At 37.5% G+C, this 288358-nt stretch overlaps 1 protein-coding gene and 1 pseudogene across 2 annotated transcripts; one reads left to right on the top strand and one right to left on the bottom strand.

Annotated features, from left to right (window-relative positions):
* Positions 1-34120: 34120 nt before the first annotated feature.
* LOC141489223 (solute carrier family 49 member 4-like) lies at positions 34121-44537 on the bottom strand (annotated as a pseudogene).
* A 31118-nt stretch (positions 44538-75655) lies between these two features.
* Positions 75656-274151, top strand: CLIC5 (chloride intracellular channel 5). 2 transcript variants are annotated; one of them, XM_074237084.1, is made up of 6 exons: positions 75656-76358; positions 198235-198344; positions 206930-207055; positions 213754-213860; positions 255402-255586; positions 268550-274151. In XM_074237084.1, exons 1-6 carry the CDS (start codon positions 75720-75722, stop codon positions 268715-268717), a joined length of 1335 nt encoding a protein of 444 aa, XP_074093185.1. In that variant the 5' UTR covers positions 75656-75719; the 3' UTR covers positions 268718-274151. The 2 variants fall into 2 exon arrangements, with proteins under 2 accessions (XP_074093185.1, XP_074093186.1); XM_074237085.1 differs by lacking the exon at positions 75656-76358 and adding an exon at positions 148109-148486 and having other exon boundaries at positions 268550-272829.
* The last annotated feature ends 14207 nt before the right edge of the window (positions 274152-288358 follow it).

Raw genomic sequence — 288358 nt, 5'->3', positions numbered from 1 at the left:
GGCAATTTGAATCTCCATTTCCTTTCCACTCATTCTCTGAGTCTGACTTCTGACCCTGTTTCACTGCTCCTTCTCTCCTTTTTTGAATTTTTGGCTAGGACTTGTCCACTAACCATTGCTATCCCTCAGGGCTCTGTCCTGCCTCTTTTATCTTCTCCCTTTCACATATTGATTTCAATCCCAAATATTCAATTACCATTTCAATGATGATAATTCTCAGATCTACTTATACAGCTTCAACCTCTAGACTTGTATCACCAATTGCCAAAGGAACATTTCAAAAATAGATCTTAAATTAAACCTATCTGAAATTGAATTTATTTTCTTTCCACAAAAACCCTCCTCTTTTAATAACTTCCTTTATTATTCACTCACATGTACTCTAAATTCTTGTGACACTGGCCCCTGGCTGTTCCTTGTACAAGACATTTTGTCTTCTGATTACCTATCTCCTTATTTCTTAATATAAGTTTTTTATGCATAGTTATACGTGAATTGTCTTCCCTCTTCTTGCCCCCATTAAACTGTGAGAGCAGAGATTGCCTTTTATTGACTGGCTATGGACATGTAGGTATTTCATCTTTGAGGAATGAAGGGAAATTCAGCTCCCTTTAGGCAATGGAATGATTCCCTGACATACTAATCTTTCTCCCGGTTTTCTTCCTCCTTCACTCATGTTGGTTTGATAAGAGACAGTGTGTGGTTTGTAACCCCCTTAAATAAATTTCAGGGATTTCTCAAGGTATGAAGAGAAAGTCTTCATTCAATTCCTGAGAAGTGGACCTCTACTCAACCATATAGTTGGGAGAGTAAGGTAATGAGACATGAACAACAGGGACAATATATATGGTTCCTAATGCAACCCCCCCCCAACTGACCCATCCTAATTAGTTAAGAATGTGGTCTACACAATCTAAGCATACAGGATAATTTAAAGAAAAGCATATAATTCAAACAGAGATATGTATCTCTTCCAGCCCTGAGAAATATATGGACATCTGGACTCAGTGATAAGGATCCAGATCAGTTTGCTCTTTACATTCTAGTCATGATAAGATTCACTAACATCCCAGAAGTTGCTTGTCAGGGGAGGAGAGTCAGAAGAGACATAACCCATAGCTCAGTTTATTCTAATCTATAATATTCTCCTGAAGAAATATCAGACTTTATCCCATTCAATACCTCCTCTTTATTTTGATAAGATTTCTTCAAATTTCTGTAATATCACCATCCTCATGATTTATATTGTTAAGAGGAATCCATCCCTGTCCCTTTAAGATCAGCATTTTTGTCTGATTAGAAGTGATTGTCACCATTTTATTAAGACTGTCCTGAGCTACCAGGATTATCAATTGGATTAAACAAGGCAGACAAATTGGCAGTAGGATAATTCCACTGAGTACAATTAAAGTAAATAAAAGATATACTTCCACCAACTTCTACCAATGTTTTAACTCCCATTAAACCAGGACCACCAGGAATTAGCAAAGGGAGAATTCCAAGTTTGCACTGGATTATGGGCTAACTTTCTAATATCTCTGGCTATTAGATCCAATTCCCCTAAAACTTCTTTTTTCTGGTTTGCTTAGTAACTAACTATAAAGATCCCAGACATTAAAGGGAAATTCCTTTACAGATATTAGTATTGAATGTCAGGGTCCAAGCAGAGGTCATGTGTAAGTCAAATGTCTTAGGCCAGATCTATTCTTCCAGGTGAGGCATTATTCAAATGTCATTTTGGGGAAATCAAGTCAAAGGGGTCCAACCTCAGCCAGACTGAGAAGCTGCCCCTTCAGCTGCATATCCTTGTCATCTGACATCTTTAGCCCATTGGTTTCCTTGGCTCCAAAAACATGACATTTACCCAGTAGCACTTCCTTTTGTTGACCATCCTAATATCCAACATAAGAGAGAAAACTGATCAAAAGTTCCATGATCTAAAATAGTTATTTTACCTAATTAGAACTTCCAGTGAATACAATTCACTAAATTCCAATTACAATCTTAATGATGTCCCAATTAATGAAATTCCTACTTAAAGCTCTGAGTATTCTTCCTGGGTCTTTGTTAAAACCAGGTACTCTAACTATGACTGGCCTTACATGCCTCATCTACTACCTCTTACTTGAGACATCCCTTTGTCTGAAATCATATCTACTCTATCTCTAAATAAAGATGGTGTATATTCCCCTTGGCTAGAGAGAAACCTCCTTCTAATCTGTTGTATTTAATAACAAATACACCTCCTTTGCCCAGGAGATTGCCTAAGATAAATATTGTCAGAGAAAAATCTCAAATTATCTCTCTTGTGTATATCTTTCCTCATATTACATGGGTACTTTTACTTCAAAGCAAACAATCACTGCTTTGGAATATATATATATTCCAAATATTCCTATACATATATATTTTAAATATTCCTATACATATATATATATTCAAAATATTCCTAATTAACATATATATAGCTAGAAACTCTTATACATAAACTTGTTCAGCTACTAGGCATCCTCAACATACAAATTGTTACTTTTGTTTTGGCAAAGCAGTTGGGATTAAGTGACCTGCCCAAGGTCACATGGCTAGGTAATTATTAAGTGTCTAAGGTTGGGTCTGAACTCAGGTCCTCCTCACTCCAGGACTGGGACTCTAGCTACTGTACCACCTATCTGCCCCTTAAGATACAAATTACTTTTCAGAATTCATTCAATTCATTAGAATATCTTAAGCATCTCTAAATTTAACAAAACAGTAATAAGTGTAACACATTAAGAACTATATATCACAAAATAATCTTTCCATTTTTACATATATACCTGGACCTATCGACCTAAAGCAAGGCCCAATACATCATTTAAAAATTTCAGGGAACCCAGAGAGTCATGACTTTTGATAATTTCCCTCATTAAAGCAACCAATCATTAATTCTAGGTTTGACATCATTACAGTGAAATAGTTTATATTCCCAAAAGTAGATCACATGTTTGATAGCACTCTTCAACATCTTATCCATTGATAAGTCATCTAATTAGGGTTACATAATTTTTAATTTCCTTAATCATTTTCCAAATCCCCTCACATTTATTCAACATTATTGGAAAGGGTATCTTTGCAGTTAAAATATACCTCTCAATCTCTTATACACTCTCCTTCTGGATCTACATTTAACATGAGGGAAGAAATGTGCAATTATACTTCTTTAAAATTTAAACATTAAATTCTTAACCAACATGAAACAAGGTTTTCATATGGACATCGCATTTTCTTAAAGCAACATAAAACAATAGGTTCTCTTAAAGTTAACCTTATAATTAAGTAACTTTTACACACAAACCTCTTATGAATTTTTGCTTTATAAGCTTATTTATCTCTTCTTCCAAATACACTTCTATTTTCAAAACAAAGAAAATAAGATTCTCTATGAATTTTAGTTTTACACAATAATTTAAAAAGTCCAATGTATAATTACCCATGCCAGTGTTACATTTACATATATAATTTCTTCTTCTTAAATAACAGATAATAAATAAGCTACATCAATCTTACATATAGATATTCCCTTTTATAAACATGAGGTGAAAAACAAAGCCTTTAACAAATTCTCTGGGCCCAAAAGACCTTGAGAGAGATATAACCTGTTGGCAAGGTATTCTCCAGTTTTTCTCATAACATATCTTTACAAATGTGATAAGTTAAACCTCAATTCATTCATTGTTCATTTTTGTAACATAATTTTAAATTCTCAAAAAAATTGTTTGAATCTGTTCTTTTACAAAGTTTACTAATTATTCATTACATATTTCAATTTCATGTATATTCCCTTTACTCCCTAGAATTTTGCAACATAGAAAAATTCTTAAGATCAGTTGATGTAAGTAAAGAACCTCTTCTTATAACTACAAGATTTTTTAAAATACTTTTCTTAAATTCCAAAACTCATATTCAAATTTGCCTTAAATCATTTCCTTTTCAAAGCCTAAAAAGTTTGCAAATTCTTCTTATCTTTATCAGTGCAATTCTAACTTCTCAATACTCTAACTTATAAGAGCTTTCCATCCTCACTGACCATCATTTCTTAATTTTAGAACATTTTATGTTCTGGGAATTGGAGATTCCCCACAATTTGAAATATCAAAGTAATATATACTAATTCTTTACCTTTACTTTTCACTCCAGATTTGAATTGGTATAAAATATTACCTTCACCTTTTTTAGTAATTCTAAAGCTTGATTAAGAACACATAACTTACAAGGTTGTCCTGACAATAGTTTGCAGACTCCCATGACTCTGGAGGGACCATAAAACATCAGAATCAAAAACTCAAACTTTTTTTTTACAATCCCCTTAATTTAGTTTGCATGTATCTTTAGATTAGCATATTATAGAATCAATAATAACATAATAAAATTAACATTTACCTAACAATTGCTTTCATATCAAACTTTTCACTTTATGGGGTTTATTATTTCTCCAATCAATTCACTGCTAAATGTTGCAAAAAGTGGCAGTTTAATACAATTTTTAAAAATCACCCCAATTTCATATAAACACATATCTCCCTATAGACTTATAGTTCTATACTTTCTTCTTTTCTTATAATGATTTATAAACCACAAGTTTCCAAAGTTCCCCAAATCCATCTTTTATATACAAAGTCAAACCTGCTGAAACCTTCAGTCTACATGCTTTAACCAATTTTCATACTTAACAAATGGTTCAAAAACCCCAATTGTTTCTACATCTGGATTTCCTTTACAATTCTTTCCAAATCTCTGATCCAAACTATACAACTCACATTTCCCCTCAAAATACTATTCTACCATTCCTTTTCATTAGCTCTTCTTGATTTTAATTCATACTATTCTGAACTAAAGTCATATAGCTTATACAGCTACATAAACCACAGATATGATTCCACTTTTTACAATACATTTTTCATTCCAAGGTTTTAATATTTAACACTTCTTGATTATAGCTGCTAAACTCTAGAGAAGGCAAACAGTCTTTCAAAAAGCCCCTAGCCTAATTAGAATATTCCCTGCACCCCCCCCTTTAAATAGAGTAAACTGAATAACTTTCATAGGAGAACAATCCTAAATCCTTTGGCGAGGGGGGGGTGTTGATCTGTTCTTAAATCCTTACATGTCCCATAATTTATTTTCTGTAATAACTAACATTTCCAGAATCTATATTGATAAAACTCCTGAAGTTCTAATGATACCATATTATTCTTGGAAAAGATTAACTATTTAGTTTCCCCTATACTAGCATATCTTGGTAACTACATTATATACTTTAGGATTAATCTGACTCTCTTGTCATTCTGAAATTTATTTTCTCAAGAGACAAGGGGGGGGGGATCAGATTACCCATTGTAACACAGGCAGAAAAGCAGTCTCAAGGGGAAAGCCAGTGAGCGCATTAGATGCAAGCTGCCTAAAAGTCCAGCCTGGATTCTCCTCCAGGTGACTAAAATAACAAAGAACAGCAATTTAAATGAGGCAACCCAAGGAAGTCTTTAGGGGAACTCCCCTAAACTCCCCTTTCCCTCCATTTAACAAATCAATAGAGGAACCAAACACACAAGTAAATAGACAATCTAAACACATAAAGACAGACAAGACACAAACACGGATTTCACAAATGCAACAGGATTTTCCAAACTGACAATTTCAACCTATATCAACAAACACAGGCCAATGGCAAATTCCTGACTTCTCAGGAATGCCTTGAGGGGAGATTTCAACATCTTGTTCAACAATCTCTCCTTCCCAAAGGCAAACCAAATGTGTTCCTTGCTATTGCAAGGGGCACCCAAAAGAGGGGACCCAGACATCGTGTTTGATATGGAATTTCCCTTCAATCAAATGTCTAGACCCAGAACCAGAACAAACTTACCTCTGGAGGAAGCATTCTTCCCTCTTTTCCTCCTTCCTTTCCTTAGCCATGTTCTCCTGATTCAAAATGGGAAGCCATGAACTGGCATATACTATTTCCTCTGGGTTAGCTGACTCCTTTCTATTAGCAAATAGGTTCAATTTTTAACATACCCAATCTTCAACAGTGCCATAAAGAGGTCAAACAGTTCCTTCTCCTATATCTTTATTTCCCCATACAAGACAGCAATACATAATCATTTTCTTACTTTTCCCTTTATATTTTGGTAACTTATTCCAGTCACTTAATCTTCTCCCTAAGGGACTTCCCACTGGGGAAGGCTTGGACGGTGCCCTTCCCATTTTAAATATTGACAGGAACCTCTCAGGATCATGTACCTTTAGATCCAAGTTTCTTACACCCAATATGGTGGGGTCATCCCCAACCTTCAGTCACCCAAATGGTCCTGACCCTCCAGGAATCTAGTTCCTTCAGATTCCAAGGTCTAGGCTTACCTCTTTTGGGCACCCATGCACAGAAGTTGTGACTGCTTGTCCTCACTGACCAGTCATTTGCCACGGGTTTACTTTTCTCTTCTTAACCAAGTCTCTCCCTTTTGGATCACGTTGCACAGAGGAGAAACCAAGACTCTCAGACAATGACAAACTGCCAAATTCAGGCAAGGTGCTTTTTTGCCAAGTTCTGAGAGGCCCCAATAGACATGTAATCCCAGCCATGATCCCCCAACGGTGTGGTTTGTAATCCCCTTAAATAAATTTTGGAGATTTCTCAAGGTATGAAGAGGAAAGTCTATTCAGTTCTCAAGAAGCAGACCTCTACTCAACCATATAGATGGAGAGTAAGGTAATGAGACATGAACAACAGGAATAATATATATGGTTCTTAATGCAATTCCCCCCCCCCAACTGACCTATCCTCATTAGTTAAGAAAGTGGTCTTCATAACCTAAGCATGTAAGCTAATTTAAAGAAAAGCATATAATCTAAACAGAGACATGTATCTCCTCCAGTCCTGAGGAATGTGTAGACATCTGGACTAAGTGATAAGGAGCCAGATCAGTTTGCTCTTTACATTCCAGTCATGATAAGATTCACCAAAATCCCAGAGGTTGCTTGTCAGGGAAAGAGGGACAGAAGAGAAATAATCCATAGCTCAGCTTATTCTAATCTATAATGTTCTCCTGAAGAAATATCAGACTATGGGTTATTTTTCTTCTGTCCCTCCTCCCCTGACAAGCAACTTCTGGGATGTTGGTGATCTTAGCCACTATTCTCCTGAAGAAATATCAGACTTTATCCCATTTGACAGTTTTCTTTTGGAACAACATATCCCATTTATGCACAAAACAGGCAAAATAATGAACCTACTGCCAAGCCATAAATTTGCATCCAAATAGTGGATCTTAGATCCTGGTTCCTGGTCCTTGAAAGTTTTGCAATTTCTCCTTGACTGACCACCATAGGATGGCATTCATCTGGGACTTATGATGAAATATAACAAGTGCAGAAAGGTCTCTCTTACCATCACCTTGGCTTTTGACTGAGTATTAATTGAATGTTAGTCATACCCAATCATACACTTTTTCAAAGTTCATTCATTATCCTTGGCAAAGAGATTATCAAATCAAATGAGATAATAACTGTAATAATAATAATAATAATAATAATAATAATAATAATTGCTTAGCAAATAATGTGGCTCATAATAAGTGTTAGATAAATATTAACATTTGTTGGCAAAGAAAAAATAAATTGATCAGCTGGTATCATGAATTCATTATTATTGTTCTACCTCTCAGAACATGAATTTTATCCTTTCTTTGATTCTCTCCTTTTGTCCAAATCACTTTTTTTTAAAAAGCCAACATTTTCTCTTTTTTTGTGTGCAGACATGAAGTCATAGGTTTTATTGTTGGCTTGTGAATTTCTGGAAGTCATTTCTACTATTCTTCTATTTGCTATGATATCTAGCTTAGTAGCCAGAAGAAGACTGGTTCCATGATGATACAATGTCTAGAGTACTAGATTCAGAGTTAGAAAGAATTAAGTTCACAATCCCAATTAAAATCCTTTTACAGGAAATTTTTCCTAATCCCTCTTAATTCTACAGCTTTTCCTCTTCTAATTATTTTCTTTGTATCCTTATATATTTGTTTGCATATTATCTCCATTAGATTGCAGATTCCTTGAAGGCAGGGAATGTCTTTTACTTCTTTTTGTATCACCAGTGTCTGATATATAGAAGACATTTAATAAATGCTTATTGAATTGAATTGAATCTGTTCTGATCATTGCTAGTTATATAACCATGGACAAAATACTGACCCAATCTGTGCCCCAGTTTCCTCATTTGGAAAATAATACTTGTGGTATCTAATTCATGGGAGTATTGTAAATCTCCAGAAAGATAATACAAGTCCTTTGCGAACCTTAAAGTATGATACAAATGTCAGTTATTTCCTTCCTTCCCTTTCTTTCCAGTTTAAAGTTAGGTATTTTCAAGACTCTACACAGATTTCTTATGAGCTTTTGTTAGGCATAATCCATCCCTGTCCAAATTCCAACATTCTTCATTTTATGTTGGAATTTACAAATTCAAATTTCATTTTTCATGTGTTACCTTTTTAACAAGCTATTCACTTCCTATTTTAGAAGTTCAGTCCATGGAAGCCTAAAACTTCTACCCATTAGGAAGATGATTCTCCAGTTTATCTATAGCTGCATAATCTTGGACTTCTTTTGCCATCTCAGAGACATTGTATAGCCTTCCCAGTCCTGAGTTTACCCCATCTTCTTTTCTTCTAGGGAGTCATTCAACTCTATGGTCAGAGTAGTTAAAGGTTACCAAATAGTCATATATAGAAAGTCCTGATAACTAGTTCTTTAAACTCACAGTCAATGTATTGAGGAATGTTTTTATCAGCACTGTCTTCTCCCAGTCCATAATGGCTTTTGGTTGGCAGAATTAATTTGTAAAGCAGCTATGAAGAGATATCATGGTGCAGTGATAAGACAATCAAATTTTAAATCAGAGGAGTTGTATTCAAAAACCCAGCTTTGCCAATGCATGTATGACCTAGGGCAAATTATTTAAAATATCTCTATGTCTCAGTTTCCTAATGGATTTAGAATATCTAAGATTCCTTTTGGTTTACAACCTTTAACCTCATGATCAAAATCCATCTTTCCAATTAGAGTTCCATCAAGCAGTGACTGTATCCCCTTTGTATGGGGCATGCCTGCCTTAAATTACTTAGAGGTGCCCTCCAAGGGGCTTCCCTTCTCTATAAATGGAACTGATCTATCTAGAATTCTATTTTCTAATGCCTCATAGGCAGTGATGAAAGATGTAAGGTCAGATTGTCTCTTCTAGAATAATCTATTTGAGGTTTCTATAAAAATACAAATAAATACCTGGAATGTCACTTAGCAACCAAGAGTACATCTGTATTCAGGGCATCAGATTTAGAACTAGAAGAAATCTTCAAGACTTGATATTTCACAGTCTTTATTTTATATTTGAGAAAATTGAGGCTCAGAGAATTTAAATGATTTGTCATACTCAGGTAGTAACAAATAAAGATGAGAATCAAACCCAGGTTTTCCTATTCCAATTTCAGTATTCTATCTACTACACCACCTTGCTGACACCTAATGGTGAATATCTGTTCTAATGGTAAACCAATAGCAGGTATGGACTATAACATCACCACCAGTGTATGGCCTTATTCAAACCACCATGGGCAGGGGTGTAGGATATTCTTTTTATTCTACAAGTTTGTTCAGTGACCACCTGTAACATCCAACCTATAAATAACCAACATCAGACCCTCTAGGATTACTTACTTAAGGCTAATATTACTTATAAGTGTTCTGTGACTTCTGATTGATGGCATCTCAAAATCTTTGACATAGATTAGAGAAGTGTTCAGATACATTTTCAAAGATGCAAAAGTCTCTTATCTCATGACAGTCGCCCCTATTCAGACCTTGCTGACATAAAGCACAAGAAATTTAGAGCAGAGTCCAATAAAAACATGCTTCAGAGAAGAACAGGAATAAAGACACTTTGAAAAAGTCACCCAGGTAACTAGACTAACTGGAATTACCACAGAAGTTCTCAATTGATTTTTTACCATCCTCCTATTGACATAGTCAACTTTATAGTCACAACATAAAGGTGAGTTTAGGAAGAACCAGTCTAGAACATTTTACTTATTATTTCCTTAATTTCCCACCTGGCAAATGAGTCAGACTGGGAAAGGAAGTAACTTACCCCAAATCATTAATGGTGAGATAATACCTAAAAAAGTTATTTGATTGTCTCACTGAATGGGTGTAGACTGCTTTGCAAGAAACAAAACAAAACAAACATGCCAAGACAGCACTGGAGTGATGTCATTTGAATACTGTGCTATCTGAGGTTGCAATGTGCCAGGAAGGCAGTTGATTTTCCTGGTTTGGTGGGGGACACTTTCCTTTCTCTTGGGTGTAAGATCCTTAGAAGCCCTATATGCTTGGATGGTGGGGACATCAGAGAAATCTGCCAGAGTCCAGTCACAGAAGAAGGGAGAGTGTGCTAAGCAGAGATGGGGGTAAAGTGGGAAAAGATGCACAGTGGAACCCGGGAGATCCTGAATTCCCTGATAAACTACTGACTGAAATATCAAGTTCTCTAAGAGGATGTTGATAAGACAATTTCTTGGTTTTTCTCCTTTGATTTTGAAAATAGAATACAAGAATGTGTTCTCCTGAAAGATCGTTTCACATTTATAACTGAAGAGATAAAAAGGAAGTGGAAATTTTTTATGGACTGACAGAACAGCCAAGAATTTTAGGTGGTGTCTCTGAGATTCTGGTTTTATTCTATAAAAGTTCTCTAACTAGCTAAAGGCACAGTATTTACTGTGTCTGGAGTCAAGAAAACTTGAATTCAAATCTGACTTCAGACCATTCCCAGCTGTGTGACCCTGAACTTCTGTTTGCTTTCAATTTCAACCACTACAAAATGGAGATAATAACAGCACCTTCCTCCCAAGGAATAACCTTCCTTGAATTAAATAATTTTAATATTTTAAATATCAAATTTAATATTTAATTAATACAATAATTTGTAAAGTGCTTTGAAAACCCTAAAACACTATATAAATGTGACTATTGTTATCATTAGAACTTGAATTGACCCAATTTAGAATTATGCTCAAAAACCCAATTAAAATGTTCATAATCTTTGACCCACAAATTCCACTGTTAGATAAATAGCCTCGAGAAGATAAAAGAGATAGAATTGCCACACAGACAAAAATATTTATAGCATCTCTTGTTGTAGTAGAAAAGAATTGGAACTAAAGTAAATGTCCATTGTCCATTATTGGGGGATTGTGTTATATGAATGTAGCAAAATGAAAAAAAAATTGAATGTAATAGAGTATCACAGATTCATATAACAATGAATATGAGAGAGCCTAAGAAGGCTTATGAATTGAAGCAGGACTGAAATTAGCAAATCCAGGAAAGCAATTCAGGGAATCAAGGGCAAGGAATAATCACATATTAAGCACCTACTTTGTGCTAAGCCCTTTCCAAATATTTGTAAATTTGTAAAAATTTACAAATATTATCATTTTTGATCCCCAATGCAATCCTAAGAGTTAGTGTTTTTGTGATTCTCATTTTACAGTTGAGGTCATTGAAGCAAACAGGAGTTAAATGACTTGCCCAGAATCACATAGCTAGTAAGTAGAGTTTGAACTCAGTGCTCTAACTGCACAATGCATACAATGAAAATGTTAAGATATGAAAAGAAAACAAAATATTATATAATTATAACAATTAAGCCTGACCATAAAGAAAATACATGACAAAGTATATATGCCTCCTTATACTTTCTTTGCAAAAGATGGGGGGGGTTATGAGTATATATAGATATAGATAGATAGATAGATAGATAGATAGATATAGATTAGCTATAGATAGAGATAGAGATAGAGAGATAGAGAGAGAGAGATAGAGAAATAGAGATAGAGATAGAGATAGAGAGATAGAGATAGAGATAGATACAGTTTTAGACTTATTGTAAATGTTGGTTTTGTGAACTGATTATTTTTCTCTCTTTAAATTTTTTGTTATAAGGGGTGATTTTCTGGTGAGAAGAATTGAAAATTTTAATTTAATTAATTTGAAAATTAAGATGTTATAAAAGATGATATACAAAGAGTGCTATTTTTAAAAATTGAACCTATCCATATAAACTTGTATTATTCATACATATATTTAGTATTTGTTAACTTTAACAAAGTTGTAGCAAATAGTTGTTTGTAACAAAACTGCTGAACTTTTTTTCCATATTTTAATCTGCATTTTCATACCCTTATTGTCATTTATTTACATAGCTATAGTTGGTGCTTTTATGGTTCTTTGAGTTCTGAACATTTAAGTGAGACTCACAAAGTAACCAATGTAACAGGTAATCCAAGGTAAAGTAGCCAATCTCTGTTGATCTCCAAACTGCAGTGTATGGGTAAGAATGGGAAGATAAGGGAGCAGCAAGGTGGTACAGTGGATATAGCACTGGCCTTAGAGTCAGGAGGACCTGAGTTCAATCCAGTCTCAGACACTTAATAATTGCCTAGCTGTGTGAGTTTATCCCATTGCCTTAAATAAATAAATTTTAAAAAAAGAATGGTTAGATAAAGATCTGGTGATTTGTGGAGCATCTCAGCTGAGGTAGTCCTTTGCATTTCCCTCCACTATCCTCCATACCACTTCTAGATGACCTTAGTTGTTCATCTTCTGAGAGAGGCAGGAGCTTCTATGGTATGTTTAGGTTCTCTGGACATGGAACCATGACTAGAACACATCATCCTTTGGTTATTACCACCATGTGTTACAACCACCCCAGAGATCAGTTGGTGCATCCTGGAAGAGAAGCACCATCTCTTTTTCTCTAACCCCTATGGAGATACAGCTTATACTTTCTAAGGAAAGAGGTGCCTTATCTTGAAGAGTGACTGTGCCTGAGGTTGGATTTTCTTTGTATTTCATTCACAACAGCTTTTTCTACTAGGTAATATAATTCCTAGATATGGTTTTGCCTGTATATCTGTGTGTGTGTGTGTGTGTGTGTGTGTGTGTGTGTGTGTGTGTGTACTGGGGGTACAATGAGGCACTATGCCATGTGAGTCAAAATACAGAGGATATCAGAGAAGAGATATAGTGAGGACCTGTGTGCTAGAGTAATATATTTTATCCTCACTGACTGAGGTTAATTCTCCTATCTCTACAAAAACCTAGCTGTGGACATTGGGGATATGAGCAAGGTCCTGTAAGAAGCAGAAATAGATTGGATCAAGGGCTTTGGAGGACTTAGCCATCTTGGAAGTAATGAGGATTACCTCTTACTCTAAGATGGTAGCCAGGTGGAGTAGTAGTTAGAGCACAGAACTGGATATCAGAAAAATCTAAGTTTAAATCTGGCCTCAGGGACATCCTAACTAGGTGATACTAGACAAGTCACTCAATCACAACTTGCCTCAGTTTCTCATCTTGTAAAATGGAGGTAGTACTTACCTCTTAGGATTGTTATGAAGATTAAATGATATAAAATCATAAAGCACTTAGTTTATTGGCTCACATATAGTAAGTGTTATATAAATGTTATCTATTATTGTTATGATTAGGTAGGAAAGAGAAAATGAGGGAAAAGAAACTTTGAGGTTAGCAGAGGGAAATTGAGGAAGTTCATTAGATGACTTTTTCTCAATGGAGCTGTCTGCTCAGAGCAAAGAAGGTAGAGATGAGATGGAAAGATTGAGAAAAATAGGCAATGTGATGTGAGGAATCTATAGAATTGATAAAAAAATGAAAGAATTTCTGGATGACATTAACAGTTTGAGATTTAAATTATGTTCTTTTGATGCGTCAAGAACTATGATCTTATTGGAATCGAGACTTTCCAGTGAGGGAATCCCTTTCTACTAATGCAGATCAGCAACTACTCTGCAACTAGTTTTAATAAGACACATTAAGAGGCTGAGCAACTCAACTTACCCAGAGTCATTTAGTCAGTAAATCTAAGGAATGGATCCTAGTAGTAGCTCAAGCAGTTTATCCTTGGTTCTCCAAAAAGACCATGAAATCAGGGAGGCGATGCCATGACATGCACATGAATTGGATTTGACTGAAGGGGTGCTGTGCCTTACTTTCTCCTCCAGAGCCATCAGGGTCCAGTGGCCAAATATAATTCAGAATGACTGGAGATGGCCCTAGATGCCATCTGGTTAAGTGATTTGCTCAAGGTCATACAGCTAATAAGGTCACATTTGAACTCAGATCTTACAGACTCCAGGGCTAGTACTCTATCCTATACCATCTAGCTTCCCCACCCTACTTGCTAGTGGGGCATAAATGCAATACTTTAGAATGTGACCCCGACCAAAAGTTAGAAGACTAGTGTGCCAAGTCTGATTCTACCACTCATTCAGTCTAGGACCTCTCCTTCATCTCTCAGTTTTCTCATAAGTAAAATAGGTCTTATAATATCATCTCTGCCTACCTCAAAGGGCTCAAATAATGCATGTGAAAGTGTTTTGGAAAATGTATGTATTTAAGATGTCATACATGCCCAACATTTATAAACTGGCTAACATTCTCATCCAGTAAATAAAGTTTATAAAATGTTACAACTATGTGTTATGGGTGAGCCTTATTATGTGAGGGTAAAACTTGGTGAATTCACAGGGCATAACTATGAATGACTATTTGAATTAGAACTGGTGCCCCGACCCGCGGGACAGAAAAGTGGGGTGTCGAGGAGGACCCAGCCTGAAAAGGAATGGGTGAGAATAAGGAGAGTGAGACCCAAGGATGGTGGATAAGGTCTGAGTTTATTTGAAAAAGGTACATGCTTATATTTTGTAGAGAAGGAACAAGGGGATTAGCTTAGGGGTGGAGTTGGTATGCCTTGGTCTGAGAGAAGGGATAGTCTGTGGTCAGTTTGTTCTTGATAACGGAGGGTGACTTTCCTTTATCTTGGCCCTTGGTACACCTGGAATTTTGTTTGCTAGTTTTATCTTATCTGACATGGGGCTTCTTGGCTCCTGGTATGTCTGGGATTTGTTTGCTCTTTTTATGGGGGCTTCTTGGCCCCTGGCATGTCTGGAATTTGTTTGCTCTTTTTATGGGGGCTTCTTGGCCCCTGGCATGTCCCCCATTTTTGTATTAAATTTATGGGCAGGATCCCTGTCTTAGGCTATGCAACTTGTTTTTCATGCTTGATATCCGTGACCAGGAGGGGACCTTAGCGAGGTCCTTGTTATCTCCTGTAGGATCTGATGTTCTCAAGTCATGGAGTCGCACTAAATCCCGTCATTGGGTATCACTGCAGCCCTTAGGGGGTGCCTTTCCTTGAGCAGATGCACGCATACCAAGGTGGGCGAGGTGTAAGAGCAGCGAACCTCAAGGGTTCTATTTGGAGGTCCTCACAGGACCCTTGGCTTTTCAGTTGGTGGTATAAGACCGAAACTGGTTTTCCAAGGGCTGAGTCAATTTGGGATTTGATAAAGTTAGTCAGTCTCCTGAAGGCCCATGGTCCAAAAGAAATTAGAATTAGGAAGCCAATTAACGGACCTAGAAGGCTTGGGAGTAGAGTAGAGAGCCAGGGGGATGTGGAAAACCAATTTTTATACCATGCCTCACCTTTCTCTCTCTCCCTTTTTCTTTTTTCCAGGCTATCCTTAACCCTTTGCAGACTGTCTTCTACCAGGCCAAGTTTAACCTTAAAAAAACAGCATTCTTCCTTTAGTGCCGCGCAGAGTCCCCCCCTGTTGTAAAAATAACAAATCAAGACCACGTCTATTTTGTAATGCTACTTCAGCTAAAGAGGCAACAGAATCTTTTAGGTGTTCTAACCCTGCTTGAAGTTCTGAGAGATCCTTATCAATAGCGGCGCTAAGCTGGGTGTACTGTGCATTGGAGGAGACTAAGGAGGCAATACCTGTACCAGAGCCAACAAGCCCAAGTCCAATCAGGACCGCGAGTGTGACTGCTGTCAGGGGTTCTCTTTTGTCTCTGATAAGGGTACCCCTTCCATGTTCCCAAAATTGGAGGAATTCCTCCGGGTAGTGGACAGTTAGGTGAGGAAAAAGGGAGACAAGGACACAATAGTCCTTTTTATCAAGGAATTGTTTGGTGTCCACAAAGGTGGTTAGTCCTGATGAGCAGGCAAGATAAGTATTAAGAGGGGCTACAGCATATCTATAGGAAGTATTAATAAGGGTACTTTGGTTACATACTGTGTCTAGCTGAAGAGGGGGGAGCATTTGTGGGTCAAGGAGACAATTTCCCTGACCGGAGATTTTTGCAAGAGTGAGGCCTTGGGATTCCCCAGTGCCCCATCTGAGATCATCTGTTCTGTTGGAGTGTGTGATGTTCCCGAATTGAGCAATACCTTCATAGAAGGGTGGGGAAGAGGAATAGCAGATCCAGCATTCTTCCAATGAAGAATTCTGTATCTGGGTCAAAGCTTGCACAGAGGCATTAATGAGAGTAAGTATGATATGGGCAGTAGAGGGATCGCTAGCAGGGAGGGTGGGTCTATAAGGGACGGTGTTGAGGGAGACAGGGGTGCTGGGAGTAGGTTGGTCCAAGGGTGTGGTATTATAGATGTTAGCATTAGGCCCAATGGCCACCGGTTGGGGGGTATGGGGATGGTTTGAGTGAGCTTTATGGTAAATATTAGACCCTCATCATATCCTTCCTTGTACAATCTGAGTCCCCAGGTGTATCCTTTCCCCCATCCAGACGCCCTTTTACCTTCTGTCGTGAACTGGATTTTTAGGGGGTTACACCATTGATTCTTTTTGCAAGAGGGGAGGGACAGGGGGTCACATCTATATGAGTTACAAATGTGGGTAGTATAGTTGGTAGTTACGGAAATGAAATCTGATTTTGAGTTCGTGATCCAGTACCCAGTTCCTGTCATCTCACAATCCCATTCTTTACAATAGAAGTCCCCCGTTCTACCGCATTGTGGGGCTGATGAGCGATGGTATCCCAGGCAAACATAAAAGGAAAGGGTCCCAAGCCTCTCCTTTCTATCTTGAGAGCCACAGCCTGTCATGCGATCATCGGACCCCCATACTGCGTCCCATCCACTGTTCCATTCGGATAATTGACAAAGATCTGGGTACAGGGGAAGCCAGGGTGTCGTGGAGTCAACTTTTGAGGTACTCCAGATGCAGAATCCTTGAGTGTCTTCGACTGACCAGGTGTAATTAAGCAGTTGGTATGAGCAGGACAGCGGAAGGAGCAGGCACAGGAGGAGTGCCTTCATGCTGGATCTTTTATCTACAAAAGAGCACAGAGGGAGATTCCTCAGGGGGTTCCCTGGGTGGATTATGTAATTTTACTAGACGCTCAGGTAGCCATCTAGCATTTTGAGCTGATGAATCATAAATACAGGCATGTCCTTTACCCCAGATAAGGACAGGGTCAGGTCCTTGCCATTTGTTGGAGATGGGATCTCTCCACATAGCCTGTGCATAGTTGTGTTTAGTAGTGGGGTGCCAAAGGCGATCTGCTGCAGATTTGGCATTAGCATCAAGGGAGAGGAAATTGAGGACAAAGAGGGCATAGTTAAGAATGGTTTTAGCATTATTAATCTTGGGGTAGAGTGTCTCTGACCCTTTCTGTAATTCAGTAATCATGTTTTTGAGCGTTTGGTGGGCTCTTTCTACAAAGCCCTGTCCTTGAGGGTTATAAGGAATTCCTGTAATATGTTTGATACCTAAACTCTGACAGAAGTTACGGAAGGAGACGCTTGCATATCCGGGGCCATTGTCTGTTTTAATGATCTTAGGGTTGGGGAGTGTAGCCAAGGCGGCCAGAACATGGTTAATAACATGGCGGGTAGCTTCACTGCTCTGGGGGGTGGCAAAAATAAATCCACTGAAGGTGTCGATAGAAACATGGATGTACTTAAGCTTTCCAAAAGGTGCATAGTGGGTGACATCCATCTGCCAGACTTCACCAGGACCAACCCCCGGGGATTGACGCCGAGGTGTGGCTCTGGGAGCAGGACAAGACACCCTGGGCACTGTTTGACAATTTGTCTTGCTTGTTCCCTGGTTATGCCAAATTTAAGCCTGAGTGTCTGTGAGTTTAGGTGGTGCAGCTTGTGGGCCCGCGTGGCAGCCTCTAGGGGACACAGCAACACAGGCTCATAAGCTACCCCACAGAAACCTGTTCCTTTTCCTAAAAATGGGTCTTGAGTTGCCCGGTCCACTTGTGCGTTCCCTTCTGTCAGGGGGCCTGGGAGGTCAGAATGGGCACGAATATGATCAATGAAAAAGGGTTGACTTCTGGAAAGTATGAGCAACTGTAACTTGGCAAAGAGAGGGGAGGCATTGGTAGATGGTCGTATATAAGGGACAGTTTCTAAAAGGGGTACCGAGTGGGCAACGTAGGCACTATCTGTGTACAGATTTAAAGGATGAGGGACTGCCTCAAAAGCCCAGATGATCGCAGCAAGCTCTACAAGTTGTGCTGAGGTGTATGGGAAGGTGAGGGAGGTGATCTTCCCATTTACGCTCACTGCAGCTTTCCCAGATGCTGAGCCATCTGTGAAGATGAGATGGGCCTCCTTGAGGGGTGTCCTTTTAGTTATTTTGGGGAAGACTACAGGTGTTATTTGCAGGAACTGAATAAGTTTGTCAGGGGGGTAGTGATTGTCTATGACTCCCGGGAATGAGATACAGCTCACAGCCCAGTCATCATCGTTCAATAGGAGCCAATTTATTTGTGATGCTGTGTATGGGCAAATGATGCGATCAGGTTCTTTGCCAAAGAGTCTTACTGCAGCTTCTCTTCCTCCTTTAAGGAGGTCAGCGGTGAGGTGTGGGTATGATGGGAGAATTTTGGTGGGGGTGGCTGGCATGTGTATCCAGAAAAGTGGATGATTTTGCCAAAGCAGGCCAGTGGGAGAGAGATTTGTGGGAAAGAGCAAAAGCCAGAGAGGCTTTTCAGGGCTATAATATCCTATGTGTTGGTTTTTTATGGCTTGCTCGACTAGCATCAGGGCTGAGCGGGCTTCTGGTGTCAAGGAGCGTGGGGAGGTGGGCTCTGGGTCTCCCTTTAAGATGTCAAATAATGGCTTTAATTCCCCTGTTGTTAGTTTTAAATAGGGTCGGAGCCAATTGATGTCTCCTAGTAATTTCTGAAAATCATTGAGGGAATTCAAATGATCAATACGAATATGGGCTTTCTGGGTCAAGATTTTGTTAGTAAAAAGTTCAAATCCAAGAAATAACTGGGGGGGTCGGGTCTGAACTTTTTCCGGGGAGATCCGGAGTCCTCTTTTTTCTAGTGCCTCTATAAGTTTCTGAGAGATAGTTACCAATTCTTTTTCCGTAGGTCCCGCAAGGAGGATATCATCCATATAATGGATGATATAGAGTGAGGGATATTGTATCCTAAAGGGGTCAATAGTCTGGGCTACGTACTTTTGGCAGAGTGTAGGGCTATTGGTCATGCCCTGGGGTAAGACTTTCCATTGAAAGCGTGGGAATGGGCCACGGCAATTGGTGATGGGCAGGCTAAAGGCAAAGTGTTTACAGTCAGCGGGATGGAGAGGGATTGAGAAAAAACAATCTTTGAGGTCAATAACTACCTTGGTAAAACCTTCAGGGATGGCTACAGGCGAGGGAAGACCAGGTTGCATTGCCCCCATGGGGATCATAGTTTTATTAACCGCTCTGAGGTCATGTAAAAGTCTCCATTTACCTGAGCGTTTTCGGATGACAAAAATGGGGGTGTTCCAGGGGGACACAGAAGGTTCGATGTGTCCTGCATCTAATTGTTCCTGCACTAATCTAAAGGCTGCATCCAATTTACCCTTAGGAAGGGGCCACTGGTCAATCCAGATGGGATGGTCATCTTTCCATGATATTTTTTCCGCCTGTAGTGCAGGGGGACCAGTGGCCCTTATAAAAAATGGTTTTCAAACCCTAATCCTGAGCGCCCTGTTTTTCCTGTAATTTGCAAAGGGAGCGGTTGACCTTGCTTTTCTTTTCCAAGGCCTTGTCCAGGGAGAAATCCTTGAGCAAGCATCTGGCTGGTTACTGTAAAATTAGGGCTGAGCATAATGACTCCCATTTGGGAGAGAATGTCTCTTCCCCAGAGGTTAACAGGGAGGCCAGGGACTACATAGGGTCGAACAGTACCTACATTTCCTTCCTCATCTTTCCAGGGGAGCCATTGAGAACTTTGTAGGGCATTTTGAGATTGTCCTATTCCTTGTAGGTGGGTCATAGAGGGCTGAAGAGGCCAGGAGGGCGGCCAACTTTCTTTGGAGAGGACTGTGGAGTCCGCCCCAGAATCTAGTATGCTGGAAAAGATCCGGCCCTGAATGGTTAATTTAAGTGTAGGGCGTTCCTGTGAAATGGTTTGAGCCCAAAACCATCTGAAGACCCTGGGTTGGAAGCTCCCCTCCTTTGTGTAACTGTTGAATATTGGGTTTGCAGGGGGAGCGGGAGTGCTTGGGCAAGGCGTTGTCCTTTCTGAATAGTGATGGAGTTATTAAGAGCGGATGCCATTATTCTAATTTCTCCTGTATAATCATTGTCTACAAGAGAGGGGTGGACAATAAGGTCACCCAAGGTGGAGGAGGCACGGCCAATTATAAGAAAAAGGAATCCCTGGGGGAGGGGGCATAGACGCCAGTGGGGATCATACTGGGACCATCCTCAGGGTTTAATATTGTACAGGAGGAGGAACACAAGTCCACCCCTGCGCTCCCTGTGGTGGCTCTGCGTAATGGTAGGTGGGCAAGCTGTTCCCTGAGGCTTGCGGGTTGGGGGTTGTTTGAGGGGCCCGGGGCTGGCCCCTCTTGCCGTTTCCCGGAAACGGGACAATGGGTTGGCCTTCAGCGTTGGTGGTGGATCGACAGGTGTTGGCCCAGTGCTTTCCTTTCCTACATCTGGGGCAGAGGGTCTGTGGTTGATTAGGTCTTTGGAAAAAACCTCCTGTGTTGGTGTTGGTAATTGGGCATCGGCGGGCAAAGTGGCCTTCCTGGCCACACCTAAAACAGGTCTTAGATTGGTCAGAGTGCTGAAGGGTTGCCCCAACAGCTAAGTGAACTGCCTGCGTAAGGGGGTCTATGTCTCTACAGAGCCTTATCATTTCATCTAAGGTTTTGTTTCTCCATTTTCCCCGTAAAATGGAGCGGCAAGTGGCATTGGCATTCTCATAGGCTAAGCGTCTAACAAGCTGGTCATCAGCCGCTTCCTGCCCTAGGGTCCTCTCTGTAGCTTCCAGGAGCCTGCTTACATATTCTGAGAATTCCTCCTGGTTTCCTTGGACGATTTTATTGAGGGGTGCAAAAGGGGAGCCAGTGTTGGGAAGGGCCCGCCAGGCAGAAATGGCAGCACTAGGTGCCTGAGCAAGCAATCCAATCGGGAGACGGGACTGCCAGGTTTCACTAGCGTACTTGCCCTGCCCTGTGAGTTTTTCATAAGCTCCCTTAGAAGTTTTATAGGTAGTTGAAGCAATGGTTTGACAACGATCAAAAAAATCAGCCTTCCAGGTGAGGAACTGTCCTCGTGTAAGTACTGCCTGGACAACCCTGAGCCACTCGGAGGGGAGAAGATGTCCCCCACGGGGGATGGCTTCTAGTGCGGAGAGAGTAAAGGGGGCATTAGGCCCATAGGTCTTAACAGCTGTATGTAAGTCTTTCAAGTTTTTGAAGTGGATTTTTCTATAATTTAGTGATTTTTGTTCCCCTAGACGATCTGCCACTTCCCTTTCATCTTCCCTGTTCCTATTCTCCTCTTCCTCTTCTCCTTTGCTATGGGAAGACTCGGGGGGCTCAGCCTCTCCTGCATCAGGGTCACTATCATCTTGGCGGGATCTTGTCATGACAGGGAATGCCATCTGTTTTTTATAATTCATGGCAGCTCCTGCCTTAGAGTGTCTCTGTTTTGTTTTGCTTTCACTTCTGGTTTTTGAATTAAACTGGTTTTTTAAGAGGGGGATTTTAAGGGACCTTTGTAATGAATCCTGTAGGGCAGACAACTCACCGGAGAGCTGCGCATATTGTGTTTGGAGATTTAAAACCTCACAGAGTTCTTTTACTTGCGTGGATAGTTGCTCCCGTGCCTTATTGAGTGTGGTCATATTAGGTCCCAGGGGCAGTTAGGTATGGAGGGGGAGCGGAGGCTAGGGGCCAGTCTGGGTTATTATATCTAGCAGCTTCTTCCTCAAGTTCTGCCTCATTGCCTGGGTCTAGAGGCTCTGAGTCTGGGTCCATCTCTGGACTGGACCGGAGATTCTTATTTCTTGTAAACACTGGGCAGGTTATGGGCTCCTCTGCTGGTGTTATCTCAGAAGGGAGAGGAGGATAGAGGGATTTGCTTGGGGGGATTTCAATAGCTGCTGAGGGAGATCTAGCTGGAGTTTTAGGGGGTTTCGCTTCCTCTTCTTTCAAAGACTTTATAGAGGCTGTACGTGAAAGAGGGCGAAGGCAGGACTCTGCAACTGAAAGAAGCTGTTGTTTTGTGGGGTCCCCAGTGGCGCTTTCCACTATGTCTCTTATAAGACCCCAGTAAGAAAGGGCTGAAACAGGGACGGCATCGGGTCCTTCTATTTTCAATTTCTGATTAAGATCTCTTCCTACTTTCTGCCATTTGCCTGGGTGGATCTCAGGTCCTGTTACCAGAAACCACGGGCATACTTCATCTATAAAAAGGAAGAATCTAACAAGATCCTTTTTCTTTACTTTAACTCCCCTGTCTTTAAGTGCCAGTTTAAGGTCCCGTATAAAGACCTGTTATTTAGACAGCTTGGAACCCATGAGAAAAGAATGAGGCAGACATCACTTACCTGTTCGTGGGGCTCTCCGGAGCGATCAGAGGGGGTAGCGATCAGAGGGGGTCGCGATCAGAGGGGGTCGCGACGATTCTTCTTTACGGGGTCTGCCTGGCAAGAGTCCGTGCCTCGAGCCACACGATGGGCACCACGTGCCCCGACCCGCGGGACAGAAAAGTGGGGTGTCGAGGAGGACCCAGCCTGAAAAAGAATGGGTGAGAATAAGGAGAGTGAGACCCAAGGATGGTGGATAAGGTCTGAGTTTATTTGAGAAAAGGTACATGCTTATATTTTGTAGAGAAGGAACAAGGGGATTAGCTTAGGGGTGGAGTTGGTATGCCTTGGCCTGAGAGAAGGGATAGTCTGTGGTCAGTTTGTTCTTGATAACGGAGGGTGACTTTCCTTTATCTTGGCCCTTGGTACACCTGGAATTTTGTTTGCTAGTTTTATCTTATCTGACATGGGGCTCCTTGGCTCCTGGTATGTCTGGGATTTGTTTGCTCTTTTTATGGGGGCTTCTTGGCCCCTGGCATGTCTGGAATTTGTTTGCTCTTTTTATGGGGTCTTCTTGGCCCCTGGCAAACTGGGTTAATGAATATCAGTATCAGCATGCTATAAAAACCTAATACTGTCTGGTACAGGAGATCCAATGACATGACTAGAATAGGTCAAGTAAATAAGAAATTGAATGACATTTTACCAGAAAAAGGGACTCCAAAGATAAGATAGCCCAGCATGAGTAAAAATCTTTCTTTTCTGGGAGATCTGCTTCTTTTAAATAAAAACAGAATAGAAGCTCATTTTGGTCTTGCTGGACCAAGAAATATCTTTTTCTGGGAAATCTATATGTATACATGTGTAGCTTTGTCTGACTGTGTATCTTCTCCCTATAACTATCTGTAGAGTAATTGCAATTAAGACCTAATTATCAGAGAGGGTAGACCTGGACAACTTGAATAATTTGTTATTGAAATATTAATTTTTTCTATAATATAAAGAGCTAAACCTAAAACTATAAAAATCTTAAAAATATAGGTTAAAATAAAATGACAGAAAATATAGGTTAGACATTTTTAACTTTTATTCTCTAAGATCTTACCTGTACACTTTAGGGTGGAAACCATTATGAAAATGACCACACTGAACTGGAAAATAATTGGACTTTTATGGAAAAAAGAGAATAGGGAAAATCTTTAGCCTCTTCTGTGGCTAGACAATGAAGGCTGCACAGTATTAAGCTGTCCTTCTGTATCTCCAGAATTTGTCAATTATCAGGCTTTTCCAAGTACATTCAGTTTACTTATCTTCCTTCCTGGTAATGAAGTACAATATCAATGTTTGTGAAATTCCTATATAGAAAGGGGTCCTTGACATTCTTCTGGGCCCTGAGAAATTCCTTAGAAATATAAATTTGGCTAGATGCCTTTGGGTCTGAAAATAATCTGACAGGACCCAAATGCTTGACTCTGGGGGTCATGGATATAATATAAAATTGTCTAAAAATTTACAAAGCACCCTTGTTAGCTTAATTATCTTGCTGTATTTGTTAAATTCCAGGACTGCCTCCTCCTTCCTCAGATGCAGCTGGAACCATAAGGTAGTAAATTCCACTCCCTCAAACCTGTGGGAAGCCTGTGAATTCCTGACTCCCTCCATCTCAGAAAATATATTCAAACATTGCACAAAGACCTTGACCCTTTCCCACTCCTATCTATATGGAGCCCTATGTTTACATATGCTTATGACAAGACAATATATCTAACTGCTGTCTTTGCTTCTGTATCCTGCTTGCTCTCAGTACCCCCCCCCCCAAAAAAAAACACTATAAAAACCCTAACCTTTGAACACTCAGGTACTGTCTGATTTGGGTACTCTTCATCTCCAGACAGTCCCCGAGAAATAAAGATCTCCAAACTTATCAAATTCTGGTCTCCGTCTTGCTCTTTGGGTTCAACAGTAAGAAATATCAGACAAGATTTTGAACAGTTCACACTCATATTTTAGGAATTTGATTTGTCAATTGTCACACATAGACCTTACTTAAAAATAGAAAATTTTGAGAATTAAAATAGTTTTGTTTTTGATATTATCTTTTTTCATTTCAATATTATCTTATTCATTTTCCCCATTTGGAAAATGGTATTCTATTCAACAAAATAAACTTCCATAAAAATGAGGATTATACTGCAAAAGCAAAAGCTTGTAACATATATTTTTGATAATCATTTTAGAACAGAGAATATCCAATAAGTGATTTATAAATAAAAGTTTTATCCTTTTTGCCAATATTTTAAAGAAATGAATCAAAAATCCTTAACTGAAAATGTATTTTCTTTTTAAAATATTTTAGAATAGATACAACATATGACTGACAACAGATTTCAAAACTATATACTAACCTCATTGACATTAGAATGACATAAATTATTATATTTAATTTTAATATTAATCATCTTACATGTTTATAGAAATTTATCATAAAGATCAAGGATGTAGGAAAAAAATTCATTTATTTAGATGTCAGTTTCCAGACAGAGGTCATGTGACAACTAGATGTCTTAAACCAGACTTTAAATATACCAGATAAGACATTTCTAAATGTCATATTTGGGAAATAAAGTCAAAAGTGTCCAACCTCAGATTGTGCTGAACAGCCACTCTTAACCTTGTCCCTGTCATCTGCAGTGGTATCAATAGAACATTGGTCCAACAGCATTTCTTTTGCTGATCATATCTGAAGTTAGACAGAATAATGTTAATTTAACAGTCCCATAAGATTTAAATAGCAAATTCCAAATAATCAGAACTTTGGTGAGTTCAACTCACAAGGATCAAATATTAATTTTAATCTCACATTGGCACAAAAAAAGAGTATCACAAATTATTTTATCTATGTTCAAAAAAATATGAGCAACAAACCATTACTTCCAGAATCCTTTTAAAACAATTAGAACAACTTTAAATGACTTTTAAATAATTGACATATAATTCTACAGGTGTTTAAATTTTAGTTGTAACAAATAGCATTAAATACTTTAGATTCCAAATAAGTTTCCATATTGAAAAACTTATTTTCTTAGAACAAAACAAAATGACTTTAAACTTCTTAATGGATTTTTACATTTTGTTTCATAAATTTATGTACTTCTACAATAAACCTCAAAAAGAAAATTAAATTCTTCAGGAATATAATCTTATTCATAAAACAATTTCAAAATACCAATACTTATGCCATGGAATGGCAAAAAAATTTTAGATCAAAACAGCAAGAACTTTTCTTCTTGCAATGATAACAGTAACTTTAAATGCTTTTATCTAATGACAAAGTGTAAATTTCCACTTTTATTCCCTTAAAAAAACAGAAACTTTTCTGTAAGGGGATAATAGACAGAGTATGTGGCCATGAGGAGTTCATCCTGAGAGTCATTGAGACCTGGGACAACAGGAATGTCCATACCAAAGTGCTCTGAACTCAGGAAGGAGCTCTGGCCCTTCTCTCTCTTTGTTCTCCTGCCTTTCATCCTTATCTTGTTGAATATTCTCAGGAAGGACCTTTTGTCCTTATCCCTCTGCCTTTCATCCTCATATTGTTCAACTGTCCCAGGAAGGAGTTCTAGTCCTTATCTCTCTACCTTTCATCTTTATCTTGTTGAAGATTCCACATTTTTCCAGGATACAGACCTTTTGTGGCATACCCATTATACTTCCACAGGCCTGGAGATGAGGGATGCTGATACAAGGGGACTAGGCTTATATATACCCTTATTTCAACTACGTGAGTCAGAGATGTAGCATATACCTGCAATAAACTCCTTGCTTATCTCTCACTGGCTGACTTTCATTATTGAACACGCGGGACATGTCCAGCAGAGCTCCCCGAAGAGTTGTGTGAATTAAACTGAGACCCGGCTGCCCAGAGTGGACCGCAACACTTTTCTAATGGCAGTTATAGGCAATTTCGTCATATTATTGCATTAAATTAGCTTACAGATTTGAAAATTTGTAAGTTTCACTTTTCTTGAGCCAAAAGATATTTTACAAAAGGAAATGGTCTGTTTGCTTAAGAAAGAGAAGACACTCAGTGACAAAATTCACCAATACATGACTCAGTAAATTCCTTTTTGTTTTAACTTTATCACTAGAAATAATCCCATATTAAATTCTTCAAATTAACTTAGAGTTACAATAAGCAATAATAAGAGATTTAATTTATTTAAATTTTCTTAATTCATTCATTGCTTGTTATTAACAGTATAATTTTAAACTCCCAGATATTTAATTTATAAGAGAATCTGTCCTTACTAATAATTCTAGCTGTTAAAATTATTGACAAATATTTCCTTGGGATGCTCAAAATATCATGATTATATTTATGCATTTTAAAAACTTAAAAACTTCTTAAACTAATATAATACATTTTTAGTAATGCATAAGATCAACCTATATATGGATATCTAATAAAAAGACATTGTATAAACAATAATACATTTCTTATTTTACATAGTCCTATTCCTTTTCTTTCAGGACTAAGTTTTTTTTTTTTTCTGAAATCAAACCAGCTTGCTTTCCTGCTAAAGCAAGGTGTGTCTGACTTCAAAAAGCTTCCTACAGATATTTATCTCAAATCCTTAGTTTAAACCCAATTTACTAGTTTGATTTTTAAAGGGAAAGCTTTTCTTTCAGTTTCTAACTGAAGCCAGATTACTTATACTATTGAAAATACTCTAACAAGGATTTAGGCCCTGAAATCTTAAAAAAAAAAAAAAAAAAAAAAAACAAATTAAGATCAGAGTGGGATTTTCAACTTCCATCCTTTATTCTGAAACCAAACACTTGATTATTTCTTGAGAGTTCACCAAACCAGCACTGTGCTCACTCACTTTCATGATACTAGGATTCAATCTACTTCAAACATGAGCACACCCTAAACCATTTTAAATCTGGGTTCCATACTTCCAGAAAGATTTCAATTTATCTTCTGAGCTCCAGTTCCAATACATACACATACACACTCACACATATCATTTAAAAGACATTCCTACCTCCTTCACATGCTTAAGACTTTCTTTTCTGTTCAGAAAACTCAACCTATCCTAACTTCCATTTTCCTTTTAACCTTTTCTATTCTCTTCCCAATTCTTTCAAAATTCATTTTATATGTTTCCTTTTTATTATTTTATTATACTGTCTGTTTATCCTTATTTCAGATTATTCTTTGTAAAAATTCCTTTTTGTGTTTTTAGCATTATGATTATTAACAGTTTTTTACTCTTAGTCAAACAGTAATTAAATATTTAAACTTACCTACCACACTAAATTTTTTCTTTGTTTATAACTTACTTATTCCTTTAAAAAGAAAAAATGAACCAAATTCTCTTGAATATGTTATTTTAGGTTGTTCATTTTTTTTTTTTTTTGCAAGGCAATGGGATCAAGTGGCTTGCCCAAGGCCACACAGCTAGCTAATTATTCTGTGTCTCAGGCTGAACTCAGGTACTCCTGACTCCAGGGCCGGTGCTCTATCCACTTCACCACCTAGCTGCCCCTCAGTTGTTTTATTTTGAAATTAAATATTCTCTGGATTTTAACTTTGGTTTTAGAGATTATCTCCTTTTGGTGATAATTGCTTGTTTTTCCTGCAGGGTGGGTATTGAAGGATTGACTGAAGTGTTGCACTTTTGTTTTGGAAAGTGGCCTGGAGGTATAATTAATTCTTTGTCACCTTGTAGAGTGACTGATATTAAGGGATTCTTGTCCAGAATCCTGTTGTTTGTGTTATATTTTTGGAATCCTCTAGTGTGAAAGCAAAGTAGGTTTTCCCTGGAGTCTCTGGCATCTCTAGTATAAGAATTTGTTTTGAGGTGCTCTGCTTTTGTACGTGTTTGTTTAAACTGATGTTCTTTGTGGTACTGGCAGAATCAAAGTCTCCCATCTCTACCTGGAAGGCTTACTGTCCTGTCTATGTCCTGATTGGCCAATCTTCTCCCCTCCCTTCTGGACCAGCATCTCCTGCCTTCCTCTCCCCTTCTCTCTGTTTTACAGCACAGAAATGGGAGAAATTGGATCTTTTTCCTTTTCTAAAAACTCACAATTCAGCACTACAGGATAGCTTTTCCTGAAAATCATGTTGTTTTTGAAGGACAGGATTGTTTTTCTCTTCCTAACTTTTTTTCCTTTAAGTTCTGGTCTGACAGTCTTACGACTGGCACTTGGAAATTTCATCCCTCTCTTTTCTCATTCTTGATTGATTTTTGACTGTCTTTAATATTTCTGCAGTTCTGATTGACTGGTAGGGGTCTGACTCATTCACTCTTTCTCTCCCCCACTTACCCTAAATTAGGGATATCAAAATAAAAAAAAAAAAACCTACTCATTTTCTCATCCATGGAATGGTCAGTGATGATGAGAAAGATGCATATATAGGCAGATGCATATGTGTATGTGGAGTAAAGCCTAGTATAATGTTTAGAAAGCTAGCTTCAGGCACAAAGATGATGTGGGCTCATCTGCCTCTGATTGTGACCCTCATTTGCCCTCTCACCTCCCCCAGATTCCTATAACACACAAGAAAGAAGTAAGATTTCTTATTTAAATGGGGAGAAAATGTGATCATTTTAAATGACATTGAAAAAAATCATCTTTTGTTCCAGTTCATCTAACACATCTAAAAAGATATAGTTATAATTCATGGTAATAGCTAACTCACTCCTAGGGAATTAAGTTATTCTTCTTAATTGACTTCCTTTTGTTTTCTCCTTTACAAGCTCTGGAGTCAGAACTCAGAAATCATCCTAGCCCCATTAATTTACAGATGTGGAAACAGAGACATCCAAAAAGAATGATCACATTTCTAGAAAGTGGCAGAGCTAGGATTTGTAGCAAGGTCTATTGACTCTGAGACTAGAGCTCTTTTTCATTACATTATGTGACCTGGGCTGTAGACCTTTAAATCTGCGCTATATTTGCCTGAAAAGTGATTTTTCTTTTCTTTTTTGGAAACTGTGATTTAGTTTCACTCTGATGCAAGATTCTTTGTTCTAAGGAGTCCCTTCTTTTTTTTTTTAGTTTTTTTTTGTAAGGCAAATAGGGTTAAGTGGCTTGCTCAAGGCTGCACAGCTAGGTAATTATTAAGCATCTGGGGTGGGATTTGAACTCAGGTACTCCTGACTCCAGGGCCGGTGCTCTATCCACTATAGCACCTAGCTGTCCCCTAAGGAGTCCCTTCTACTGAAAGACTTCTTGCTTTTTCTCCTCCCCCTAACCATCCTGTATTTATCTCTTTTTTGTTTAATTTATATATATTAATTTGTTGTCCCAGTCCTGTCTGACTCTTCATAATTGGGGGTTTTCCTAGTTAAAATACTGATTTGTTATTTTCTTTTCCAGTTCATTTTACAGATGAAGTAACAGGGTTAAGTAAGTTGCTCAGGGTCACATAACTAGTGTTTGAGGTCAGAATTGAACTCAGGAAGATGAATCTTCCTGACTCTAGGCCTTGCACTCTACCCAACTCACCACTTAGCCACTCCAGATATACTTTTATATTCCTGGACAAGAAGTTTTTTAAAATGACAACAATAGCAAAACCTTGAGAATAATTATTATCTTATTCTTTGTATTTGTGTTCCCAGGACTTATTGCAGGACATAGGCTTGCTTTTTGTAAAATTAATTTGATTGACATTTTTTACATTGTCTAAATTTCCTCCTTTGTTCTCCTCCCCTTCCAGAGAGTCATTTCATAGAAAGACAGTTTGACTTTGATGGATGCAGCTCTTCTCAGCAATTCAGAGAACTAGGACAACCCTGGGAAACCTGTTATGGACAATGCTATTCACAACCAGATGAAGAAAACAAAACAAACTATAGAATCTGAATTAATACTATATTCACATTTTAAAAATTTCTCTTATGGTTTTTCTTCTTATCCCATGACTTTCTTTTTCCTTAGTCATAATTCCTTATGACTAATATGTAAACATGATAACACAAATATACAATGTTCACTAGACTGCTGCTGAAGGGAGGTGGGTGGGATGGGAGGGTGGAAGAAAATTATGTAACATAAATATGCATGTGGATGAAAAGTGAAAAATTTTCATAACAAGTAATTGGAAAAATAAAAAATTTCAATAGAAAGGGAAAAAGGAAAAAATTAAAGAAAGTTTGAAAAATTCTTTTAAAAAGAGAAAAGAGAGGGGAAATCAGCACAACAATGGAAAAAATATGAAAATAGATGCATTGTTCCACACCCATGAACTGCCCCCCACCCCAATCCTCAACCTATGGGAATGATTGGAGTCAGGTATGTTCTCATATCTCTTTTTGGGAATAAGACTTATTCTCTGTAATTTGGTAACATTCATTTTTGATTATTTTGTGCTTGCTATTCTTTCTATTTACAATGTTGTAGTCTTTGTTTCTACTGTTTTCTTGGTTCTGCTAACTTTACTTTGTATTTGTTCAAGGAGGCAGTTAGGTAGCACAATGGAGCACTGGCCTTGGAGTCAGGAGAGCAGGAGTTCAAATCCAGCCTCAGACACTTGACTTTTACTAGTTGTATGACTTTGGGCAAGTCACTTAACCTGATTGTCTGACATCCAGGGCCATCTCCAGTCATCCTGATTCATATCTGATCACTGAACCCAGATGGTTCTAGAGGAGAAAGTGAGGCTGGTGACAGCACAGCACCCCCCCTCACTCAAATCCAATTCATGTCCTTATCATGGCATCACATCCCTGATGTGGTCTTCTTCTTCAAAAAAAGGACAAATATATGCATATATATGTATATATGTATGTATGTATATTCAAGAAAGTCTTTCTAGGCTTCTCTGTATGCATCATATTTAATACTTTTTTACAACACAGTAATGTTACATAATATTCATTTATTACAATTCATTTAACCTTTTCCATCTGCTTTGTCCCCTCACCCCCTTTTTGGCTACCACTAAAATAAATATTTTGGCTGTATATGGGAACTTTCTCTTTATCAATGATAATATGACTAGTAATGATGTGTAGACATTTTTGTTACTTAATCTGCCTAGGCATAAACACTAGTGGGTAACTGAAAATATGTGAGTGGTTGTCCATTTATTGGTTTAGTTCTGGTGACAGCAATACCTAACAAAAAAAAAAACAATGTCCCTGCCAACTTTAATAGGTTATATGGAAGATTCACAAACTGAAACATAAAATAATGTTAACTGGACACATGAACCCTTACATTCTTTCTCTAGTCTAAGTACAAAAATAAATCAAATGAGAACTCCCTTTAGAACCAAAGGATCAGTGATGAAAAGTGGGCAACACTACCCTCTCATGGATGCAAGAAGTAAGAGCACTCAGAGGAAAGCTAAAGGAAGTTTTCAGGGGCCCATCTTGTCCTAAGTTAAGAAGAAATAGTGTTATTAGAAAAAAATTAGATTGCAAGTTACCCTTTACTTACTTAATTAAATTAAAAACTAAATGTAATTTATACACTTGTTGGTCATTTTATATTAAAATTAAAGAAGTTTGGAAGAAACTTAGATTCGACCAACACTTCACACCTTTTACCAAGATAAGATCCAAATAGTTACAGGATTTAGACATAAAAAAACAATACTATAAGCAAATTAGAAGATCAAGGACTAGTTTACCAGTCAGATCTATGGAAAGGGGAGCAGTTTATGACTAAGGAAGAGATGGAGAACATCATCAAAAGCAAACTAGATGATTTCAATTACATTAAATTAAAAAGCTTTTGCACAGAGAAAACCACTGTAACCAAGATCAAAAGAAATGTAGTAAATCGGGAAACAATCTTTACAACTAATGATTCTGACAAAGGACTCATTTCTGAAATATACAGAGAACTGAGTCATATTTTAAAAAAAAGTCATTCCCCAATTGATAAATGGTCAAAAGATATGCAAAGGCAATTTACAGTTGAGATCAAAGCAATCCATAGCCATATGAAAAATTGCTATAAATCATTAATTATTAGCAAAATGTAAATCAAAGCTTCTCTGAGGTACCACCTCACACCTCTCAGACTGGCCAATATGACCAGAAAAGGTAACAATCATTGTTGGAAAGGTTGTGGGAAATCTGGGACACTATTACACTGTTGGTGGAGCTGTGAATTCATCCAACCTTTCTGGAGAGAAATTTGGAACTATGCCCAAAGGGCAACAAAAATGAGCACACCCTTTGACCTAGCAATACCACTACTGGGTCTATACCCTGAAGAGATGATGAAAAAGGATAAAAACATCACTTGTACAAAAATATTCATAGCAGCCCTGTTTGTGGTGGCAAAGAATTGGAAATCAAGTAAATGTCCTTCAATTGGGGAATGGCTCAGCAAACTGTGGTTATATGTATGTCATGGAACACTATTGTTCTATTAGAAACCAGGAGGGATATAAAGTCAGGGAAGCTTAGAGGGATTTGCATGAACTGATGCTGAGTGAGATGAGTAGAACCAGAAAAACACTGTATCCCTTAACAGCAACATGGGAGTGATGTTCAGCCTTGATGGACTCGCTCATTCCATCAGTGCCACAACCAGGGACAATTTTGGGCTGTCTGCAATGGAGAATACCATCTTATCCAGATAAAGAGCTGTGGAGTTTGAACAAAATTCAAGGATTATTCCCTTTAATTTAGAAAAAAACAGATATCTTATTGTCTGATCTTGTCATCTCTTATACTTTTTGTTTCTTCCTTAAGGATGTGATTTCTCTCTCATCACACTCAATTTGGATCAATGTACAACATGGAAACAAAATAAAGACTGACAGATTGCTTTCTGTGGGGGGGTGGGAGGGGGAAGTAAGATTGGGAGAAAAATTGTAAAACCCAATAAAATCTTTAATAAAAAAAATCAAAAAAGAGGACATCTGAAAAGCAAATTAAAGAAGTTAACTGACTTTTTCCCCTATTTTTGATTAGTGACTCAGGGAAGGAATCTTTTGATAGTGGAGAAAACTGAACTATTTTACCCTTCAGTGTCTTCTCATAACTACATTTAATTACTTAGTAGTTTATTGGTAAATAAAATAGACATTAACTGTTTGAGGTAGTGTTTTTTTTTTCCTGGAGAGCAGACCTCCATCCCAAGAATCAACCTCTGTGTACCTATCAGGTAAATTTTATAATCATCTGTTATCAAGTCTTGCATTATTGCTATCTAGTAGAAGTGAAGACACATAAAAATAAAAATCTATACCCTAATACTTTATTAAATATTTATTGTTAAAATATGAAAGTTTAATCTCTTCTCCTTCCCCTCCATTTGGTTGTGAAATTCCATGCAAACATATTGTATGCCTTTGTGGAGGCCAGTCTCTGTAAATCCCTTCCAGTTTGTGCTAATCAAACTGAATGACAATATCAAGGTAGAGTCTATCATAGAATTCTCTGAAGCACAAAATGAGGAACAGTCTGGGCAAACATAACCCAGTTGATCCAAGACATATGATATAATGTGAGAAAAAATAAAAGCACTCCCCTGAACATATTACTATAAAAAGATAACAACTCCACAAGTAATTCCTTCTGGAATTGGAGAGACAATTTCCACAAAAAGTTCAAAGAAGATGGGAACACTGCAATTCCAGAGTACTCTTAGGGGAATAAAGGATGCATATAATGTCACTATTTAAAGGCAAATGAATAATGCTGTTCAAGTAGGTCAGGGTGAACCAAGTGGATGAGATGGTAGCTATAGAAACAACCAGAAGGATGAGCTTCAGTGTGCTTCTGATAAAATCTGCTAACCTTACAATAGCTATACCAACAATGCAGCCTCCAACTCAAAATAAAATCCAAAATTCCAAACCAACCAGCAAATATAACTAAAAATATGGCATAAGCTAAAGCTATCACAAACCTAAAATTGCTGAAGAGTCCACAGAAATTGTCTATTGTTTAGCTTCTGCTAGCTTGTAGCTAGAAGGAAATAGAGATTGTATCAGGAAGTAGACAACAGCTACAAAAAAAAGTCAGAATTTCAAATTCTGGGTATAATGCCATTTCTATATGACATCTCTACACAGTCCTTAATATGGATGCTGTTACTTCTAAGGCAAGTAGATGTGATGTTTCATTAGGAACTGAACAACTAGAAGTCCAATCAGAAATGCATAAGCTCCACCAAGGTAAACTGAGCATGAAGTCCAACATTGTCTCAAAGGCTCATTCACCTGCAGAAAAGCATGTAATAGAAGGAATGGAGCAATATTCATTAGAACCTGCTAATCCATTGAGTAACTCTCTTGCAAGGATTACATTTCTTTTAATCTCTAAATTTCATGCTATAGATCTCTCTTGCAAGGATTAATCTTTTAATCTCTAAATTTCATGGTACAGATATGTATTTTAGACATGTTCCAAAAACCACACCAAAAAAAGGATGTCAGCAGCACAGTTACTCAGAAATCCCTCTCGTCCTGCATTCAAAGTAGGGTAGGGCACCAGAACTTGAGCAGACCAATGGAATCCCAGCTGAAGAAGCCAAATACCTGGTACACTGAGTTCTGAATGGAGCCAAAGTGGCTTGATACCAAGCCCTGTAGAAGGATAACTACAAAGGTATTGGGGGGGGAGTTGGTCACAATAACCTAATCTTTACATTGTGGTGATTAAAAAAGTCCAAGAAACATAGTTTCCAGGTAATTTAATCATTTTATTAATAAGACCAGCATATTAGTAATAAAAGAATTATCGGGCAGCTAGGTGGCTCAGTGGATAGAGCACGGGCCCTGGAGTCAGGAGTACCTGAGTTCAAATCCGGTCTCAGACACTTAACTAATCACCTAGCTGTGTGGCCTTGGGCAAGCCCTTAACCCCGTTTGCCTTGCAAAAAAAAAAAAACCCTAAAAAAAAGAATTATCATCTGAATGTCTCTCTTACACCAAAAACAACCAATTATGGTGTTCCTAAGTGGGCAGCTGGTGTCACCCATCATTAAGTCACTGTTGGACAGACAAAATATACTATATGACTCCCAACCATGGGCTATCTAGACAAAAGGATGTCTTCATCAAAGTTTGAGTAGAACACAATGTACTTCCTCACTTTGGATTAAATTCCTTGGAAGGTTGGGTAGGGTCTGACCAAGATCAAGGAGTGTTAATGCAATTTCAGTACTCAGTGTCAATAAAGTCATTGAAATCAGGACTATGAAATAAGGGGAGAACCTCTGAATCTTTCCAAGATATTGTTTATTAACAATCATTTCAACATTAAAAAAAGATGTTTGACTTCAATGTAAAATAAGCCTAATTCTACTTCCTTAGCAAATAAGTCTTTGATTACAGTTCTACTTTTCCAAAACAAGATGAAATTTTTCTTTGTGTTCTTCACAGTATTAAAAACAAACCTTGTACTTTAAATATACATGAAAATTTCTTCTAGTAGAGGAAGCAAAGGAGCTAGCATCTCAGGTCATCCCTATGGGGGAATAGAAATTATTAGGAATTATTAGATTTCAGTATTTCAGTATTGATTCTGATTTCTATCAGAAGAAGTTCACTATGTAACCTAGACTATTCTTTTAACTTGTGCCTGAGTTCTTATATCTTTAAAAGGGGAATGTAATAATACCTGTCTTACCCAATTTTATGCATTATAATAATTAGAGGAATGTCATTGTTCAGAAATTTTCAGTTGTGTCAGATTCTTCATAACCTCATTTGATGTTTTATTGGCAAAGATAATGAAGTGGTTCACCATTTCTTTGTCCAGCATATTTTGCAGATGAGGGAACTAAGTCAAACAGAGTTAAGTAACTTTCCAGGGTCATACAGTTAGTATCTAAGGTTAAATTTGAACTCAGATTTTTCTGACTCCAGGTCAAGAACTTCCTTGCCTGTACTACCTACTTTTCCTATATACAAATTCATGAAATTTCTTTCCTTATCATCATCATCACATTGAAGGAAGAAAAGTATCAGTGCAGGATCAAAAGTATCAGAGCAGGATCAATGATCATACTGAATCATAGTCAGGAGAGCAGAGAGCATCTATAATTTTATTACTTTATACATAGAATGTAGGCTGTGTTCAAGGTGTGAGGGTTGTTACCAAGCTCTTTTCAGGGCTGCTTTCCACCTTTGATTTACTCCAAGAAGCTGTAACAGTCACAGCAGCCACACCCTGGTAAACCATTTCAGCAGAATGGTTAAACCAGGTTGAGGGCAACTGAGGGGGTCTCAAAACCATTGGTGAATAGTTGGGGGGGTCTACCCCAAACATATGAAGTCTTCCACTGGTGTTGTTCCAATGGCCATTGAAGGCAGCTGAAGCAGTTGCTGTGGAGTGCTTCAAACTTGTTTTGACATTAAAGATGCCAAGATCAACTATGCATCTAAAGTCATCTGGATCATGTGACTTTGGAAGAGAGAATGAAGTGGATGACTTCATGCAGCTCTACTTCACTTAAATTCAATTTGCTCATATAAAAAAAGACATCGCTCAAAACCATTCCTCAAAATCCTGTGGTGACAAGCAAGTGACGAAACAGCATGTACAAATACACTGGGAACTGTAATCACAACACTGCACGCAGGCATCCTAGGCCATGGGATCATTTCCCCACTCAAAGCAGCAGTGAGATTCAGCAACCCTCTGGGTGACTGAGCAGCCCTTTAAAGGATCACACTACTTACCTCCTGATGTGAGGAAGAGGCTAGAAAAGGTGTCCTTAAAAATTGCCTGCTTACCCAACTCTGGTCTTATTACCGTAGCAGGTAGGGATCCCACAGTGTGGTCGAGACACAGAGAATTCTCTACAAAAACTTCTTCAAAGAAGATTTCACTTACCAGCAGTGAACACTCATAGACAACACAAGATCCAGTAACCTGAAAGATGAATAGCTCTTGTTCCAAGAGAACTCAGCAGGTATCATATTCAAATAGCAGCCCTGAGTGAGACAAGGTTGCAAATGAAGGCCAGCTTACTTAAATCAGAGCTGGCTACATATTTTTCTGGAGTGGCCACAGTGAAAGGAAATGCTATGAAGCTGGGGTAGGTTTTGCAATCAAAACTAATCTAGTCAACATTCTTGAATGCCTACCAAAAGGAGTGAACCACAGGCTCATGACAATAAGATTGCCACTTCCAGGAAAACTCCATGCCACTATCATTAGTGCCTATGCTCCTACTATGATGAACCTTGATGAAGTCAAAGAAAAAATTTTTGAAGACCTAGGGACCCTGATCATCATTGTACCAAATAAGATAATAACTCTGGGTGACTTCAATACTAGAGTAGGCTCATATTACCAGAAAACACAGATGAAGCTAAAGAAACATTTTATGAAGACCTGGAGACCTTTATTATCAATGTACCAAAAGAGGATAAGTTTATAATTCTGGGTCACTTTAATGCTAGAGTAGGCTCAGACTACCAGACATGGCAGGGAGTCCTTGGGAGGAATGGAGCAATAACAATGGTCACCTATTATTGAAGATGTGCCCATCTCATGACCTTTTCATCATAAACAGTCTTCCATTTACCTAAATGCAATAAAACTTCCCGAATGCACCCCTCATAGCAAACAATGGCATCTAATAGACTATGTGATTACAAGAAGAGAAAAACAGGATGTGAGAGTGGCAAAGTCATTGTATGGTATGGAGTGCTAGACTGATCACAGATTCATCCTCTCTAAGCTAAATATTCACATTCAACCAAAGCAGCAGCCCCAAGGCAAAATGAATACTAGAAGAATTAATGTCAAAAGATTAGAATGCCTTTTTGAATGGGAAGAGTTTGTTGCTAACTTGGAGGGAAAACTGAGCCAACACACAGCTGGCAACAGTAGAGCACAAAAAGAGCAGGCAACTTTCAGAGATCTGGTATACAACACTGCATTTGCTCATCTGACACTCAAAAACACCAAAACTGGTTTGATGAAAATGATGGGAAAATACGGAAGCTGCTAAATGAAAAAACGAGAACTCCATAGGATTTACCAGCAGTATAGTTTATTCGTGTCTTTTTTTAAAAAACTTATTTAAGGCAATGGGGTTAAATGACTTGCCTGAAGTCATGCTAAGCAATTATTAAAGGTTTCTGAGGTCAAATTTGAACTCAGGACCTCCTGATTCCAGGGCCAGTGCTCTATCCACTTCATCACCTAGCTGCCCCAATTCATTTCAAAGAAGGTAGTATTTAATTCCATCAAAAGTAAAGTACAAGGGCAGCTAGGTGGCATTGGAGTCAGAAAGACCCGAGTTCAAATATGACCTCAGACACTTAATAATTACCTAGGTGTGTGACCTTGGGCAAGTCACTTAATCCCATTGCCTTGGAAAAAACCCAACAAAAAAGTAAAGCACATGTGAAGTTTAGAGAGATGCAGGACTTGACTTAGTAAGAAAGCAGATGAAGTTCAATTTTTATGCTGACAGTAAGGAACCAAAATACTATTATGATGCCCTGGAGGCTATTTATGGCCAAAGACCTATGGTGCATTTCAACTAGATTAATGATAGGGACATGAGACTAGAGAGATGGACTGAACACTTCCATAGTGTTCTTGATAGGCCATCACCAATCAAAGAAGACATTGATCATTTACCTCAAGTTGAAGTCAGTTAGTCCCTAGCTGAAGTTCCAACTGAAGAAGAAGTTTAGAATGCCATTAGCCTCCTTTCGAGTGGCAAAGCACCTGGTACTGATTCTATTCTAGCAGAGATCTACAAGGTGGGGGTTCATTGCTTATTCAATAACGAACTGAATTTTCCAGATTATATGGCATGAAGAGGTTAATCCCCAAGAATTCAAGGATGCCTCCACTGTCCATCTTTATAAAGGTAAAAGGAATAGATTGTCCCGTGACAATCACAGGGATATTTCTCTTTTAGTCATTACTGCTAAGATTTTTACCAGAGTCCTTCTCATAGACTGATCCTTCACCTAGTAGATGGTCACCTCCCTGAGAGATATCGTGGTTTTAGAAAGGGTCAAGGAAAAGTCAATATGGTATTTTGCTGTCCAACGACTGTAGGAAAACTGCCAGGAACAGAACATACAACACTTGTAGATCTTACCAAGGCCTCTGGTACCATCAGTCATGAGGGTTTATGGAAAATTAGGCCCAAATTTGGTTTCCTGGAGAAGTTCATTGGTATTGTACATCAATTTCATGACAGCATGCTTGCCCAGGTTCTAGATAGTGGACGATGCTCCTGAGATTTCCCAGTCACCAATGGAGTGAAACAAGAATGTATCATTGCTCCCATACTTTTTTTAGCATGGTGTTTTCAGTCATGTTATCAGACACCACCACACTGACGACAAATTCTTTAACTTGAGAAGCCAAGACCACAGTGAAAGGAATGTTGGTGCATGATCTTCTATTGGCAAATGATTGTGCACTCAATGCAGCCTCTGAAGCTGAGATGCATCAAAGTATGGATAGATTCTCTGCTGCTTGTGCTAATTTTGGTCTAACAATTAATACCAAGAAAACATAGGTGCTCCATCAGTCAGTCTCATGTCCTCCATATGTGAAACCATTGATTCCGGCAAATAGAGAAGTTTGAGCACTATGGACAAGTTCACTTACATTGGTAATGTCCTTTCCAAAGAGGCACACATTGAAAATGAGGTTGTCACATGCATTGTCAGGGCTAGTTCAGTATTTAGGAAGTCTATAATGCCATTGTATCAACTTCATTACAATATGCCTGTGAAACCTGGACAATCTACCATGTCAAGAAACTGAATCACTTCCATTTAAATTGTCTTAGGAAGATTCTGAAGTTCACCTGACAGGAGAAATTACCAGACACTGAGGTCCTTTCTTGAGCTAAACTGCCTAGCATCCCAATATTATTACTGTAACTACGATAAGCTGGACACATTGTTAGAATGTCAGATGTATGCTTGCCAAAAAACTATTTTTATAGAAAATCACACAGGGCAAATGCTCACAAGGGGGTCAGAAGAAGTGATACTGAGATACCCTGAAGGTCTCATTGAAGAACTTTAGAATTGATTGTACAGCATGGGAGACACTGGTACAGTATCACCCAGCAAGACATGCCCTCATCAATGAGGGTGCTGCACTCTAGGAGGAAGACCAAATTGAAGCAGCTTAAAGGAAAGGTGACATACATTAGAATACCCACTCCAGTTATTCACCTAGACTATTTGTTCCCAACCTATGGTAGAGCATTACAAGCTTGCATTGGTCTGATCAGTCACAGTTGGACACACTGTAATTTGTCTCAAAAATAGTGATGTCATTTTGGTCTTCTTTGATAATGAAAGACAAGAACCAGCCAACCAACTTTATAAATAAGTAGACTATGTCTCAGGGAGTCTACATGATTTGTCTAAGGTCACCTTTGTAGTAAATAGCAGAGGTGAGATTAAAACCTAAATCCTCTAACTCCAAATCCTGAGTATCACAATCATTTTACAAATAAATAGAATAATCTATACATCCACTAGATCACTACAGTCCATCTGTTATGGTGGAAATAAGACTGGATCACAAGTTATCAAATCTGGATTTGAATCCTTGCACTTATGCTTACTATGATTGGAAAGGATATCTCAGAATTCCTGAATTACTCCTCTACTTGCCTTTTTAGTATGAACTATATTATTCCATATTTTTCTCTAATAATTATTGTATTAGTCAGAGATGCCTAGCAAATCCTGTTAATATGGAGATCACAATCTTTTCTTGTCTGATAATCCAGCCTAAATTTATACATATATAAATCTATATACATATATAGACTTGACTTCCCAAAAGTCTTAGTACAATTTTAAATTTTAATCACTTAAAACAGCACCAAGACTTTTGGAACACCATGTATATGTGCATACATCTATGTGTTTACACACATCTACACACATATGTATAATATAAATATATATGGATTGAATATGTAAATCAAATCTCCCTGATTTATCAGAAAGAGGATGAAAGGAAGGTAGAGGATGCAACTTTTTCTATGTTAAAAGACTATATTATAAAAACCTACCACATAAAACTAGTAATAATTGATATAAATCCATTCTCTGTGTGATGAGATGTTGCCTCATTTCCCTCACCTACAAAAGAAGGGTTTATACCAATTAGAGGTTCCCTCTAACTCCAAATTCTACAGTCCTTATAAATGTGCATCAAATATCTCATTTTAATAAATTTTTTAAAATTTTATTTAAGACAATGGGGTTAAGTGACTTGTCCAAAGTCACACAGCTAAGTAATTGTTGAATGTCTGAAGATGGATTTGAATTCAGATACTCCTGACTCCAGGGCTGATGCTCTATCTACTGAGCCACCTAGCTGACCCCTAATAAATTTTTACAAAGCTCCTATTACTGAGGGTTCCTGCTATTCAAGAACTGTCCCTACTTTAGCTGTGAAGTCAATTCAACAAACAAATAACTGGTAGTCAAAGCATCATGAAAAACATTGAGGATAGAAGAATACAAGACCTGGTCACTGCCATTTTGGTACTTAAAAGTTAAACACACAGATAATTGTCATTCATGTTTTTATATACTAAATATGCTGGGCCTAGAGTCAAGAGAATTTAAGTTCAAATCAACCATGGCTATATGACCCTAGACAAGTCACTTGCCTCATTTTCCTCTGCTGTAAAATAGAAATAATAATAATAATAATAATAATAATAACACCTAATGGCACATAGTAGGTAAACTGTGAATACTAGTTATCATCATCATCATCATCATCATCATCACATGCATTAGAAGGATATAAACAGAGGAATATGAGAGAGCTGGGTTGATAATTGTGGAATGAATGAGAAGGCAAGGAATCATGGAGAGATTCATGAAGGTGATATCCAAAGCTAGGATAAGAAGAAAAGAAATACTATGAAACAAATTCCATTTTAGGTTTGCAGGTTAGGTGTGAGAAGTTCATAGCTGGGAAAATGAGAAGAGTCTTGTTTGGCAAAAATTTATAATACATGAAGGATATTTGGAAATTCATTTGGTTGGTTGGTTATGCAAGAAGACCAAAGCAAAATCACTGTGTTAGCGGCAAACCACAGTGTCTTCAACTATCTGATTGTAAGACACTGTTGAGGGTCACAGGAAGGTCATTGTGTGACTGGGAATGACTTAAAGGTCCTCTTGCCCAGGTACATTCCATAGCCTGATCACCTGAGTTGGCTCTCCCTTTCTTCTCATCTGTTCCTTATGTTTTGGCACTTCCTCAAACATGGTGTTAAAACACTAAGCCAGTGATAGCAACTTTGTGTGAGAAGTACTAGTCTGAGGAAGTAAACTTTATCACCTGCTGTCCACAACTATGAAGGCATTTGTTTAATTTGCTAACTGGAGAACACCATGTGAATTGGGAGTAAACCAGAGACTAAGAGGATATTTAAGTTCTTGCATTCTGTAAAATAGAGAACTTGTCATCTTTGTCTCCAGCCTCTTAGTTATGAGTAATGGATAAATTAGCCGGCAGGCACACAACATCAGATCAGACCAATATAAGTTTGGAATGCTCTACTAATGGCTGAGAACAAATAATCCGTGGTAAAGTAAGCCAGTAACACTCATTAAATATTTATTAAGAACCTCCTACTTCACTGAAGTGTTGAGGCCCAGTCAATTACCTTTGTTGATGTCACCTAAAAACAAATATAAATTTTGTCTGTTTTTTTAAAATCAACAATTATTGCTTAGCACCCTATCCTGGAGGTGAAAACTTCACATTCTTTGTGGAAGTCTTTAGAATAACTGATTAGGCCCAAAGGTCCTGAGTTGGGAGGGGACATTCCTGCTGGCCTAAAGGAATGTCTGAAAACCACCTGTGCCCTGAATCGTGGACTAGACAAGCACAGAAACAACTTTTTCATGTCCTGCCTTCTGATAGTAGAATTGTATAAGAATTCCTCTCTAAAACTCCATTTGCAGTGGGGGAGGAGTGGGGTCTGGTTTTTTAGTAGGGCCCCTATGCATGTAAGCATAATTCAGCAGTCAGAGAAATTTAATAAACGTATATGTTAATCTAATTCTGTTTGTTCTTTCTTGAGACCAAACCCTGGAAGCTAATATTTGTTTCTTATTAGGATAAACTCTTAAGTTTAAAAACATGTTTAGTTTAAATCTTTATTAAAGCCAAACTCATGGGCATCATCTCATTCAACCTAGTTACTTTCAACTTGATTTAACCCAACTGCCAAGACAGTTTTACTGGGATATGGCCACTGTGGCCACTATAGTTTCTTGGAACCACAGGTGAGAGTTGGGGGACAGGAGGACACCAAAGGTGAATGAGTAACCTTTAAAAGGGTTCAGCAAGTTCTCACACCAGAGGTCCTAGTCCTCCCTGAACACACAATAAATGTGAAACCTATGAAGATTTCCTCAAGTGGAATATGAGGATCAGAAAAATTTGTTCAATGATCATCTTCCTTTAAATCAAGTTAGTAAATCGGTATTAAACCAGAAGGATTCAAGATAAGTATCTGCAGGAAGTTTTTTTTTTAACCCTGTTGCGGGAGGGGGTCTGTCTGACCCTCCAGCCACTGCCCTCTACTTACCTTAACCCAAGGTCTTCAGACATCTCTGGCTCCCCACCCGGGGTGGGGGAGGGGAGAACAAACCAGGCAGAGCACCCGAGGAGAGGTTCACTTCTTTATTGTTGTTACGAAGAATCCCCCTGAGCCCTTCTCTACTTTCCCTTTTATCCCCAGACCTAACTCCTCCTAGTAGGTGGTCTTGCTCCTCCTGAGTTCCCCACGAGGGTGGAGCCAGCCCATACCGAGGCCATCCCAGTACCTGAAGGCAGGTTCTAACCTCTGGGTGTCTCACGGTCCTCTCAGGGGGCCCCAGTCCAGAGCCGCCCCTAATAACTCCCCCTTTTTGTCTAAACAGGGGTCTTTGCCGGCCAATGGCGAGGAGCCAAAAGGTCTGCCTTAACCGCCTCAAGGGATCGTAGGAGAATGTCTCGTAATAGTTTCAAAAGGCACGGAAGGAAAAGGCACACTGCAATAAGAACTCCGACTGCAGGCATTAGGGAATACAACCATCTAAATTTAAGGGTACCTGCAAACCAATTTAAGAATGACTCTTCTCGGCCATCCCATTCATCCTTAAAATGAGAAGAGATGTTATTGATTTGAGCTATCAGCATATCCAGTTGGTGGATATCGCTGGAAGTATTATAAGCTAGCATCGCCCCCTGTAACGCCTGTTTAACTCTTCCCCAATCATTAGGAAACTGTGACATATTTACAGGCAAATTAAGCACACAGAGAGGCTGATATTTGTAATGACACTGAAGCTTCATATATCCTGCCATAAGTGCTAGTCGATCCCCTAGCCATAGAACCGTAGTTTCTAACACCTCTAATTGCTTCTGAAGAAGAGAGTCAACATGCTGCTGGTAATGCCAGAGGGAGACTTGGTTGGTCATAAATGTCTGCACGGTAGAGGCTAACATAGTCACCTCGCTCTCTAATTCCTGGATCTGCCATTCCTCATACATTTCAACTGCCAAATTCACCAGGCCCAAAACATCCGCGATCCCATCCCTCCTGGGGCGTAACAACTTTTCCCCAGACAATACACGATACATTTTGTTCATCAGAGAATCAGCGGGGGACAATGCAAAGTCTTCTGCTTTGACAGGTAGGAGTTGGTAGGGAGGGGATGCAGCTAGGAACACAGCATACCCAGTATGATTATACCATAAAACATTTGTAAGAATTGGGTCAGTACAAGTGATGTTGAAGAGAGGCAAGCTGGAGGATTCTCCTTTATGTTGTATAGTCAGACTGGCGAGGGGGCAAAGAAGGAAAAGAGCATCTGGTGGGGTGTGCACAGTAGCGTTCAGCCAATAGCACAATCGATCTGTGCCATCGCCTGTTTGATGGCAAGAGCTATTGAGATTCTTAAAAACATTGTACCACTGTTGGAAAGAAAAATCATGGCAAGTGTAGTCGTTCTCAGGACATGGCCATAGGCGGAGAGAAGCATTCACTCCTCCTAAGGCTGCTCCCATCTTCCACAGATCGGGGTGTATCTTCCCATAAGGGAGGGCAACTGGGGAGGGAGAAGGCTTCTTTGTATATCTAGTTCGGTTATGCTGTCCATCCCAAAACCATAGTTCGGTTTTGTTAGGTAACCCGAGAGGGCCAAGTCTGGGAATACCTGTTGAGCAAGGCACCATAGGACTGAAAACATGTGGATGGCGGCCCACAGGGCATTGTGGCAGGAGATGCAAAGGCACTGTTGAATTGGGATAAGAAGAGTTCTCTGGAGAACGTTGTTCAATGGCCATGAACGAGAGATTAACCGCGGCGGTATGATTTTCCAAGTCCGGTACCGGCCACAGTGTCTCGGTGCTGTTGTAGAGTTCTAAGGGTATGCAATGCCCTTTGACAGAAGTCCCATTATCCGGAGAACTGATATCATTCCCACCCCGCCATTGCCCGTTCTGTGGCCGGGCCACCACGCAAATGGGTGTGGTGATGGATATCAAGGTGAGGGGTGTAGAAAGCTGCCTCTCCGTTGGTTCAGACAATGGGCCATGGTCAGCCAATCCTAAAACAGCTGTAACATTTCCGCGCATCATCAGCGGGACAGCTTGATTTCCCCAGCCAATGACAAGGAGGGAAGGGACTCCCCTCGCAACTGCCCAGTATTTCATTCCCTGTTCATCAGCAGCTCTCCGAGTGGGTGGAGTTAGATTGTACCATTTCCTGCCTTTGCCCCAGGGATGCGTAGCCCGTGTTAGTCCCGGAAGAAGCTGCAACAGGAGGATGATCGCCAGGATGTCATGTCTCCTTTTGTTCCTCTGTGCCCGAGGGCGCTTCCAGCCTCAATGACCCCACCGTCTCAATGACACTGGTCTCGGTAGAGACTTCTTGCACCCTCCGGATTGGCACCCAGATCTCCTTGTCTTCCCCATCTGGCAGTATGGAAAGAAATCCCTGACCTCTGCACTGTACTATTCCAGGCCCCCGCCACTCGCCTATTGGATCTCTCCAAAAGACTGTGGTTCCTGTTAAGCAGGTACGGGGAGCCTGGGGAAAGCCTGTCTTGCCTGGGCTCTAGGTGTTGACACAATGATCTAAACCTCCTAAATATCTCATAGCAGAATTTGTGCCATCATCACGGAAATGCAAAAAATTTATGGTATATAGAGCTAATGCTAATTCGCCTCTAGTTATCTTACACCTATCTCCCCCTTTTTGTTTAAGCAGAGTAGTCTTTAGTGTGCGATTTGCTCGTTCCACTATAGCTTGGCCTGTAGGATTGTAAGGAAGGCCAGTGATATGATGTATGTTGAACTCTGCACAAAAGGTCTTAAATGAGGAGGAAGTATAGGCAGGACCATTGTCTGTCTTTAAGGCTCCAGGGACTCCGAAAACCGAAAATTGTGTATATAGATGGTCAATAGTGGCACGTGTGCTCTCCTTGGGTTGTATAGAGGCCATGATAAAATTAGAAAAAGTGTCAACAGAAACATGAATTAGTATTGAGCCCATGTGTGTAATGTCCATCTGCCATAATGCATTAGGGCGATCCCCACGGGGATTCACTGCTAATTCTTTGGGAGGTGGGCAAAAAGGGGCACAAGCAGAACACCACTTGACTATTTGTCGGGCCTGTTCTTTGGTGAGCCCATAAAGATTCCTTAACGATAGGGCAGAAAGATGGTATTTTTGGTGGGCTAGCTGAGCGGGTATAAAAAGTGAACCAATCAATGCTTTATCAACAATTGAATTCCCATAATAGATTGGACCTGAGACTGATTGATGAGATCGTATATGCATTAACATAAATGGGGTATGCGCGTTCCAATAACAACTGTTGGACCGCAGAAAGCAATGTAGCTATTGTAGATTTCCCTTGAATCATAGCATCAGGCAATTTCATAAGAGCCTGGGCACAATATAAACTATCAGTTATTAAATTTATAGGCTCAGCAGGACATAATAAAAGAGCTTGATGAATAGCATAAAGTTCATTTTTCTGGGCTGAGGTATATGGAGTATTGAACACTTTTAATATTTTGTATCTAGGAATGTAAACCAAGGCCTTAGAATGCTTAGTGGCATCGGTAAAGACATTAGGTCCATTCACGGGTTGATGTGCAATGATAGGATCTGGCCTTTTTAAGGGCAGAGGGAGGAAAACTCGAATCTCTGGGGGAAAAGTGACCCTTTTAAATTGGCAAGTGGTTATTATGACAGCCCAAGTGGGTGATGTTGAGGCTAATTGTTGCAAGGTCAACTCTGAATAAGGGTTAGTAATGATGGGATGTTTGCCGAACAGTTGCAAACAACGCCTCATAGCTGTAAGGTAGAACTGTCCATATTCTTCCCATTTATCAGGGAGTACCGCTTTAGTCTTTTTTGAATACAGCCATTCTAAAATTCCATGTACTTGGAAGAGGCATCCAAAAGGGGTAAAAATCATTTAGGATGAGGAAATAAATAGGCTGTGATGTTTCCACCTGTACTATTGTGGCTTTGTATTTTTCCATAATTTGCTTTAAGGCACCTTTGGCTTCGGCTGTCCACCTTCTGGGGGACATCAGATTAGAGCTGCCTGGTAGAATGTTATACAATGGAGTGAGAAGGGAATCTGGTATAGGTACAACTGCACGAAGCCACTGAATTGATCCTATCAATTTCTGGAAATCATTTAAAGTTTTTACTTTGGACATGTCAATTTGGGGAGGGAAACGGGATATCCTTCCTCCCTGCAGAGTGTGACCCAAATATGAAAAGGGTGGATTTTCTTGTACTTTTTCTGGAGCTACCAAAAGGCCATGGGAAGCTAGTACTTCAATTACTGCAGATTGCAACCTTTTTAACTGTCCAGCATCCACATCAGCCAGGAGAATATCATCCATATAATGAATTATCATGCTACCTGAATACTGTTTCCTGATAGGGTGCAAAATACTTTGAATATACATTTGGCACAAAGTGGGACTATTGGCCATGCCTTGAGGGAGTACCTGAAACTGATATCTTTGGTATGGTTCCTGGAAATTTATAGATGGTACAGAGAAGGCGAACCTCTCTTTATCCTGTGGGTGGAGAGGAATGCTATAAAAGCAATCTTTAATATCTATTATGCTTATTTGCCAACCTTGAGGTATTGCTGCTGGAGAGGGTAAGCCAGGTTGTAGAGTACCCATAGTAACCATACAAGCATTGACAGCCCGTAGATCAATTAACATTCTCCATTTGCTGGAATTCTTCTTTATCACAAATACAGGAGAATTATAAGGGCTTGTAGTGGGCTCAATTTTATTAGTACTCTTTAATTCTTCCACTATTTGGTGTAAAGCGGTGAGCTTTTCAGAGGTAAGGGGCCACTGCTCTACCCAGACTGGTTTCTGTGTAGTCCAGGTAATAGGTGGGCTGCTCACCAATGTTATAGTGGCCCCCACTAATTTCCCTGAATATGTTCCGGGGTGACAAGAGACAAAGAAAGCTGTGAGAGAAGATCTCGGCCCCAGAGGGCATAAGGGAGACCTTGGATTTTTAAGGGTCGGAAAAACCCTGTATTTTCTTCATACTCCCACTTAAGACGCCTAGCAGATTGAAGAGCTGATTGGTTTCCCCCTACCCCCATCACTAGTTGGGTAGCTGCAACAGTGGGCCAGGAGCTATCCCACTGTCTGTCATTTATGACGGAGCAATCTGCTCCTGTATCCATCATTCCCTCAATTAAAATGCCCTCTACCCTGAGGGTTATCATAGGGCAAGCCCGCTGTATAGGCTGGACCCAGTTCACTTGCATCCTAGGCTGATCTATCGGCTGAGCTGCCTGTAGCCATGGCAGGGGTATGGCTTTCCCTACACTGTCACCTGGATTTAAATATATCTCATAAGCATGAGGGTTGGTGACAGAAATGATGGATTCTCCTGGATCTAACAATTGAGAATGCGTGATATGATCTGAATAACCCGATAATCCCACTACTAACCTGGGATGTGGCTTTGGCTCAACAGTAACTGCTAAGGTTTCCCAGGGGGCCATTTTAATCGGGTCGTTATTTTCTGCGGCCCATACAGTTACTGCTTGGTATATAGATTTTTCTGATTCTGTGCTGCTGCATATGTTCCTGGGGGGCCCCCTGAAGCTGGGAGCCCCTGCCGTCCGTTTCCCTGTTTTTTCATCTGGGCATGACAATACTTGACAATATGACCTGTTTTCCCACACCCATAGCACTTTGGCTGCTGTACCTGATCTCCCTGACTTCGGCACTGAGTCTTAAAATGTCCTGGTTTGCCACATTTAAAGCATTCCCCTGCTTTTCCAAACTGTTGCAGTGCCGTTATTAGTGCCTTGTTGGCATCTATGATAGAGGCAGCCATCATCTGAGTGGGTTCTTGCACGGGAGTGTCTAAAAGTTTGTCAATCAGATCATACAGGCCAGCTGAGGGGGGAAGGGCTGCAATTATAGATCTATACTCAGGTCGAAGCCCTTCTTTCACAAATTGATATGTAAGGACATCAGTGCCTGGCCCAGTGCCCATAACTCTCCTTACTGTTTCCTGTACTTCATTAATGAACTGTATAGGAGTTTGAGAGGCCCTTTGCTTCAGTCCCACTAATTTTGCAGTGCCTCGTCCACTCATAGCACCTAACTTATCTAAAGCTTCCTCATGGCAAGTAGCCACTGCCTGCAAGACCCCTCGATCATAGGTTATCTGGGCGTCCAAAGTTGCATAAGGCCCAGTTCCGGTGATCATATGCATAGCATCTTCTTCATTTGCAATGTCATGCTGTTTTATATATTGCAAAGCACCCCTCCTTACTGCAGCCTGAAATGCGAGATGCATAGATGGATCTAAAACCGCTCCCATCACCTCATTGTAATCAAATGGAGTCCACGGGAAGCCTGCTGAGGCATTTGTAATCAACTTTCTTATATAAGGGGCTGAAGGGCCATATTTAGATACTGCCTCTTTTAATTGTTTTATTAATTTGAAAGGCACCGGGCGATGATTCCTCTTTTCATCATAACTTCCCGCATTTTCTATTAAAATCGGGTACAACCCCCAGTCCTCCCAATCTATGTCTTCCCCTTCAGCAGCTGCTTGTGCTATACTGGCAGCCAGAACTCCCTGTTTTCTCTGTTGCCCCTTTTTTCCATATTGAAACGAGGATGAACCTCCTAGGGACAAGGAAGCTATTGCCATAGGAAGGACAGTGTTCTCCGGACCTTGAGATGAGGGAGAAAAATGCCCTGCCCTCAGTTCCTCTCCTTGAGATGAGGGAGAAAAATGTCCCGCCCTCAGTTCCTCTTTAGAATTTTTACCGCGCCACGTAGGCGGACCTTGAGATGAGGGAGAAAAATGCCCCGCCCTCAGTTCTTCTTTAGAATTTTTACCGCGCCACGTAGGCACTTCCTCTTTTGATTTTTTACTGTGCCACGTAGGCACTTCCTCTTTTAATTTTTTAAAGCGCCATGAAGGCACCTCCTCTTCTTCCGTTGTACGCCATTCCTGCACTTTCTTTATCCTTTCTGCTGTGTGTATCCCAGGCCCCTCTACTCCCTTAGCACTCTCCCTGGGGGACCCCTTAGCCATCCCATGGAGATCATCCCATGGGTACAACGGAGGAACTTCCCCTTCACCACTCTCATCATCGGAGGAGTCTAACAAAGAGGACCCCACCTGATTCTCACTGTCCCGTTGTAACGGAGGGGCTTGGTGTTGGGGACACAGGATCGCCCCTACTGCTCCATAGATAGTAAAATCCTCAGGCATTAAGACCCCGGGGCATGACTCCTGATAAGAAGCCATCTGTTGTCCTATTACCTGCCACCTTTCCGGGTCTATGCCTGAGTGTTGGAGCCATGGGCTAATGTCCCATATTTTATCTATAAAGTGCCTGCAGGTCTTAAGATGTATCTTTATCCCACTGCGCTTGCACAGCTTGTAAAGCTGGCAAGTTAGAACCCCTTTTTCCTCGGGCTCTATTAAGGGTAAGCTTCTACCCTGTCCCATCTTCCCAAGTACCCTAGTACCTGAGGCTGCCTGGCAGTCCCTCTTGAGCCTGCTCAAGGGGACAGGTGGTCAAATTTTAACGGCCCCACGTTGGGCGCCAACTGTTGCGGGAGGGGGTCTGTCTGACCCTCCAGCCACCGCCCTCTACTTACCTTAACCCAAGATCTTCAGACGTCTCTGGCTCCCCACCCGGGGTGGGGGAGGGGAGAACAAACCAGGCAGAGCACCCGAGGAGAGGTTCACTTCTTTATTGTTGTTACGAAGAATCCCCCCGAGCCCTTCTCTACTTTCCCTTTTATCCCCAGACCTAACTCCTCCTAGTAGGTGGTCTTGCTCCTCCTGAGTCCCCCTCGAGGGTGGAGCCAGCCCATCCCGAGGCCATCCCAGTACCCGAAGGCAGGTTCTAACCTCTGGGCGTCTCATGGTCCTCTCAGGGGGCCCCAGTCCAGAGCCGCCCCTAATATAACCCTGCAATACCTTTGCTAGAAGCCTTAAAAATAACATTCAACTCAATCATTAAAAGACTCCTGGCTCTCTCTCTGGTTTAGGAAAGAAAGCTAGTTCCATGCTTGTCTGCATTTGAAAATATGGGTGCTTGAGTGTACTTGAGAAGCTTTGTGATAACTATTTTGTGACATATTCTTATCTGTGAGCTACTCTGTTTTAATATTAACCTAATATTGATTACAATTGTATCCAATCTATTTTTATTAATGAGACTCTAGGACTTTAAGTTTTTTCTTGAGTTAAGTTTTTGAAACTTGAATGGTATGTTATAGCAAACAGAATGAATGGAGATTACATCTAAAGTTCTCATCCTTCATTATCACAATTGTAAAACTTTGCTAGGTGAAAACTAGAAAATACATTGTCAATGATTTAAGAAAATGTATGGATTTGAAATCTTGCTTATCATATGTATAAAATTGAATTCTTAAAGAATCCCATTTTCAATTTGCGGCCAAGATGGCGGAGAGAAGACAGGCACGATTCTAAAGTCTCCTGATCTTTCCCCATCTATCATATGAAACAAACCTCTTAAAAGAGATCCGACCCACAAAATCCACAAAGAAAAGCCAGGACAAAGAACATCTACCTCAGGATTTGTCTCCCTCAGTAGCATTGGACAAATTCAGGCAGATGAGTCTGGGCTCAGAGGGAGGATCAGTCCCAGATCAGCCAGATTAGCAGCTGAATTGGAGCCTGGAGTCTGAGGGCCCAATTGCCGGACCTGCTGGATCAGTGGTGGGGCTAGACGGCAGGGGCTTGAGTCAACTAGGGAGCTGAGGCACTGGTGTTGGTGCTGTCCCTCGGGAGCTTGCGGACAGGTCTTGGGGGAGAGTTTCGGTGCAGGAGACCTGGGGACACACCATCCCTGGGCTCCTCTGGTCTGAGGAACTCAGAGTCCATGCCTCCTTTGCACTGGGGCATGTGACTACTTCTGCCTCAGGCCCAGGTGTGTGAGCAGAAGAACCAGCCCAGCTGACCTCAGGCCGGAGTGAAGAGCAGCACTGATTGAAGGCAAAAGAATTCAATAGCTCCAACTCCTCCCTTCAAGCAAAGGGAGAAGGCCTCAATCAAGGTCACAGGCACTCCAGAGAAAGCAACTAACACCTCCTACTGGCCAGCCAGAGAAATTTCACTCAGTGAGTAAAGCCTCTAGTGATCCCAAGCCCTGTGAACCAGCCCCTCCCAAACTCAAGGTCTTAGCAAAATGAAGAAGGGTCAGCGTAAAGGTGGATCCATAGAAAAATTCTTGGAAGGGAAAGACCCTAACTCAGAAAGACCTAGAACCTCTGAGGAGAATATGATCTGGTCTTTAGCACAGAAAGACTTCCTTGAGGAGCTGTGAATTCATCCAACCCTTCTGGAGAGCTATTTGGAACTATGCCCAAAGGGCAACAAAAATGTACATACCCTTTGACCCAGCAATACCACTACTGGGTCTATACCCTGAAGAGATGAGGAAAAAAGAGTAAAAACATTACTTGTACAAAAATATTTATAGCAGCCCTGTTTGTGGTGGCAAAGCATTAAAATCCAGTAAATGTCCTTCAATTGGGGAATGGCTTAGCAAACTGTGATATATGTATGTCATGGAACACTATTGTTCTATTAGAAACCAGGAGGGATGGGATTTCAGGGAAACCTGGAGGGATTTGCATGAACTGATGGTGAGTGAGACGAGCAGAACCAGAAAAACACTGTACACCCTAACAGCAACATGGGAGTGATGTTCAAGCTTGAAGGACTTGCTCATTCCATCAGTGCAACAATCAGAGACAAATTTGGGCTGTCTGCAAAGGACAGTGCCATCTGTATCCAGATAACGAGCTGTGGAGTTTGAACAAAGTACAAGGACTATTCCCTTTAATTTAGAAAAAAAAAGATAGCTTATTGTCTGATCTTGTTACCTCTTAGACTTCTCTTTTAAGGATATGATTTCTCTCTCATCACACCCAATTTGGATCAAGGTACAACATGGAAACAAAGTAAAGACTGACAGAGTGCATTCTGTGGGGGGGAGGGGGGAGGGAAGCAAGATTGGGGGAAAAATGTAAAACTCAAATAATATCTTTAATAAAAAATAAATTTAAATAAAAAAGACTTCCTTGAAGAAATAAGGAAGGAGCTTAAAAATCAACTGGAAAATTTGGGAGAGACAATTAATACCTTGCAACAAGAAAACAAATCCTTAGAAAGTACAATTGGACAATTACAAAATGAGAATAAATCTCTCACATCATCAATTGGACAAATACAAAATGAGAATAATTCTCTCAGATCCTCAATTGGGCAAATGCAAAAAGAAAATAATTCTCTCAAAACCTCAATTGGTCAAATGGAAAGCTCTTTCAAAAGTAGAATTGACCAATTGGAAAAGGAGTTGCAAAAGGTTAATGAAGAAAACTCCCCGCAAAAAAGAATGGCATCTGCAGAAACTAATGACTCCATGAGACAGCGAGTCAGTTAAACAAAAATCAAAAAAGAGAAAAAAATAGAAGAAAATGTAAAATATCTCATCAACACTGACCTCAAGAATAGATCAAGGAGGGGTGACCTGAGAATTATAGGACTTCCTGAAAACATTGAAGAGAAAAAAAGCCTGGACTTAATGTTACAGGATCTAGTGATGGAAAACTGCCCTGATATCATGGAATCAGAGGGCAAAGTAGTTACTGAAAGAATACATCAATCCCCTCCAGAAAAAGATCCTAAAATGAAAGCACCAAGGAATGTTGTGGCCAAATTCCAGAATTATCAGATAAAAGAGAAAATCCTGCAAGCAGCCAGAAAGAAACAATTTAAATATCAAGGAGCCACAGTAAGGATCATGCAGGACCTGGCTGCATCAACATTAAGGGATCAGAGGGCCTGGAACAAGATATTTCAAAGAGCAAGGGAGCTTGGAATGCAGCCAAGAATCTACTTTCCTGCAAAGCTGAGCCTTCTCTTCCAGGGAAAAAGATGGACATTTAACGAAATGGAAGAATTCCAAAAATTCCTGATGAAAAGACCAGAGCTAAATAGAAAATTTGGACATCAAACAAGAGGTTCAAGAGACACATGAAAAGGTTAAAAAAAAGGGGGGGTGGTAAAAGGAACAAAACTGCTATCCAGTAAGTTGAAACTGGCTATATCCCAGCATGGGGAAAAAGATTCTCATAACTCTTGAGAATTGTAACTCTAACAGAGAGAATATACCTAGCCAGAAATGATGGACATTCATGATCTATCCATGAGACTGCTATCTAAAGAGATGTAACTGGATTTAACACCACTTGGGAGAAAGACTCTAATAACTCTCAAGAATTTTAACTCTATTAGATAGAATATACTGAACTAGAAGTGACAGACACTCAGAATTTTCTATGACTTAGATATAATGATCTAAAAAATACCACCTCCTTAAAAAGGGGGACAGGAAAGAGACAGGAGGGAGGGGATTGAATGGGGGTAAATCTCATTACACTAAGAGGTACAAAAAACCTATGGTAATAGAGGGAAAGGAAGGGAGCAGTTGAGAAACACCTGAATCTTCTTCTCATCAGACTTGGCTTAAAGTCAACCTACACATAATCAGTTAACTTATAAAACATCTAACCTTTCAAGCATTAAAAGGGGAAAAGGGGAGGGGGATGGAGAAAGGGAAGGGGAGTGGGGGGAAAAGGGGAAATAACAAAAGGAAGGGAAGGGGGAAAAGGGAAAGGGGAAAGAAAGGGGAGGAGTGATATAGGAGGGCAAACACACTGAAGGGGGTGGTATTCAAAAACAAAATACTGGGGAATATGGATAAGGGGGGGAAGGGGGAAAATACAAACAGAGGGAAGATAACACGGAGGGCAATTAAGAATTAGCAATCATAACTTTGAATGTGAATGGGATATACTCTCCCATAAAACATAAGCAAATAGAGTAGATTAAAAACCAGAATCCTACAATATGCTGCTTATAAGAAACTCATTTGAAGCAGAGAGATACATATAGAGTAAAGGTAAAAGGTTGGAGCAAAATATATTTTGCTTCAGCTGAAGTAAAAAAAGCAGGGGTAGCAATCCTTATCTCAGACAAAGCAGCAGCAAAAATAGATAGCATTAAAAGAGATAAGTAAGGAAACTTAAAAGGTACCATAGACAATAAAGTTATTTCAATACTGAATATATATGCACCCAGTGGGACAGCACCCAAATTTTTAGAGGAGAAGCTGAAAGAACTACAGGAAGACATAGATAGCAAAACTCTACTAGTGGGAGACCTCAACTTCCCACTATCAGATCCAGATAAATTGAATCATAAAATAAACAAGAAAGAGGTTAAGGAGGTAAATAGATTGTTAGAAAAATTAGATATGGTAGACTTATGGAGGAAACTGAATGGGGATAGAAAGGAATATACCTTTTTCCTCTGCAGTACATGGAACTTATACAAAAACTGACCATGTACTAGGACATAAAAATCTAATGATCAACTGCAGAAAGGCAGAAATAGTGAAGACATCTTTCTCAGATCACAATGCAATAAAAGTCATATGCAATATTGGACCAAGGAGATATAGACCCAGAACAAATTGGAAACTGAATAACCTCATTTTGAAAGATGAGTGGACAAAAAAACAAATTATAGAAAGAATTAACCATTTTATCCTAGATAATGATAAAAATGAAATAACATACCAAAACCTATGGGATTCATTCAAAGCAACTCTCAGGGGATATATTATAGCTCTAAATGCTTACATGAATAAATTGGAGAAAGAGGAAATCAATGCAACTAAAAAAATTAGAGAAAGAACAAATCAAAAATCCCCAATTAAATACCAAATTAGAAATTCTAAAAATTAAAAGAGAAATTAATAAAATCAAAAGCAAAAAAAACTATTGAATTAATAAATAAAACCAAAAGTTGGTATTATGTAAAAACCAATAAAATTGATAAACCTCTGGTCAATTTGATTAAAAAAAAAGAAAGAAGAAAACCAAATTGCTAGTATCATAAATGAAAAAGGTGAATTCACCATCAATGAGGAGGAAATTAAAGTAATAATTCAAAATTATTTTGCCCAAGTCTCTGCCAATAAATTTGTTAATCTAAGTGAAATGGATGAATATTTACAAAAATATAAGTTGCCCAGGTTAAATGAAGAAGAGATTAAATACCTAAACAATCCTAGCTCAGAAAAAGAAATTCAACAAGCCATCATTGAACTCCCTAAGAAAAAATCTCCAGGGCCTGATGGATTCACAAATGAATTCTACCAAACGTTTAAGGAACAATTGGTTCCAATTCTATATAAACTCTTTGGAAAAATAGGGGAAAGATGGAACTCTGCCTAATTCTTTCTATGAAACCAATACGGTGCTGTTACCTAAACCAGGAAGAGTTAAAACAGAGAAAGAAAATTATAGACCTATCTCCCTGATGAATATAGATGCAAAAATCCTAAATAAAATCTTAGCAAAATGATTACAAGTCATCACTAGGATAATACATTATGATCAAGTAGGATTCATTCCAGGAATGCAGGGTTGGTTCAATATTAGAAAAACTGTTAGTATACTCAATTATATCAACAACAAACCTATCAGAAATCATATGATCATATCAATAGATACTGAAAAAGCTTTTGACAAAATACAGCATCCATTCCTACTAAAAACACTAGAGAGTGTAGGAATAAATGGACTGTTCCTTAAAATAATCAGCAGTATCTGTCTGAAACCATCAACAAGCATTATATTCAATGGGGAGAGGCTAGAGGCATTCCCAGTAAGATCAGGGGTGAAACAAGGGTGCCCATTATCACCACTACTATTCAATATTATATTAGAAATGTTAGCTTCAGCAATTAGAGAAGAAAAAGAAATTGAAGGAATTAAAATTGGGAAGGAAGAAACAAAACTCTCACTCTTTACAGATGACATGATGGTCTACCTAGAGAATCCCAAGAAATCATCCAAAAAACTACTGGAAACAATTAGCAATTTTAGCAAAGTTGCAGATTATAAAATAAACCCTCATAAATCCTCAACTTTTCTATATATGTCTAGCAAGATACAGCAGGAAGAGCTAGAAAGAAAAATCCCATTCAAAGTAACCTCAGACAATATAAAATACTTGAGAGTCTATTTGCCAAGACAGACTCAGAATCTTTTTGAAAACAATTATAAAACACTTCTCACACAAATTAAATCAGATTTAAATAACTGGGCAAATATCAACTGCTCATGGATAGGTAGAGCTAATATAATAAAAATGACAATTCTACCAAAACTAGACTATCTGTTTAGTGTCCTACCAATCAAAATTCCAAAAAATTACTTTAATGAGTTAGAAAAAATTGTAAGTAAATTCATATGGAGAAATAAAAAGTCAAGAATTGCCAGGAGCTTAATGGAAAAAAGTGCAAAAGAAGGTGGCTTAGCCCTACCTGATCTAAAATTATATTATAAAGTATCAGTCATCAAAACTGTTTGGTATTGGCTAAGAAATAGAGTGGTGGACCAGTGGAATAGACTAAGTGTAAAAGCAGGAGATGATTATAGTAATCTGCTGTTTGATAAACCCAAAGAGTCCAGCCATTGGGATAAAAACCTGCTGGGATAATTGGAAGTTAGTATGGAAGAAACGTAGATTAGAGTAACACCTAACACCCTTTACCAAGATAAAATGCAAATGTTTGCAGGACTTATACATAAAAAACAATACTATAAGCAAATTAGAAGATCAAGGACTACTTTACCTGTCAGATCTATGGAAAGGGGAGCAGTTTATGACTAAGGAAGAGTTGGAGAACATCACCAAAAACCAATTAGATGATTTCAATTACATTAAATTAAAAAGCTTTTTGCACAGAGAAAACCACTGTAACCAAGATCAAAAGAAATGTAGTAAATTGGGAAACAATCTTTACAACTAATGATTCTGACAAAGGATTCATTTCTGAAATATACAGAGAACTGAGTCATATTTTTAAAACAAATAGCCATTCCCCAATTGACAAATGGTCAAAGGATATGCAAAGGCAATTTACAGATGAGGAGATCAAAGCAATCCATAGCCATATGAAAAAATGCTCTAAATCATGAATTATTAGAGAAATGCAAATTAAAGCTTCTCTGAGGTACCACCTCACACCTCTCAGATTGGCCAATATGACCAGAAGGGATAATGATCATTGTTGGAAGGGTTGTGGGAAATCTGTGACACCATTACACTGTTGGTGGAGCTGTGAACTCATCCAGCCCTTCTGGAGAGCTATTTGGAACTATGCCCAAAGGGCAACAAATATGAGTATACCCTTTGATCCAGCAATACCACTACTGGGTCTATACCCTGAAGAGATGATGAAAAAGGGTAAAACATCACTTGTACAAAAATATTTATAGCAGCCCTGTTTGTGGTGGCAAAGAATTGAAAGTCCAGTAAATGTCCTTCAATTGGGGAATGGCTTAGCAAACTGTGGTATATGTATGTCATGGAACACTATTGTTCTATTAGAAACCAGGAGAGATGGGAATTCAGGGAAGCCTGGAGGGATTTGCATGAACTGATGCTGAGTGAGATGAGCAGAACCAGAAAAACACTGTATACCCTAACAGCATCATGGGAGTGATGTTCAACCTTGAAGGACTCGCTCATTCCATCATTGCAACAATCAGAGACAATTTTGGGCTGTCTGCAAAGGAGAGTGCCATCTGTATCCAGATAAGGAGATGTGGAGTTTGAACAAAGTTCAAGGACTATTCCCTTTAATTTAGAAAAAAACAGATATCTTATTGTCTGATCTTGTTACCTCTTAGATTTCTTGTCTTTTCTTTAAGGATATGATTTCTCTCTTATCACACCCAATTTGGATCAAGGTACAACATGGAAACAAAGTAAAGACTGACAGATTGCTTTCCATGGTGGTGGGGAGGAAGTAAGATTGGGGAGGGGAAATTGTAAAATTCAAATAATATCTTTAATAAAAATAAATTAAAAAAGAATCTCATTTTCTTTTTGAAAATTGAAGTGAAATGGAAGGATAAGAGATAAATAAGCATGTAAAGCAAAATGTAAAAGATATTAAGTTATAAGGTTAACTTTAGTTCAAGAAAGCTTTTTGTTGTTTTGTTTTATTTAAAAGGAATAAGATGTCAACCTTAGGTTTAAAGTAGATTAATTAGATTAAATTAGATTCAGGACAACAACTGAGGCGAGGAGTACTTCGGTCCTTATAATTACCCTCTGACAGGGCCTCTATTAAATGGCCCTCTCTAGTTTTGTTTCCTCAATCTTTTTTTCTGAGGTTTGTTTCTCCAGGTTACCAGCTATACATCTCCAATATTGACCTCTACAAGATACCAACAAACCAATCATGCTTGGTTTTGACAACCACCATCCTGTGGACTTTATGTCACTTGAATTTACATTGTAATGTATTCCACTTCAAATGGGCCCTGAAAGGATGGATAGGGTTAGTGTGATACTACCTTTCATCTTTAAAGAAATCTACAGGGGGCAACTAGGTGGTGAAGTAGATAGAGCACTGGCCCTGGAGTCAGGAAGACCTGAGTTCAAATCCAGCCTCAGAAACTTAATAATTGCTGGATGATTACTAGGGAAGCATGGGAACAACAGTTTCTGTGGAGAGTTAATACACCACACCATGTTGTTGTCTTAGGGCAAATCCCCAATTCCCTCCCCACATTTCTCTCATCTTGCCTCAGGGATATGAAATAATCAGTTCTCCCAATTAGTATGATTAATCTGGCAGTGATTCCAGGGATAGATTGGAAAGACCAATTAGGAAGTAATTACAATAGCCCAGGAGAGAGCATGAGGTCTTTAGGGTGGGGATAGTGAGACTGAATATTGACAGCCCTGGTACCTCAGCCAGGTGGGGACAAGTTAATTAATTTGTAGCCCTTCTTCCCCACCTTGGGAGCAGATAAGAGTAGTTCATATTTATATAGTACTTGAAAGGACTTTCCTTTACCAAGATTTTCCTATTAAGTAGGTAGCATAAAACATCATTTTTTTCTATTTTTTAGATGAGGAAATTGAGACTCAGAGAAATGGACTGACTTGGCTATGGCGTCCTAGACAATAAGTGGAAGAAGAAAGTCTTAAGCCCTGGTTTGCTAATTATAAGTCTGAGGCTGAATTTACAAGAGTTTATTATTTCAAAAAGTGGAAGCCAGAGATAAGAACCTGAGATAAGCAGTTTTATAGGCAAAAAAGCAGGTGAAAAAAAGGGGGGGGGTCATACAAAAGAGGTTAGAAGGACTAAAGACCAAAAACTTGAAGAATAATGAACCTAAGAGGCTATGAGTGCAACTGTGAGGTGTAGAGGATAGATTTTTCTTGGCAAAGATACTAGGATGATTTGTCATTTTTTTTCTCCAGTTCATTTTCTAGAAAAGGAAACTGAAGCAAGGAGGATTCAAGGTCACAGAACTGGATAAAAAAAAAGCAAATCACTCTAGTATCTTTTCCAAGAAAAATTCAGATGATGCCATAAGTATTGCACACAACTGAAACAACAAAAGAGGTGGTGAGCTATGCCATTGGAAAAACTTGAAAACAAAACAAAAGTAACAGAGGTGGTTGTTAGAGGCATAGAAAAAAGGAAGAGTAGGATTGGGGTAAAGCCTCTTCCTACTCATGATTTCACAGTAAATAAGATAAAATGTGTCCTTTAGAGATTGTATTTCCATGCTATAGTCAAATATTGTCATTCCTCTCCTCTATGCAGGCTAGATTTTCAGGAAATCAAAGTAATCTCATTCATGTCATTTTACCCTTCTCTTTATGACAAAAAAATATTTTTTTAAATAAACACAATAAGGGACGGCTAGGTGGTGCAGTGGATAAAGCACCGGCCCTGCAGTCAGGAGTACCTGGGTTGAAATCCAGTCTCAGACACTTAATAATTGCCTAGCTGTGTGGCCTTGGGCAAGCCATTTAACCCCATTTGCCTTGCAAAAAAAAAACTAAAAAAAAATAAAATAAAATAAACACAATGCTTCTAAGTCTGTGATAGGACAACTAGGATAAATGCAAATTACTTGGGTTGACATATAAGGCCTTCTATAAATCCTAGTCCAAATTTACTCTTAGCACTATTTCCCTTCACCTACTCTTACTTTCAGCCTGATTGGATTGCTGTCTCATTTCTGAATTTGTTCTGCCATCTCCTGCCTCCTTGCATTTATACTTAATCAATCTCCCTTACCTGGAGTGAATGACTGCCCCTTAATACCTTAATCCATGTTCAAAGGATTGGAGCCATAATTATGAATTTTTGCCTGTGAATCAAGTACTTACTGCAAACCATGTCCAAGAAGTGACAATAACAGCATCGTCAATTTAGGTTATATTTAAAAAGCCATGCTTTCCAGGTGTTAGGATTCATTACACTCTGCCTTGGCTGAAATGCAACCAGGATGGGGAAGGACCTCAAATTCATTCCAAATGAATGAACTAGGGATATTTAACACAAAAAAGAGATGGGTTTTTGTCCAAGCCCTTCCCTCTTCCTAAACTCTCCATTATTGTCAAGAAAATCACTATATAGTCAATCACCCAGGCTTGAACTGATATGATCCTCAACTCCTCATTCTCATCTTTCATATCCAGTCAGTTGCCAATTCCTGTTGACATATCTCATATATAACTCATTGACACAACTCATCATGAAATTGTGACCTTCTGATCATCTGTCAGATGATCAACTCATCCATCAATTCTGATCATCTATTCCTGCATCAAGTCTGTTTTTTTCTCCACTCTATCTTCCCCTCAGTTACCAAATTAATCTTGACAAACATCAGGTCTGACCACTTCACTCCCTTAACAAATAAATTTCCATGACTCTCTAATTCTTCAGGGGAAACTGTGGTTTAGAAATAGTGTTAGAGGAGGGAACATTCTCCTTCTCTCTAGCTCAGTGTTTTTTAGTGTGTTGGTATTTACCTTTCCTTGTAAGCATGAGATTACCAACTCTTCTAGAAGAATGGATCCTCATTGCATGATTCAGAACAACAACTAAGGAGAGAAGGAGTACTTTGGTCCTTATAAGTACCCTCTGACATTCAATCTTAATGCCCTATCACATCACCATATACACAATGTGCTTGGCAGGGAGTTTTAAACATTTTGCAGTAGGAAAAATTCTAAGGGAAAGAATTCCAGGATTGAGGGAGATAGAAGCATACACAGGAAGGTATAGATCTCCATAAGAAACTAAGGATTTAACTACTTCCCCTGCCTTGCCCAGCTGAATGACCTCCATTTTCCAATGCCCCACTTCTGGGATAGGTCACACTAAGAAGCTAAGTGCACTTAGACCCAAGAAAACATTTTTTCCTTACCCATGGTAATTCAGTGCCTACAAAGAACCAAGATCCCTGAAATGTCTTTTCTTGTTCAAATCATGTGCTCCAAGCTTTGAAAAATGTTGCAGGCGAGGGCAAAACTTTGGGTGAAAGAAAAGTTGACACAATTTTCCAGCAGGAGTGGAGCTGAAGTATCCCTTCCCTCAATTTGTTCTGCTTCTCAAGAACCTCTATTGTAATAGGACAATCATGAGTATAAGAACCATCCTTACCTCCTTGTTTATCCCTGTGGCAGGGGACCATCAGGAGATTCTGATCAATTTAATGGACTTACAGGGCATAAGCCTTTGTCTTAAGGGTCAGGAAAGTGCCATTATCTCCCCCATGGAGAGTATATACCTCATTTGGAGAGTCAGACTTCCAGTTGACTGTCACTGACTGGGACTGCTCTCCAAGGTTATTGGCAGTCTGGAATTGAGTAGGGTGAGTCATCAGAAGAGCCACACTTTTATGAGACCTTAACGAAAGGAACTGACAGTCAACTCAACCCTTTGGGGCTTTTCTTCTTCTTTTTTCTTTTTAGAGGACTGGTCAAGTGACCTGTCCTCTGGGCAAGGGTAAGCTTAAGGATATACTTCCTCTACTTTAGAAACTGGTCATGGCTGTTTTGGGCATCTTTGAGAAGCATATGGTACTTCCACCAGGAGGCAGCATGATACAGTAGAAATAGCAGTGGCCTTGAGGACAGGAAATTAGGTTCATAACCTTGATTCTTATGCTTATTAAATGTGAAATCTTCAACAAGTCAATTAAATTTCCATTGTCTCAAGTTCCTCATCTCTGAAATGAGAGGCTGAGACCAGATTCCCAGTGGTCTATTCTAGTTCTAGCACTGTGATATTGTGATATTGTCATTAACTTGTCCACTAAGCAGAAGACTGTTTCTTCTGAACGTGAACTCCCCTAGCCCAAGAGATGGCAGAAACTGTGGTTTTTTAATAGACTTTTTCCCAATTTTGGCAGAAATTAACATATGAATGCCCCAAGATGGCTTATGGACAATATTTTCTATATAGAAGAAGAGAAGTTTTTATATCCTGGGTGGTGAGATTATAGAGAAGGGGAAGGCTTGGAAGATTGCTTTGTCCAAGGTATTTCCAGTTTGAAAGTTTCAAGTTCAAAAATTCTGCAATCAATTATTCTAGAAAGAGAAGGGGATTTTCTAAGCAACATTGTCTCTTTGGAAAAAGCATTGCCCCCATAACCCTTGTCATTAGAGAACTGGGAACCTTGAATTAGAAGGATAAAACTGAATATTTCAGACAATATAGGAAGATAAAAGTGACCATCTCAAACAATATAGGTCCATTGGGAAGGAGGCATTATTTTTTTAGGAGTTTGCAAATATGGTGAACCTTGCTTACAAGATTCAGATTTAAGTATCTTAGATGTTTTCTACAGGCTTTTTGGCTTCAATAAATCATTTACATTTCTGTGGAGCAAAATAAAAGCTGTCTATCCTGCTCATTATATTTTTGACTTTAAATGCTTATATGGAACCTGAGATGAGTTTTTTTTTCTCATTTACCCTAGACAAGAGCTAAATCTAAACAAATTGGGTTTTTTTCTAGAGTAAATTCTTGGTGGAGGCATTATGTTGTTGTTCAGTTATTTTTCAGTTGTATTCGATTCTTCATAACATCCTTTGGGGCTTTCTTGGCACAGATACCAGAGTGGTTTGCCATTTTCTTCTCCAGCTCATTTTATAGATGAAGCCAGGGTCAAGTGACTTGCCCAGGGTCACACAGCCAGGAAGTTTCTGAGGTCAGATTTGAATTCAGGAAAACAAATCTTCCTAATTCCAAGTCCAGAGCTCTATCCACTGCATCACCTACCAGTTAAGGAGGCAAAATGAGGTTAAAAAATTACCCTCTGATGTTGCTCTTATGATCAGTCCCAGTCAGTGGAAGTGACTTTGGGACCTTCAGACCACCAGTTACAAATGAATGAATGAATGTTGACACTTTTTATAGGGATAAATTTAAAACAGAAGGAAATTGCAGTCAATAAACATCTATGAATGACCTACCACATGTAAGGCATTGTGCTAGATACTTAAGATAGACAGATAAAAACTATGAAGACCCTGCCCTGAAGGAATTGTTTCTAAATAGGATGCATATGATAGGAACACACAAAAAAAGGGTGATCCAAGTTTGACTGAATTAAAGCAACATATATACCTAGACAAAGTACCCTAGTAATAAGTGATGAGGAAAAGATGACTTTTCAGACAGTGTAAATGACAAAAGCTTCATGGTTTTTGAAAGAATAAAGAATTTTGAAAAGTAGTGATGAGAAAAGCATGCCTTCCAGGTTTTGTGGACAACCTGAGTGAATGGGACAAGATGTTAGAGTTCAGAGAACAACATGGATCAAGAGTTCATTATAAGGAAGCTAGGTGGTATCATAGAAGGCAGAACAGTGAATCTGGAGTTAGAGACTTGAGATCAAATCCAGTCTCAGACACTGTATGACCCTAGACAAGTCACTTGAACTCTTGCAGCCTCTGTTCCCTCAAGAGTAAAATTGAGATAATAATAGGGTTATTATGAGGACCACTTGAGATAATATTTAAGTACTTTGCAAACCTTAAAACACTATTTAAGTATTACATGATGAGGAATAATGTGAAATAAGGATGGAATTAAGTTAGATTCAGATTGTGCAGATCCTTAACTGACAAACTATGGAGTTTGTATTTTATCCTAGAAATACTAAAAAACTATGAAGTTTTTCAAAGAGGAGACTGACATGGTCAAGCCTTTGCAATAGTAAGATTATTATTTTTTTGTCAGCTATGTAAAAACTGGGTACTTAGATGGCACAGTGGTAGAGCTCTGGAAAGACATCAGATCTTCTCTCTGATACTTACTAGCTGTGTAACCCTGGGTAAATCATTTAACTCTAAAATGACCTGGAGAAGGCTAGGGCAAATCATTCTAGTTGCTTTGCCAAGAAAATCTCAAATGAGGTCACAAAGAGTTGTCTAGTATTGAAAAAACTCAACAACAAAACATAACAATGTAAAAGATCCATTGCTGAAAAAAGACACTGGAACTAGGGAGAACATTTGAGTAGGTCTATTGATAGTTCAGTTGAGAGGGGATGATGATCTGAAATAGGAAATTGCCAGTAGGAAGTATGTTGCAATAAATAAGAGATGAATAAAAGGAAGTATCCAATGTAGTAGTCAAAATACCAGATATCCTAATGACATGAATTTGAATCTTGTGCCACAGATACATCAAATAATCAATTAATCAATCAAAAAACATTTATTAAGTGCCTACCATATTCCAGATATGGAGTGAGCTGGGGAATATATAAAAGAGGGGAGGAAAAGACAATCCTGCCCTCAAGAAACTTGCAATCTATTGGGGAAGACAACCTGCAAACAAATATATAAATACAGATATACAGATAAATATAAATAGAAGTATAGAATAAGTAGCAAATAATTAAAAGAAGTCACTAGAATTAAGAGGAGTTAGGGAAGAATACCTGTAGAAGGTGGGATTTTAGTTGTGGTCAAGACAAATCATCTCAGTTTCCTCATTTGTAAAATGGTGGAGTTGGACTTGATCTCTAAGGTGACTTCCAACTATAAATCATTGAACAGACTTTGGAAGGAGACTCAATCAGCAAGGTTTTATGACTACTTTTAGCTGCATCAGCAGCTCCAAAGTAGTGATGGAGTTAAGAATGAACAAGGGATGCAGAGCAGCAGTGAAGGACAAGGAGCAAGGATTCAATACTGTAGGACTTCTGAAGGAGCTAGTCTGCCAAGGGAATAAAGTGTAATCAGAATAAGAGTGATAAACTTGGAAAAGAGGCAAGAGTCAAAGGATCAGAGGTCACGGTGAGAATAACAGGCACGTTGAGGAGGAGTGTGACAATAGAATCTTCATTTATTCATTCATTCAAGAGATATTTATTAAGAGTCAACTATGTGCTGGGAACTATATTCAGTGTTAGAGATTCAGCAAAGAATCAAAATGTCCCTGCCTTAATGGGAGTTCTTCTCCCACTGAGCAAAACAACATGGGTACATATAGAAGTATACATAAAACAATTTGATAGAGAAGCACTAGCCACTAGAAGGATAAAAATCAGGAATAGCTAAGATTTAAAGGAAGCCAGATATTCTAAGAAGTGAAGGTGAAGAGGGAGTGCATTCCAGGCAGACCTGGCTGATACTCTGGGAAAGAACACAGGAATAGCACAACCGATGATAGGTCAGTAGACCAGTTAGACTGGTACAGAGAATACATGAAAGTAAGTAATGTGCAATAAGCTTGAACAGTAGACTGGGACCTGATTGAAAAAAATGTGAAATATCAAATGGAAGTACATATTTAATCCCAGATATTATAGGAAATTGTTCAACTGGAGGACAGTATAGTCAAGGCTGTGCTTTAGGAATATATTCATTTTGGTAGTTGTGTGGAAGATAGATTAGCAAGGAGAAACTCTTGAAACAGGCTATTGCAACAGTCCACTGGGACTTGAGAATTAGCAGAGAATGAGCAGGGACAGTTGACTTTTTTCCTTTTTTTTGGATTTTTGCAAGGCAATAGGGTTAAATGACTTGCCCAAGATCACACCACTAAGTAAATATAAAGTGTCTGAGGCCAGATTTGAATTCAGATCCTCCTATTCCAGGGCTCTATCCACTGTAGCTGCCCCTGCAACAGTCTATGGAAAGGCAATAAGAGCTTCAATTTGGGCAGCTATGTGTTCCGATGGATAGAATGCTGGGCCTGAGGATTCAACTTCCCAAGTTCAAATCTGGCTTCCAACACTTACTAGCTATGTGACCTTGGGCAAAGTACTTAACCCTGTTTGCCTCAGTTTCCTTATCTTTTGAATTAATGGAAAAGGAAATGGCAAACTATTCTAGTATCTCTACAAATCCAGGTAGCAAATGGTTGAACAAGTAAGAGAAGTGGAGGCAAAGAATGGCAATGACTTTTTCCTAAGAATTTGACTGTAAGAGCAAGAATCTAGAGATGGAGATAACTATAATGAAGAGTAGGGTAATGTGAAGATTTTTAAAATGATGGAGGAGATCTTAGTATGTTTGTAGACTACAGGGGAGGACCCAGGATATAAAGGAGAATTTAAAAAATGAGAAGAAATATTGTGGCAGCAAGAAGTAGAAGATTTGGGAGGAGATGGGGTCAAATGTAAAAATAGTGGAATTGACCTTGGCAAGAGGGCTTCTGAGTCCTAGCTCATGATATGTGATCTTATGATCCTATGACTCTTCATCAGAGACTGAAGAGAGAATGGGGAGGTATATTAAGAAGTCTTGAAATGTAAAACAGGGAAGAAGAGGGAACAAAAAACAAAAATACTTTATTTTCTCAGTAAAGTAAAACATAAGGTTATCTGCTGAGAGGGAGTAAGGCTGTAAATGAAGTGAAGGTTAAGAATAGTGAGGAGCCATAATAAAAGGGTGAAATCTGAAGTTCATCCTATTAGCTTTGCTATATGACTTCTTTTGTCACAGTACAGCAGTCCCTGGAATAGGATGAACAAGACTGAAAATCTTTGAAGATAGTTATGATATTCTTTCTTCCCCATCCCTGCCTCCCTTCTCTATCTTTTCTTCTTCATATTATAAACATCTTACTTCCTTCAGTTTATCCTCATATAATATGGACTTAAAGACTCCACACCATAATGGTTGGCTTTATAAAAGCATATTTAAGATCATATTTTAGAGTGGGAAAGGACTTTAAAAGATATGGAATTCTTGGTAAATGGCTTGCCCACCCTTGCTCTCTAGTTTATTAAAAAATATTTTTTTCTAAATCAGATCTATGAAAGGAATTACATGGAGAAGGGAACTATATTTCTCAGGGGGAAAATTACTTTTATTCATTCATTTATTCATTCATTCAGATTCACATTGCTCTGCAGTTTATGGTCCCAGACTATAAATTTTCTGGTTCACTAAAAATTTGTGACTTCCTGTTGTTCTTCCTCATTTTTCAGTTGTTTTCAATTCTCTGTGACTCCATATGGTATTTTCTTGGCAAAGATTCTGAAATGGTTTTCCATTTCCTTCTTCATCTTATTTTACAGATGAGGAAACTGAGTAAATAGGAATAAGTTACTTGTACAATGTCACACAGCTAATAAATGCCAGAAGCTGGATTTGAATTGAATTCAAGTATTTCTGACTCTAGGCCTAGAGTAGAGACCCCTGGGGTATTCCACTGGAGAGCTTAAGAGGTGATGAAGACCCAGATGTTATTATTTAGGTCCTAGGTCAAGAAACTATGACCTGGCCTAATTTTGGTCTGCTGCCTAGAGTTTTTAAATAACTTGCAAGCTAAGAATGATTTTACAGTTTTAAATGGTGAGATTTGGCTGATAGGTCACAGTTTACCAATTCCTGATCTATGGAAATGTAGACCAAAGGAGTTGAGAAGGTTGATAAACTTGGAAATCACAAAGATAGAAGAATAATAAAAATATTTAAATCATAAAAATAGTTGGAAGGGATTGAGGTTGAAAGGAAGATTACAGGTCATGTGCCAGGTTCAATGAGCAAAAAAGGAGAATCATCTAAAGGTCAATTGATGACAAAAGGAATAGCCTAAATGTTGTGATTTATTCAGTAAGAATAATATTGCAGTGAAAACCAAGACATATATATACCTGCTCGTCTTCTTGCTTCTGTGAGTCAGTGGCAATGGAAAAGGAATGGCCAACAGTGGAGAGGATGGCAAAGGGATATAGTATTATTGGAGGAAATGAAGATTTCAGTTGATGTCTTAGAGATAGAAGAAGGGACAGGAAAAGATTCTGAGGATTAAGGGAGATTTCTTAACAATAAACCAAATGGTTTGAAAGACACCCTGAAAGGGAAAGAGAGAAGGAGGAGAGGGACTAGAGAGGAATAGGGTTGAGATAGGTGAGGATGAAAGAACAGGAAAAGGAAGAGGTGGAGATCTCTTGAGCTTTTCATAACATTTTCTTAAGAACATCCTCTCCAATGCTGGCTGTTCCTCCTCTACCATCACTGATTCACAGAAGCAAGAAAAGCAGGCATATATCTTAGTTTTCACTGACCCTACTAGACCATCCCTCTGTTACCATCACTCAGCAACCTCTTCTCACTTGATATTCTCATCCTCTGAATATGTCTAAGATCTGGACCCCAGAGCTGTAATGCTTTACTAGACATTTATAGGATCAGAGATTTAGAACAAGAATGTACATTAAATGTATCTTAAAGTTCACCCTTCTTATTTTCCAGATGAGAAAACTGAAACCAAGAGAGTTCAGACTCCAAGTCCAGCACCCTAACCATTGTACTACCTAGTGCCTGACCCATTGGGGTTGGAAAACCAGTGTCATTGACTTCCATAAAAGAGAAATGGGTTAATTTTTTATTTAGGTTTTTTTTGCAAGGCAATGGGGTTAAGTGGTTTGCCCAAGGCCACACAGCTAGATAATTATTCAGTGTCTGAGGGCAGATTTGAACTCAGGTACTCCTGACTCCAGGGCCAGTGCTCTATCCACTGCACCACCTAGCCACCCCTCAACAGTTTTTTGGGGAATAGTATGAAGAGCCAAAAGACCATATTGGAAGGGACAGAATCAATGTGAAGGGAGAAGGAAGTAGTAGAAAAGCTAAGGTTTTTATAGATCTGAAAAGGAAGTCAGGGAACAACAATTTGATAAGTATTTAAGAGCCTAACCCCCGGTAGTCACTATTGGCTACCTAACTTGAAAAGTTAGGACCTTAAGTGAAGTTCAATGTATATATGGGATTTGAAGTAATACAGTGAATGAATTATACTTTTAACTTCTTGAGGTTTACAAATTAGGTGCCTTTCTCAACTCATATTTTCTTACTCCATATTAAATATGTTGCCAAGTCCTGCCAATTTTACCTTCCATGGTATCTCTTCTGAAGGCTTTCCTCAGCTCATGCCTGGACTAGTGAAATAGTTGCCAATTGGTCTCACTCTCCCCACTCCTGTACATCATCCACAGCAGCTACAGTTATCTTTCTAAAGTTTAGGCCTGACCATGTCACCCCCCACCCCTTACTCTATAAACTGAACTGGTTTCAGGATTAAATATAGAATTCTCTGTATGGCTTGCAAAACCTGTATAACCTGCCCTTCCCAGTTATTCCTTACACTCTTCTGATCTTCCCAGTACTGCTATGTACTCTGTGATTCAGTGACACTGACATCCTTGATGTTCCTTTCATATACATTCTATCTACTGAATCTATTCATATTCACTGACTGTCTCCCATGTCTAAAATTCTATCCCTCTTCATCACTGCATTTTGACTTCCTTGACTTCTTGGAACTCCCACCTAATATCTTATCTTTTATAGAAAGTCTTCTGTGACTATTGGTTAGTCATATCCAACTCTTCATGACCCTGTTTGGGGTTTTCTTGTCAAAGATAGTGGAATGGTTCTCTATTTCCTTCCCTAATTCATTTAACAGTTAAGGAAACTGAGGTAAACAGGGTAAGTGATTTGTCCCAGGTCACAATAAGTGTTTGAGACTGGATTTGAACTCAGATCTTCCTGTGGAGATCAATGAAGTTCAGTGAAGTACCATGCCCGCTGCAAGGACTAGGCAAATTTGTACCCCTAGTCAATGGACAAGTCTAGGGGCACAGCAAACCAATAAATCTCTCTCCTACCTGAAAGGAGTAAGTCTTTGAACTGCTATACCTATTCCCATCCCATTGTCTTCCTTATAGATAATACTTGAAGATTCAAAATTGACCTCTCAGAACATGTAGTCTATGTGTTACCCACTCCTTAATCCCTCCCTAGCATTATCCTAACTCCTCCCTTAGCCCTTTCCCAGCACATACACTATATTCCATTCCTCAATCCCTTATGTTGATTCAGTCCAGTTGCCCAGCTGGAAGATTCCAGTTCAATTGCAATACCCTTCCAATTGTGCTTAATTTCTCTCTTAGTTTTGCTATGGAATTCTAATAATTTCCCTAAGAAATGTAGCCTCTGTTACTGTTCAGTTTCATTATTACATTATTATCCACAATAATGTATAAAGTTTTTTTGTCCCTAAATTCTTCTGGGTCATGAGTCAGTCTTTTTAGTGAATTCATATTCACTGGAACCCCTGAATGGTAACACCTGACCCAAAGCCTGGGGTTCTATCTAAAGTAGGGGAAATGTTAAGAGAAATATATTCTATAATTAATCTTTTCCCTCTGCACTGATCATGTGCCTTACATTAACACCCTCCCTTTTCCATTGTTCAAGCTAAGAGATGAGGTCAATGAATACCCCAAGTCCCTATCAACAAAATAATGGATCTCCACCTTAGCCTGAAAAGATCAAGTCTTTGAGCTACCACCCTTCATCTACATATCCCTGATTATTTTACCTCTGCTCTTTGAGCTACTCACCCTCATCTACATTTCCCTCCTTCCTCCTTAAATGTTTTTTTTTTGCTTCTTTGTCTTTGGAGGGCAGACTACTCTAGTGGTCTCCCAAACTCTACTGTTCTCACATTTCTTAGCTCTTCTCTACTATTTGCTGGTCTTGAGAAGCTAACCCTCTCTTTGGGAGCATCATCCCCCAAATAACTTCTCATGCTCAGATACCTTTCTTTACTGCTCAGCTTTTCATGGTGACTTGGATGGTTAGGTTGTTTAGCAATCAGTGGTTTCCTGCTCTTTAGAATCTCTTTCACCTTAGCTCATAGTGATACTTAAATAAATCTTTTGGTTCCCTAATATTAAAAATAACTTGTGAAACTTTTTTAGAAAGATGAACTTTTTGTAGGAACTTGTAAATTTTTTTAATTGATATTTTATTTTTCTAGTAACATGTTATGAAAGTTTTTCAAAATTCATTCACATGTATATTTATGTTACACAATTTTCCTCCACCCTCCAGTCTAGTGAATATTGTACATGTACATTTGTACTTGAACCCAGATCCTATTAAACTATGCTGCATCATAGTGTATTCAAAGGGTCCTATAAATCTATGTAAAGCACCATATCAATGAGGCAGGACTGATTATCATTATCATCTTTCTGACTAGTTGTGCACCAAGTAAAGCTGGATTTGAAGGCAGAGAATCTCATTTTGGATCCTAACTCTATCACAAATACCTGAATTAAATTTGAATTAAAAGAATTAAAAAGAAAAATAAGGGGATTTGGTCTAGATGATTTATAATATTCCAGCTCTAACTTTATTGAAAAAGTCAGGTTACCTCTCTGAACTTCTGTTGCCTTATCTATAATATAAGATGGTTGGTCTCTCAGTGTAGCTGCTGGTTACTTTGATTTTAGTTCTGCCTATGAGGAATCATTATTCAGACTGGGGAAAGCAAGGGGAGAAGAAAATAAAAATTTATTAAAAGAAGTTGCAACACAAAAGAAAATGGTAGGTAAAGACAGAGATAAAAGAGCAGTCAAGCAGAGCTGAATGGACCAGTGAGTCAGAGAAGACTGGCACCGAGTGAAGAAGGTCCAACCCAGATTTTTATGTTCTTCCTATCCAGAGGGCAAAAGTTAGATTCCCTTCCCCCTTATAGGACCTGGGAATTAGGTAGATGGGATTTCAGGGAAGCCTGGAGGAATTTGCATGAACTGACTTTGAGTGAGATGAGCAGAACCAGAAAAACACTGTATACCCAAACAGCAACATGGGAGTGATGTTCAACCTTGAAGGACTTGCTCATTCCATCAGTGCAACAATCAGGAACAATTTTGGGCTGTCTGCAAAGGAGAGTGCCATCTGTATCCAGATAAGGAGCTGTGGAGTTTGAACAAAGTGCAAGGACTATTCCCTTTAATTTAGAAAAAAACCAGATATCTTATTGTCTGATCTTGTTACCTCTTAGACTTCTCTTCTTTAAGGATATGATTTCTCTCTCATCACACCCAATTTGGATCAAGGTACAGCATGGAAACAAAGTAAAGACTGACAGAGTGCTTTCTGTGGGGGGTGGGGGTGGGAGGAGGGAAGCAAGATTGGGGGGGAAAATTGTAAAACTCAAATAATATCTTTAATAAAAATAAATTAAAAAAAATTTCTGCCCTTGTAAAAAACTGTCTTGGAGAGATTGGCTGTTGAATTTTGTCAAAATTTATCAGAGAGGTAGAGTAGGGAAGAAAGCTCTTATTTACCAACAGATGATCATTGTTGAAGATTTGAGTGCATTTTGAGAAAATAATACGAAATAAAGAGAAATGTGTTTGTTTGTGTGTGGTGTGGTGTGTGTGTGTGTATGTGTGTTAAGTAGAGTGAGAGTGGGGATGACAGAAGGAACAGTTTTGACTTCTGATACATATTGACTGTGTGGTCCTGGCAAAGTCTCTTGAGTGATCAAAGTGATCCCCTGCCCGCTTCCAAACTTAATATTTATTTTATCTGTGTTCATTTTATATTTATTTTGTGTTCATATTATAGACAGCTATGTCATACAGAGGATAAAAAAAAAGTGGACTTGGAGTCTAGAGGCCCTGAAAGTTTATATCTGGCCTCAGACTCTTTCTCACTGTGTGACCCTAGGCAAATCAATTAACCCCAATCTATCTCAGTTTCCTCCTTTGTAAAAAGAGGATAAAAGTACCTATATCCTAGGGTGGTAGTGAGGATCAAATAAGATATCTGCAAAGCACTTTGTAAACCTTAAAGAACTATATAAATGCTAGCTATTTGTCATTATTCTTATAAAACTAAGTTTCCCAACAGTTACTGATCTCATTGATGAAGAAAATGTCCTTGCCAGGAGTTATCTAAACCAATGAAATTCTAAGTTTGGGGGAAAAAAGGGTGTGGTACAGGAAAATAACATTCCAGTTGCAAGTATCCTTAGAAATTAAAGAGTTAACTATATTTATTAGCTTTATCTGCCACCCAGTGGAAATGTGGTTTGCTGATTAAAGCCTTATGTAAATGATTGTTAGAGACCTGTCATCAGTAGCTATTGGTAGCTACTATGCTTGTTCAGTAAATGCTGTTTCCTGTGAAAGGTTGTATATAGTAACCCGTTTCATTATTCTGTCAGATCTTGCCCAGGCTCCCTTAAAGAAAGACAGCTCTGACAAGCAAGGATGGAAGACAAAGACTACAACACTATCTATGACACTATCCAAAAAGAGGAGACATATGAAATCCCAGATCAGCCAGCAGAAAAAGGAGATAGTCTTTATGACCAAGTTTGTGAAGATGAGTTTTCCTCAGGTTCTGCCACTGATGAAAAACCTACATATATCAATGTCCAGGAGACTCTAGAGAATGTTGAGTATGACTCTGTGTCCTCCTTCTGGAGACATGATGAAGAGTACAGCATGGTCTATTCTCAGCAAAGAGAGACAAATTATGAACTGCCTGAAGAACTCTATGAGCAGGCTGAAGATGCTCATCAACAAGCTGAAAAAACCTATGAGTCTCCTGATGACATCTACCAGCAACCTGAACCAATCTATCATGCAATGGATGAAGAAGACTCACAGCCTGAAGAAATTTATCAGCAGATCAAGGCAGTCTACCAACTGGATGAAGAAATTCCAAATCCTTGCTCCAATGATGCAAGAATGGGCAGGATTCTCTCTGAGACAACCTTGCCCTCTCCCGTGAGCTTTACCATTCAGACAACCAAAACCTCTGCCACCGGCTTGTTTTCCAGCTTGGAAAATTTGCAAGAAGATGGAAACTCTTCCAGTGACCCAGAGATTTATCTCTTTGTCAAGGTAAGAGGATGCCCCTCTTTAGATATACAGATGCTTAGGTGATGTGATGGGGCTTTCTTTTTAAGGTCAATCATTTATTGTCAATCATGTTATGATAACAAACACAGGCACAAAGTTATGAGAACAATGACTTTATTAGTAAAGAATGAATGTGCCAATAAAGAATATTTCAGTTTCTTCAGCAAAGCTGAAACCCTGAGATGGGGAATGTCAACACTTTTTATAATTTTTAGGGAAGTACAGAACAAAGAACAGGACTTTGTAGGCTAGAAAAAAGTTATGATTGGTTAAAGAATGGCATCAATAATGGCATAATCAGTATAATTGACTACAGTGTTGAGGCATGGGAGAACAATATAATTAGTTGAAAATTGGGAATAAAGAGCTAGCAACACCTCCCTCATTCCCTCCTGTGACTAAGAAATATCCAGTGTTTGAGGCCATCTGCAAGGTTAGAGACAGTGGACTAGATTTCTTTGAATAGCAAACTAGAGATCCTTGAAGGATAGTTTGGTGGTATAAAGACTAGATCCCCTGGTGTGCATCTGCTTTCTTCAAGGGTAATAGGTTTTCTTAAGACAAGAAGAAAAAAGGGTTAATAAGGGAATTGGACACCTAAACTTAACTCATTACAAATCCAATGAATTCTAAACTAAATTCAGAGACAAAGAATCAAAACAGACAGATACAGGACAAAATCAATTAACTAAAAATAAGATCCATTAAAAAATAATTCAGAATCGATCCGATTATTTCGGTTACATTGCCCATAACACACCCAAGTACTGTCTAAACTAAATTAAAATGTAATTGGGAAATATTGAACAAAATAAATAAAAATACAATAGAACAAAGATAATATGTGTCTCAGAGATCCTTTTGTGTGGTATAGTGGCCCAGTTGCTATTTGTGTTTTTACCACTCCTATACAGTGTTGATATATTAGCACTCTTTCCTAAGTAACACAGTTAAAAAACAACAACAACCAAGAATGTAATTGCAGAAGAGAAAACTTGACTATTGAGTTAGAGGACCTCAATTTGAATATTAATTTTGTTGACATAATATCTCTGTGACCTTGGGGAATGAACCCCTCTAGGCTTCTGTATCCTTGTGTATAAAATGAAGGAATTTGTAAAACTCTTAGCTGTAAATGTGTGCTATGTATATGTGTGTGGATATATATATATATATATATATATATATATATGTGTGTGTGTGTGTGTGTGTGTGTGTGTGTGTGTTTGTTTTATATATACATATATATATATAAATGTTGTGATATGATATTATATAGCACTTTTCTCTTAGCACTCCCTGATGTAGCTGAGTTGAGTGTTATTTCCTCTATTGAACAGATGAAGAAACAAGATTTATTCTAGTGAAGCCACTTGTTCATGCTCATACAATTGGTAGATATCAGAGTTGGGGTTCGAATCTAAATCCCTCTTGGGGCAGCTGGGTGGCACAGTGGATAAGAATACCAACCCTGGAGTCAAGAGGACCTGAGTTCAAATGTGTACTCAGATACTTAAAAATTACCCAGCTATGTGACCTTAACCCATTGCCTTGCAAAAATCCAAATAAATAAATAAATAAATGAATAAATAAATAAATCCCTCTTGACTCCAATTCTATAGTACGCTACTCTTCAACAGCTATTCACCAAAGGAATTGATAATCTTCAAACTCATCTAATCAAATATATGAAAATATTTATTATCAAGAGCATGTTAAAATGTATTATTAAGGTTATATTTGTATATTTACCAAATATACTATTATCACTGATAAAACTAATTGCTGTCATGTGACCAGTAGGAGTACAGATTAAAATGTCATTAAAAAAATATGTCACTAAGAAACTCCTACAAATGTCATTAAAAATATTAGAAGGTTGGGGCAGCTAGGTGGCACAGTAGATAGAGCACAGGCCCTGGAGTCAGGAGTACCTGAGTTCAAATCTGGCCTCAGACACTTAATAATACTCTAGCTGTGTGGCCTTGGGCAAGCCACTGAACCCCATTGCCTTGCAACCCCCCCCCAAAAAAAATTAGAATGTCAGTGTGTGAAGGAGCCCTAGCACATAGAATGTTTGAATAATCTATCTACTAAGAAAGACAGCAAAGGATCAACTAGTCTAAGTTCCTTGAAGAAGTTGAGGTCCAGGGAGAATAAGGAGGCAGGCAGAAAGTCATGATGTAGTAATGTCCTACTAAAATAGGGGGACCTGGATTCAAATTATGGCTCTGATGTTTTTTACCCATGTGTTCTTAGACAATTCACTTTCCTGTTTAGCTTTTCCTTCTAGGGAAAAATAAGGGCTAGACTTCATGATCTCCAGAAATCTATGCAGTTTTAAGTGTTATCTATGAACCTAAGAATTGCCTCATATTTCTGTGTTCTGGAATAATCTAAGAAATAAATTTATATTAATTATTATTAAAAAAATAAATTAAATTTCTCCAACAAATGAAATACTTTCCATCAACAGAGATTTCCATTTATTTATTTGTTTGTTTATTTGTTTATTTATTTTATGGCACTATAACTTGTGAAAGTTAGCTTGGGAATGTTTCTCAGTTTCTTTTCCTCTTTGTTTCACATATCATATAAATATGTAAACAGCTCTCAGAATAATAAATGCAGCCTTTTTTGACCTTGTCCTTTTCTTCCTGATATCACTATCTAAATCACCTTGTAATTTCTACTTCAATAATGGACAGGAAAATGATGATGATCTATGTTAATCTTTAATGACAATAATATTCAGAAATAAACCTTCAGTGATCTTTGAATTGGGGTGTGGGGGGGAATTATGATAGAGAACAAATGAAGTTTACATATGTCATGAAGTGTGATAATTATTTCAGGCATGAATAATTACATAGTAGAATGTGTATAATATTTCTCAACATTTTCTCTTGCAAGTGTTTACAGCTATTATTAATTTGAGGGCTGGATAATAATAAGCATATTCAGAACCTGATTATGGACCTTACTTTAAAGTGGAGCCATATAATTCAATTCACCAAACATTTATATTTTTTAATTTTGTTGAAGCCTTTGTTTTTTAGAATATCTTCATTTCCCAAAATGTCCTTTCCCCACTGCCTCCCAAAGAAAACCTTTTTACTATAGAGAATTTTATAAAAAAGAAGAAGAGACATTTAAGCAAAAACTAACCAAAAAATATATTGATAGTTTGACAGAATGGGCAATGTTTTACATTCATTTATGATCCTTCACTTCTGAAAAGAAATGAGTCGCCAAAAATTTCTCGAGCATCTTCTTTGCTCTTAGGTATGCAAATACTTTAAGGCTTCAGATTTGAAAATTGAATTGTATCTGTGATATGATCTCCTTTGGTGCAGATTGAAATCCATCCTAGCCTCATATTTCCATATGCTCCTGGACCCCCTTTACCCCATAGATCCTTTTAAAGTATTTTAACATTTTTCCCAATTGCATATAAAAATAATTTTAACATTCTTTTTTTCAAATTTTGGTTTTTCTCCCTCCCTCCCCTCTCCCTAAAGTGAGAAGGCAAGTATTTTAACATAGATTATACATATATAGTCATGCAAAATACATTTCCATGTAAGTTATAGTAAAAGAAAATACAAACAAAAAAAAAGAAAACTAAAGAAAGTAAAGGAAAAAATATGTTTGTTAGGCATTCAGGCTTACCACTTCTATGTGTGGAAATGGACTATCTTTCATTATATGTCCTTCAGAATTTTCTTGGAGCATTGATTTGCTAGGTTTTTTACAGTAGATCATCATACAATATTGCTGTTACTGTGTTCTGTTTGTTCTTCTATTTATTTCACTTGGCATCAGTTGTAAATCTTTTCAGATGTTTCTGAGAGCATCCCACTTTTCATTTCTTAATGCACAATAGTATTCTATCACAATCATATACAACATCTTGGTCAGACATTCCCCAATTGATAGACATTCCCTCAATTTCCAGTTCTTTACAACCACTAGAAGAATAGCTATAAATATTTTTGCAGAGGTAATTTCCATTTTTTAAAAATCTCTTTGGGAGTCAGAACTAGTCATGGTATTGCTGGATCAAAGGGTATTCACAGTTTTATAGCTCTTTGTGTATAGTTCCAAATTGTTCTCCAGAATAGTTGAGTCAGTATGCAACTAATCAATAATACATTAGTGCTTTAATTTTTCCACATCCCCTCCAATATTTATCATTTTCATTTTCTGTAATATTAGCTAATTTGATAAGCATGTGGTAAAAGGTCAGAATCATTTTAATTTGTATTTTTCTAATCAATAGTGATTTAGAGCATTTCCCCCCCCCATAATTTTAGATAGTATTGATTTCTTTAACTGAAAACTGCCTGTTCATATCCTCTGACCACTTATCAATTAAGTAATGATTTATTTCTATAAATTTGGTTCTGTTTTCTCTGTGTTTGAAAAATGAAGTCTTAAATCAGAGAAACTCCCTGTAAAATCTTTTTTTCCCCCATGGCAATGATTATAAATTATGAATTTCCCTCCATTCTATTTCCCCCCCCCTTTTTATCCTATTCTTTCCTTTTTCCCTGTCCACTCTCTAAAGTGTTTTCCTTCTGACTTTTACCTCCCTCAAACTCCCTCTCTGCTATTACACCAATCTCCTCTTATCTCTTTTCTCCTCTACTTTTCTTTATGGTAAGAGAGATTTCTATATCTGATTGAGTGTGTATATTATTTCCTCTCTGAGCCAATTCTGATGAGAGTAAGGTTCATGTGCTCTCCTCCCCACTTCATTCTTGGGCCTCTTTTATTTCAATTAATTTATTACATTCTACCTTTCCCTTTCTTCCTCTCCCAGTACATTCTTCTTCCTCATCCCTTAATTTTTTTTAGAGTCATACTATTCAAAACCAACCTATGCTTTTTGTCTATGTATACTCCTTCTAATTGCCCTAATAATGAGAATTTTTAGGAGTTGTATTATTTTTCCATATAATACTATAAACAGTTTAACTTTGTTGAATCCTTTATTATTTTTCTTTCCTTTCTGTCTTTCTATACTTCATTTGAGTTTTGTATTTGAATGTCAAATTTTCTAGTCAGCTCAGGTCTTTTCATCAGGAATGCTTGAAATCACTCCTTGATTTAATTGAGTGACAATTTTTAACCCTGAAAGATTATATTGAGTTTTACTGGGTAGATGATTTTTGGTTGCTTCTAGTTCTTTTGCTCAGGGGTGGCTAGGTGGCACAGTGGATAGAGCACCAGCCCTGGAGTGAAATTTTGTACCTCCTTTCCCATTTGGCCAATTCTGCTTTTCAAGCATTTTTCTCTTCATTGAATTTTTTGTGTCTCTTTGTCTATTCTATTTTTTAAGGTGTTATTTTTCCTTCAGTATTTTTGGTACCTTTTTTGCCAAGCTATTGACTCCTTTTTCATGATTTTCTTGCATCACTCTTATTTCTCTTCCCAATTTTTCCTCTACCTCACCTACCTGATTTTAAAAATTCTTTTTGAGTTCTTCCATGACCTGGGAGCAATTCATATTTTTCTTTGAGGTTTTGAATGTAGTAATTTTCACTTCATTTTCTTTTGAGTTTGTGTTTTGCTCTTCTTTTTCACCATAATAACCTTCAATAGGTAGAATCTTTCCTGCTATTTGCTCATTTTCCAACCTATTTCTTGACTTTTAACTCTATGCAGGACTCTGCTTCCTAAGTGGCAGGAGCTTCAGTGGTTTTGTGCAGCTATTTTCAGATAATTATGGGGACACATAAACTTTCAGCTCTACCAAGGTGGTGTGATCTAGTGAGAGGTATCTTTACTTCTTTATTGTACTGTCCTCTGGGTTGTGAGTGACCTTAAGTACTCTTTTCTACCCTGAAACTGTGACCGAGGTTCCTGCTCCCCTATAAGCTTCAAGCTCTGCTCTGTTAGTGCTCCAACTAAGAACAAGGATTGATTCCCAGACTCAAGAATAGGCAGAAGCCTGCCCCTGGTGTCAGCAAAGGGATTTCTGTAAATCTCCTTCTGTCCCATTGTCTGATTCCTTTATTGTTTGTGAGCTTAGAGAACTGGAAACTGCCACTGATACCATTGTTTCACTTGCCCTGGTTCATTGCTCCTGTTTTATTGTGGCCAAGTTTATATTGGCAGAGCTTGTGCTGGACTGGGCTTCTCTCTCACCTCAAACCTTTCCTGTCAACCTTCTAAGTTGTCTTGTGCTGGAATTATTTCATTCTTTTTTATGTGTTTTGTCACTCTTTGTCACTTTTGTCAAGGTATTTTGATGGGTTTGGGGGAGAGCTCAGGTGAGTTCCTGCTTTTACTCTGTCATCTTGGCTTTCCCCTCATACATTCTTTAGGAAAGTTCTCTCTGTCATACTGGAGGTCCTCCTTTGACTCTCTTTTTAAAAATAACATTTTATTTTTCCTTATTTACATATAAAGATAATTTTAAACATTCATTTAAAAAAGTTTGACCCCCTCCCCCAGATGGTTACTTTTCAATCATGAAAAACATATAAAAAAGACACAAGAGAAAAAAACGTGAAAAAAATAGTGAAATATAGTATGCTTTGATCTGCATTCATGCTCCATCATTTCTTTTTCTGGAGATGTGCAATATTTTGATTATGAGTCCTTTGGAACTGTCTTGGATCATTGTTTTGCTGAAAGTAGCTAAATCATTCATAGTTGATTTTTTTCTGACTCTAATATGCAGTGGACACCAGTGCCATACTAAGGCACTGTTCTGATTGCTGCCATTCTTTTCTGTAGCTGTCCATCAGACTGTTTATCTCTTCCCTCATATTCATTAAGTTATTTCTTTCTCAGGGATCATGGTTGGATATTTGCTGCTGCCTATTTGTATCTAACTTTGATTCTTTAGTAGTGGTCTAAAATTCATAATTATATGGCATTATTGGGAGAGACAGACACAAAGAGTAAATCAGACAGATCCCTGTGCTCCTGGAGCTTAATTATTTTGTACATTTATCTGAATAAAAGTGATATCTTAAGCCCATTAGGAGAGTAAGGAATAGTTTACCTGTCAGATTTATGATGGAGAGGGGGAAAATTTGTAGCAAAATAAGAGCTAATGCAAAATTATTAATTCTGATTACATTAAATTAAAAAGTTTTTACAAAAATAAAAGCAATGCCATCAAAATTAGAGAGAACACATTAAAAAAATGAATGCTGAAAACTATATATATATATAATTGGAAAATAAATAATATTAAAAAATTTTTAAATAATGGGATATGAAGTATTCATGAATAACTAATACAAAATAAACCTCCTCCTCTCTTTTCTATTTCCCTCCTGCTCCAGGACTTTTCCCACTCTATAGTCACCATCTTCCCACTTGTAGAAAGTTAGAGGTTCAGCTTTGAAATGAAGAAATTGGATTGTATGGAAGAAACTAGGTTGAATCAGAGATTCTGAGTTGATTGCAACTTCTGAAATTAGCTTTGATATTTTAACTAATGTTCTTGAGTGGATAATGCATGGCTTGTAGTTATGTACTTATTGAGTCCTTCAAACAACCAAGCCAAGCACAGAATTCAGTATGCTTCCTCGTCAGGGAGCGGGGAGTTAACATTATACCCAGAATGAATATTTAAATAGAAAAGTATATTCCAGGATTAAGGACAGTTATCTCTCTATAGTCTTTACTTTTAAAAATTCCCACAGTCCTAGGGTAAGTAGCTTCTGTTATAAATACGATAACTTTCCTAAGAACATGTTGCTGTTCTAGTTAATTGTCAAGGAGTGATGAAGAGACTAAAAGTCCACTTTCAGGATTCAATAGCCAATCTTGATAACAAAGAAGGAAAGTATTCTGTATTCTTCATGAAGGATCTCTCAAATGGTTTGGAAGGCTTCCTCTTGGACTTATTACATATTTTGGGTAATGGTGGAGAAGTCTGATTGTCTATCTTTTATTCTAACTATGTTACCAACTCACCTCCTTCTCATAAGGAAGAGCTTCTTTTTTTAAAAAATGCTTTATTATGTGTATTATGTGTCAGAAATACACAGAAATGCAAGAAGAGTCCCTGCCTTCAAGAAGTTTACATTCTATTTTAATTTTTTTAAAGGAAGAATTTCTAAAACATTAAAGCTATCTAAAGAAGGAATGAACGATCCTGGCAGGTGATAAATTATATGTTACTAGAAGTTTTCAGAGACTGAATGATCACTTGTTGAAGATGGAATTTGTACTATATGACCTTTAATCTCCCCTCTAACTCTAGGAATACAGTTTCTATAACCATATTTCAATTGCTAGTACTGTCAATAGTACCCAACTTCCCCTATTTTTGTTGCTATGATTCAACTCCATCATGATATTGTCTGATAAGATTATCATGTTAATAACTTTATCAAAGAACATTTTGATAAGCTAATAGAAAAAAGAAACAAAACAATCAATATAGATTGTTTACTAATTCATTGATTATTGATTTAGTCATTTGCTAGCAAAAATATATCCATGCATACATTAGAGTGAACTCTCACATGTTTAACCTTCATCCATCCTGCAAAAAGTTATCAAGTCAGAATAATCCATCTAAAACATTATCTAGATTGCAAGCTTTGTTATCACCTCCTCCGGTTCCCTCAAATAAGAAAACTGAGGTTAAAAGATCCCACACTTAAGTGACAGAACTATGCTAGGCTGTCAAACTCTTTCCCTAACTCAACTGTTGAGACACTTTCAAAGCCTGAAAAAGAAAATCCATATTCCTTAGCTTAGTTCTGAAGGAGTCTGTTTCCCATTAAAGTTCTGCAAACATGGTAGACAACATTGAGTACTTACTGATTCACTGATAAGGATAGAGACAGATCTTTAGATTGAGGTTACAAAGAAGATAATAGACCTGTAATGACAGAGGAAGTTTCCCTACCTGGGAATTCCCTAGACCTTCTAGGGACTACCTCTAAACTGATATTTTCTGTTTGCCTCTATCCTTTGTATGAAGAACACACTTCTTGGCTTCAGCTGTGAAAGTTACCTGATGTGGCTCCCTTTTAATTGTTTCCATGGTGTCCATTTGAGTCAAGTGGCCATTTCTGATTTATTGAAAATATTCTTTCAAAGGCAAGCACTGGTGTATATTTTGGGTTTTAGTAGTCTTCATTTGAGTATTTTATACCAGCTCTCTCAAAGGTCTCTCTTTTTAACCATCATGTCTTAAAACAGAGAAGAAAACACACAAGGGGGTATATGATAGTTGTCATCAAATAGTTGAAAAGTTGCCTTGTAGAGAAAGGATTAGATTGATTCTAGTTGATCCCCAAAGATAGAACTAGGAACAAAATGCTAAAGTAACCAAGAGAAGGATTTAGGTTTAACATTAGGGAAAACTTTTAAATAAGTACATCCAAAAGAGGAATGATTGGATTACCTTAAGAGATCATAAATTTTCCCTCTTCTGCATATCTTCATGCAAAGGCTAGATGAACTGCTGTCAGGGATGTTGGAACAGGTATTTCTGTCCAAATATGCAATGGTCATGCTGGAACCTAGTCTGTGAAGATCCTTGAGAACACTGCATATTTCCCAAAGGTTACCCAGATGCATTTCTTTTTTTCTAATCCATCTGGGACTCAGTTCCATGTCCATCTACACTGATAATGCAGATTATGTTTCCTGACAGTCAATTGTTAGCAAAAACAATAAGAACTGAAATTTATACTGATTTAAGGTTTTCAATAGGGCAATTTAGTGGCTCTGTGGTTAGAGTATGGACCTGGAAGCAGAAAGACCTGAATTCAAATTTGACCTCAAACATTTATTAGATATATAACTCTGGGCAAGTCATTTAACCCTGTTTGCCTCAGTTTCCTCATTTGTAAAATGAGTTGGAGAAGGAAATGATAAAACACTTCAGTATCTTTGTCAAAAAAAATCCAAATGGAGTCTCATGAAAAATTATTTTGACTGAAAAATGACTGAACAACAACAACAACAAAGTTTTCAAAGCAGTTTATCTATGTCATGTTATTTAAATCTTACTATAAACTCCTGAGGTAGATACCTTTATCTTTACTTTTATAAGAAACTAAGGCTTATAGTGACTTTTCTAGGGAAGGGAAGGAAATAAGAACTTATTAAGTAATCTATATGTATGTGCCAGACACATTACATATATTATCTCATGTGATCTTCTTGGCAACCCTGTGAAGTAGGTACTATTATTACTACCATGTTATAGTTGAGAAAACTGAAACAAAGGTTGTGACATGATCAGGTTCACAAAGTAAATGTCTGAGACTGAAGTTCAATTTATATCTTCCTGACTATCATCAGCATTCTACTCTGTGTCACAAACTGCCTTTATGATTACACAGTAAATACAAAGTTAAGTCTTCCTAAAGGTTTAGCCCCTAGTAAGTGACAAAAAAATACTTTCTATTCACTCATTTTTCATTTATTCTCTACCTTGTGCCAGACTACCTTTCTAAAGGCAGCTAGATGGCAGAGTGGACAGAGCATTGACCCTGAAGTCAGAAGACCAGAATTTAAATCTAACTTCAGATACTAGCTGTGTGACCCTGGTGTGACTTAAAACCTGCGTTTCTTTTATAATATCCCATAATTCATATTTTTAAAAAATAAATTTAAGAGACCTTAATCCAAAAAATAATTATTCTTTCATTTAAAATAGATTAACTTGCTACTAGGTCTCATTTTGATATCACTTTAAAGTTTATATAAAACCCTTCACAAAAACTTCATGGAATAAGTGGTCAGGTTTTTTGTTTGTTTGTTTAGTATAGGAAGGTGATTTTATTGGCAATAGATCTGTTACTCATGCAGAATTTATAGTGCTAGGGCCATTTTAATGTTTATAATATCATTCATTGGCCATCAAAAACTTATCAACTTAAAAATTAGCATACTATATTTAGTAAAACATTTAATCAATTCACGCCTAAAAAAGCATCTATAGATAGTGAATTTTAAGTTTTGTCTGTGGTTGCCTTGGCATTGCCTGACCAAATAATTTCACAGGTCTTATATAGCTGGCATGCCTTACGTTCCCCACACTCAGTCTAGGTCATGGAGGAGTTAAAAACTTTAGCCATGATCACACAACTAATATGCCAAAGTCCCTACTAGACTACAGATTTTCTTGTTGCCTAGAGCTACCTTAATTTGTCACCCCCACAGAAATGTCTCTCAAGTAGTTGTTATAAAAATTCTATTATTCTCATTATAGAAATGAAGAAAATGAGAATCAGGTTAATTATGTCAAAGATAAAAATGGTACCAGAAACTGGAAGCATATATCTAAATACTTTGCTTCATAAATAAATAAATAAATAAACAAACAAACAAACAAATAAATAAATAAATAAAATTTATTTTAGACAAATTATCTCGGTTTACAAAACTCTTTATACAATTTTCTATGTCTATATAGCTGCTTTCTGATATAACTTAAGTTGGAAGCCATGTTCCCTTATATTCATTAGTCGTTAAGGCAAGAAGTAGACACAGAAAGATGTTTAGTTAATGTAAAGGGTCGTATCAGGAAGTCTTAGGAGGCTGTGAACTCCTTCAGGAATTTGAATAATGGTGAGTATTGCTTTATGCATTTGCGTGTCTCTTTAATTCCGTTCAAACTTATAGCCTGTGATAGGGAATAGGATTTAAGATTGACTGCCCCCATCCCAGAACTCAGATAGATCAGAAACAAACAATCTCTGAGGATGAGTAGTGAATACAAACATGAGTTTGTATAATACTCACAACATGAGTAGTGAATCAAAGTTTTCTGGTACCAGCATCTGGAGGGAGTGTGTTTAGGATTCACCTGGGGTGAAATAGGAACTCCTAAGATAGAAATTCTTGACCTTCTTTACATCACAGATCCTTTTGGCAGCTTTTCTAAGAACAATCTATTAAAATGCAAAAGATTATAAAGGAAATTATATTGAATTAGCTATTAAAATATTTTATTTTAAATACATTTGTGAACCTTATGTTAAGACTTCCTACTATCAGAGGAGGTTGCTTCAAAGTGAACTAATCAGTCTCCTCCTTTTCTTTTCTCCTTTCCCATGAGATTTTGAAAATGGGCACTGGAGAGCCCTACCTTAAAAATAGTACTTGGCATACCTGTGAGAATCAGGTACAGTAGACAGGGCGGAGGGAATAAGGAAAAAAAAATGCATGCAATCCATTCTAAGAGTGACTGAGTAGCCACTCAGGAGTTTTAAAAACTGTTTTCTTTTTAAATTGTATTTGAATTCATTAGATAATTATATGTAAGTATGTATGTGTAATGGAGTTAGGTAGTGCAATGACCCAGGCCTGGAGTCATGAATAGCCATCCTCATAAGTTCAAATATGGTCTCAGGCACTTACTAGCTGTGTGACTCTGGGCAAGTCCCTTTACCGTTTGCCTCAGTTTCCTCATCAGTCAAAAGAACTGGAGAAGGAAATGGGAAACCCCTCCAGTATCTTTGCCAAGAAAATTCCAAACAGGATCATGAAGAATTGAATACAATTGAAGCAACTAAAGCACAAAATATGTGTAAACATTCCTTTCTAGATGATATAATATGGTGAAAGTAAGTGAGATTTTAGAGAGTATGGTAGAGTGGATAGAATACCAGACTTGGGGTTTGGAAGATCGGGTTTAAAATTCACTCTAAAAGCTTAACCCTGGGTCAAGTCATTTAATTTCTCTGAGCTTCAATTCCTTATCTGCAGAATGTTGAGGTTTGAGCTCTAAAGAAAAATCATATTCGAATAGAGGCTAGAGTCAAATTTGAGTGATGAATTATGATGCAAGTTATGCTTACTAATAAAAGTAGAGAGAAACCCTAGGAAGGCCTTGGAAAGGCACAGAATCAAGCAAGTTCCAGTTGGACATCCACAGAAAGTACTTGACTATAGCTCAGAGATTGGGGCACCACCTGGTGGCTTATACAGATATCTGATTCTATTTGGCTATTCCAATTAATTCTCTGAGTATCACAGTAGATGCAGGAAGGTGGGGGATAGGAGGGGAGTGGAGGAGGATAGTCTGTGTGTCTATGTGAGTCTGTGTGTGTCTGTTTGTGAGGATGGGAGGGCTGGGGTATGTGAGTCACATATATACTCCATTAAAACCCATGTACCTGGGAAGAATTTTATTGATTCAGTTTACTTCCTTTAAAGATGTATCTCATAAATGTATCTAAATGATCTATCACAACCTATGCATAATATACAAATATTGATATATTTGTATATTATGCATAGGTTGTGATAGATCATTTATAGACTTGCAAATGCATCTTGTTCTACAAGGCAAAGAAAAGGCTTAAACAAATAGCAGGTAATTTCAAACTACATCCTTAGAAACCTCTGTGGGGATTGTACAAGCTTGAACTTGTCCCATATAAGCCTAATTGTCATTTCACAAGACTAAGGAAGTATAAAAAAAAATCTGTCTAAATGAGAAACAATTACTATGAATTCCTGCTTCATCAGTATGCTAATCAATCTTTTCACATATGGGCCAGTATTTTACTTAAAAAGATCCTAGGTACCAGTTTCTAATAATTGCCCTTAGTTATTGGTTTGAACTATCATGAAGATCTTTATAAGATTTAGAGTTGGAAGGGACCTTCCTATATAGGTTTTTTGGGGGGGGGGGTTTAGGTTTTTGCAAGGCAATGGGGTTCAGTGGCTTGCCTAAGGCCACACAGCTAGAGAATTATTAAGTGTCTGAGGCCGGATTTGAACTCAGGTACTTCTGACTCCAGGGCTGGTGCTCTATCCACTGCGCCACCTAGCCGCCACCTAGCTGCCCCCTCCTATATAGTTTTAAAACACAATGGATGAGACCTTAGAACACTGAATGTTTGAGCTAGAAAATATCTTAGAATTTATATTGTTGGAAGACAAAACATAGAATGTCAGACCTTAGAACATAGACTGTTAGAATATGAACTGTCAGTGCCAGAAGATAACTTAAAAACTATATAGTCAAACTCCCAGTTTTACAGAGGTAGCATAGGATTATATTTAAACATAATAATGAGTATCTCAATATTCAATAAAATATTCAATAAGTTTGTTTCATTATAAGTTGTCACTTAAGCAAAGATAAATCTTTTAAACTTCTTATGAATACTCCAAACTAGGAGACCCAATTTCTCTTTAGAGTATAAACAGAATCTAGTCTAGATGAGTTCTTGGTCTCAGGGAAAAGAGTCCCTAGACTTGTACCCCTCCATTAAGGTTTAGGGTGACCCAGTTCTTGAAGGAGAAAACCAATTAGAGTTTTCTGGATGGAGTTGGCTTCCCCAGGCCAGATTGCTGAATCTTATCATTGTGTAGGAGGAGCTGAAGATTTCTACTTTTCAAATGTCCATCAATCAGGGTTGATTTTCACTTGTAAAATGTTTCCATTGGTTGTCTTTGTTGTCCACCAAGAAAAAGCACTAACCAAGAAATTTATTGATTGCTGGTTAGACTAATTAATAAATTGATTATTAATTACCCAAAATTGTTTTCATTTATCACGGAGGAGAAGTAGATGATCTCACATTACCAGTCAGAGAAAAAAAAGAAGGACCTGGTTAAGAGGCTACAATGAAAAGTCACTGACCTTAGAGTCAAAAACACTTGATTTCAGTTTTGGCTCTGTTCATTGGGCAGCGGCTTCCTCTCTTCTGGTCCTTAGTATAAAAAAGGAGACAAAAACCAAATTTTTTTTTAAGATTCCTTCCCCAGCTCTCACTTTTTATGTTGGAAAGTTTCACCTTCAGCAAGATCATTGTAATATTTTCTTATAAATTTGTCAATTCTGTAACGCTAATGTTACCTGAGAATATATGAAGAATGGCAGAGGTAAAGTTATGGTCTAAAAGGCTGCATTTAATATTTCTATTTTGCATTTGGTTGTGAGGATTTTATCCCCCAATACATGGTCAGTTGAGAAAAAGATATACTATATTCTATTTCCATTTGGTTTTCTCCAGAAAATTGGAGCAGGATCAGAATCCAAATGTGTTGTGGTTGAAAGAATACTATATTTGGGGTCCTGGCTTTGCTGCGTGAACTTGCTGTCAGTCTCTTTATCTCTCTAGGGTTCAGCTTTCTTATCTATAAGATGAAAATGATGGAAAAAGGAATTCTTAATCTATAAAATGAAGGAACTGATATTCTAGCCTTTAATTCTAGGCCCCAGAATCTACTGAGTTACTTTCTCTTCTGATTCAATAACACTAGAGATTATCAAAGGAAGTGGGCTGTGGCTCTCAGGCCCAGTTGGCCTGAAGTCAAAGCATCCTGTCATTATATTGAGCATATGTTCCTGAAGATATGGCAAAATTTTCTTAGTAATGTCATGAATGGGTTGCTGTACCAGTGCAAAAATAAGTCACATTGATGAAAACACAGATCTATTAATATAAATTTAATATTCATTAATGGACTTATTTTATTTTTGAGGATCTGACTCAAGGGAAGAAGAGGTCAGTTGGTTTCTAACCTCCCCACTCCTCAATTTCTATAACAGTGTATTGTCTCCTGTACAACTCTTTACCTTTAGAACCTGAGCAACAAATATTCTAGACTGATCTGTCTCAGAACAGAGCTCAGGACAAATTCAATTCCTCAGGTTTCACCATTTAAGCTTGTGGTGATTCTGTACCTGCTATTTTTGCTCCATCCCCAGAGGAACTGGACTTCCTCACTTGCCTCTAAGAAGGACCCCATTGCCCTACTCACTCCTCAACCTCCACACCCCCTTTCATTTTTTTGCTTTGCTATCTGTAGGAATTGCATGGAAAAAATGTCAGAATCTGTTGACTGGCTGTTTCATTCCAGATAAAGCCCATCTCACAATTAAAAGATTCATTAATTGTTTTTGACTAGAGGTCATTCTTTCTCATTGACTTGTCCAACCTTCTGGGGACAAAGGTTAAAAAACTATGCTCTAATTCATCTTTAATATATGTGCCCCACTTATATGCTCCATAAACAAAGCACTTCTGCCCTTCTGAAACCTCCATGAGTCAGTGGGGAGCTAGTGAAATTAGGTCCTCTTGGTAGCTGTCAGCCTCCCTTGGTTACAGGAGTTCAGTGTATGGCAGTCACCAAGCAACCACTAAAATAAATAGGGATATGCATTGTTTGGGAAACTCTTAAAGCTCAGTGGGTTCAGCAACAATAACTGCCATCCATGATTATGTGTGGAGCCTGGTCATGAGTAACTGAAATGTGATCCTTTTGTTACAGGGACACTGCCAGGACATTTTTCTCTTTCACCTACCCTACCCCACCCTCTCCACAGAGAAATATTTCATTCTTCAGTGATTCCTGAGCCTACAACCTGTTTTGGGGTGGGAAGGTTACTTTTTAGGGGTGCTATACTTTTTATTCATTTAAGATCTTCCCTGGGAATTTGGGACAGTACTCTACCAGATTACTTGATATAATAGCATCCTTCCTTTAGAAGTCAGAATTGGAAGGGACTGGAATTATAATAATGATAATATTGATAATAACATTTGTGTAGTGATTTAAAGTTTACAATGCACTTTGAGAATGTTAACTCATTTGATTCTCATAACAACTCTTCATTTTTTTTTTAGCTTTTTCAAGGCAATGGGGTTAAGTGGCTTGCCCAAGGCCACATGGCTAGGTAATTATTAAGTGTCTGAAGTCGGATTTGAACCCAGGTACTCCTGACTCCAAGGCCGTTGCTCTATTCACTATGCCACCTAGCCGCCCCAAACTCTTATTTTTATGAAGACAAAGAAACTGAGATACAGAGAGATGTCTTTCCCAAGATTCAAACTCAGATCCTCCTGATTCCAAGGTCCCCACACTATCCATTGTGCACCAGAGCTGCCCTAGAACCCAGATAGATAAGGAGATAGAAGAGAGCATAGTATTTATGTTAGGACACAGGACATAGAATGCTTGAAATAGAAGGGTCCTTTAATTGCCTGCCCAATTCATTAATATGCTTTATCTTTTTATTGATGTAAATATTTATAGATATAAAATTTCCCCTAAGTATTGCTTTGGCTTTATCTCACACATTTTGGTATATCATTTGCATTGATGTCATTATCTTTAATGAAATTATTGATTTTTTTCTGATTTGAGTCACTCATTCTTTACTATTATTATTATTATTAGATTAATTTATTGTTAAGTTATTTAGTTTCCATTTAATTTTTAGTCTATACTTCCAATGTTTTTCATTGAATATAATTTTTATTGCAGTATGGTCTGGAAAGGGTTCTTTAATATTTCTACTTTGTGATTGTTTGAAGTTTTTATGCCACAATACATGATCAGTTGAGAAAAAGGTATACTATGTTCTATTGCCATTCAGTTTTCTCCAGAAGTCTATCAGTTCTAACTTTCCTAAGATTCTAGTAATTTCTTTAACTTCTTTCTTATTTATTTTGTCATTAGATTTATATATGTCTGAGAGGCGAGAGTTGTGATCCCCGATTATATGAGTTTTATCTATTTTCTCACATAATTCCTTCCCACCCTGACAGACAGTAAGCCACCCTACATTAAAAGGTCATCAAAAAAAAAAAGGCTAGATGGCCAATTTTGAAACAGGAAGACTCTTTTTCAGGTCCAGGTTGGGCCAAATAACAACCAAAGTCCTTTCTAATGCCAAGATTCTTTGATATGAGAAGGCAATGCTGAATGGTGGGAGAAGGAGATGTCCTGACTTTGAACCCTGATTTTGTCACTTACCATCTTTGTGACTTGAGACAAGTCATTTCTCTTTTCTGGACTTCAATTTTCTCATCTGTAATATGAAGACAATGGACTTGGGCTCTGATATCTCCCCAGTCTTAAACCTAGGGATTTCCAATTACAACTCAAGACAATATTTATTAAGCATGTGTTTAGATATCGGCTTCAAGGGACAAGATACCAATAAGCATAAGATCTACTTCTTTCTTCCAAGGATTTGACAGTTCATTTGAGTAGATGAGTCTAACATTCATCAAAGAATTACAAAACAAGGTGAGATTCTATATCTAAACCCCCAAATCTGGACTGTGTAATTCAGGCTGCATACATAAATAGTGGAATGCAGAGGAAGGACCATTCACTGTGGCCTGGAGGTCAACTGAAGTTCATCAGGAATAGCTTCATGAAGATGTCTTAGAATGGGCACTAAAGAAAAAGTACTGGTTTGATAGATAAATAGCAGCAAGGAGGATTTTTCTAGGTGGAGAACATTATGAGTCTTATCTTAATTCCTCTCAGGTGGCAGTGATTTCTCTTTGAAGTGTCTCTTATCTTCTTTTCTCCTTGAAGATAGCTTTTTGTACTGTATCTCCTAGTCACTTTTCTTTTTATCTCAGACCTCTGATTTTATCAGTGTAGGGAACATTTCATAGAGGAATCTCTTCTATCAATAAAGATCAGCAATTACTTATTCAGGGCCATACCAATCAAACTACCAAGTAATTATTTTATCAAGCTAGAAAAAATAGTAACAAAACAGGCAATCTATTCATTCCCTTTACCTTTATAGAGACGGATGATGGAAGCATCCTTGAATTGTTAGGGTATAATCTCTTCATGCCATATAACCTGGAAAATTTTAGTCAGTTTTTGGATGAGCAATGGCCCGCTCCCTTTCCTCCCCTCCCCCCTTCCCCCCACCTTGTAGATCTCAGTTGGAATAGAATCAGCACCTGATGTTTTGCACTTGAGAGGAGTCTAATGGCATTCAAAATCTCTTCTTCAGTTGGAACTTCAGCTAGGGACTGATTGACTTCAACTTGAGGTAGTGGTCAATGACTTCTGCATTGCCATAGAATTAGGCAAGTTTTCTTGACTTCAAAAAAGGAAGAAAGGAAGAGGAGGAAGGAAAAGGAAAGAGATAAAATAAACCCACATTAATCATCAGCATTTCTATATATGAACAACAAAGCCCACAAGCAAGAGATAGAAATTCCATTTAAAATAACTGTAGACAACATTAAAAACTTGGGAATCTACCTCCCAAGACAAACCCAGAAATTGTATGAACACAATTACAAAACACTCCTTATCCAAATAAAGTCTGATCTAAATAATTGGAAATATGTCAATTGTACATGGTCAGGTCATGCTAATATAATAAAAATGACAATACTACCCAAATTGAATTACTTATTCAGGGCCATACCAATCAAACTACCAAGTAATTATTTTATCAAGCTAGAAAAAATAGTAACAAAATTCATCTGGAGCAACAAAAGGGCAAGAATAGAAGTGAACTGATGAAAAAAAGGTAAAGGAAGGTGGCCTAGCTCTACCAGATCTAAAATTATACTTTAAACAGTAGTCATCAAACTGCCTGATACTGGTTAAGAAATAGAGTAATGGATCAGGATAGGTTAAAAAAAACTGAAGTAAATGGCTACAGCAGTCTCCTATTTGACAAATCCAAAGACATCAGCCTCTCAGATAAGACCTCACTATTTGACAAAAATTGTTGGAAAAACTGGAAAATGGTATCAAAATTAGGCATAGATCCACATCTCACACACCCTATCTATATCAAAATAAAGTCAAAATGGGTACAGGATTTAGATATAAAGAATGATGCCATAGATAAATTAATAGACCAAAAGACATTCCTCTATCTGATCTATGGAAAAGTGATAAATTTATGACCAAAGAAGAATTAGAACAGATAATAAAGTGAAAAATGAATGATTTTGACTATATTAAATTTAAAAGGTTTTGCACTAATAAAATCAATGCTACCAAAATTAAAAGTAACTCACACCCAGAAGTTCTGATAAAGGTCTCATTTCTAAAACATATAGTGAATTGTATCAAATTTATAAGATTACAAGTCATACCCCAGTTGATAAATGGACATAGGATATGAACAGAAAGTTTTCAAATGAAGAAATTAAAGCTATATATAATCATATGAAAAAATGCTCCATAAGATTGGGGGGGGATTGTAAAACTCAAAATAAATAAAATCTTTAAAAAAGAAAAAAAGGAAAAAATGCTCCAAATTACTATTGATTAGAGAAACAACAATGAGGTATCATCTCATACCTATTAGATTAGTCAAGATAAGAAAAAAGGGAAGATTGTCAATGTTGGAGAGGTTCTGGTAGGATTGGGACATGTGAACAGATCCAATCTTTCTGGAGAGCAATTTGGAACTATGCCCAAAGAGCAATAAAAATGTTTGTTCCCTTTGACCCAGCAATTCCAATTCTAAGTCTATATACAGAAGAAATCATAAAACCAGTTCCAAAATATTCATAGCAGCTCTTTTTTTTGTAGTGGCAAAGAATCAGAAATTGAAGCGATGCCCATTAACTGGGGAATGGCTAAACAAGTTATAGTACATGAATACTAAGGAATATTATTATTCTGTAAAAAACCATGAATGAATAAAATAATAAAAAAAGAAAAAATAATAAAAAACCATGAATGGTCAGACTATAGAGAAACATGGAATTACATGTTATAGGATCTGATGCTCAGTAAAGGGAGCAGAACCAAGAGAACAATGTACATATTAGCAACAACATTATGAGATGATCAACCTTAATGGAAGCAGCTCCTCTCAGCAGTTCAGAGAGCTAGGACAACTGTATTTGACTGGTTATGGGCTATATTATCCCCAATCAGAGGAAGAAAAACAAAACAAAACAAAACACTTTATAAAAATTTTCTCTTAGGGTGGCTAGGTGGCTCAGTGGTTACAGTACCGGCCCTGGAGTCAGGAGTACCTGAGTTCAAATATGGCCTCAGACACTTAATAATTACCTAGCTGTGTGGCCTTGGGCAAGCCACTTAACCCCATTGCCTTGCAAAAGCCTAAAAAAAAATTATCTCTTATGTATCTCTTTCCCTTAATTCTAATTCCTTGTGCCAAAAATTACTATTCTGTAAATATGTTTAACAAAATATGCATGTAAAATACTAACCAGACTGTTGTTTGCTGAGGGGAATGGGGTGAGAAGGGAGGGTGGAGGGAAATTTTGTAATTTGAAAATATAACATGTACATATTGATGAAAATAAATAAGTAAATTTTTTTAAAGTACAAAAAAGAAAGAGAAGGGAAAAGAAAGAAAAGGAGGAAAAATTTATTAAATGATTACTATGTGACAGATATTTTACTAAGCAATGGGGACACAAATATAGGAAAAAGGAAAAATATTCTCTTCTGTTCTCAAGAATGTTATATTCTTTTTTTTTAAAGAATGTTATATTCTAATAGTGGAATAAAATACACAAAAAGGATTTGAAAAGGGAGAGGGGAGGGGGAAAGGAAGAGTGATGAAGGAATCTGGTGTGTAGAACATAGTTTTGAAGTCCAGAGTCAGGAGAGAAATGAAGACCAGCTTAGACACTGCCAAAATCGAGGAGTCAAAAAGGAGACTCCAAGATGAACTTAGCAATAGGTGAATGGGCCTTAGAGAGAGATGTTCCATGTTGAAAGAGTCACAGGATGGATTTTCCATAATGAAGAAGTCCCAGATGTTGAGGGAAGTTCCATAATGAAACACCATGATTTAAAAGTTCTAGAATCTGAAATAGGGCTAGAACAAGGGTAGCAGTATTATCATGCTGCCTCTTATCCCAGCACTTATTACATTCTAATTTATGTCACTGTCATTTATATAGATCTTAAACTCTCTAGTTGACTTATTCTTTTCACTCATACCTCAAGGTCAAGCTGTTAAGAGGATTCTTTCTTATGGGTGATATGTAAGGCCTTTTGTGATTTCCATAATTATCATTTCTCCCTGCTTCTTGAAATTAATTTGTAAAACTTTGAATTTACCTGTACTTTCTCCCTAATAGAATGCAAACTCCTTTAGAACAGAACTACAAGTGGTTCTTCATGTTTAGAGCATATTGCCTCCTTAGTTTTCTGCCTCTTGGAACCTCTAACTTTCTATAGCCTTCCAATGGGAGGCCTTTTGTAATATTCCCTCCACTCTGCCTCTCTCCAATGATCAGCACTCCTGACAGCTTGAAATTACTGTCATATTGCTTTTTATGTAGTTTGGACTTGTTAACTTGTGTTTATTTTGTTTTTCTCCTTGAAAATTCCTTGAAGGTAGGCACATTCATTTTGTGTCTTTGTATTGCCAGTGCTTGCCATATTGAAAGGCAAATTATAGGGCTTAATTGATGTTGATTGGTTGAATTAAATCTAGCCTCCTTTGTCTTACAGTGGAGAAAACTCAGACACAGAGAAGGGAAATGATCTAATCTGAGCAAGGTCAAAGGGACAATAATAATAGTGTTTGAAGTCCAGGTCCTCTGAATACAAAGCCTATGCTTTTCCTTCTGTGCTAGGTTGCTTTTTTTAAAAAAATCAGATAGGACTTGTATTTTATTTTATTTTTTGGTTTTTGCAAGGCAATGGGTTTAAGTGACTTGCCCAAGTAGGCTACTTTTTAAATAAAGAGTAGTTAAATTGAATTGTCACTGTTACGTACTACCTAAGAATCAAATATTCTGCCTAAAATACAATTAAAACATCATTTTAGCAAATGACATTGTACCAGAATTTATGAATTAATTGATTAAGTAAATTGTAATCTGTTCTTTGCTGATTCCTAAGTACATAGCACAAGGACAGCTAAATGTTGAAGTGGATAGAGTATTGGGTATGGAGGCAGGAATATTTATTTTCCTGAATTCAAATCTGGCCTCAATCACCTTGAGCAAATCACTTAACCCTATTTACTTCAGTTTCTTCATCTGCAAAATAAAGTGGAGAAGGAAATAGTTAAATCAGTTCAGTATCTTTATCAAGAAAATTTCAAATGGAAGGCACTGAACAACAAAAACAATAGATGTGACTAGGCTCACCTGATCTTACATTCCTGTATTTCATACAGGTGTAAATAGGGATTAGAGATTTAACTCATAAAATCTTGATTGCCAGATTCTTCACACTGAGATTACAAAATGAATGGCCTGGCCCAGGGTAAAGTTCCTTTTGATCTTAGAAGGTGATTGGTTCTGACTGGCCCAGCTAGCAACAGCTAAAAATAGTCAGAGTATAAAAATCCAGTGTGTTGTAGCTCTCAAAGGACACTCATTTCCGAGAAGCAAAACAGACAGAAAGGTCTGCCAGGATTTCTGCCAATATGTTATCAGGCATGTGCTCACTTGTCTGCCCTTGATATCAACTATCAGAAACAAAAATAGGGTAGAAATATAGAGTTTGGATTAATCAAGAGCCACAGGTCTTCTTTCTAAAAACCTTCAGATCAGACTGGAAAGAAATGCAGATATCCACCTGCTCACCATTTCTAAATGGTAAAGTGAGGTCGGCTCTTAGCAAAATCATCAAATTTAATTTAGTAACCAGTTATGTTTAAGATCTATAAAGTGATTTCTTCATAATAATCCTGTGCCATAGGCATTATTAACCCCATTTAACAGATGAGAAAATTGAGGTTCAGAAAGAGTAAAAGTTACTTGCCCAAGACCATATTAGCAGACTTTTAGAGATAGGATTTGAACCCAGGTTGCTTTTCCAGTAGCTCCAGGATTCATTCTATTTCACCACAATACTTCAAGTTTATGTTACTGGGTTTGAAGGTGCCACAGTCAATACCATTTCTATAATATTTGCTAATTAGTGACTTTTATTCTTTCTTGATTGAATTCCATTCAAGAATTATTTATTTAGCACCTGCTCTACCAGGAGCTGAGGATAAAAAGAGAAAAATGAAACAAGATAATATGATCCCTTATAAGTAAATAAGAAATGCATAAAAACAGTTTCTGAAATTTGAAAAGTATCTTGTCAGCAAGAAAATATGTGCTCTTCAGAGATCCTGTTTCCCCTTGTTACATCAGTATCATTCCTTCAGGGCAAATGATGACTTGTCCTCCCATCATTTCTGGCCACATTTAGTATAAACTGGAACTAAACGCTAGTATAGATGGCCTCTCATTTCTGTGCTTTTGTATCTTTTTGGGGGGGGTCCCTCTCCCCTCCTTGGCAAAAATTTTACCACCTTTTAGTTCCCTTCTCATATATTCAATCAGGTGACTCATTTGCCCACGTTTCTGCACCTGAACACTTTTCACCCTGCTTCTCTCAACCTCTAAACATGGGAGCAGCAGTGCCAAGCAGGTGTCTGGAAAAGAAACTTGACAGATATATATACTTCTTTGAAATCAGGGCTTGGGGTGTCTCATCACTAGCCCCCCAGGGAGAGCACCAGTATTATTACTAAAAAAATTTGAATTTATGTTGTTGAATATATATATCGAGTCTTCTTCAGGCCTTCATATGTCATACTCTTTCTAGCAGGAAAGCACTGTTAATATCATTGTCAACCATAAATATGATCCTACTTTCAGTTTCTTAAATAAATTTTATGGAATATTTTATTTTCACATTGCCTGAATTTCTTTCCCCTTCCCAGAGGATATGTTACATAATTGGTTTCCAATTAATTTTTGAACATTGTTCTTGTAGTGCTTTATTGAATGTACTTTTATGACATTGTAGCCTTAAAAGGGTACATTTAATTATTCTTCTTTTCTGCATTTTGTTGTGAGGATTTTGTGACCTCTCACATGGTCAGTTTTTGTGAAGGTGCCACATGCTGACAAGAAAAAGGCATAAATTGTGCTTTGTTCCCATTCAATTTTCTCCAGAAGTCTATCACTCCTAAGATTTTTATCAATTTCTTTAACTACTCATTTTATGATTAGATTTATCTTGTTCTGAGAAGAGAAATTTGAGGTCCCCCCCACTAGGATAGTTTTACTGTCTATTTCCTCATGTAATTAATATTTTTTTTAGGGTTTTGCAAGGCAATGGGGTTAAGTGACTTGCCCAAAGTCACACAGTTAGGCAATTATTAAGTGTCTGGGGCTGGATTTGAACTCAGGTACTCCTGATTCCAGGGCCGGTGTTCTATCCACTGCACCACCTAGCCACCCCACTAATATTTTTCTTTTATGAATTTTGATACTCTGTCATTTGGTGCATATATGTTTACTATTTATATTAGCTCATTGTGTTGCCTTTTAGCAAAATGTAGTTTTACTGCTTTTCCCTTTTAATTAGATCTACTTTTGCTTTTGCTTTGTCTGAGATCATGATTGCTACCCTGCCTTTTTCACTTCAGTTGAAATATAAGAGATTTTTCCTCAGTCCTTTCTTTTAATTCTATGTCTTTCCCACTCTTTTAAGAGTTTCTTATAAGCATTATGTTGTTGAATTCTGATTTTTAATGCATTCTGCTATCTGCCTCCTTTTCATGGGTGAGTTCATCTTATTCACAGTCACAATTCTTTTCAATAACTGTGCTTTTCCTTCTATTCTATTTACTTCTGATTATCCTTCTCTCTCTCTTTTTATCCTGACCCTTCTCTAAAGTCTTTTTTGCTTTTGATCACTGCTTTTTTATCTGCTTTTCCTTTTATTTCCCTAATTCCCTTTCTCTCCTGCTTCTCTGTTGGTTAAGACAGATTTGTATTACTGTTTGTTTTTCTGTGTGTGTGTGTGTGTGTGTGTGTGTGTGTGTGTGTGTGTGTGTGTGTGTGTGTGTGTGTGTGTGTGTGTGTGTGTGTGTGTGTGTGTGTGTGATTTATTTATTTATTTACCTCTTTTAACCAATTTAGATATGAGAGATTCAAACATTGCTCAGCCAAACAGCACTACTTTCCTGTCTGCTGTAAAAGCTCCTCCTTGAATATCTTTTTTTTAAAGATTTTATTTGAGTTTTACAATTTCCCCCCAATCTTACTTCCTTCCCCCTACCCTACAGAAGACAATTTGCCAGTCTTTACATTGTTTCCATGGTATACAATGATCCAAATTGAATGTGATAAGAGAGAAATCATGTCAGGTTTTTTTCCCCTAAATTAAAGGTAGTACTCCTTGGTCTTTGTTCAAACTCCATAGTTCTTTCTCTACATATAGATGGTATTGAATACCTTTTTGATATGAAATATTTTTCCCCACTTTTCATCTCCTTGTTTCATTCAGTACAACCATTTTTCTTAACTATTGTTTTTAACATCATCACAACCTAAATGACTTACTCTCATACTCTCTTTTTATGTAAACTCCTTCTAATGCCCTAATAATGATAAAATTTTTAGAAGTTAACATTTATCATTTTCCCATACAGAGAAGTAAATAAACAGTTCAATTATATTAAGTTCCTTATAATTTCTCTTTCATTTTTATCTTTTTATGTTATTCTTTAATCTTGTATTCATGTCTTGGTTTTTAATCAGGAATTCTTAAAAGTTCTCTATTTCATTAAATATCTATTTTCCTCCTCAAAGATTATACTCAGCAGAGCTCTGTCCTCTGTCTCTGGAACAGGACTCTGGGACTCTGACCACATTCAGGTCCTGATTACAGTCTAGGCCCCCCATAGAACAGCAGCCTCCCCACCTCAGCCCCATAGCAGAGGGGGGGCTGCTTATGGGCATTCACAGACCAGGAGGGAGGACAGAGCCTCACACACTGAGACCCTTGTGGGAGTGTCCCAAAAGCTCAGGAAGCACCCCAAAACCAGGCCCAGGCTGGGAAAATGAGCAAGCAGAGAAATAAGAGGAAGACCATTGGGAAAGAATAGATATTTGTAAAAATGTTTCACAAATTTTAAAGTCCCAGCAATTATTAAGTATGGGTAAAATAAACTGATACTGTCTGAAATGAAATATTTTCCCCCAAAATATTCAGAATCCCTCTACATTTGCCTCAGAGTTCTGGAACAGGTGGGAGCTGCAGGGAGGAATGTTTCTCTCTCTGTCTCTGTCTCTGTCTCTGTCTCTGTCTCTCTCTCTCTCTCTCTCTCTCTCTCTCTTCCAAAAACTTAAGTAGCAGCAGATTGTTTTTGCACCTGGACACTTGACTCTCTGGCAATTAGTGACCTATTATCCCAGAACGTGGTGCTTACTTTGGTCCAAAATCAAGGAACTTTTTTTTGACTTCTCATTTCCTTAAGTTGAGTTTGAACTTCTTTATTTTCTGTTCTTAAAATTTTCAGTTAGAAAATACAATTTAAGTCAAACTACTGGTAGCAAGTAAGACATTTCATGAGCATTTGCAGCTGTGTCCACACATGCTGAAGCAAAGTCATCACCAGAACTCTTCTGAGGGTAACTTTTGGTCACAAAGATGAGCACAAGCCCTGTTAGAAAAGGCTCAGATAGCAATGTGGAGAGGTCTCCCAGCTGCTGAAAGTAAAGGGCACAAAGATTTTAGTATTGTTCCTTTGTTGAGAATGTAAATACAATAAAAATGTTGTCTAGCTCTCTCACTGAGTCTATATCACCATAGGAATGGTAGGGAAAAACTACAGCAGAGGAGGCAATTTCTTCAACTGCCCAGATGTTTTTACCAAATTATGCCCACAAATTATTGAACTGATTTTTTAAAGGAAGGAACTGACCAGATGTTTTTGATAAATTGTCAAAGTGAAATCATCAAAACCCATAGGGGAAGCAATTTGTCTCTTTTGACTGATTTGACCAAGTAGTAAAATCATTCAACCAGACATAGCTAAATGTTTATTTTATCCAAAGAAAAACCCTAATTTAAAATAGCAATACTAATAGCTAGCATTTGTATGTACAACTAGGTAGCAGGCCTGGAGTCAAAAAAATTCATCTTCCTGAGTTCAAATGTGGCCTCAGGCTGTAGCTGTGTTACCCTGGTTAAGTTGCTTAACTTTACCTCAGTTTTCTCGTCTGTAAAATTATCTCAAGAAGGAAATGGCAATCCACTCCAATATCTACCAAGAAAATCCTAAATGGGGTTACAAAAAGTCACACATGACTGAAACAATTAAACAACAAAAAGCATGACTATAACTATACTTCAAGGTTTGCAAATTCACATATATATGTATGTACATATATACATATATATATGAAATATGCTATCTTCTTTGATCCTCAATGACAGTCTTCTGAGATGCTGTTATTATAGAGGTTCTCTTATCTCCATTTCACCCATGAGGAAACTGAATCTGAGAAAAGCTAAGTGACTTATCCAAGATAGCACAACAAATAAATGCCTAAGAGTAGAATTTGAACTCAGGTCTTTCTAAATACAACTATAGTATTCTTACCACCTAGCTGGGAGATTAAGCTAATAAGAATGTAAGAGTTCAAGGTTTGCTATGAATGTTTGTCCATATTTGTTTCTATTTATATTTTAACATATATAGGGTATGTTATGAATAAAATTCAGTGAAGACATTTCACCTGCAAATTGACATTCAGTATTGAAAACCTGAACAAAAGCCAATGCTACAGTCCTCAAAAATTCAGCAAAGCATTTTGTGTCATTACATCACATGTCCAATTGTCAGAGGAAATCCTTTCACCACAACAGATGGAAATTTCTCCATTTGTACAGTTTCAAGTGGCAGCTTGAAAATCAGAGAAAGTAAGTTATTTGACTAGGTTTACACAGCTAGTACCTATCAGGGGTGGCATTTGAACCCAGTTCTTCCTGATTCCAAGATAGTACTCTGTCTACTATGCTACCTTTCTGGAAACTTGAAACTTTCCAGATTCTAATCAGTTCATTAAACACATTACATTTTTTTGTATGTAGGACTCTATGCAAGGTAATTGTTGGGGGGGGGGGGGAGGAGGGAACACAGAATTTAAACTGTTTGTGCCCTTATAAAACTTAAAGCAGGGGGTGGCTAGGTGGTGCAGTGGATAAAGCACCAGCCCTGGAGTCAGGAGTACCTGGGTTCAAATCTGGTCTCAGACAATAATTACCTAGCTGTGTGGCCTTGGGCAAGCCACTTAAGCCCATTGCCTTGCAAAAACTAAAGAGAGAGAGAGAGAGAGAGGGAGAGACAGAGAGAGAGAGACAGAGAGAGAGAGAAGTGGAAAGAGCACTGGTCTTGGAGTCAGAAGAATGGGAGTTTGTAGCCTCAGAATCTTTACTATTACTAGCTTTGTGACCTTGGACAAGTCATTTAACCCTGATTGCCTCACATTCAAGACCATCTCCAGTCCTACTTATCTATATCTGACCACTATTTGTCCCACTGGACCCAGAAGATAGCTCTGAAAAAAGAAAAATGACACTGGTGACTCAGCCCAGCACCCCTTCACTCAAATACAATTCATGTGCTTGTCATGGCATCACTTTCCTGACATCATGGTCTTCTTTGAGAATGATGAGACAAATATCATCATCACCACCACCACCACCATCATCATCATCAGCTTCAAAGAGTCAGTCAAGCATTTATTAAGTGCCTATTTACCAGGCATTATGTAGAGTGCTGGCTACCCCCCCCTCAAAAAATACAAAAACTATCCCCAGTCTCAAGTAACTCACAGTCTAATGGGGGCTTTAATCAATATGTCAGCAATTATTTATAAACAAACAATATACAGAATTTAAGATAATAAAGGGAAAGTACTAGCATTAGTCAGGACTGGGAAAAGCTTTCTTGTAAAAGATTTTTTTCTAAGTTTTGAAGGGAATGCAGGAAACCAAGAGTCAGAGGTGAGAAGGGAAAGAAATCCAGGTTTGGGGAATAGGCAAGAAAAATGTTAAGATGTAATCACTTGTTCAAGGAGACCAGTGTCACTGGATCAACATGGAAGATGTTTGGGCAGTAGGGGTGATGTGCAAGTAAGTAGTAAGAAAACTGGAAAGACATGTGGGGGCAAGATCAGCAGAGAATTTTATATTTGATTCTGAAGATAACAGAGCAGCACTGGAGTTAAATGAACGACTTGGTTAGATTTGAGCTTTAAGAAGCAGAGTAGAGAATGATCTGCAGTCAGGAGAGACTTGACTCAACAACAGACTATTGCAGTATTACAGGCAAAATGTGATAATGGTCACATTTTGAAGAAGGGTTGTAGGAGACAAGGGGGTATATTCTAGAAATGTTATGATGATAGAATCATCAGAACTTGACAGCATATTGGACATGGAAGAGGGGTGAGAGTGAGGGAAGATTGTAAGCTCTAGGGAAGCTCTTCTGGGTCTATTGGGGAACATCAAGTCCAGCTTGCTTGGAGCATACACAAATGAAACATTGTCATGAGATAAATCCCATTGAAAGATTTGGATATCAGGCAGAGAAGTTTTAACTTTACTTGTTAGAATGTAGGTAGCCATTGGAAACATTTTATCAGAGTAATAATTTTTCATTTATGTTCATTGTAAAATACACTTGACCTAAAACAAAAGCCAAGAAGCTTTTCAACAACTATTTTATTAAACATCTACTATGTTCATTATTTGGTACTTTTCATTTCTCTGAAAATCATTTAATGTGGGATTCTATAATAATTTCCAGGACCCAACCCCCAACTTTTTATCCTTTGTTTCCTATCCAACCCCATCAACTTGCTTTTTAGAGATAGATTGGGGGGGTGCCAGATAGGACAGAGACAGAGACAGAGAAAATGCAAAATTGCAAACAATTCATGTGAAAACCTGAGGCTTACAAAATACCCTACAATGAAATATAATGTGTGAGGTCTTAACCAAATGAAGTTTCCTGAGTATGCTTGGATACTAGTGATTGTGGGTATTAATACATCTATGATGACTCCGTATTCCTAGAAAAAAGTTTTCCCAGGTGATTCTAATTTTGGCTTTGGTGGAGCAGTCCTTAATGAACCATTGTTCTGAACTATCATATAGTATGCAAAGCAAGGGAGGGTCAGATTCCAATCTCTTAACTTCCCTACATCAGTCTTCCCATAGCAGAGTGCAAAAGGGAATTCAGGATAAAGGCTTTTAAGGAAATGCCCTTTACACTGCATGCTCTTTTGTTTCCTTCTAATCCAGACCACTATAATTTATTCCCCCCATCACTATTCTTATTTGTTATCTAAGATTAATTTGCAGATGATTTGCAATGACAACTCTCAACCAAACTGAATCCATTTTCTGTGGCCAGCTGTCTTTATCAAGACTGGAATCTAAAAGAACTTTTTGCTTGATCACATTTTTTTGTTTTTTTTTTCTTTTATTAAAGATTTTATATGAGTTTTACAATTTTTCCCCCAATCTTACTTCCCTCCCCCCCAAAGCAGTCTGTCAGTCTTTACATTGTTTCCATGTTGTACATTGATCCAAATTGAGTGTGATGAGAGAGAAATCATATCCTTAAGGAAGAAACAAAAAGTATAAGAGATAACAAGATCAGACAATAAGACATCTGTTTTTTTTTCTAAATTAAAGGGAATAGTCCTTGAACTTTGTTCAAACTCCACAGCTCTTTATCTGGATACAGATGGTATTCACCATTGCAGACAGCCCAAAATTGTCCTTGATTGTTGCTCTGATGGAACGAGCAAGTCCATCAAGGTTGATCATCACCCCCATGTTGCTGTTAGGGTGTACAGTGTTTTTCTGGTTCTGCTCATCTCACTCAGCATCAGTTCATGCAAATCCCTCCAGGCTTCCCTGAATTCCCATCTCTCCTGGTTTCTAATAGAACAATAGTGTTCCATGACATACATATACTACAGTTTGCTAAGCCATTCCCTAATTGAAGGACATTTACTTGATTTCCAATTCTTTGCCACCACAAACAGAGCTGCTATGAATATTTTTGTACAGGCGATTTTTTTACCCTTTTTCATCATCTCTTCAAGGTATAGACCCAGTAGTAGTATTGCTGGATCAAAGGATATTCTCATTTTGTTGCCCTTTGGGCATAGTTCCAAATTTCTCTCCAGAAAGATTGGATGAGTTCATAGCTTCACCAACAGTGTAGTAGTGTCCCATTGATCACATATTTTTAAATGAAAATTGTGACTTTTGTTTTTGAACAAGTAATAAAATAATGTTTCTCTTTGTTTTTGAAGAAGACCATAACATCAGGGAAGTGCCATGACAAGCATATGAACTGAATTTGAGTGAAGGAGTGTTGCGCTAAATCACCAGCCTCACTTTCTCCTCCACAGCTATCTGGGTCTAGTGACCAGAAATAGAACAGAATGACTGGAGATGACCCTGGATGTGAGATAATCAGGGTTAAGGGACTTGCTCAAGGTCACAAAGCTAGTAAGTGTCTGGGGCCAGATTCAAACTCCTGTCCTCCTGATTCCAAAGCCAGTGTCCTAAACCACTGTTCCACCTAGCTGCCCATAGTAGTGAAACTAGAATCACTTGATATAACACATTTGCTACACTTCATATCCATCTTCTTCCACCTCTTCATTAAGGTGTTTCATTGATTACAATTCATTTAAATTTAATAACCTTTTATTATCATTATAATTGACTATTAGAGTCATTTCCTATTTTGTTCTCACCTATCAACTAACTGCCTACTTTACTCTGTATTACTTCATACAAAATCTTACCATCTTTTTCTGAATTCTTTATCTCTTTTTCCCTCCTTTCTGAGCTAGAAATGTGATTTCACTGACAATAAGAATTCTTACTACCATTGGATGATGATTCACATATAATTTCTAATCTTTTTAGGCTTTTTAGGACACTGAGAAGTTATGACTTGTTTGTGGTAATATAGCTGACATGTGGCAGAGATAGGACTTGAATCCAGGTGTTCCTGACTCTAAGGCTAGCCTTCTAATCATTACATCTCCTTGCTTCTCATTACTTTTTTTTTGAGGCAACTGGAGTTAAATGACTCACACAGGGTTACAAAGCTAGCAAGTATCAGATTTGAACTTGAGTTTTCCTGACTCCAGGGTCGGTGCTCCATCCACTGTATCACCTAGCTGCCTTCATCATTTTTTAATGACTTGAAAATATTCAATGACTTTTTCAGATATTCAAACTTTGGTTTCTCTGACTCCAAATCTAAATCTCTTCAACTTCATCAGCATTTATTATATACTTACTTTGTGCAAAGCCCCTAACTTCTTTTTTTAATTTTTTATTATCTCCCCCACAATCCACCCTCTCCTCCATCGCCCACATTCTCCCCTTCCCCCTGTCCCCCTTCTCTCCCCTTTACCCTAGATGTCTATACCCCATTGAGTATATATGCTGTTTCCTCTCCAAGCCACCTCTGATGAGAGTGAAGGTACCCTCATTCCCCCTAGTCTTCCCCCTCCCATATCATTGCAATAGCTCATTGCAATAATAAAAAGAATATATCTTATTATATGGAAATCTTAGCCTATTCCACCTCTCCTTTCTCTTACCCCCAGTACATTTCTCTTTTAGCCATTGACTCCATTTTTACAAATATTATATCTTCAAATTCAGCTCTCTCCTGTGCTTCATCTATATAAGCTGCTTCTACCTGCTCTATCAAATGAGAAGCTTTATATGAGTATCATCAGTATCATTTTTCTATGCAGAAATACATACAGTTCATCATCATTAAGTCCCTCATATTTTATTTACCCTTCTCCTTTGCTCTCTATGCTTCACCTGAGTCCTATATTTGAATGTCAAACTCTGTTCAGCTCTGGTCATTTCAACTGGAACAACTGAAATTCCCCTGGTTCATTGAAAGTTCATCTTTTCCCCTAGAAGAGGACATTCAGTTTTGCTGGGTAGTTGATTCTCAGTTGCATTCCAAGCTCTTTTGTCTTCAGGAATATTATATTCCAAGCCCTATGAGACCTTAATGTAGTTGTTGCTAAGTCCTGTGTGATCCTGACTGCAGCTTCATGATATTTGAATTGTGTTATGGCTGCTTGTAATATTTTCTCTTTGAATTGGGAGTTCTGGAACTTGTCTATAATATTCCTGGGGTATTTTTTTTGGATCTCTTTCCAGGGGAGATCAGTGAATTCTCTCAATTTCTATTTTGTCCTCTGCCTCATTTTGTACAAATAATGTTTTTTTATACATTAATAAAAAATTCTTGTTTAAGAGTAAACAAAATACCCCCTCCCCCCAAAAATATAGACTCACTTGAGCAATAAAGGGGAGAGAAAAAAATTAAAATTAAAAATAAAAAAATAATAGTAATAATTGTAGGTATGGCCAGGTGGCACAGTGGATGAGCACCAGCCCTGGAGCCAGGAACACCAGAGCCCATATCCGACCCTGTACACCCAACAATCACCCAGCTATGTGACATGCAAGTTACCCAAACCCGACTGCCCTGCAAAAACCAAAAAACAGAAAAAAAAAGAAGACCCTAAATAAAACAAAATAGTAATCATAGTAGGGGTGGCTGGGTGGTGGACAGAGCACTGGCCCTTGAGCCAGGAGCACCCAGGTCCAAATCCAGCCTCAGACATACAACAATCACCCTGCTATGCGGCCCCAGGCAGGCCACCCAGCCCATTTGCCCTGCACCCCCCCAAAAAATAATAATAATAATAATAATAAATGTGCTTCAGTCTGTGTTCCAACACCACCAACTCTGTTGCAGGTGGATCACATTCTTTATGATAAGTCCATCACAAAAGTTACTTCCATATTTTTCCACCGTTGCCATTGCTGATTGCAACTCCTTACTTTCATATTTCTCCACTATCATGTACTATATTTTCTCTCTCCTTTCACTCTGACTCTGCTGCAGGGTAGCTGAGTGGCACAGCAGACAGATCCCTGGCCCTGGGGCCAAGAGGCCCCGAGCCCCCATACTACCCCTTAGGCCCAGCTTCCACCTAGCCCTATGGTCCTGGACAGGCCATCCAATCCCAGCCCCTTGAAAAAAGTAAAAAAGAAAATGTGTTATATCTGACCACTCTCCCACTATGGTCCATCCTCTTCTCTTTCATTCACATCTCCACCCCTTCTCCCTGTCCCCCTTCCTTCTTACTCCAGATGTCTATACCCCATTGAGTATATAATGCAGTTTCCTCTCCTAGCCACCTCTGATGAGAGTGAAGATTCCCTCATTCCCCCTTGCCTTCCCCCCCTACCATATCATTGCAATAGCTCATTGTAATAAAGAAAAATCTTATTATATGAAATATCTTGGCCTATTCCCCCTCTCCTTTTTTCTTTCTCCCATTACATTTCCCTTTTTTCTATTGACTCCATTGTTACACCATATTTTATCTTCAAATTCAACTTTCTCCTGTGCTTCATCTATAAAATCTCCTTCTACCTGCTCTGTTAATTGAGAAGGTTCATATGAGTATTATCAGTGTCATTTTTCTATACAGGAATACATGCAGTTCATCATCATTAAATCCCTCATATTTTCCCTTTCTCCTCCAATCTCTATGCTTCACCTGAGTCCTGTATTTGAAGATCAAACCTTCTCTTCAGCTCTGGCCATTCCAACAGGAACATTTGAAATTCCCCCAGTTCATTGAAAGTCCATCTTTTTCCCTGGAAGAGGACATTCAGTTTTGCTGGGTAGTTGATTCTTGGCTGCATTCTAAGCTCCTTTGCCTTGCGGTATATTATATTCCAAGCCCTATGAGCTTTTAATGTAGTTGCTAAGTCCTGTGAGATCCTGATTGCAGTTCCATGGTATTTGATTTTTGTACTTCTGGCTGCTTGTAATATTTTTTTCTTTGACTTGGGAGTTCTGGAACTTGGCTATAATATTCCTGGGGGTTGGTTTTTTGGGATCTCTTTCTCAGGGGGGATCAATGAATTCTCTCCATTTCTATTTTTCCCTCTGCTTCTAGGATATCAGGGCAATTTTTCTGTAGTACTTCTTTGAAAATGATGTCAAGGCTCTTTTCCTGATCATGACTTTCAGGTATTCCAATAATTTTTAAATTATCTTTCCTAAATCTGTTTTCCATATCAGTTGTTTTTTCAATGAGATGTTTCACATTTTCTTCCAATTTTTCATTCTTTTGGTGTTGAAGTATTGTATCTTGATTTCTTGTGAAGCTTCCTTTTGCTCCATTCTACATCTGAAGGATTTTATCTCCTTTTCCATCTGGTCAATTCTGCTTTTTAAAGTATTCTTCTCCTCAATAACTTTTTGAACTATTTTATCCATTTGACCTATGCTGGTTTTTAACATGTTATTTTCTTCAGCATTTTTTTGGATCTCCTTGCTCAAGCTGCTGACTTCTTTTTCATGTTTTTCCCAAATCTCTCTCATCTCTTTTCTCATTTTTTCTTCTGTCTCCCTCACTTGATTTTCAAAATCTTTTTTGAGCTCTGTCATAGCCTGAGCCCAATTTCCATTTTTCTTGGGAGTCTTTAGATGTAGGAATTTGTACTTCCTCATCTTGAGAATGAGTATTTTGATCCTTCTTGGGATCATAGAAAATGTATTCCTCAATGGTGTTCCTCTTTTTTCTGTTTACTCATTTCTCCATCCTGTGCCTGGTTTTGGGGTGCTTCCTGAGCTTTTGAGTATTATTTGGTCACCCCCCCCCCCACAAGGATCTCATTGTGTGAAGTTCTGTCTTTCCCCCTGGTCTATGAATGACCCCAAGTGTACCCCTCTCCCACAGGGCTGAGGTGGGGGGACTGTTCTATGGGGGGGGATCTGAATGTGGTCAGATCCCCGGAAACCTGTTCCAGGTACAGAGGACAGATTCTGGAAGTATCTCTCCTTTCCCCTACCTGGGCTTAGCACTCAAGGCTTAGTTGGCTGGAGGCTCCTGCTCAGGCTTCTGTTTCCTGGATCTGGGCTGTTGCTCACTGAGTGCCCTGAGGGCTGGGCTTCATGTACTCACTCTGGCAGAGGACCCCTCTGCTGATCCTACAATTTGTGCCTGGTGCTCCCCTGGGGTGAAGGTCAGGAAACTTCCCCATTTCCATGAGCCCTGGCTCTCAGATGCCCTGGGGCTACCCCCAGGAGGCTGAAGTTTCTTCACTTTTGCAGGCCACCCCTCTAACCCGGTGGAGTGGAGCCTTTCCACTGTTTTCTAGATTACCTTGGTCTGGAGAATTGCCTCACTGGATCTTTCTATGGGTTCTGTCTCTAGAAAATTTAGTTAGAGTCATAATTTTAAGATTTTTGAAATATTATAGAGAGAACACCTAGGAGAGTTTCTTCTCCTGTCACCATCTTGGCTCTGACCCCAAAGCCCCAAATTTCTAATCTTCACATGTACCATAAGCACCTGGAACTAATAAGTTAATCAGATCATTCTGAGAGATAACTAGAATTAGAAAATTCTACAACTATATTTGAACCATAGCATACAAAAAGGTCTATCTTTACTCCAGTGGAGATAGAATTTATGAGGACAAGGACCACATTGGAAAGTTTTAGAAGGATTCCCATTCTTTCCTGATTGACTGATAGACATAGTGACCAATTTCCTTTCATAAAGTTGTTTTCTCCCCTCCTAATGAATTTCTTTTGGTTTTATTGAAGGGAAACTTATTAGAAGTCACCATGGAATAGAGAAAAGAACTCTGAACTTGGAGTCAAAGGGTCTAGGCTCTGGTTTTAGCTCATTGACTTAACTTGGTATTCTTGGGCAAGTCAGTCAATTTCTCTGAGTTCTAATTCTTATAAAATCAATATGTATTAACTATCTCACCTGGTAGGAAAAGCATTATATAAATAAGATCTCTTTTTCCCTCTTCCCGCTCCTCCCTTCCTCTTCTTCAACCCCTGTCCTCTTCCTCTCCCTCCCCTTCCCTTCCCTCTCCAACCCCTCTTTCCCCTTCCTTCTTTCCCCATCCTCTTCCTCCTCCTCTCCATCTTTTTCTTCTTCTCCTCCTGCTCCTCTTGTTCTTTCAGAAAAGTAATTACTACTCTAGGACTAATCCATTTGTATAAATTATGAAGAAATTTGATCACTTAACAGAAATGAATAAAATTAGTAAAGAGAGAGGGAGGGAGTAGAATAATCAGGCTTTTGACTTTTCTAGGCTTTGGGTTTTACAAAGTGCTTTGGGAAATTGAAGGCTAGAGACATGAAGTGATTCAACCAAGATTGCATAGTGAGTCAGGATTAAAACACATAGGAACTAGATTCTTGACGCTCAGTCAAAGTTGTTTTCAGAAGACCAGGCTCCCTCTTGGGGAATCAATGTTTTAGGGGATGAAAAATGACACCCTAGTTTGCTCAAATGTCCATTTATAAATGATACATGAAATCATTCTCAGGCATGAGTCAGTTCACAATAAGTAATGTTTTTTCATTGGGTAGACAATTTCGCACATCTGGCATAGGAAGAAAGAAAGGAAAGTAAGGAAGAAAAGTTAATACAACTTTGTTGTTTTCATATGGAACAAAGATGTGGTCCATTCTGCAAATATGAATCACTATCCATTAGATCAAGTTGTGAAATGAAGATAGATACTCCTTCTTAAGAATTGACGATTTAGGAGATTATCTTCTTAGACTCTTAGAAAATATTTGTTTCTAACCTCTTGGAAGAGATTTCCAAGAAGAGCCAGCTAATTACTCTGGCAAACTTTGTGGAAATTTGACCCACAAAGTATCTGGGATGGTATTAAAAATGAATGAAGGCATTTTATTCTCTAAGGAATGCAAGAGAGTGATCATGCCCACTCATTGCTCCAGGTCAGCAGGCTGATGATTATTTATTTATAGAAGACATTCTGCCAACAAGACATTGGTAAAGCCATGCACCACTGTGCAGGGTGGACCAAGTGAATGCCTACAAGTTTAGGAAGATTTAGAAATGACAAAAAAAAAATCTGAAAAGGGCTAGGCAGTTTTTCTATGTAATTTTATAGATAAATGTCCTTGAATGAGTCACTTTTCCTATTTATTCTTCTGGTTGCTTATTTTCTCAAGAAACTTAGGACAAATAATAATAATAAGCTAACATTTAGATAGCACTCATTATATGGCAGGCAGGTACATTGCTAAGCACTTTACAATTATTATCTCATTTGATCTTCACAACAACTCTTGAGAGTTATAAAAAAGGCAAAAAGAAGTTCAATGGCTTGCCCAGAAATAAAACTCTGCATACCCTTAAATCCAGCAGTACCATTACTAGGTTTGTATTCCCAAAGAGACCATTTAAAAAGAGAAAAGACTTACATGTACAAGAATTTTTAAGGTAATTCTTTCTGTAGTGGCAAAGAATTAGAAATTGATGGTATGTTCATCAGTTGGGGAATGACTGAACAAATTGTGGTACATGAATGTGATTGAGTACTATTGTTCTATAAGATATCATTATCCAGAAAATCATAAAAAAACTTACATGAACTGATGCTGAGTGAAGTGATCAGAACCAGGACAATATCATACACATTAACAGCAACACTGTATAATGATCACCTGTGATGAACTTAGTTCCTCTCAGCAATTCAGTGATCAATGACAACTCTAAAAGACTTGTGATGGAAAATTTCATCCACATCCAGAGAAAAAACTATGGAGTCTGAATGCAAACCAAAGCATATTATTTTTGCTTTTTAAAACTTGTCTTATGCTTTTTCTTTAGTTTAAAGTTCTTCAGAGTTTGATCTCAACGGACCTTTTAGCTTTATTATTTATTACTCACTTTCACATACTCATGGTCTAACAAAATGGACCTCTTATAGTTCTTCACATAAAATGCTCCATCTCCCATCTCTCTATGCTCCCCTACATTGTATCCCATGTCTAGAATGCATACTTCCTCACATATGTCTCTTAAATCTTTTTTAAAGATGCTTTGGTCTGCATTCAGACTCCATAGTTTTTTCTCTGGATGTGGATGACATTTTCCATCTCAAATCTTTATGGTTGTTTTCCCCCTTTGGTTCTGATTCTTCTTTCACAACATAATTAATATGAAAATGTTAAACATGATATCAGATTACTCATTATCATGGGGAGGAGGGAGGGAAGGGTGGCAGATAGAAAACTGTAGAATTCAAAAGTTGACTAAAAGATGAATGTCAAAACAAAATATCTTTGCATGTAATTGGAAAAAATAAGTACAATGGCATTTAAAAAAAATGACTTGTCAGGGTCCCACAGCTAGTACATATCTGAGGCTAAATTTGAACTTAAGTCTTCCTTATTCCAAGCCCAGGCATTCTATCCATTGCATCTCATTTTATGTCACTGGCATAGTTTTGCTATTCTGTGTTCTGTGGTCTAAGGTCACTTCTGGATCTAACATTTTGTTATATCTCTTTATAATTAATCAACAAGCATTTATTATCTATTAGCTACTATATTAAATTTAAGCATCAAAGACAGAAATAAAATAGTCCTTGTGCTTACGTTCTGTTATGGAAGAAGAGAAAAACATGTATCTCTATAACTGTATCAAAATGAATTTTTGTATCTTTTTCACCATTAGGTCAATTCTATTTTTCAACCTGTTATTTTTTTCAGTATTTTTTTCTGCCTCTTTTACAAAGCTATTAATTCTCTTTCCATAATTCTCTTGAATCATTCTCATTTTTCCCTATTCCCCCCCCCACCGTTCTTATAATTTCATCCAGAAATTCTTGTTGGCTTGGGTCCAAATAGCATTTTTTCTTTAAGATTTTATTTGTAACTATTTTTACATTGTCTTCTGAATTTGCTTTGTTTCTTCCCTGCCCATAAAGTGATTTTTTATGGTACAAATCTTGTTCTCGTTGCTGTTCTTTGTTCATTTTTACAGCCTATTAATTTTTTTTTTAATTTTACAATTTTTTTCCCTACCTTGCTTCCCTACCCCCACCCCCACAGAAGGCAGTCTGATAGTCTTTGTTTCTATGCTATACATACTATCCAGTATTGTTCCCATGCTATACATTGATCAAAATTGAATATGTTGAGAGAATAATCATATCCTTAAGGAAAAAAAATAAAATATAAGAGATAGCAAAATTATATAATACATAAGATAACTTTTTTTAATTGAAGTTAATAGTCTGGTCTTTGTTTAAATTCCACAATTCTTTCTTTGGATACAGATGGCATTCTCCTTCACAGATACCCTAACATTGTCCCTGATTATTGCACTGATGAAATGAGCAAATTCATTAAGGTTGATCATCAACCTCATGTTGCTGTTATGGTGTACAATGTTCTTCTTGTTCTGCTCATCTTGCTCATTATAGGTTCATGCAAGTCTTTCCAGGCTTCTCTGAATACTCATCACTCCTGGTTTCTAATAGGACAATAGTGTTCCATAACATACATATACCACAATTTGTTCAGCCATTCCCCAGTTGATGGACATTCACTCAATTTCCAATTTACAGCCTATTTTTGACTAAGAACTTCATGTTAAAATTGGGCTTTTGCTCACCTGAGGGTAAAAAGGTACTGTCTCAAGTTTCAGGCTTTTTTTTTGTGATTCAGATTCATTTCTGGGGATCTGCATTAAGCTTTCAAAGGAAAGGAAGGCACTAGTAGCTGGGGAGTAGAGAGGAATCAGGAAAGACTTCTTTTGCTGATTTTTGAAAGGACTTTTTTATAGCTCCTTAAAGGTCTTTAAAGAAGATTTAAGAGCCAGATGTGAGGAAATATGCATTCTACACATGGGATATGATGTAAAGGAGGGTAGAGAGATGGGAGATGAAGCATTTTATGTGAGGAATTGTAAGAAGTCCATTTTGTTGGACCATGAGCATGTGGAAGTGAGTAATAAGTAATAAAGAAAGTTAAAGGGTCAGTTGAGATCAAATTGTGAAGAACTTTAAATGAAAGACTTTATATTTGATTTTCAAGGTAACAAGGAAGCACTGAAATTTATTAAGTAATCAAGTGATATGGCAGATCTGGGCTTTAGGAATTTGGTGAAGATGTAGAGTTCAGAGGCTTGGGGTAGACTATTGCAGATGTCATGACAAGAGGAGATAAGCGCCTAAGTTACAGTGGTGAATTTGAGAGGCTTATCATTTGGGGAAAGGCTCTTATTTTTATAAACATGACCTGGTTCTATACTTAATATATATATATGAGAAATTAGACCTTTATAAAAGAAACTTGCTGTAAAAAAATATATTTTTAGGCTTTTGCAAGGCAAATGGGGTTAAATGGCTTGCATAAGGCCACACAGCTAGGTAATTATTAAGTGTCTGAGACCAGATTTGAACCCAGGTACTCCTGACTCCAAGGCGGGTGCTTTATCCACTACACCACCTAGCCACCCCAGCTGTAAAAATTTTTGATGTTATTTTAAAGTCTATGGTACTTTTTATCAAAAGGTAGATTTCCTGATTATTCCTTTTAATTAGACCTAGTTTTGCTTTTGCTTTTTCTGAGATGATTGCTACCCCTACCTTTTTGTAGTACAACTGAAGCATATTAGATTTCATTCCAGTCTTTATTTTTTATTAGTTTTTTGCAAGGCAATAGGATTAGGTCACTTGCCCAAGGTCACACAGCTAGATAATTATTAAGTGTCTGAAGTTGGATTTGAACTCAGGTACTCTTGACTCCAGGGCCAGTGTTCTATCCACTGTGCTACCTAGCTTCTCCTTCCAGTTTTTATTCTTACTCTGTGCATGTCTTTCTCTTTCATGTAAACAAGACATTGTTTCTAATCCATTCTGCTACCTGCTTCTACTTTATGTTTGAGCTCATCCCATTCATATTCATAGTTAAGATTAATTGGAATTTCCTTCCATCAAATTTTCTTATGTTTCTCTCCTTTTCTCTTGTCCCTTTTCCAAAAGTCTATTTTGCTTCTAACCCTGACCTCTCTTTGTTTGTTTGTCTTCCCCTTCCCCTCCTATTCCCCTATCCATGAAATATTTTACATTTTCTTCTATTTTTTCATTCTCTTGACTTTGTTTTATTGTTTCTCATGTCTCCTGGAGTCATTAACTTATACTTGCCCAATTCTAAATTTTAACGAATTATTTTCTTTAGTGAGTTTTTGTACTTCCTTTTCTATTTGACCTATTATGCATTCTAAAGGAATTCTTTTCTTCAATGAATTTTTGTATCTTTTTCACCATTAGGCCAATTCTATTTTTTTTTAAAATTTTGGATTTCCTTAAAATGCTTTTTTTTTTCAGTTTTTGCAAGGCAAATGGGTTTAAGTGGCTTGCCCAAGGCCACACAGCTAGGTAATTATTAAGCATCTGAGGCCAAATTTGAATTCAGGTACTCCTGACTCTAGGGCCAGTGCTCTATCCACTGTGCCACCTAGCCACCCCCAATTCCATTTTTTAAGTTGTTATGTTCTTTAGTATTTTTGTGCCTCTTTTACCAAGCTGTTAATTCTCTTTTCATAATTCTCTAGCATCAGGGCAGCTAGGTGGCACAGTGGATAGAGAACTGGCTCTGGAATCAGGAGGACAACTAGTTCAGTCTTTCCTCCTCAGTATCTGATTCTTAGCCACAACAAAGAGAACATTAATTTTGGGGAGGGGACTGTTGGGAGAGTTCAGTTGTATTACCTTTACTCTGCCATCTTGACCCTGACCCCAATCTAAATGATATTTTTAAGTTGTAGTTCTTGAAAGTGTCAAGAGAATCCCAGAAAGTTCATTTCAGTTAAATGTAATTACTCCAAGAATAACCTATAAATTGGTAAATACATAACTAATGAAAAGAGAATAGGAGTATTAGAAAGGAGCTATACTTACCTATGATAGACTCAGCTTCAAATGCAGTGAAAATATTGCAAGCTAGCATTTATACAGGTAATTTAAGATTTGCTGAGTTTATTAGAAATATTATCTTTGTTTGATTCTCACAAACACCTTGGGAGATAGGAGCTATTCTTATGCCCATTTTATATATGAAGAAAGTGAGACTGTGAAAGACTGTGACTTGCCCAGGGTCATAGTCCAGTAGGAAAAATTGGGGGCAGGAATTGAACTCTCATTTTTCTGACTCCAGGTCTTATACTCTATCCATCTAACTGTGCCACCCAATTGCTACTGAATTTGGATTCAAAAGACCAAGTTTCAAATACCAGTTTTGATAAGAATTGTATGAGTTAGGGAAAGCAATGTCACATCTGAGATTCATTTCCTAATTTGTAAAATAGTTATAATGATTTCTCTACTCCACATTTCACAAATTTGTTATAAAGAGGATAATTTTTAAACTGTAAAGTGCTACATAAATGTGAGTTGTTATTATCTGTCCATGAAAGTATGCCTGGGGGGGGGGGGCTATAATTTCTTTTTACTCAAGATATATTTTATTCAGAAGTACTATTGTTCAGACTTATTTGTAAGGCACTAAAAAGGCCTCAGATTCTTACCTAGGATTTCACAAATTCTGGAGAGAGATAGTCTGGGTAAGTGTTATTGTTTTCTAGATTTATCAGGATTCTCATTTCCTCTTTAGCATTCTCGATGTCTCTCTATTTTCACTTTACTTGTGAGTGAATTCCGGAAACAATTTAAATTCCTACAAACTAAGTTGTAAATGACTGATAAAAAATGTATGACCTCTCAGGGTAATGTATGTCTTGATAGGGCATATGCAGTCTTAAACCTAAGAAATGCCTTTCTATTATGCAATTCAAGGTCCAACAAGTAATAGGGAAGCTTTGGTGGAGAGTTCCTTCTCAAACATGCTTGAAAGCATATCCCATGGTCAGTCAAATAGCCAAATCAAAAGGCCAAAATCAAAATGAAATTCCTAACAACAAACTGCAGTTTGATTTATGTATCCTGTCTTCATATAACTCCTATTGTCTCAAATCTTCCAATCCCTATATCATTAGTAGACTCCAAAATGGTTATTATTTGATACTAAGAAAGTCAAGGAGACCCTGAGATCCCTAGATGAGTTCAAAAGTGGGACTGCACCCCTCTTACTCTCCCTTAACAAAGTGCTTCTCATCCAAGGATATCTCCAGTCATCCTGATTCATATTTGGGCAGGGGACTTAAATCGAGGAGAAAGTGGCTTAGGTATAGCACTTTCTCATTCTAATTCACGTACATGTTATGGCATCACTTCCCTGATGTCATGGTCTTCCTCAAGAACAAAGGACAAATATCATCATCATCTTGCAAAAACATATTTTTCTGTTACAAAAAGACAAGTGGGAAAATGTGGGTTGCTGAATTGAAGTCTATCAACTCCATCATCTGCACTCCACTCCACTTTAATTCAATTCAACAAACACATATTAAGTGCCTGCTACAAATATGGCATTGAGGTAACTTCTGTTGATATAAGTAGAAAACAAAAAACCCTGCCTTTAAGGAGTTTACAAGGGGGCTGGTAAACAGAATGAAAACTGCAAAGTATATAGAAGATGATGTTTTAATGGATCTAGGTAGAGGGATAGGAAAGGTTGAGCTGAGCCAGAAAGGTACTAAAAAATCCTAAAAGACAGAGAGGTAAGTGGGGAGGGAGTTCCTTCCAGGTACGGGAGACAATCTGGGCGAGGCAAAGAATACTGAGTTCTGGGAATACAAGGATATCAGTTTAGATGAAAGGTAGAGAGTATAAAGGGGAGTGGTAATTTTATATATATACATATATGTATGAAATGAGCTCTCTCTCTCTCTCTCTCTCTCTCTCTCTCTCTCTCAAAGTGTAAACTAGAGCCAGATTATAAAGGATTTAAAAGGTCAAACTGGGAAATTTGTGTTTTTCCTGAGGATACTAGGGAGTTACCAAAAATTCTTTTTTTTAATTATATAAATATTTTAATTGTTTTCCAATTATTTTTCCAATCTTTTTTTGTAAAGTTTTGAATTTTATAATTTTCCTCCCCCTCCCTTCCCTCCCTGCACCCATAGAAGGCAATCTGATAATATTTCTTTTTTTTTTTCAGTTTTTTTGCCAGGCAGTGGCATTAAGTGACTTGCCCATACAAAGTCATACAGCTAAATAGTTATTAAGTGTCTGAGGCTGAATTTGACTCCAGGGCCAGTGCTCTATCCACTGCACCACCTAGCTACCCTAATCTGATAATCTTTACATTGTTTCCATGCTATGCATTGATCAAAATTGAATGTGTTGAGAGAAAAAACATCCTTGAGGAATATTAGAGATTAGAGATAGAAAATATTAGAGATAGAAAAATTATGTAGTGCATAAGACATTTTTTTTAAAAAGTTGAAAGTAATAATCTTTGGTCTTTGTTTAAATTCCACAGTTCTTTCTCTGGTGACAAATGGTATTCTCTATTGCAGATATACTAAAATTATTCATTATTATTGTAGTGATGGAGTGAGCAGGTCCGTTAAGGTTGATCATCAATTACCCCCTTGTTGCTGTTAGGGTATACAATGTTCTTCTGGTTCTCCTCATCTCACTCAGCATCAATTCATGCAGGTTTTTCCAAGCTGCTCTGTAATCCCACCCCTCCTAGTTTCTAATAAAACAATAGTGTTCCATGACAGACATATACCACAATTTGTTCGGCCATTCCCCAATTGATGGACATCTCCCCAATTTCCAATTCTTTGCTACCACAAACAGGGCTGCTATGAATATTTTTGTACAAGTGATGTTTTTACCCTTTTCCATGATCCCTTCAGGGTGTAGATCCAATAGAGGTATTGCTGAATCAAAGGGTATGTACATTTTTATTGCTGAAAATTCTTTAAACAATGAGAGTAAGAGTTAAATCTGTTCTTTATGAAAATTCTGTTGTGAGACTTGTGGAGAAAGGAGAGGAAAAGGGAGAGCCTAGAGAAGATTGATTAGGACCAGATGAGAAATGATGAGACCCTGAATTATGATAATACCTATGAAAGTTCTCATGCTGTTGATTAAAGGCATGATAGCCTTCACTTCACATTTTCTGCATCATATCTGATGTAATGTCCAGAGTGTTGGATTTGCAACCACAGTCCCAGATCTACTACCTACAGTCTGACTTTGGTCCAGTCACTCCAAACTTTGTGGACCTGCATTTCCATATTGGCAAAATGAGAGCATTGCACTAGATGACCCCTTCCTTTTCTAATTTCTGGATTCTGTAATATAAGATCTTTCATATTCATTCATCCATTTCCTTCTTTAATTTTTTTCTCCTGTGAGCTGAGAGGACAAAACAGCATCAGTAATCTAAAGAAACTGTGTCCTCTAGGGACTGAATGAGAATAGACCAGAATTAAGGATGAGTGAGAAAACAAAAGGGGATTTCAAAGACATCCCTACTTTCTAGGATGACCAGGCTAGTGATTCCTGACCTGGATAGACCCTCAAGTCTGTCATATTGTGCCCTTTCATCTCTCTGCCTATCTCCTAAAAATCACTTCTTGTGTTGTTTCTATTCTTCATGACCCTATATGGGATTTTCTTAGCAGAGAGACTGGAGTTATTTGTCATTTCCTTCTCTAGCTCATTTTACAGATGGGGAACTGAGGCAAATAGGATTAAGTAACTTGCTCAGAATCAGACAGCTAATAATCTAATAAATCTTCCTGGGTTCAGATTAGCACTTTCCCCATTGTACCACTACCTGCTCTAAAAGTCACTTAGTATTCTTTTTCTGCTAAAATAAAATAAATTTTGATGAGGTTTATGGCGGGGGGTGACAAGCCTTAAAAGAACTGGAAAAATCTTAGGGTATAGCTGCACCTTGGTCAAAGTTGCAGTTATCAGGTTAGACATGTGAAGCTGTACTCTTAACTTCTTTGCTTATACTTCTTCCATGAATTCAATAGTAAGCATTAACTTTTAATGAGAAAATAGCACCTTCCTAACTTTTTTTATTTTTTAAAATAGTTTTAGGTTTGGAAGGAACTACTGAGGTCATCTAATCCAACCCCTTTCATTTCCAGATGAGGAAACTGAGGCAAAGAGAGGTTAAGTTATAGGAAGTAAGAATCAGAAGCAGGATTTGAATTCAGTCCTATTATACCAGAACCTGTATAATATCTCCATTCCTGGGATGCATTACTTCCTCACTGAGCTGACTCAACCTCATAAAAGTCAGTTTGATTACTTGAGACTCTAAAGAAAGCATATTATATGTATATTTAATGAAGTTATATAAAAATACAGGCATATTTTCAAACCAATTCTTTTATAAAGGTCCATTTTGATTTACATCCATCTCTCTTTAACATATGGAGCAAAAAACAGCCTAGTATTACCTGAATGAAGAGGGTATGGGAGAAAGAAGGAACAACTATATGGTACAGTGGATAGAGTGCTGGGCCTGGAGTCAGGAAGACTTATCTTACCGACTTCAAATCTGGCTTCAATTACTGTGTGGCCTTGGTCAGGTCACTTAATCCTGCTTGCTCTCACCTGTAAAATTAGCCAGAGAAGGAAATGGCAAATCACTTGAAGAAAACCTCATAAAAGGGTCACTAAGAGTCAGAAAGACATGGGGCAGCTAGTGGATAGAGCACTAGTCCTGGTGTCAGGAGGACCTGAGTTCAAATCCATCCTCAGACATTTAATAATTTCCTAGATGTATTACCTTGGGAAAGTCACTTAACCTCATTGCCTTAAATAAAAAAAATTTTAAGAGGCAGAAAGATAGTAATAAATAAACAGTAACAAAAAATGAGATGGTTGGAGTGACAATCTCTAAGTCCTTTATAGTTCTAAATTTCTGATCCTAAAGTGTCCATTTTAAGATGCCTATGTTTTGAAGTTCATAATTTATGGGTGGTTGTGGGCTTTTTAAGTATGGCCACAAGCTAACAAATGTGTCCATAAAGAAAATATCTGATGAATCCAAAACTGAAAACTCTTCTTTGTCCTTGTAAGAAAGTTGAGGGTGGTATGGAATGAGGAAGGAGTGTCAAATGGAAATAGAGGGGCTTTAGAGAGAGACTGGGAAAGGCCACTTTGAGAATTGACACTTGAATAAAGTAGAATAAAATAATGGTCATAGAGTCATTAAGTTGTACATCATGGAGTTTGGTCACAAGTACAGTCTGTGTGAATATATCAACACTTTATGACTGGTTTTATATGATCTTTGAAAAACTCCACCCAATTTGGTTTAATCCATTTCAACAAACATGGATTATAGATACTATGGATTGTAACAGGAATATCTTAGCGTATCTGTAGATAAGCGCTTACTGTACTATACACTTTTATTTTTTAAAGTTTTATTGATATCTTTTATTTTTTTATTCCATAACTACTTCCCAATATGCATATTTTTCCCACCCTGCCTTATAAATAAAAACAGCTAAGCAAAAACAACTAACAGCATTTTCATCTGACAACCTGTGCAGTATTACTCACCCAGGTCAGCTAGATGGTACAGTGGACAGAGTACTGGTTTTTGGAGTCAGGAGTTCAGGAGTTCAACTCCAACCTCAACTGGTTACTAGCTGCGTGACCTTAGGCAAGTCACTTAATCCTGATTGTATCACATCCAGGACCATCTTCAGCTATCCTGATTCATATCTGACCACTGGACCCAGTTGACTCTGGAGGAGAAAGTGAGGTTGGTAATTTAGCACAGCACCCCCTCACTCAAATCCAATTCATGTGCTTCTCATGGCATCACCTCCCTGATTTTGTAATCTTCTTTGGGAATGAAGGACAAACATTTTTATTACTGTTATTATTACTCACCCAGAATGCCCCTTTTCTTTTAATAGTTTATTTTTATTTTTTCACTTAACAAGTATTTTTTAATTCCTCTGACAAGCTCTCTGCCCAGTTGATCAAATAAAAACTATAAATCACACAAATGAAATCCTTGATATGTAACTATATATATTCTGGCAAAAAAGGCTCTCACATTAGCCATGTCCAAAAATGCATCTCTTGGATTTTAGTTCAGCATCCTCCATCAGGGAGTGATCACTGTTTCATCTTCATTCTTTTGTCAGAATTCATCTTACTTACAAGGAAGTGAACTTCATTAACTGTTTTCTGGAACCAATGATGACCACTGAATTTAATCTAATTCAAATAAGTTTTGGTCTCCTTTTCAATGCTATAGTAATTTTATGTATATAGTTCCTCTGGTTCTACTTTGCTCACTCTGCTTCAGGATAGACGAATCTTTTACTGTTTCAATGACTTCCTCATATTCATCATTTCTTAAAGTGCAATAATATCCCATTGCATCCATGTACCACAGTTTGTACCTTGTTTCCAGTTTTTTTGCTACCAGATATGTTTTGTTTAGTTTTGATTTTTTTAGTTTTGCTATATTCCATGAACTTTCATTAAAATTAAGAAAAACTGTATACCGAGGCTGATCCAACATAAAATTAAGATGGTAATGTAAGCTTATTGAAGGCAGAGGCTACTTTTTTTACTTTCACTTAGCACTCATCTAGCACATAGTAGGTGCTTCATAAATGTTTATTGTGATTGATCATGATGATGGCAGAGTTGATTTTTGATATCCCTAACTTCCTTTTATAATGTCTTTTCTATTTCCATTCCTTATGCTGTCCTTTTCACTTTGCTCCCAATAGCAAGTTCCCTGAGTACTCATGTGCCCTTGGCTTGGAGAACTGTTCAGAACTCTTAGCTTCATATGTATGTATTTTTCCATACAGCAACACAATTAGAAGAGTTCATCCAAAATCTCCATCTTAATGTTTTATGGGCAGTCTATGGTTGACAGAATGGATTTTATTTGTGGAAAACTACTAGCCTTCAATCTGATAGAGAATTTCATAGCATTCTTTTAAAAGAAGAAAAAAATTATTAGATCTGTCCTAGATGGTAGGAGTAGTCTTTGATATAAATGGAAACTTTTAGAGATTTCTTACTTGGAAGAAATCCATATGGAGAAGAGGACAAAAAGCAGGGAAAAAAAAGAGGAGTAGGAGTGGCAAATTGAAATGAGATGTGTATATATATGAAGAATTTGAATGCCAAAGGAAGAGATATCAGGGCTTATTTTTCCCCCCTTTTCTATGAAGAATCACATAATATTAGAATTTCAGATGAAATAGGACTTCAGACCCCATGGAATTTAACCCATATTTACATAAGAATAAACTCTGAGATGTACCACATAGAGTCATCCAGTCTAGGTTTCCAGTCCACATATTTTATATAGTCAAATATATGAGGCTTATCCATATTCAGTTCCTTGGGAGTCATACTCAATTCTATTCAAAAGATATGATAATAGGTTTGGGGCTAGAAGAGACACAATAAACTTAAACTGTCCTAAAAGGTCATATTTTCCTTCAATTATTCTATCTTTGGTTTTGATGCTGTGTTTTTAATAGAAAATAATTTTCCATGTAGATACCATTTGCTATAGTATTCTAACTATATCCATATATATTTTACATATTTGCAGTACATGCATGAGTATTGAGCTGAATCAAAATTTCTGAATGTTCAATGAAGGTCAAAAAAATAATTTTTTGGGTGGTTTGCTTAATAATTAAATTAATAATGAGTTGCCTTTTATAACTCTGGGACTTTCTGCTACCCTCTCACCCGATAGATTGTTTTTCTTTCATGCTTATAAATATTTTGGATAATACAAGATATGAATGCTTTATAGAATATGCATAAAATGTAAGTGGCTTTTATTTACAGAGGATAGTTGATATTCTCAATTTTTTGGTAATAAATATGTTATGCCTCCTACTAAGAAAGATTCAAAAGCTATATCCAAGGTGAAGCTACTACTTTGTTAGTAATTCATGCACTACGGTAAATCAACTAAGTCAATAATTATGAATCTTTTTTGGACTCACCATTTTCCAGTTTTTCCAAGAAGCTTGAGTTTCAACTATCTCCTTTGATGTAATTCTTCTGTAATTCATTCTGTTAAAGGTGAGCAAGCTCTTTGCTTTGTACTTGATAGAAATTGTGCTTTGATTCAGGGCCTCCTATATCCTCATAAACACAGATGAACAGAAATTTTCTCTATCTTCCTTCTTTGGACATTGTTTCTTTCCTCTGATTTCTTTTCTTCTCAGGTCTCTAGAGTAATATTTTTGATAGGTGTTTATTTATTTAGTTCATTGTGTTGCTTCAATTCCTTGTATCATAACCTTTCAGTTTTCATTGTTAATTGTTGATTGAGGCCAGCACTCCTGATTGGTGACTGACTGTCCAAGTACCATCTTAGGAGTGGCTTCAGCAATGTTACACTTCACTCCTTATTCCATTCTCTGGAATTCTTTTCCTCCTGCATAAGTAGGTATCCTGCCTTCTTTCTTCTCTACCTCTCCCTCTTCTTCCAGTTTCCCTTTTTTTTGCCCCATTAGAATGTAAGCTCCTCAAGAATGGGAATTGTCTTTCTTGCTTATATTTGTTTTCCTGGTGATTAACATGGTGTCTATCATGTACTAAATTCTTAATAAATGCTCCCCCCATATATCCATATATATATATATATATATATATATATATATATATATATATATATATATATACACATATATATGTGTGTGTAATCTGTCTATAATTTCTTTTTTTTTTTGCTTTCTAAATTTTGCTTTCTAAAATTGCATTCTGTGGTTTTTTTTGTTTGTTTGTTTGTCTTTTTTTTGGTCCCTCTAATCAGGTAGTATGGCATTGAAGTTTTCTTCTGCAAATGCAGGCTTGGTATTGATAATAGAAAGATTTCCAAAGTCTTTCCAAAGTCATCAATCACTTTCTCAAGCTGCTAGTGCTATCATGGGGTTTGTTCTTAGGAGTATTCATTTGCAAGTCATAACATCACCTTTTTGATGGAACCAGCCTCTTCAAGAATGAAGGACAAATTACAAATTCTTTGACAACTCCACATTTTCCCTATGGTTCTTTTGGTAGGGAAAATGAAAACCAATATTTTGTGCAGATCTTGAATTATTTTTACATGTATGCAACTAATGGATCTGTTCATAATAATTCTTTTTTTTTTTTTTAGTTTTTGCAAGGCAATGGGGTTAAGTGGCTTGCCCAAAGCCACACAGCTTGGTAATTATTAAGTGTTTGAGGTCAGATTTGAACTCAGTCACTCCTGACTCCAGGGCCGGCCCTCTATCCACTGTGCCACCTAGCCGCCCCCCATAATAATTCTATTAATTATTGGTAGGTAGTATTACTCTATTAAGTCATTTCTTATGTAGAGCCCTTCTGTTTGATTTCTGCACCTATATTCCACTGTTGGATATTGGTTACTTATGAATCACATCTTTATCTTTGCCATTATCTTTAGGACAGAACCCAAACTGTCAAGCCTAGTATTCAAAGTTCCTCACAGCCTGGTTTTTAGCTATTTCCAATGTTATTTCCCATTCCTCCTCAACAAGGTGTAGTCCTCAAATGCCACATTACATCTCCTGACTCTGTGGCTTCACCTAAACTAAGATCTCATGCCTGAGAGACATTCCTCACATTTGCCTCTCAGAATCCTTACCTTCCCCTAAGACTCTGCTCAGACCACAGTTTTCTCTGGGAAGTTTTTCTCTGGGAACCAGTCCTTCTTCATGCACCCCAACCCCTCCCCAAGTTGTTAGTTCTTTTTCCTTCCTCAAATTACCTTGTATTTACTTATCTGCCTGTGTAATCATATCTTCTCAGTAGCACATAAATTCCTTGAGGTCAAAGACTGTTCATTGTTTTGTCTTTCTGGAGCTTAGTACAGGGCCCCAGACTTAGTAGGTGCTTAATAAATGTTTATTCTAACTCAGGTACATAAGAAATGCTTGTGAAATTGCATGGACTCATAGCCATCTCCCTCTATTAACATGCAATGATTTCTTCCTGCTGGGGATTACAAATCTCTATTATTAGTCAACACATAACAAACTTATGTTTATTATAGGGCAGACCAGGAACTGGAGAAAGCAAAGTCAAAACAGTTGAATAAATAGTATTAACCTTCATGAACCATGCATTCTATTGTATAGCTTCAAGCCTTATGGAAATGTAAGTTTGTTAAAGTATATTTTTACCATCCTTGATGGGCCAATGCAGGAAAGAAAGGTTCTAATACATCATACAAAAGGACAGCAACCTTTCTATCCCCTTCTCAAAAGACAGACAGACAGATACACACACACACACACATACATCTATCTATCTGTCTGTCTGTCTGTCTATCTGTCTATAGCCTTTCTCACAGGTTCAATGGAGGAGTATTTGGGAAAGCCACTTCAGGTATCTTGGTCATAGGAAGGAGTGGTGAGAAAAAACAAAAAGCACATCTTTCCCTCATCTACTTCTCCACTCCACTCCCAGTTACACACATTGGAGTCATATATGAAGCACAATGAACATCTACTGTCTTGAGCTTGGAATCAGGAATGCATGAGTTCAAATACTTCCTCAGACATTCTCTATAAATCCTTGAAAGCTTAAGCTTTTTCAGACTCATTTTTTTCATCTATAAAATGGAGATAATAAAGTATTTATGTCACAGGGTTATTGTGAGGCTCAAAGAAGATACAAATTATTTCGTAAACCATTATGCTTTGCAAACATCACAGGCTGTAGAAATAGTATCTTAACTATGAGAGCAATATGGCATCCTCCCTTTCCTTTCCACTAGTCTAAACTTCAAATGGCTTTCCAGGTTTATTTCATGACCTTCTTCCTCCATTAGGTCTTCCTTGATTTACTTAGCCTACAATGATCTTTCACTTTTTCAAATTTCTCTAATTTCACTTAGAACCTATGAATGTCATTTAGAATTTATATATGAGAATAGGAAACTATCTTTCCTAATCTCTCTCTTTCCCCTAGCATCTAGTATGGTACTCTACAGTAGGATTATAGATTTAAAAATAAAAGGAAACTTGGAGTTCATCTAATGTATTGACTCTCAAAGTGTGGTCCAGGGACCCTTGGGAATCACCAAGAACTTTTCAAGGGTCCTAGAAGTTAAAGCTATTTTCATAAAAATACTAAACTTTTAAAATTGTTTACTATAGTAAATATCCAGAGACATATAACTCAAATTAACAAACTCTTTGGGGTCCTTAATAATTTTAAAGAGTAAAAAGAGAGATCCTGAGACCAAAATGTTTTCCTGATCTAGTCTCTCTCCTTATTTTACAGCTGAGGAAATTGAACATCAGAAAGGTTCAGTAATTTGTCCAAGGTCACACAGGTGACTAAGGTGAGGTGAAACTTGAACATAAATCTTGTGAGTGTTGCTTCCAGGTGAAAGGAATGAAGGAGAAAACTAGCATCTACTCTGGCTCAGACAATGTGTTAATAGTTGCTTTTCCAGAGTGCAAGGTCAGACTTTGAGAATGGTTCATGTGGTGGTGGTACCTGGCACATGACATTTCCTATCTCTCCCTCAATGTGCCTTTACTTCAGCCAGTCTGACTCTATCGACCTGTCAATTGGTTGGCTTTTGGTGCTGGTGGTGACAGGGATGTCAGATCTCAGGACCACAGGTATATTGCTCCACTGATTGACAAAGGAATGCTGAGCTGTTACTGCTTATGGGAATTTGGGGTTTATCTGCCCATCAAAGAGGACTGGTTGGTGGGTTGGTGGATCCTATTGTCTCCAAGCCTAGAATAAATTTTGTGTATATGTCATATCTCCCTTTCCAGTTATAGACTTTTTTCCGAGTCAATTAGAGTGAAGTGACATGCCCAGGGTCTTACAGTTTACTAGCTAGTGACTGAGACCAGATTTTAACTCAGGTTTTCCTGAGTCCAGATGCTCTGTCACTGCATTGCTCACAATTACTGACTTACTGAGGGCAGAGATGGTATCCTTTTTCATCTTTGTATGACCTGTACAATGTATATAATCAGAACTAAATATGTGTGTGTGCATGCGCTCGTGCATGCACATGTGCACGCATGCATAGATATACTTATAAAATTGAATTAATAAATGTTTTTAATAGTTGAAAGGATGAATTCATGGTAGGGTTGAATTTACATGAAGGAAGTGACTAGTAGATGATAGGTCCATTGAATCTCATGAAAAAGTCCATTTTCCCTCATGAAAGCCTAATTCAGTTACAGATCTAAGGCTGGTAACTTGAAGCTACAGCTACCTCGGAATCACAAGGCAACAATACACAAAACTAAAGTTTCTTGGTAACTCAAACCCCCATTCTTCAGAGTCAACTGACAAGGTGCCAGTTTTTTTAAGCAAGTTATTAGAGTTTCCTTCACTGAGAATTCATTTTACAGTCCATTGTGTGCAATGGTTAGATAGAAAAAATGTCCCTTGAGGATATAGTGCTTCATTCTTCTGAGATTTTCACCCCTAAATTTGGCCCCAACAGATTTGGTGAACTATTAAATCACATAGATTTCCTTGTGTCATTCATCTTGATGTCTCTAATCAGTATAATTGAAACTAGGGTAAGGTAGCTACCAATTTGCCCCAGGGTGCTAAAGTTTAAAGTGTGCTGACAGCATTTTTATACTTAGAGCTAGCAGAAACAACTGAGTTAGCCCCTAACTAGCAAGGCTAAGCAGTAATGCTAGCAAGCTACCAGATGTGTTTCTTTTCCTCTTGACACCCTTTATTACAATCTGGACAACCATAACCAGGTGGCATCCTCCCCAGTTAGACTGCATGCTGCTCCCTCCCCAGCAATGGCTTCAAATTGTTCTCTGTATCTTTTATCTCTTAATTTTATCTTTAATACAACAATAATTCAGATTTTTTTCTCTGATACGAAGGGAAAGCCAAAACATTTTATGTGGATTTTCCAGATTGTGGGAGGGAGGAGGGAATGGGGGGGAGGCAGGAGGCACTGCTCACCTAATTTCCATGATGTTGAAGGGATAACTATAATTAAAATTAATGTTATAGAGGAAACAAACTTATTAACATCAGATCATAGAAACTGGAGTTGTAAAGGACTTCTAGTGCAATCCCCTCTTTTCACAATGAGGAAACTGAAACCCAGAGAGATCAAGGGACTTTCCCAGGGGCTCATAGGTAGAGTTAAGGTCGACTGACCTAGGTTCTGTGATTCAGGGGGCCAGTGTACCTTCCACCAGACTTGTTGCCAACATGGGCATTATTGTAATTATTATCCTATGAACTCAGTACTTACCCTCATACCCCTCCTCCCTATCAGAGTTCACTTGTAATAGCACATGAAATTTCCATGACCAGCAGAGAGGATGTAGCTGAGAGTCCAGAGCTGAACTTAGCAAAATCTTTTTGGTGTGGCTATTTTGCAGCCCAGCCCTGTGTCCTTGGATTCAATGGCTTCCCACCAAATGAGTTTTTAAGCATGTGAGTAATGTAGGGTGTATGTCAGAACTTTGGTTAGTCATCCATCTGGCCTCTTGGAGCTTTATAGTGACATTAAGTGTGATGGGAGCTGATGTAATCATGCCAGGCTGTGTCAATCCAAGAAAAATGACTAGTGTTATATTCAGCTTTCTTCATCCAGAGGCTGTGTTTTATATAGGGGCTGGCAGTGGGGGAGAAGGCATTGGTGACAATGGCTCTGTCTATCTTTTGATGCTCTAATGGGTTTGTAATCTTATAGATGAGAGTACCCTTGCTAACAATGAGCATCACAGCTGGTCCTAGGTCACCCTTATTCATATCCTCCTATAAGATTCCCACTGAGAGGATCCAACCTGAATGCTGGGATCTTCCTCATGTTCTTTTGACTTTGTGAGAATAGGGGACATTTCTGGTTCCTCTGGATGAGAAAATTCTTCTCTGCAAAGGGATTTTGTGTTATTCCTCATACTCCAACACTCTCTCCCAACCAGGGTACTTTTGCCTAAAATTCTCTCCCTCATCCATGCCTCCTGACTTCTTTAAATTCTAGTTTAAACTACATTCTGCAAGAAAACTTTTCTGATTTCCCTCAATGCTAATACTTTCTCTATGTTGATATCTCCAATTTATTTTTAAAATCTCTCTATATAACATATATTACATGAATAGTTATAGAGATGTTTGATCATATTGTACAGGATCAACAAGATGATTCATGCTAAGAACTTTGCAAGCTGTAAATTCCTCCATAAATTTCAACTATCATTATTTCATTATAATGATTGGTAATGTTAACATTGAGAAGAGAGGCTAATCGTCATCAGACCGCAAGCTGGTGCTGGAAAAGACTTCTTAGTCAATCCTTGTTTTTTTAATTAATAAATGAGGAAACTGGAGCCCAGGCCAATTGAGGGACTTGCCAGGAGCCACTTAGGTAATGTTGAAGTAGATCTGACCCAGGTTCTCTTGATTCAGTGGACCAATATGCTTCCCACTGTCTATGCTGCCTCCCTGAGCATTATCATGGTCAACATTACATTATGATGGTACATCATTACATGGTCACCATTATGTGGCCTTCTGGAAATAGGATTATGAGTAGTAGATCCTGGCCAAGATCCAGTGATTTTGGGGAAAAGTTCTCTTTCTGTATAGCATCCTACTCAGTACTTTCCAGGGCTGTTAATTTCATCCATGTGTTCACTGTCCATTGGGATAACTATCAATCCAACCACAGTTTGATACTTGTTGTAATGCTTGCCCAAGTCCTCCCTTGGAGCCTCTGTCTCATCAATATGCTGGAGGACATCCCTTAAGACTTTTAAAAAATATTTCACAGGTAGTGGTGCATCACAGTTTGTCCATCTGTTTTCCCCTATTCTCAATCAATCAATAAGCCTTCTTTATTGAAGAGGTTAATAGATATCAGACTTAGTGTTATGCACTATAGTATACAAATACCAAAAGTAAATAAGCATTTATTCTCAAGGAGCTTCCTTACATTCTTTTGAGGCAAGAAAGATATACGTATTTGATATAAGAACGTGTTAAATAAATTCAAAGTAAAAACAAGGCTGTTATATACAAAGTAGTAGTTAGCGGGAGGGAGGGAGGGAGGGGTGTGTTGAAGCCAGGTAGATTATAAGAACTCATCATTAAATTTTCAATGTGAACATTTACACTCTAGGAATCAGTAAACTTAGAAATCAGGACTTCATTTATTGTCCTGATTGTCTAGAAAGTGATTGAGAAATGTTGTTGTTGTTTGGTTATTTTCAGTCATGTCCAATTTTTCACAATGCCATTTAGAATGTTCTGGAATAGTTCATCATTTCCTTTTCCATTTCATTTTACAAATGAGGAAACTGAGGCAAACAGGGTTAAGTGACTTGTTCAGAGTCACACAACTATTAAGTTTCTGAGTTTGGATTTCATTAAGGAAAATTCAAGCTTGGTACTCTATCCACTATGCCACCTAGCTGTTCCTCAGAAAATGTTCACAGTGTATAACAAGCTTAAAAGTGTATTGGAGGGGCAGCTAGGTGGCATAGTGGATAAAGCACCAGCCTTGGAGTCAGGAGTACCTGGGTTCAAATCTGATCTCAGACACTTAATAATTACCTAGCTGTGTGGCCTTGGGCAAGCCACTTAACCCCATTTGCCTTGCAAAAACCTAAATAAATAAATAAACAAACAAACAAATAAATAAAAATAATTAAAAAAATAAAAGTGTATTGGGGATACTTTATTTTGGCAGGTGAGAGCTTGTTCAACATTTACCAGCACATCCCTGGTCAGATAGCACTAGCATTTGGAGGTATAAGGAAAGACTAGAGAAGGTAATACTTGAGCTCTGTTTTGGAGGAGAGCCTATAAGGTTGAGGTAGAAGGTAGAGAGCACTAGACATAAGGAATAGTCACTACAAAGGCCCTAGGATAGGAGATGGAATGCCTCAAATTAGGAAAAGGTAAGAAAAGTCAGTTTGGATGAATTGTAGAAAAGAGAATGAATACTAATGTATAATGAGACTAGAGAAATAGTCTGATCAGATTGTGTTGGATTTTAAAGCTAAACAGAGGAGTTTATCTCTTCTCTTAAAGGTAATGGGGAATTCATTGAATTTATTGAGCAGGGGAGTGACTCAGTGAGATCAAGACTTAAGGAAAACTACTTAAGAAGATGTAAGGAGGATAATTTCGAATAGGGAAAGACTTGCTGTAGGGAGATCAATTAGATCTTATTACATGATGAGCTGACTTTCTTTTCCTATCATACATACTGAAAGACAGTGTAGTATAATAGTGGGTTGGGGACTGGACTTAAAGTCCAGAAGAACTGGATTGGAGTTTGTCCTTGGATATTAACTAGCTGTGTGACCCTGGGCAAGTCACTGAAATATTTTGTGCCTCAAGTTCCTTAACTATAAAAGTGAGAGGGGTTGGACTTGATACACTTTAAGGTCCCTTCCAGAGCTAAAATGACAATTCTTTGAACACTTTCACCATTCTTTGAGCTAAGGTTATCATCCATAACATGTAGAGACTAATTGTGCCTATTGCCCTTGAATCTTTCTGTCTGTGTCTACATGCACACACACACATGTATGAATATAATGCATGTGATACTTTATATATGTAAACTCTGCATGTGTATGTATATTTACATGTGTGTGTGAGGTGTATGGAGTATTCAGGGAGAATTAATTTATTTGGTGTGAGAGATTGGTAAGCCTATTTCAGGGATGCTCATCTACATTTGGTGTCTACCTTTCACCCAACTCTCACCTTTACCTCCAAGAAGCTAAAACAGCTGCAACAGCTGCAACCAGATAAAACTGTAAATAGGCTAAATCAGGGAACTATAGACCTCAAACTCAAATGCATTGGTAAGTTAGGGGGATATCTACTCAAGCATATGAATACTTTCCCAGACAGAATGGGCAGATGAGAACAATTTGTTCCAATAGCCATGAAGGCATCTGTGAAACTTGGTTAGATATCAAAGACACTCACTAGACATCCTGACTTTTGTACTGCCACTGGAATTTGAAGAGAGAGTGAGACTGATGACTTTGTGCAACCTTGCCTCACTTAAATTCAATTCATTCACCCCATGATGTCATTGGTTTATCTATAGAGCTCTATATAAAGATTTATAGATAGCTATAAATAAAAATAATATATACACATGTTTTGTATACACATATATGACTCTATAGATATAGAGACATTCATAGATGAAAGATAGAAAAAATAGAAAGAGAGGTAGGTAGATAGCTAGATAATAGACTCTGACTACCTGGGAACACTATCTAAAAGGAGGATAAAAGCAGCTTAGACTGCATTTAGAAAATTGTGAGGCTGCTTGCTCCAAAGTCAAAAAAATTGGCTGTTAGAAAACCAAAAATGTTTTCCTGATGATACTATGTGTGGGGAATCTTGGAATGCCATAATCTCTGAAGAATTAAAGTTGTGAGTGACCCAAAGATCAATTTTTTTTTACTGTCTAATAAAAGTGGGTTTTCCTGCCAACACATTCTCTTCCTTTAGCTGGAAGTAGAAATGACATTTAGACCTTAGCACAACAGATAAGATGTGTGAAACACTCTGTACCTTCTAATCAAAAGAGCACAAGGGTAATCCAAGGTACATTGCTATGATTTTATGTCTACCCAAGCCCTGTGGGATATTGGTGTCATCTCTCTGAACAGACTATAAACAATCTAGTAACTGCTCAAAGGTTAAGTGTATCACGAAACAGTCATGTTTATCCCCAGGAGTTGGAAATGAACAGAATTCAGGTAGAAAGTGTTGGAATTTTAAAAAATTAAAATAAAAGTAAAATGTGTTTCCTTTTGCCACTGTCAGCAATAACTGATAGTTATTAAGAATACATGGAGATACTAGGGCTGGACAGGTGGAATACCTAAACTTTTTCAAAGATAAAAATAAAGAAAGAGTTGTTACTCCTAAAAAAGGAACCAAGGGAAGATGGAACAACCAAAAAATGAATCTAAAGAAATGTAAAACTATGTGGAAAGTTCTAGGACTTCATAGTGCCATTCTCCTAACTTCATAATAAACTTTCCTTAAATAAGAAACTATTTTATCATGAAATATGTCCAAAACACAATTTTTATTATATATTTTATTAAAGATTATTAAAATGTTATTATAGATATATGTTATATTTATTATTGTAGAAATATAGTATTTTTAGAGCTAGCTATACAGGACCTAAACTCTCAAAGAAGGCAATTTAAGGCACCAGAAGGTACAAGTGATTAGAAAACTGACTTAGTGGCTAGAGGACTTAGTCATATTCTATAATTTCAGATAATCATGACTTATATGACTTGAGACACAAATCACTTAACCACCTTGCACCTCAGTTTTTCCTATCTGTAAAATGAGATGGAAAAGGAAAGTTAAATCACTTCACTATCTTTGCCAAGAAAACCCTAAGTAGGATCACGAAGATTCCCACCTGATGGAAACAATTCAACAACAAATAAGAGAGAGGACAAAGATGTCTAATTTGCATGAGTGGAAGGATTAGGATCTTGCTCCTACCACTTCCTCAGTTTCTTCTCCTATATGTCATAATTGATGGTCTCTAAGGACCCTTCTAGATGAAGAGCTAGATAGAGCTTGTGATCTTGACTAAGCACCACATTTTGCAGATAAGGAAACTGAGTTCCAGAGACTTGTCCAAGTTGCCACAATGACTTAGTGACAGAGATAGGATCAGAATCCAGCTCCCTGTTTGCAGCTCAGTGTTCTTCCCATTTTATTACCCCCTTTACATAAACTTATTCAGTTCTGACCTATGATCCCTAACAGACAATGCTTCCTTGAACTTCCTGAATCTTTTTGGTAGCATTTTCAGCCCTGTTTCTTTCTTAGAAAAGAACAGTGACTCCATCCTTTATTAGGAAGTTTCATATCCTGGAATCTTATATTATAGTGTATATAATGGAAAGAACATTACCTCTGAGGCAGAAGAACTTGGGTTTCAATGCCATCTCAGAAGCTCACTTGTCTAAATAAGCTCGGATAAGAACTTAACTTTCCTTGGCCTCAGGTCTCAGTAGTTTTTTCTGTTAAATGAGGATGTAGAACCAGGTGGTTTCTAAAGTACTTTCCAGTTCTAGATCAATTAACCTATGACTGTGCACATTATTTTTGTTATTATGGTTGTTTAGTTGTTTCAGTCATATTCAGTTCTTTATGACACTGGAGTGGTTTGTAATTTCCTTCTCCAACTCATTTTATAGATGAACTGAGTCAAGCAGGGTTAATTACTTGACCAGGGTCATATAGATAATAAGTGTCTGAAACCAGGTTCAAATTCAAGAAAATGGGACCTCCTGCCTTCAGGTTCAGCACTCTATCTACTTTAATTTAGCTGCCCCTATTGCAAATTATAAACCCATCTTTTATTTTCTAGACTGAATAATCCTAATTCCATTAGCCTTCTCATCACTGTTTTCCTTTTTATCATTCAGTCTAGGTAAAACTGCCAATTTTCCCCATGCCCCTCTTTTAAAATTAATTATATCTACTTTTAATTGGCAAGCATTTTTCTCTCCCTCCCATCTTTTCCCTACCAAAAAAGGAAAACAAAACCCTCATAACAAATATACATAGTCAATTAAAGCAAATGTCTACATTGCTATTTTGTGGTATGAAATTCAGATGGTCCAAGAGACCTACTAAAGACCTGAGTTGTAATAAACATAACCAAGTCCATCAACATGCCTTTATTAAGCGAGACTTGTTGTAAGTACTGGAGATACAAATAAAAGCAAAAGGACAGTCCCTGACCTCAATGAGCTTATATTCGAAGGAAGGGAACTAAGAGTAGGGTAGACCATAAGAGATGGATATCTAAAATGAAGGTTCCAGGAAAAGTTCAACAATGGGAGAAGGGACCTGGAGAAACAAAATCAGGATGCAACTGAAGCATGATTGTATCATCCAGGAGCACAGCAGACTAAATCCTTTTAAGTATATAAATGTCATATTTGCATTTTTAAAAATAGAACTAGTTTTTCCCCATCTTTACTCTTGTGTATTCATCATATGTGGTAAACCTACTTTGGTCCCTACTAAACTTTATTTCTTCAGAGGACCAGATACTCTGAATTCCAATCCTCATCTCCCATTATGTGCTAACTGCTGTCACTCAGTTTTTTCCCCTTCTCCCCTTCTCATTCTTCCTATAATCCCAAATGCAGGAGTATAGCTTTAGTAAATGATTGAAAGAAAATCTTTATCTGATAGCTTTGGGAAAAAGATCACATAGGAAGATAAATTGGATTTGGAGTCAAAGAATTTACACAGAGGGCAGTTCATTTAAAAAAGTATTTATTGAGCTCCCTGCTAAGTGCTAGGAACACAAAGACTAAATAAAAACAACCAAAAAAATAACTACTACAAAAACAGACCTTGACCTCAAGGAACTTGAAGGGTAATGGAGACAATCTACCAACAATTATGTATAGATATAAGCAAGACGAATTGAGGGTGGTCTCAGAGATTTGTACACACATGGGTACATGTACACCTTGACTTCAGACTTCATTTCATACTATTTTCATTCCTTTATCCATGCCCAAACATAATTGAACATATGACTCTGAGTGCCAACATCATAATTGAAGCTGGGCACACCCAAGGCCACCTTTGTTTATAGAGAAATTGATCTATACCTTTTGGCTCTACCCAGGCACAAATGTGCCTTTCTTATCAAATTTTGACTTGCTCTTCCTTTTTCCCAGCCCTTAGTTCCCCAAAAGAACCCCTTATCTTCAAGGGGAACTTTAATTCACAGCTAGAATCATAGCTGTAGGAACACATTATGGTTCTTTAATGCGCAGAACAGGTCACTCCAAATTCATCTAGGCTGAAAGTTCTGAGATCCACTTCATGCTTCACATGTGACCTCACAAAGAAATGGTGATCTCTCTTTAACACAGAACTATTACTTAGCAATTTTTAGTGCTCAGGAAAAACAGTGAAAAGTGGAGCAAGTCATGAAATATTGCTCTTAAATCAATTTTGCAATGTCATGATGTAAAAATAAAATTAGGAATTTTTTAAACTTAGTTATCAGAAGGGAGAATTAGTTACTGTAGTAGTTACTGTTTCAGCTTTTCTGCTACAAGAGTTCTTGTGTCAAAAACTTAGAAGTTTCATTTCCCTGGCACTTTGTCCCTATTGTCACACTCTGACTGTAGCTAACTCACAAGTATGTGAGCCACACTATGCCTACTTTCTCTTTCCAGAATCAGCATTCCATGCACTGGCTCCATGCTTTTTATAGACTGCCTCAAATATGTGGAATGCACTACCTCATCTCCACCTTTAAAAATCTTAAAAGTCTGTTATAGTTCAAGTCTAAGTCACTTTCTATGGGAAATCTTTTTTTTTTTTTTAGTTTTTGCAAGGCAATGGGGTTAAGTGGCTTGCCCAAGGCCACACAGCTAGGTAATTATTAGGTGTCTGAGGCTGGATTTGAACTCAGGTACTCCTGACTCCAGGACCGGTACTCTATCCACTGCGCCACCTAGCCACCCCTCTATGGGAAATCTTAATCTCCCAAGTTATTGGTACTCTGCCCTTTTCTCCACAGATTACACTGTATTTCATTATATCCCCCAAGTAAAATGGAAGCTTCTTGAGAGCAAGAAATTTTTAATTTTATTTTGCATTAATATCTTCTGCATGAAAGACAGATGAAGAACCTTCCTTAAATAGTCAAGAAGTGCTAGTTCAAATCCTGCTTCTGACATATTGCTGGATGTGTGACCCCCAGGAATTCCACAAGTCCCTAACTTGCAGAGTTGATCTGTATTGGCAAAGGCACAAGTTCAGATATTAAAAAACAAACCAAAAAAACACACCGAAAAGGGTCGGGGTAGGGTGGGGAAAAGTTGTCCATGCTGAAACAAATGGCCAATATGAACTAGAAAATAATGTCTAAAGAGGATCACTTAACCACTCTGTTGTCCCAAAATTAGAGGGTGATTCTTCAGAAACTCTACAGAAGTCAGATTAGACAATGTTTAGGCTCTAGAGTTGGGCATTAAATCAAGATTACTTTTTGCAGCAATTTTATTTTGCTTATTTGTTTTTTTGGGTTTTTTTTTTTTTTTGGCTAGGCAAATGGGGTTAAGTGGCTTGCCCACGGCCACACAGCTAGGTAATTATTAAGTGTCTGAGGCCAGATTTGAACTCAGGTATTCCTGACTCCAGGGCCGGTGCTCTATCCACTGAGCAACCTAGCTACCTTTGCAGTAATTTTAAACAAAACTCTGGCGGAAACCTTGTTCAGTATTTTGAAATAATTTTGTAATTACCTCCAACTAATAGTGCTAAATAGCTGACAAATGAGTTTTAAAAATTTTCTATTTTCAGATGGATATTAGAAGACTAGCAACAAATGTCATATAGAAGAGTCTATGATTATTTACTAACTTTCTTTAATATTTCAAGAATCTATAATTTCTCCAGTGTAGCTACTCACCTTATCAATTAAGATCAACAATAAAGGAATAAATGTAATATGAATTGATGGTCAGAGATCTGATGACTTCTTATCCTAAGCTGGCTTTTTAACAGCACCTGGAACATATTAAGTTCTTGATAAAAGATTGATTGATCACTGATTGATTTATCATAAACAAGTCATTTTCCTTTTATAGGTCTCTCCTTTGTAAGACTTTAGGGTTCCCTTCTATGATTATATGAACATCTCTGGGTTAATATATGGTCCTGGGGAATTCTACAGCCAACCTGGTGTTGAACCTCTCCACACTCAGTTAGGCTGGTCCTCAGATGACACATACCTTTTGTCATCAGGACTGTCTTTCCAACTCTGCAAAAAGTATCAGAGTCTATTCACTGCTGTGCTGACACAGTCTTCAAGAATCCTGGGTCACCTCCACACCATGATGAGGATTTTAATAGAATACTATAAATAAATATTTGATAACTGGGAAGAATGTTGGGATAGCTGCTCTTAAAAAGATAAATTATAGTTTTCATTTTTTCCTTTATTTTCTTTTTTTTTTAGTTTTTTTTTTTGCAAGGCAATGGGGTTAAGTGGCTTGCCCAAGGCCACACAGCTAGGTAATTATTGTCTGAGGCCGGATTTGAACTCAGGTACTCCTGACTCCAAGGCCAGTGCTCTATCCACTTTACCACTTTCAATAAGCCTACTTGTCTCCTCATTTTGGAGAGATCGCTTTATGAACAGGCTCTGATTCTCTGATTACTTTGAGAAATAATCTTAAATAGAGAGATCAACAATTATCATACTAATATTTTTGTTATACTGGTTATTGAATGAAGTTTGTGGATGTTTTGATCATCTTCAGTCTGAATTATCAACCTTTTGGGGTTCTATCTTGACTTTTTAAAAATTCTGATTTTACCCAATTATCCATATATATTGGCACATAAATATTTGTAATTCTAGTTCCAAAGCCCTTTGATGAGGTATCTCTCCTTTTTGGTGGAGATCAACATCCTACACCTGAGTAAGGGGTGGGGAGAAGTTGGTGAGAGAGGAAGACTCAGGAGGATTCCAAACTTTACATTCAAAGCTTGACTACTTTGCTAACAAATATGTGTTCCACAGTGAACACACATATAACAATTAGTCAAGAGACCCACTTATCCAAATCAAAAGCAAAAAGCAGAAATCAAAAAAATGTATGCATAGGAGAATATATACCAGACAATTTAGAATGAAGGCATTCTTCAATTAGGAGTGAGGAAACAGCTCTCCAAGAGAGTATGATTTCTCATTCAAGGAGTTCTCTGAAGTTTCTGGTAAAGCAAAGTGGGAATGACATGAAAGAGACAGTTGGTTTTTCCTTTTATCTTCTCAGTCTTTCCTTCAGCAACCTGAAGTAGGGTTGTCCTTATTCATCTTTGATTTCTAAAAGCTACAAACTGGAAGACCTCAAAGTGACTACAGGGTCTAAAGAGACTTTGAAACTTGAAGTAAGAAAATCCTAAAAACTCTCCTCTCTCCTATATCTTCAACACTGCTCTGCCCTTTCACAGGTGAGGGGCATTGATCTTCAACAATAAGTAAAGTCCCATATCAATGGGCTTCGGGATTGGGGTTACATGCTAATTATCTTTAAAAAGCTAAGATTATTATTGGGTAGCACTTATCTTACATATACTCTGCCAGGGCATACTGTTATTAAACAGTTCATCATTGGACAGATTCATTGACTGAGCCTAGACCACTATGAAATCAGGCATCCAACAAAGCTTGGATAGTCCTCCCATGAAGGGCATTTAAGTATTGTGTACAACAAACAGATTAAAATGAAATGGACTGCTGTTTTGCAAATAAAAATGTAAGCCAAATTAATTCTTTCAAAACTTCTATTACTGGGTCAAATATATGGCCTGTTAACCATAATTTTCTTAGGTTAAAAACGAAATAACAAAGTTAGTTTTATAAATGAAGGTTTATTCTCAGGATCTTACCAAAAACCCATGAGTGGATGGCATCCTTACAAATGCCAATCCAGGATTAAGTGAATGATCAATATTTATAGAATTTAAACAAAGAACTATAGAATTTTGGAGGCAAACCAATTAGGTTACACTTTTATGCATAAAGTTGTTATTGATTACTTTATAATTCTCTAACCCAACCATAGGATCAGTTCTAAGTCAGAACTAATAAAGATTCAATTAGCACCAGGACTACTGTCTCCTCTTCTGACTTGATATTTTATGTTGTTATTAGATATGATATAGACACATAAAGCATTGGCACTTCTCCCTTTCAAAAATATAAGTATAAGAATTTATTCACTCCATCTAGAAAACTAGATATCTAGAACAGTATCCTGCCTTCACATGAAGGTCTTTCTCTCTGTTTCCCCAACTTAAAAGTCAACCTTACAGATGCAATTGGGGGGGGGGGGGGACACTAGGCTGTCTTACAGAGCCTACCTTCATATTTATAACTAAAAAGACACAGTCATTGTGGAAGGCAGAGGCCAACATTCCAAACTTACAAATTTCAACTAAGGACAGATAGAACAATTTTTGACCAGTAATATAAATCAGCAATATTAATTCTATATTAAAGAATGTCAGATTTAGACAATTCTTATCTAATTGAGGGGAGCAATATGTTTCATATAAATCCCATCCATTTTGCTTTCTATATTCTTTATTCAGAGATCAAAGGAATACTGAGGAGTCTTGGAGAGAAACCGTTTATCATATAGCCCTGGTGGCAGAAGGCTGCAGGGGCAAATTCATACATATAGTTCAATCTTTATAGCCCAAGTTTGCTTATCTGTTTCCAAAGTTCCTAGTCTGCTTCTTCCCCCCGTCCACTGCTCCAATGTCGGTCTGTCCACCATCTGCCATTGCCCACTGTCTGCTCTGCCCAGATCTCCCTTCTGCAAGCAAGCATGTTTAACTGCACCACCAAAATCTCCTAATATGAACCTTTTCAAATCAGGTTGGATCACTGCAATTAAGGGAGATTCATGTTCCAATTCGGGTCAAGTGGTTTACCTTCCATTTGGTCTGCCATGTATACTTCTCTACCATAACAATTAATTTTTCCTTCATGGAACCTGTGGATCTATTTTACAGAAAATTACATTTCCATAGAACATAACTTCAGAAAGTATACTTTTTATTGAAGACTATGTTAACAGAATAAGATTGATAATTCATATGCACATCATACCTCTAAATTTACACTGGTTTCCTCAACACAATTCCTTGGTGGCATGATTATCATTGTTACATTTTACAGATGAGAAAATTGAATCTCAGAGAGGTTAAGTGATTTGTCACACATCACACAGTAAATGTATACAGAGCACTTTTCCTTTAGATAGCTCAAAATAATTTTGTGTGTCAGCTTCCCCTCCTTACCACATTCCTGCTGCACATCATAACTACCACAAAGATAAGAATTCTCAATACAGAATAGAAAAATTAACTACCTAGGATGATAGAATCAGAAGAGGACTAAGTTTAGGCCTCTATAGTCAGCTTAGAGCCTCATCTACCAGTCATGTCTTTACTCCTCCCATACAGTGGGTATGTCACTAATCTGGAAGTGTAATCACTAAACAAACAATTTTTCCAAGTGCTTCAGTGATGTAAACCCGAAACCAGTGAAGAAAGCAATTAACTACAATCTTGATTAAATGTCCTGTTGTAAAGGCTGCAAACTGTGCTTTGCAGGTGCTTCCTCCAGAGCAAAAATAGCAGCACCCTTCTGGTTCGATGACCAGTTGTCCTCCTCTGAGTCACCATAGGGGTCCATTTTTTGGTACCATTCTTTTGGTGCTCATTATAGGTTCTCTTTTATTGATAATTTTCTGGTTTTTTATAAATAAAAATTTTATTATCATTTGCTTTTACATCATCTATATTCCTATTGTTCCTCTTACTAGAGAGCCAACAGCAAGTCAGTGCAATGGATATAGTTTTTCAGTCTAGAGTAAGGAAGATATTTCAAATTTGATTTCAGACACTTACTGACCTGGGGGAAAAAATCACTTAAATTGCTGTTTGCCTTATTTTCCTCTTCTGGAAAATGGGAATAGTAATAACACCAGGGTTGTTCTGAGGATCAGATGAGATAATTGTAATGTGCTTAGTAGAGTGCCAGTCACATACTAAGGGTTGTGTAAATGTTAGCTATTATAATTATTACTTTATAATAATGAAGAAACACAAGATAAAGGAAAATCTGTAAAGTTCCTCAAACCAAACATATTTTTAAAAAGTCTATCAAGTAGTATTCTATGTCAATAGTGCTTCAATTTTGGCTAGAGCACTGGCTCAAATCAGGACTGGAGTTCAAATATGACCTCAGATACTTTTTCTAGTTCGGACAAGTCATTTAATCCCATAGCCCTACTCAAAAAAAAAATAGTGCCTAGATTTGAACCAAACCTGGTCATTATTATTTCAGGGCATTTTGTTGTTTTTTTTCCTATTTCAACTATCAGTTTCTGCTTTGTCCAAATTGATTGTAAACTCACTAAGGGTTGAGTAGTATTTTCCCCCCTTACTTGTCTTGCCTACAATAGGTGCTTAATAAGTCAGTTGGTTGGTTACTTGTTAATTAAGATTAAGTTTTATAACAGAGTCTGCAAAATCAGAAGGTGATATAGCTGTTATAAATGCTAGTGAATGGAATCATTAAGTTCTGTGAAAAGAATTCTGGATGGAGATGTAACTGTAAAGACAGGAAGACCTGCTGCTTTCAAGTTCAACTCTAATAGCAACTGGCTTTGTGATAGTGAGTAAGCCACTTTACCCTTTCGGTAACTTAGGCAATTCTAGGAGAATTTGCTTTGTGCTTTAGGAGGGGATGTTCCATTCTAGGAATTTCCTACATTGTTGAGATCACAGGTTAGGTTAAAAAAAACCCAACTTAAAAAAAAGCCCACCAAACATCCAACTTTACACCAGATATAGATTGGTGATTAAGTAAATTAAAATCCAGGTGGGCACGGTTATAGAGAAAAGAGAAACTTTTTTTATGATTTGTATCAAAAAGATCTCTGGGATATAAGTTTTTTTAAGAAAGAGGGAACAATCCCTACTTGCAAGAATTTACAACTTAAAGGGAAAACGAAAACATTAAAATATACACACAGCATTAATGCAAAGTCGATAAATAAGCATATTTAAGTAAATTTGAAATATTGTTTTTAAAAAATTCGTCAGAGTTAAAGTAAAAAACAAAGCCAGAAAACGACAAAGGAAAGAAAAAGAAACGGAAAGCTAGAAAGAACACTGATTCCTGACTATGAATGAACTTGACCCGCTTGGCTCACCTTTCCCTTAACATGACAGCCCGCGCCAAGCCAGATCTCCACACACCTTCTTTGACTTACTCTCATTTTTTCCTGGCTACGAAGTGATACTCTCATTTCTCCTGGGAATGGGGGTTTCATTCCCTGGCTCTTTTCCCCCCGTCTTAAGCAGTGCTCCTGCAGAAATGGTATTTTCGTAACATTAGTACTCTGCTGTCCTGAAGAAACTCTTCATCAAAGAAACATAAGAACCTGAAAACCATCTCTGTCTCTCTCCTTTCCTCTACTCTAGCTCTCTCCTTCTCTCTCCTCTTTTGAGGCTCCTCCCAGCCTCCCGTTCCCCTTAGCCCACCCGAGTTTATCTCCCTCTTCTTTTCTCCCCCTCCTCTCGTCCGCGTCTCCCGAGGAAGGAGGACACTGACTTCTAGTCAGTTCTGATAAGCAAAGTGGCTCCCGGTGGTTCAAAGCAAGGCAATCCCCAGCCGGGGGGTGGGGTTCACGAACCAGCCTGGGCTGAGTGAGCCTAAGGAGCCACGCGAGGCAGACTCTCCTCCTCCTCCTCTTTCTCCTCCTCCTCCTCCCACTGCCCACTCGCCCCGCCCTCCAGTGTTCCCGGCTATTTTGGGCCGCCTGGGAGCTCTGGAGCTCTGACAGATGAGGATACAGTGACACAACAGCCACCGGCCCGGGGCACTTGTTGCAACCTGGAACTGTTATCAGTCCTGCGGGTTCCCTTTATTTTCCCTTTCTCCTTTGGTATCCTGGCTTCTTTCTTTCTGGGTGAGAGCTTTGCCACGGAAGAGCTCTCCCAGCTGGGGAACTGGAATGTTTTAGAACGCTTCGGTGGGAGCTATTGAGGAGGGAGGGAGAGCAAGCGAGAAAGCATCCAGCTGTTGCTGAAGTGGCCACCTCGCAGGCTACGGGCAGTGGCTCCTGCCTATGAAAACATGACTGACTCGGCTTCTACTAATGGGGACGGCAAGGACCCTGAAATTGAGCTCTTCGTGAAGGTAGGTCTGTGCCAAGCTCCACTTCCCCACCTGCCACTTACTGGCACCTTGAGTCGCCCCCGCCCTTGCAGTGGCTCGTGTGCGGAGCCCGGGGGAAGGAGAGGAAGGGGCCAGCGTGCTCCTATGGGGGTAGCTGTCCACAGGGGGGCCGCGCGTCCTACCGCACCAAGGTCGCCTTCTCGAACCCCAGCGCTCCCGCGAAAGAGACGGGAGTCTGGTGAAAAGTTGGCAGGTATCCGCCGTTTACTTTTTATCTGGGAGGATTTGTCCTGCGCTTTGTCAAACCTGCCGCCTAGGACCGACTGTGTCGTCACCTCCTCAGTTTCAGAAACTTCGCTTGTCTTCCACCTGGGCTTGGTTGCCAGAGGAAGTTTAAGGGGAAGGAGATAGAGGCTGGTATCTGGATGCTGAGGCTAGGAAGGGAAAGACAGGACATGTAAACCTCTAGGACCTTCTCTGAAAGAAAAAGGAAAAAAATGGTCAAAGATTATAGATAACAGAAAGTCAATTCAGTACTTTCCTTATCTTTTTTTTTAAAGTAGGAACTACCTAAAAGGCAAAAAACAAAGTATCCCCTGCTCTGCAAAGCAAGGTATCTAGAATGCACGTGAAGGTGATAACTTTCATTATCATGATTGGTCTGAAAATTGAAAGCTATTATTTGGAAATGTTGAGTTAGTGAACAAAAGGCGAAAACTTTGGAATAATCAACCTCCGAGAGGGTCTGAATGAACAGCATAGAGGCCCAGTACAAAATTGAGCAGTCTTGTTCTCTAAGTGAAATGGCCTAACCTGATAGCTATTATAATTCATTTGCAGCCTGTAGCTAAGAGAAGAGATCTGGCAGATCTGGTTGCTTTCTCTGGTCCTACCTGTGTGAAGAGAAAGAAACTTCTTGCATGGGCACCCTCAGGAATTAAGTAATTTAGACCAAATGATTGAATATTACCTCTAGAAATTTTGTTGAAGGAAATGGCAGTAGTTCAAACTACTGGGGAGGTTAAAGATCAAGAAAAGAGGGTATTAAAATTCTTTAAAATGCAAAGGCAACCCCAGATAAGTTTGAGGTCAAAGGAGCAGCAGAAGCTTCATAGTTGCAGTTTAACTGAATCCTCCCTGGTATATAAAGGAAATCCTTTCCACAGGGGACCCCCTCACCATTTTTTTTCAAACTATTAAGGAAACTTGAAGTACCTTGCAACTCCAAGAGCTTTAGAAATCCCATGACACTTTACAACACTCATTCGGTCCCTCTAAAAAATCTAAAATCCAGTTGTTGGCTCTTTTTGCACTAGGAAATTGGATACACCCTATGCCGGACCAGCTCTCTACAGTGTCCTTTTAGTTTCAATGAATCTGCTTTGAGCTTGTGTTACCTGCAAACCCATAACGATTTTCTAAATTATCTCTGGAAGTTTATTTGTGAGATTTGTGACATGTTTTCTCTGGACCCCCTCCCTCTGCTCCCTCCAGTCTTTTTCCATCTATTTCTATGACAACTCTCCAGGTGCCTTGACAGATAGGAACCATAAAAGATGAGAAAAAAAACCTATCCATTCCCAATGATGCTTGTCATCTATATCTGTAGCTGAGTTGTGGCTGGGTTGTATTGTGTGGACCAGTCAGGAATGGCCTCGATCACAGCTTCCAGGTCGGGAGAGGAAACCTGAACAAAGAGATTAGTCTTGCTTGTCTCCTGGAAGACAGCTATTTTGGGGCTTCCTCAGATTCCCTAAGACTAAGTAGGTAACTTTAGTCTCAGATTCCTGAATGACTTAAAAAACACAAATGTGCCCTTCAGATCCAAAAAGGCCACTCTGTGGTGCAGGCACCAATGTTATTTACATCCAGAAAATTTGACATTGACAATCTCTAAGAGTTCTTTCTATGACATAAAATCTCTACTATCCCAAAGGGCTTTTAAAAATAACCACAATGATCAATTTACCCCACAAAAGATAATCCATAATTATTAACCAAATCTTTTATAACAAGTCCAATGATCTGGCCAGTACTGGGGAGTTGAGGGAATTCTTCAAAACCAATTTTCATTTTTGAACAGCTAAATTCAGTCCTGCCTTTGATGCTTAGCAGATGTATGACTGTGGAAATCACTTAAATTTTCAGATTCTGAGACAATTCTAAGACTACAATTTTTTTTATATCTTGGTTTTACATCAACCTAATTTTCTAATATATCACTATCTCCCCCTTCTAGAGGGCCATCTCTTATAACAAAGAATTTTTAAAAAGAAAAACAAATTAACAATCAGCACATCAACCTCTTGATGATAGTAACTTCCCTCTGTTATTTCTTATATATTCTAGTTTGTTGGTACCTACTGGATGCTTGTTGTCTTGCCTATTATGTTAAGAGTCTTTCAAAGATAGGGACTCTTGTTCTTCTTTGTGTGCCCAGCAAGCAGCAGAGTGCTTAATGCACAGTTGTTGTCTAGTCATTTCTGTTGTGTCTCACTCTTTGTGATCCCATTTTGGTTTTTCTTGTCCTTCTACTCCTTTTTATAGATGAGGAAACAGAGTTAAGTGACTTACCCAGGATAACACAGCTAGTAAGTATATCTGAGGCCAGATTTGAACTCAAGAATATGTCTTCCTGATTTCAGGATTGGCATTGTAACCACCGTACCACTTAGCTGCCCTCACCTACTAAAAAGTAGTTGCTTAATAAATGTTTATTGACAAATCAATTGACTGTTGATGAATCCCTACTCTCATCAAAATAGAGACAGTTGATGTAGTGACTTGGCCAAGTGATTTACTTTCTCTGACCCTCAATTTTTTAACTGGATTCTCATTCATGGGGATAGAAAAATGTTTGCAATATTCTGATAAAATTACATTGGTCAGATCTTTCAACAGTTTCTTTTAAAGAAGCAATTTTACTTTATAGAATAAGATTTTTTTTTTTAGTTTTTGTAAGGCAATGGGGTTAAGTGACTTGTCCAAGGTCACACAACTAGGCAATTATGTGTCTGAGATTGGATTTGAACTCAGGTCCTCCTGACTCCAGGGCTGGTCCTCTATCCAATGTGCCACCTAACTGCCCCCAGAATAAGATTTTAAAGAAAATACTTTACTTTTTCAAGAGGGGGGGAAAAAAGATCACCAATTACAGAAGGATCTGTGAGTTAATCACAGACTTACATATCCTTTACTAAAGACAGATTGCAGCCCATATATGCCTAGTAGAAAAATCCTAAGATTATCATTGTCTGAGGCACTGAGGGGTTAAGTGATTTGTCCAACTACTAAGTGTCAGAAATGGGGTTTGAATCCCTGGGTCACCATTTCTTCATCATAAAACTAGGGTGTTGAACTAAATGGCTACAGAATTCCCTTCTAGCTTTCAGTCTTCAACCTGTGGGCAGAGCCAAGATGGCGACATGAAGGGATCCAGTCTTAGGAGCTCTCTGATAAAGCTCATCAGCTAAGGACCCTAACTAAACTTTCGAGAGACAGAACCCACAGAGGGAACCAGTGAGGCAGTTCTCCTACTCAAGGTAACCTGGAAAAGAGCAGAAAGGCTCTGCTCCCCAGGGTCCGAGGGGCGGCCCACCAGAGGGGCGGCCCACCAGAGCCAAAGAACTTCAGCCTCTCAGAGGCAGCCCCAGGGCACTGGGAGCTGGGCGGCTCACAGCAGCGGAGGAGTCTCCTGAGCTGCACCCCGGGGAGCACCGGGGGCAAAGTGGGGGAACAGTGGGGGGACCTCTGCCAGAGCGAGCACGTGGAGCCCAGCCCTCAGGGCACACAGCCAGCAGCTTGGTCTTTCTGCAGCCCAGAGTGGAAACAGAAGCAGGCAGAGCCGGTAAGCAGGAGCCCCCAGGGCATGAGCCCATTGAGCTGAGGGAGGGGAGAGAAGAGAGACTGCAAGTTCAGTCCTCTGCCTCTAGAACAGGACTCTGGGGCTCTGACCACATTCAGATCCTGTTCGCAGTCTAGCCCCCCCCCCAAAATAGAACAGCAGGGCCACCCCCCACCTCAGCACGGTGGCAGAGGGGGGCGCTTATGGTCATTCACAGACCAGGAGAGAGGACAGAGCCTCACACACTGAGACCCTTGTGGGAGTGTCCCAAAGGCTCAGGAAGCACCCCAAAAGCAGGCTCAGGCTGGGGAAAATGAGCAAGCAAAGAAACAAGAGGAAGACCATTGAGAAATATTTTGCAAATGAGCCCAAGAAGGATCAAAATACTCAGTCTGAATATGAGGAAGCACAAGCTCCTGCATCTAAAGACTCCAAGAAAAACAGAAATTGGGTTTAGGCTATGACAGAGCTCAAAAAAGACTGAAAATCAAATGAGGGAATTGGAAGAAAAACTGGGAAAAGAAAGGAGAGAGATGCAGGAAAAACATGAAAATGAAGTCAACAGCTTAGTCAAGGAAATCCAAAAAAATGCTGAAGAAAATAGCATGTTAAAAACCAGCTTAGGTCAAATGGATAAAACAGTTCAAAAAGTTATTGAGGAGAAGAATGCTTTAAAAAGCAAAATTGGCCAGATGGAAAAAGAGATAAGAAAACTCTCTGAGGAGAACAAATCCTTCAGACAAGGAATAGAATTCAGGGAGATTGATGAATTTACCAGAAATCAGGAATCAATACTTCAAAACCAAAAAAATGAAAAATTAGAAGAAAATGTGAAATATCTCATTGAAAAAACTGATATGGAAAACAGACTTAGGAAAGATAATTTAAAAATTATTGGAATACCTGAAAGTCATGATCAGGAAAAGAGCTTTGACATCATTTTCAAAGAATTACTACAGGAAAATTGCCCTGATATTCTAGAAGCAGAGGGCAAAATAGAAATGGAGAGAATCCACCGATTCCCCCCGAGAAAGAGATCCCAAAAATCAATCTATCAACCTGTAAAAAAAGTCAAAGTAATTCAAATAAATAGGTGATTATTCTTGTTCAGTAGTTCAGTTATGTTAAACTCTTTGTGTCTCCTTTTGGAATTTTTGGGGAAATGATATTGCCATTTACTTCTCCAGCTCATTTTATGAATGAGGAAACTGAAGCATACAGGATTTAAGTGACTTGCCCAGGGTAATACAAGTGGTATGTATCTGAGGCCAGATTTGAATTCAGTAAGAAAATCTTCCTAAATCCAGGCCTAGTGCACTCTCTATCTACCTCACTGCTTAGTTGCCCAAATGAGTAGTAGGTAAATCCAATAAGCCCATAATTTTTTTAATTAATTAAAAATTTTTTTAATTATTTAAAAAAATAACACCAAGATTAAGGTTATCTGGCTTCAGGATATGAGGTTATCCTTTAGTTTGTTTTATTTATTTGTTTATATACAGAGTTTGAATTTGTATGCAGCATTCCCAAAATGACAGAGATTGCACTGAGAGCTTAAGTGACTTTCTTTATTTTTTATTTTTTTAAATTTAAGGCAATGGGGTTAAGTGACTTGTCCAAGGTAACACAGCTAAGCAATTATTAAGTGTCTAAGGTCAGATTTGAACTACCATACCAGAGAGCTATATGAAACTCTCAAAGTAAAAGGTATACATTGATTACAGGAAAAAAAATTATTTGGTATTCATTTCTTTACCAGGAAGCTTGTCACATAGCTAACTGGTGTAACTTTTTTTCTTAACACTTGCCTTCTTTTCTCCTGGGCCTATGTAGTTATTTTTTTCTCCTAATAACTTGCATTTACTATGTAAAATTAGATAATTCCACTATTGTCATCTCCATTTTGGAAAAGAATACATTTAGTCTCAGAGAGTGTAAATGATTCAACCATAGTCAAATAAAGAACCTGTGATTTTACAGGGATGAATTCTAACCTAGGTCACATCTAGTCTACAGTTTATTATGTTAGCTTTCTTTGGCTTACAGGGTTTAAATGACTTGTTCATGGGCCATATTTACAGCTAGTGTATTTCAATGACAAAATTTGAACCTTGTTTTCAATTTGCCCCAAGTGTAGTCCTCTTTCCATTGTATTATACTGCCTCCAATCACCCTGTCTCCTTTCTGTCTGAGAAGGCCCTCTTGTTATAGTTCTTAAATGTTCTTAGTTGTCAAACAAAATTTCATATCTAATTTGGGTTTTACCAATGGAATATAAACAAGTATACTCAGGTAGGTCTTCATAGACCCTCCTAGTGGTACTAAGGGTCATCCAGGGCTATCTCCGGTCATCCTGATTCAAATCTGGCCACTGGACCCAGATGGTTCTGGAGGAGAAAGAGAGGTTGGTGACTTAGCACAGCATCCCCTCACTCTAGTCCAGTTCATGTGCTTGTCATGGCATCACCTTGCCTGATGTCATGGTCTTCTAGAATGAAAGACAACATCATCATTATTATCATCTTCATTAGTGGCCCTTAATAGATGGGAGAAGGTAGATGATTGGTGAAAAGGACATTCTGGGTAGAGATGAATAGGAATAAGAAATAAGTAGGGAGAGATAGAGTAGAGATTTTATTTTTATTCTTTTTTATTTAATTAGTTAATTTATTTTGAATTTTACAACTTTTCCCCAATCTTGCTTCCCTCTCCCCACCCCCCACAGAAGACAGTATGTTAGTCTTTACATTGTTTCCATGGTATACACTGATCTAAGTTGAATGTGATGAGAGAGAAATAATATCCTTAAGGGAAAAAAATAAAGTATAAGAGATAGCAAAATTACACAATAAGATAATGTTTTGTTTTGTTTTTAAAGGTAAAGTCTTCTGTCTTTGTTAAAACTCCACAATTCTTTCTCTGGATACAGATGGTATTCTCCATCACAGATACCCCTGATTGTTGCACTGTGAATGAGCAAGTCCATTGAGGTTGATCATCACCCCCCATGTTGCTGTAGAGATTTTAAAAATAAAAATGTCACAGAGTTAGAAGTGAGCTTTGTGCACTTATGTGAGACAATAAAGAACCTGGCTAATTGACAAAGAGAGTTTATATTGGGATGAAATCCTACAGGAAATTAGCTCAGTAGGGTGGAGTTGTGTAATAGAGAGCCTTGAAAATCAAAAAAGGTGGAGTTTTTAAAGGAAAAGTATAGTAGATTCTTAAGAAAGAGGAATAACAGAAGGAAAATAGATAAAGGAAGATCAAGGTTGCATAAATTTGCGGAACACTGAGATAGGAAAATCAGCTAGGAAGCAATTGCCATAGTCTGAGTCAGGGGGGTGATGAAGATTTCAGTGGGAGGGGAATGGATGAACCTGAAAGAAATGAGTAGGGAAAATGTTCTAAACATTGTAACTGGATGAATGTAAGGGACAAAAAAGTGCATGGTGTCAAGGAGGAAAGATCTTTAAACAAGATATTCAGGTCTCTGCTCTGTACTAAAATGAGAAGTTTCCCTTAGAACCTTCTTAACTTCTCAATAACATACATGCCCAGAACTTTAAGTGGTAGGGATGCAATAGGAAACAGGACAGTCACTTACACCTAGGAGTTTATAGTGTTATCAGGGGGAGACAAAGCATATAAGAGTATTCAACCATAGGTCAGCTAGGCAAGACATAGAACTCCTTAAGAGAGGAAAGGCAAAACACCTAGGTCTTAGCAGATCACATAGTAGGACCTGGTGGACCTAAGAACATACTGGACCAGTAAGTGGTTGGCCTCCACCTTACCAAAAGGATTATGGTTGGTGGATAGAGGCTGAACCTACGGTCAGGGGATTTAAATTCAAATCTGGCCTCAGATACTTCCTTGGCTATGAGACCCTGGGCAGGTCACTAAACTTGTTTGACTCAGTTTCCTTATCTATAAAATTAGAATAATAATCATATCTTGCAGGGTTGTTGTGAGGTTCAAGTGAGATAATAATTATAATGTACTTAACACAGTGCCACATAATAAACATTACAAAGATATTAGCTATTTATTACTTATTTATTTTTTTAGAGTCAGAAAAAAATTTTTTATTCTGCTTTGGTTAGTAGAAGCTAAGAAAAAGAAAGATTAGCAGTAGCAACAGTAGCAGCAGGTGCTATGAGGGAATGTGCAGTAAGGATACAGGGGCAGAAGATTTTATTTGGGGAATGATGTTCCCCAAGAGTGGGCTAGCCTCCTAAAGGGAAAGCAGGCTGATGTTAGCTATTATTAATCTCAAAAACAGCATGAATGGCCATTGACTGGAGAGACTAGGACTTGGCATCATGGTGAGTGGGCAGGGAGAGGATAGAATAATCTGGAGGAGATTTGGAGTACAATAGGTATTCCAACCTCTCTCCTTCAGAAATATGTATGGGAGTGGGGGGTGGGAAGAATCAGCATTCAGCCAGGAAAGGGGGAAAAGGAGATATTCTGATAGAATCCGGGCAGGGGATGGATCAGAGCTAATATTTTTATATTCTTGGATTGGAGAAGAACATATTTAGATGCAGGTGAAACCTTGTGAACTTCTTTCATTTCTGACCTTGTAGCAGCTGAATGTTAGTCTCAGTTTTGCTACCTAAACCAGAAGAAGGAACTTCAGATCAAGAATGATGCCACTGGTATTTGAAGATCTGGATAAACTTGAGTCAGGCACTTTTTACCCTTCTAAGCAGATTTCAAAAAATCCCATGGACCCACCAAATCTGTGGCATTCCTACCCTTTCCACTTTCTCCTTGATTATCTTTCTTTGCCAAAACCATGAATATTTTGTAGTGTGCATAAAACCACAGGATTTAGATCCTGAAAAGACTTAGAGGTCATGTGGTCAAAGTCATCATTCAGAGAAGTGACATAAAGTACCCAAGGTCATATGGTCTGTAAGTAGCAGAACCAAAATTTAAACTTGTCTTCAAATCCTGTTTCTTAGACTATAGCACATGTCTGAAATGCCTAATATAATTGAATGTGTGATCAATATAAGCTTATTGACAGAAATTAAGGAGTAAGTTCAAGACCATCTATTCTGAGCTTCTCATTTTATCTTTGAGTGAATTGAGACACAGTATCAGAGTCAGAATTTGATGAAGTTTATCTTGAAAACTTTACCTCCTGTTCTTTCATCATAGCCTATATTTGATTTCTACTTTTTTGACAGGCATCCAATATCCTCAAACTGTTCCGATCCTCCCACTTTGGCCAGCCTCCAGACCTTCTCTTCCTCTGATCTATCCCTTCCCTATGTACTCTCCTACCCCACCCCTAATCTCTACTACCATGGCATAGTGGAAAGAGAGGTTGGGTGAAACCTATAGTTTCACCAATACAAGGGATATCTGATGTGGACACTCCTACCCACCAATGGAGATCAACTCCTCACCTGTAACTTATGGTATTAGAGAATTGTTTGGTCCCTGAGAGGTCAGTGATATAATTATAGACACATGAGTATATATCAAAGAATTTGATCCTAAGTGTTCTTAAAAGTAGATGGATATTTGCTTCATTTTACTATATTATTATTGTTATTTTTATGGCAAAAACATAAGGTTTACTATAGTCTCAGATGTAAAAATGGCACCTCCCCATCATCAAAACTTACCTTTTTCTGTACCCTGCATCTCAAGGACTTGTGTGTTCTAGTGAATTAATAAGCTCATAGGATCAGGAACTAAAAGGGACCTTAAAAATTCTTTAATTTAGACTCCTTCATTTGACAGAGGAAGGAATTGACACTTTGACTAAGTGACATAACACAAGGTCATAATACAAGTGACAGTGAGAATTTGAATTCAGGTGCTCCCATTCCAGATCCACTGTGCCATTTTTTTTTTTGTTATTTAGTCTTTTTCATTTGTATATGATTATTCATGATCCCATTTGGTGGGTTTTTTTATTTTGGCAAAGACACTAAAGTGGTTTGTCATTTCCTTCTGTAGCTCATTTTTAAGACAAGGAAACTAAGGCAGGAAGAGTGAAGCAATCTGTCGAGGGTCACATGGCTACTAAATGTCTAAGACTGGATTTGAACTCTGGAAGATAAATCTTCTTGACTCCAGGTCCAGATCTCTATCCACATAACTGTTCTTGAACCATAGCTTTCTATTATGTTATGTTTGCATTTCATAGAAGCCTCCTAGAATCATACCTTAACTCAATAAGGTAAGCACTTTAACTGGAAAGAATTTCAAATATCTTGGACTGGTGGGAAAGAAGGGGCCTTTAGGCACTCCTTGAATCTCTCCTTTTAGAGCATCCACAACCACATTTAACAAGAGTTGACTTAATTTAAACTCAATGTTTTTCTCTTTCTGCTCTATTGATAATGACTTTTTCCCCAGAATAGAAAAACAAAAATATGATGTAAAAGGTCAATTGTGTGAGAGAGATAGTTGGTGCATTACAGAAAGTGCTAGTCTTGAAATGAGAAAGACCTGAATTTGAATCCTGCCTCCGCCACTTACTATGTAATTTGAGGCAAGTCACTTATACTCTCTGCCTCAGTTTCCTCATCTGTAAAAAAAAGAGCATTCTACCTCACAGGGCTGTTGTGAAAATCAAATTATATATATGTAATGTGCTTTTAAAATGTGAAAGGACTTTATAAATGTGTTAGCTATTATTACTCAGAGCAAATAGTTTGACTGTTTTGATTATATAGATTACTCAATTGAGTCAATAATTGTTTTGACTCTGCTTCTATTAAATTGGACAAGAGTTTCCTTTCAAATGACCAAACTGACATTTGACTTTACAGCCTCAATTCTATTTATGATCAAAGTTATATGGAGGAGGAGTGAAGGTAAATATAACATTCAAATTTTTCTGGACACATGGGACTGTTCATAGGGTTTTGCTTTATTTGTTTGTTTTAGAATGGGGTGTGATCTCTTGATTGGAGAAGTTCTGTGTGGAAACTCCCTTCACTGATGAAGATTTGGCAAAGGATTATAATTTATATTTATTAAACAAATGTAATTTATAGTTCAGTTGTCTGGAAAACGAAGACTTGCCAGTAGATACATTATTAGTATGTGCAGGACTTAACCAGTATAAGGCAGGAATTGAACCTAGGTTTTTCTGAACCTGAGTCAAAACTTCTGTCTTCTTCTGCAGGGGTCAAACATATAGCATTCCTAAATATGCATTGAACCCTAATATGTAATTGGGGAAATATTTAGCAAAGCAAATGAAAATACTTTTTTTGTTCAGTTGTTTGTTATATTTGACTCTTCATGACCCCACTTGGGATTTTGTTGGTTAAGATTTGTAATAGTTTGCCATTCCCTTCTCCAGCTCATTTTACAGATGAGGAATTTAAAGCAAACAGTTTGCAAGCTAAATTGCTCAGCTAGTGTTTGAGAGCAGATTTGAACTCGAGTCTTACTGATTATAGGTCTGGCACTTTATTCACTATATCCCCCTGTTGTCCCAAAATACCATAAAACATAGATAATTTGGTTTTCTAAGTCAATAGGAGTCCAGTAGGATTCTAATATGCAGTTTAGTGGTAGCCATTTCTATTTGCATTCTACACCTATGCTCTATTGCATGATGTCCTTTTAGAAGAAACAGTTCTTACTATTGGGTTTGGGAGAAAGAGTAGTTAGGAAATTACTATCACAACTAGTAGTCCCTGCCTTATCAATTTAATCTTGGACTTTGGAAAATATCTTTTAAAATTAGATAAATTTGAATATACTGTGATCTAAAGTGTCAGAGTGAAACCTCTCTGAGGCCAGAGGATGGATTAGAATCAGTGAGACTTTGAAGATGTCACAGGCAATAGTAATAACTTCCAGTAGAATGCCAGTTACTTGAGGGTTACTTCCCCACTTTTTGTCCCCACCACTTGGCACCATGCCTAGCTTACATGGGCAATTACATAGTTATAGAATCATGTTTATATTTACATAACACTTCTGTGGTATACAAGATTCCTTTTCACTCCATTCCTGTGTGTTGATTGCTCAATAATGTTCATCCCCATTTTATAGATATGTAAATAGAGATTCTTAGAGGTAAAGTTATTTTTCAGTGACCACATATCTGTGAAATGTCTGAAACAACATTTGAACTCTAGCCTCCAGATTCCAATTTGAGCATGCTATTCATTTCTATATTCAGCCATGCAAACGAGATTGTGGAAGAGATTGGGAAATCAGAAAAACTACATGAAAGGTAGTATAGAATCATGGGGAAGAGGAGTAGGCATTAAGAGGATGAAGATGGTGGTGGACTGGTAAAAAAAAAAAAGTTACTTGTTCTGAAGAATGGATAGGATTCAGATAAGGAGATTGTGATTCAAGCATTAACAACAAGTATACTAATTGCTGAGTCTACATAACTCCCATGATCTATCCTGTCAAACAATCAACACAATGTGGAAAAAAAAGTAGTCAAATCAATTATTTGGGAGGGAGGCTAGAATGTATAAGTTAAGTTGGGGAGGGGGTAGAATGTACAAATTCAGCTAGGTTGGATGAGGAAATTGTGGGAAATAAGATTATTATTTGGCACCTGATTATGAAGCATCTTAAATTTGACTAAAGGATTTCATTTAAGCTATAGGCAACAGAGGAGCCAAGGAAGGTTTTTTCAAGCAGAAGAAGTGATAAAAATAGTGTTTTAGGTAGATTTACTTGGTAGCAAAATGCTGAATGAATTGAAGGTTGCTCCAGGAATATGATAATGATGGCCCAAACTAAGGTGTTATTAATGCTATTAATGAGACAAGATGAGAATAATGTGAGAGACATTTTGAAGGGGGATCTATAGGACTGAGAGAGTGAGGGAGAGGTAAAAGTCAAAGATGACCCTGAGGCATACAGCCAGGGTGACTACTGTCATATGACATTTTTGCCCACTGGAAAAACCATGGAAATGAGGTTGGAATTTGAATTTGGGGAATAAATAGGAAATTTGGTTTAAGTAGGCTGAATATGTTAGGCCATCCATATAGAAATGTGAGGCCTGCAGTTAAAGATGTGGGACTCAAGAGATAGGTCAGGGATGATGCTTAAGGTCTTTAATCAGTTGCTAAGTCTCACCTATTATGCAAGTAACTACATAGCCTATCTCCCATTTGTCCCCCTCTTCTCCATTCATACAATCACTACTCTAGTTCAAGCCCTCATTGCTTTTTTTTTTTTTTTTTTTTTTTTTTTTTTTTTTTTTTTTAGGATTTTGCAAGGCAATGGGGTTAAGTGGCTTGCCCACACATCTAGGTAATTATTAAGTGTCTGAGGCCGGATTTGAACTCAGGTACTCCTGACTAGCTGCCCCCTCCCTCATTGCTTTTTAAGTAAGTCTACTTACTTTCTGTTGGATAGAATGCCCAGGCTTAGAGTCAGGAAGGTGAGTCTTCTGAGTCCACATCCAGACATTTAACTATGTGGCCCCAGGCAAGTCACTTGACCCTGTTTGCCTCCATTTCCTCAAATGCAAAATGAACTGCAGAAGGATATAGCAAACCATTGAAGTCTTTTTGGTAAAAAGGCCCTAAATGGTGTCACAGAGAGATGGGCATAACTAAAATAACAACAATGACAAAATGAAGATAATAGCACTCATCTCACAGAGGATCAAATGAGATAATCATTATAAAGCACTTGGTACCCAGTGCCTGGAAATGGGTGAGTGCTATATCAACTAAATGCTTATTATGTGTCAATACTGTGCTAAATGCTGAAGATTCAAAAAGCAAAAGATAATACTTGCCCTCAAGGAGCTTACAATCGAATAGAGAAGACATGCTGCAAACAAATATAGACAAATGTATACAGGATAAATGGGAAATAATTCACAGAGAGAAGACACTAGAATTAAGAAAGTTTGAGGAAGGCTTAATGTAGAAGATGAGAATATAGTAGAAACCTAAAAGAAGTCAAAAAAGTCAGTAGTCTGAACAGAGGAAGGAGAGTATTTCAGCTATGGCAGCCAATCAGAGAAAGTGCTGGGAACTGAGATGGAGTGTCTTGTTTGTGGAATAACCAGGAGTGTCACAGGTTTGGAGAGTGTGATATAGATAGATGTGGGGTTTGTGTGTGTGTGTGTGTGTGTGTGTTACACTGAAGGAAAGTGAGACTGTGGGCCCCAACATGACTTAAATGTTTAATGACATATTTTAGCTTTTAATCAATCAACAAATTTTTATTATGATGTTGTATGTAGAGCTGTGAAATTGGAATGAAGAAATCTGGATTTCAACTCCTCCCTTGAACACTAAAGAGATGTGTGAGTCTGGGCATTAAGTGCCCTGTGCCTCTTTCCTCATCTATATAAAGAAATTGGACCTGAAGACCTTTAACATTCCTTTTAACTATCTATCTATCTACCCATTGATTAATATATTTACTGACCATCTATTCATCTGTCCATTACCATCAGTGCAAGATATTGTACTAATCACTGGGGATACAAAGAAAGACTCATGAAGGAGTTAATGTTCTAATTGCAGGGTAGAATTGGGGAAAGACATGTAAACCATCACTCTTCAGTTCACAATACCATTGCTGTGAAGTAGAAAAAGTGGCTGAATTTGGAGTCAGAGAACCTGGATTAAGATTTTGACTGCCACTATATGACTTTGACTCAGTTTCTTCATCTGTAAAATGAGGAGTTTGGAATAGATAGGTTTTTAAGGTTCTTTCTAGCTAGATCTCTGAACTTTATCTGGAATTTAATTTTACTTTTTAAAAAATCTTATTTAAGGTAATGGGTTTTACCCAAGGTCACAACTAGGCAATTATTAAGTATCTGAAGTCAAATTTGAACTCAGATCCTCTTGACTCCAGGTTGGTGCTCTATCCATTGTGCCACATAGCTGCCCCCACTTAATTTAATTTTAAAAAACTATTGTTCATCACCAATTGGTAGGTCAAGGAACAAGAAACAGGTATCTGAATCAAGCAAACATGTAAAAGGAAAAAGGCTTTAGGCAAGTGATTTTCTTTTTAATGGAGTCAAACTGTGATCTCTTTACTTGGAATGAAGAGAAATGGAAACAGTGTCCTAGTTATTCTGCTCAAAACCCCCCCAAACAAACAAAAGAAAAATCCCAAACCAATTTTGGCTGTCGTCAAGGTAATAGCAAACTGGTACATTCCATGTGTTATGGGCTTGAGAAAACTGGTTGTAAAAGCAATTGGTTGTTTCTTGATGCTGTTAGTGGTAGCCCAGTAAATGTAGCTGAAGGGTTGAAACTAATTTCATTAGTTAAAGACTTTATACTATATACCAATAATAACAGAAAGCATTTATATAGCTTTCAGGGTTAGGGTTAGGGTACTTTTATAAATATGGTTTCATTTGATTCTGACAAAGAATTGGAAATGGAGGGGATATTCAACTAATTGGACATTAGTTGAACAAGTTGTAGTATATGATTGTAATGGAATGCACTCTGTTGATCTAACACAACTATAAATGTCAAGATTCAAGACAGGGGAGAAGAGTCAGAAGACCAGGTCAACTTTAACAAGATACTTCTTCTCTCTTCCATCTATGCTGTGGTTTTTATTCCTTCTCACCTTGTTGCTATATTCATCTCCTCCCCAGAATCTTTCTTTCTGCTTTCAGACATACACCAGACTCCTAGACTTAAAACACAGACACACTTAACTGTGATTCTTTATTCAACTGCCATCCAATTTCTATATTTTCTTCATGAACTTACTTATTCCCCTTTCAATCTTAAATCATTCACTATCTCTCCATTGAAATTGCTCCCTTGGATTTTCTCAATTCTAAATATCTGAGGCTCTCTGCTGCATTTTCCCTAATAGTACATAATCTACTTTGTTGTTTAACACTTGGACATAGGCAGTGAATAGAACCCTGAATTTGGTATCAGTCTGAGCACTTATTGTGTGACTGAGCAAATCACTTAATCCTTTTTGATTTACAAAATAAGTGTATTAATAACTCATTTCACAAAGTTTTTGCAATGATAAAATGAGATAATAGATGTAAACTGCTTTACAAACCATAAGGCACTATGTAAATATTTATCATCACACTTGTTTAATCAATCAAGTATTTATTAAGTGACTCTTATATTCCAGACATGGAGGATGTCTAGGACATCTATATACAAAATACTGTTGAATAAAATTCATCCTAATAAACTGAAGTTGAAAGTTCTCCATTTAGTGGTCTTGATTTTCCTGTTGAAGAACTGTGATAAAATGGAATGAGCAATACTTTGAAGTGAGGAGAAATGTAGGTCTAAACCTAAGTTCTTTCATTCAGTAGCTATGTGATATTGGGGCAAATCACATCACCTTTTTATCCTTACTTTTCTCATCCCAAAAATGAAGATAATAGTATAACACCTCTCTCGATTTTATTTTGAGAAAAGGATTTTGTAAAACTTGACATGGTAGAGAATTGTTATCTGACAATTACTTTCCAATAATTAAAAAAATACCTTATACCTATGATAATCCATACATCAATGGATTCTTCTAATGGATCTTCAATCTTACCAGTGTAGTTATTCCCTACAATAGTATAAAATGCAACTCACTTGACTTGTTGTCCCAAAAATCCATTGTCAGGGAGGATAGGAATTCTTTTTCTAAACCTCTTGCTTTTTCATGGATGCTGGTAGAACATATAGGTAATCATTAGTTAGACCATGATCTCACTTTTTTTCTCTGATATTACCTGTTAGCTATCCTGTGCAGCTTTTGTTGGTGACAAGTGATGGTGTGAAAATTGACCACCATACCTTTTGAATGAGCTGCTCCTTCAGTTTTTTCAGAGATTGTGGTAATCCATGTCTTGGAGTTAATACAGCATCATTGAAGAATCTTAATGTTAGAAAGAATTGCCTTTGTTCCAGTGAGTAGCTTAGGATCATTAAAAGCACTGTGTAATATCTTTTTTAAAAAAGTGTTTTATTGATGTTCATTTTAACATCTACGTTACTTTTTTTTTTAAGGTTTTTGCAAGGCAAATGGGGTTAAGTGGCTTGTCCAAGGCCACACAGCTAGGTAATTATTAAGTGTCTGAGACCAGATTTGAACCCAGGTACTCTTGACTCGAAGGCCGGTGCTTTATCCACTATGCCACCTAGCTGCCCCTCTACATTACTTTTCAGTGAATTACTTGTGCTTCTCTATAATAAAGACATACAATTAAATAAAATAAATCAAATAACTGTCTGTCTGAGAATTTTGTCCTTATAATGTATAACTTCTCTGGCAAAAGGTTAAATAGATATTGTACAATTTCCCAACAGCCATCTACCTTGCTATCTTCATCTTTATTGTAAATTCTCTTGCCAGTTCATAGTCCATCCTTGTTCTAATCAAGATAGATATACTTATAGGTTGTCCATACAGTAGCATATTGGATAGTTACAAGAATTTTTAAAAAATGATTATAATCTTTATGAATGTCACCTCTGAACAATCTCACCATCTATAAGAAATCCCCTCTTGTTTTGGACTCCGCATTAGACTACCCTCCATGACAGTGGAGCACATCATCCTATTTTATAACCCTGTATTTTTGTTTTTGCTCAGTCATTTCAGTTGTGTCTGACTGTTTGTGACCCCTCTGGGGGTTTTGGGGCAAAGATACTGGAGCCATTTGCTATTTCATTCTCCAATTAATTTTATAGATGAGGAAACTGAGGCAAACAGGGTTAAGTGACTTGTCCAGGGTCACACAGCTAATAATTCCTTGAACTCAGGAAGATGAATCTTTCTGACTCCAGGCCTGGAACTTTGTCTACTTTCCCACCCAGATGCCCATTTTTATAACATATTATTTGATTGTTAATAATTGGAGAGTTGTTGAACAAAGTTATTTCTATTGTTATATTTTTGTAAGGAATCATGTATGATTTGAATACACATCTAGGAGATACTCTGTTAAAAGATCTCTATATCAGTATCATGATATAAATTTTTAAAAAAATTATCACCAAACATTAAACGCTGTAAGATCTTGAATGTACTATATATTTCATTAACTATGTGATTGGGAAGATGTAATTTTCTGTTGGATATTATTTGCAAAATGATGAAACCTATATTTTTCCTCATTACCTTCATCAAGAATGTCCTCTATATAAGTACAAATTATTCTCATAAAGGTTTTTTATAGATTCAGAAGGGGCAGCTAGGTGGCAGGATGGATAGAGAGAGATGGACCTAGAATCAGAGAGTCTCATCTTCCTGAATTCAAATCTGGCTTCAGACATTTACTAATTGTGTGACTCTGGGTGAGTCATTTAACCCCATTTGTCTCAGTTTCCTATCTGTAAAATGAACTGGAGAAGGAAATGTCAAATCCCTCTAGGATGTTTACAAGAAAACCCCAAATGGGGTCATCATGAGTCAGACATGACTGAACAACAAAGTTGGACAAAAAAGGGTTAGGTTTAGAAATGTGTTTATTCTCTTGAATACATTTTTTTTTGGGGGGGTGAGATGGAGTAAAGACAAAAATCTGTAGTTTTTTCAAGTATCTGCTATCTTCTTTGTTTTCACATATCTTGAGAACTGATCTCTTACACTATCAAACTTAGCATCTCCAACACTGACCTCCTTCATATGTAGTTGTTCCAGTCCAATTCCTCTTCTTTAGAACCTTTTATACTTCTTCATCAAATACATCTGTCTCTAAAGTTAAGAGTCAGAATGTATGGACTTCCTTGTGACTGTTGAAGAGGATGATGTTTTCCAGAATCCTTGACAGATCTTTTCCATTTTTCATATTGTCCTACTTCTCATTTTATTCTTAAACGAATCTGGCTTAATTGGACCTTGTAGCTAAGTTTTTGCTAATTTGTGTGGCAATTCTAATTAATTAACAAGTTATTTACTAAGTAGAGGACCATAGTCACAGATATAATGGGTTGAGAGGCTCAAATAAAATAATGTAGATAAATAAAATGTACATAAAGTATTATGTATATAAAGTACATAAAGTATATAAAGCTAGCTACTATTATTATTTATAAATTCATGGGTTTATTTTCCACTAAATTCTAGAATATATATTCTTGAAGATTAGAGTGTCTTTAGACAGGAGGTACAAGGTAAAAAAAGTGACTAGACACTAGAATTGTATACCAGAATACAGTAGTATCAACAGAAGTAAATCAAGTAATTAAGGATTAGGGGTTGATCTCTGAGACCAGATCTCTGAGACCAAAATACCCAGAAGACCAAAAGATGGAGAGAATGTAATCATTCAGAGTGATAGGTAAAAGCACAAGCTTGAATTCAGCAGTCCACCAAATGACTTCCTGTTAGAGAAGCTGAAGCCTGAAAGCTGACATGTTTCAGGGAGGCTTAGGGCTCAGGACTCAACCATTGTCAGATACATATTCTATTTAGGTAGAAAGAGAAGGGGTCTTGTTGGCAAGTAGACTTCCGATCACCTATATATATATATATATATATTTTTTTTTAGGGCAAACAGGGTTAAGTGGCTTGCCCAAGGCCACACAGCTAAGTAATTATTAATTGTCTGAGACCAGGGTTGAACCCAGGTACTCCTGACTCCAGGGCTGGTGCTTTATCCACTATGCCACCTAGCCGCCCCCTGATCACCTATATTCTTAGCAAAATTTGAGATTAGCAAGTCTAGCAGCCCTGGATAATTTCCCTAGGGAAACAAGGGTCCATGATGGGGAAAAACTACAACCTGCCTCTTTAGGTTCCCTGCTTCTTTTATGCTGCATGGAAACAGCCTCAACAAAGTAAATCAGATTTAGTAACAAGGGCAATAAACCTAGGGTAACTTCAGGGACATCAAGCCCATCCTCAAATAGTTCCTCATCACTTTCCTTATATTGGGGGTATTAATTTAATTGGAAAAAAATAATCTTTCATTTCATAACTAAGCACAAAGCTTGAATGAAAATGAATGGTTAAGGGAACAACATGAATATGAGTTGAGTTTCACCCAAAGTATTATCTGGAGGCAACAAAGAAAAGAAATGTGAATTGAGTGACAAAAGACCTGAGTTTGAATTTCAGTTAGCATCTGATATAGGTCAAAGACATTTGCTCTCTTTAGGTCTTAGTTCCCTCTCTGTAAAATTAGAAGGGTTGGATTAATAGGAACTAAATCTTAGGACTTAATCAAGGACTCAAAGTATAAGCAATAGACTTTTAGGGCTGTTTTGATTGTGAATCTGGACAGAGAGAAAGAGAAGGTAAAGAAATGGTATTTAAATTGAAGGGGGAATCACCATAAATTAGAGTTAGTGGCAGAATGGGATAGAACAGAAAGATGAAGCTAAGGACAAAAGATAAATTACTGTTTTGTCCATGTTCTATCCTTTACCTTGGTAGGTGCAAAAAAAAAAAAAAAAAAAAGAATCCATGTACTGTTTTTATCATTCTGCTAGGGTTAGGCACCTGACCCTGGTCTGTTCTCTTGCAATGGTTGAGTAATAAGATGAAGAATTTTGAATTTCTTGGATCAAGTCCCTGCATAAATCTTCAGTTATTACTATTTGTAGCCTGCTTGTGCTGAAATATTCATAGCAGCTGAGACCCAGGAAGTTGTCGCACTGCCATAGGCTTGGGGAGCTGAGGAACCTTTCTCTCTGTGGGCCTATTTCAGTCCTGGTGTTGGAAGGTTGTTTATGAACTACTAGGCTTTCCATAAACATTCTCCTAGAACAGAAGTCATCCACTCCCTCTCATCTTACTGTTTTTCCTCCCTGCTGCCATTTTCTCTGGGTATTTTGGGGGACATAGTTCTGTCAAATGATATTCCTGACATTTATGTTTCTGGAATAAGCTGTATGATAGTCAGGAAATGCCCTGGCATAGTAGCTACAAGATCATAGGGTAAGAAGAGCTGTGAGCAAATTCAGAGGTCACTGAGTCCATTCTGCTCCTTTTACACAGGACCTTCATAGTAATGAAGTGAATGTTACACAAGTAGTAAGTACTAGAAATAGGACTCAATCTCTGGTCTGCAGATAACCACTTCCTTTCACATTACCAATATCTCTGTCATCCCTGAATAGTGGCATAGAGACCATTTATTAAGTAATTACTATGGACCAGGCATAGGTGGTGATGCTAGATAGGTAGTGTAGTAGATAGAATACCAGACCCAGAATAAGGAAGACCTAAGTTAAAATCCAGATATTTACTAACTATGTGACCCTGGACAAGTCCATTAATCCCTATTTGCCTCAGTTGCTCATTAAAAATGGGGAAACAATGGAGAAGGAAATGGCAAACTACAATATATTTGCTAGGAAATCCCCATGGATAACATCCATGGGGTCAGGTAGAGTAATACACAACTGAACAACAACAATGGGTGTACAGTGTTAGGGTATAGAAATACAAAAACTAGAAAACAAGATGGTCTCTTCTCACAAGAAATTTACATTGTAATGGAAGAAAACAACACATAAAGAAGAAATGGAAACTGGGGATGGGGCAATAGGAAGATGAGGGTGTGGTATAAAAGGGGGCCTCTTGTTGAAGCTGTGAGGAGGTGGAGCAGTCCAGAGAGTGAGTAATCTTAGAATTAGCAAGCATGGCTGTGGCTCCTCAAGAAATGCTGAGCCTTGCCAGGTTCAGGACAATCTGATGATGATGATGATGATGATGATAATGATAATAATAATAATAATAATCAGAGATAATAGCAATAGCTAGCATTTAAATAGTGCTTTGAGGTTTGTAAAATATTTTACATATATTATTTGAACCTCACAATAGCCCTATAGAATGGGTAATACTATTATTTCCATATTAAGAGATTGATTGTAGGTCATCTAGCTAATAAATGACTGAATAAGAATTCAAACTTAACTTCTTAACTCCCAAATTGTGGATTGTGTCCACTATACCAGCTACCTGCCTCTTGAAGTTCTTGAAGGTATTTCCTACTCTAAAATCCAATGATTGTGTTGTTGGTTATTTTTCAGTTGTGTTCAACTCTTCATGACCCCATTTGGGATTACTTTACAAAAGATAATAAAGTGGTTTGTCATTTCATTCTCCAGCTCCTTTTACAGAGGAGGAAACTGAGGCAAATAGAGTTGAGTGGCTTGCCCAGGGTTACACAGCTAGTCATTGTTCAGATTTGAACTCAGGAAGATGAGTCTTCTGACTTCAGGCCTATTAGTCTATCCACTGAGATACTGAGCTGAGGTTTGCTAAATGCAACATCATCTGCTCAGGGGCATTGCTTGGGATGTCTAATAATAACACAAAATGTGTTTAATGGAGATGGGAAATGACATGAGTTTCTCATTTCTGTACTAATTATCCACCATAAATTAAATTTGTACCATCTTTTCCAAAAGGCAAGCCAATCTTGACATCACTGCAAACTACCCTAGAGGGTGGAGTTGGTGAAGAAATTAGAGGGGCATTTTGGAGTGTTTAGAGACCACACCCAAAGCTAATGGTAGAGCTTTTGGATGATTCCTGCCTTGACTTCCCTGACTTTGCACAAGGCACTACTTGGTCCTCAAGAATGAAGGACAAGGGGGTTGCTAGGTGGCACAGTGGACAGAGCATCAGCCCTGGAGTCAGGAGTACCCAAGTTCAAATTCGGCCTCAGACACTTAATAATTATCTAGCTATGTGGCCTTGGGCAATCCACTTAACCCCACTGCCTTGCAAAAACCTAAAAAAAAAAGAATGAAGGACAAATCACAAACATTTTTCTAGAGGAGTTGCTTCATCTCAGAAATGGGGACAAGCAATAAATATACCGAGCACCTGTAAACAAAGTACAGTAAAACAGAGTATACAACAAAATATTTTCCTATCATCAAGGATCCATCAAGTAGGAGAGTCACATGGTAACCCTTGACTTCATAATACCCCATGCATAAATTTTAATATGATTTAATAATACTTTTGATAGGGCTGTCTGTGGGAAGGTTCTGGTTAAAACAAAAAAAATATTTGTCTATCTTTTCTCTCCCTATTCTTACTCCTTTTCTTCTGGGAATTTAGGGTTACATTTTTGTTTTTGATGTTATCAAAGGATATTTACTTCAACAGTATAGCAAGAACCTAGTAAAAAACATGTTCCCTAATATCTAGCAGACTAATTCTTCTCTACACCATGTTAGTCTTTGGGAGAAGTTTGCCCAAAACTTCTTATTTCCTTGGTCCCATCAAGTACCTTTCCAAAGGTAATATTGCTGTCCCCATGATTGCTCCTTTCCACTTTCATAGACTCAGATCCAGAAGATCTTTTCTCGCTTCTTGAAATCTCAAAGTTGGCTGCAAAACCTGACTTGAAATGCCCAAGACAGTAAGGCAACTCTTCTGAGCTTCACCTGAACTCACCAGGTTGAATAGTTTCCATTCCCTTTCATATAATGGAAAAGAACAAATAAAAAGGTCAAGTATAGATTTCTCCTGCCTGTATGATCTCAGAGGAAAAGAAGGTCATAAATGTCTTTCCCTTTATTATGCCATGGTTTCTCAAGGTTAAATTATATTAACACAAAATGGATGAGATTAAAGAGTCCCCAGACATGAATGAAATAGAAAAATCCTTTAGGGTTACTTTCTACATTTCAATCTAATTTCAATCTATTTCCATTACCTAAGTGTTTAATGATCCCTAAATGAGAAAGGCCTTTCCTCCTTGGATCCTACCTAGGTTTTACTTTTTGATTTCTGATCAAAACTAAAGTTAATAATTGCCAAATGCCAGATTGCAGTGGCCTGGGAAAGACTTTACAGTAGAAGGCAGATTTTAGTTAAGTCTAGAAGTATATTCAGGATTGAAAAAGGTGAATACGGAAGTAAGCAAAGGCATTAAGGTAGCTAGGAAAAAAACAAGGTTGATGTACAGACCTTGACTGGCACATTTAGTTTGGAGAAGGTAGGTATTTGTAGGAAAATTTGGAAATGCAAAATGGGTCTAGTTTTTGAGAAGCCTTGAATGCCAGGCTAAAGAGTTTAAGCTTTATCTTTGAAGTCAGTGTCCAAAATTTTAATCGTACTCATAATTTTAAAAGAGCATACGCTCCTAGAATACATGTTTATTTCTAGGTTATGTATAACTTATATAAATATTTCTAAATTATATATACATGTGCCCATTTATGATTCTAAGCTATATAAAACTGCATTAATAATTTTAAAGGATGTACTGGCCTAGTGGATAAAGCACTGGCCTTGGAGTCAGGAGTACCTGGGTTCAAATCATGTCTCAGACAATTAATAATTACCTAGCTGTGTGGCCTTGGGCAAGCCACTTAACCCCATTTGTCTTTCAAAAAAAAAAACCTAAAAAAAAATAATAATAATTTTAAAGGATGTGATAAAGGTTAAGGAACAAGATCCTAGGGTCAACACGGAACCACTGGAGTAAAGGGAGTGATATGATAAACCTGCACTTTAAGAAAATCATTTTGGAGCCACAAGGCAGGAAAAACAATTTGAATGCCCTTTTAATAGTTTAGGCAAGAAGAGATGAGGGTGTAAACTAGAGTTGGTAGCTGTGTGAGTATAGAGGAAGGACATATACAAGGGATATGAAGAAAAACAAAAAATGTCTGGAAATCTGATTCTATGTGAAAGTGAAGAAATTGAAGCTCTTAGCAAGGATTTGAACTTGAGTGACTGTCCTTGCTAGAAACTGGGAAGTTCAGAAGAGGATTGGGTTTGTGAGGAAAGATAGTTTAATGAGATGTGAGTCACTCTGACCCTTCTTCCCCTTACCCCACCCCTCAGGACAAAACCTGCCCCTCTGAGGGGAGTCTACTGCAGCTATGGGAGGCCAGATGTGATCAGGGAAGTATTCATGTAGTGTATTTTTCTTGCAAAGTGCTGGTGCCAATGGGTCACCATTAAATTGTTAGCCACCCTCAGGGGAAGAGGGTGAGAGGAGAAAGGGAGGGGGTTGAAAGCTTGAAATGGGGGTGGGAGGGATGGGGAGAAGGAAGCAAAGTGAATAAGGGTGAGAGTATAATGGAGTTCTGTTGGAAACATGTGAGTTTGGCTATGCTATCCCATTTCCCTATCCTCCTTTTGACTGATTAACATACCCCCAGGTGATAGCTTTTGGAACTGGTAGACCTTATTAAGGTTTCTTCACTAAAATGAGGAAGATGGATCAGATTGGGCCTTCTTAACCTAAAGTCTACAGATCTTCAAGGGGTTGCTGGATAGATTTCAGAAGGTTGGTTCACTTGATTGGGAAGTAAATAAAAACAACTTGCATCCTTATCTTCACCATCCTCTTAACTGAAATGTAGCATTTCCTTCAGTGATTTAAAAATATCTCAAAGAAAGGGTTCATAAGTTTCATTAGTCTGTCAAAGGGATGGTCCACAACACACAAAAAGTTAAGAACCCCCCTCCTGGATGATTTCATAAATACTACTTTGGAGACCATACTTCCCATGATGAGGTATTGAGCAGATGGTGCCCTAAGACACTGATACATTATGTTAAGTCTCATAAAAGTGGTTAGGATAGATTTGCTTGACTGGGAGGAGAGATTGCTTCTCCATTCTAGTAATTCAAATTAAAAATAATTCAATTGGATTTTTTTAAAGGCTAGAAAGGTTTTTTCCCCCTTTTTTTCTGGCAGTAAAAAGGAAATTCATCTTTCACAAAGTATTCTCGTAGAGATGGCTACATGGCTGATGAAGTCAGCAGGAGCAACTGATAAAAATCAGATTTTCCAGGCACTGTAAAGGAGCCTGACATCCTGATTGGAATGAAAGATGCCATAAGAAAGGTCAGGGACTGAAATAACACCAGTGCTATGCAACAGAGCTTCCAGGAGTAGAAATATTTCTATTGTAACCTGTTATTTAAGAATAGAATAAGAATGCTCACTCATTTTTTTGTTTCTTTTTTAAATTTCATAATAAATATATAAGTAGAATTCATCTATAAAAGAAAATTTTTCTAATAAATACAAAATCAGGCAATAAAATCATTACCTATCTTGATATCCAGGCAGAGTTGGGGAAACAAGGTAACACAATCTACAGGTAATAGCCACAAATCTGAATTTAGAACAATAGCAATAATAGTTGAGGCTGTCCATCTTCACTGGCTGCCTGATAGCCATTCTCATTGTTTCAGAACAGTGCACAGGTATGCATGTGCTGTGGGGTTGCCCAACTTTCCTGAAGGGCAGTCCCATTGACAGCTGATCCTGAATGGAGGACAAAGACAAAGGGGATAATGAAGAGTGAGCCTGGATGTTGGATTCTAGCCAACAGGCTGTGAAATCCGATCCCTGAGGATTACATATGCACTACACAAATGAAGATGTGTATTCAGTCAACTGTGGTAAAAAACCTTCCCTCCTACAAAATGGCCAGAGGTGGGTGTGTTGGAATAGGGCCCTAAGTATTGTAAATATCCTAATACTAGAGGTGAGCAAACCAGCAAATCATACATCCAGAAGATAAAATCCACTGCTGTATGTTTAAATTTTATTTGAAAATATAAAAACCTATTCTTAGCACCTTGCTGTTCAGTTATTTTTCAGTCTTGTTTGACATCCCATTTGGAATTTTCTTGGCAAAGATCCTGAAGAGTTTTGCCATTTTCTTCTTCAGTGGATGCATTTTGTCAGATAATCAGAGTTTAAATAACTTGCCCAGAGTTAACCTAGCTAGGTAGCATCTGAAGCTGGATTTGAATGTGGGTCTTTTTTAGCTCTGGGCCTACTGCTCTATCCACTTAACCACGAGTTGCTTCCATTTCTTAGCTCCAGATTGTATAAAAATAGGCATGAGGTCCTATGTTGTACTGGTCTTTTGGGGACTTATAGGAGGGTCTGCATATCAATGTTTCTATCTATCCAGCTATGTATTTATGTTTCTATGTATCCATGTATCTAGCTAGCTATCCAGCTATGTATCCATGTATCTAGCTAGCTATCTAGCTATGTCCTTAGAATCAGGAAGACTTGGGGCAAGTTTAGCCTCTGATATTTCTGTGTGACCCTGGGCAAATAATTTAACCACTCAGTTTCCTAGGTAATTCTGTATCAATTGCAGAAAGGGTGCTAATGGTTACTTCATTGGTAAAGGGAGGTTTCTCTGGAAAGCAGGTTGTTCTTTTCATTTATATAATTGCATTCATTGATATCTTGTTTTCTTGGTGCTGCTCATTTCAGTCTGCAACAGGTTTTCCATACTTCTCTAGACAACACAATAATTATTTCTTTATCATGCAGTAATACTTCATAATATTCATGCACAACTTGTTAATAATCTATTTCCCATCTGATGAGCAATGACTTTGTTTCAAGTTCTTCACTATTATTAAAAAATATTAATTCTCAATATTTCTTTTTCTTTTTGTAAGGTTATGGGGGTTAACTTGACTTGCTCAAGGTCACACAGCTAAGGAGGTTTTAAGTGTCTGAGGATGGATTTGAAGTCAGGTTCTCCTGGGTCCAAGGTTGATGCTCTATCCACTGTGCCTCCTAGCTGCCCCTTGGTTATCAATATTTCATTGTATATGGAAGCTTCTTTTTTGTCATAACAAAAGGACTGGTTCTTTCTACCTCACAGGATGAAAATTTAAGAGGTACTCTTAGCCTGTTCTGTTGTCAAAATGTTGAACTGCTCCATTTACAACTTAGGCCAGCCTGTCCCTTCTTAGGCAGCCTGGTGACCTCTCACTCCTAAAGGCTCACCACATTGATCCAAAACTAAATAGACATCCAGTCTGCTTAGAAATCTGCCAGCCTCAACCTCCCCATTAGCTAGGAATACAAGGATACATACACTACCACAATTAGCTTTTTCTATCATTGACAAGATATCTATAGTATATGTGTAGCATATGGATGTATTTTATCAACACAAAAGGAAAATCACCTTATGTTTAAGTCTTGGGAACTCTCGTATCAGAAAACTTAACCAAACAGGGTAATAATGTGTCTGTCTTTCTACAGCTCTTCTAACATGAACACTCCCTCTTATATCACCTTTGCTAGTTTGTTTCTAAGTTATTTGCTAGTAAGTTGTTTGGATTTGTACTTTTCTTATTAAAGATTTGGAGTATTCTTTCATATGCTCCATAGTAGTTTGCAATTCTTTTTAGAATTGTTTATTCATATCCCTCTTAGAGAAATGACTTATCAACAAGCATTTATTAAGCTGCTGTTGGGTGCCAGACACTGCTGAAGTGCTATATTTAAGAAAAACAAAACAAAACAATAGCAATAACAAAACCAATTCTGTCCTATTCTTAAGAAATTCACAGTCTAATCAAGGAGAGAACACATGGATAATTACAAGTTATGTACAGGAAAAATTCAAAACTAGCTTAAAAAGAAAGAACTAAGAATGTTCAGAACCTAGAAAAACCGCTTGCAGAACATAGTTTTACCTGAGACTTAGAGGAAGACAAGGAAGCCAGGAAGCAGAGATGTGGTATTGGGGGTGGGGGGAGGAGCAATCCTTGAAAATACACAGAGATTGGGCGGCTAGAGCACTGGTCTTGGAGTAAGGAGTATCTGAGTTCAAATTCGGCCTCAGACACTTAATTACCTAGCTATGTGGCCTTGGACAAGCCACTTAACCCCACTGCCTTGCAAAAAAAATAAATAACCTAAAAAAAAAAAAAAAAAAGAAAATACACAGAGATCAGAGGCAGCTAGGGTGTGTAATGGTGCTGCCCCCGGAGAAAGAAGGACCTTATTGCAAATCCAACCTCAGACACTAACTGTGTGACTCTAGACGAGTCACTTAACCCTGATTGCCTGCAAACAAATAAAAAGAATGAACAGAATTAGATGGACTAATGGCAAGGATTCCGATGTAACTGGATCAAATAGAAAGGGGCCCAGTTATGAAGAGCTTGAAAGCGAGATTTTATATTTGATTTTATAGGTAACAAGTAGTTTATTGAGTGGAGGAGGAGACATGGCAAGACCTATGCTTTAAGGAGATTGATTTCACAGCTGAATGGAGGTCTCCCAGAGTAGAGAGATGAGATAAGGAGTCCAAACACAGGGCTATTACTGTAGTCCATATAGGAGATGATAAAGGCCTAAACCAAGGTAGTGGAAATATCAGAGGGAAGGATGGGGGAGCAGGGTATATGCTAGAGATGATGTGAAAGGAAAACTGACAGGATTTGGTAACTAGGTGTGGGGTGTAAGAGAGAATCAGGGATGACAGGTTATGAGTCCAGGTAACTGAATGAGGAATATGAGGGTATACTTGATAGTGATAGGGAAGTTATGAAGGGCCTTGGGGGAAGAGATAAAAAGTACAGTCTTGAAAGCTTAAGACATAGCTTTGAGATACCCAGCTATCTAATAGTCAGCTATCTAATAGTGAAATTAGAGATTAGGGATGGACTAATAACATCTGCTTAGATGAATATTAGGGCAATCACCAAGTAAATAATAAAGAAGAAAAAGAGAAAACATCCCAGGATAGTCTGTAGGACATTTAAAATTAGTGGGATTTGGGAAAAAAAGGCTTTTGAATGACCTCCTATGGATGGTTAGAAGCAAGAAAAAACATGTAAAATGAATAGATTAAAAATGAAAAAGTTTGGGGACTAGCATATCAGAAAAGCTTAAAAGAATAGGGGCTGCAGGAAACCAGGAAGAGCAAATATAGGGAATGACAGAAATGTTGATAAAGATAGGAAGGTCAAATAAGGTGAAATGAACAATGCATTGCCATCAGAAGGACTAGTTAGAGATTTCCTGAGGGCAGAGTCCAAGGAAACTTGCCAATTTAGTGAAACAGATGGTAAAACAGGATGATAGTAGTTTTTCTCCAAAAATGATGAGCACCACTTAACTTGAACCTAGAACCTAGATGCTAGAGGAACTTTTTCTTCCACAGACCAAAAAAGAACTGAAATTAATTTTTTGGCTTTAGACCACAAGGTAGGAGTAGAATTGACTAAACAAGATTAGCCTTAACCACAAAGGTTGGAACCTAGACATGAATTGTGTGAATTTGGAAGGAAATATGAAGATGGAGAGAACCTAGAGGAGGGATTGCTTTAAAATGATTAATATGTTGAAAAGATGAAGCAAAACAAAAGGAAAAACCCTTGGATGTAGGACTTTCCGAGATTATTTTGATTCTTGTGTCTGTCAGCTTTTGTATGCATTCTCTCAGATACCAATAGACCTGGGGGTCCCCTTGGAGGTGAGGATTCCAGTTTAGAGATGACATTGTCAATTTGTTTATGCCTACTCATCCCAAGCTACTCTTGGCAGGGTTCCTCTATTATCCCTTGGGTGACCCTTAGTTCCCGTTCTTCAGTGAATATAGTGTACATTATCCCTCTTGCTATTGTGTCATTTGGACACTTGTTAAGAATATCTTATTATCTCTTCTACATTGTGACTTTCCCCATCTCAGTTTCAATATTTTTTGGGTTGGCATAAGAAATTAAATGGAAACTTTCTGGGAGTTTTGCAGAAGCCATAGATAACACGGAAAAAGTTTAGAAACTCAGAAATGTATAAAATGTATATGCCGTATTGTATAATATCATAATTCAGATTTCTTTGGTATGAAGGGAGAACAAAACATTTCAAGTGTATTTTGTAGATCATAGGGGTGTTGGGTCCCCCTCCCCCCAACCCCTGTGATGTGGAAAGGATAACTGCAAATTGTTGATTAAAAAAAGTATCTCAGGCTACAGGGTCAATGGCATTGAGAAAATATAGTAGATTGGATTTTCACTTCAATTTTCAGAAATGTGTTTTACATAATTAGTGTTGGTGATATTGCTCATTATTTCCTTAAGCACAGAATTCTCTAAAGTAGATTTTTGGGAATTTGTCAAGGTTCTATTTCTTAATAAGAGATGATTGCTTTATAATTTTTTTAATACTTTCAATCAAGTAACAATCACTTATTGACTATCTACTGTGTGCCAGGTATTTTGGATGGTGCTAGAAACATAAAATTTTTTTGATCTTGACCCTGTAGGAACTTACATAAAGCATATTTTTATTTAGTTGAACTAACTATATATATATATATATATATATTTTTAAATGAATAAATCCTCAATCCATATTGTTTTGTTTCATTTACATGAGTTATATTTTATTTTTCCTTGTCTTCAGCATATGACTTCATGGCTGTATTGCCACTTAGTCTGTTAAAAAATCAATTCTTATTTAACTACACTTTTGGAGAGTGTCTGTCAGTTTTTTAGATAAGACCTTGTTTATACAGCAGGGTGGGAATCCAGAGGCATTTAATCTGTCCCCCTCATTTTACAGATGAAGAAATTAAGCCCCAGGGAGGTAACAATGTTAGACAGATATATACAGTAGAAAGTGGCAGAGGTGAGATTTGAACTTCTTATTCTAAAACCTCCATACCATCTTGTTTCTTATCACATTCAATCTAAGGATCTCAGAGGACTTAATAAAAAAGACTAGATTGTGGTGTGATTGATGCTCTCCATTTATTAGCAAGGGAAACTGAGTCATTGAGAGTCAAGTGAGTTATCTCAGGTTACAAAGCATTAATAACTTTAATGGTAACTTTAAAAAGTCTGACTTTTGGTGGTTTAAAATAGTTGAATTAGTGGTACTTTTTATTATACTTACAGTCAAGTCTTTAAAGAAAAAGAAATCCAAGAACACATTGTAAACTTTTTTTCTTTTAATAAAGAGCTAAGATAGACTGAAGCTTGGCCAATACATTTAAGCTCAGCTCCCTTCTCCTGCTTTCCATGTCCCAGTGAGTATTTCCCAGAGCACTATTAAACATGTATACTTGACACCTAATGAATGCTAAATACACTTCCCTTTAGTAACTAGGAATTACTGCTACTGATTTTACACACTGTAATTCCTAAACAGAACAAATGGGTTCTCTGTCATTTCCCATTATTGAAGCATTTCAGGCCATTGGGTTATGAGACAGATTTCAAGTACCTCAATTTACTTTCTGATCATGAAGGAGGCACTTCTGAAAGTCAGTGTCAAAGTTTGTAGTCCAGGAAACCGCTTCTTTCTGGAGATTTCTGTTCAAGAAAAACATAATGCAAAAGGATGTTTTAGTCAAAGGTTTTTTAAAAATTATGACCATATTAGCATGTAAATCTGCATGTCACCTTTGGGTGTTAAGTGACAGGGAATTTAAAAATTTTTAAATCCTTAACCATTCTACAGGTAGAGAAACTAAGGTAGAGAACATAAAGCTTAAATTGCTTTGGACACGTGGTACTCTTGTATTCCCTGGTTCAAATGGATGCTCTAGTGATTAACTGTACTTCATTACTGAAGAGCTCTAGGAGCTCCTGTGTGCTAGCCTTGAAGAACCCAGTTTAATAACTGTAGCAGCATATCCAATTTTCACAAATTAAACCATTGTAAAGTAAGGATCCAATACCTTCATATTCAAATAGGCAAAATGCCCAGTGACTTAAAGGATGCAGGATTAGTTTCTACTTTAGTATGTATATTTTCAATGAATGCAAATTCTACTGGCTTCTAATAGCACAGGCAGACTCATGGAATTTCAATAAATAATTTAACCCCAGCCCTGGTGTCATTTTCGGTGTTAACTTTCAGCACCTGGCTGCCATTACTATCTGCAGCAGGCAGGACCCTCCTCCACTCAGAGGTATGGAAATTTGGCTGAGATTCACTACCCTTTTTAGAATACAGAAGTACCAGATTACTGTCCTGGAGTCAGAGATTTTTTTTTCTTCCTTAAACCAGAGTTATGTGATTTCCAGATGTGCACAGATGTGATTTTAATTTTTTTCCAAGGAATATAGGGCCCAAATATCTTTAGTTTTAGCAACATTGGTTATAGAATGTGTCTTTACATAGCTACTTAGAAGCAGTGCATTTATTTTTTTTGGTCAAAATTTTCCATATGGGAAAATTATACCCTGCATTATAACCTGTTGATACTGTTGTCTCTGTACTCTACAAAGAACCTCCCTAGGGACTCTGGAGGAAACCTCAAGAGATCACCTTCTTTAAAAAAGAAAAAAGGAAGGAAGAAAATAGTCCTCTTTCTCAGGGACACAACTCTCAGACAGGCAGAGAGAGACAGGTTGGGCTGGGGAGAGAGACAGGGAGGGGATTGAGTGGGGGGAGGGAGAGAGATAGGGGAAGGGGGTGGGAGAGGAACGAGAGACAGAGAGAGACAGAGAGAGACAGAGAGAGACAGAGAGAGACAGAGAGAGACAGAGAGAGACAGAGAGAGACAGAGAGAGACAGAGAGAGACAGAGAGAGACAGAGAGAGACAGAGAGAGACAGAGAGAGACAGAGAGAGACAGAGAGAGACAGAGAGAGACAGAGAGAGACAGAGAGACGGAGACAGAAGAGGTGACACAGAGAGAGTTAGGGGGGAAATGTCATCTTAGGAGAAGTTGAAAAACTGCCTGAGAAATGTGCTTTTAATTAAAACAACAACAAAAACTCACATTTTTCATGGTGCTTTAGGGTTTATTAAAGAGGTTTCCTTACAATGAAAGTTGTAACCTGATTACTAAGGGAAGAGTATTTAGCATTACATACTGTATTTTAATTAACAAATCCTCAAACAATAGTCTTTGGTTTGATTTAAATGAGTTATATTGTCTTTTTTAATTGCCTTCAGCATATGGCTATACCACCATGTTGCCACTTATTCAATTAACAGCAATAAAAAATAAGTTCTCAATTATTCACAGTATTAGAGAAAGCCTGTCAAAGCCTATCATGGTTTAAGAACAAGATGAGAATTCAGAGGGCCTTTATTCCATCCCCCTCATTTTACAAATAAGGAAACTGAGGCCCAGGGAGGTTACATTACAGGCAGAAAATGGCAAAGATGAGATTTGAACTTAGGGCTGTCTCATATTGTACTTTCATTTGTATAGTTCTTTATGCTTTTTAAAAGCATACAATGCAATTCCATATCTATTATCTGGCATGATGCTCACTACCTCCCTTTAGGCATAAAGTAGGATTACTCCTCTCATTTTATAGATGATAAAAGAATTTACTCAAGGCTACATAAACTAGTATAGTTGACTCCCTAGTTAATCATCTTGCAGTGGAACCATACTGTCAAGGGCTGACTGCATTAGTCAATCTGCAGAAATTTGTTAAGAACCTATGGTCTCCTCATTCCACTTAGGGTCTTCCCTGTTCCTAGCTTTATCCTGTACAGAACTTTTTGCATACAGTTTTTGCATGCTGCCTCACCCATTAGACTGTAATCTCCTTGAGGGCTAGATCTATTCTTGACCTTTCTCTTTGTGTCCAGTTGATCAGGAGATCACCTTCTTTAAAAAAGAAAAAAAAAAGGAAGGTGCTTAGGATAGTGCCTGGCCTATAATGGATGCTTAATAAATGTTATTTGACTGACTGCTAAATACACTTCCAGAGCTATAAATAGGGGATACAATGGATAGATGGCTTGTCTTAGACTGTCTCTGATGCTGTGTTCTGTGGCAACTTATTTTACCTTCTAACTCAATTTCCTTATCTATGGGATAATGACCTTTAGGTTCCTTCCTATTCTAGATCTACAAGACTTATGAGCAAGACCTAACCTCTCTTAGCCATAGTTTCCTCATCTATAAAACAGGGATAATCAGTCAGCATTTATTTAAGAGCCTACCATGTTCCATATATAATGCTAAGTGCTAGGGATATAAATATAGAAGTGAAATAATCATTGCCTTTGAGATTTCAATTATATATATATATATATACATACATACATATGAAATGAATACACACATATTTACACATGTACATATATGTATATTTGTTATTATTTTTATTAAGTAGCCAGATTTTTAGAGTCCCATAACCTAAGTCTGACCTGGCTCTGACACTAGCTTTAGGATTTGGACAAATCATTTCATCTCTTTGGGTATTAGTTGACTCATCTATAAAATGAGGGAAATGGAGTTGATGACCCCCAAAGGTTCTTTCCAACTCTAAATTCTCTGGTTCAACTCATTCATTATAAAGATAGGAAAGTCTTAGTGTTCTTAAATTGATAAGATTCCTCCTGATTTGTACTTGGGATGCTTTCTGTCTTTGTGTGCTGTCCTGTCATCTAGGACATTTCATAGAGATCTGACCTTTTTACCCTTCAATGCCATATGAGGATATCATGGTGACACCATGTTGGCACCTTAGCATTGTCTCACTCCCATGTTCAGGCAACAGAACCAAATACTAAGAAGATCTAAAGGGAGAAGAAATGTTAGCCATGTTTTGTCTCCTACCTTTTGCTAATGATCATATGATGTATTCATGGAGAATTCTTCAATTGATTTCTATCATGGAAATAAGATAGGACAGGAAATATGGAAGGTGGGAAATGATTTGAGGGGGAGTGTAAAACCAAACTAATTAGGGATATAACAATAATAACAAGGATGATGATAATAGTGAGCATTTATGTAGAGGTTATTATGTACAAGGCACTGTGCTAAGAGATTTACAAGAATGATCTCATCTGATCCTTATAACAACCCTAGGTACCATTATTATCCTCATTTCACAGCTGAAAAAATTGAGGCAAATGGAGGTTAAGTGATTTGCCCATAGCAAATAATAAAAATAAATGTCAGAGATCAAATTTGAACTCAGATCTTCTGACTCCAGGTCTAGCACTCTTTTGATTGTGCCAGGTATTGTAGATGAATTCATTTTATCTTGATTCCAGGCCCAACACTATCCACTGAGCCACCTCCTTTTAAAGTCATGCTTCTAAGTGAAAGTGGAGCTGCTTTTGTCTGATTTGCTTATGAAAAAAATGAGACTCACAGTTAAGTGATTTTCCCAGGGTCACCAGGTAGTTAAGCATGGGAGTCAGGATATGAATCTGTATTCAATAAATATTTGAGTTGAGTTGAGAAACAACATTGCAAAATGTTTAGGAGATCTGAGGTCCAGACCAGATTCTGGCTTTATGACTTGGACTTCTGTTGCATGGGGAAACACCGCTGTATAAAAGATATATTGAAAACAGTCTTATGAACCTAGAACTACTATTGAAAATTATCTAGGTTTTTTGTTCTTTTTGTTTTAGTTTTGCTTTGTTTTGCTTCCCAGACCTTTCCACATCTACTCATGTCCTAATGGTGAATGGCAGGAGGCCAACTGTAATTTGAAGAATCTTAGAATGTCCTATTTAGAAGAGACTATAGAGATCATTTAATCTGACCCTTTTCATCTTACCAAGTAGGAAATAGACTCTTAGAGGTCAAGTGACTTTGCCCAAAGTTACCCAGATAGTTATTGGCAGAACTAGAAGTACTATATGCTTCCCTTGACTCAAAGCACACATTCTTTTTATTTTTTTTTTCTGATGACCTGACTCATCTCTTAGGATATAGACCTAAGGATCTAGGTTTCACTTGTTGGATTGAAATGAATGATAATGTCTGACTTTTATTTACATTCAATGACCAAGAAGAGGTAATGAAATGATGTATACAGTAGGATGCACTCCTTTAAACAAAGATGTCCTATAGAAAGACATGGTTAGTAGATACTTAGGTGATTCACTGGACTACAAGTCAGTAAGAACAGAGTTGGAATACTGCCTCAGACACTTACAGGTCATCATCCAAGTAATATAAATCAGAAGCAGGATTAGAACCCAGTTCTATTGACTGAAGAACCTGCACTCTTTGCTCTGTATACCAAAACCTCCTCACAAGTTTGTGACAAGAACCAAATAAGATAATTTGCAGAACGTATTTTGAAAACTTTAAGGTGTTTGTTTTTACTATTACTTGTCACCTAGGTGGCATAGTAGATAGAGTGCCAGACCTGGAGTAAGGAGGACCTGAGTTCAAATTTGGCTTCAGACACTTAACAACTGTGTGACTCTGGACAAATCATTTAACCCTGTTTGCCTCAGTACCTCATCTGTTAAATGAACTGTAGAAGAAAATTGCAAGTGACCTCAGGATCTTTGCCAATAAAATTCCAAATGGAATCATGGAGAGTCATACACAACTGAAACAACTCAAAAGCAACAAAATTATCATTACTTGGTATTGTATTAAGTGCTGGAAAGTTAGGGAATCTCTCAGCCTCAATTCCTCAGCTATAAACTGAGCTATTAACCACTGCCACTGCTGCTACTCCTGCTAATACTATCAGTACTACTTCTATTAATGCTACCACTACCATTTACTATTTGGTTGGAAAGATAAAAAGGGTCATCATGACTTCTTTTTCCAGGCCCTTTTCATTTTGTTTGCAAACCATTTCTTCTAACTGTTCAAAGACACCCTGCTCTCTGCTTGTGAAATAGGGCCTGTATAAATCTGTCCCAAAACAATTAAAGGGACTGGCTGATCAAAGCAACTGATAAGACCTAGCCGGGGCCTCACTGCTATTTGTGCTTAAAGGGCCATTTTTCTTATCATTGAATACTCTAAACATAGTCAAATAATAGCAGATTTCCTTCCTTAGTAATATGCCATCAAAATAAATGGAAACTGGCATAAACTCTGACCTGCCCGAGGCGACTCCAGAGGAGATAGTAGGGAGGAAGAGGGAGCTAAGGAGGGACAAAATAGTCTCTCATTATCCGAGCAATTTTTAGTAACAGGTGAAACTAGTTAATCTTGAGTCATCAAACTGAACTATATACCTTTGTCTAAAATTACTTTTGTTCTATAATTGCAAATAGATAAAGTATATTTGAAAAAAATTATTGACTTTTATTTTTACAGCTCAGTCATTTCCTGATGTACTCCCACCCTATCTCTTCTGCACACACCCCAATCCTGCTCCCCACCTCCCTCCATGAAAGTCTGCCTTGCAGCAAAGAAAACAATTTAGCAAAATCAATGGGGGCAGCTAGGTGGTGCAGTGGATAGAGCACCGGCCCTGGAGTCTGGAGTACCTGGGTTCAAATCCGGTTTCAGACACTTAGTGTCAAAATTACCTAGCTGTGTGGCCTTGGGCAAGCCACTTAACCCCATTGCCTAGCAAAAACCTAAAAATAAAAAATAAAACAATCAATGAAGTCTGTTAGCATATTCCTCATGAGTAGTTCTTTTCTATACAGAGAGAAAGGAAATATGTTTCATAATCTTTTCTCCTGAACCAAGATTGGTCATCACAATTAATCAGAGTTTGGCTGCCTTTCCATATGGTTTTTTTTTTTTTAGTTTTTTGCAAGGCAAATGGGGTTAAGTGGCTTGCCCAAGGCCACACAGCTAGGTAATTATTAAGTGTCTGAGACCGGATTTGAAACCAGGTACTCTTGACTCCAAGGCCGGTGCTTTATCCACTACACCACCTAGCCGCCCCCTCCATATGATTTTAATATGCATTTTAAAAATTATTTTGTACATTATTATCTTGCTCTCTACTTGCTTTGCTCCCCATCAGTTCATGCAAATCTTTTCATGACTCTGAATTCCTTAATTATAATAATATTTGCAGTTAGCATTTATATTGTGCCTATTATCTGCCAACCACTAATTGCCAGCTCAGTTTGGAAGTGAGAAGCTCTGGCTTCTTTTTTCTCTCTTGTCCTGCTAGGAAGACTTCAGTTGCTAGTTCTGCAACCTGAAGTAAAACCACTTCACCTTTGTCTCACTTTTACATCTAGAATTCAGATATCAAAATAATTGTTTTATTGTATTTTATTGTATTATTTTAAATATCTCATTTGATACAAGAATTTTGTTAGCCCCATTTTATAGAGGGCTTAAATGACTTCCCTTGTCTGAACTAGCAAATATCACTGAAACTAAAGCTGAATTTCAGTTCTTCTCAGATTCAGTTTGCACTCCAGTTCGCAAGGCAATAGGGTTAAGTAACTTGTTCAAGATCAGACAGCTAGGTAATTGTTAAGTGTCTGAAGTCAAATTTGAACTCAGGTCCTCCTGATTCCAGAGCCAGTGCTCTCTTCACTGCACCACCTAGCTGCCCTTACATGTTGTTTCTTACTCTGTAAATGGGGTAGTTAGTGATACAATAGAGAGAGTACTGGGCTGAATATCAGGAAGACTCTATTTCTGGAATTGATATTTGGCCTTAGATACTTACTGGTTGGATGAACGTGAGCAAGTCATTTCACCTTGTTTACCTCAGTTTCCTCATCTGTAAAATGACTTGGAGAAGGAAATAGCAAACCGCTCTAGTCTATGACAAGAAAACCTCCACTGGGGTCACAAAGAGTTGGACATAACTGGAATGACAAAAACATTGCAGATAGTATTCTATTCTATTTATTTATTTTTTTTAGATTTTTTCAAGGCAATGGGGTTAAGTGGTTTGCTCAAGGCCACAAGGCTAGGTAATTATTAAGTGTCTGAGGTCAGATTTGAACCCAGGTACTCCTGACTCCAAGGCTGGTGCTCTGTTCACTGCACCACCTAGTCACCCCTCTATTATATTTCTATAATGTGTTTTCCCCCAGCCATTTCCCCCTCAACAGGATCTATTTTGAGTTTTCTAAAATGTGAACCTGTCAAATATCATTCATGAACTACATCCACTTTCCTTTTAGTTATGTTATTGTTTTTGATATTTGATTGTTCCAAAAAGTAGTCCAAGCAAGCAGTTAGAATTTTTCTAATACACAGAGGAGATCAATGTATGACGTTAGAATTGAGAAGATGCTATAATAAAATTCTTGTTGGACTCAATAAAGAGATCTTTATGACTGAAATCTAAGTATATGCTAAACATAATTCTGTTCTCTAATGGGCTGCTGCATGGAATAAATCTAGAATACTTGGTTATCTAACTAAGTTGCTTATGGTTCATATTTTTGGTATTCTTAAATTTTCTTAATTTCTTAAATTTTATTGATAGGTTTTATTTTCACATCATATTTCTTTTCCAATATATCTTTTCCCTTTACCTCCTGAGAACCATTTCTTATAACAACATATAAAAAGGAGGGAAGGGGGCAGTTCAGAAAAACTGATTACCACAACAATCAAATCCAACAATACTTGAAAGGAGAAATAAACAAATAATAAATATATACATATATATATATATATATATATATATATACATATTCTCATTTGGGCTATTATAGTTAAATAGTGTTTAGTTTTAGTTTTTGTTCTTTTGCTATAGAACATATTGTGATTGATTTCTTGATCATTTTATTTCACTTTGTTTCTTTCTGTACATTTCTGCATTTGCCATCATAGCTGTCCTTTCTTAATAGCACTGTAACATCCCATTACATTCATGTGCCAAAATTTTTTAGTCACTTTCCAAATTATGGTTATCTCTTTTAATTTCAGTTCTCTGCTACCATAAAAAAGTATCACTATGAATATTTTGGTTTACATGGGATCTGTATCTGTGATTTCTTTCAGGTATTTGTCTAGCAGTGGGATCTATCATGTATCAAAAGACATGGCCATTTTAGTCATTTTCTTAAGTTAATTTCAAATTATTTTCCAAAATGGGCAAACCAATTGACAGATCTATTAACAGTGTATTAATGAGCATAAATTATCACAATACTTTCATTACTTACTATTCCCATCTTTTGTCATCTTTCCCCTTTGGTTAGGTAGGAAGTGAAATCTCAAGGTGATTCCCATGTCTTTTATCACTAATGATTTGGAGTCATATAGTCATATAGTTCTTAACAGTTTACAACACTTTTGAAAATAGTTCATAAGGAGTTACATGCATAGAGTACCATACTTGGAATCAGGAAGACCTCAGTTCAAATCTGGATTTTGGGTGATCTTCTCTTTCATCATCATAGATATGAAACATAACTGATCCAACATGATTCACTTTTATCAAGTGTCTCATAGTTACAAAAGACCTGTCTTCCAAGAGCTCCTGTGAGATAGTACAATTATTTTACATTTAAAATAATACAATTATTTTAATGTCTGTATTCTAGTGATAAAAGTGAAACATGGGTGAAGTGGTTTTACTTCAAGTTACTGAGGTATGACTGAAGCCTTTGTAGCTGCACAAGAGATAGAAAAAGCCAGAACTTCCATTTCCGAACTGCTCTGGCAGGATGGGATTTAGTGAGATGGGCAGGGAAGCTGACTGCTAATTACATCATTAATAACTGACTTAGGAACATTATGTTGGAGATAGGCTATAACATCTTAATGATGTTACTGTGAAATAACATTAATTGGGGCGACACTGAGTAGAATATATACCAGGAGTAACTTAGCCAACTCATACAGACTTGGGAAAGTCTGATTGTTAAAATTTCAATGAAAGTCTTATACCTCAGAAAATGGCAAGCTACTACAAATTGGAGCTTGATTCATTGCTTTTACTGTCTAGAATTAAGAAAGAAATGAAAAAATGTTAATAACGGAGATTAAACTTGTACATTTCTTTGTCTATGTTATTTTTCTTGAAGAGCTGATTATTAAACATTTACCAGAACACCACTAGGGCAGAATTGGGTTTTGTTTTAATTTTTGTTTTGATTTTTTTTAATAGAAATGTAGTAAACAGAGCATTTCCTATTTGAGAAATTTTGAAAAAAAAATTTCATTTCCCTTTTAGCTCCTGGAGTAATTGTAAAAGCAAACAAATTTTAATTATAGTCTGTCTTTGGAGCAAGTACATAATATAACTGCTAACAGATTAAGAATGACCTGAAAATAGAAAAAAAAATGAAATCTTCCTTGTTTTACTTTTTTAAAAAAAATTTGAGATTTTTTTTTTACATTGCTCAAATTTCCCTCTTCCCAGAGAGTCATTCTTTATATATATATTTTTTAAACTAAGAGAAAAAGAAAGAGAAAAGAATGGATAAAAATGACTAGTACATTAAAAAATATCTGAAAATATATGCAATACTCTATATCCATGGACTTCCCACCTCTGTGAAAGAGTAAAAGATAACCTTTTATATCTCTTCTTTGGGCCTCTGTACTATAATTTTTTAAAAAATTGTGTTTTTTTCATTTCACATATTTGTAGTATAGCTATATATTGTTTTCTTCATTCTATCTATAGATCTGTGATCTATGGATATAATGGAATATTACTGCACCATAAAAATGAGTATGATAAAAAGCAAGAGTGGCTCAGGAAAAAATAACTTGCTCCAGGTCCCAGAGGATCAAGATGAGGACTATCAGAAATGGGGACTGGCAACAAAAATCTTCTCATTCCTAACCTAATTGTGCCTGTACTCATCTAGAGCTACTCTTAAAGGGTTAATAAGAAAATCTATTCCACCAAAAAACTCTTCCTCCTTCCAAATTCTGATTAACCAAATTTTTACTGTTTTAGGAAGAAACAGGAGGGAGCATATGTTGTTCCAAATACTTCTTGCTTATTAAAAAAAAAATCCCAGTAGTCTCCCACCTGCAAATTAATTAAAGGGAAGCTTGTGACTGTTTTTTAAGTCAATACTTGAACTAAGGAACTAAAGTAATTGAAAATAAAGATTTACATGGAAATTAAAGCCTTTTGTTTGTAGAGATATTCATTCTCATCTGCTTGTAGCAACTACTGTAAAAGAAGAAAAAAAAAGTTTCCCCTAACAAACTGAGGAAATTATAGCTGACTTTAGTCCTAAAAGGAGTAGGTGGACATCTCTGTGGTATGACTTCCGAGACTCCAGGAAGTTATCAATGTAGCCTCAACTGTTTAATCATGTCCTAGGAAAATAATTGGGTATTCTAGGAAAAAGTATTGGTCTCAGGAGTCAGAAGTTGTGAACTGAGCTCCAGCTGTAATAGTTACTAGCAAAGATTCTATTCAATCTTTAAAACTTTGTTGCACCTCAATTTTGTTATCTCTGAAGTAGGAATGATAATATTTTTATTATTCTAAGGAAAGTGCATTTTAAATCTTCAGGCATTTTATACATTTGAGAAATAATGTTATTAGACTTTGCTACATCAAATGGCTTTGTGAATACCCTCCAAAAGAAGAGGTCATACCCCATCCTTTATCCTATGGAGAGATCCTAGTCAATGTCCTGTAATCACAGAACTCAATCCATTGTGCTGGGATCTTCCTCCAGATTTCCACATTGTGTGGACACCACTGGAGTATGTAGGCTATTTCTCATCATCTCTTACTCAACAACCGGACTATTGACTTTTCAATTTGTACATCTCTGGTGATATCCTTTATATGTACTGCTTTTCCTGCGTGACTTTGTTAGTAAATGTCTTACCTTCTATTTATATTTTTCTTTTTTCTGAAATTTTTAGTGACTTTTATAAATCAAATGATAGCTATAATTTCTGCATTGGTTTTAAGCTTTAATGTTTATATTTAATCAATTTTTAAGGACAAAATTAAATCTAGATTCATTGTTTTTCAACAAGTGCAACAATAAGGTGTTTAACTAGACTGACTTCCTGTAACAGAATTTCTGGTCCCTTGAAGTCTTGTGGGGTTTTTTTTTCCCCTAATTGTTCTTTGCACTGAAACTCGATTCATGACTAAACTATAAGCCTTTTGCATTCTAGGACTGCATGGTCTTGTACTCTTTTTGCATTTTTTTCACTTCACAAATATTTGTTGAGATTTGTAAACCTTGGTCAAGGAGTCTGTAGAGCTGTATTCAAAAGCAGTATTCACATAGACCCAGGGGAGATAGGGAACCTTGGCTATCACCATTTCAAAGCACAGCAATTGGTGTGAAGTCATGTCAAGATATTGTAGATGTGACTTTTGCTATATGAACGCTACAGGACTTGCATATCAGATTTGTTTGCATGAGAGGTCCCTCACATACATGTCAGGGAAATGACTCCATGACCAAGCGCTGAAAATAATTCCACACTATCTTGAATATCAAATAAGAAAGTATGTCAGGAGAAGTAAACAAAAACTTTTTTACAGTGGTCTAATTGAGTGGGAAACATGTTTCCTCTGTCAGGTTTGAGGATTCTCCCAGGGGGAGATTTATGCAAGAAGAGCGTCTCTTTAGAATTAAGAACATGTGGGAAGGAATTCTTTTTTTTATTTAAGGCTGTAGATTTGTATCAGATTTTGGTTTCCTGTGCTTGAGTACATTGCTGGGACAGAAGGATTCAAACTCTTACTTAGGTCCTGTGACCTAAAGAATAACATGTCCATATAATAAATATTTGTGTGTGTGGGGGGGGGGGAGTTCCTAGTGTTGTCAAGCAAGACAAAGGCTTGCATTAGATTCCAGTAGCAGATGCTCAGAAAGCAGCAATGGAATCAAGAACCCCTTCTCATTCCATCTTTCAGTTTATAATCAGAATAATCTTTGATTGCTTTCACTGCTACATACAAAAGCCTAAATTTTTTTTTTGTTTTGTTTGTTTTGTTTTGCCCAGACCTAAGATTTTATGAATGAGCTTGTAACATGGAAATGTCTTCCTCTAATACAGATAGAGAGTTACCTGGTTTGTTAGAGGCAGAAGATGATAAGGGAGTAGAGTAAAATGACAGAGGCTAGGACATGGTAGAGAGAAGGGGAAAGTTTGAAATATCAAAGAGGGAAAGTTAAATGATGGAGAAACTGAAAGATATTGGACCCACAATACAGTTGGAGGGCAGCAAGAATTTCCATTCATAAAATTGATCAAAGGTTGAGAACTTTGCAGAAATTAGAAAAAAAATCATAGAATATGGTTTCAAATCCCAGAGCTCCCTATTAGATTTTCCAGAGCACTAGGCATATGATCTTTCTTCTCTCAGCCTCAGCTTCCTCATCTGTAAAAGAAGAGGTGTGGACTAGATATCTAAAGTGTCTTCTAGCCCTGTATGATGACAAAGGCAGAGATAAGGATATGCTCAAGTGAAAGATATGAATAGAGCTCACCTAAGATGGTCCCAGGCTTCTTGATGAAGACCACAGCATTAATAATAATAACAACTAGGAACCATGCCAAGAACTCTACAATTATTTCATTTGATCCTACTAATAAATTGGGGAGAGAGGTGCTATTGTTTCCACTATATACTTGAAGAAACTGAGGCAGCAAAAGTTAAGTCACTTGTCCAGTCTACATAGTTAGCAAATTTCTGAGATAGAATTTGAACCCAGGTCTTTCTAAGTCTAGACTTGACACTATCCACTGCATCATTTCATTTAACAAGTGTGTCATCAAAGACATAAGACATTAGGATATTAAGACAGGAATTTGGAACTCAGATGGAGCAGAGTGTTCTGAGTGAACCAGTGATTTCATGAGAATAGGTGCTCACAGTGAGAAACTTCTTTGGCCAAGACCAATCTGCATCTGTTCTGCAAATGTAGCCTGAGTTTACCTAGAGAGATCAAATGATTTGCTCCAAAATGCACAGATAATGTGGCTCAGAGTTGAGGCTGGTTCATTAACTCGATTTTTATAACTTTTCAATTATTTCTAGTATTTTTTATACCCAGTATTGAGTACTTTTTGGATGACTGTCTTTTATTATTGAAGGTATTGATTGTTTTCTGATTTTTGTCTGCATCTCTGATTTTTTTTTGGGGGGGGGAGTGAACTAAGGTTCTCTGCAGTGAATAGAACACTGGCACTGGAGTCAGGAACACTTGAGTTCAATTTCTACCTCAGACACTTCCTATATGTGTAACTCTAGGCAAGTCACAAAATCCTGTTTGCCTTAGTTTCCTCATTTGAAAAATGAACAGGAGAAGGAAATGGCAAAACAATATGGTATTGTTGTTGACAGTAACTGATAATAGCTAGCATTTGTTCCCTAGTTTTTCCTGTCCTGATCCTGTTTGACTCTTTGTGATCCCATTTGGACTTTACTTAGCAGAGATACAGGAATTGTTTTGATATTTCCTTCTCCAGCTCATTTCACAGATGAGGAAACTGGGGCAAACAAGGTTAAGTGATTTGCCCAGGGTTATACAATTAGTAAATGTCTGATGCAGTAATCATTCCAAATACTATCTTCTTGATAGACATCTGACCTGGTAGTCTAAGGTTTTAATGACCTCTTATGGCTAATAGTGTTCCCTACAAGAAAGTTTTGCAATTTTGTAGAATTACTGGTTGGAATCTTGTTCAACCTCCCAACCAGTATAGGAATCTCCTTCACAATATCTCTAGCAGAGGTTACCCATTTGGTTCTTTCAGCAATAGGAAAGTCACTGCATTTTGAGGCTACCCATTCAATTTCAGTTAGCTTTAGAAAGTTCTTTATGTATTGTACCATAAACTGCCTCCTCCATCAGTTCACATTGCAGGAGTGACTTCTTTTTCTCTCTCAGTGGATTGAACTGGAGAGAAAAGTTTTGAAATTGCAACAGGGATTGTTAGGAAACTATTTTTTCCATCATATTGTCTCATTCATTTATTTCATTCATTGTCTGACTCTTCATGACCCTATTTGGGATTTTCTTGGCAAAGACATTGGAATGATTTACTATTTCCATCTCCAGCTCAATTTACAGATGAAGAAACTGAAGCATCAGGGTTAAGTTGACTTGCCCAGTATCATCTAGCTAGTATCTAGGACCAGATTTGAACCAGATCTTCCAGGTCTGGTGCTCTATTCACTGCATTATCTATCTACTCCTATACTGATAATGAAAGACAAAAAGTAACTCCTTTTCTCTAATACCCTGTCCCTCCATCCGAATTAAGGCTCATTTAGGTGAGAAACCTTGACTCTGAGGGTAGGAATGTGATGAAGGGAAAACTCTTGGGACTACTAATACTAAACTTATATTGTTTCAGGTCTCTGTATAAGTAATTGAAGTTTTTCTGGCTAGAATTTTTTCACATTTATAGCTTAGTTCCTAAGTAGCTATGTGTTTTTGTTGTTGTTTTTTTCCCATCCAATGTATTTTGGAAGAACCAATAACTACACCAGGCTGGGGATATGCCTTGTCTTTCTTTTAATGCCTCCCATCAGACTTGACTCTGCCAGATTTTAAGTTAGGTAGTAGAATTTCTGTGACTGACTCCAGAAGGAGTATTATACCTTTTTTTTTAAGGGTTAGCTATTTTGCTTAAAATCTCCCTAGTTCCTCACAATCCCTCATAAATATAACTCTTTGGACCACACTGAAAAATTTTCCTTCTTTACCGCTCCATTGCCACAAAGACAAGTGTTGCATATTTTGCCCCTCCCACCTCAATAGCAATAATTACACCATGTTCTTTGATTAGAGCTTTACTCTTTACAGACATGATCTAATTTGGTATTCATAGTGACCCTGCACAGGGGATAAGGGGGGCAGGGCACATATTATCTTATTTAAGAGATGAGGAAATAAATGTTCATAGAGGTTTATTGACTTACCCAACATTTGTATCTGACACATCAATTTCCATTAGCCTTATAGTCACTGGGGTTCCCATCTTTCCACTGAAATTCTCTTTCTCGGACCTCAAGTGAGTCACTTACGTGGCCCAAAAGGGTAACTCAACCAGTTATACAGAAGGATTGAATTTTTGTATTTTTCAACTGATTTTACCCTAAAAATACAAGTGAAAAGCTCTCTGGTTTCAGTGTAAATCTCAAGAGAATTGTGAACTAAAGGATGACCATCTTGATAAGCTGCCTACTTAAGTACTTCCCCATTTAAGCAACCTATCAGTCTTATCAACTTTAATCTCTCCCCCAGGATACAACATTCTCAGTTCATTCTCTCTACCTGCAATATAAGAACCAGGGACTCCTTCTTAGCCTCAATTTCACCAGTGTTCACTATTTTCACATTTTAGCAGACTAGATATTTCCAAGCAGGGTACTGAGAGGGAGATAAATATATTTAATGGAGGGAAGGTGAAAGAGCAAAGGAGAGGGGGTTACTAAAATGGTGATACAGGAATAGAGGAGACAAATACTAAATTTATGATTTTCCTCTACTTTCCTACTCAAGAAATTTGCTGGACAGTTTTTCTGATGTATAATTTCATCTGTGAAGGGAACTGTGGTTCAGGGAAATCCCTTTACTCAATGCATCTATAGCTTGAGGTCTTGGACAATGAAATATCATACAATTTATTTGTGGTCATAAGATGATAATAAATAATAATGACCACAACTACAACAATAATAGCTAGCAATTACTATAGCAAATACTATAATATTTGAAGGTTAACAAAGTGTTTAACATTTTCTCATTTGAACCTGTATGGTAGATACTATTAATTATCTCCATTTTTACAGATGAGGAAAATGAGGCTAAGAAATATTTCAGTGTCTTGCCCAAAGTCACAAAGTCAGTTAAGTATCTGAAGTAGGATTTGAACTTGGGTCTTTCTGTCTAATGCTTTAACCACTATTCCCCCTCCCCCACCCAGGATCTGAACTGGGATCTTCCTGACTATTAAGGCCAACCCTCTATGTTCTTACTACTCCAGGTTGCCTCTTGTCTTAAGCTACAAGATTGGAGATGAGGATAAGATAGAATGGAATATTGAAAAGTTTTGGAAATAGGACAGTGAAAGGAGTTTGCACTGTGGTTCAGAAGTCCTGGGTTCTAGTCCTGACTATCTCTATTTGTGATCTTATACACATTAATGCATCTTTTAGTGATTCTCAGTTTCCTCATCTAAAAAAGTAAGTCTTGGACTAGACAAAATCTAAGGTACACTTCCAACTCTAATAATTTCCTTTTTTTTTAAAAAATGCCAAATCCTTCCCTTCACTAAAAGAAATCCACTGTCTGTCTTCTTGCAGTGAATTTTGGAAAAATACATGATGAACTAACTTTTAAGTTAGCAACTATTCCATGGGCCAAGGTATTATTAAAATTAACAGTAGCCTGAATCAAGCAAGCTCTATAGACTAAGGAATTGTCAGTAATTATAGCTCTGTAGGTGACATATAATGCCCAATCATTTTATCCTCACACATATAATAGAACCCATGAACATTTAGCTAATGGGTTTCCATTTACAACACTTGAATGAAGTAAGAAAGGAAGAATTGATGGATTGTTTGCTTTGGTTAGAACTATTACAATGTCTGTAATTTCACAGCCATTTCCTCTGTCCAGGTCTGCAACAGGTCTGAGTTTTCCATATAGTAACTCTTAAGTCTAGGTATTTGTTAGGAGAGAAAAGACCAGATAATTTCAGTATTCTCTCCAACTGTGCATTTTATCCACTTCTCAATCCTGGGCAGCTCTTGACTTTCCTCTCTCTCTCTGTCTCTCTCTCTGTCTCTCTCTTTCTCTGAGGACAGATGTAGCATGTAAAATGGTTCATTTATATAAATACTAGCTATTATTGGAGGTACATAGCATTGTGGTGTGGCCAAATAATTGCTTATTGCTAAATAACTTTCTTCTCATAAAAAGGTTGGGTTTTTTTAATGGTATAATAGACATTATTTAATTTTTTTCCCCTAAAAAATTCAGTTTCCCTGAAATGCCTCATTCTTACCAGTCTGATAATTAAGGTAAGAGGCAAAAGACAATGCTACTGTACATATTGCTGTCTACTGTAAAAGTATTATTCCTATGCCTGAGGAGCTATTCAGTAATATTTCTTATTTAGGGAGAGAGCAAGTGGTTCTAATGATTTTCTTCAGTTGTTCCTATTTATTTTCTGTTCTCGACTCATTCTATAATTATTTTAGCTTTTACTTATTTATTCAACTTTTCCTGTTTCAATACCTATATTTTCCATCTTCCTTTAAAGCCCAATTTAAGGTCTGTCTGGCAACCTTGCTATTCTCCCACACAGGACATTTCCATTTCCTACCTCCATAGTTAGTCCAGAAGACCTTCTCATGCCTGGAATATTCTCCCTCCTCACCTCAGCTTCTTGAATCACTCACAACTTTCAGGTCAAGTATCATCTCCTTTGGAAGACATGTCCATTCTTAATTCTTTCTTTGCCCTGAAATTCCTCTGTGCGTTTGTATATATATTAATATATATTATAGATTATTAGCTCCATCAGGACTGGGAGGGTTTTGTTTTTGTCTTTGTATTTCCAGCACCTAAAAGATTGCCTACTGAGAACAGTAAATGTTTGTTGGATTGAAATGAATTGAAATGCTTTGTCTTTCTTTTCTCCTAGGCTGGATCAGATGGTGAAAGCATTGGGAACTGCCCATTCTCTCAGCGTCTCTTCATGATCCTTTGGTTAAAAGGTGTTGTATTCAATGTCACCACTGTGGACCTGAAAAGGTAACAGAAATATGCATCAATATCTAGAACAGTATAGGAGAGTCACACATTCTTGAGAGTGGGGAAACCATTTGCCTGGGACATCTCAAGGAGCTTTCTAAGTTGGAGTGTTTGAATTTCCAGGGCTATGAGAACCATGCTGCTTTCTCAAGTCTTTGGAATTCTTTACAGGTTATTAGCTTTTAGATAAAAAAGTGTTGGTTCTCCTTATTTCTCTGTATGCTATGACTCTGTTACTTAAAAAATAATTTTAATTACTGGTCATAAGGCATTCAGACACTTTCTCAGGAGACCAGATTTGTGGAAAGTCATTTATTCAAACCACTCCTTTGTCTCTCCACTAATTCACTTTCTTAACTTGGGGGTGAAAATGAGTCTCAGGTCTTAGTTTTCAGCTTTCTTTTTTATACTCCCTTTTTCATTCTCTTTCATTCTTCTAGGGTCTTTATATATCATTCTCCTTTCAGTCTTAATCAGCTTTCATTTATTCATATACATGTGTGTGGGTATATACACATGTGGATATAGGTATGTGTTAGGCATGTTATGTGGATAAGTAGATATGTATAGACATGTGTGTATTCATTCATAGATTATATATATGTGTGTAGTGTATAAATTTATATAGAGTATCTATGTGTATGCACATATAAATAATGTGTATATTATTACATAATATATTACATTAATATATGATAATACAATGCATGTATATATCTATATTATGTATTTGCACATGTATGTACTTATGCACATGCATTTGTATATGTATATCTATATTTAAATACATTATTGAGTGTATCTTTTGTTTTAAAATACCTTGATTTTCAAATTTATCCCTTCTGCCTCTCCTAGTGAACAGATCATCCCTTTAAAAAATAATAAAAGAATAATTCAGTAAAACTGGCAAATATCAACTAAACTGAAATTTCCATCTGTTTAATGAACTTTTCACTTAGGTATTTCACAGTCACATAAAGTTCAATATTGTTTAAACCTAAATACCCATCACGCCACCTCCTGACTCTTTCATAAACAGGAGTCAACAGATGATCTCAGCTTGGGCTCATAATTCAGATAGGCCATATTTAGAAAAACTGACCTTAAAACTCTCATCAATGTTTATTCTTGATGTTATAATGCTCTCTCTGTGATTAACAAACCAGGGCACAAGACCTATCCTTTGCATGCATACATACAAACACACACACACACACACACACACACACACACACACACACAAGCCACCTTTCACGGTTACTAGTGTTAAGACTGGAACATTGTTGACTTTTTTGACTTGTTTGATAGACCTCTGCAGACTACCATACAAGTTTACATCTAATATTCTCTACTTTCATAGCAAGTTCAGGATTCTCACCCCAGGCTCTAACTACTGTAGCACACATCTAAGACAATTGGCTATAAATATTATCTCAATCACTGCTTCTTCTTTCATGCTGCCATTTTCACAGCCCTCAGCTTGGATTCTAGCCATCCCATTGCTCCATACATCAGTCCCCTGCCTTTTCCTTCATATCCCTAAATTTCCTACCCCATGAAACTGCAATTCTACATCTTCACAACTGCTCTAAAGTAAAGAGGAAAATGTACCGAATCAACAAAAACATCCATAGGAGCTGTATTTTGTCTTTTTTTATAACCCCCAGATCTTACTTAGAGTCTGGCAACAAATGCTAGTTGACTGACTTGTCTGCATTTTTGTCTTTTAGTTTTGTACCATCTTAGTCTCTTGATGGAAATCTTTTTTTTCTTTTCCTTTGAAGCTTATATCTATAGTTAATCACTAAGTCCTGTCCATTCTTCCTTCAGAATATCTCTCACCTCCATATTTTTCTATTCATTTCACTATGATCCAGAATCTAAATTCCTCAGGTCTAGGTTAGTTTCTCCATTGGAGACAGGTGATCATTCTGCTTTCCTGTTTGTGCTACAAGAGTAATTCTCATAAAATGCCATTTTTATCTTTCAATTGTCATGCTCATAAATCTTCAATGACTCCCTATTGTCCAATTCTGTATACTGACATTCAGGACATTCCACATTCTGGATCTGGTCAAGCTAATTGATTCCAAGCTAATTTCCTAGTATTCCTCCACATAAAACTTCTAATTCAGCACTTAGCCTGGACTACTCATTGTCCTTGCTCGTTCCCATCACAGACTGTTTCCCTGGTTTAGAATACCCTCCCCTCTCTTTTGCTTATCCAAATCTACACATAATTCAGAAAATAATTATGATAATAAATAACTAGTATTTGTATAACTTTGTTTTGCAAAGAAAGCACTTTATACCTGTTATCTTATTTGAGCTTCAGGACAATTCTAAGAGATAAGTGCTGTGGATCATTCAGTTATTTTTCAGTTGTGTCCCATTTTTTGTGATCTCATTTGGAATTTTCTTGATAGAAATACTGGTTTGTCTTCTCCAGCTCCAGGAAGGCGAAGTGGATAGACTACCTGGTCTGGAGTTAGAAAGACTTATCTTCATGAATTCAAATCTGGCCCAGACACTTCCTAAAATGAAGTGACCCTGAGCAAGTTGCTTAACCCTGTTTGCCTCAGCTTTCTCATCTGAAAAATGAGTTGGAGAAGGAAGTAAAAAACAGTTCTAGTATCTTTGCCAAGAAAATCCCAAATGGAATCATGAAGAAATGGACACATGGCTGAAATAACTGAACAACAATAATATTATGGAAGATAGAGAAGAAACTTGAAGTCTAGCTATGGTGACAAGACTGATCTGTATATGAAGCAATTAGCAAATGATATATCATAGTGCATAAGTGAACACTGAATTGCATAATGAAAGACAATGATTGTGTTGATACTGGAACCCTAAAGACTTGGGTACAAATCCCATCTCTGACACTTAATAGCTGTTTGAGCATATCATTTCTTCATACCTCAGGTAGCTCTCTAACAAAGTTTTTAATTGAGTAGTTATTTATGAGCTTCCCCCCCTCAAAAATTTGATAACTCTAAAATATTTTTAATATCAAGCTTTAATTGAACATATTTAATTAATTTAAATTAATGTAACTTAAATTCATAATTTATAATTTCATTTAAATTCTTATTCAACTAAAATTTTATTTAAATTTAAATGAGTAATTTAATTAAATTTCTTTGGTAATCTTATGCATTTTATTTTGTGCATTTAAAAATTAGGAGGGTCTATAGGTTTCACCAGAGTGCAAAAGGGGGATCTATGACACATATACAAAAAAAAGTTAAGAATCCCCACAAGTCTATCTCTGCCAAGAAAATGGCGTCTTCAAGTGTTGGCCTCAATTGAAAATAACACAACAACAATTTCTCTATAATTGCCCTGTAAATTTCAAACTCTTGACCTTCAAGACAAAAAGTACTGATTATTGAAAAATAAGACCAATGTTTCATCTTGGTTGCTGGGAACCCAAGAATTGCTGACTTATATCATTAGCTCTCAGGAAAAGGACGTGAAACTAAACAGTCTCTTTTATTTGTCTGAAGTGAAGAATGCATACAGTGTAAACAAAGAAACTAAGTAAATGAGATTTTTAAAATGCTTTTGGAAGGTGTGCCACAAAGCACAGCTGGCAAGTGTGTGTATGTTTTAAGAATGGTATGGGAACAGCATTTAATTGAAATTCTTCCTTGCCTCCTCCCCTGTTCCAAACCCTCCTTTCCCCCTCCCCCAATGATTTCTCTAGGATTTTAATTGACTTCAGATGGATCTCAATTTCAGTAGCCCCTTATTTTTACAATCTTTCCACTACCACTTTTCCCCATTGCCAAGGCCCCTAGGAGATCTTTTTCAGAGAGTATATTTATTTATTTGGTTATTTAGTTAGTTAGCTAGTTTTTGCAAGCCAATGGGGTTAAGTGGCTTGCCCAAGGCCACACAGCTAGGTAATTATTTGGATTTGAACTGGTTGGATTTGAACTCAGGTACTTCTGACTCCAGGGTTGGTGCTCTATCCACTGAATCACCTAGCCGCCCCAGAGAGTATAGTTAGAGAGGGTCTCTTGGACCTCACCATCCTTCACATTGAATTTCTTCTCCCTTTCTAACCCTACTCTTTCTGTTAGGGCAGGAATTCTCAGCTTTTTTTTTTTTTTAATGTCATGGATCCTTTGGCAATCTGGTGAAGTTTATAAACCTCTTTGCAGAAAATATGCATTAGATGAAATTCTGGAACTACTAAAGGAAGAAAAACTATTTCTATTGCAAAACAGCCCTCAAAATATTTCATTCATTCATTTATTTATTTAGGTTTTTGCAAGGCAGTGGGGATTGACTTGCCCAAGGTCATACATCTAGGTAATTATTAATTGTCAGAGGTCACATTTGAACTCAGGTCTTCCTGACTTCAAGGCCACTATACCACTTAGCTGCCCCCTCAAAATATTTTTTAAATAAAGTTCCTGGATCCCAGATTAAGAACGCTAGCCTTAGTGGTATACTCCGACTTTGTTTAATGTTTTTGCTTCTTTTTTTTCATCTTGCACTCTTAATTCTGCTCATTTATTGCCACTCTACCACCTTCCCTATACCCCCATCACAGGTCTTTTTTTTTTCTTTTTAGTTTTTGCTAGACAATGGGGTTAAGTGACTCGCCCAAAGCCACATAGCTAGGTAATTATTAGGTGTCTGAGGTTGGATTTGAACTCAGGTACTTCTGACCCCAGGGCTGGTGCTCTATCCACTGCGCCACCTAGCCACCCCATCTTTTTTCTTCTATACTGATCATGATTTTTATAACCAGGCATGGTGCATATGTTAACATAATCATGTTGATATTTGTTGTGAATTGTTTTTATTGCTGTTCAATTGTTTCAGAAGTGTTTGACTTGACTCTTTGCTAAGAAAACTTCCATTTGGGGTCCCAAAGATACCAGAATGGTTTGCCATTTCCTTTTCCAGGTCATTTTACAGATGACGAAGCCTGAGGCAAACAGGAATAAATGATTTACTCAATGTCACATAGCTCAGATATGTCCGAGTTCAAATTTGAACTCAGGTCTTCCTAACTTCAGGTCTAGTGCACTGTCCCTTGCTATACCACCTAGCTGCCCTGAATTAAAAGTTCTTTTCATTTAAGTCATCAGAAGAATTTTTTCCTTCTCTTTAATTGATTGAGGTGAATGAATGAAGGAATGAATGAATGAATAAGTTCTTACTAGGTACAAAGCACCATGCTAAGCCCTGGTAAAGTAAGGCAGTTATTGCTTTGAAGTAATTCATTCTAATAGAATCACTTTGATCTGAAAAGTTCTATGGGTCTTATAAATCAGTTTTGCAGCAGTAAATGCTTTTTCTTTGTGATGAAGTCTCATCAGTATCCAAAATGATAATATTCACTGACATTTATATAGTGCTTTAATGCTTGCAAATTGCCTTACAAATATTATCTCATTTGATCTTCACAAGAGTGAGATACCATTGTTTTTCCTATTTTACACTTGAGGATACTGAGACAAAAACTAAGGTAAGCCCAGAGTAACTAAAGCTACTGAGTGTCTGAGGTCAGATTTTAACCCAGACTGCAGATAAAAGACCCCACCCACCACTCTATAGCTGGTGGCTTGTTTCTGGATAACTGTTTGATAACTGCCCTGAGATGAATCATAAATTGGTTCTAGAGAATGCAAGTTTTGGAAAGAAGATAGAGATTTATTAAAAGAAGTTACAACACATAAGAAAGGTGATAGAAAAGTTAAGAGTTTAAAGAATAGAGCGTGTGGATTGCTGATTGTATTAGGCCAGTATACCAGGGTTTTCAAGGTCAAAAGGTCTAAAGGTCAAAGAGAAAGAGAGAGCTCCTTCTCCATCTCTCTCTCTCTCTCTCTCTCTCTCTCTCTCTCTCTCTCTCTCTCTCTCTCTCTCAGAGTCCATGGGAGGGTGGTGACCTGGGAATGACCTAAATTCCACTTTGGAGATTTAGCCTTTTGGGGAGGGTTTTCTTTTGGGTGGTTTTGGGTGTTTCCAGCCCCCTGGGCTCCCTGGCTACCCCTTCAGAAGACAATGCAATCCAAATCAGGTTGAAGGTCAGGCCCTCAGGTGTGGCCTAAATTAGATGATAAAGGAAGAAGGAAGATTCCCTTAATGCAAACAAAAGATTTACAAAGTTTGTCTCCAATTGATCTTATCACTATATTTCTCTGCATCAGTACCACCTAACAACTACAAATCTTTCTCTTCTGGTAAAATAGCATTAGATTGAGAAATGAGGGATTCTGAGTTCTAGTTCTGACTCTCTATTACTGACTAATTAAATGATTTTGGAAAAGTCACTCCTTTCCTCTATGCCTAAATTTCCTCATTTGTAAATGAAGGAAGAAATGCTAGATGGTCTAGCTAGTGGCACAATGGATAGAACACTGGGCTAGAAATCAGAAAGACTGAAATTCAAATCCAGTCTTATATATTTATTAGCTATGTGACCCTAGGCAAGTCATTTAACTCTGCCTCAGTTTGCTCATCTGTAAAATGAACTGGAGAAGAAAATGGCAAATTGATCCTGTATCTTTGGCAATAAAACACCAAAAGGGGTCACAAGAAGTCAAACAGGACTGAAATGACTTAACAACAATAACAAAAATGAAGGCATTGGTTAAGATAATCTCTAAGGTCTCTTCTAACTCTATCCCACCCCATCCAAGGTCATTGCCAATCTTCTTGACCTTTGTTTTGCCATTGGACTCCAATGGTTGTGAAGGAGAAAATGAGACCAATGTCATTGTGCAACTCTGTCCCACTCATATTCAATTCATTCATAAGTCAAGACATCACCCTCATGATGTCATTGGTCCTCCTAAAGAATGAAGAACAAAGAACAACAAATGCTTTGGTCCTCTATGTCACAAAGTAGAAATGAACATATATAACATTTTTTAAAGTTTTTTTTGCAAGGCAATGGGGTTAAGTGGCTTGCCCAAGGCCACACAGCTAGGTAATTATTAAGTGTCTGAGGCAGGATTTGAATTCAGGTACTCCTGACTCCAGGGCTGGTGCTCAATCCATTGCCCCACCTAGCTGTCCTCCATATTTAACATTTTGCACTCTTACATAAAATATGACTATTTATCTTAGAGTTGTAGTAATCATTAAATATTTAGCTTTCTCTGATATTTACCTACCTCTCAAATAGCTTTTTAACAATTCTAAAGTAATTTCTTCAATAACTTACTGTGCCTTTTTTAGACATCTTTACCAGTACTATCAAGTGAGTTGAATGTTCCCCTGACTGGGAAAAGATGAAACTAAGGATTGTAATGTCTTTATTAATGGATGTTTGCTTCAGTGTCTTCTGAGATATGTGGTCTATGAACTAATGTCTAGTATTGCCTCTGTTATTCTTTTTTTGTTTTTTCCTCCATCTACTGTCTCCAATGCCTGGAATTCTCATTAGGGAGTGTTAATGTTGAGCAGTAATAGCTATTGAGTTTGGAAAGGGCTTTATCATTGTGAGACCAGGAGTTACCAGAGTTTAGCTGTAGGATACATAGGAACACTTCATCTAGGACACTATGGTAGCAAAGGATCTTAAATTCTCTCTGAGAGAAATTATTCTTTGGGGATGTATTTGTTGCACAATTCATACATTTATTATGTTCAGAATTCAGTTTAGTGTATTTCTGATAAGCAAATTATACCTGTATAGTCAAATCACGTTAATTTCCAAAAGAGCTTAATGAGAGCAAAAGAAGATAAGGTTAAGGGTGGTTAGGTGGCACACTGGATAGAGCACCGGCCCTGGAGTCAGGAATAACTGAGTTCAAATCAGGCCTCAGACACTTAATAATTAGCTGTGTGGCTTTGGGCAAACCACTTAACCCCATTTGCTTTGGGGAAAAAAATCCCAAAAAGAAAATAAGGTTATATAATATAAGGTATTGGTATAACTAAGCTAAGTTTATAGCTAATCACCTATTTATGGATTGTCCTTGTCCTGTTTTTTTTTTTCAGCCAAGAATCAAAATAAAGGCTTCCTGTCCAATTTATCCTTCAATAACATTCAGGATGTAATGTGAAATCAGAGAGTGTTAGAACTAAAAGAGAATTTAAAACTCATTTTTTATCTTATTGATTATTTTATTGAGGTTTAGAGGAGAAATAATTTGCTCAGGGTAATAGAAATAGTTAATTGGTAGCCAACCACAGACTAGAACTCTTTTCCTATCTTTCTGGCCCATCCAATCTGTACCACATTGCCTTCTTTCCTATAACATTAAGCCTCCCCTAGCTCTTTTTCAATTTTTTTTCTCCCTTTCACATCAGATTTGCCTTACTAAAGGTTCAAATTTGTCTTTATCAAAGGGGAGAGTAGCGTATTAGATTCAAATAAATTTAGAATTTCATTGATTCAAGAGGTCCCTCCAGTGATAAAATCTGCAACTCATCCAAGCCTGCTAATCCTACATAACTCTTGTACACAATCCTCCCAAAAGTTTGAGGAGGGGAATCCATCTAAGGTGCTTGGCAATGAAAAGGAAACTGATCTCTATTTTAGAATTTAGTATTTTCTTGAGGCAATAATTAAAATAGTATGAGACAACTCCTGCTTCTCATTTTCTTTGTAGAAAGCCAGCTGATCTGCACAACCTGGCCCCTGGGACTCATCCACCATTTCTGACATTCAATGGGGATGTTAAGACTGATGTCAACAAGATTGAAGAGTTCTTGGAGGAGACTTTGACCCCACAGAAGTAAGGGGGTATTTATTTTCTGGGGTTTATGAAATGGGGGTGGGGAACCTATCTGTACTGGAGTCAGAAAAATGTTATTGTTATGTGTCTGCTTTCCAAGTGTGTTCATCAAGTTTGGTTAGTTCAAAAGATTACAATGAATGGGATCTCTCATCCCAGAGAGAACCCTTAAGTTTCATAGAGAGGCCTATCATTTGCCAAAAAGACCCAGACATAAGAGGAGACTCATGGAACAAATACTCCTTGACAAGGTGAGCCTTTCACTTAAGAGGGAGAAGGGGTTCTCCCTATCTCATCTACTCTTGATACTGAAATTCCATTAATGAGGAACAAATTCTTTTATGCCACACCTAGAGACTAAGAAGTTTATCATACAAATACCCATATTGTATCATCTTGGACAAGCCCTTGGACTTAAAATAAATGCCTACATTAAATTCAGTCTTAGACCTTTATTGGCTGTATCATTCACTTAACTTTTCTCTACCTCAGTCACCTTATCTGTAAAATGACTCTAAATCTGTGATCCTTGTGACAGATGATACATTCATACTAGGACTCAAATCAGAAAGACTCATCTTACAAATTCAAATCCATTTTCAGATATTTATTAGTTGGGTGAACCTGGACAAGTTGCTTAACCCTGTTCAGTTTCCTCATCTGTAAAATGAACTGGAGAAGACCACTTCAGTATCTTTGGCAAGGAAATCTCAGATGTGGTCACAAAGAGTGGGTCACTATTAAACAATAACAAAATGCATTTTTAACATTTCCCTCATCACTTTCTTATCAACAAAAAAAATTGAGTGTTGATTTGTGGCATTTGTTGATTTTCAAGGTGTAAATGCTCACACTGAAAATTTCATAATTGACTCTTTTGATTTGGTTCAAGTAGACTCCAAAACATGCTTGGGTATATTTGAAAGAGGACTGGATTTGGAATCAGGACTTGAGTTTCAATTTTAGTTCTGCAATAAAGTTGCCTCATTTGTCCAAAAATAGATGAGGTTAGTCTAGAAAATTTCTTAAAGTCTCTTCTGGCTTGGATCCTATAAGATTTATTCTTGCTGAAGATATAGGCGAGAGTGTCAGATTCAGAACAGTCCACCTTTCTTGGAATACAAGTTAATGTACTGTGTGAGTTGAGACAGCTTCTTCTATAAAACAAAAAAATAAATTGATAGAGAGATTGGTGGTAGGCTCTACAATGTGGATTTTATAATATATATGTATATATATATACATATATATATATTTTTTTTCCCTCAACTCATAGAGGTTGTCCATTGTATTATCTATGATTCCCTCTTCCTCTTATAGTGTGATTGGTTGGCAAGAGTATATGACACCAAAGGTACCATTCTTTTTATTTTTATTTTTATTTTTTAGGTTTTTGCAAGGCAAATGGGGTTAAGTGGCTTGCCCAAGGCCACACAGCTAGGTAATTATTAAGTGTCTGAGACTGGATTTGAACCCAGGTACTCCTGACTCCAGGGCTGGTGCTTTATCCACTGCGCCACCTAGCCGCCCCCATCCAACCATCACAGAAAATTATACCAAATATAGGATCAGAAGGTCATAGATTTAGAGCTGGAAAGGATGTCAAAGCCATCTAGTCTGAGCATCTTCCTCATTTTAGAGATAAGAATCCTAAATACCACTTTAGATTTTATTTTTAATTTTATTTATTTAAGGCAATGCAGTTAAGTGACTTTTTCAAGGTCACATAGCTGGGTAATTAGATTTGAACTCAGGTCCTCCTGACTCCAAGATCAGTGCTCTATCTACTGTACCACCTGCCCCTTGAACCCCACTTTAAAGGTGAGAATCCTGAATCTCACATTGGCAAAGGGAATTTCACTAAGTCAATGTGGGTAATAAGCGATAGAATTAGGATTTGAGTCTAAATTCAGTAACTCTAAATTGTATTTTCTTTCCACCAGATCATTTGCTTTCTCCAAAACACAGCATAGCCTGAACAAGTTTTTAGTATAGATTACAAATTTTTCCATATAACTATCTTGTACTAAATATAAGTGCATCCTAAGTGCATCATCTTTAGTAAGACAACAGTGAAAAGGATGAAGATGAAGACAGCTGTTGAGAATGAAAAAAACAAATAAAATCTTTATTAGAATGAAAAAGTATTTAAATTTCATAATATTTTATTCAGAATTTTCATTTATTTTTTTCCTCAAGAAATCACATTTTTAGAGGTATGTCCTATATTCAAAGGAAATTCTAGGTCCAAATCATTATAGTAAGTGAACCAATCCACTGGAATCAAGAGGAATTATTTGAAATATTTAGGTAGATATAAAAATCACTCCAAGATATGGCACTGGGAACCTCTTCAAATCACAACTGTCTGGGAATTTCTTTTCCTACTAATTTTTTTATATGTATTTTATGCTCTTTATTGATGGTCAGGAGCTCTGATTAGTGGCTCAGGAGAGGATTATCTTTTACTTTTGGGAGAGGGGTCCAGTTGTGGGGACTGCTGGCCTGCATATATTTTCAAAGACAGGTAATCATTGGGTAATCCAATTAAGTGAAATTTATTAAGTGCTTCTGTCCATATGCAGTATTCAATTTCTTGTCTCTGTGCCTTCTTCCATGCTGTTCCATATACTTGCAATGTTCTCCCTCTTCATCTGTATCTGTTAGAATTCTAAGTCCTTTTCAAGGCTCACTTCAATTGCCTACAAGAACTCTTTTTTGACTCCTATGATTGTTAATTCTCCCCCCACTCCCATAATTATTTTGCAATTTTCTTATCTGTGTATAATTTCTATTAGTGAAAAACCACCAGTCAAATTAAAAGTTGGTAACTCTAATTTACAAGGAACAGTTTTCTTTAACTTTAAAATATCAGCTTGCATCTATTAATAGGTGCATAAGACAACATTCCTGATTTTAAGAAGATTATAGATGGATCAGTTAAATAGAAGATAAACCAAATACATATGACAACATACTAAGTGGCTTTTATGCTAATAACAACAAAGGATCACTCGAAGTATAATAATTTTTTTATATGTAATTAAGAATTTTCTGCACAGTAAAACCAATGAAATCAAACTTAAAAGGAAAGCAGGACACTGCAAATAATTTTTCAGCAAGTTTCTCTGATAGGGTCTTATTTTTTAAATATACAGGGAACTAAGGCAAATTTATAAAAAAAAAAAAAAAAATAAAAACCAATCCCCAAATGATAAATGGTCAAAGAATATGAACAAGCAGTTTGCAGAAGAAGAAATCAAAATTATCTATGAAAAAAAGGCCCAAATCATTATTGCTCAGAGAACTGGTTAATATGAAAGAAAAGGAGAACAACAAATGGAGGGAATATGGAAAAATAGGAAGTCATGCACTATTGGAAGAGTTTGGAACTGGTCCAATCATTTTGGAGAATAATTTGAAACTGAGCTCAAACTGAGTATACCCTTTGATCCAATTCTATCTGTACTAGGGCTGCATCCCACAGAAATCAAAGGAAAACGAAAAGAATTGGCATATACAAAGAATGATTTTAGCAACTATTTTTGTAATAGCAAAGAATTAGAAATTGCTGGGATGCCCATCAATTGGGAATGACTGATCAAGCTGTGGTATAAAATTTTGATGGAATACTGTTGTGCTTTAAGAAGTGACAAGGTGAATGATTTCAGAAAAGAACGAGGAAGACCTATATGAATTGACACAGAATGAAGTGAGTAGAAGAGATCATTGTACACAGTAACAGCCCTATTATAACAATGATCAATTATATATGATCCAAGACAATTCCAAAGGACTCATGATAAAAAATGCTATCTACCTCCAGAGAGAGAATTGATGAATTCTGTATATAAGTTGAAGTATAATTTTTTTCACTTTATTGTTCTTCCATTTTCCCCCAACATATATAATATGGAAATATGTTTTGCATGCTTTCATCTGTAGAATTGATTTTGTGTTACTTGACTTTTCAATGAGTGGAGGAGGACTCAAAGGCAGGGAAATAATTTGAAACCTAAAATTTATAAAATAAAAGAATGATAAAAATAATATATTAAAATTTTGCATAGCAAGAAATTATTAATAACTAACAATTATATAATATTTATGAGACAGAGATCATACTTTACAGTCATCTCATTTGATCTTCAAGACAGCCTGGGAGGTAGGGGCTACTATTATCCCCATCTTACAGGTGAGGAAACTGAAGCAAACAGAGGAGAAGTACCTTGTCCAGGGTTATGGAACTAGTAAGTGTCTGAAGCAGAATTCAGATTCAAGTATCCTGACTTTAAAATGCATTTAAATGCATAGAAGACAAAACTAGTCATTTTGTTCAAAGTGCTTGAGGATAAGCAGATTAGATCATACTCCTTATGGTTTGAGACCTTTCTCATTACAGGCATTGGTTTTAAATCTCACCATAGAGATAGGGCTGAGGAATTGTTTTCTCAGTAAATAAATGGCACAAGTGAATGGATAATTTTATCAAATATGCTCTGAATGTCCCATAAAAATGAGAGCATATAGTAACAAACATAATACTATTATTCAATTAGAGTTCTATACTTATACTTCAGTGGCATATAAAGGCAACTCTGGATTCTGGACCATGACCCTGGACCTAGTATTCTAATGAAGTGTATTAAAGTTGAAAACTTTCTGGTCAAATGAGAGACTGTCAATCATCAGTCCATCAACCAGTCAATGAGCATATATGAAGTGCCTTTTGTTTTTACTGCTATTGTTCTGTCATTGGCCCTATAAACTATGTGGAAAAGCATTAAGTGTAAGATTGTATAGGTAGGGAGGGCCTATATTGTGAATTGTTTTCAATGTTAATTAAGCAAAGGAATTTATATTTGCTCTGGAGATAATAAATAGGTGGTCACTGAAATTTATTGAAGAAAGATAGGTGGATGGGTGACTTAGGGAGACTGGTCTAAGGAAGATTAGTTTGGCAGTTAGATAGAGGGTGGATTGGAATGGGGAAGAATGAGGTGTTGAGGACCTTCTCTAGAATGAGGCACATAAGGACGATTATCAATGTAGAAATGATAACGGTTATGTGAGGTGAGTGAGAGTGAAGAGTTAAGAATGAGTCTATGTGACTGGGAGGATGACAGTACCCGTGAAGATAATAAGGAAGCTCAAAAGACAGGAACGCTTTGTTTTCAACAGGTTGGGTTTGAAATTTTTATTCTAGTTCATAATGTCTGAAGGGCACACCAGAATAAGAATCTGGAGGTCAAGAGAGAGGATAGGATTTGATGAGTAGATCTGAGAATTATCTTGCATAATGAATGAGAGGTGAATTCCATGGGGGCTGATGAGATGATCAAATGAGAGAGTACAGAAAGAGAAGAGAAGGCTCAGGGCAGAGCCTGGGGAGAGACCTGAGGTTAGTGTGCATGACCCGGAAGATTTAGCAAAGGATCCTGAGGAGTAGTCTGACAGACAGAAAGGAGGAAGACTAGGAGAGGATGACATAAAAACCTAGAGAAGAGAGAGTAGCCAGTAGATAGTAATGGATAGTGTCAGTGGCTGCAGAGAAGTTAATAAAGATTAAGGACTGGGAAATAGCATTGGAGCTTTTCAGATTAAGAGATCACTCGTAACTTTGGAGGCAGTAATTTTAGAGATTGAAAGCTAGCTTGAAGAGGGTTTATAAGAGTGAAGTAAGGGGAAATAGAGGCATCGAGTGAAGGTTATCAAAGAAGTTTAGTTATTAAAAGGAGGAGGAGAGATAGAGGGAAGTAGCTAGGGGATGCATTGGATAGAGTCTGGGGTCTGACTTCAGACAGTTCCTAGCTGGATAAGTCATTTAATCTTGTTTGCTTCATCTTCTTCATCCATGAAATGAGTTGGAGAAGGAAATGGCAAACTACTCTAAAATCTTTACTGGAGATTGAATAGGATCAAGGACTTGCATAGAGGGTTTTGCCTTGGCAAAGGAGGTTTATGGGTCTTCATGTTAGATAGGGTTGAAGCTGAAGGGGAAGAAACATTCAAATGATGTGTGGTAAGGAGAAGTAGAGAAAAGGGACTCATTGTTCAATGATCTTAATTCTTTCAGTGAAATATTGCAGCAAAGTCTCCAGCTTACAAGACAGAAGAAATAGACACCAAAGGAAAGCTAAAGGAGGAGAAATGAAAAGGTTTATCATCATCAAAAGCTAACCTCTTCTCTTCCCTGAGCTTCAGTTTTCTCCTTTCCAAAATCAGGTTATTGGACAAGATCGTCTCTAAAGTCTTGTCCAGCTCTGACATGCTATCATTTTAAAATCTCTTCCAGCTCTGAAGCTCTATGCTGTTTTAACATTTTATCTTCCTAAGTCTCTTCTGGTTTTGCCCATTTAGGTTTCTAAAAAAATGACTCTAATAGGCACTTTGTAACTTTCCCCCTTGGAATAAATATTCTTCTGTCACTGGCTCCTACATGGACTACAAAGCATGAATTCAGATACCAGTTTCACCACAATCTTCTATTTCTTTCTGGATGTTTCTCTTTGTCCCTCCATTTCTCAGCTGTAGCTAGACCCACTATCTCATCTATTATATGTCTTGTTTGAGAAGAGAAAAACAATTTTGAAGCAATCTATTGGTCCAAAGTACTGAATAACAATGATGCTAATAATTATGCATTTCCTTCTTTCATCAGAAACAACTATTTATGGCCCCATTCCCTTCCATTCCAGGTACCCCAAACTGGCTGCTAAACATAGGGAATCCAACACAGCTGGGATTGACATCTTCTCCAAGTTCTCTGCATATATTAAGAACACAAAGCAACAAGATAATAGCTGTGAGTAACATCTAGAAATATGTTGCATTCAACACACCATCTTTGTTTCTCCTGATCACCCTTTATAAAATCTAAAACCAAGTGTTTTATGATATCGACACCTCCTTTTTGCTTTTGTTCACTTCCACCGTTGCCACAGACAAAGAAGCTGTTAGCAAAACCCTTCTATGGATACATCTACCTCATTTTTAAAAACTTCTTGATCTTGAAAGATGGGTATTGTTTGGTTCCTGAGAGTCCAGGTGCCCCATAAAATTAAAAGAATGCTAAGGGTTCACAGGTTCTGATGTAGCTAAATTAGAAAACTTGCTAATATGTCAGACAGCACAGTTTGGAGAAGCCCATTTTGCTTTCCTCCTTACGATCCCTTTTAGAATAAGAGTTTAGATCTTAAAAAGTTCAGAAGTTCCCAAGTTTCTCTCATCTGAGGAACTCTTTGCTCTGTTAAAAACTACTAAGGAGTGGTGGCTAGGTGGCGCAGTGGATAAAGCACCTGTCCTGGAGTCAGCAGTACCTGGGTTCAAATCCGGTCTCAAACACTTGATAATTACCTAGCTGTGTGGCCTTGGGCAAGCCACTTAACTCAGTTACCTTGCAAAAAAAAAGCCCTAAAAAAACCCATAAAAACAAAAAAAAAAACTACTAAGGACCTCAAGGAGTTTTTGTTTATGTTTATTGCATATTAGAAATTAAAACTGATGAATTTAAAAAATATTTACCAAATATTTAATTGAACACTAAGCCCATTACGTGTTAAAAAACAAATAATTTATCTTTATGAAAAATGACTAGATTTCCCTATATTTCAGTGACCACACACACACACACACACGATGAGAAAAGTGATATTGTTTTATATTTTTGCAAATGTAGATTTAAAATTATGCAAAAGGCTATCTAGTTGTTATAGGACCAACCGTGAGATTCATAAGTTACTTCATACAGAGTGTTTTAGCACCACTTGTGTTTTGTAGCCTAGCATTCATGTTGAAGATGTCTGATGATTAATAGTGCTGATACCAGATCAATACAAACAACATCAAATCTAACCAGGCCTGTAGATTCATCATTGGTAAGGCAAAAGTTCAGTTATACAGATGAGATATTAACTCAGTTTTCATATAGCCTCTACAAATACTCATGAGAGAATGAGAGTGAAAAACTCTTACTTTTATTTTAAAATTATTTTGATCTTACAAATCCTTTGAAAGGAATCTCAGAGAATCCCAGAGTGTCCTTGGACCACACTTTTGGAGGACGTTTTGGGAGATAATTGTTGATAACTTGCTCAGGATCACATAACTAAGTATCTGAGGTTGGATTTGAACTCGGGTCTGCCTGATTCCAGGGCAGGTGCTCTGTCCACTGTACCACCTACTTGCCCCAACCACATTTTTTAAAATCCTCTGATATAGTTCAACTCAGTTTTTCATTATTTTCTTCATTTTATAGATGAGGGACTTGATTATTAGGATGTGTTAATATTTAACAAGTGACCAGAATAAAACCAAAAATTGTAAACACTAACATTTTTAAATTTAATCTGTATTATTATATTCTCTGCATCACTTTCTTATATTTAGACAAACAACAAAACAGTAAGTCAAACTCTGATTTTGTAGCCTTTGCTGATTTCTGAGTTGTAAATGTTTACACCAAAAATTTAACAACTGTGCTTTTGAGAATCTATACAAGCTGACTCCTGCACACCCTTGCACTTGAAGCCCAGAATGAAGATGGCACAAGGTAGTAAGAATAGCAGACCTGGAATTTGAACCCGGGTCTTCTAACTCCAGATTTAATTCTCTCATGTATCATGTGTTCCAGGCTTCTTGAAAAGGCAGACAAACCATCATGACATGAGAGGAGAGAAAAAATGTCATGTTAGGACCCTTGGTTTCTGCTCACAGCTCCATGGCTAATGCAATGAATGACTAGTGCTCTCTCAAACTGAAAGGCGGCCAAGTAGATGGCATGTTGGGCTTGGAATCAGAAAGATTCAACTTCCTGAGTTCAAATCTGGTCTTAAACCCTTACTAGCTGCATGTCCCTGGGCAAATCACTTAACTCCGTTTGCCTCAATTTTCTCATTTGTAAACCAAGCTGGGGAAGGAAATGGCAAATCATTCCCCATTATCTTTGCCAAGAAAACCCAAATAGGTCACAAAGAGGCAAACGTGACTGAAATGACTCAACAACAATAGAAGACAGATCCTTTGCTTCTCTAGATTTGAATTTAATATCTGGAAGAAATTTGTCTGGAATATGGCAGTTGAGCATTCTTCTTCCTGGCTCTGTCCCTGAGTAGTTTTGTGACAAAATATGTGTGACAAATTTTTCCTCTCTCTCTGTACTTTAATTTCTTTGCCTTTAAAATGAGTCTGTTGAATTAGATCATCTCTTATAGTCCCTTCCATCCAGTAGACTTCTTACCAGACTCATTTTTTATTTCCAAACCTGTTTAGTTTCCTTCCCTCACTTCATCCTACTGAATTTATTTTATTAAAGCATCCTGGAAGAGCATTTTAGCATCATCAATCAATTAGCAAATATTTACTGACTTTCTATTATGCATAAAGTATTGTGTCATTTTTCAAGGGAGTAGAGGACACTGTCCCTCAAGGAGTTCACAATGAAATTAGAGAGGTGACCTGTGTTCTTAAGAAGAAGATAACTCACAGGGGCAGCTAGGTGGTACAGTGCATAGAACACCAGCCCTGGAATCAGGTGTACCTGAGTTCAAATCTGGACTCAGGCACTTAATAATTGTCTAGCTGTATGACCTTGGACAAGTCACTTAACCCCATTTCCTTAAATAAAAATTTTAAAATAGATAAATCATGATTCCAGACAGTATATGAGAAGTGTCAATGAGTGGTATAGATATTGAGTGTTATAGGAGAGCAGGATATAACACAAGGTCAGATTTGGACTGGTCCCATAATTTAGATGCATGTAGGATAATGATGTGCCAGAGTCTACTTGTAGTGACTCGAGAGAACCAATTATTAAATTTATACCTTGAAAATCTGCAAACACTATAAATCAGGGTTTGACTTATTGTCTCATTGATTGTCTAGACTGGAGAAATTGATGGAGAAAATGTTAATATTGAGTTTAAATTTAAAAGCATGCTGTGTATATTCATCCGTGTGTGTGTGTGTGTGTGTGTGTGTATATGTGTATATATATACACATATACACACACACATACAATGTGTATACTTACATATGCATTTACCTGTATACATATGAAAAACATTTGTTAAACATTTAGCATCACACCCCTGCTGACCCAAAGACAGAGGAAATCCATGCTAGAAGAAGTACAGAAATGGGAATGCTCAAGGTAGGGGATAGTGAATCAGCCTGTCTGGTTGGAGCAAAAGGGTTTTTAGGAGAATGATGGCAAATAATGTAAACAAAATTTTTTTGTTCTTGCTATTGAGTCATTTCAGTCATGCTCAAAGACAAATGTGATCCTATTTGGGGTTTTCTTGGCAAAAATACCAGAGTGATTTGCCATTTTCTTCTCCAGCTCATTTTACAGATGAGAAAATTGAGGCAAACAGGATTAAATGACTTGGCTAGAGCCACACAGCCAGTAAGTGTCTGAGGCAGGATTTAAATTCTTGTCTTCTTGAAACCAAATCTGTTCCTCTATCTATCTATACACTACCCAGCAGTCACTGACACAAGGCAATTAGCACTTGAATGACTTTCAGATAATAATCAATAAAGCCATAGGAGTTTGGGGCAGTAGGTGCTTGGGGCCAAGACAATTGGTCAAGGAAGGTTTAATTGTGGAGAATTTTGGTCTGAGTTCTGAAGGATTTGGATTAAGGGAGATACAAATAAACATGGAAGGTATAAGGAAATTGGAGTGAGAGTGTAAAGAAAAAACCAGAAGTGAGAGTAGTTTAGAAGACAGGGGTTAAGAAGGATGCAGGATAGGGAAGGAGATAATGATGGTGATAGATCTGGGGACTGGACAGAGTTTGGAACAGGGTCTGACCTGGGGTCAGGAGTGGGATTGTGCTTTACTTTTGACATCTCAGCTGGGGTAAACTGGTTTAGATAAAACAAAATGTTTGGGAAATAGGAGATAAGATTGGAATGATAAGTTCGGGCTAGATTTATCTACCAAAAACATTTGGCTTTGTCCTTTAGTCCAGGGAGAACTTTGCATGTAATGGACCCCTTTATCAAGTCTGGTGAAGCCTATGGAATCAAAATAATATCTTTAAATAATTCAAGAAATGTTGAATTATAGCTAGAGTTTATTAAAAGTAAAGATATAATTTTTTTTCCTATCTAAGTTCAGGAACTCCTGAGTTTGTTAATCCTAGGTTAAAGAGCCATTGGGAGTCATTCAGGTTTTTAAGCAGGGAATTAATGCATCAAATGGTGTTTTAGGGAGATTAGAATTTTTTTTAAATGCTTTACTTGTTTTTCAACTACATGCAATGATAGTTTTTTATTTATTTTTCATTTTTTTATTTTTTTAGGCTTTTTCAAGGCAAATGGGGTTAAGTGGCTTGCCTAAGGCCACACAGCTAGGTAATTATTACGTATCTGAGACTGGTTTTGAACTCGGGTACTCCTGACTCCAGGACCCGTGCTTTATCCACTGCACCACCTAGCCACCCTGCAATGATAGTTTTTAACCAATCTTTTTTTTTTGCAAGGTTTTGAGTTTTATATTTTTCTCCCTCTTTTCCCTCCTCCCTCCCTCTGACAGAAAGCAGTTTGATATAGATATAAACATAGATCCATATTGATCATGTTGTGAAAGAAGAATTAGATTCAAAAGAAAGAAGGAAAACAGAGAAAAAATGACTAATACCTAAGACAACTTTAAAAAATTGAAGATAACAAGCACTGGTTTTCTTTCAAACTCCACAGTTCCTTCTTTGGATGTGGATGGTATTTTCCATCACAAGTCTTTTAAAATTATCTCTGATGCTGAAATGAACCAGTCCATCATGGTTGATCATCACTCCATGCTGTTGTTAGTGTGTATAATGTTTTTCTGGTCTGCTCATTTCTCTCAGCACCAATTCTTGCAAGTCTTTCCAGGCTCTTCTAAAATCCCATCCCTCATGATTTCTTATAGAACAATGGTGATCCATCACATATATGTATGCTACAATTTGTTGAGCTATTCTCCAATTAATGGGCATCTCCTCAATTTCCAATTCTTTTCTATCACAAAAACAACTGCTAAGAATATTTTTGTACATGTGTGATTTTCCCCTTTTTTCATTATCCTGGAGGATTAGATTTTGATGTTTTATATGGATTAGAGGCAGTATGGTAGAGTGAAAAGAGTACTGGACTTGGAGTCTGAAGACCTGGTTTAGAATCCCAGATTTGCTATTAACTAATTATGTGACCTTGGATAAGGCTTCTTAATCTCATTTGTAAAATGAACTAACAGTTTCCAAACCATCTACTTTCCAGGTTGGTTGTCAGTTTTTCAGTTTTGTTGACTTTTCATGACCATTTTTGGGGATTTCTTGGCAAAGATAAATGGTTTATGGAATGGTTTTCTATTTCTTCTCCAGTGGATTAAGGCAAAGAGAAATTAAGTGACAAGTCCAGGTTACACAGCTAATAAATGTCTAAGGCTGGATTTGAACTCAGATCTTCTTGACTTCAGGTTTAGTGCTCTATCCACTGAGCCACTGGCTGCCTCTTGTTTTTTTCTTTAGAACTGAGGAAATTAAGACAGTGAATTTAAGAAGCTTGTCCAAAGTGACAGTCACTCCCCTGCTCAAAGACTTTCAGTGAATCCTTTGTCTTATGATGACTTCAGTTTGAGCTCCTCATTTTGGCATTGAAGACCATCCATATTCTAATATATGCTTTTTTACTAGCTATACCTGCCATAATTCTGCTATATTCTTCTTCTCAGAATAGTTCTGCTTTTCTGTTCCTCTGATACACCTCATTCTTGCCGTCCTTGCTCATGTGATTATCTCTATCAGAAGTGTCCTCCTTTCAATCTCTCTTGTAATTCTAGCCAATCTTGAAGGCCTAGATCACATTTCACCTTTTTCATGATGCTTTCCCTTGCCCCCAACCAGAGATGATTTTATAAGTACTCATAACATTTCCTTTGTGTCTACTTTTATTGTACCCTTCTTTGTATTAATATTATTTGTGTATGTCTTCCCCTCACTTCATCGCTTCCTATATATTCTATAAGGCTATTTCTTATATTCATTTAGTACCTGTGTTTTAGGAATAAAAAATTAGCAGCAATGTGGAGTGTGAATTAGAAAGAAAAAGAGGAATTAGAAGGAGAGACTCAAGTTAGGGGGACTAATTAAGGTTTTCCAAAAGTCCAAATGAAAAATGATAATAGGGTAATAGGTGTGAGAATAGAGGGAAGAAATCTGTGACACCCATGAGAGATGTTGTGGCAGTAGACTCCAGTAGAATCCAGTAGACTCAGACTTGGTGGCTGATTGTAGGAAGAGAAGTTGTTATTCCTTCATTCTCAAAGAAAACGAGTGATATCACAAGGGTGATATTTTAACTTGCTAGTGAACTAGATTTAAATGAGGCAGTACTGTGTAAAGTTGTCAACCTCATTCTTACCTCCAGAATCATAGAAGTTCAGTGGCAAGACATAAATCAAGATGATTGGCTATGTTCCAGGATGTAGTGGGTGACCTTGGCTTTTCTAAATTCAGGTCTTTTCCTCTTCCAGATTGAGGCAGAGGAGTGAAAGAGAAGGGACAATAGAAAAATTACTTCAAGGTTAGGAATCTGCAAAATTAGGTATAACTTATTCTTTCTTGTATCTACTTTCCTTGACATAGTGCTTTCTAAGAGGTGCTTAATAAATGTTCATTGTATGAATTTCTTACTATCTTTACTTATCACCTGCTTTTTGTCTATAACATTTTGGTTTTACCTTTTCATTTTAGCTATTTCTTCTCAAAATTCACTTTTTGAAATTTTTTCTTTCCAATCCTTTGCTCTTAAGAACTGTTAGCTTTATTTTTTCCTTTAAGTGTGTATATGCATGTATATATATATATATATATATATACACACACACACACACACACACACACACACACACACACATATACATAGGTATGCATATATTCAAATGCACATGTGTACAAATAAGTGTATGCTAGACAACTGTCTTGGGTTTTTAAATAAACATTCTTCAGTTTTCTATCTTTTTGATTAATTCTATATTTTTGACTTATAAGTCATATTCAATCTCTTTCCAGGAATATAATTGATCACCCTCCTCCTCAATCTCAGACATGCACATATTACTCTTGTCATTGTAGACAGAAAGTATGTTATATATTCCTAAATAATTTCTTTCTTTCTTATTTATTTGGAGGACTTCTCCATTTATAAATTTGGTCTTTTCCCTTTTTCATTTCACATATATGATAATTCATCTTCCAGTAATTCTCTTAAAACTTTAAGACATCCACATTGTACTCTAAAAACCAACAATAAACAGAAAGACTTCTACCTTTCTATGGTACTTTTCAGTTCTATTGATTGGTAGGAAAGTCTTCAGGTAAGTTTATAATTTCTCTATTATCATTTAGCTATATACATATATACATACATATATATACATATATATGTGTATATATATATATGTATACACACACACACACACACACACAGCTAACTTCTTTCAAGAACTCTTTCAAGATAGGTTCCATCCTTCTCAGGATTGTTATTATCTGGACTCTTTATGGATATTTAATCAAACTGCCTTCTCTCAGTCAGAATCCTGAGGGAGCTGGTTGTCACTCATGCCATGGACTCAGTTTCCTGTTTCAGGTTATGATAGGTTCTGACATCAGTCTCTTTTAAGTTTTATGTATATCCACCAGTCCAATCTTTTGGTTTGTTCCTTCACCTATTTCTTCACTTAATTTTGTCATCAGTAGCCTCTAGTAAAAGATCATTAATTACTTTGGGAGCACATTAATTGGATTAAACTAAAAAGGCTATAAAATGAAAAATGATTATATTCCATTCAATCCTAGTTCCACATCTCCCCTTGCCTTTCTAGATGAGATCTGGGTCACAAGACCTGTAGGATTTAGTATCGTTATAAATATCTTGGCTCCCAGTAAAACTGGAGCTACACTTGGAAAACTATTGGACAATCCATCAACTCATTATCTGTGCTAATACTAGAATGACTATGGAAACTTTCAATGCTTCTCATAGTTGCAGCAGCCTAGGCAAATAAGATACCTGGATGCTGGCACCTGGATTTTGATATGTCCTTGTGCTACTTTTTTCTTGTTTGACTGAAGAATTTTCTCCCCAGTATATTTGCTCCATATTCTCCCAACCCCATTCTCCCCAAATTTCTATGCCTGAAATCAAGGTAGGTATAGATAGAATCTTTCCTAGTGTTACTGTGGCTCTCTACCTATCCCCATGTTTTCCTTACTTTCATTTTTAATATAAAAATAATATTGAAATTTGTACAGTTATATACAAATATACAAAAAAGACTTTTATATTCAATTTGGTTTTATGTGATGTTACTGTGTTGACCTGTTTTACTGATTTGTATATACTTTGGAGAATTTTATTGTTGATTAGTTATGATTATTTCTATGAAAAAATTTGTGTCAGAATAGACCTTCCTTAATACTTTATCCTTTCTTTGGAAAAGTCAGATTTGCCTTTAGCAAGCACCATTTCCAGGAACAAAAATCCTGTTTGTGTAATGTGAGAAATGCTTGTAAATCTTTTTTTTTTTCCATCCTGATCTTAAAATTTATAAAGTCCTCCATTCTTAGAATTTCATTTACTGTAAGTATATATTTGAATATATTACAATTAAAATATAATAATTAGGGGTTTCAGCAAAGAATCACTAACTGGGAAGTTATTCATTCTTTTCCAAATTGCCTTTCCCAACACATTTCTTTTTTTTTTTTGAATAAAATCTTTTTTATTAAAAAAATTTTTTGTACAAGTGGTTTTTTTATACATTACTAAAATATTCTTGCTTAAGAGTAAACATAATAACCCCTCCCCCCAAAAAATATAGACCCTCATGAGAAATAAAGTAAAAGAGGAAAAAAATGTGTTTCAGTCTGTTATGATACCATCAGCTCTGTCTCAGATGAATCACATTCTCTATGATAAGTCCATCACAAAAGTTACTTCCATATATAGCAGGGTCTGATGCCAAACCCAGGAACTCTTTCAATTGTACCAATCTACCTCTAAGTTTTCTTCTTTCCTTTTGTTTCATCTCCCTTACTAAAGATAAAATACAGAAATTAATACTTCCCACTTTTCCCCCTATTTATGTTCCTCATCTTTCTTTTTCCTTCTCTTCTTCTATCCTGTTTTAATTTCTCATTTTCCTCCATCTTTCATTTAATTACATATTCTCCTTTGCAGCAGAAGAGGAAGCCAAAGCTCACAACCTGGATAGGAATTGCCTCTCTGATCTCTTCTCCCCAGTACCATACCCTCAGATTCACCAATGTTTGGGCCCAGCATTTTAGGGAAAGGTATAATGATGGAAAGAAACCTTTCTTACTGTCATTATGTCTCTATATATTCTATTTTTGCATATAAGGAAAAATTTGTTTGTCATTCTCCGTTAGAACTCTAACAATTTGGATTATTTAACATAAAAGAATGGCATCCTTGTAATAATAGCTGCTGTTCAGCCATTTTCAGGGGTCTGACTCTTTGTGACCCCTTTCTGGGGGGGGGGGTTCTTGGTAGAGATACTAGTTTGCCATTTCCTTCTCTAGCTCATTTTATAGTTGAGGAAACTGAGGCAAGTAGGATGAAGTGACTATTCCAGGGTCACACAGCTAGTAAGTATCTGAGGTCAGATTTGAACTCAGAAAGAGGAATCTTCTTGATGCTAGGCCCAGCACTTTATCAATTGTGCCAACTAGCTGCCTTAGCCTTGCTAGTTTTCCCTAATTTCCAGCCTATTTCTTCTTGTTCCCCCTTTCCTCTTTTACTAACTTCTTTGGCTTAAAATAAAAAGAAGTTTGAAAGGAATAAAGCAAGGATATATGTTTATTCGTGGAATGATAGGATTTATCAAAGGATCGGTGACTTTTGGGGTGGGCAACATTTCCAGTGTCTACTCTTTATTCCTATCCTTGCCATCACAGTTAATTCCCCTTGTGTGGAAAAGTATTTTTCATCCTTTCTCATCTTCCTCTCCTACCCTATTGACCTGACTCTCTCTTGTCTGTTTAAGACAAATAGGAATATCTACTGGGACTATAACATCAGAGCTCCCCCCGACCCTTTGTAGTTAAAGAAGTCCTAGTCTGCCTCCGGACTGTACTGCTCACTCCTGTGTTACTCTGGACAATATTTTTTTTTTGCAAGGTAATGGGGTTGAGTGTCTTGCCGAAGGCCACACAGCTAGGTAATTATTAAGTGTCTGAGGCCAAATTTGAACCCAGGTTCCCCTGACTCCAGGGCCAGTGCTTTATCCACTGTGCCTCTGAGCTGCCCCTGGACAATTTTTTTTTAATTCAACAAATGTCTATCAAGTGCTAGTATAACATGGTGTTGAGTACTGGGGATGCAAATGACAAAAAAAGGAAGGAAGGAAAGAAAAGAAGCCCTCCCCTCTAGGCTCTTCTATTCTACTTGAGAAGAGAGAGAGAACAGCAACTTTCTTTCTCTGGATCTCACTTCCCTACTCTATAAAATGAAAAGGATCGTTTGGATGGTTAGAGTTGTGTTGTAGGATGAGCACTAGATTCAAATCTCTCCTCTGACTTGAACAAATGACTTAATCTATCTAGTCTTCAGTTTTTCTGATCTGTAAAGAGGGTCTTGGCTGCTTGGTATAGGGTGTTGGACTTAGGACTTAGAAAATTTGCATTGGAGTTTGAATCCTACTTTAGACACTTATTAGTTGTGAGACCTAAGTATGCCTTAGTTTTTTCATCTGTGAAATGAGGAAGTTGACCACTAAAGGTCAGTTTTGAATTTTTAAATTTTCTTTGAATGTTTTGAATCCTAAAGCAATGATCCTAAAATTCAACCTCTGAGGTTCCCTCCAGCTTTAAATCTATAAACTCCAAGGGATGTTTTCACTTCCAAATCCCATGAACCTCCGAATTCTGGACCTTCTATCTCTTGTCATTGACTAAACCTTTTTGCTTTTCCATCTGTTTATGGAGTTATGTTCTGCCCTCTCCTGGCATTTGGGGGAATTGATGCTGAAGAGAGCAAAACATCACATAGACTTAGGATCTTAGCTTGCTGGTTAGTCGCAGTCTTTCAGGACTCTTATTCAGGTTCTAGCCTGGTCCTCTGTCAGTGGCAGGAAGGAGATTCTAAGCACAGATTCAGCTTGACTTCTCTTTATGAGGTGGAGGAAGATATTTGGATGTCAGTTTCCCCTAATTTCTAACCTCTTTCTTCTTGTTCCACCCCCTTTCCTTTTCTTTAAAATAATCAGTTTTTGGCTTAAAATAAAAAAGGGTTGAAAGATTAATACAAGGATGATATATATATATATATATATATATATACATATATATATATATTATATATTATATACACACATGCCCACATATTTGTATATACACATAAATAAATATAAATATAAATATATGTGTATGTATGTACATATACACACAAAAATTTATTTATGGAATTAGGAATTTTAGTTCTATCAAAGGATTGGTGTTTTTTTTTAAAGTACTTTTTAAGAACATAAGAGGATGAAGAATCCATTTCAGATCTTCTGGAAGTTGTCAAGTGATATAAAAGAAAATGAATATATTTATTATTCTAAGCCCCTTAGATTACTAGGCTTTCAAGTTCTACTCTTCTCTTGTTCCTTTTGACAGTCTCTCTTCCTTTCTTCCTCCTCCCCTTCCCTCCCCTCCCATAATGATTATGGAAGAAGGAACACAGAACAGTGTGGAGATGAAAAAGAGTCTTGGATTAGGAGGAGGCAGGCTTAGGTTCTCAAACTGCCTCTTTCACTAATTTGTTATGGCACCTTTGTTTCCCCCACCTTTAAAATGAGGTTATTGATCTGTTGTTGTTCACTCCTTTCAAGGATATCTAATCTAAATCTGGTTTTTTTTTTGGCAAGGCAATGAGGTTAAGTGACTTGCCCAAGGTCACACTGCTAAGTAATTATTAAGTGTCTGAGGCTGCATTTGAAATCCAGTCCTTCTCACTCCAGGGCCAGTGCTCTGTCCACTGTGCCACCTAACTGCCCCTGATATCTAACTTTTTTTGACCCCATTTAGGGTTTTCTTAGCAAAGATAGTGGTTTGTCATTTTCTTCTCCAGCTCATTTTACAACTAAGGAAATTGAGGCAAACAGGGTTAACTGACTTGCCCAGGGTCACATAGCTTAGGAAGAATCTGAAGCAGTATTTGAACTCCAGACCCATCACTCTACTCATTGTGCCATCTAACTGCTGGCTTGAATATTTTCTTTTTTTTGGCAAGGCAATAGGGTTAAGTGGCTTGCCCAAGGCCACACAGCTAGGTAATTATTAAGTGTCTTAGGTCAGATTTGAACTCAGGTACTTCTGAATCCAGGGCTGATGCTCTATCCACTGCACCACCTAGCCACCCCTATGGCCCATTCTGGGCTGTGCACATCTGAGAAGAATCTTCCCATCTTAGGAAGGTACTTTATGGAGTATGGTATTAAGAATTAGATGCCAGAATTTGAGTCAAGAGGATTTAGGTTCAAATTCTGATTTTTAACTTACCTTATTTGTACAGTAAGCAAGTTATTCTGAGCCTTAGTTTCATTATGTATAAAATGGGAAGAATGATACCTCAAGAAGTTTTGTGAGACTCAAAGGAGATAATGAGGGGGTGTTTAGCTATTATAATTTTAGATATTATTGTTATCTTATCACTTACCCTTGTTCCTTTGCATCTCATGGGTAGAATTTATAGAATAAGACATGACTACTGGATAGACTCTCTGTTTCAAGAGTCCCTTGGGTTGCTTGTTTAAACAAATGTCATTGGAACTAGAAATCTGGAGTGGAACACTATGGGGTTGAGGAGGAAGAGCACAGTGTTTTGGTATGAGAAGACTTGAATTCCAGTCCCAGGTCTACCACTTATTACCTATGTGTCCCTGGGCTAATAACAACCTCTCTGAGTTTGTTTCCACATCTGTAAAAAATGAAATTAGACTGACTTCTAAAGTGTCTTCTAGCTCTAATCTCTTATCCTGTGACCTTATGTTGGTTTGCTTAGCTCTGGGAGTCAATTACTTTGAGAGTTTTTAGCATTAAGATGAATAAGTGGATCTTCACAGTAGGGTGACACTCATCTGTGATCCCAGTATCTTTTCCTTCATCAAGGAGCTCCTATGGAGGAAGGTATCTGGACTCTAATACATGATTACTTGTTTTACCCTAACCTCATTTGAGGGAGTGGAATGGGGAGGAGAAGAGGAGAAGGCCCTCATTGCTGTTATCTTTGTGGTATACAACTGGGTGGTCCAACAAGTCCCACCAGAGCAATGAGGATAAGGATGTGACTGTCTACTTACTTTCACTTCCTCATAAACCACATGGTGCTTTCTCCAAACCCACCCTGGTCACAAAGCGACCCTTCAGCCCAGCTTTGCTGGCAACTCCAATGTGCAAATGGCCAGCCTTGGTTGTTGATCTAGGTTTTTGGTTTTATTTTTAACTGTTGTTTGTCAGCCAGTCAAGATACAGTTTTGCTTTGCTTAAAATTCCTGTGAGGAAAAACAAACAACATAGGTTGATGCACCCAACTTTCCAGTGAGGAGACTCTTCAGGGCTCAAGGGGAGGGCTTGAGGCATCCTGCAGAGTTGCACGTTCCTCCAGGCTGAGGTGCACATTTCCTACTGGCGCCATTTAGTTCCCCTCAGAATTGTCCAGGGGCTGATCTCCAGAGGACTGAATTATTGGAGAGGAACACTCATAATTTATGGCTCAGAGATGTTCTTGAAATGAATCCTTGGGCGGGCATAGGGATGGCATGTGGTGGTGGCTGCAGGCTCAGAAGGGAGGGTGATGGTGGAGGAGGGCTGGGGAGAGAACTGGGTCCTCTGTGGGTGGGCGCATTCATTAGTGGGATGAGAAGGCCTTTCACTGTGTGGGCTCCCTCCTCAGAACGGAGCAGGGAGACCACCAACACCATTCCATGTGGTGAAATTTCCAGCCGTCTGACCAGAATGATTCCTCTCAGCCTGGCCTGGAGTCAGATCAAGGGCCAGGAATAAAGGAACATTAAATGACTAATTTGTCCATAAGTTAAATGCTCTTTTACCTCTTGCTACTGCTCTTTCATACTGTATGAGGGATCCTCTTTTATGTATTCTATAACTGTATGTGTCAATCTCTTTGTGAAAATATATGTAAAAATATATACATATATACATATATGATATATGCACATACAGGTATGTGGAAAGAAATACACATATAATCTATACAAACTATGTGTGTGTTCTGATGTTTTTTATGTACCACCAGAGGCCATCACATACCTCCTTAAATAAATAGCCACATATGCCAATTATCCAGAGGAAAAAAATGTGCTTACACAAGAAAGTTATTAGTGATAGCATGAGAATCTAGGTCTCTCCACTAACTGCAAAGTATAGTGGTGATTAACTAAAGAAACTTTAATTTACCTATATATCCATATATACATGTATGTAATATGTATATAAATGTATTAGTGTCTATATGTTTTTGTGTGTGTGCATTTCATTGTATGTCCATGACTACACATACACAACATTACAGTTAAGTTTACACAGTGACTTCCATAATAACCCCCATCTGTATTTGGCAAAGAAGGTCTCTTAGTCTGTCTAAACCATCAAAAAATGGGGTTTTGGGGCATAATGGTGCATACTTTTTGTTTTTTTTGTTTGTTTTTGTTTTTGTTTTTTTTTAGTTTTTTTGTAAGGCAAACGGGGTTAAGTGGCTTGCCCAAGGCCACACAGCTAGGTAATTATTAAGTGTCTGAGACCAGATTTGAACCCAGGTACTCCTGACTCCAGGGCTGGTGCTTTAACCACTATGTCACCTAGCCGCCCCTATGGTGCATACTTTCAATCCTTGTTACTGGGGATACTGAGGCTGGTGTATTACTTGAGCTTTGGAGCTCTGACCTGCAGTAAGGAGCAAGCCAATCAGATGTCTTTTTTCAGTTTGTTGCCAATAAGGTAGGGCAAACATGTCTGGGGAGAAACAGAGTAAGGTAGTTTCAGTGTCAGTCATATATTCAAAAGACTGTGAATGACTCCTATACTTCCAACCTGGGGGAGAAAAGAAGGAAGGAAGGAAAAGAGGTTGGGAGGAAAGGGGTTGTCCCACTTTGGTCAAAATGGGCTTAAAATAATATCTTCTCATGTTAAAATCACTGAACAATAGAAAAAACAGTTAGAAGGGAGCTCAGAAGTCACCAAATTCCACCCCCTTCTTTTTGAAGGTGTGTCAACTATGGTCCATTGAGGTTAGCTGTCTTCAAGTCCACTTGTCTCCCAAGTTCAGTATTTTTATCATATTTTAATCCCTTCCAAATCAAACTGTGACATTTTTAAAGGATAGACAAAAAAGGAATTTATAATTGATACCTCTGCTATATGCCTCTTCTGATACCACCATATGGTTTGGAATAACCATCAGTGCTTTCTTAATCCCCTTGACCATTCAGGGTTTTCTCAGGCTGTTTTCCCTGCTCTGACTATTTTTTTCTTTTCCCAGTCTTGACCCTATAGTTAACTAATTCATTTCTACCTATTCTTACTCTCAAATCCTTTACCTCCTTGTTCTTCCATCTACCTCACCAATGTCTACCTACTCACGTTCTGATGAATGGAGCTGGAAGAAGTTATACTGCCATTCTAAGTATAACTACATTTACATTTATTTAGTGTATTCACATTAGAAATATCTATTTTCCAACTTCAACTGGACCTTCACTTTAGCAAGGCATTCTTTTATTCCTCCCTAATTGATTCCCTTATCTCACTCCATGTAGAAATTATTCCAAACCTTTTCTTCCAATCATCCCACACTTCTCTATTCTGCTGTCCTCTCAGCTGAGTATTTTGCCTCATGTGTTAAAATTTGGACTTCCTGCTCTTCATCTCAAAGTCATTGACAGAACCCCCAGCTCTTTCCTTTTCTATAAAGTCCCTGCCAACTCCTCAGGATGTGCCCTTGATTCTACCCCCTCCCGTCTTCTTCATTACCCTCTGAATTTTCCCTGCCCTCTTATCACTCTTCATCTTCTCCCTACCAGTCCCTTCAAACATGGGTCTCCCTATCCTTTAAAAACCTCCAGTAGACCTGATTCTTCCATCAAGCTATAGCTTATATTTTTGCCAAGAAAACCCCAGATTGGGTCACAAAGAGTCAGATATGACTGAAAAATGACTAAACCCTAACAGGAACTACTCACAAACCCAATTCTACTCTGATCATCTTAGAAACTTTGCTTTGCTTTGTTTCTTGTCTGGGCTAGTTCACCTAACTTTAAACAGCCTTTCGACAGTTTTCCTCTCCATTTGCTCCAGAAGCTTCACCAAGTCTAATAGGGCAAATGACTGCTCAAAACTCCCATGCTCATGAGAACTACCAGCCTCCATTTCCCCAGAAGTAGGAGTTACAGGGTAGTGTGGTACTCGATCTCATCCAATGATTTCTTAATAGTCAAATTGATTTTTTTTCTCTTCTCTTTTCTCATCCTCCTTGTTATCTCTTTTGCATTTAATATTATTGATCATTCTCTTTTCTTTACCTCAGTATCCTCTCTGAATCTTCATGTCCTTGCTTCTTGTCCTGCTAGCTGATTGTTCTTTTGCTGGCTCATCAACCATGTCATATCCCTTAACCCTGAGTTCTGTTGCTGGGCATTTTCTATTCTCTCAGTGATCTCATTAGATTCCATGGATTCAATTATTACCTCTGGGACTTTTATCATCTCTTAAATCTACATATCTAGTCTGAGTCTCTACTTTGATTCTCAGTCCTACATCAGCAGCTACCTCTTGAAAATTTCAAATCATGTCCAAAAGACATCTCAAACCATTCCAAAGAGAACTCATTTTCTGTTTCTATCAGTCACAGCTGTCTTTCAAAGCTCTCTGTTTTTTAAGAATTTTTTTGTTTTTTGAATTTTAGAATTTTCCCTCCAATCTCATTTACCTTACCCCACCCCCCACAGAAGGCAATCTGATAGTCTTTACTTGTTTCCTTGTTACACATTAATCAAAATTGAACGTGTTGAGAGAGAAGTCATATCCTTAAGGAAAAGATAAAATATAAGAGATAGCAAAATTACATAATAAGATAACTTTTTAAATTAAAGGTAATAGTTTTTGGCCTTTGTTTAAACTCCACAATACTTTCTTTCCATATAGATGATATATTCTCCATCACAGAGACTCAAAAATTGTCCCTGATTGTTCTACTGATGAAATGAGCAAGTCCATCAACCCCATGTTGCAAAGCTCTCTATTTCTGATGAAGACATTACCACTCTTCAGTATCATTCTCCACTCCTTATTGTCTTTGATCCTACATATCCAGTTAGTTGCCAAACCTTATTATTTCTCTTTTAAAGAGAAGAAATTTTAGCACTGGCAATAAGAAGGGACTACATTCCAGGCATGGGGAATGAGTGACCAGGACAAACGGAGAGATATAGGACATGAAGTACCATGAGAAATGGGGGGAGGGAAAAGGCTACTTTGGTCTAATATGTATGCTCAAATGTAAGAGGTTATTTTGACTAGCTCCTACATTGAATACAGGCCCTCATCACCTTTTGCTCTCCTCGTTCCAGTCCATCCTATGTAGATTTGCCAAAATCATTTTCTTTAATCCCAAGTCTTTTTTAACTTGCCTTCTCTATTAACTTGAATGGCTCCATGTTCCCTTTCAGTTAAAATATGATCTCGGTTTACTTTTGAAACCTTTCACAACCTAGTCCCAAACTATCTTTCCAGCTTTATTATGTGTTATTCCCCATCCTGTATTCTTAATCTGACTTTTTCTTTGTTTCTCTCCCATAATATTCCATGTCCCGTCTCTGTTTCTGCTCTGATTGTCCAGCATTCCTGGAATGTATTTACTTCTCCTTTCATGCTCTTAGAAACCCCTCTCTTGCTTCAAGATTCAGCCCCCAAATCACATTATATAAATTTTCCCCAGTCTCTCAAGATACCTGATAATATCCTTCTTAAATCACCTTATTTTCAACTACTTTTAAAAAAACCATTTATTCTCCCTATATTTATTTTATATATGCTAATATAATACATTTGTTGTCTCCCCCAAGAGAATGTAGTCTCACTGAAAACTCTTGCTTCATTCTTTGGATCTCTGTTACCTAGATCAGTGTTTGGTCTGTAATAGGTATTTAATTCATGCTTACTGATGGATTCATTGCAGTGGCCTCCCTAGAACCACTTCAGGAGACTTTTCTTTGTCCTTTGCTTTGTCACATCTTGTCCACATAAATTGCTCTGCATCTCAATTCTGGTTTTGGACAAGACAGTTAGTTGGAAGAGATATGATCTGAGATTTAGAATAGGAGATCCTTCGGAAGGGGAATCATGGGTTTTTTTTTTTTGAAGTTAAAATGAAAAAAATGTAGCTTTCATCTGAGTACAAATGTTCAAGCTTTGCTTCATGAATCTCTCAATACCTCATTGAGATAGTATGTGGTTATCATTTTGCCATTTCTTCATCTAGAAGAGTTGAAACCAAAATAGAGAGATGAGTCTTATCAGTCAGCAAACATAGTCCTCCACTGCAGGGATCATGCTAGATTCTGAGTTTACAAAGACAAAAATGGAACAGTCTCCACTGGTCTGAGTTTATAGTCCATCAGAACAGAAATACAAAGGAAATGACTTGGAAAAAATCAAGATTGATTGTTTCCTTTGATAGAGGAATTAGATTAATAATTGAGTGATTAGAAACATCTCAGGATAAGGTAAGGAAAGTCTAAAAAAAATCCTCATTGTTGGGCTAAAATTAACTACTTATTGGTTTTCTTGGGATAGATAAGTTTGGGAAGGTTGTTTAAAATGGTTGAAATGGCTCCCTGTGATTCTCTTAGGTTGAGCAGGGTATATAATGTTATCTCATTTGGTGGTACAGTGAATGAATAGAATGGGCTTGGAGTAAGGAAGACCTAAGTTCAAATCTGGCCTCAGAAATTTTCTAGTTGTGTGACCATAAACCATTCATTTAACAGGTCCCTGCCTCCATTTCATCATCTTTTAAGTAAAGATTATAGTAAGATACATCTGAGGGTTATAGTGAGAATCAAATTATACACTATTTGCAAAAGTACCTACTTAGCACATTCTGCCTTTCTGCCTTCCCTCCTTCCCTGTCTCCTTATCTCCTTCATTCCCTCCTTTCCTGTTGATTTCTCTCCCTTTCTTTTTTTTCCTATTTTTTTTGGGGGGGGGGTTGCGAGGCAGTGGGGTTAAGTGACTTGCCCATGGTCCCACAGCTAGATAATTAAGTGTCTGAGGCCGATTTGAGCTCATGTCCTCCTAACTCCAGGATTAGTGCTCTATTCACTGCGCCATCTAGCTGCTCCTCCCTCCCTTTCTTGAAGTTTTTCTTCTCTTCTTCCCCTCCTTCCTCCCTTTCCTCTTTTCCTCCAAAAACTTAGCACAGAACCTAGATTTCAATTTTATGACCATAGTTCATGGAGATGTTAGAAGTGTCTCCCCCCCTTCTCTTAAAAACTCTTTTGTAGTGATACATTTTGAAGTATATTCCAGTTTTAAGGCTAACCTTCTCTGTTTCCTGGGGGGGGGGGGGGGGGGGGGGGGGGGGGAATAGACTACATTAAGACTTCAAGTTTGTTGTAATTATCTGGGAGGTGATCTTCAGAGTTGGTCTATGGGGGCACAAGTCTGTATAGTTTTATCAAGGAGCTGCAGGATCTCATGGTTGGATCCAGGGTTAGGGAAAAAAGAACTCTTGAACTTTTAATCTTTCCTGAAAATACTAAAGAATACAGTATGACATGAATGCCTATCCTTGTTATTTCCATGGTCCATTGAACCCAATATTCTCTCTGAAAAATGAATACTAAGGGGATATCTTGTAAGAAAGTATCATGGCTGGATATCTTTCATGATGTCTTTAGAAACTGAAGAATGATGAGAATGTTTCTAATTTTCCGTAATAACCTATTATGGATCTACCTTAAATGAATTCATCTAAATCTTACTTGGACTTATTTATATTTGTAGCGTCTTCTACTTCTTTGACTAAGGAGTTCCATATGCTTGCTACCCACTGTGTAAAATACTACTTCCTTTTTTGGTTTATTCTATAAACTTTTTCTTCCAGCTTCATGTTGGGGGGTAGGAACGAGAAGAACCTCTGGTCCTCTGAGATTTAGCAAATAAGCCCGTGCTTGGTCTGTCCATATCCTCTTTGATTTTATAAACTATACCATATTTCCTTAAAACCTTCTCTATTTTGCTATCAAAGGCTTAACTTTTGTAATCTACTTCCCCCCACCCCACCCCAACCTCCGATTATTTTGGTTGATTCTCTGTTATTCTTTATCTTTATTCTGGGCTTCTCGGGAATCTGTGACCAGTCCTGAATTTCAAGTTGGACTGCAAAGTTTCATGATCTCTTCAATAATTTTAAAATTTAAATTAAAAAAATTAAATTAAATTAAAAAATAATTTTAAATTAAATTAAAAAATAATTCTAAATTTTCATTTTGGAAACTAACAAATTAGTTTAAGTACATAAAAGTGCCTTTATTTAGATAAATGGTAAAGGACATTCCTTTCATTTCTTTTACTTTTTGATGACTCATAATAAAGATGACTTACACCTTTATATGTACACACACACACACACACACATATATATATATACCCACACACATACATATATGTGTATATAGATATAGGTATGTTCATGTGTGCATGTAGGTGTGTATATCTGTAATTTTAAGGTTTGTAAAGCCTATGGTTTTAATTTTTTTTACCTTTTTTTTATTTAAGGCAATGGGATTAAGTGACTTGCCCAAGGTCACACAGGCAGTTTTTAAGTGTCTAAGGCCAGATCTGAACTCAGGTCCTTCTGACTCCAGAGTTGGTGCTCTATCCACTGGGCCACCTAGCTACCCCTGGTTCTTATATATTTTAATCTCACAAGAACTGTGTGGAGAAGTTAAATTTTATTAGTACCATTTTTATGAATGAGGAAAATAAGACTGAGAGGGAGTAAGTCACTTGCCAGAATGACATACTAGTAAGTATCTGTGGCAGGATTTGAACTTGAGTCTTCCTGACTTTAATTCAGTGCTCTAACTACTTAGCTGTCTAGATTCTTATGTTCTCCCAGACAGAGAGATGGGGAGAAAATTCTTTACTCTAAGAATCCTGGCTTGCAAATTGGAAAGACTTACACCTAAGTTTATCTTTCATATTTAGTAAAATGCTCATTCTAGACTCTTTGGTTCTGTAGTAAGGCACTTCTCCATATTAGCATTCACCAAACCAGTTTTCCCACAGAATATCTTGATACTTGAAATAAATCAATGGAACTTATAAATTCTGGTCTAAGGAGACTGAAAAAGAAAGGTGATGAGGGTAGCTAGGTGGCACAGTGAATAGAACACCGGCCCTGGAGTCAGGAGGACCTGAGTTCAAATGGGACCTCAGACACTTAATAATTATCTAGTTGTGTGGCCTTGGGCAAGCCACTTAAGTCCATTGCCTTGCAAAAACTTAAAAAAAAAAGGTGATAGAATTCCTCCCCCACCTAACACACCCACTGGATAAAAGTGTGTAGAGATAAATTTTGGAACAAAATAGAGGAAAGAGCAAAGAATTGTCATATCCATGTTGTGTGAACAGCATTTTCTATATGAAATTATTTAATATGTTACTGAGCAGTCAAGTAGTACAGTGAATAGAGTGCTAGGTCTGGAGTTAGTAAGACTCATCTTCTTGAATGCAAATCTGGTTTCAAACACTTACTAATATGTCCTTGGGCAAGTTACTTAACCCTGTTTGCCTCAGTTTCCATATCTGTCAATGAACTAGAGAAGGAAATGGCAAGCCATTCTGCTATATTTGCCAGGAAAACCACAAAACAGGGTCTTAAAGAACCAAATTCAACTAAAAAACTGAATGACAACAACAATAAATTTAATATTTTAGAGAGAAGATATCTTTAACTTTGAAACTTTCTCCTGGTCTTTCTTTTGACATTGTGCAGAGGACCAAGAATCTATGGAACATAGTTTGAAAAATAAAGATAAAATCACCAGCCCTTTGTTATGACCACACTGCTTGTAAAAATGGTGTTTTTTGGTTCATTGTAAAAGGCCAAAGATAAATTTACGGTACTTAACAGTTCCCCTGACTCTTCTATCTTACTTTGAATTTTCTGTTTCATATTATAAAGAGCAGATAGACAGTGCAGACTTTTATGGAAGCTTTTCTTCAGTGTATCCAGATTTAGAAGGGAACAGTCCTAGTAGCCCTTCAGTAAATACAAACAACAGAACTTACAACTTAGCTTGGAAGAGAACTCTTCCTCTGATTCAACTGGCCTCTTCCTCGTCTCAGCCCATGGTCACCTCAGTAGGATTTGACCCAGGCACCTTTTGTGTTGATTGCCTGCAGAAATTACTAGTTAGAATTCTGCCTCTGACACTGATTTTGGACAGAAGTAAAGTTGGGAGACATCTGAGCCAGAGGAAGAAATCCTAGAGCAAAAATCCTTTTTTCTAAAAAGTGACAAATCTCCAAAAAACCAGTTTGAACCATTTATCTTTAGAGCACAAATCTAGATAGAATTGATGAGGGAATGAGTCAGATGTTTGCCCCATGAAGTCAAGATCACAGACATAAATTGTTTACTCACCAAATTTTGCAATGTTGGAAATATTTACTGATGTCATATAGATATAAAACTTCAGGGAAAATTATATAGAATTCACTTTAAATTCAAGTGAATTCTGACAAAGAAAATGTCTGAAGTAAAATCATTAGTATTAACATAGTTTGACATCCTATGATAATTGTATCATAGGACATAGAGCTAGAAGTGGTCTAGGGGTCATCTAGTCTTCTTTGAGGCCAAGAGAAGTTAAGTACTTTGTTCAAAGTCTTACAGGCAGAATGTAATCAGATAATTGGTTAAAGTCTGACAGACAACAATTTCTTCTTTTTTCCTGCTTAAGAATTAGGACAACTGGATGGTACAGTAATAGATAAGAGTGCCAGGTTTGAAATCAAAGAAGACTTATTTTTCTGAGTTCAAATATGGCTGTAGACTGTGTGACCCTGGGCAAGTCACTTCACACTGCCTCAGTTTCCTCATCAGTAAAATAAACTGGAGACGTAAATGGCAAATTTCCCCAGTATCTCTGCCAAGAAACCCTGAAATGGGGTCGTAAAGAGTCGGTCCCGACTAACATGACTGAACAGTAGAACAAGTTTAAAATTTTATTAACTTTTGTATTATTTTTTTGTCATTATTGCCATTATAATCATTATCAGTAGGATATATTTTAATTAATGCATTATTATAAGGATAAAGTGTGAATTTTAGGATCTAATTCAACAAACTTATTAAACTTGTACAGTGGAACAGGTCCATCTCCTGCCCCCACACACTAGCTTTTTATAATGACTATAGGGATGAGCTGAATGCAAATGATGTCTTTGATCACGAGTGTTACTAATGTCTCAATAGTCTCCAGCCTGGCACCTGGCAATATACTGTTCAAAAGAAATAGTTCATGTTCTCAAGAAATTTTTCTTCCATGGCTACACAAACAAATGGATACAAAATAACAAAGAATAATTTGAAGGGGAAAGCAACATTAAACAGGAGCTGGTGGTGTGAGGAAAGAGTTCTTAAATAAGAGTGCAGATTGCATAGAGAAATTGTTCTAGATTCATTGATTTATTAGTGGAAGGGATCTTTGAGTTCTTGTAGTCAAGGCTTCTTCATTTTATACTTATAGAAATGGAGACTTGCTAGTTTACCTAATGTATTGTTATTGTGTCATTTCAGTTTTGTTGGACTCTCTGTGACCCTAGCTGTGGTTTTATTGGCAGAGATACTAGAATGGTTTGCCATTTCCTTCTCCAACTCATTTTATAAATGGGTAAATTAAGGCAAACAGGGCCTTGCTCAAGGTCACACAGTTAGAAAGTGTCAGAGATCAAATCTGAACCCAAATTTGGGTTCTCATTCTAACCTTGGTTAATCCTGGTTAACACCTAACTAATCTATTAACAAAGGCCTCTCTATGTATGTCCCTAAATTTAGCCCTACATGAAAAATAGAAGAATATTTCCATGATGAACTTAAGAGGTCAGGAATTAGGCAGCTGGGTGACCCAATGACTAGTGCACTGGATCTTGAGTCAGAAAGACCTGAGTTAAAAATCTCAGATATTAATAGATGTATGATTCTAGATTAGTCACTTAACCATTCCCCTTCTCAGTTTCCTTATCCACAAAATGGGAATAATACATTTTCTAGCTCTATGTCCTATGATATGATTATCATAGGGTATTAAATGATGGTTATACAAACGATTTTACATTGGTATTTTGTTCAGACATTTCCTTTGACAGAATTAAAAGTGAATTCTATGCTATTTTTTGTAAGTACTTAACAGACACTTAATAAAACCTTGTTCCTTCTCCAAAAAATGAAAAGGCTATGTTTTCATGACTTCACATGGAAAATTGCTTGCTTCCTCGATGGGTAGGAAAGCAGTGGGACAAAATTTGAAGCTCAAAATTTTCAAAGATGAATGTCAAAAATTTATTAATATAATTGGAAAATATTTAAAGAAATAAACAAAAAACAAAAAATGGGAAGATGTTCAAAGGATAGTCTCAGAATGATCAAAGTGAAAAGTTGGAAAAAATTGTTTAAATTGAGAAAATTATAGATTGGGTCTGACTTCTTAAGAATCTTCTCTTTTACTATGCTAGTCATTGGGCATCAGCAGAATAAAATAAAATGGTAGTTAAAGTAAAAATTCAGGGGAGGCTGGGGCAATGGGAAAAATTCTGTCTCTGGAGATCGTAGACCTGAGTTTGAAACCCAGCCATGCCACTGTCAACCTGAATTACCTTGTGTAGAGTTCCTTCATCTCTTTGGGCCTAAGTTTTCTCATCTGTAAAACAGGAGAGAGGTTGGACTTTGAACCTTAAAATCTGTGGCTCTGATTTTAGGGGAGCAAGGAGGTGTAACCTCCTAAATATTAAATATTGAGTGTACCACCCAGGGAGTGGTTTTCTTTTTTTTTCTTCTTCTTCTTCCTTGCTGGTATTACACGAACATCCGCAGTAAGCCCAACCTATGGATCAATGCATAATAATAACCTGTTATAAAATAACCATAAAAACTTAGCTGTTTTCAGTCTAATTCAGTATGCCGTATAAACTACGACCAGGACTAATAACTTTAGTCAGCATTTATGTCGCTCTTTCTATTAGCACAATGGGGTTTACAACCATTTATGAGTTTCTGGAAAGCCTAATAGGAAACACACATTCCCCTTCTCCCCCTCTCCCCCATCCCCCCCGGGCTACCCAGGAGTTGGAGTCAAAACCAGGTGCTTTGCTTGAGCATAACCAGTAGGGGTCGCCATGACCACGCTGCTGAAGCAGGAGCTGGCCATGCTAATTGGGAAGGCTTGGCTTCCCCCACCTCCTTTGCTGGCTCCCTTCATAGCTGCTCATTCTTAACTCATGCGTTTTGCTCTCTTTGCTCTTTTTGCTCGCTGCCTTGCTTAATTTCCCCCTGCTCTCCTTTCTTTCTTTTTCCTGTTGATAAATAAACATTTTGGGGTCCCTCAGTCTATATAAACAAAAGGAAACTGATGGTCAATTCCCAAAGTGATGATCTTTTCTTTCAAATATAGTTTTCAGGAGACCAAGAAAATTATTTGATCCTATAGCTGTGTATATTATCTTTTATCTCCCTTACCTCTTAAATGTGAGTTTGTGTATGGGTGTGTGTATATGTATTATATATTTATACCTCTGTACATAGTATACATGCACCAAAAAATACATACTTTCTATATATGTATATATACATATATGTATTGTATACTTATAAAAACATGCATATATCCTTTAGATTGTAAGCTCCTTGGGGATAGGATTTTCTTTTGACTCTTTTTGTAGTGCCTTTGAGGCCATCACATTCAACTATCTCATTTGGCAGTTGAGGTCACTGAAGTTAAGAGCTTCAGTGATTTGCTCAAGATCATATAGGTGGTCATGGGACACAGATTTCTTTGAGAACAACAGACATCATCATCACTCTTGCCTTACCTTAAACCCTAACTCTAATCATTCTGATTCAGAGCTAGACCTGATACGAGTTCCTCTGACCTGATTCATTGCTCTTTCTACTGCCTAAGATTCTCATGTTGATTTGTATAACATTATCTGTCATGAAATATGGTCCTTGAAAATCAATGTCAGTCAAGAAGCATTTATTGAATGCCTATTGGATATCTAACACTGAGCTAGGCCCTGGGGAAACAAATATAAAATTGAGACTGTTCCTGTTCTCAGGAATTTATTCAAATGGATTTCATCAAATGGATGGGAGGAAGGGAGATAAATAGAAACTGGCAGAAATATGGCTATCTGTGGCAATCTTTCTTGAGAGAGGGTTCCTGAACCCACAGGAATCCAGGGAAAGTCAACCCATCTTCTGTTTTCCACATCTCCTGTTGCCACCCTCCAAAAATAAAGATTCCATGCCTAGAATCCTGTTTTGAATTCTGAATGGTTTCACAGAATCTTAGAGTTGGAAGTCCTATGAAGCCTAGAAATCACCTAGGTTAACCTCCTCAAATTCTCATGCAGAAATCCTCTTCCAAAAAAGGCCCCAAACCAAAAACTATCACTACTACTACTATCACCAACAAGCTTATAACTAGATGCAGCATAAACTTTTCTCTGACTTAACCTACATGGCTAAATGAGAGGATTTAGTTAAGTTGCCAATCCCATTTTGTTTTCTGGTAAACTGATGTGAATTTTTTTCTCCTGTCTTATTTCTTGTCTTGAAGAACTAGAAACAGAGGTCCCTGAGGTATCCTCTGAACTGCTCGGTCAGTGTCAATGACAGAATTGTCCTCTCTGACCCTAGAACAGCTGACCAAGAGAACTGGGCTCAGTCATACAACTTGAGAGAAATGATGATTCCAAACCCTAAGAAATCATTTCAACTAGGCTTGGATCATAGAAATATTGGAAAATGCATGAAAGAGACTTATCCTGTGAGCTGTCCAACCTGTTCCTTGGACCAGAAAGGTCTTGGGATGTTGAGATATTTGCCTCCAATATATCTCTCTCACGTTGTCTTTCTTTCCCTTTTTCTTTTTCTCTACTTCTCTTTCTCTTTTTCCTTTTCTCTGTTCTCATCTTTTACTTCTCTCCCTGACTCCCTCTCGGGGTCTAATGATAAAAACCAGGTTCATTCTTAACTCCACTGCCTTCCCAGATGCAGATACTAGTAACTTACTACTGTAGTCATAAACTTGAAATAAGTAATTGCTCAAAAGGTATGAGAGAAATTTTTCACCCCATCCCCCAAACTTCAAACTTACCTGATAACTGCACTTCTGTCTCATAGTCTCAACTAACTACTTATTTTTTTGTTTGTTTGTTTTTTTAGCTTTTTGCAAGGCAAATGGGGTTAAGTGGCTTGCCCAAGGACACACAGCTAGGTAATTAGTAAGTGTCTGAGACCGGATTTGAACTCAGGTACTCCTGACTCCAGGGCCAGTGCTTTATCCACTAGGCCACCTAGCCACCCCTCAACTAACTACTTATTGCTTACATTATGTATGACTATGATGGTGGATTTGAACTCAGGTACTCCTGACTCCAGGGCTGGTGCTTTATCCACTAGGCCACCTAGCCACCCCTCAACTAACTACTTATTGCTTACATTATGTATGACTATGATGGTCATCCCAAATCCCCGTGACTCAATTTCCTCGTCTTTAACATGGTAATAATAGTATTTTTATTGAATTATATCTTGTTAAAGGACTGGGTGTCCAAAATATCTCATTGTCATTTTAAACTCTTAAAAGTTTAACTGATACTGAGATTTTTGGGACAACTTGTTTAAAACCCATATCAAAATGAGTATTATTTTTTTTTAATATTTAGGGATTTTATTTGAGTTTTGAGTTTTACAATTTTTCTCCCAATCTTGCTTCCCCCCCCCCACCCCGCCCTGGAAAACAATCTGTCCAAAATGAGTATTATTAATTCCGTTTTATTTTTAAAGAAGGGAATGAGAGATTTTTCTCAAGTAGATCTTGAGGACATCAGATACCTGAGGGAGAGTCATTGGGTAAGGAATGCAAATGAATATGGTGAGAACCTGAGTGATTGACTTGGCATGTGGTAAAACAATTTTGTGACTTTTTCTTTTTGCTTAGATCCTTCCTGTTGTACTCTGCTAAGATCTATAAAGAATATTATCAGGAAAATTTATGATTAGGGGAAATGGGTGCATAGGGTGAGGGATCACTAATGCACAAACCCATGTACTAAATTGTTTTGTCTGTAATGAATAAAGAACCCAAGGACAGGCCCCAGTGAAGTGAATGTTTCTTCTATACCAACCCCCACGCCCACTTGGTAGATTTATGGGAAAATATTTATAAGAATCTCATAGGATAGACTGGTGTAGATGGGTTGCTTACACTGATCAGATGCATTGGAGTGCTAGTATTCATTTTTCCTATCAAAAATCAATAAGGTATGACAGCTCCTTTACTTTTCCTTTATGAGAAATGGTAAATATTGATGCTACCCTGGGTATAGCAACCTCAGCAACTTCTGATTCAAGTCTTTTTTTTTTTTGCAAGGCAAACAGGGTTAAGTGGCTTGCCCAAGGCCACACAGCTAGGTTATTATTAAATGTCTGAGGCCGAATTTGAACTCAGGTACTCCTGACTCCAGGGCTGGTGCTCTATCCACTGCACCACCTAACCTCCCCCAAGTCTTTTAATAAAGACCAAATTAGTCTCTAAAAATAATAGTTAACCTTCATGTATCATTTTAAAATTTGAAAAGTTCTATAATCCAGGGATCCATGAGTTTAAAAAAATTTTTTTTGATAATTATATTTCAGTCTTTTGTAATCTCATGTGATTTATATATTTTAAAAAAATCATGCTATGGAGTTGATATAACTCACCAGACTGTCCATGAGGACAAAAACATCCCCTAAAACTAAAAACACTGAGTCCCTGCTCTCCATGAATTATTTTATTTTGTGAGATAGATGTTGTTGTTATCCCCCACTTTACATATGAAGAAACAATGACTTGTCCATACAGCTAGGAGGCACACACTTGTAAGTATCCTAAATGGGATTCAGACCAAAGTGAGATTCAAAGTCTTCCTGACTTCAGGCCCTGCTCAGGCTCCACAGCTTCTGTGCAGAATTTCCGTCTGTCTCCTGTTTCATTTCTTGCTATTTTTGCACATTCCAGCTGAGTCTATGTGATCATAAACAGCAGATGCAAAGTGAAAAATTCAGTCAACTATATTTGGTTCCATACAGTCCAAATATTTCATTTCTCATATGACATTTCCCCCTAACAATGTTGTTTTACCTTAATGTTATAAATGTATTATAACCAAACCCTACCATAAAAGTTCCCTGATCACATTTTTATAGCATTGTTAATATGGAACAGAAAGAGTAAGCCATTGCTCATGGTCATGCAGATAGTTTTAAAAGTAGAATTTGAACCTAGTTCTTCCTATTCCAACATTAGTATTCTCTTCATTAGATTAGACTACTGCCAGCCTAAATCAGCATATTCAAGTTTAATTAGACACCAATCCAGTGTTATGCTTATAAATGTTTTAACAACTGGCTTTCCCAATATATACTTGCTTTTAAGTTTAATCTTCATTGCAGTGTTAACATTTTTTTCTATCACTTTCTTAAGTCTAGATAATCAACAAAACAACAAGTCTTAGTTTTATAGTTTGCTGATTTTCAAGGTGTAAAATATTCATGCTAAAAATTTAACCATCAACTTTCCCAAACTGTCTTACTCCCTTACTATAGCCAGTGCTTTCCTCCTTGCTTTTGTTGTGTATATTTGTGTCATGAAAATGAAGATTGTAGGTTAGAGGGTTATAAAAATATGGATCATCAAAGCTCCATGGGTTTTAAAGGTCACACTTCCAAGTAAATTTTAACTGGTTATGGGAATGGTCCAATTTGCTAGTGGATTGCTAGACAAGTCCCACTTTCTGTAGTTAATGACTCTACGGAGAGAAAGAAAAGAAAAGGAGAGAAAAGAAGATAGAGAAAAAGAACAGAAGAAAATTCTGAGCTATGCTTGAAAGATTGTGTTGGAGGCTGTGTTTTAAAACTTGGCGTCCCAGTCTCCATTCAGATTCTTTGCCCTGGTAAGAGTATATTATTTTCTTAGCTCAAATTGCTGTTTCCAAGTCATTATTTCTCTACGATGAGAAAACAATATTGGGTCTTATGTAATATCAACCTCAATGAATCTGGAAGTGATCAAGGAATGGGTGGGTTTTTTCTCCCTTTTTTTTTTTTAAAGAAGAAGGAATAAATTTGAGATTGTTTGCATATGGCTAAGAATATTTATGAACTATTTCCCTTGTTTCCTCATTACATACTTCACCCAGTGTATTTGTGTGTGGTACAGGATAAATCTTTACAGGGTTGAGGGACTGCAGTAGTTAGAGAAACAGGTATTAGTCAATAACCTGAGCTATTGATGAATCACAGTTCTCTTGATACACTAGAAAGCCCTCCCCAACTCTCCCCACTTTAGCTTCCCATGCCAGCACAATTACCCAGCTTGCCACTCAAAGGAAGCTATTGGGGTTAGGGGGAGGTTTCAGATAGCAAAGGCAGAAGGAATCCAAGCCTCCTTGTTTGGATATTGTCAAAGCCTTCTTACCATTCTGGTTTCGATCATACACCCCTCATTTGCTGAAATGGAAAGTATAGCATATACTACTGTTGTCATGACCTGGGATGAAATAGGTAATGGAATTCTTAGGCTGCCAGATTGGGATAGAGCTAATGGTTTGAGATGGAAGGTAGGAGGAAAAAAAATCTTTTGGCAAGGGCTATCTGAATGCAGACAGCACTTGTTAGATAAGGTTGTTGGTTTTCCAGGGAGACTAAGGGATGTTTGTGTTTCATGGTGCCTCTCCATATATACAATTTGTCCCTCTTCTTACTGAGGTAGATTCTAAGAAACAGGAAAGTGAATGGGACTGACAGAAGACTAGCAGACAGGAGCAGAATTCTGTGGTATTGATTCCCCTTTTATTGTTATGACTCCAGACCAGACCGTATTTAAAGATGACCATATGTCTCAAGTACATTAGAGAGATGCACACACGTAGACACATGCACATACACACACAAACACATGCAGAGAGATTGTCAGAGGCAGATAGAGACATTGACATGGACAGACAGATGGGGATAGATGGATGGGGACTGCTGGCCAGCCGGGGATGGACGGATGGACAGAAGGACATGGATGAGGACTGATGGACTGGCAGAGAGACAGAGACACAGAGGGAAGAGAGAGGGACAGACAGACTGGGGAGAGGGAGAGATGGACAGACAGACTGGGGAGAGGGAGAGACGGATGGACGGATAGACAGACAGGGGAGAGCCGGACAGACGGACAGAGGAGAGGGAGAGGCGGATGGACAGACAAGCGAGAGGGAGAGACAGACGGATGGACAGACAGACAGGGGAGAGGGAGAGACAGATGGGCAGACATGCACACACTCATAAGGAGGGGGATGGACTTGAAGTCAGAAAGATTGGGGTCACTGCTGATGTGACAGTGTAACTGTGGGTGAGTCACTTCACTCTTAAGTCTCTGTTTCCTCATTTCTGACATCATTATACTTATTTTATTTAAAGTGGTTGTAAGGAAAGTATTTTATAAAACTTGAAAGGTGCTTTAGGAATATGAGCTGTGAAGATCTGAGTTCAGGTACTGCCTCTGGCACATGAAGACTGTGTGACACTTGGCAGATCACATAAACTTTCCATTCCTGAGAGCAAGTGCTGATTTGCATGGGTATGGGGAATTTTCTCTATCTCAGTGCTTTCACACTAATCTGGTCCAAAAAGAAGCTCTTGGAGTAGATATGTCAACACTCTTCATGGACTGTATGGCAACTCTGCTCTCCCAAGTGATACACAAATCAGGTTAAAATGTAATTGTGAAAGATTTAACAAAATAAATAAAAATACAATAGAACATAGGTAATGTTAATGTGATTTTCTTTTTTTAATTTTTTTACATTTAATATTTATTTATTCTCATTTTGTACAAATAATGTTTTTATACATTAATAAAATATTCTTGTTTAAGAGTAAACAAAATACCCTCTCTTTCCCCCAAAAATATAGACTCGCTTGAGCGATAAAGGGGAGAGAAAAAATTAAAATTAAAATAAAAATAGTAATAATTGTAGGTATGGCCAGGTGGCACAGTGGATGGAGCACCAGCCCTGGAGCCAGGAACACCAGGGCCCATATCCAGTCCTGTACACCCAACAATCACCCAGCTGTGTGACATGCAAGCCACCCCAAACTCACTGCCCTGCAAAAACCAAAAAAAGAAAAAAAAAGACCCAAAATAAAATAGTAATAATAGTAGGGGTGGTTGGGTGGCGGACAGAGCACTGGCCCTTGAGCCTGGAGCACCTAGGTCCAAATCCAGCCTCAGACACCCAATTGTCACCTTGCTATGAGGCCCTAGGCAGACCACCCAGCCCCATTTGCCCTGTACCCCCCCCCAAAATAATAATAATAAAAAATGTGCTTCAGTCTGTGTTCTAACACCACCAACCCTGTTGCAGGTGGATCACATTCTTTATGATAAGTCCATCACAAAAGTTACTTCCATATTTTTCTACCAATGCCATTGCTGATTGTAACTCCTTCCTTTGGTATTTCTCCACTACCATGTACTGTATTTTCTCTCTCCTTTCACTCTGACTCTGCTGTAGGGTAGCTGAGTAGCACAGCAGACAGATCCCTGGCCCTGGGGCCAAGAGGCCCCGAGCCCCCATATTACCCCTTAGACCCAGCATCCACCTGGCCCTATGGTCCTGGACAGGCCACCCAATCCCAGCCCCTTGCAAGAAGTAAAAAAGAAAATGTGTTAAATCTGACCACTCTCCCCCCATGGTCCATCCTCTCCTCCATCATTCACATCCCCACCCCTTCCCCCTGTCCCCTTCTCTCCTTCTTACTCCAGATGTCTATACCCATTGAGTATATGTGCTGTTTCCTCTCCTAGCCACCTGTGATGAGAGCAAAGATTCCCTCATTCCCCTTTGCCTTCCCCCTTCCATATCATTGCAATAGCTCATTGTAATAAAGAAAAATCTTATTATATGAAATATCTTAGCCTATTCCTACTCTCTATTTTCTTTCTCTCATTACATTTCCCTTTTATCTATTCACTCTATTTTTACACCACAATATATCTTCAAATTCAGTTTTCTCCTGTGCTTCTACCTGCTCTGTTAATTAAGAAGGTTCATATGAGTATTATCAGTGTCATTTTTCTATAAAGGAATACATGCAGTTCATCATCATTAAGTCACTCATATTTTCCCCTTCTCCACTCTCTATGTTTCACCCGAGTCCTGTATTTGAAGACCAAACCTTCTGTTCAGCTCTGGCCATTCCAATGGGAACATTTGAAATTCCCCTGGTTCATTGAAAGTCCATCTTTTTCCCTGGAAGAAGACATTCAGTTTTGCTGGGTAGTTGATTCTCAGTTGCATTCTAAGCTCTTTTGCCTTCTGGTATATTATATTCCAAGCCCTATGAGCTTTTAATGTTGTTGCTGCTAAGTCCTGTGAGATCCTGATTGCAGCTCCACGGTATTTGAATTGTGTCCTTCTGGCTGCTTGTAATATTTTCTCTTTGACTTGGGAGTTCTGGAACTTGGCTATAATATTCCTGGGGGTTATTTTTTGGGGATCTCTTTCTCAGGGAGATGGGTGGATTCTCTCCATTTCAATTTGCCCTCTGCTTCTAGGATATCAGGGCAATTTTCCTGTAGTAATTCTTTGAAAATGATGTCAAGGCTCTTTTCCTGATCATGACTTTCAGGCATTCCAATAATTTTTAGATTATCTTTTCTAAACCTGTTTTCCATGTCAGTTGTTTTTTCAATGAGATGTTTTTTCACATTTTCTTCTAATTTTTCATTCTTTTGGTTTTGAAGGATTGAGTCCTGATTTCTCGTAAATTCAAAAATCTCCCTGAGTTCTATTCTTTGTCTGTAGGATTTGTTTTCCTCAGATAGCTTTCTTATATATCTTTTTCCATCTGGCCAATTCTGCTTTTTAAAGCATTCTTCTCCTCAATAACTTTTTGAACTGTTTTATCCATTTGACCTAAGCTGGTTTTTAGCATGCTATTTTCTTCAGCATTTTTTTGTATTTCCTTGACTAAGCTGCTGACTTCATTTTCATGTTTTTCCTGCATCTCTCTCATTTCTTTTCCCAGTTTTTATTCTGTCTCCCTCATTTGATTTTTTTTTGAAGTATACACTACTGTTATGAGGTCTTTGCATATACACAGCATGGGAACTTTAAAACAGTGAACCTATCAGCATTCACAAGATTTCCTACAGCACACCATATATCTTTAGTCACCCAGTTGCCCAAAAGGTACAGAGAAAACAAGATTCCACTATATTTAGTGTTTTGCTTGATAAAGAAGCCTCTGTTTTCAGAGATTAGAACATCGCCACTTAAGGGTTCTCTTCCAACAAGGAGTCTCTTGCAAGTACATTAAGATATTACAATATTCCTTGATGAATGCAGAGTTTCTGCTGATAATAAGACTTCAATTACTAAGCATAACATAAGATGTATGCTCACAAAAGGTCCACATAGTTGTCATGGAAGATGTCACATATAGAATAAAAGTGGACAATGGAGTTCCTGATGTTCCTGTTTGTGGATAATATTGTGTTCATTACGTCAAGCCCTGGAACATCATGAAACTTCCAAATGTGGGGGAAAAGGGATGAAAAATGCCTATTGTCCAGAATATGAAGAGCTGTTGGATGACCAGGCAACTGAACTAGGACATCAGTTCATAAACCTGTGACAGACAATGTAGATGGACAACAAGTTGGGCTGAGAATCATCTGGGTACAAGAAGGTAGACTGGAACTATCTTTATGAAATTCTGCAGGACGTTCATTTTGCATTTTCAGCATCAACAATATCCATGGAAATGGGTCAGACTGAAGCTGATTCAGGTTGTTTCCCGCATGTGCCAAGGTCCCAGCCGCCTCGGGGGCCCCGCGGCCCAGGCGCAGAGGCGGCAGCGGCACTTGGGCCCCGTGTGATGCTGTTCTGGTTCAGGGTGGTGGTGCCGCCTGTGGCCCAGGGCCACCCACAGGTGCTGCTGGTGGGCTCCCGGCCGAGCTGGGGCACTGGGATCCTCACAGTGCTGTGCCCATGAAGTGCGTGGGCAGGCCCTAGGGGGCGAGTGGGCTTCAGGAGCCGTTCCTGTGGCTTGCCCCTCATTTGATTTTCAAAGTCTTTTTTTGAGCTCTGTCATAGCCTGAGCCCAATTTCTGTTTTTCTTGGAGTCTTTAGATGCAGGAGCTTCTGCTTCCTCATCTTCAGACTGAGTGTTTTGATCCTTCTTGGGCTCACAGGCAAAGTATTTCTCAATGGTGTTTCTCTTTTTACTCTGCTTACTTATTTTCCCAGCCTAAGCCTGTTTTTGGGGTGCTTCCTGAGCTTTTGGGACACTCCCACAAAGATAGGCTCTGTCCTCCCTCCTGGTCTGTGAATGACCATATGTGCCCCCCTCTGCCACTGGGCTGAGGTAGGGGGGCCCTGCAGTTCTATTGGGGGGCCTAGACTGTGATTATGTGATTAGGATCTGAATGTGGTCAGAACCCTCGTGTCCTGTTCCAGGGACAGAAGACAGGAGCTGGGCTGTCTCTTTCTTCACTCCCCTCCCTAGATTCAATGGGCTTATGCCCTGGGGGCTCTTGCTTACTGGCTCTGCCTGCTTCTGTTTCCTGGATCTGAGCTGCTGAAAGACCAGGTTGCTTGCTGTGTGCCCTCAGGGCTGGGCTTCAGGTGCTCCCTCTGGCAGAGGTCTCCCCCTCCCCTTGTTCCCCCAGGTTGTGCCTGGTGCTCCCTGGGGTGTAGCTCAGGAAACTCCCCCAACAGCAGCAGCTCCCAGTGCTCTGGGGCTGCCTCTGGGAGGCTGAAGTTCTTTTGCTCTGGCGAGCCACCCCTCTGGAGAGCCGCCCCTCCAACCCCGGGGAGCAGAGCCTTTCTGCTCTTTTCCAGGTTACCTTGAGTAGGAGAACTGCTTCCCTGGGTCCCTCTGTGGGTTCTGTCTCTTGAAAATTTAGTTAGAGTCCTTAGCTTATAGTTTTTTTTTGAGAGAGTGCCTAGGAGATGTTCCTCTCTTGTCACCATCTTGGCTCCGCCCCTCCTAATGTGGTTTTCTAAGTCAATATACAACCTCAGGAATACTTATATGCATTTTATCACTCTGTTTCCTATTTGAGTTTGACATCACTGTTTTAGATCAATCATCTGCCCAGGCACATGCCTCATGTCTCAACACCTAAATTCACTCATCAGCTATCCTTTTTCTGTATTCTTATCATGTTTACCTCCTCCAACCTTTACCTACCTTGTTAAAGACCTTTGCTTAAAAAGTCTGTGGTTGCCCATTATATTCAAGGTTATTTCCAGTCATCCTGATCTATATCTGATCACTAGACTCAGATGGTTCCGGAAGAGAAAGTGAATCTGTAACTTTCCCTAGCCCTCCCTCACTTAAATCCAGTTCACCTCCAACATGTCATGATCCCCTTCAAGAACAAAGGACAAACAGCAATAACAACATAACAACAATAGAAGGGGGGTGTGTGTGTGTGAAGAAATGGACTGGAATAGTCATTTCCAAGATTTCTTCAATCTATTTCCAAGATTTCTTCAATCTATTTGTCCTGGGATACCAAAATCATAGTACTCTATGGTCCTACCCACCACCAAAGATCCATATAGCAGTTAAGTGATAAGAAATAAGATTTCTAAATGATATCTCCTTAAATCCTGTGAGCTTCATGAGGGAACAGTATATCTTCCCTATAGAGAGAAGTATTTATATTCCCCACTACATAAGCAAAATATATGGGAAGCTTATAAAAGGAACAAAATATACTTTCCCCACTTACCCATATCTACCCTTGAAGAGCTTCTATTTGTGTGTTTTACCTTAATGCCTAGAATAGGGGCCAGCACATAATAGGCATTTAATGCATATTTGTTCATTGATCATCTACTTTTGTATTTTTTTATATTTTCGGTGTCCAACACATAGTGAGCAATTCAATGATTTTTGGTTGGTTTATTTGGCTTCTTTGGTGCTCTTCTATAAAAAATTATTTGGTTTCATAAAATATGTCTTTCACTAGCACATTGGAACTTGGGCATGGAAGTATGAAATGACTCCAAGTTCCAAAGTAGACTACAGATTTCATAGAACTTGGAACTTGAGACTTCTTAGTATATACCCTGGGGGATCTTGCTTTTCATTCCATGACAGAAAAAGTAAGGTGGAAAGAGTACTGGATTTAGAATCAAGGAATCTATATTTGAAACTTGTTTTGTCACTTGCTTACTTTGGGACATTGGGCAAATCACTTAAACTGCCGGGGCCTCAGTTTGCTCATCTGTAAAATAAATGGTTGGACTAAATGATCTCTGAGGTCCTTACACTTCCAAATATACAGTTCTGTGGTTTGGACCTTGTGGTCTTTTTTTGTTTGTTTGTTTTGTTTTTAAGAAGTCTCAACTGAAAGTTGGTCGGGGGGCAGCTAGGTGGCACAGTGGATAAAGCACTGGCCTTGGAGTCAGGAGTACCTGGGTTCAAATCTAGCTTCAGACACTTAATAATTACCTAGCTGTGTGGCCTTGTGCAAGCCACTTAACCCCATTTGCCTTGCAAAAACATAAAAAAAAAAGTTGGTCAGATAATTAGTCATTATCAATCTCAGTATTCACCACAACTGACAGGTGTCAGCTCTCCTTTATTCTTCCTGTAACTAAAATGAGCAGAGGGATTTAACAGACAAACAAAAATAAGTCATGAGTGCTTCGGGGAGAAAATACAATAAAGCTGCATTAGTCTTCACTTCTAAGACCCTCAAACAGACTTACGAAGCCTTGGAAGTCTAGACTCTGTGACTGAGGGGAAAGCAAACATTTCTTTCTATCCCTGGACTCTCCTTCCCTTTATGTAGAAAACACAAAGCAGATGATGAAGCAGAAAGGATGAATGATGTACAAGGGAGGGGTAAGTATTGGGAAACAAATCCAACCCTCAGCCAGTTTTCGAACATTCCAACAGGAATTCAATTGATTTATCCTGGGCTGGTGTTATTCCATTGTTTCCAACAAACAGGGTTCTGAAAGGAAGACAAAACTTGTATATGTGTTGAGTGGCCAACAAAAGGGGAGGGGAGACAGAAGGAGAAAAACTAGTCCAAAACCAAAGCTGACTCTTATGCTCCTATTAGAATTAAGGTCAGGTTTGAATCATATTAGCTTATGGGTTCATGCTTAAACAAACTGTGGTGAAACTGGACAATTGAAGGTGGTGTTGACACCATGGTTTAATTGGCCAATGACCAGAGTAGTTCTTTGCTTTGATTGTGCCATATTTCTGGTTGAACAGAGGCAGAAGATAGGCATGTCTTCTTTAATGTCATTAACTGGTTCCATAAGTAAAGTATAGCCAATTAGTCCCATAGTTAGATCAACTGGTTCTCTCTTAATGATTGAGAGGCAGCATGCTACACTAGGAAGAATCCTAGATTTAAAGTCTGAGAAGATGAATTGGAATCCTACCACCTATGTGACCTTGAAACACCTTTAAGAACCTTTTGAGGGTTTAATTTTCCAATCTATAAAATGAGTGTGGTTGGATTAAATGAAAAGTCTCTTCTATTGCTAAATCTCAGATCCTATAGTCTTACATTATCATAAATCAGTTGTGGAAGAAGAAAAGTTGGTAGAATAGAGGATACAGCATTGGACTTGGAGTCATTAAATTTGACCTGAATGATCTCAGATGTCCATTTCAGTTTTAAATCTTTTTATCTATTCTCAATTCTACTTCTAGTTCTTAACCAATGCATCCCATGCACAACTGTCACAAATAATATTTCTAAGTCACAGGCATGACAGTGGCACTCTTCTGTCCAAGCATTTTGAGGGACTCTGTGTTACTTATAAGATAAAATAAAATCTCTCAATTTTACAAACCTTTCACAGCTTCCAGTCTCTCTTTTTAGGCTTATTTCACATAACTATCCTTAACATCCCTGCAATCAAATTGTCCATATGGTTTCTCAAATGTGGCATGCTATTCCACCTTTCTGTAATGTATCCATGAAGGACAGATAGGTGATACAGTGGTTAAAGCACTGGCCCTGAAGTCAGGAGGACCCCAATTCAGTCTGACCTCAGAGAGTTTGATACATTCTACCTGTGTGACCTTAGGCAAGTCACTTAACCCTGATTGTCTCATCCTGGGATCCTCTCCTGTTATTCTGATTTATGTCTGGCCCCTGGACCCAGATGGTTCTGGAGGAGAAAGTGAGCCTGGTGACTTAGCACAGCACCCTTCACTCAAATCCAATTCATGTGCTTGTCAGAGCACCACCTCCCTGATGTTGTGGTCTTCTTTGAGAATGAAAGACAAACAACAACAACAGCAACAATTAGGTAAAGTAACATAACACGGGTCAGTTAGTTCCATGTTAGATCGACCAATTTCTGTCTAGTTCATTCCACTGGAGTTCCATGATGCTTTATCAAGATTATCTCTTGGGGCAGCTAGCTGGCACAGTGGATAGAGCACTGGCCCTGGAGTCAGGAGGACCTGAGTTCAAATCTGACCTCAAACACTTAATAATGACCTAGCTGTGTGGCCTTGGGCAAGCCACTTAACCCCATTGCTTGCAAAAACCTAAAAAAAAATTTAAAAAGATACTAAAGTAGCAATGGGACCAAGAAAAATAGAAAAATCAAGATTATTTCTTAATAATTTGAGAGACAGCATGGTACAGTGGAGTTAGGAAGACCTAGTTTTGAATCCTACCTCAGGTTCTTATTCATAGTGTGAATGTGAGCAATTTATTTAAATCTCTGTACCTCAGTTTTCTTCTTAAATGAGAGGAAGGGGTGGATTTGATGACATCTAGGGGCCCTTCTCTTTGGGTTGCTTATTTAATGCTTAATTTGTCATTCCAGAGGCCAGGATGAATCCTTTGATAGAACTCTTCTAGGGGAAAGTCTTCAAAAATATCTCTGCTACTTTTTTTATATTAGAAGTTCACTATGAGCCATGTAATAGAGATTTCTGTGGCTCCACCTACAGCAAATTGAACATGTGAAATACATGAAAGATTATCTACTTTAGGGTTTCCAGGATGAAATATCTAGATTCCATGGTCTTTTAACCAACTGTTGAGGTTTTTAGTCCCCTTCTCCCTTCCTTCCTCCTCTCTCTCTCTCTCTCTCTCTCTCTCTCTCTCTCTCTCCAGTCTCTCTCCTCTCCTCTGGTGTCTCTCTCTTTCTCTTTGTGTGTGTGTGTCTCTCTCTCTCTCCCTCTTCTCCCCCCACCCCATCTCTCCCTCCCTTCCTTCTCTCTGTCTCCCCATCTTCAATGACCTGGCACGGCAGAAGTGCTTAATAAATACTTGTTGAATGAATCAATAATCATTGTCAAACACCAACTAATTCAAAAGGAAGCATGAATTTTTCATCACAAAGTGAAAGGAGAGAATCCACCATGGCTTGAAGGTAAAGATCAGAACTTCTTAGTACCATTCTATGACTGATCAAGAGACTAATAGTTAAAAACCTCAGCAAGCCTTGTTCACATTATACAGAAAAAAAATATAAAAAGTGCTGCAGTTTAGATACTTCTGGAATTTTTCAACAGTGTCACAGGCTTGTAGTACTTGAAGCCCTACATTTATTTCTAAGAATATATTTCTTGCTCAGTTGTTTCAAGCAAGCCCAAGACTTTGTAACTTTTAAAAACAGACTAACTTCTTATTCCTGCAGTTACAGGTGTAATTTGCTTTTTATTGTCAAACATAATGATGTAATAAAATGTTCTGAAAAACAACAGCAAAAAAATAATCATTGGGGTGGCTAGGTGGCAAAGTGGATAAAGCTCTGGCCCTGCAGTCAGGAGTACCTGGGTTCAAATCCAGTCTCAAACACTTAATAATTACCTAGCTCTGTGGCCTTGGGCAAGCCACTTAACCCCATTTGCCTTGCAAAAACCAAAAAAATAATCATTGCCAAAGAGGTTAGTAAAAGCCTTTAAATCTTTTGAATTGTTTTTGTTCTTGCCTCCTAGCTCTTGAAAGAGGCTTGACAAAGGCATTGAAGAAACTGGATGATTACCTGAAAACACCCCTGCCTGAGGAGATAGATGCTGACACTTGTGGAGATGATGAGAAGATCTCTAGACGCAAGTTTCTGGATGGGGAAGAGCTGACTCTTGCTGACTGCAATCTGCTACCCAAACTCCACGTCGTCAAGGTAAGGCAGAAAGCCTCCTGATACTGGTTAAAATTTGTACTACCAGTGGCATACTGTTTTTTCCTGGAGTAAGATTTAATCCTTCAACCTTAAAGGTCTATTCTTTCTAAGTAGGACCCTTTTTTATCACTTCTAGCCCTTTCTGATGCAGATTCTATAAGTAGATTCTCATTTTTGTGAACCTCAAATGAGATAGAAAATGTATGTTAAATATTTGCAAGCCTTGTTATGTGGCAGGTTTTTTTATAATATTTTCTCAATTTGTAGTAGTAGTGGTAGTAGTGGTAGTAGTGGTGGTAGTAGTGGTAGTAGTGGTAGTAGTGGTAGTAGTAGTGGTAGTAGTAGTAGTGATAGTATAGTAGAAGGGTACAGCACACCATGGACCTATTATCTATTATCACTACATTTATTGTTAAAAACCACAGAATAGAATATTTTATCAAAATCATATCTTATAGAATTGAGGACAATATAGGTCAGCTAATTCAATTTCCTCCCCTTCAAAGAAAAAATCTTTTCTACATTTGCCCAGTTAATAGCCTCTGCTTGAACAGTTTTAGTAAACCAGAGTCCACTGTTTCACAATGCATTGTCCCATTGTTGGATGGGTTTAATTGCATCAACAGTCTCCTTTATACTGGGTCAAAATTTCCATCTTAGTAGCTCCTACCCTTAGCTCTTTGTTTTGCTCTCTAGAACAACACAGATCAAATTATATCTCTCTTCTTTCCTCAATATAAACTTCTGGAGCACCACAATTCTTATTTTTTTTTGTCCTTGATTTCCCAGAAACTTAGCACAACCTATAATATGTGGCAGATATTTAGTAAATATTTGTTGGTTGATTGATTCTATAAGACAACATGCTTTAAAAAAATGAAAGTAAGAATCATATCCCCCAAGTCCTCTTTTCTCATGAATAAATGTCAGTTTCTTCAGTTCTTCCTAATGCAATATGATTTCAGGTTCCTTCACTATTCTGAATGTCCTTTCTCTGGATATTTTCTGGAAAAATTCTAGAAAATATCATTAAATAGATGGCTGCTGAATAATAGAAAGAGAAGCAGTGATTACAGAAAATCAGTGTGGATTCATTAAGATCAGACCACATACCACACTAACCTCATTTCCCTTCTTGACAGGATTACTAATTATGTAGTTGAGAATAATTCTGTGAATTTTTAGCAGAGCTTTTGATAAAATATAATAAATATATAATATATATGAGTGTATATATATAAATATATAAGTATATAAGTATATATAATATATAATGTATACATATAATATATAAATAATATAAATAAGTATAATATACTATTCTATAGCTAATACTTGAAGATTTATAAAACTTTATGCATATTTCATTTGGTCCTCACATCAGTCCATCTCTATTTTACAAATGAAGAAACTGAGATAGAGGTTAGGGTTACACTGCTACAGATATCTCAGACAGGTCTCCCTGATTCCAAGTCCAGCTTATGGAATGATAATACAATTAGATTCAGAACTGCTTGGATGGCTGGAGTCAAGGAGTAGTTGCTTAACAGCATTAATGTCAATATAGAAAGTGGTCTGCTTTGGAATCCCCCCAGGGGTCCATTTAATATTTTTCTCAGTGACTTAGAGGCATTAATGATATACTCATCAAATTTGCAGATGATGTCAAGCTGGGAAAGTCAGCCCAGATCCTGGTTGACAGAGTCAGGATCCAAAAGGATTTTTTTAGCCCAGGCCAGAGCAACAAGCTGACTCTAATAAGATGAAATTTAATAGGGATAAATTTAAAGTTTTGTATTTGGTACCCAAATACAGCTTCACAAGTGTAAGATGGGGGAGTTGTGGTTAGGCAGCAGTTTGTCTGAAAATATAACAGTTTTTATATCTTATGACTCTCTTCTGCCCTACTGTGAATAATGAATGAATGAAAAACATTTATTGAAATGTACCAGGAAATATGTTAAGCACAGAATAAAATATCAAGTACAAATGGCTCTAACCTTCAAGGAGCTTACATTCTAATAGAAGACAATACACATAATAATAATAATAATAATAATAAAACCATGATGGCATTTTCATAACTTTTAAGATTGCAAGAGACTTTACTTCTGTTATCTTATTGGATCCAGAGAGGTGAGTACTATTACAGATAGGAAACTGAGGCAAACAGATTTTAAGTGACTTGTCCAGTGTCACATCACTAGCAAGTGCCTGAAACTGGAATTGAACTTAGATCTTCCAGAACTTGATCCAGTCTCCTATAGTTCTACTCACTAATTCTTTGACTTTTTAGACTCCAATTATTTTCCTTACAGTGCTTCTTTATTGGGGAATAGTGGGCAAGTCAGAGAGATCTCAAAGACCAGAAATTCAAAGGAATGGTGCCTGTAATCATTGGGTAATTGATTTTTTGTACTTTCTAAGAAAGAGAGTATTGATCTGATTACTGTTCCGAGAGATAGAAAGAATATGTGTGTGGAAGAAATGAAGGGGACTTGGAGGAGGAAGACAGATCAGCATGGTGAGCTCTCATAAATTAGAAGCCCAGAGCCCAAGGGCAAGAACTGGAGTGCTAGATCAGAAGTGAAGTCTAGAATGTGGGAGAGCAATCTGAAGGTATATTATCTAATCAGTAAACGTTTATTTAGTGCCTACCTTGTGCCAGTCACTCTTCTGTGTTTCTTGTAATTCTTCCTGGCCTCTTTTTACTGGAGTCTATGCATGAACATACATTTGAATTGGGACAATGTCTAGCTGAAATCTGTGACCTCTATCATTCCTAATGAGCACTCATTAATATTTTTTAGGTCTGTCATCAGTCACTCAAAAATATTTATTAATATATTTGTGTATTCTGAGAATGCAAAAGAACTATCAATATATTTGTGTATTCTGAGAATACAAAGGGAAAAACATTCCCTAAAAAAAACTCATATTCTAATGTAATAGGCATTATGATAAGTCAGCATTTACTATTATCATATCATTTGATCCTCACAACAAGCTGCCATTTTACAGATGAAAAAATTGAGTGGCAAGAAACTTGCCCAGAGTAACACAGTTTTAATTGTTTCAGGCTGGATTTGAACACAAGTCTTTCTAATAGTAATCTTAGAAGGAAAGAAATACTTTCTAACCAGAAACTATGAGTGAACCGGATGTGTTAATGTGGCCCGGAAAAACCTGAACAAAATAATGTCAGAATAATTAATTGTTTGGGGCTGATTCAGTGATCATCCATAGTTCCAGCCAGAGTATATTTGTTTACGGCCATCAATGTACTACATGCCTTTTGGTATCTGTTCTAAGCGTTTTGTTTTTTTTTGTCCTGAGGGTTACTTGCTCCCATTAGGAATGCTAGAATTTCAGTCCAATTCACTTAGCTAGGGTGACCTGATAGGAAAAGGACAGAGCTCATTGAGCTCTTGCCTAGATTCTGCCACTAACTAGCTTTGTAACCTAAAGAATGTCACAAACCACTCTGGGTCTCTATCTGTAAAATTAGGAAATTAAAAGATTGAATGAATGAATGAGTCAGTCTCCCAATTTATTGACTATCTGCCCATGGACAAGGTAGTGTGTTCAGTTCCAGCTCTATTCTAGGACTTCCTTCTTGGGGAGAGCTCAATGAGTCACTCTCTTGCCCAGAAACAAGGGATCAGATACAGGATGACCGATGGTGGGGTAAAGAGGCCAGGCAGCATATCGTGTCTACTTAGATTTCTGCTGATCCCACTTATCAGATCCCAGAGACCTGGCAAACTTGTGCAAGTCAGGAAAGATGGAAGCAGGAGCCAAGTCATGCCTCCAGTTTGGCTCTTGGAGCCAAGACTTAATCTGGGCTGTGGGAGCTAACTGTTTTCATATGAAAAAGCAAATTCAGAACATGAGGCAGAAATGTCCCTGTGCACGTCAGAAAATCATGTGCGTACATTCTCTTTCCCTTGGCTTCCCCTCAAGTTCATCCTCATACATGGAAGCTGAACGGATCTGGCTCAAGCTCTCGGCAAAAACCTGGTTTGAACTTTCATTGTCTGAAACACTTGTAGCTTACCCCTCTGGGAGTCCATTCAACAGATGAGGAAACAAATCAGCCCACATCAGTGCAGTTCTTTGGAAACTCATGAAGGCCTCCAAGAGAGCTACAAGGAAGGCAACTTTCTCTAATATTTAGAGTATCAGGGGTTGAAATCCTACCACTGTCATCACCAGTGTGACCTTGGTTAGATCATTAAACTGTCTCAGTTTCTCTATCTATAAAATGAGAGGATTGGATTAGATATGTCCTAAGATCCTTATGATCAATCATCAATTGCAGAGGGATTAGATACTCTTTCCCTCATTGTTGGAATTGTTACATCATTTTCTGTCATTTCTTCATATACCATTTGAAGTTCTCTTGGCAGAGAACTATTGGAATGGTTTGTCATTTCTTTCTCCAACTCCTTTTTAGATGAGGAAACTGAGGCAAGCAGGGTGAAGAGACTTGCCAGGGTCAGAGACAGATAGTTTTAGGTCAGATTTGAACTCAAGATGAGACTTCTTGACTCCAGACCCAGAATCCTCTCAACTGTACCACCAGATGCACAGGAGGCTTACCTAGTAATTTGTTTTACAATGGTCAGCTTGTACATCACGGCATCCTCTGACTTTTTTCTGTATGTCTTTTTTACTTTAGAGAAGTTCTTGGTAACTTTCCACTTTTCATCAGTACTCTACTTGGTTTTGACTTCTTGGAACATCATGATTCCTTTAATATAAGTTGATCATCTAAAAGGTCATCACTGTGCCAATGGATTCAGTTTTGGATACTCATTGCCTTCTTTTTTTCCTCGTGACCTCTCCCCTCTGATTGGAGAGCTGGAGGATGGAGTGAAAAGTTCCCTCTTAAGCCTCCTTCAAAGAAGGTTCACAACTTTCAGAACTTTTTTTGGTAACTCCATTTTTCCATGGGCAATTCTGCTTGGTATCAAAAATCTTGCCCCTTGGTGATGTCTTCTTCCTTTCTTTTCAGTTTTCTTTTCTGTGTGGTGTTTCCTTCTTAGATCAAAAACTGTCTTCCTTTTTTTATTTGTATCCCCAGAGCTCAGAACAGTGTCTAACACATAGGAGACATTAAATGTTTATTGAATTATTAGATTGAATATTTCTAAATATTATGAAGCCTAAATTTTTCCCCTGACAGCTTTAACCTCTTCTTCCTGGTTTTGTGCCCTCTAAGATCCAAGAAGAACAAGCCTGATTCTTTAAAATGCTTGAATATAACCATCACACCCTAGGTTCTCTAAGTCTATTATTCTTCAGGATAAACATCCCTAGATGCCTCATCAGATTCCCTCATAGCAGAATCTCAAAGCATCTTATAGAATCAAACATTATTCTTGAACCTTAGAGGGCAGAACTAGGAAGAAGAGGTGGAAACTGCAAGGAGAAAAATTTAGCCAGAAGGGAGCTTGGGAAACAAAAAGTTTGACTCGACTCTCTCATTTTACATATGCATCTCAAGGATATTATATGAATTGGTCAAGGTCACAGATGTAGGGTCAGAGGCAGGATTTAAAACCTAGATTCCTTTCCTCCAGAATTATTTGTTTTCCACTATACTATGTTTTCTCCCATAGGCCAGTATGCTTTCATTCTGATTGTTTTTTTATTCTTAGTTACTCTATCCTTCTTCCACCTCTGTATTTTTCTCCCACCCTTCATTGGGGGAAAAAAACACAAGAAAACAAAGTTATTGTAACAAATATGCATAGCTGAGCAAAAAAAAAATTCCACAATGGCTGTGTCTAAAAATATATGTTCTCTGGATACTTTCTAACCGATCAACATTGATGCTAAAATGCAGTCCTTAGAACTAAGCACAGCACTGCAGATATGGTCTAAGCCAAGCCAGAGGACAGAGATACTCCATCCTAGACACTGCCTCTCAGTCTGGTCTGATTCAGGCTTTTATTTTTCCTGGTTGCCATATTACACTTGTTGACTCATATTGAGTTTGCATTTTGCTCAAAATTCCCAAATCTTTTCCAGTGGATCTATCATCTAACCACACATCTCCTGTCTTTATGAAACTGATCCTGGGAAGCCAAGTTGTGAGATTTTCTATTCATTCTCCATTAAACCCTGCCTTCTTATATTCAGCCCAGTGTTCTAGTCCAGGACTCTGCAAACTAAGGCCCAAAGGCCAAATCAAGCTTGCCCATATCTATTACAAAGTCTTAAAGCTAAAAATGTTTTTTTCTTTTTTCAATATTTAAAAAATGCAATGAAGTTTAATTTAGAAATGTAAAAGCCATTCTTTGCTCTGGTCTGTATGGAAGGAGGCAGTAAACCCACAGGGTGTTGTGCTGACCCCTGTCATTGTCTGTTGGGCTCCCCTTGGTTCCAGATTTGGTCATCTAGAAACATTAGACATCTCTCCTAGCTGTATCATGGCAAGCCAATATAACACATATTTATATCTAAAACTTTCAGTTTCTTAATGATTCCAGGGGCTCTAGGGTTCTTTGCAGTCTTTAAAATTTCATGCTTCACCCTTTAAAAAAAAAAGGAAGAGATCTGCCATTGCACATTGGATTGACACTAAATGAATAGTAACACTATTTCTTTTGTAAGTCTCCCATTGAGAAGGTAAGCAATATGACATCAATTATATATATATATACACATATATATGTATATATATATAAAGTCATATAAAATGTTTTCATATTAGCTGTGTTACAAAAGAAAAATACACACATGAAATCAAGAAAAATAAAAAATTTTAAAAGTATGCTTTGGTTTACAGCTCATTTTTTCAGTTCTCTCTCTGGATGTGGAAAGCTTTTTCCATCATAGGTCCTTTGGAATTATCATGAATCATTGTATTTCTGAGAAATAGCTAAGTCATTCACTATTGATCATCATACAGTATTGCTGTTATTGTGTCCAATGTTCTCCTGGTTCTGCTCATTTCACTTTGCATCAGTTCATATAGGACTTGCTATGTGTTTCTGAAATCATCCCCCCCACTCTTGTCATAGCCCGTAGAATAATAGTATTTCATCATAATCATATACCACAATTTGTTCTATCATTCACCAATTTGTGGGCATCCCCTCAATTTCCAATTCTTCAACCCACAGAAAGAGGTACTTTAAATATTTTTGTACATAAGGTCTTTTTCTGTTTTTTTTTTTAAGTCTTTGGGATACAGACCTAGTAGTGATATTAGTGGGTCAAAGAATATGCAGAATTTTATAACCCTTTGGCTATAGTTCCAAATAGTTTTAGAGAGCAGTTTTCAAGGCAATATTATTTAAAAAAAAATTTTAAGAACAATTTGTTGTAGACCTTCCCTTTTTTTTAAAATCAATAATACTGATTGCCTACCTCTTGAGTAGAATGGCCATGATAGGACTACCATCACTTACCTTGAATAATCCCTTTTCATCCAATGACACCATATTTTATGATAGTGACTAGAGAGATAGCAGCCAGTATGCTTGACTTGCCTAAAATGCTGCCAATTTGGTGGGTGGCTTTTGCCAAATCAACATTCTGTCTTTGAATTTCTATCTCAGTAAAATTAGTGATTAATTAATATTAGAATTTATTGAGTACCTACTACATACAAAACACTTAGGGAAAGTAAACAGAGTAACATAAGGATAGTTTCTTTGAGTGTAGGCTCTTTCTTAATTTCAAACTGCTCTGAATAGACACAAGCCTAATTGCAACTCTACTCTTATATAATCTTGAGCAAAGCACTTCCTCTTTGGGGATCTCAGTTTCCTCACTTGTAAAATAAGTGAAGGGAAAGATCCACTAGATGTTTAAGACTCCTTCCAGTGTTGACATTCTAGGATTCTTTGCTTTGAAATTAGAACTGCCTTGTGGGTTGATAGTCCACAAAGTGTCAATGATAACAAATATAGGTTTGTTTGTCTTACAAAAAACACTGCACCCAACCAAATCAGAGTAGTTATTATACCGTCTGCCAAAAAAAGAGGAGTGCTAAGAGAGCAGAGAGGGCCAGGTGTTTGCTTAGCAGTGCATGCTTACCATGCTTTTCCCTTTCATTTAAATGATTTCCAAGAAAAGTGATACATACTGCACTTTGGTCACCTAATTTCCTGTGTCATAGTAGCCACAGTAACTTTGATCTCTACTCATTCCTTTTATAATTAATGGAAAGGAGAGGAAACATTTCTTTTCTCTTAATCTTTTATACTCAAAACTACTGATTTTTCCTTGAGAATTCTTTAGTTTAAACATGATGCTTCCTCAAAAATTCAATTTTTTACTTCTAAAAATGACTGCTTAGTTTCAAACATTCTCTATATTTCTCAGAGTTTTGTTTTTGTTTTTAAATTGCATTTCTGAAACATAGCCTAATACTGGACTTGGATTCATAAAGATCTGCGTTTATATCCTGTCTCAGACAGTTTGTGTGACCCTTTACAAGTCACTTCTCTGTGCTACTTAGTATTCTGATCTGTAAAATGAGTAGGTTAGACTCACAGGTTTCTGTGGTTCCTTTTTAACTCAAAATTGATGATTCTATAACCTGCCATTTCAGAGCTATTAGGAACTCCCAAGAAGTAACTCCTTGAACCAGGGAAGCTCAAGCCCCTTCTCTGTCACTTAACTTATTGCAGACTCACTTGGAGTAGATAGAGGGAGACTGAACAGTTTGTTTGTAGTGGTACCAAGAATATGTATCAGAAGTGAATCTGGAACTTAAGTCAGAGTGACTCCGAAGATATCCCTAATTTTTTATCTTCTCTCAAATTAAGAGTTAGATTTGGGTTGACCATTCTCCAAATGGCCTTCTCTTGTTACCCAGTGATGCTTCACAAGCCTTTGGTAATAATATATATTTTAAAAATTAATAAATAGAAAGCCCCTTGCAGATGGTCCTAGAAGGGGACTGAGGAATGATCAGATAGCTAGAAAACCATGAGGGAGGGGTATCACAACACTTAGAGAAAAGAAGGTATCCAGGAAAAGAGGACCATTATCAGTGACACAAGCTCCATAGAAATCAATGTAATGTAAAAGAGGCTAGTTTGTGGCTCCAGGGTACATTTTGTGAATTCTATCTCTGTGCACTCTACCTTTATATTCTAGCCAAACTGGTCTACTTTGTTCCCCCAGTTCTGCCTTTCACTTGCTTGTCTTTGTACATTCCCTCCTCCTTCCCTCCCTCCCTCCCATAATCCTTAGTATTCTTCAAGGTTCAATTCAATCTTTTCTTATCATCTTGTTGTTAATGCTCCTTTCATAAAATAGTTCACACTTTCTCCTAACTTGTGTCCTCTAAATGGGATATAATTTTCTGTTTGGCAAGGACAATTTTTTTCATTTTGACTCCGATTCCCATGTTAGCATGATGACCAGCATGATTCACTGGAGAGAGCACTAGATTCGAATCAGAGGACCTAGAGTGGAATCTTGTTTTCTGTCCCTTAATACCCGCCCCCGCTCCCTCCCGCCCCCGCTCCCTCCCGCCCCCGCTCCCTCCCGCCCCCGCTCCCTCCCGCCCCCGCTCCCTCCCGCCCCCGCTCCCTCCCGCCCCCGCTCCCTCCCGCCCCCGCTCCCTCCCGCCCCCGCTCCCTCCCGCCCCCGCTCCCTCCCGCCCCCGCTCCCTCCCGCCCCCGCTCCCTCCCGCCCCCGCTCCCTCCCGCCCCCGCTCCCTCCCGCCCCCGCTCCCTCCCGCCCCCGCTCCCTCCCGCCATTACTATCTCAAAGTGAGGAGGGGGTGGAAAGGAATGATAAAATTTGGAATTCAAAGCTTAAAAAAAATTAGAAAATTGTTTTAACATGTAATTGAGGGAAAATAAAGTAATTTTTAAAAAAGACCAGGAAGGGAATTTCTACATTAGTTAGGAATTTAGATTGGACTACTTTCCTTTTAGTTATAAGATTCTATGATTCTCAATGTCTTACTTAGAAATGAACAACTCTAAATCTCAACAGTGACATTATAAATTCACTAGGTGAGCTTTTTTTAGGATGCCGAACTTACTTTTGCATTATAATTTTTTAAAAAAATTATTTAATATGAGTTTTACAATTTTCCCCCTAATCTTGCTTCCCTCCCCCCACCCTCTACAGAAGGCAATTTGTCAGTCTTTACATTGTTTCCATAGTATACACTGATCCAAATTGAGTGTGATGAGAGAGAAATCATATCCTTAAGGAAGAAAAATAAAGTATAAGAGATAGCAAAATTACATAATAAGATATCAGGTTTTTTTTAAATTAAAGGTAATAGTTCTTGGTCTTTGTTTAAACTACACATTCTGATATTCTCCATCACAGAGAGCCCCAAATTGTCCCTGATTGTTATACTAATGGAATGAGCAAGTCCATCAAGGTTGATCATCATCCCCATGTTGCTGTTAGGGTGACAGTGTTTTTCTGGTTCTGCTAATCTCACTCAGCATCAGTTCATGAAATCCTTCCAGGCTTCCCTGAATTCCCATCCCTCCTGGTTTCTAATAGAACAATAGTGTTCCATGACATACATATACCACAGTTTGCTAAGCCATTCCCCAATTGAAGGACATTTACTTGATTTCCAATTCTTTGCCACCCAAACAGGGCTGCTATGAATGTTTTTGTACAAATGATGTTTTTACCCTTTTTCATCATCTCTTTAGAGTATAGACCCAGTAGTGGTATTGCTGGATCAAAGGGTATGCACATTTTGTTGCCCTTTGGGCATAATTCCAAATTGCTCTCCAGAAAGGTTGGATGAGTTCACAGCTCCACCAACAATGTATTAGTGTCCCAGATTTCCCACATTCCTTCTAACATTGATTATTGTCCTTTCTGGTCATATTGGCCAGTCTGAGAGGTGTGAGGTGGTAGCTCAGAGATGCTTTAATTTGCATTTCTCTAATAAGTAATGATTTAAAGTAATTTTTCATATGGCTATGGATTGCTTTGATTTCTTCATCTGTAAATTGCCTTTGGCATCCTTTGACCATTTGAAAATTGGGGAATGGCTTGTTTTTTTTTAAATTTGACTCAGTTCTCTGTAGATTTTAGAAATGAGTCCTTTGTCAGAAATACTAGTTGTAAAGATTGTTTCCCAGTTTATTACATTTCTTTTGATCTTGGTTACAATGGTCTTGTCTGTGCAAAATCTTTTTAATTTAATATAATCAAAATCATCTAGTTTGCTTTTAGTGATGTTCTCCATCTCTTCCTTGGTCATAAACTGCTTCCTTTCCCGTAGATCTGACAGGTAAACTATTCCTTATTCTTAATAATATTGCTTTTTTATGTCTAAATCCTGTATTCATTTGGATCTTATCTTGGTATAGGGTGTGAAGTGTTAGTCTAATCTAAGTTTCTTCCATACTAACTTCCAATTTTCCCAACAGTTTTTATTGGAGAGGGAGTTTTTATCCCAATAGCTGGACTCTTTAGGTTTATCAAACAGCATATTACTATTATCATTTCCTGCTACTGCACCTAGTCTATTCCACTGGTCCACCACTCTATTTCTTAGCCAATACCAGACAGTTTTGATGACTGACACTTTATAATATAATTTTAGATTTGGTAGGACTAAGCTACCTTCTTTTGCATTTTTTTCATCGAATCCCTGGAAATTCTTGACTTTTTATTTCTCCATATGAATTTACTTACAACTTTTTCTAACTCATTAAAGTAATTTTTTGGATTGATTGGCAGGGCACGAAACAGGTGATTTAGTTTTGGTAGAATTGTCATTTTTATTATATTAGCTCAACCTATCCCATGAGCAGTTGATGTTTGCCTAGTTACTTAAATCTGATTTTATTTGTGTGAGAAGTGTTTTGTAATTGTTTTCAAAAAGTTTTTGAGTCTGCCTTGGCAAATAGACTTCCAGGTATTTAATATTGTCTGAGGTTACTTTGAATAGGATTTCTCTTTCTAGTACTTCCTGCTGTATCTTGCTAGTCATATATAGAAAAGCTGAGGATTTATGAGGGTTTATTTTATATCCTGTGACTTAATTGTTTCCAGTAGTTTTTTAGATGATTTTTTAGGATTCTTTAGGTATACCATTATGTCATTTGCAAAGAGTGAGAGTTTTGTCTTTTCCTTCCCAATTCTAATTCCTTCAATTTCTTTTTCTTCTCTTTTTGCTGAAGCTAACATTTCTAATAAGATATTGAATAGTAGTGGTGATAATGGGCATCCTTGTTTCACCCCTAATCTTTTTGGGAATGCCTCTAACCTCTCCCAATTGAATGTAATACTTGTTGATGGTTTCAGATAGAGACTGCTTATTATTCTAAGGAGCAGTCCATTTATTCCTACACTCTTTAGCATTTTTAGTAGGAATGGGTGCTGTATTGTCAAAGGCTTTTTCAGCATCTATTGATATAATCATATGATTTCTGATAGGTTTGCTATTGATATAATTAATTATACTGACAGTTTTCCTAATATTGAACCAACCCTGCATTCCTGGGATAAATCCTACCTGATCACAATGTATTATCCTAGTGATAACTTGTAATCATTTTGCTAAGATTTTATTTAAGATTTTTGCATCTATATTCCTCAGGGAGATAGCTCTATAATTTTCTTTCTCGGTTTGAACTCTTCCTGGTTTAGGTATCAGCACCTTATTGGTGTCATAGAAAGAGTTAGGTAGAGTTCCGTCTTCACCTATTTTTCCAAAGAGTTTATATAGAATTGGAACTAATTGTACCTTAAATGCTTGATAGAATTCACTTGTGAATCCATCTGGTCCTGGAGATTTTTTCTCATGTAGTTCAATGATAGCTTGTTGAATTTCTTTTTCAGAGATAGGGTTGTTTAAGGTATTTAATCTCCTCTTCATTTAACCTGGGCAATTTAGCAATATATTTTTCCAAGAAAACAATCACCATGCTGCTCTTCCTTTCTAATTTTTTCTTGCTCCCTCAAAAGATGCATTCAAATCAATTCTCCTTGTCTTTATTCTAGATTGTAGCCAAGAAATACCGCAACTATGAGATCCCTGCAGAGATGACAGGTCTATGGAGGTACCTCAAGAATGCCTATGCACGAGATGAATTCACCAATACCTGTGCAGCTGACAGTGAAATCGAAATGGCTTACGCTGATGTAGCCAAGCGACTCAGCAAGTCTTGAACTCTCCCTCACGCATTTGTCTCTACTGCAAAAGAACTCATTCTCCACCAAAGACTCCTGCTTCACAGACTCTTCTTCCCTATTGCCTTGGGAAATTTTATTATTTTTTTCTTTATCAAGTCTCGCTGATGTCACCCATAACATCAGTATGCTGTCCTTCAGAAAGATCTAAAACTTATCAGGTCTTACCCATTAGGGAAAGGGAAGGGCAGAAGTGCAAGATTCCATTAATTAATCTCTTCAGGCACTGGTCTGATCTTATTTTAGTCCAAGTGCTTGAAGCTCTCTACACTTGGAATTGTTTAACTGGATATTCTGCCAACATCTCAGTCCATGTTTTTGAATGGATTAGGAGCTCAGAACCAACATTGGCTCCTCTTCTCCCCTTTTCATTGACCCCAGTGACTAAGGAGATGAGCCAGTTTTAAATATATCTTGTAAAGGCTATAATTTTCTCTCAATATGAGAGGTAGAAGGAAGGTGACAAGGATGAGGGTAAGTGGTGATTGTTGGATTCTGGCAGATAAACTTTCAGCCAGGACCTTTTGGCAACCCCCTTGCCAGTGAGTCCTAGAGAAAGAGAAAATTGAATGCCACTTAGTCACTGGAACAGCTGGCTCAGCTACTACTTTTGGTGCTGGTAATATTGTTATAATGGTGTCTGGCAGTAATTAATCTAAACTTTCAAGGGAAAAGTAAGTCATCCAGAAGGAGCAGAAGGCAAATAGGTGGAGCAATGTTGATGCCAAAGGTCCACTGAGTCTCCCAGCCAGTGGGGAATGCTTGTGCACTGATATTTGCTTGCCACTGGGTTGGGTATATTTATCAATGTATATGTTTTGATCCATGAGGAGGGGAGAAAAATGAGTTCTCTACAGGGTTTAAGTGCTGAAATCGCCCCAGCAGACCACTCTTCTCCAGGTCTTGGGATGATATATATCTCATTACTACCAACCTTCTACCCAAAGAACTAAGAAATGGCCAAAAGATTTCCCTTCAGTTCTCTTGGTTTTTCTTGTCTACTGACTTTCTCAGATGAGTCCTTCCAGTTGTTTCTGGATGATTTATATTAGTAACAATCTCCACTGCATGAGAATTACCTTTGGTCTATGGCTTGAGTATTGAACATCTAAAGGAGAAATTCCTTAAGATTCCCATACTGATGGAGCTAGGTGTTTTTAAACTCAAGTACATCATGGTTTATATCCCATTTGTGGTACTATACCAACCCATCCTGATCATGTTTCCAACCTTAAACATTCTCTGCCAATTACAGACAGGTGACTGACATCAGAGCTATAACTAAGGCAGGGTAATCAAAGCTTGGTCCATAGGCACCAAACTTTTTAGAAGGTGCCAAAAGTACCATATCATAATGCTTTTCTTTTTCCTCTCAAATGATCTGCTTCTTCATCTGATTCAAACTTACTGAAGGTGGTCTTGTTTTGGCATGTGCTTCTTTCCTTCATTGACCACCCCCGAGGCTAGCTATTATATTTTCCTTTGACTTTACATATTGCTTCCTGTCCCAGCTTCTATTTTACCCTGTTAACATTCCCAGGTCAACATTTGCCTCCCATCACTTTTCTTTTGCAACAGAAGGATTCTGTGAAAAGGGAACTTTAAAAAAATATACTGACCACCAGCTGTGTCTCCCAATGAATTCATTGTCATGGATACTCTATCGGGGTAGGGACAAGATTCAACAACCCTTCCCTGTTTATTGCCTGCTGGTAGAGTGAGCAGATTTAAGGACACCTCAAAACCACTAAATTCAATTCAACATTTCCTACAATGTTAAGACAGACAGGTCTCTCTGTGGGAACAGCACCAAATTTTGGCAGGAGAGGAGGATCTCCTTCATTGATGAGATTTTGGAGGGAGAAATGACACCTTGACCAGAAGACAGAAGGGGATAAGAATGTACCTTAATTCTCAATATTTTGCTTTTTGCCTGTAAGAGGAAATGACTCAGTGAGACTTTTAAAAGCCCTGGGAGGTAGAAGGAAAGCAGAGTTGAAAATATAGAATAAGCCAATTCAGTTCTCTGTCTCAAAGAACCTTTTCCACAGGCTCCATGAAAACCCTGCTACTTGAAATGTTTAAACATGAGACCTGATGAGGAAATCAACCATTTTTTACTGTAGGAAAATAACCTGAATTAGGCCCTGGGGGCTAATGACCTGAAGGGTCCCAGAGGTCTTTTAATTAGTGTGAAATCCTGTAATACTCAGAAATGCTTCCTTGACCTTATAGAATAAACTAGATAACCTGGAAGAGATTTTACATTTTTCATTTCTATGAGCTTCCTTAACATCACCCTTCTTTCCCCCAGTTATACAGGGATCTACTGTCAATTCCAAAATAGGGCAGCTTTAGTGAGAGTTTTAAATGGAATGCAAATAACTCTGATGGATACTCCAAAGCCAATAGTAAGAGAATCTCTTTAAAATAACATCCTTAGAAGCCACCATGATCTTAATTCCTGAAACAATGCCATGTATAATAACCATAATCAATTCCTGAGTGTTTATAATATTGACATAAAGGATGGCACTCTTGAATGATACCCAGTTTAAATGTACATTTTTTTTGGTCTCAAGAATAGATAATTATATGCCATATTTGATTAATGTTCATTTTTTTATATATTAAGACTGGATTGATTGTAGTAATTAAAAACCAGCAAGGTTACAGTGGAAGTCTTGAGTAGAATGTCAAAAGATCTGGATTTTCATGTTGCTTTGACTTTTAAGTCATTGTGTGGCCTTGAACAACTAATTTGCCCTCCTTAGACTTCACTTTCCTCACCAGTTAAATGAGGAGTTGAATTAGATGAAGTTCAGTTTTGTTTTGTTTTTAACCATGGTGACTTTCTACAGTTCTAATCATACCTATAATAACATTACTGCCTGTTCATATTTTTGAAAATCTTTGCGTTCTCCTCAAGAAATTTGTTTGTAGATCTGGTGATTATCATGTATGCTATCTATTCACTATGTCATCTAGTGAGAGATTGCATCAGCTCTAAATCTATATTCCTATGAACTAAATTTCTGAAATGAGTTATTAAGGAGAGGAAGGTAAAAAGGAATTAAATCTTTCAAGGAAATATTAATAACTTAAGTAACCCATGCTAAGAGAAATGTGAGCATCCACAGCCAAATTGGTATTGACCCACAGCAATATCCTTATGAATGTCTCTGAGACAACTTTTCTATTATCTGCAAGTAATTCCCCTCTTAGCAAGAGTATTACTTCTTAGAATATTAATCTTTTGATTATATTAGAGCTAAGATACTATTTCCCAAAATTTCTTCACTTATTGTGTGACATTACTTCTTTCATCATTATTTTAAGGTCCCATTTAAAGAGTTATTCTTTGTTCCCTCTGAAGTGCTCTTTTCTGATGGTGAGGAAACTTGTTTCTAACTTGTGACCTTTTGAATGATTCTATGTTCAAGGAAGAAAATGTAAAACAGTCTTCATCCTATTTGACTTCTGAGTTCAAGTTCAATGACTATATACTGGTTCCCTCTTAATATATGAAAGAAATAAAAATGTGATGTTTCTCTTCTCCCTTTCAGAATTGTTCCAACTCAAGTTCACATCTTGTCAGAGAACTGTTACAAATATATTTGATACTAGATATGTTGAAAGAAAGCAGAAGCCAACTTCCATGGCAGAAACTACATCTCCCTTAAGGAAGGTTGAGTTGTTTTTGAACAGCCTTGTTGGTAAAACCAAGTCATAAGGAGACAAAAACCTAAGATCTGGTTCAAAGCAAGTTCTCTTGATATAGGCTATGCCAGCATTTAAGATAGAAACTGTCTAATAGAGATGTTTGAATATCCTGAACCTCTGACAGACCTTCCTAAATCTATAGATTTGAGTTAAAAATTTTCTTTTTCACAAGAAGGAGCATTTTGTTTGCAGACGCACTCCAAGAGAAAGTTATCTCATTCTCACTAGACTTTTAACTGTGGTGATAAAAATAACAGGATTTGCTGTGAAGCCTCAATAAAAGTAAAATTCTTTTTTTTCCTCCTCATAGATCTGAATTATTTGTAAAATGCCCAGTTTTGATTGGTACTTGATTCAAATAAAATTTGTTTTATTTTCAAATATTACAGAAAGGATCATCAAACTTCTTTTGAATGTTGACTGCAATTATTTCAGGGTACAGCATTTATGGTGAGACGTCTGTAGCACTTAATACTGAAAAGGAAAACTCTAAATGAGAGGGAAAGAAAATTATCATGAAGTCTTTTCATATTTTTCACCATTGATCTCTTTCATATTTTTCTATTTACAGCTGGCATAATTTTCTGGGATTCCAGAAGGCTCCACCAGCCTTAAAGCTCAGTTCATTGGCTTGCTATGCTGCTCTATGCCAAACCACTCCCTCTCTTCCCAGTCCTTCCTTTCTCTTTTCCCCCCAAATCTCCAAGAATTTCTTTCTTTCCAAGAATTTCTACCTCCAATTTAATTCCTTTGGATTAGAAAAGGAAATGGGGTTGGGGAGGTACTACCTGAGGAACTACTAGGAAAATTCAGGTAATTTATTTGAGAAGCAAAGGGTTTCTCGTGGTAGGTAGCAGGAATTCTGCTTTTATACTTCAATCCATTAACATACATTTTAAATTATTTCAAGCATGAAGCACTGAGCTAGGTTAAATTTATCCTTGAATTTAGCTAGGATAAATTTATCAGTCCCATTCCCAAAATGATGAGTGTTCTGGGCACCACTACCCCATGAAGGATAGAGTTTCTGACCAGAGAATCTCAGTTTCCTTAGTTTGCAAGGTGGGCTGTTGAGCTATGTGCATTTTAAGATCACTTCTAGGACAAGGTGGTAAACACCTAACACTTCCCATCCCTCCCCTTCAATCTATCATAACCCCAACATATACACATGGGATCTCAGTTCAACATCTCATTCCTGGAATGCTGAGTCTACCAAGTGAATCCAGTTTTCCTCTATCGAGTCATCCATGCTACTCTACTCCTAACTTTTCAATGGCTCCCTATCAGTTACCAAATCAAAGGAAAATTCCTCTGGCTGACTTTCTTGGACTTCTATTACCTGATTCTATCTTCCCACAACTCCCCCAAATGTATCCTTTCCTCTAGTTAGACTGATTTCAAAAATGACCCTTGATTATTCATTTCTTTTCCTCTCACAGCCTTGTATTCCCTCCCTTTCTCTATCCATCCAGCCATTCATCCATCTACCCATCCAGTAGATAGAATACTGGGTCTGACATTGGGAAGACGAGTTCAAATCCTTCCTCAGACACTTATTGGCTGTGTGATTCTAAGTGAAGTACTTGGCCTCTTGACTCAGGTGCTATCCCCATTTTGCAACAGAGAAAACTGTCTCCAAGGATTGTTGTAAGGATCAAATAAGATATATGTACAGATGATATATAGTATAGAGACTGGCACATAGTAGGCATTTTATATAAATATTTGTTTTCCAATTATATACAATAGTAGTTCCTACATATAATGATAGGTAGGTTTTGAATTGGTAAGGTTTTGAATTCTACACAATTAACGCCACCCTCCCTTCCCTCCCCCTTCCTCCCACAGAAGGTAATCTGATAATCTTTATATTCATATTAGGCATTTTATAAATGCTTATTCCATTTTCTTCTTCCCTTTTCTCTTTCCATTCTTCCTTTTTTATCCTATCCTTTCTTCTTCCTTTCTTTCCTTTTTCTATTCAATATCCCAAACCCAACTCAAATCTTATCTTCCCTTTGAAACCTAAGTCTCCCTCCATTATATTCAGACAGTGGATTTAGAGTTAGAAGAAGTGGGCCCAAATCTTGGTACTGTCAATTATCTCCTGGGTGGACTTAGGCAAATCATTTTATTTCTTTTGAACTCCGTTTTTTTTTTTTTAATGAGTAAAATGAATTGGGGCAGTGAGGTGGAGCCATGTTACATAGAGCACTGGACCTGGAGCCAGACAGATTTCATTTCCCTGAGTTCAAATTGGGCTTCAAATACTTACATTAACTGTGTGACCCTGGGCAAGTCACTTAACCCTTTTTGCCTCAGTTTACTCATCTGAAGACTTTATAGCTCAACTTCTTGGGAGAGTATCATAATTCTTATGTTATTTCTGTACTTTTTTTTAGTTTTTTTTTGCAAGGCAAATGGGGTTAAGTGGCTTGCCCAAGGCTACACAGCTAGATAAATATTAAATGTCTGAGACCAGATTTGAACCCAGGTACTCCTGACTCCAGGGCTGGTGCTTTATCCACTGCGCCACCTAGCAGCCCCTAGTTTACTCATCTGTAAAACAAACCGGAGAAGGAAGGACAAACCACTCCAGGATCTTTGCCAAGGAAACCCCAAATGGGGTCATGAAGAGTCACCCACAATTGAAGACAACTGAACAACCAGAAAAATGGGCTAGGTGGCCTCTAAAAGTCTCTTCCAGCTATAAATTACCTCAGGAGCATTCTGGTTGAAATTATGCAATTTGATCCTTAATTATAGACTATCTCAGACTTTTTTCCTCAACAAAATTTTCAAGTCTGTGAGGATAGTATACTAAATCTTTAATAAATAACATCTGTATATGACAATACATTTCCAAATTCTCTGTCCCCTATGATTAGAATGCCCTCCTTCCTTACCTCTGACTTATAAAATCACAGCTCAGGCAACATCTATTGGAGAACTTTTTTAACCATCTCTCTTCCCCATTATTTTGTATGTATTCTATTACTTATTATTGTACCTACTGTTTCTCTGTGTAGAATATAAACTCTTTGTGCGGAAGAACTATTTTTTCCTCCTTAACCTTTGAATCCCTAGCACTCAGCATATAGTAGGTACTCAAAATGCTTCTTGAATAAACAGAATTAACAGAAATAAGAGAAATCAGAGTGTGGGGGAAAATCCTTAAAAATTTTCTAGTCAAGCTTCTGCTCTTTTTTTTTTTTGCAAGGCAAATGGAGTTAAGTGGCTTGCCCAAGGCCACACAGTAGGTAATTATTAAGTGTCTGAGGCCAGATTTGAACTCAGGTACTCCTGACTCCAGGGCCAGTGTTCTGTCTACTGCACCACCTAGCTGCCCCTTTCTGTGCTTTTTGGGTGAGGAAATTGTATAAGTGACTGAATTGGGAATAGAACCCAGATCTTCTGAATCCCAGGCCAGTGTTCTTTCACCCAAGTATTCTGGGGTTCTGAGTGTTGAGCAATTAGCATAAGAGATGAGTCTTGAGTGAGAGGAAAATATAGGTACACCTTAATGGCACAAATGCCTTTGGGAGGCAAGAAAGGGAAAGGTCTGAGACTTCTTAACCCTAAAAGAATAATAATGATAAGGATCAAATTAAGGCTCTAAATGGGGAGGCTATGTGGCATGGTGGATAGAGATCTGGGTCTAGAGTCAGGAAGACTCCTCTTTGGGAGTTCAAATCCAGTCTCAGATTCTTAGTAGCTGTGTGACCCTGGGTAAGTCACTTAACTCTGCCTTAGTTTCCTCATCTATAAAATGAGCCGGAGAAAGAAATGACAAACTATTCCCTTATTTTTTTCAAGAGAACACCAAAGTGGATCACATAGAGTTGGACATGGGGCCTCAGTTTTTCATCTGTAAAATGAAGGAGTTTAGATTAGATGATCTTTAATGTCCCTTCCAGCTCTAGAATTATTGTTCTAATATTGATAAATTGAACTTGAGACTGGACTGGATGTGGCTTCATGGCTGGAAGCATAAGAATGGAAATATATTCGATACTGAAAAGGAACTGATTAGGTGAGGACACCAGAGTAGCATTAAAGAAAGGTGTATTTAGTCAATCAAATTTAACAAGTATTGATTAGGCGCCCTACACACTAGGCTAGCTTAATTGAATGAAATAGATACCCACAAAGCATCATCCCTGCTCCTGAAAAGCTTAGCAAGATAGCAGCCTTTTTTGCTAATTCACATGTAGTAAAACCCAAGGAAAGAAATCTTTTGGGGTTTATGAATCTGTGAGCAAAACCTCTCAAATTCTCCCATACACAAACACTAAAGATGTCACCTTTTAATCTGTTATTGACTTGTTACCATAATAATTCTGTATCTGAATTAAAAGGCAATTCAGTAGGTAAAATCTGAAATCATCTTTGTAATTTATTTAAAATATAAAAACAATATCATTAAATTAGCTCAGCTCTCTCATTCTCATTCAAAACCAAAGAAACCTATTTTCCAATCAATTAAATCTTTTTTGTCTCAAAAACTGAACTTAGACAAAATACCATGTTTCTGGCCATACATAGAAAAATATAGACAAACCACCTCTTTGCTCAAGAAAAGCAAGGGAAAGACAAAAGTTGTTTATTAGAATTCCTTTCACCCATGTCAACTGTTAGTTTCTCTAAAATACTGCAGCTAATCTGTTGAATCAGTTCCTTTAAAAAAAGTTGACTCTTTTTCTCTCAGAATAACATTTTACTCAGTTCTACCTCAGAAATTTCATTTGACTGCTTTTCTTCAGAGAATAAGATTTAATCCAACAACTTGTTTTCATCAGAATTGAAAGATAATTAAACTTAGTTCCTTAGAAGAATTCTCCTTAGAATATCTTTTCCACAGAATGATTGTTAAAGCCTCTCAAGATAATTATCTAAGTCTCCTCAAGATTCTTATCCAGTTAGTTTTGTTAGTTGTTAGTCTTCTCAGGAATAGATCTCAGGACCTCAGACTTGCTGACAAATGAAAGTCAACTTTGTATTTTAAAGAGCTAATTTTTATTTTTTCAATCAATGACTGCCACCCCCAGTCCTTTTAGCAAATATGCATGATCAAACAAATCAAATTTTCAGTCTGTGTCTGAAATAGATCTCATTTGTTTTCATCTTGAGTCTATCAGCTCTCTCAGGTAGTAGGTGTCAGTGCATCATTGATGATCCTCTGGAATAATAGTTGCTTATCGTATTTGTTTGGATAGCTGGGTGGCACAGTAGATAGAGCGCTGGGCTTGCAGTCAAGAACACTCATTTTTATGAGTTCAAATCTGGCTTCAGACATAGACTAGGCTGTGTGACCACGGGCAAGTCACATACTCTTGTTTGTCTTCATTCCTCATCTGTAAAATGAGCTAGAGAAGGAAATGACAAAACCACTTCAGTACCTCTGCCAAGAAAATCCCAAATTGCATCATGAAGATTCAGACTGAAATGATAAAACAACAAATTGTTTTCATCAGAATTTTTAAATCTTTTAAAGTTTTGTTTTTCTAATGTTATTATATTGTCTCTTCTCACTTCACTCTCCATCACCTCATACAAGTTTTCCCAGGATTCTCTGGAAGTATCCCTTTTATTATTTCTCAAAGCAGAATAATATTTCATCATATCTATGTACCATATTTTTCAACCATTCCCTAATTGACATACATTCTTAATCTTCTTTACTTTAACAAAATATAGTTTTTTACTATTCTGTAACAAAAAGCTACCATGAATTTTTTTTGTATATGTGGTATCTTTTCATCTTTTTTTGGAGCTCCTTTAGACAAAAGTTATGTGCAGTTTAGTAATGATTTTAGGATGCATGCCATTAGCAGATGAGGCAGGCTTTCTCGAGGACATGTTGTTTGAACTGAAGGAGGTCAGGGAAACCAGTAGAAGGAAACAAGGTCTGAGAGCCTTCAGACACTGCAAAATCCAGGAGACCAAAGATGGAATACTCAAAAAATGACAAGTAAGTATGACTGGTTCATAGAGTACTAAATAAAAGGAAAGGTAGGAAAGATTCAGGTTAAGAGTTTTTAATGCTAAAGAACTTTTTATTTGCTCCTGAAAATAATGGGGAGCCACTAGAGTTTTTTGAGTCAAAGGAAAGGGTGGTTGGTCTCACAAATCTAGTAAATATCAAAAGCTGGTTTTGAACTCAGATTTTCCTGATTCCTAGGAGCAGCCACACCATGCATGGAGATTGGGTTTGGAAGACTCATCTTCAAGAGTTCAAATACTTCAGACACTTACTAGCTGTTTGACTTGTCTCAGTTCTTTACCTGAAAAATGAGATGGAGAAGGAAATGGCAAATCATTCAATGAGTCAACTGAAATGACTGATAAACAACAGCAGACATCTACTGGGCTAATCAAGTGCTATGCACTGGAGACACAAAAAGAAGCAAAAGATTGAGCCTGCATTCAAAGAGTCACAATCTAATGAGATAATGGAAGCTATGGGATCAGATGAAGTTTGTAAAGGGGAAAATTCAGGGACAGAAGAGAGGAACAAAGGTAGACCCTTAGAGGAGACAGACAGACAGAAACACACACAAACACATTTAACAGAAAGAGGAAAGGACAGAGACCAAGTAACATGACAGGTAAGAGAGAACAAGCCCTCAAGAGTTAAGAAAGGAAAGAGTACTCAGAAATAAAAACTGGACAGTATTACCAAATGTTGTAGAAAAACCAAAGCTGATAAGCATCAAGAAGGGTCCATTGGGTTTAGTAATTAAGAAATCATTGGGAGGGGGCAGCTAGGTGGTGCAGTGGATAGAGCACTGGCCCTGGAGTCAGGAGGACCTGAGTTCAAATTCAGCATCAGACACTTAATGATTACCTAGCTCTGTGACCTTGGGCAAGTTACCCTTAACCCCATTGCCTTAAATAAATAAAATTAAAAAAAAAGAAATCATTGGGGATCTTAATGAGATCAATTTCAGTGGAGCAAAATTATTGCAGGGGTTAAAGAGTGATCAAGTGGTAAGGGGATATGGTTGAATGATTAGGTGGTGAAGAGATAGAAGAAACACGTGGAAATCCATAATCCTATACTTTTATAATTGTCCAAAATGATGTCACCTCCCCCCGCCACTGTGCCACCTAGCTGCCCTCTGACTTTCTATTTTAACAGAGTATTCTTGCTTGGTTTTTACTTGTTTGGGGACTATAATTTCAGGTAGTTCCTTCTAAATTTGAACCTGGGATAAAGCTTCAACCATGTCACTTTAGTTATGACTCTGCCCTGAAGTACCATATCCAATATTCTTCATCATCAAATAATCAATTAAATGTAGTATTTTATACTGTCAGAGATTATAAGTTCTTCCTTCCTCCTTTCCTCCCTCCCTCTCTTTCTTTTCTCTTCTTTTCCTCCCTTTCTCTCTACCTTCCTCCCTCTCTTTGTCCCATTCTTTCTCTTCTCTTCTCTTCTCTTCTCTTCTCTTCTCTTCTCTTCTCTTCTCTTCTCTTCTCTTCTCTTCTCTTCTCTTCTCTTCTCTTCTCTTCTCTTCTCTTCTCTTCTCTTCTCTTCTCTCTCTTTTAAAAAATAAGCTTATAAGGGTGATCAACTGTGAAAGACTTAGCTACTCTAATCAATACAATGATCCAAAACTCCAATGAACTGACAATGAAAATTTCTTATTTACATCCATTGAGAGAATTTATTAACTCTGCATGTAAACTAAAGCATACTTTTTTCCCTCACTTCTTCATTTTTCTTGCTTTTTTTTTGGTTGCAACATGACTAATATGGACATATATTTTGCATGACTTCACAAATATAATTGATAAATTGCTTATCTTTTCTTTTTCTTTTTTTTAGTTTTTTTTTTTTGCAGGGCAATGGGGTTAAGTGGCTTGCCCAAGGTCACACAGATAGGTAGGTAATTATTAAGTGGCTGAAGCTGGATCTGAACTTAGGTACTCCTGATTCCAGAGCCGGTGCTCTATCCATTGCACCACCTAGCCACCCCAGTTGCTTATCTTTTCAATGAATGAGATAGGAATTAGGGAAAGAGAATTTGAAACTCAAAAAATTTTTAAAGATTAATGTTAAAACAAATATATATCATTAAATATCATTAATATATATCATTAAATATCATTAAAATATATATCATTAAAAATAAGGTTACAAAACATTTAGATTAGGGAAATGCTATTGACAGACATGTTTTATATCTGCATTTTAGCAAGTTATCAAAGACATTCATGATGTCTTGGTGGTTGCTAGATTTTTTAACACAATAAATTAAAAATCTAACAAAGACTAATGTAAAGATCAAGATTCAACTATATAAATGTCAAATTGGGGGATCTGGAGACTTTAATGGACCATAATCTTGATATGAGTCCACACTTTGATGTGGCTGTCAATTAAGTTATTTCATTAGAGGCCGCATTAATAAATAGCATTATATATGTGTGTGTGTGTGTGTGTGTGTGTGTGTATGTGTGTGTAATGAATAGGAATCCTCTGAACACTGCATTATAACCTTTTCTGGATGACATACTTTTATAAGGGCATTGACAGAACTAATCACTTCTGGAGTAGGTGACCAGAATAGTTCAAGGGTAGACCAACTCTACCATGAGAAATATCACAGGAGGGAGAAAATGGGAATATTTAGCCTGAATTAAAGATCTGAGAAGAGTAGTATAGTCTGAAATATTGTTAAAAAAGCTTAGTCTTACTCTGTGTGTAACAAGACAGGATTAGAATGAATCAATTTTCAGATCAATAGAAGAAAAAATTTTCTGATTAGAGGAACTGTTCAAAAATGGAAAGGGCTACTATTTATAAAGGGAATTCCTTTCCTGACATTCAAGTGGAGATTAAGCTAGATAATCAATCAATCAATTAGTAAACATTTTTTAAGTACCAACCTTGTGGCAGGCACTGGGCACATTATTTTTTCATCATTTATTCTAGATTGTTCTGCTTTATTTTCATTTTATCATGGAATCCTTGGCTATAGGTCTAAACCAGTGGTATCATTCTCAAATAGAAATAGAAACATGGGAGTTTTGCTGACCCATGTTGCTTATGGCAGGAGTTTAATACTTTTGGTCTAGGTGATTTTTTTTTTTGTTTTTGTTTTTTTGTTTTTTTGCAAGGCAAATGGGGTTAAGTGGCTTCCCCAAGGCCACACAGCTAGGTAATTATTAAGTGTCTGAGACCCGCCCGGTGCTTTATCCACTGCACCACCTAGCCACCCCTCCAGTGCACCACCTAGCCGCCCCAGTCTAGGTGATTTTTAAGGTCCCTCCCAATTTAAAGTCCTCTTATTCCTTCAGCACAGGGATATGTGTTGCTGGCCCCCAAATTAAGATGGAACCTTTCTGGCTTTAAAAAAAAAGCAAGGGGAACTAGATAAGTTTTCATGTACCTTCACTCTGAGATAGAGAGGGAGTAGAGAGACAAAGAGGAAGGAAGAAAGGAAGGTTGGAAAGAAGGAAAGAAAGTTGGAAAGAAGGAAAGAAAGTTGGAAAGAAGGAAATAAGTTTGGAAAGAAGGAAGGAAGGAAGATTGGAAGGTTGGAAGGAAGGAAGGAGGAGGAAGGAGAAGGAAGGAAGAAAGAAAGGAGGAAAGAGGGAAGGAAACACAATAAAGAAAGAAGGGAGAAAGGGAGGAAGGGAAGGGAAAGAAGAAAGGAAGGGGGGAAAAGAGAGGAAGTAGGGGAGGTCAAAGAAAGGAAGAGAAGATTTTAAATGTTCTGTGAGACATTGAAAGTGATGGTAGAGGAAAGTTGAATTTCATGTTACCAGAAATATTTAAGTTTCAGACAAATGTTTACCTGTGTATTGATTTTCTTCAGCCAGGAGGAAGGCAATAGGACTAGACAATTTTAGGTTTCTCTGAAATAGTAAGAATCTTAAAAATCATTAGTTGAACCTCTCCCATTTGACAGAGAAGGAATTCTGGGGTTCAGAAGAATGAAATCAGGCAGGTAAGAAACATTTATTGTGCTTGCTATGTGACAGACACTATGCTAAATGATAGGGATACAAAGTAAAGAAAAAACACTTGTCCTTAATAACTTGTCCCTTGTCCCATTCTAATGGGGGAGACAACATATAAATAACTGGTTCCATACAAGATATGTACAGGGTAGATGGGAGGTAATCTCTGAGGGGAAGGAACTAAGAGCTAAAAGGATTGGAAAAGGCCCCCTGTGAAGGTCATGTTTGGGCATTCTGGCCAAGTTTCAATGCAGGATCCTCTGACTTTTAAGCCAGTGTTCTTTCCACTGTCTTGTGTGGCCATTCCAGAGTCTAGTCTAGACTCTGCCAGTAATCATGACCTTGAACAAACCACTTTCTCTCTGTAGTTCTCAGTTTCCTCATCTATAAAAATGAAGGGTTTGGACCAAATGGTCTTTGAAATGCCTTCCAGTTCCAACATTCTATGTTCTATTTCTACAATGGCGACCAAAAATAGAGCAAATTAGGGCTAGAGTCACTTTGCAAAATTCCTGGAATGAACAGAGGCTGAAACAATACAGGCATGGCACTAATGGGATTTAGTTACCCCGCTCTAAAACAAAACACATGGTAGAGCATCTCAGCCTGGGCCCTGCCCTTACGGCCCCATTCCAGCTCACATAAACATGTGGGTGGTCCCTGGTGGGTGACTGTTAGAGTGTGCCTGTGTACATAGACAGGGAGATAGGAAGGAACCACCCTCTCTGTCTCTCTGCACAGCCACTCCCTTCAATTGACCCTTCATCTTGCACAAGTTCATTAGGGAGAAGGAAAGGAGCCCAGCCAGTCCTCTTCTTACCACCATTTATGGGTGTTTAAATTCTGGGCTGGTTCTGTTTCTCTTTAGGCCTTGGAAATTGCCACAATATGGGAAAGAAAATTCAGATGCTTCACCTGGGAAGCTCAAGTAGTTAGATGCTCTCTTCTTTTAATTTTTTTTATTTTCCAGAAATTCCTAGTTATTATTAATAACAGTTTCAAACCCTTGAAGGGCAAATATTAAGGGAGGGTCTTTCCTATGTAAGAATCTAGGTTGGTTAAAAGGTTCAGAAGCAAATAACTTTGGGAGATTGATACCATTAGTCCCCCTCAACAAAGCTCCTCTCTATGGAGGTATATAGCATTTTTTTAAAATCATGAGTCCCTTGTAATTGTTATGGTTTACTGTACTGATCAGAATGGCAAAGACTTTCACAGTTCATTGTTATGTATTTCATTTCTTGGCAAGGGTATGGGAATGGTTTACCATTACCTTCTCCAGTAGATTAAGGCAAGGTTAAGTGACTTGTTCAGGGTTACACTGGTAATCGTCTGGGTCTTCCTGCCTTCAGGTCTAAAACTCTATCCTTTGAGTCATGTAACTGTCTCAATGGTAAAAAAAAAAAAGGTTTTTTTTAATGATAGCTTAATCTAGTGTATCAGGATTATCAAGGGACCTTAGTAGTCATTGAGGTCAACCCTATCATTTTACAGATAAAAAGTTCAGGTCCCAGAGAAATAAAGAGCCTTGTTCAAGGGATAGGATTTGAACCCAAAGTCTCCTTACTCCAAGTCCAGCATTCTTTCTTTGTCTTTTGATCCCTGAGTCTCTAATCAGAAATTTAAAAAAATCTATCATCACTCCCTTGTTTTTCTGTCAAATCAAATAAAGTAGGTTATTTAAGTGAAGAAAGGTTCTAGATTCAAGTTCTGACCTAAAACAAGTTCTACCTTTATCCTAAAAAGTGTATGTGGGGCAGTATAAGAGGATTATAGGGGCCTAGGTATGGAACCAGGGAAAGTTGGTCATTAGGGAAGGGTGATTTTTGAAGAAGGGGAAAGAGGAAAGAAAGAATCTTTTCTTTGCCAAGTTTTATTTACTTAAAATCTAGTAATTGTAGAGAATTTTGGAATATTCAAAAACAGCTAAAATATTTGTTTTTTAAATTTATTTTTTTCCTAACTTTATGATAAGGCAATATCTTTTTTAGTTTTTGCAAGGCAAATGGGGTTAAGTGGCTTGCCCAAGGCCACACAGCTAAGTAATTATTAAATGTCTGAGGCTGGATTTGAACTCAGGTACTCCTGACTCCAGGGTCGGTGCTCTATTCACTGCACCACCTAGCTGCCCCAAGGCAATTTTTAATATTCATTTTTACAAGATTTTGAATTCCAAATTTTTCTCCATCTCTCCTCTCTCCTCTTCTGAAAATGGAAGGCAATTTGATATAGATTATACATGTGCTATTATATAAAACATGTTCCCATATTAGTCACAGTTGTAAAAGAAGAAACAGTTCAAAAAGAGAAAAATGAAAAAGAATAAAGGGGAAAAATATACTGTGAGCTGCATTGAGTCTATTGATTCTTTATCTGAATGTGTATTGCATTTACCTTTAGTTGATCATCATACAATGTTGTTGATGCTGTGTATAGTGTTTTCCTGGTTCTGTTCATTTCATTATGCATCAGTTCATTCAATATAGGTTTTTCTGAAATCTGCCTGTACATCATTTCTTATTGCACAATACTATTCCATTATATTCATATACCACACCTTGTTCAGTCACTCCCCAGTTGATAGGTATCTCCTCAATTTCCAATATTTTGCCACCATGAAAAGGGCCGCAATAAATATTTTTGCACATGTAGGTCCTTTTCCCTTTTTAATGTTCTCTTTGGGATACAGACCTTGTGAAATATTGTTGGATTAAAGTGTATGCACAGTTTGGTTTTTGGGGGACATAAAAGCTAAAACATTTAATATGGATCTATTTTTGGGATAATGATCATCATTTCTATTTCTCTTCATGAATACTACAGTTATCTTCTTCTGCCAGTTATCAACAGAAGGATAAGAAACTTGGTCATACTAACTTTCTGAGTTTGATACTAGTCATTTTCATTTAATATAATCTATGTGGGTGCTTTCCATTGAAAGACATCTTGGTTGATTCTGAAAATGAGGGGAATAAAATCTCAAAAGTAAATGCCTACTTCCAGGCTTTGAGTCTGGTCCAGGAACAGAACTAAATCATTATCACATGAAAAAAAAAGGAGAATTCCAATCATGCCAGGTCACTTAGTGGCACAGGATATCTAAGGACTGACAGAATACCATGCTTGTTCATCCTTGAAAATGCACATTTATATAGCATCTTTTATATGTCAGCATTGAGTTGAGTTTTACCAATATTTCATTCTATCCTCACAACAATCCTGAAAGATAGGTCCTATTATTATTCTCATTTTACAGTTGAGAAATCTGAGTCAGAATCAGGCAGAGTAATTGAAGCTATATTTGAACTCAGGTCTTCCTGAATCTAGGTCTAGCACTCTATTTAATTAAATATATAGTTGCCTAGCTGGGACTTTCTTTCCCATCTTCCCCACCCTTAGTAGCAGTCAGGGTTATTAAACACATGGCAGTGAGAATATGTGCTTGCCTAGGGGAGGTCAAGACTGGATCTTAAATCTCTGATTGCCTTTTCTGCTTTGTGTTTCTTTATCTGAGCACAGGTCATCAAACAGCAATCCTTAAAGATGGATATTTCCAGAAAGAACATTTCCAATCTTTCAGATTTTCTCATGAGATGACCACATGCAAAGAACTTGAATTGGGGGTTAGTCTCCTAGAAAGAGGAAGCTTCCAAGTATACCCTTCTCTCCCCTCTAGGAAATACTAAAGAGCTATATCTAGATCTGAAATTCTGGTCCAATGTAGTTGAGATCTCTCTCAATGAGGAATGGTTTTGTGTCCTTGTTCTTTTTCTTCTCCTTTAGATCATCAGATTGTTTCATCATCCTACAGGTTTTTTTTTAGTTGTTTTTTTTTTTTTTTGCAAGGCAGTGGGGTTTAGTGGCTTGCCTAAGGCCACACAACTAGGTAATTATCAAATGTCGGAGGTCAGATTTGAACTCAGGTACTCCTGACTCCAGGGCCAGTGCTCTATCCACTGTGCCACCTAGCTGCCCTTTTCCTACATCTTTTACCAGGTGACTTAAGTACTTAAAGTTGTGCCATAGTTTTTTTTTTTTTGGTCCCTAACTACTAATACATCATCTGATGTATTTTATTAAATCAAAGGTTTTTTCTCTTAATTTCAGGGGTCAAAATTCTCATCTATGGCAGAAGCATCTTATATCCTTTGATAATAAAGTTCTATTTCTTCAGAAAATGTATTTTTTCTGTCTCTTTCAGCTCTAACCTGCTTTATATAATGTTGTTCTAACTGTTGTTATTCAATCATTTCAGCCTTTTTGTGACTCAATTGGGATTTTCTTGGAAAAGGTACTAGAATGGTTTGCTTTTTCCTTATCCAACTCATTTTACAAATGAGGAAACTGATGCACACAGGATTAAATGACTTGCTCAGGATCACACATCTAGGAAGTGTCTAAGGTCAGATTTGAACTCAGGAAGATGAGTCTTCTAAGCCAGTTGTCTATCTACTACACCACCTAGTAGCCCCCTAAAAATAGAATACATCATAGATAATATTTATTTGTGGTTTTCAAATCAATATGAGGCCAGTAGGCATCCATTTCTATTTGCATTTGACACCATGGGAATGGAAAGATATTAGAGACCTGAGTTCTAGTCTACTATGACTTGCCAAAAAAGTGCTTGGCAAGAAAAAAATAGCAGACATGGTTTCCTAGGATTCTTTGGGGACACTTGCCAGTCTTCCTCTGAATGAATAGTCCTTGGCTAAGTAAATAAATTTGTGTGAGGTAAAGTGATGCAGGAAAACCAGTGCTTCATTAAGTCTGACTAGCTGTGTGGCCTTGGGTAAATTGCTTCCCACCTTGGGGCTTAATTTCTCTCATTTGTAAGATAGAAGTATTGGACAAATCGACTTCTGAAGTACCCCCCCAGTTTTAAGCAAAAAAAAGATAAAAGAAAAAAAGAAAAGAAACATATTTCTTGCTAGCAAAATGTTCAGACAACTGACAAGAGATTTGGAGTTATATTGGAAAGTTAATTCTGATATTTGGTTCCTGTTATCTACAGATAGGCTGGCACAATGGGTAAAATACCAGACCTGGAGTCAGGAAGACCTGATTTCAAATCTAGCCTCAGACACTAACTGGTTGACCCTGGGCATATCACTAATCCTGTTTGTCTCAATTTCCTCAATTTTAAAATGAGCCAGAGAAAGAAATGGCAAATCCTTCAGCATCTTTGCCAAGAAAATCCCCAAATGGGATCACAATGAGTATGAAACTATTGAACAATGACAAAATAACCTTAGTCAAATTCTGTATCTTCTCTGGGATTCAGGCTCCTAGTTATAAAACAAAGGACATGAACCAGTAGATCTTTAAAGTCTCTTTAAATTCTAAATCCTATAAAGAGGCATCTAAGGAAAGGACTAAATGTATAGGGGAAGGGAATAATGTTTTATTTTTGGGCAATTGCTGGTCTGGGAATCATCTTGTTTTGATCTATTGTAACCCTTCAGACTGAAGTTCATTGCAAAACTTGCTACCTCTCATTTCTTGCTTTGCAATCTTCCAATAAAACCTGGCAATGGCCCAGGTTTGCAGAGAGGAATTTCCACCCACTTCCCCCAAAATGAGAAATCATTTCAACATGAGGCAGCCAGGCATGGATGGTACAGATCTGCTGAGCCTCTGGATTTCAGGAAAGGGACACGTACTCATCAATGATTGTCCCAGAAATCCTCTGAACTTCCAATCATTTCCTGGCCCCATCCCAGTATTGTGGCTACTTAGTTTTCGATAAAAGTACTTAAGGAAAATTTAATGAAAGGAAAAAACAGGGTGGAATTGCTTTTTTTAGGAATAGGACAAAATATTGTGTTGTCTTCCCTCTCCTTATTTTTCTTTCCTTTCTTTTTGCAGTATTTCTGCTCAGAGAAAATTATAGTGTACAGGGCCAGCATTGTGCGCTGTATG

This window comes from Macrotis lagotis, chromosome 5 (genome assembly GCF_037893015.1).
Source record: "Macrotis lagotis isolate mMagLag1 chromosome 5, bilby.v1.9.chrom.fasta, whole genome shotgun sequence".
Lineage (NCBI taxonomy): Eukaryota > Metazoa > Chordata > Mammalia > Peramelemorphia > Peramelidae > Macrotis > Macrotis lagotis.
Note: the sequence above shows the minus strand (reverse complement) of the source record. Positions and strands in the feature narration are given on the sequence as shown.

Bases quoted from the DNA above. Each gene is read 5' to 3' on its own strand.
- CLIC5 (XM_074237084.1), top strand. From the start codon at position 75,720: ATGGAAGACAAAGACTACAACACTATCTATGACACTATCCAAAAAGAG. The intron at 207,056-213,753 runs GTAAGGGGGTAT...CTTCCATTCCAG, and splicing joins GAGACTTTGACCCCACAGAA to GTACCCCAAACTGGCTGCTA. The intron at 255,587-268,549 runs GTAAGGCAGAAA...TCTTTATTCTAG, and splicing joins CCAAACTCCACGTCGTCAAG to ATTGTAGCCAAGAAATACCG.